The sequence below is a fragment of the Rhamphochromis sp. 'chilingali' genome (genome assembly GCF_963969265.1).
Source record: "Rhamphochromis sp. 'chilingali' genome assembly, chromosome: 9".
In the NCBI taxonomy this organism is placed as follows: Eukaryota; Metazoa; Chordata; class Actinopteri; order Cichliformes; family Cichlidae; genus Rhamphochromis; species Rhamphochromis sp. 'chilingali'.
Window position 1 is genome coordinate 32,608,695 of NC_137936.1, and position 222,701 is coordinate 32,831,395.

Genomic DNA, 222,701 nt, shown 5'->3' on the forward strand with positions numbered 1-222,701 from the left:
AACATAAATATAAAATTATCTGATCTATGATGTCACTCTGTGTAAATAGTTCACATAAAAAAGCAATAAAGAAAGAAAAAGAAAATTATGATAAAATGCCATAATTCATCGGGCATCAGTTTCATATTAGAAACATGTCAAGAGGTTCACTCGGTGCTGTAAAGGAATAGTTTTTACAATTTCCTGTAAAGAGCAATGTTCTTTTTCAGTGGTCCTATATAAGCTCATAGTACTTTTTTTTGACAAGTAAACTATGTGAAGTTATTAATAAATAATGATACATATAGATGAATAGAATATTTGCAAAAAATTTAACTGACTGTACTTTTGACAAGACGTGACTGACATGTGAGAAAACACAGCCAACCTGAAAAGAGTTACGGTGGAGGAGGAACTCCCATTGAATAACCTTTGCAAAGAAAGTTTTGGCTTCAGCTGTCAAGACTAATCTCCTGATTGTGGGGTCAAATACATTACCAAAAACACCGGGAGTATCAAAAGACTTGGCACGGTCATAAATGATGTTGTTGGTAGCATGTTTTTGCATGTAAGGACTGAGGGCAGAGTTTATGATCAAAGACAATAAACACAGGCTGGAGTCTGAAAAAGGGTGTGAATTTTATGTGAGTATTGTTTTTGGTATTCTGCTGTGGGAAAAATGCAGTTACTTCACTGTATAACAAAACTGCAGGCAAACCTTGTAGAAATGTCATACCCATCTTCAGAATCCTAATAGGAAGTGAAAGCAAATATCAGGAGAGCTTGAGCCATGCAAGAATGTATTTGTGTGCAGACAGAAATATTTTTATAAGTATTATAGGTAACCTAACTCATGAGAAACTGAAACCTTCAGAGAGCAATAATCCTGTGCTGTTTGGCGGAGGTTTTACAGAGTAAAAATAGTCAAGGCAAGTCCATAGAGAATACATGTTTTCCCATTCTAGTAGATGTTATCTGCCATCTGTTTGCAGGTATGTGCCCACCCATTGTAGACATGGGCAGCTTGCCGCCATGTGATCCACTACTGGGTTTAAAAGCTTATAGCCCACAGTGAAGGACACAGTATACAATTCCCCATTGAGCCACACTGCACGAGCTGGGTAAGTCTGCATGCTTCTGTTCTGTCTTTTTAAACAATCTAACAAAATCTGTAACTATTTTATACTTTTTTGTTAGATTTTGGGTTTCTCTCAGTCTGTAGAAGCCAAGTTATTAACTTGGCTTCTATGTATATTCGCATTTACAGGAACTGCATCCTAAACATGTCAGACACAGAGGATGCCGAATACGAGTAAGTACTGAATTATTTTCTGTAGAAACAAGATTGACGTTCGCAAAGTTATGCCAGCGCAAATGGAATTAAAAAGTGAAACAAAATAAAATTTTGGTCTGTTTTTTTATTTTTTCAGAGGACAACGTGAGTCATTTTGTCAGTTCTCCTAACCCATGCATGGGCTAGATAAGTTTTTGACTGTTTCTGTTTGCACTCTAGTTTACAAGCTGCAGATTCATGCAGCTGCATGTCTGCATGCATTACATAAATCCAGCTACAGTAGAAATGCCTCACCCATATTTAATTTGCCAAAGTTCATTGCTTTTCGCTGACCTTTGCTCTTTACATTGTGAAAGAGATGAATATATTATTGTTTGTTTATACAAACAATATCTATGACAACAATGCAAAATTTTGCTTTTTTTCTTTTGTCTGCCACTTTGTTGCTTTCCACTCTTCCATTTAAACATTCATCATTACTTAACACAGTGCATCTGCTAAGCTGCTGGCTTCACTGCACAGCCCACTGTATTTTTGGCATCTTCAAATCAAATCAAATCAAATCACTTTTTATTGTCACATCACATGTGCAGGCACACTGGCACAGCACATGCGAGTGAAATTCTTGTGTGCGAGCCCCACAAGCAACAGAGATGTGCAAACACAACAACACAAACGAGCAAAATACAAGAATGGCCAACCTGAAACTAATAAATATATGTACAATATATAATAGTGTATGCATTTCTGGATGTGTATACTAAATATTTTCCTACGTGTGTGTGTGTGTGTGTGTGTGTGTGTGTGTGTGTGTGTGTGTGTGTGTGTGTATACACATTTTTACAAATTAAATAGTAAAAAAAATAATAATAATAATAATAATAAAATATATAAAATATACAGAGTTGAATATGTGCAAAACAAGTTGCCACTGTAGAGATGGCTGCTATTCTGTAGCTTTTATGCCAGATTGACCTTTGTCCTCTGAGTCAGTCCTCTCGGTCTGAGATGTGAGATAGTTCACCTTTTATAAACATCCCAGTGGATCTGTCCTTTCCAGTCAAATGGTGCAGTGGGTCACCATTGCAGAGACAAAGGATCATACCTCTATTTCTGTCTCCTTTGTGGGGCTGTCCAACCAAGCCCATGTGAAGATTGGCTGAAACCAAGCAGCACCTGTCTCCCTCTATGGAGATAACAGTAGCTGTTAGTGAGTAATGTAGGTCAGGCTATGTTCTCAGTAGAAGCCCTTGGGGAAGGTAGCAGCAGGAGCACAATACACACGTTCGGTTTTATTCCTGTTAGAGGACCTCCCGAATGCTGGTTTGACTTACCTTCTTTTCAGGAGGCTGAGTTTCCATTTGTGCCCACAAATGTTTGATGGAATGATTCTCCCTACAGACGTGCGGTGAGGATAGGAAAAAAAAAAAAATCCCCAAAAACAAAACAAAACGAAAAAGCAGAATTTAAAGTACTCTGAAAACAGGGAAGCTGGTCGAAAAAGCCAAAAAGTAATTTCCCCACTTTATTGATATTTTTTATCTTTGGTTTAAAAGGAATTTGTAAATACAGGAGTGTTATGACTAAAGCCACTTGTATTGTCTGGAACACTATCCAAAAAAGCTAGTATTTTAATTTTAATATTAACATAATACAGTCAAGCAAATATAAAAAATATAACACAACTATAAGACAGAAGACAGCATCATAAAAAGAACTTTAACTCTATTAAAAAATGAAGTGATTTAAAATAATCAGATTTTCTTCTTACATTTTCAGGTAACGTATTACAAAGCCATGGGACCATTATTGCAAAGTCGTGTCACTTTTAGATTCAAGCCTAGACTTGACAGAAGGGCTCCATCTAAGGAAAAAAGTCTGAAAACTAGCTTATAGCATTTCTGTTATGTAGTTTGAAGGGCTTATCCAGATGGGCTCTAAATAACAAACTTTTCATCTATGATGGAAAAGAAGGAATTCCAAAAGTCAGGTAAAAGGAAAATAATGTGTAAAAACATTAAATGTTATTATTTTTTACAATTTTCACTAAACTAAAGTTTTATAGTTGAGAATGCACCTGAACCACAGAAAATATGTTTCTTTTCTTTAGGTGTATATTTTATAAGCGCAAGTAGTTTGTAAGTAAAGTTATACATTTTAAGTGTTAACTCAAAATGTTGCATCGATAGATAAACATTCTTTGTATGGACAGAGACTAGTAGAGACATGAAGTTGTCTTTCAAGATAATCTAAAGTAGCATGTTCTAAACTGGACAAGAAACGCTTGTATGACTGCATGGCCCTTTATATCTATCATCTCTTTGGGAGACGTTCCTCTTAACGGACTCATATACTAAGTGCTTTACGAGCCTTAGGGTCATTCCAACGCCATCATCACTGACAGCCACTTAGTGACTAAAGTGACAGTGACTAATGTTTTTGTTGCATGAAGATTTTGTGTAGGTTGCGTCTCATTATTAGGATTTCAACTTTCATAGCTTTATGCTTTAAGCTGTGAGCTTTTTGTTTCTTTAATCAGTATTGACATTGCATATCATCTTTCAGAAGATGCCACAGAGGAAAATGAAGGAGGTACGGAAGGGTTATTTACAAAACACAGGAACTACTGTGTGTCAAAGGATAAGTGTTCTAATATTTCTCAGTGCTTTAATTTAATTTACTAAATGCTTTGATTTTTTTTATTGCGGATACACAGATGATGCAAAGCCCAAGCAAAGGTAAGAAAAGTTTTAAAATATTTTTATAAGTCAAACACAATACAATTTCCAATAAAATACATACTTAGGTACATTTTTTATTCTTGTTTTCCTTAGGCCAAATTTTGTGCCTGGCTTGGCAGCTCCCAAGATCCCAGATGGAGAAAAAGTGGACTTTGACGTAAGTTAATTTTAGGGCCAACTAAAATGAACAAATAATCCAAACACTCGTAAACTATAGTCCTTTGTTGTTTAAATAAAATATGAGCTTGATGTTTTCAGGACATTCAAAGGAAACGAATGGAAAAAGACCTGACTGAGCTCCAGACTTTGATTGAAGCTCACTTTGAGAAGCGTAAGAAGGAGGAAGAAGAGCTTATTGGCCTCACGCAGCGTATTGTATGTTATTTTTTTCTTTTGATAGTTTCAACAACCATTTGATTGTGTTACGTTTCAACTAAAAATGTCCTTCCTTTTCAATATCAGGAGAAACGCAGGTCTGAGAGAGCAGAGCAGATGAAGATCAGAGCAGAGAGAGAAAGAGAACGGCAGAACAAACTAGCAGTAAGTGTAGTTACTACAGAGTAACATTTTCAGAACATAACAGATATTTCCTACATGTTTAAGTTGTCTAAGAATCCACAGTTGTACCTAGGAATTGTATTCAATTTGTGCAAATTCAGACACTGCCAGCAGTCAAAATAGTGTGAAAAATCAAAGGTACTCTACATCATTTCAACAGGAAGAGAAAGCCAGAAAAGAAGAAGAAGAAGCCAAGAAGAGAGCAGATGACGATGCAAGGAAGAAGATGATTCTGTCCAACCTGACTTTCACTGGATACAGGGTAACAATCTAGTTTACCATTAAAGCATCTTACTATAAAGTACATGTAAAAGTGCATTTCCGCTTGTGCTTGTTTCCTTTCCAGCAAACACAGAGTGGGACAAAAAAACCAACAGAAAGAGAAAAGAAGAGAAAGATCCTGAATGATCGACGCAAAGAATTAAATATTGATCATTTGAAAGAGGACAAACTCAGGTAAAAGGACACTGTTACTAAAACACTTTACTTTCTCTTGATTTATTCAAAATATCTGTCATGTACATAAAAATTATCTTTATTCATCATCTGATCATTATACAGTAAACTGTCATAACATTTTCTCTACAGAGAAAAGGCTAAGGATCTTTGGGACTGGTTGCGCCAACTAGAGGCCGAGAAATTTGAACTTCAGCAAAAATGCACAAAGCAGAAGTACGAGGTAAAATGTCAACAGATTCTTGCTGTTGCAGCCAAAGATTTCCTCTGAGTGGACAGATTCAGGCCAAGGTGAAAACAAAACATGAAAGTGTGGTGCCTGGGAACACCCATTGCAATGAGTCACAACTGTTTTCTTATATATAATGAGTGGAACTCAGCCAAAGATCCAAAATAGAAGGGATATAGTACTCAACTAACCAAGGTTTTGGTGATTGTGACCCACACCTGTTTTCACAGCTTGGCTCGTGGATTAGGCAGAGGAACAATAGGAGGGTCCACGACCCTCTTTGGGACACTCCCAATAAGACTTAAAAATTTGAGATTCTCCACCAATTGCTCTTAGAACTGAAGAAGCTTCTCAGATGAGAGGTGAAACGTCTTCAATAAACTTAAAGAAGTCCAGATGTTTTAATGCTTGTCTGTCTTTCTGTGTTAGCCCTGCAAGAGATTCCCGGGGTATATCTGCCCTCTAGTAGCTGAGACAGGCTTTAGCCCTCGCCCCATGATGCTGATAAGCGTTAGTGAATAGATGGATGGAGATGACTGGGTCAGAGCAAGTGGTCCAAACAAGGAACAGTGGTGAACCAGTAGCATGGATGGCCAAGGCTCATTGATGCACATAGGGAAAGAAGGCTGACCCTTGTGTTGAGGTCCAACAGATGTGCTACTGTTTACATTATTGTATTTTGCACAACTCTGTTGCTTGTGAAGCTCGCACACAAGAATTTCACTCACATGTGCTGTACCAATGTACCTGCACATGTGATGTGACAATAAAAGTGATTTGATTTGATTTGATTTACTGTAACTCAAATTGCCAACAAAGCTAATGGTAATTCTTATTGCCCCTACTGGTGCCTTTGCACCACTGAAAGTGTAACGGCGGGATGCGCAGAAGAGGTAGACCCAAGAGCAGACACGGTGGAGACAGAACTAGGTTTCCAAAAATAAAGCGAACCTTTATTGCGGCTGATGGCATGACAAAAACTATAAACACAGAGTAACTAAGCGGGCTATGAAACCAGTGTTGCCAACTTAGCGACTTTGTCGCTATATTTAGCGAGTTTTCAGACCCCTTAGCGACTTTTTTTTTAAAAAAGACGTGAAAGCGCGTATCTCTTTTACTCTGAACAAGCAGCGGGTGCTGTAATGCAGTCAGTTCTTCTTTTACTCTTTTACTCTTATGCTGTTTTGTGGATCACAAGGTTTAAAACTACTTATAAACACACACACACAAAGTAACTCCACCAGAGTGCCTATTTCGGGTCACTTGCCGGTCCAAGCCCGGGTAAAGGAGCAGGGTTGGAATTGTGACATTAAGAAAAAACAATAATTGCTATAAGAAATTTAATTTGTAGTTCTAAATAAACTCTAAATGCATTTAGGACGTTTTTTACTCACTTTATGTCTCTTCCACGATGTTATTTCTCTCTCCAACAACATAGGTTACAATTAGATTAGCATGACCAAATATGCAAATTAGGCGATGACGTCATTTAGCAACTTCTAGCGACTTTTAGGACAGCCAATAGCGATTTTCCTTACTGAGGAGTTGGCAACACTGTATGAAACACAGTGTCACAATAAGGGAAACTACAAAAATATGAGATGAGGATAACAGATGATCTGACAATGACTGAGCAGAAACACACAGACTAAGTACACATAAGGAATGATCAAGGGAAGAGGAATCACATGGGGAAAACAACTGACAACAATTAACACAATGACAGGACAGGGGGCGTGAAACTAAATACAATGAACAAAAAACACAAGGCTCTTTCAAAATAAAACGGGAAACATAACAAGACCCAGACATGACTCGAATTTGACAAACAAAGAAAACTTGGACATGAAACATGACAGATAAACACACGAAGACTTAACCTGACAATCTGACACAGAAAACTTCACACAGGGATGAGACAAATGGGGAGCTTGATAAATCATGAACTAAAACTGTAAACTAGGCATGACAGAATGTAACTAGATAAATGAAAATAACAACAAAAACATCAAGAACCTCAGAATACTGGGTCACATGACCCAGGACCATGACAGAAAGTGCTAAAAATGGGCACATGAGGATCAGAACTGGACCACGGAGCAATGGAAGAATGTGGCCTGGTCGGATGGATCATGTTTCCTTTTACAACTGGCAGCAAGACACCAGTGATACCTGCTTGGAATCCTTGGGTCCTGCTGGATAAACAAGTACAATCCATGGAGGCCCTGCCTTGCCGCTTACAGGGCTTAAAGGATCTGTTTTTAACATCTTGGTGTCAGATACCATAGCACACCTTCAAGGGTCTAGTAGATACCATGCCTCCATGGTTCAGGGCTGTTTTGCCAGCAAAAGGGGGATCCGCAAAACATCAGCTAGGTGGTCATAATGTTATGTCTGACTGGTTTAAATTTAACCTCCACAGTTACTCTTGAAAAAAAATTGTAGTTTGATTTTCTTTCATGTTTTCCTAGTTGCACGGTTTTTATGAAGATGTGATGATTTTTATATAGTAAAGCAAATGCTAAGAAGTCAACATGTTGGTTTTTCACAGTATAGATATCAATGAACTGTTAAACTACTGTTTTCTCAGGTCACGGTGCTGAGAAATCGTGTCAGTGATCATCAGAAAATGTAAGTCTATTCTGCTGTGGTTTCTGTTGACATTGAGTAGCAAAGGTAATGTACAAAAATTAGGATTTTATTTGCTTTCTAACATATAGCATGGACTAAAGACTGCAAAGCTGGGTAGAAATGTAGAACTACAGCAAAGTAAGAGGAGAAAGTAGTAATGAAACTTATCAATAAAAGGTTCCCACCTCCTCTCATTTCACCTTCTCTCCCCCCCCTGCTTTCTAACAACAATGGTCTCCATTCTTTTGAAACAGTAGAAGAAGTAACTGTTTGTCTTGGCAACCCCTATAGTAGGGCTAAAATTTCCTGAATATATCCAGTCAAACAGGACTGGGAAAAGTGTATGCTGGCATGTCTGAAGGACACATACACACCCAAATTAAGACCATGCATATTTTTCCAGCTGACGCCATGTAGGCTTTACAATAAATATAGTGAAGGGCTGAATAAAAACTAAAAAGTTCTAATACTGGTTTTCATTCAGAATATGCAAAGCAGGAACACACCTGAGTCAATAAGAGAAAAACTTTATCAGACTGAAATAAATCTGAATTTATAAAAACCTCCATAGGTTATAAAGGTACAGGGGACACGGACTTGTGTAGCAACAACAGATAAACATAGTAGGCAGTTATTGGTTAGCACATCCCATTATACAGCTATTAAAAAGCTTTGAGTCACTCCAGTATCTGAGGGCTGCTTTTGTAGTGTGTTCTCCAACACAAATGAGTAGAGTCATGGTAATTCTATATTCAGATCATATGCACAAAAATACGCACACTGTTTATTTTTTATTCAAAAATTTTAATCACTAAAAACCTTTCACTAAAGTATTTTAACTCACCATATTCTGAAAATAATTCAAATGATAATGAAAACATAACCCTTGTAAGCTACTGAAATGCACCCAGTGTGGCATCAAGTTTGTGGAAGCCACAGGCACAAACATTTGACATGGGTCTGTAAGTATTTTGACCTTTTTTTTTTTTTTAGTAATTTTGCAATTTTATCTATGTACATTGAGATTTAACAAAATATTGCACTGCATTGCAAAAATGACTTTTTCTACAGTCACCCATTTCTAAAGGCTCAAAAGTAATTTTCTGATAAATGGTTTCATGGCTAGATAAGGCCTCTTCCCTTGTTTTTCTTGACATCTTAAACATATAAAAGAGTTTATTCCTAATGTAAAATTTGCATTTAGTATCTATTCACTTTTTATTTAAAATTAGTTCCAAAGACATGTTCATGCAAGTGAGCGAGGCCATTATTAATCTGAGAGACAGCATCAAAACCCTTTGGAATGGCCTCATTAACAATCTGGTTCTTAAAAAGAAGGAATGCACTGGCCAGCTCACCAACACTAAAAAGTCTCAATGACCACACAAGACAACTAAAGAGCATGATGACAGAATTATTTCCATGGTTAAGAGAAAAAATATTTTTCAACATCAGACCCAGTCAAGAAAACTCTCTAAGAGGTTGTAGTATAATTGTCAAGATATACTTTCAAGAGACAGTCATAAATGGCCATAAAAAGGATTTAAGGTGCAAACCACTGATTACAATCAAGAGCAGGAACAGCAGCCACACAATAGGTATGAGTTCCTAGCTTGGCCAGAAAACATCTAAAAGAGTCTGAACAGTTCTGGAAAAAATCTTTAGACAGATAAAACCAGGAGTAACTTCTACCAGTATGATGGAGAGGAAAAGTAAGTAGAAGCTCTGTTCTGAAGTATATCGCATCGTCTATTAAACACGGAGGAGGCAAAGTTATGGCACAAGTGTGTATGCCTGTTACTGGAACTAGGTCACTAGCTGCAATTGATGTTTTAACTGCTGATAAAGGTAGAAGAATGAATCCTGAAGTGCACAGGGCTACACTCTCTATTCAGATTCAGTGAAATGCTGCAAAACTGATCTTAATGCAATTACTGCTTAACAGTGCAAATGGATATTGACTCGAGTTACTTCAGAAAAAGCAACCCAAGATTTTAGCAAGACAAAGAAATGTGATGTAAAAAGTCAGTGACATGAAGTTCAAATGTTAGAAAAGACACAGGTAAGCCCTAAGACAGAAAATTTACCTAAAATAATTTAAATTTCAAATGCAGCCGCAGTGACTTATTTGCATCAGTAGAATGAAATACATTTCTAAAGATCAATTCAAGGGTCAGCTCACAAGGAATGCAGCCACTCAGCCTTGCATTCAGGTTTTCACAAACAGATATACGACCAGTGGGAGTGAATACAAGGTTCAACAAGCACTACAGATGACCACCAAAAAGCTAGCCTGTGTGCTCGCTGATGTGATGATTCTCTGCTGACTTTTATTTATTCTCAGTTCAAAGGGTGGCAGGAGCAAGCGTGGCCTGAGGAAGTAACGTCTGACATCAGCTGGAGAAAAACCAGCAACATCAGCCATCCGTAAACGACTGAGAATAAGAAGCTGGATAATAATATTTTCTTAATACTTGAAAATGCAAGAACAATAAAAAAAGTACGCTCTTTTAGATGTTGTTAGTGGAATAAAGTGCATGTTAAGTTACTGATAGCAGACAGATCAGATGATGTGGTTTAACTTGTGTTCATCTGACCATGTGTAACACATAAAGATTTTTTTTTTTAAACTGAATCCAAAAGTTTAGAAAACTGACTGAAAGAAATAAGAGCAACTGAACCTATTCTGGTGTGTAGGATTTTGTGATTGCAAGAAATTTAAATAAACTTGTATCTAACAAAATGGATGTAGCATTTGTATCTGTGGCTCCAGCACTCGTGGGAACTTACAGATGAATACCAACTCTATGATAGTTATAAAAGCCACACCTGCTTTAATGAAGCCAGATTGTTGTTTTTGCCAAACTGGACTTAATAGTTTTATGTGACAGATTCCAGTTAGTTTACTTTTACTTTGCCATCCTGTTTTATTTGTGGCTTTTGACATATGACATCCACATAAGGTTGATGCATTCTCACAGTAATACAAGCTTTTTATTAATGAACACATTCAGACACAAATCTCCAGTGTACAATGAAGTGATTATTTAAAAAAAGGTCAGCTGTGCCAGAAGTCTAAATCTAAATAACACCCACGGACCCAAAATCCCCTCATGGCTGTTCAGTGGATTATGTGGTTTGAAATGTGGACGACCAAAGTTCAAATCTGGTCAACAGTTATATAATAGAGTGAGCGCAACAACAGCTGCAGTGCCTGGATTAATAAAATAAATCATAGGGGTGGAGTAAACAGAATGCGAGAGATGAGTTGCTAATCTGTCCTGAAGCATTTCAAACTGCAGTCAAGGGGTGTGACAAGACATGAATGAGATTGGAAACTTCTTCATGCTGAACCAGTGACCGTGAAAAAGGACTCAGAATTACTCAAAATTCTTGGATTACCTTTGCAGCCAAAAGAATATATTTATTTCAGCTTTATTACCAGTACTGTGTTCAATACAGCTAGCTAATTTCAAAATGGCAATCATACATATGAAATAGATGGACATCCCAACAGCAAAAGTTGTATTTACAAATAGAGATACACATCAAATGTCCTACAGCAGCAATGCTAACAGAATATCATTTATTTTTATTTGGTTATGTTATGCATTGTCAAAATTTTTTACATGTGCATTACATGCTATGACACACATTTTAGTGCAAGATGAAAGCCGAGGCATTGTGTCACTATATATTTATGCAAGCTCACGGTTCCAAAGTGAAGGCTTGGACACAAACTGTATATAAAAACATGACATGACAGCATTAAAAATGAGAAAAGCAAATAAAAGTGTGCACTTTCTGCATTTTCGCTCTTATTGTACTAGACTTTCACCCATATTCCAACAAGGAAACAGAAATTTACATCATATAAAAGATCATGTAGTGATTTGTTCATGGATGCACTATGTGGAGTTTATGGATGAAATGGGAAATGTTGCAACTCTGCTTCTGTGATTTTATGTCCTGTGGGTGTGTAGACACATTGCAGGTGAGTTACTTCACTGAACAACTTTCAGAGGTCTGATAAGCTGTTAATCAACAACCTGAAGTGACCGCTGTACCGCCATGGTGATGTCATTCACAAATAAGGACTTGCTCATCCCTTGCTGCAGGATAAATAGTTAAATATAAATGAGTGTTGTGCATCGGTCAATACACTCGTCTAACAGTAAGTGGTGCATTCAACTCAAACATTTACCTCATTTGCTTTAATGGCAAAGGTAAAAAATGATTTATCTTGACAACAAACATGTGCAAACAAAGTCCCCCAAGTGATTTATAAAACCTGAGCTGCGGGATTCCTCAGCTACATCACTCATGTCTCAGTCGTTTTTAAGCTGGCATTTTAATCCTTCAATCTTTCTACATGTGATTCTCACAAATACCTGAGGGAGGTGTGGAGTCTAAGGTAAGATAATCGGAGGACACACCCAAACATGACAGATCTTAGCACTCACCCGTTTCAGGAAGCTTTGTAAATCTTTGTCTGACCAAAGTTTGCAGAGAAACAGGGCTGACGCTTTGCTGGATTTAGGGAAGTATCTATGAGAGAGGGGAAGGAAGTGTTTAAACTGGATTGAAAGCATGTACATTTTACAAAAACAAATTCCAAACAAATCATAGATATTCCTCACAGCTTAAATAAACCTGTTTGTTTATTTATTTAAGTCATATACAAACCACCAACTTCTCTGCAGTTAAACAAAGAATCTTACATGTTTTTGCTGAGATCGTTCAGGGAGCTTATCAGCTTGTTGTTTAATAAGTTCTTGTTCATCTCGGGATTCCTCATAAACAGGCAGCTGGCAGCCTGGCAGGCCATGGCAAGAGTATCATCAGATTCATTCCCTCCCGTGGTGCCATTGCTGAGGATCACCAGCAGCTCTGGAAGCCCTTTACGACCTTTAATGATAAGATAAACAAAATCCCCTCACTGTTTAACACAAACTAACTTTTGTAAAGCTGCAAAGAATTTTTCAGGATGATAAATTTCACAGTAAAGACTATTCTATTGTTTTAGGATGATAAAATTAAGAGTAAAATGCCTTTTGTTTAGATTTAAAATAAAGTACACAATAAAGGCAAATACAAAGATTTTGAATTAAAACCAATTCTTACTGATGGCACTGTGCAGGACAGGGTTCTTTGTCAAGTTGGCTATTAAATCCACTGTGCTCCTCTGCAGGTTGACTTTTTTTGAATTCAAGAGGGGACTGATAACCTGAAGCCCATTCAGTTTCTGTACAATGGTTTGACCAATTGCCCTGGAAACCTGTGAATACAAGAGCCTATATCAGCCTCTGAACTCAGCAAATGACATGACAGTTGTAGATGCAACCAAAATTAAGTTTAAAAGACAAGTGAAAATTTTATCAGTGTTAGACAGCTATTTGTAACATATTTCTCCTTACGAGGCCTTCCTGTGCAGTGAGACTCTGCAATATTCCACAACAGGCTTCCCGTGTTTCTTCTCGCTGGCTAGAGCCAAGCAAAAACAGGTAACTCTCCAGGGTTTTGGAATGAAACAGCCAGCTTGCCCCAGCAGGTTGTGACTCTTCAATAACTGGGAAGTCAAAATGATACTGGACAAGAAAGAGAGCAAGATCTTTATCTATCTCTGGCCTACTAAATTGTCCTCCATAAATGAGTTGAAAAAGCATTTTTTAATCTCTAAATGCAGGTGATTCTTTTTAAGTAGTGGAGACTCACAGTGTGCATAACAATTTTTGCAGGAACATGAAGTAAATCTGGGCAATTCAGAAAAAAGTGATGGTATTGAATGCAATACGGCAGCGGTCCCCAACCCCCGGGCCTCGGACCGGTACCGGTCCGTGAGTCGTTTGGTACCGGGCTGCAAGAGTTGAGGCTCAGGTGTGAAATGTATGGTTTTCAGGGTTTTTATCGGTTTTCAGCATTATTTTGTTATCGTTTTTATCGTTAACTCGGTTTTCCTGGGTCTTTTCAAGTGTGTTATGAATAAATCGTCTTTTTTTCGGTACCGGTACTAGTTTTATTTTGTTGTATTTATCTGCGACACCTTAAAGGCCGGTCCGTGAAAATATTGACGGGCATAAACCGGTCCGTGGCGCAAAAAAGGTTGGAGACCGCTGCAATACGGTACTACACGTTGAAACCCATCCTGCGTGCTCTCCTTATTAATGTGCCTATTTGGATTTTTTTTTATACAGCACATTTTATCACAGATGACGTCAATGTACTTTAAGTTAAAGGAAAAATCATGAGTAAAAATGCAGAAAAAAAGCCATTTCATCACAGGGTCAAGTACACCACACAACAATTCATCCCTCCACCCCCAAAAATCATGTAGCAACTCTACAAAACGTTTAATACAATTTTGTTTATTGGTAAAAGATTTACTTTAGAGGTCTGTTTGGGTTATAAGCCAACCGTGAAAGAGAAAGTTAGAGATGTACCAAGGGGACACGCCTTTACGAGATTTGAAGACTATTAAAAGATTTCTCAGTCTCTGTTGTGACTATTGGATTAGTCATTTCCGTGCATGTCTAAGAACTGTGGTTTTTTGCTTTTTGAGTAAACATTTTTTTAATAACTATTGAGATGGTGAGATGGAGATATAAACCATTTTCTAAGCATCAGTTTCAGATACACTGAAAAAAACATTGATTTTAAGTAATTTTTCAACTTTACATGTAATTTTGTTGCATGAGTAAAATGTAAAACAATACATTTAATAGAATCTGGTCAAATTAAATTAACTTGATCGGTATGCTATGTGTATTTCTCTTATTGATTAATTATTTGAATAAATAAACCTTTGCGTTTAGTTCTATTCAGGATAAAAAATTTATGTTCTTTAAGTGCTAATATGCTTTTCAGGTGATGTGACTTTAAAAACTGACATACAAACCCAAACTAATTTTGAAGATTCTGTCTCTTAGTTTATTTTGGGTTTTTTTTTTTTTACAAGGACATGTCAGTTTTGTTTTGAATTAGCTCTAAACGTTTTATCAAATGAGCAACAGACTGAAGTATAAGGTTACAATTATCACAGACATTTAGGAGCCAGATCGGAAAGTTTCCCACTGTCACTGTCAATTTCAAACACTGGAATTATTAATGACTTCTATAATGTTGGCGCAAGTGATAAATCATTTGTCACCCTTCCAGCAGAGGGGAAAGGTAGGAACAACAGGTTCTGTCTAGACTGACAGGTACTTGTAGGCACTTTTTAAACTACTTCTGATAGTTCAAAAGTACTACTTAGGACTTTATTCATTCTAATATGTCTTTCTCACCTCACGTTCTAGTGATTTGCTCCGAGTGCTGAAACAACCGATGGGACTGATATTGTCCTGGCTGTTGCTCCTGTATATGTTTTTACCCAAAGCATTGATCCTGATGAACAGCTCAGGAGCCTCGGCCTCCAGCTGGAATGTCAGATTGTGCAGGATGCACACACAGTTTTCGGCTGACTGATTTCAACAGGGGAAAACATAGAGACGATAACAGTCATACACATGTGCAATGTAAACTAATAAAAAAGATGAATTCAAATGAATTTTTATTGACATAGCACCTAATCAAAACATTTGCGTCAAGGCGCTTTATACTGTAACCCTACAATAATAAACATAGAATAATGGAGACAGATTTTCAATAATTATAATAATTACATCATGAGTTATTATGGAAAATTACTGTAAAATGACAGATGGTTCTTTAAGATCATTTGATTACATAACAAAACAAAAAATAGCACTTTTTGAGAACTTTCTAGGTTCTAAAAACATATGTACAAGCTGAACACAGCAGTTACCCTGCTTTCTCTATAGTATGTTATGCAAAACTTACATATACAATGCTTTTCACACAGTTTACCTCATCATCTTCTTTTCCTGTTTGCACACACTCTTTGATATAAGCGACCAAACAGTCGATCAGACTCCGACATTTTCTCATTGTCTGTCTGTAGCTTTGCTTAGAACTGCTGAGGTTTCTGTTGAAATTAAAACACAAGATACATGCTAATTAGACACCCCAGAGTAAGAAATACTGTTGGCAAACCCATCTACTTTTTAATATTGGTAAAAATGTGAAAGTACAAGCAAAGTATATAAATACTTTACTCAGTCATTGTATGTACTCCACTGTGTTTATCTGTCAGACTAAAGCAGTTACACAAGGCCTCAGAAAAGGTATCAAGAATTCCCTTGAAAGAAATCACATCTAAGAACAATCGAACCTTACCTTAAAAGTAAACAATGTTAATCCTGTACAGTCATTATTAAAACAGAAAATAAACAGCTGCAATGTAGAATAATACAGGAAGTCAGGCAGGTGCTTTAGATTGGAGTCATGTTTTTAGCTGATACCCTATCATACTCTACGTTATTAGATTACAATGTATTACCAACAATTACAACAGACCTCTGAAGACAATCCTTCAAAAGCAGCAACCCCAATGAGTCATTGAGCAACCCTGATAAAGAAGCTAGCTTACCTTAAAAAAAACCTCATACATATTTTTTAAACACATGTTCAAATTGACTCAAACAGATTTTTGAGTTAATAAACTACCTTGTGTGCATCCATTATAACAATGGAACAACAATACTCAAGAAGGCTGTAGTGTTTAAATAATGTTCAGTTGTTACTAAGGGGCCAAAGGCGTGCAAAGATGATATCCCAGAAACCCTCAGCAGCCAGAACTGTTCATGCAAGGCAGGCTGGATCTACGTTTTTATGCTGTTTACAGCAAATTCTGACACTACCATTTAAGTGTTGCAGTAGGGATCAAGACAGACCAGAAAACATTTTTTCCAATGTTCTTTTATCCAATTTCAGTGAGTTTGTCTACACAGTAGCCTCAGTTTCTTATCCAACAGGAGTGGAACCTGGTGTGGACTTCTGCTGTTATAGCCCATGTGCTTTAACATTCGATGTACTACGGTTTCAGAGGTGATGTTCTTCAGGCCATGGTTGTATCAAGTGGTTATTTGAGTTTCTGTTGCTTCATTAGCTGAAAGAAGCCAGGGCATTCAACTCTGTTCTGAGCCATCAAGAAGGCTCACTGGATATTTACCCTTTCTTGGACCATTCTCTGTAAATCCTAGAGATGGTTGTGTGAGAAAATTCCAGTAGATCAACAGTTTATGAAATACTCAGACCGGCCCATCTGCCCACAACCATGCCACACTTGAAGTCATTTTTCCTCTCCATTCTGATGCTCAGTTTGAGCTTCAGCAGATCCTGTTAATTGTGTCTACAAACCTGAATGCACTTAGTCGCTGCATGTAACTGGCTGATAGGATATTTATGTTAAGTAGTGGAATAGGTGTACTTAAAAAGGTGCCTGGTCAGTGTATAATCTGTAAATCTCACCTCCATAATGATTATTTAAGACCTCTCACATGTGAAGGAAGCCAACTCTTACACAGTTTTATGCTGCCTTTGGTTTATCACCAACCTTCTCTATCTCATATCATTATAACCCAGTAAAATAAATCAGTAATTAAGGAAAACAATTATAAAAGATTGTTACATAATGCAAACTTTACTGGTTGTTTGATATGTATTCACTGCTCAGAAACACCAAACAGTAAAGGAAAAGCAATGAATTCATTGGTGATGCTCCGCTAGAACACGCTTCTTCTTACCTAAGACATCCTGTGGTGTGAAAAAAGATGTCAGCATCTTTACTGTTCCCATTGAGCTGGTTGGGACCTGTTGTGTAAGGAAGAATTACACGCTCCATTAAAACGGGCAGTGCACTCTTCAACAGCTCTGGCTTCAGATGGTCTACAGAAGACAGATTCCACAGAAGACCTGGAAAGATAAGGAAACATGACCGTTTAGATCAAAATGTCAATCAACACTCAAAAAAAATGAAATTGGGTGGTTGTTACATTTACAAAATTCAAACTTGTAATGTGAACAAAGTAATTTCGTGTTTCTGTGGTGAATGTAATTAAATCATGTAGGATCTGCATGAAATCCAGCAACTTAATTTATTCTTGTTGAGATGACATGATACAATCTAGTAAGAGTGGTTAGTTGCCTGTATTCACAAAATTCACAAGCTCACACAAGAGTTCAAACCACAGGAAAATCACTAGGGTTAGAAGAGACAGACAACAATACACACACTACGTATATGCCTTAGCTATTTATTGCGGTTTAACCTGGACAAGGACAAAAACGTAAAGAAAATTCTATATAAAGCCTCGTAATCATAGTTTCCCTATTTTTTTAAGTCCAGATTGACAGCTCGGTGGCACAGTGGTTAGCACTGTTGCCTCGCAGCAAGAAGGTTTTGCAGTGGGTTCTCTCTGGGTACTCTGGTTTCCTGCCACAGTTAAAGTCATGCATAAGTTAGGTTAATTGAAGTTTCTAAAATATCTGTGAACATGAGTGCAAATGGCTGTCTGTATCTCTGTGATAGACTGGCGACCTGTCCAGTACTCTGACTGCCACCCTATCACATCTGGGATAGGCCCCAGCATCACTGTAACCCTGGTAAAGATAAGAGGAGTGCAAGTTATTATAAATCCATTAACATTTTATGTTAACCAGACTCTAGACTTTGTTACACTTTGTTGAACACTCCAAAAAAACAACTCTTTAAATGAACGTAAAATGATTTCCACATTAATAAATGGCTTTCTATCACGATTAAGCATTTTTGTTGCACTAACGTAATTTGCATGGGTTGGATCAACTCAATTAAATTAAGTTGGACTCAACTGTAGTAAAACAGTTGAATCATCATTAATTAATCAAGTTAGTCCAACTCAAGTACATCAAGTTGCAATAACAGAATTGCATAATGCTAAAATAAAGCAATTTAAATACGTGGAAATTCTTTCCATGATTTTTTTATGTTCATTCAAAGAGTTATTTTTTTGAGTGAAATAGTCAATCACTGCCTGTCGCAAAAATATAAAAGAATTCATGCTGATTTTATAGGTTTAGGTTTATATATGTATTTGGCTGTTGTCTCAACTGTTTTACTATTTTACGTGTTATTCAGATGCAATCATAGGGTTAACTGTTCCTTCTTCAACACATTTACAGAATCCTTGTTTAACTGCACCTAAATGAAAGCCGTTTGGGTAGTTTCCTCTGAAAAACAGTAAACATATATAATGTGCCAGAACTTGATGAGTATGTAAACACTGTTATGTAATACTACACACCAGTGGCTCCCTGTCAGACTTGTTTGGTTAGGTGTGTGTCCGTTTGTATAGAGGTGCATATTTCAGTGTGATAATATGTACCTGTCAGTTGTTTCTGTAGCTCTAAAGAGTTTGCATCTTTGAGCAGAGCAGCAGCCTGCGTGATGCCACCGCAGCGCTGTATCTCCTCTTTGTTTTTCTCGTTTTTGAAGGACAAGTTACGAAGAGCAGCTGAGACTGTAGAGGTGACTTGCAAACTGGGACTGTGCAGCAGATTCACCAACAGAGGAATGCCATTAAGCTTTAAGACCTGTGGGAACACATGACTTCAGGTTAAGTGCAGCTTGGAATCATTTTTTTGTTAGAAAGAAAATGATTTTTGTTCAAGGTTCAAGGTTCAAGGTTCTTTATTTGTCACATGCATAGTTATCCTCTCCTCATCACTGGCTAGATAGTCCACATGTGCAAAAATGGGGGGGGGGGGGGGGGGGGGGGGGTGTAGAGGAAGAACATTATATATATATATACATACATACAGTATATACACTGGGTGAATGTGCAGTAGTAGCAGCAAGCAGGTGAATTCTGTACATTAATATGAATAGACATCTGACTATTTTACAGGATAGACAATATAAACATATTTAAAATTAAAGGAATTGAAATGTACATTGTGCCTTGGTGATCATTTAGTATTGAATCCATGTGAAGCTTAATATAAAATGATTGCATTATTAAAGACCATAAAGTACATTTTAACAATGGTATAATTTAACGGCTACTCAGCATTTGCTGTAATTGGAAATTGCATTCACTGCTACTACAAATCCAATAAAGCGTCACTGAATAAATTATGACTGAAATCTGAAGGATTTTAAGTTTAACTGGTTTTGGTAATATGCCAGTTGCAATTTTTTAGAGTATCAAATAAAAGATTATTTATATAGCACCACATCACAAAAGTCAGCTGAAGGTGCTTTTTACTGTAACACAAGTGATTCATATTCCATGTATTTCCTTCACCTTTGTCATTTGCCATGTCTCATAAAAGCAATACTGATCCAGGTTACACTTAGGAGGAAATGATAAGCATTCCAACACCACAGCAAGATAAGATAAAAACATATGAACATATTAAGAACATATTAAGAATGAGGTAAGCTACCTCCTCTTTAGCTTTGTCGTCAATGAAAGTGTTGTGCTGGATGTAGGAAGCTCCACAGTGCTGATACGTCTCCTCATCACTGGCTAGATAGTCCACAGCCTCCTTCATAGTAATATCAACTTTATCAATTTTGGCATTTCCATCGGAGCTGTGAAAAAAATATTTAGATATTTGTTTTTTTATTAGCAATTTTGTTTAATCATAACATAAAATTTAAATGTGAAATTCAGGAAATGATAAACTGTATTTTCCGACTCACCCAGAATCCATTTTGCTTTTGAATGAAGGCTCGGTAACGATCAGCTTTGGGGCTTTAACTGTGTCTATTCGGCTGTATATGAACTGATTGTTTGCTTTAGTCTGACCATTTGCAGCATACTGTGGTGGGGGTACCGTGGTCCTCGTTATAAACTGGCTGGTGGCTCTTTGTGACCTGCTGGCACCAGTCTTCATGGTTTGGATTCTCTTTGATGGGCCCGAACGCGATGGTACAGTGCGCTGATGTAATACCAGATTGGGCTCGCTGCGGCTGCTGTTGCTCTGACCGGCTCCCATAGGCCCAACAGGGGCATAGTGACTCTTATATTGATAGGCAGAAGATACTGTGTATCTGTTCGCACTGGATCCCTGGGAGATGTTGGCTTTTTGCTGGGTACTGTTTTTCTCATAGCTGAGCTGCAGAGCCACAAAAAAGATACATGTGTTTGCAATCAAATATATCACTGTGTCACGAAGACTTATTTTACCAGCACTGAGACTCGCATGGAGCAAATCAAACTGTGAAAGAACATTTTGGTTTGCAACCCTGTGGTGTAATGCCTGGCAAGCTGTTAAATAGATTTTTGTGGGAAGAGCCTCTGGAAGGATCTGAAAACAATTTTTGTGTCTTCACATTTTCTATTCAAACCTTATATTTACAAAGATAGATAGCTACATCTATACATATACATAAAAGAAATAAAATAATAAAATAATGATAAATCAGTACTTCCCAAAGATAGCAATGCAGGTAAGATTTTAGAAGGTTTGGGTGTTGAGCAAAAATTACCCCACAAGACTTGTCTCTAAAAATATTCTGACTCTGGAATGATTCCAAAAATACACGTAAACAAAAATAAGGAAACAAGATTAAACTTGATGTGCGATTTTGAATCCAACCCTCAAAGGGTTAATGATTGACCATTGTTACACAATTTCGTTCTCAACAAGTCCCACAATGTGTCTCAGTGGAATATTTCATTCACCCACTATCTGATGGTTGATTTAAGAATTCCTTTATTTTTTTAAAATATAAATAAATTTTTGATAATACTGCCACTAATTAAACAACGAAAACAATAATAATAATACTAATAAAAGAAGATGATATAATGTATGTGGTATTTTTTTTTAATTTAATACAGTCTAAAATAAGGCTCTAATATAAATAATGTCTTTTGGTAGTTTTTTGCCACAATTCCGAAAATGTCAGGAAGCATTCCTAAATGTCACAAAATATTTGTGTTTACAAATAGTGAAAAAAAAAGATATTCATAATCTTACACTTCTAGAGTAGCCATTCTTGAGAAGCATAATTCCATTTGTGCTCTGCGGTGATTTCGGAATTTCTTCAAACACAGAGTCATACGAAGGGCCTGAGGAGAAATGTAGACATTCTTAAGCTGTAAAACAGTACAATAATCACCTGATTTATGATCACTAATTTACAGCATTTGCCTTTAGCAAAAAAAGTTAAACTTCTTGTTTCCTGTCAGCATATCTGATGTAGTGTTTATGCATAAATTTACCGTGCTGATAGAAAAAAGAAGGAAATGAAATAAAAGTTAGACAACACTTCAGCCTAGTAGAAAGCAGTGGCCTTAAGTGGGAGCATAAATATATCAGCGTCTATAAGGGTTCTTGTCTTTAAACATGTAACGGTCACACTGGAACTCTCATTTTATGAATCCATTAAATTCTGTGAGAAAGTAACACTACACATGTGACATCCACTAACTTTTGGTTTCTTCCTGAAAGAAAGCTTCACCGCGCGCTCTCTTTTAACTCTATTACGCCTTTCCTCATAACACCCACATAACTGATTGCACTCTGTTAGTTAGTTAGGCTGCTGAACAAGTGTCCATTTGTTTACTGACCTTTATGTGCACACTCTGCAGACTGTGTTGTGCTGGACTTGCTTGCTGACATTACTCAAATTATTTCTGAAGTGCATCCTATTGTAGCTCTGTAAGGTCAGTTTTGCAGTATTTGCGGTTCATAACAATCTTACGTTTGTCTTTAAAGCTATACAGGCTTCTATTGTCATTTCTATTGCACCGATACTCTGAATCCCCAGTTTGTGAATTGTATTTAGGTTATGTAGCGTCTCTTATAAAAATCCAATCTTTGTTAAATGTTATATTGTGAATAAATATTATTTCCTCCCCACACTTTTTATAGTAAATGAACATTTGTCATACTTCCTGTGGTATAGTAAAGCTGAGCTATGTCAAAAACAACATCTATAATAACTTAAATAATTTGCACCTATCTTTCTTATTTCAAAATATTTCTTATATTTCAAACACAGGTATGTGATTTGCTTGTGTTGTTTCTTTTTTTGTAGTAGCAGTAGATATGATTTAAAAGTACACAGATCAGAGGTGACATTAATATTTCTTTGCAGTTTATGCTGTACATTCAGTTGCACAACCAGTACATTTTGTTAACAAAAAAGCCTAAATTATGTTTAAATGCCTTCTCAGTACTACTGGGGGGAAAACAGGATGAAAACAAGAATACTGAAGCCTTTAAGCAATTTATCAGTTATTAAAAAAAAAATTATATCCTGATGCAAGGGGTCTCCTCTCCTGACCTGACGATGCACCCATGGAACACAAGGGCTCAATGATCAGATGAATAAGCATGAATATGCAACAAATCAAATGCTATCTTAATTCAAAGCTGACGTTGAGCTGATGTCGAGTACTCTCCAGCACAATCAAACACTATGCATCAGGTAATCTTTCAGAAAAATATTAGAATCCAGAGACTTGGAGAACCAATAGCAAGGCATTCTAAGACTGATTCTCTTGTTATAACCATAACAAAAAGTCCTTTTTTTCATTTTGCTTTGATGCATTGTATTATTCAGCTTGAGCTACAGTTTCTCTGTAATTAAAAACAGAATATTATCAACAAAAACATCTACAAATGATTATCATATTAATATGAAGTTTTGGTTTATGTTGGCTTCATATTCGAACATAAAAAGTTATGAATTTCGTCTTGAGGGACTAAGGAGAGATGGTTTTGTGTTCTGTATAGACCTTAAACGGCGAAACCCAAACGAGGGAAACACGTTTCTTGAATGGCTTTCTATACGCTAGCCTTTGAGTCCTGAAGAAGACGACAGGGTCAACGTTTTTAACTGCTTTCTTTCACTTTCAGGCTCACAATCTCCAAGATCTCCTCCTTGATACTCCTAAGCGTCCAAAGCTGTATCTGTGCTCTGGGTGTCGTGGCTGATCTTACTTGTTGGAGACAAAGAAGTAGATCCACTCCTGCTGCTGGTGCTGGACTTCGACTTTGTCCGCTTCATACTTTGAACTTGCTCCAGGACACGTTGCTGTGCGCTTCGGTTCTGGTTAACCGACGGCATCGCAAGTGACGTGTCGTCCACATTCCCGATGGAAATGACAGATTTTAACGGGTTTCCTTTCGACATTTTTCTAAATGTCCCGACGGCTCCGCGGGAGATAAGTGAAATTCGACAGCCGCCGAACGTGCAGTCTGAAGAAAGCGCACCTTGCCCTGCCCTGCGCAATAAACCGCGCCCATACGGACACAATAGGACAACAGGACCGCCGTAGCGTGACACTTTTACTTTTTTCTGTTGTTTTAACATATACGTATAAGAAACAGTCTGGCAAAGAACATAACATAGGCGCGTTTAAAGTACTGGAAAATAATAACAGTGAAGCAGTCTATTTGTCATCGAATATTTCTACTTTATGTAACTTCGTTGTAGTTGCAGTTATGCTGCAAGTAATTATTCACCTAGAAATGAATGCCAGGTTTAGTTTTTGTTTAACCAAAGCCTATGACAACGAGAGAAAATACTAGATTTAAAGCACACATTTCAGCAAAGTGAACTTGTACACACACACACACACACACACTGTTTGAACTGAAAAGGTCAATAGACACTCACTCAAAAGATATCTGCTTAAAAACAATCACAGGAGTAAAAACTGATTGAATAACTGAGTGATTAAATGTTGTGTTGTTTGTGTCATGGAAACAAGACTTTTGTTGCCAACTAAAGTCAAGCAAATAAGGAGAAGGAAAAAGAAAGTGTTGAGTGAGGTTAACCCATGTTTAGACCTGTTCACACGCTCTTTTTCCTCCTCCTTGAGCACAGAGAAAGCCGGAAAAGGCTGCAATTTCTACAGCATGCTGCAAAAGAAATAAAAGTATTAAACAAAACAGTTGACTTTGTTGACTTATATTGTGTGCAATATGTCCCATAACAGGATAATATAACTTGACTAATAATAACTCACAAGAAAAAAGCACAACTGGTAAGGTGCTACTTACTTGTTTGCTAAAATTTACAATACAAGTTCCTTTTGCACAACAAAAGTCTGTAAATAGCCTTTTGAGACTATCATTTACATTACCAGTATCCTTTTTCCATTTTACAAACGCCAGGCTATCACTTTGTTGGAGCGAAAATTTCAAACCAGTTCTGATGAGTTGTATACCTATATCATTTATGGAAGGTTATTAATTAGATTTTGGAAAGTGCAACAGAATAACTTCCAAACATACAGTTTTAATCAAAGTTGCACAGGTGTACAACACCTTACATGTCAGCGCGTCTTAAACATTTGCCATATTTGTGTTTCGAGTTTGAAACTTCTACCTTGTGTGCAGTTAATGTATTATTCATATTTGCAGGGGGGGAGAGAGAGAGCATTTGAATGCACCACACCCATGTCTGAGCTTGTCTTCTGTGCATGCTAAAGGTGTGAGCTGGCATCTAATCTATCATGTTAGGTTGTCGGCTTCTTATGTTTTCACTGGCTTCTTATGTTTTCACAGCCGTTGTCTGATATATTTATTATTGTGAAGGCTGTTTTTTTTTTAAATCAATGACATACTTAGAGAAAGACCTGTTCTGATACTGTACTGTACTTTGACTGCTCTCTAGTGGTGAATATGTGAATCTCAGGGAATACAAACTACAGTTTGAAATGTCAGACGCCATCTCCTGACGACTTGACAGGTCTACATAGAGCCACAGCAGTTCATAAGCATGTGCATAAAGTCTTTATTATTGCTTTCATGATCATGCCCATCACAGTTTCCAGTTGGAATGAACATCAAGTATCTGAAATTCTATAAATCATAATGAACTTAAGAACTGCGAAGTGCTTCTTCTTCACTGAGGTGAAAGTAAACGTTCAAACTCTTGAGTTACAACATGGTATTTTAGCAATGTAACATATTAAGCAATCTCCTAGCAAAACTATAGGGAAGTGGTTCACCAGGTTAATCAACAAAGTGCACTGCACACTAACTGATGTATTCTGTTTTTATTTTCTACGGTATATTGTGCTTTGTAAAAATGTGACCAAAAGAGGTCAAGGTCAAGAGCAGAACATTTTCAGTATTTTCAATCTATACTTGAACATATGAGAGGAGTGTAGATTGTCTTTAAGATTAAGACACTATAAACAGAGAGCATGACAAATGATACATGCATACAGACTTGGTTCCTTTATCTACAGTACAAAGGATCCTGACGAGTGCTGTTGTAGAGGAAAAATATTACTGACTGAAACGTAAACCTCCTACATGTGGAGTGTCTGTGTCTTCTATTGCAATGGAAACCACAGAGCTACTTTCTTCATGTATTTAACACATTAAAGACCCGGTCAAACTCAACCTGGAACCATAATCTCTGTGCAGTTGATTATTAAACTCAAAAAAGGGAAGCATTAAATTAAAAACAGAAAAAAATGGTCCCGGTGAATCTACTGGTGGGTGGAATGCAAATCGGACCTGAGGCTAAAAAACACAAATGGTCAGACTTAATGACCTTCAGCATAACAGCACAGAAGCATTACAGTACATTTGTATATTCTAGGTACATCAAGTGAAATCTAGGTGTAATAAAAGCCTACAGATCTCTATATAAAAGTATATAATGTCAATGCATGTGCCCTGCACTACTTTCAGAGAAGCATTTCAATTATGATTGATTCTGCAATATGAATATAAATCTCCAAAACTAAAATATTCAGGGGAGCAAAGCTCCTCACATGTTCACTATAAAAGTGACTTCAAAGTCGCCTTTACCACTTTGACATTCTTGGCCTCTGCATTACTCCTCTGGCTCAAAGGCACCGGGCTCCTGAACCTCTGGGGGCCTTCCTGAGGGATTATGAAGTTGAGCTAGACAAAAGCCCTTAAGCTTCTCTTGCAGACTACCTATACCCAGCCTCATCTGGTCTTCAGCCCCCTGAAGTGATTTCAGCTCCATTGTGTAAAAGATGTACAACATGGAGGTGGTCAGCAGAATGGCAAAGCACAGCACAGCCAGCAGGTAGAAGGAGGTACGAGGGAAAGGCTGTTCTGCTCCCAGAGCTAAGTAGGGCACCGCGGCGATGACCAGCTCCAGGAACAGCAGAGCCAGCCCCATCACTCCAGTGCGTGCTGCTGTGTAGCGCATCCTCTCAGCACAGTGCAAGCCCACTTTGACTTCAGTGCGGGCCTCAGTCACAATGTCAACCAGTTCAGCCAGTTTCCCTAAGTCCATGAAAGAGAGACAAGAGAAAGAGTGGAGCCTTTATACCAGTACAAAGCTGGAGAGCAAAGCACTGCAGAAAGTGTTGAAGAGTCAAGCTCTATACTGGACAGGATTATTGTTACAACAGAACATTAAATATTCACTGTGCTCCATGTTATTTAACCCACTGTTCCTGGCACAATTTAACCATGGATGAAATTACAACATGTGGCCTGGAATAGTCCTTTTGGAAGAGCAGCCAGAAAACAAAACAAAACACCAGCATATACTTAAAGCTGGCAATACAGCCTGGCTACAGAGCTTCACTAGGGCTGTTATTTCTTTTTCTTTCTTGTCTGACAGATTAAAATTGCTCTGATAGGTAAAAGTGGAGGAATCAAAATGGATTTTCCATTGAATAATTTATACCAAAGTAATTGGACAATCAATCACCTTTACACGAAACAACCTGCTGGCATGGAGTGTGCAGATACCTGTAGTAGAGTCCTTATTCTTCAATTTTCTGTCACTTCCTGTTTCAGCCGGAGTGTGCGGCTCCAGCCTCAGTTCAGCAGTGAGAGCTTCATGGTCGGAGTATGGGAAAGGATGGTTGGGAACGGAGCCTTTGGTAGTGGACATGGAATCACAATGGACGTCGGCTTTTGAAGAACCCTGGGAATAACAAGAGGGCAATCATGCTTTAGCAGTTACATGGCTTTATAAAAATCATCAGATGACATGCTGCTTTCACTCACCTTAAATAGTATGTAGTCGATTCGAATCCCCTTCTCAAAAGGTACAAGCTCCTTTTTACTAATAAAAGGGTTGTCTGCTATAAGAGTCATACCATTCTCACATCCCTGCAAGAAAAAAAAAAACTTGCTTAAATTCAATTTACATAAAACCAAAGTGTAACAGAAAGCTGCTTCTACTTTTACAACCCTGGCATTTCTTGAATAATACCATTTTACTTTGCAGCTCAGACCTTAAGATATGAGACCACAATGACACAGTAGCAAAGCTACTTTTGAGCCAATCTGTTGTGTGCAGCTCTAAGAACCACAATGAATAGCCAAGACTTTATGGTCCAACTTCCTATTGCATCAAAATAAATGTGTTAGAGCCTGCATAACTGCATGCATGGCAACTCTATGACTGCCACTGTGCCTCGTATTTCAACTTGAAGTGATGTAAATTTAAATGCACTAAAATCTGCAAGGATCTACATAAATAAAAACAGGTACTTGATTTCATTACTGCACTCACTGTTTGAATACAGATTAATACTTCTACATACATCAAATTTAGCTGTTTCTAAATAAGAGTCTTGCAGTCCAGTGTAAGCCCTCAGTAGTCTGTTCCCAAGGTCCTGAGGGTGCATGTTGAGGTCACCACCAACAATGACCACATCTGCACCAGCAGAGGTGTGGCTAAGAAGCACAGGAAAAAAAACAAACAAACAAACAAACATGTTAGTCATTGTATTCTACAAACTAGATAAATGTTACTTGTAATATTACTTCAAACATTTTAGTAAATATGTAAACAAATATAAAGAAACAAGCAAAGGCACACTACCGAATGAACTGCTGCAGCTCCCAGGCCTGAACCACTCTGTGAGGTAGATAAGAGTCCTCCTCTCGGGAGTACTCTGCATGCAGCTAAAATCAGTACACAAGGACAACAGCACATTGATCAATAATAGAAAATCATGTACAGTTAGGGCTGAAAACTGCTGTTATGAAACCTTACATGAGTGACATAGACATTTGCAGTCAGGCTGCCGAGGTTTAGGATAGCCATGCCAACAGCTTTACCACCAAACCAGTCTCCATGGTGAGCCTAATTAACAAGGAAAATAACAACTGTGAATAAACAGTGAAAACGAAGGGTGATATGAGGAGTACAGATAATTTTGCATGAAGCCAATGCAGGGGAAAAAAAGTTGACACTAATACTGTCGTGCTATTAGGGTTTTGCCAAAAAATTGAATTCTTTGTTACATATACTTAACTACAATCCTAAAAAAAACCCAGCTATTTTTAGTTTGGTATTTACCTAAAATTTGTTGCTCCTGGTTCTGCCGCATGTTTTATTTATTTCTTAAAGTTGTGCATTCTCACATAGAGTAATAGCAAAAGAAAAACAACTAAAATTACTGCTAAAAAAAACTATTTTCGAAGTATGTGAATACAGTAATTAAAATGAGCTACTCCCCTAATGTCTACTCAAAAAGTCTGTTCACAAATTTATACATCAATGACAATTTCACAATATATTTAATACAGTTAAAGCCTTTTAGCATAAACAAGTAATTTTACTATTGTTGACGCAGTGTTTTACTTTGGTGAATTTTAAAGGTGCAACTCTTACAGAAGATTTTTTATTTGTTGATAAACACGAGTACAAGATACTGTTTTCTCCATCTCCAGCTCTCCAGACTTACCATGTAAGGATAACCATTCAGTGAGTAGCGATAAAGAAATGTGTCGCGGATTCTGTGTTTGGAGAAAATGGCCAGTCCACTGCCTATGACGCCACTGCAAAAGAAACATGTGACAAAAAGTTATAAATAATGACTCATATACTTGGTTTCCATGTAGTTCGACAGTAGCTTAGTCTAAGTACAAATCGGTAGTATCTGCAACAGATGTGAGAACTTATCTATTAGAGTTGACATTTTTGTGAGCTACAGAGGGGATTAGAAAGGTAGAACCTTAGCTTAATCACGGTCTTGTTCTTTGGTATGGAGGTCAAGGAAGAATTAAGGAGAAAAAGTTAACCCTCGATAGTTTCAGTGAACCACACACACACACACACACACACACACACACACACACTTTACAGAGATAAAGACATTATGGCCTTTTGAAGATATGACCAATCACGACCTTTAGTCTCAGACTGAGATGTTCAAGGTTAAAAATTAGGGAAACTATTTCACAGTGAGCTTTTGTGTGAGACGGCAGAAACATTACCTTCTGAAGTAATGAGAGTGAGGGTGACAAGAAGCAAGTTTCTTTTTCAAGAAGAGATAGTCTTTCTCACTCCACACCTGTAAAAACATTTGCATGTCACTCAGAAAGTTGAATACCACACATTATTACGAGTATTTACCCATGTCTAATTTTAATTTATAACTTATGGTCAAATTACTTTCATTGCACTGCAGCCTACAATTTGTTAGGGACTGTTTGTAATTTTAAATCAGTCCAGATGAGACTGAAGTGTAGACTTTAACCATGGCAAGTTGAGGCATGTTCCCTTTTTGATTCACAACAAATGAAGCAGGAATTGAGTCCAAGCATTGAAATTTAAATCTTGTATGTTTTCATTGGCCTCTTGTATGTTGTTAATGCAAGTGAAGGAGGGTGAAACCAAAACAAACCAATGGGTGGGACAGCAAAACATACAGGTGTAGCAAAATCAACAATATGATATCATTTTAAAAAGAAAGAATACACTGGCCAGCTCAGCAGTACCAAAACAAGTCTTGAGGAGGCAGAGGTATCATTATCAAGGTCATGAATAGAAACTAGCTGTACAACGAGCTATTGTTGATTACACAAGATTAGAGAAAGACCAGATTAGACTTTGTCAGAAAATGTCTACAGGAGCCGGCATAATTCTGGAAAAGATTCTTTGGACAGATGAACCCAAGAGTAACTTGTGCCATGATGACTGGAAGTCAAAAGTATGGAGAAGGAAAGGAACAGCTCATGATCCAAAACATAGAATATCTTCTGTCAAACAAGGTGGAGGCAATGCTGTGGCATTTATGGCTGCCAGTGTTTGATAACGTGACTGCTAAAAGAATTAGCACTCTGAATTCTAAGGTTTATAGGGTTGTATTCTGCTCAGATTCAGACAAAAGCTGTTAAACTGATCACAAATGATGCTGCAAAAGCAAACAAGAGTTTCTGAGGCAAAGAAATGAGATATTCTTCAACAGCCCAGTCAGTCCGAGGCGGTGCCTCTGAAAATGGGAGACTATGTATAAAAATAGGTGTAATTCCTGTACATCAATCACATATTGAATATTTTATTTAAAATCCACTGTGGCGGTGTACAGATGAGAAATTTAAAAAAAAAAAACATGTAGTTTCCCAACACATGTATGGCCTGCAGAGTCTCTGTTTTTATCAGAACAGTGAGTCTGCAATCAACCGTTTTGTAAGCTGGCTTCCACCTACCTCTTGCAGTAACACAATATCATGCTGTTCCTTATACAACATTTCACCAATCATGGCATAGCGCTGTGGACAGTATTTGCTTAGATATCGGATCCCCCTGCAAAAATAAAGCGCATGGAGCATGACTTATTTTTTAATGGGTGTATCACAGCAATGCATTAAGAATCTCCACAAACCACAGCCACTGACCAGCAGTTCAGAGAGAAGACCCGCACTCTGACAGAGTCCATGTTAGACATGTTGGCGTATCAGTGAAGCTTCAAATCAGGAATGTCGGCTCACGTGAGGTGACTAGGATGGATCCTAAAGTGTCACATAAGAACAGTTGTTAGATACTGCCTGAGCTTCACTGCCAATGTAGTTAGCTGAACATCTGGGTGTGCTAATACACCCTATAAATACACAGGCAATAAGGAAAAAAATCTGGATAAGAAGGGGATATGCACATATCCAAATAACACAGAAATAAAGGTTGAAGTGACAAAAATTAAAATTAATAAAAAAAACTGCTTGGTAAGCACAAAATGTGAAAACGCAGCACACTGCAGCCTGACTGGCAGCTGACACGTTCAGCAAAATTGTTACTGACAACAGTGTAAACAGTTTGAACAGTTCATGTGAAATGCTCAACTGGCTGTGTAATATTACATATTGATAAAATGTGCAGATGTGTTTTTGCAGCTGTGTATTATTTATTTTTTTATATTGTAGATACATATTCTTTCTTCCTGCACTATCATCCATCTGTAGGCTAAAGACAAATTTATAATATAGGGCAAAACACATGATTAAAAGCTGACCTAGGCAGAACTTACTATGTCACATGTTAGGCAAATTTTGCAGTTTATTTGCCTTTTTCTTTTTAAAGGAGACAAAGTTGGAGTACAACTTGCCTGCCGATTGCTGACATAGCTAGAGATAAAAGGGGAAAGCAGCAACGCAGTGAAAGAATCAAAGGGTCAGAAGCATCATTGCTTTAGCCCACACAAAACATGATAGTAGAAGCTTATAAACTGCCTGGCCAAAAAAAAGTCGCCACCTGGATTTAACTAAGCAAATAGGTAAGAGCCTCCAATTGGACAATTACAGCATGGGCGATTAACTTTCAGCTGGCAACAAGTTATTTAACCCCAACTGGTGCAAGGAGTTGCTTCTTATTTCATAAACAACCATGTCGAAAGACATCTCGTGGTCGTGGAAAAGACGTTAGTGTGTTTGAGAAGGGTCAAATCATTTGCATGCATCAAGCAGAGTAAACGTCTAAGAAGATCGCAGAAACTACTAAAATTGGGTTAAGAACTGTCCAATGCATTATTAAAAAGTGGAAGGATAGTGGGGACCTATCATCTTCGAGGAAGAAATGTGGTCGGAAAAAAATCCTGAATGATCGTAATTGGTGATCACTTAAATATCTGGTGAATTCAAATGGAAGAAAAACTATAGTAGAACTCAGGGCTAGGTTTAATAGTGAAAGCAAGATCATTTTCACACGCACTTCAATTTTCTAGGAAACATAAAGATTCTGACTCTGGAGCAATGGAAGAAGGTCATGTGGTCTGATGAGTCCAGATTTACCCTGTTCCGGAGCGAGGGGCGTATCAGGGTAAGAAGAGAGGTAGATGAAGTGATGCACTTATCATGCCTAGTGCCTACTGTACAAGCGTATGGGGGCAGTGCTATGATCTGGGGTTGCTGCAGTTGGTCAGGTCTAGGTTCAGCGAAAGTATATGCTCCACGAATGAGGCCAGCTGAGTACCTTGCTATACTGAATAACCAGGTTATTCCATCAATGGGTTTTTTTCTTCCCTGATGAAGCGGGCATATTCCAGGATTCATCAGGCTCAAATTGTGAAAAAATGGTTCTGGGAGCATGAGACATCATTTTGACAAAAGGATTCGCCACCACAGAATCCTGACCTTAACCCCACTGAGAATTAATGAAAAAAAAAAAATGCAACACTGGATGGAAATAAATATTTTGACATTGCAGAAGCTTATCAAAACAATGCCACAGGGTGCCTAATCAAAGCTAAAGGCGGTCCAACGAAATATTAGACTGTGACCTTTTTTTTGGTGGCCAAGCAGTGTAGCATAAATAAAATATACAATGTCCTTGATATTTAAAGACTAGCATTAGAAAAAAGGTTGAACAAGGAAGAGGGCAGGGGGTTCTACACCAACCACAAAGCAGTAAACTCACAATAATTACCTATCGTAGCCAGAAAACAGCTTAAGTGTTTCTATTAAAACTCAAATGTGCCCAAATCATTCAAAGTCTGTTTAATGCAGAATCAGTGAAGAAATGCAGGTTGTTCTCAGTGTTATGGCAGGAAAAGCAGATAATATTCCCGGAACACTCAAGAAGATAACATTTTAGATACCTCGGTACTTCCACTGCTACACTAGGAATGCTTCATTAGTGGAAATTTGATACTATGTAGTATAAAAGTCAAAGTGTTAATCGCTGGTAGGTAAGCGTAGTTAACTAGTGAGTGTAAATAACTGCTAGTAAGTTCCAGATATCCGTTTAGCTAGTCTGTAGAAGTGAAGCTGGGTCTAGTTTCCGTTAGCCTGTTGCCGGTTTTTATATTATGATTTATTAATTGGTTTAACTCACCTCGAGTCTGTTGACGTTAGCTGAAGTTAACTGGGCCGTTCATGCAGAGATGCGTCGTAAATTTATACAAAACACTTCCTGCTGCCGTACTAGCTCACTATCACTGTTACCCTAAGTAATAATAATGAAGACAGCACATTGTCTGTCGGTCGGCATCTCACGAAGTGAACAGACTTTAATGGCATTCAACGTTTTACATTGCTGCGTGGGTTTCCTGTCTATGTAAAGTCAGAAGGAAATAAATAATGGTTATGACCTCCGGTTTTATTTTTTACCACAAAATAAAACCAGAACATCAGTATTACTATTTTTAGCGAGAGGAAATATCTCATGTGTATTTAAAATAAAATAATTGCTGGTATAAATGCTTTGTTACACGGATTTCATTTTAAATATCCCAAAAATTACATTTTGTAAAAGTACCTTTATTTTGAAAACCTTGTTTCCGGACTTAGGCTTCCTTGGCCGCGCTCAATTGTGGGACGTGAAGTTCTTTAAGACAAAAACCATGGAATCAGTTGAAAAGGCGCTCAGACTAAATTAAACCAGTAAAATGAATATATTTCAACCATTTAAAAACTGCTACAGCAAAAATGTGTAAGTATTATGACACAAACAAAAAATCTAAGGAGTAAATGCAATGGCACAGCTAGGGGTGTGCTTGTGCAATATGACCAAAATCTCATATCCCGATATAAGAATTCTATCGTCCCGATAACGATATATATCACAAAAATGTAGCATTTTCTCTAAATTCTGTGAATCTCGGGCAGCTTGACTTGCGTGAAGTGTTTCCAGCTGGGCGTCGTGTACCTGGAGTCGAGTGTTTTAACCGATGCATGAAACTATACATTTTTAGACATAAGTTGTAATGGCTGCAGTTTTCTTTGTGAGTAATGAGTATTTATTACACGGCGTGCTGCGGGGAAAAGCCTGTTCTGACGTTTGAGTCTAAGGTTTATTTTTTAGCACCCGGCGGCTCTTTTTTACTTCTCATCCGTAAATAATCTGCTCTTTCACGTGATTCAGTTTATTTTTGAAAAGTCTCAACAGGATCTTGAGCTTTATTGTGAAAGGTTTATGTGGAACATAAACAAGTGGACACGCGATGCTGTTACCGTCGTTGTTGCTAACCACAACGCATAAAAAACGCGCTTGTCCGTCCATAGTGTGGTTATATAAAATATAAAAGAATAAGAGAACTTTAAGAAATTAATATCCGGTTGTTCAGTCTGACGTCACTAGCCGTGTCTGGGTCTAAACTCCGCTGCAGGTCCATATATCAAACGATCACTATGGCATTACTGAGAGTTGAAAAACTGTCTAAAGTCTTTCATCTTTAATAAAATGATCAGCGTTCTGCTCTACCAGGTGTAACAATTGAGTTTAACATCCAGGCATCCATGAAAACCGAATTTATGACATTTAACGGAGTTAGAAGTTAGCAGGGAGTTAGCTCGCTAGCTTCTATCTAAATACAATATAGCATGTCCTGACTGCGGGGTTTTGGAAACAAATTAAAACGTGCAGCTCTGCTATCACTTCCAGCATAAATGAAGACAGAAAACTAAACAGCAGTGACGTTTGTAGGGTTACTGAAGTTGGGCTAGCTGGTATATAATGATGTGCTATGTGACCGCTAGCGACACAGCTATGTTAGCATAATATAAACAAGCTAACCTTTTTTCCACTCGATAAAAGTTAACGTGAGTGTTCTCGGTGGTCAGAAACAAATGTAATCGCATGGCAGGATGCTGTAAAAGGACCAAACTTCAGCCAGGAGAACAACTGAGATAATCCATCCACAATACGAGGTTAGTCATTCATATACTGCTGCATGGGCTGGGCTGTAGTTACATCCTAGGGTTTTAAAAACTGAGCTTAAATAAATGATTAGCGGTAATAAAAGCCGAGGGAGGTCAACAGGGATCACTGACTGTTTTAGGAGCTTTTTGAGATCAAATAGAAGAAAATACAAAACGTTAAACATGTTAACAACACAAAAGCCATATTAAACGCAGACTACTTTAGACCCGGAAGTAGGATTCGTCGCGTCATCACTGAACAACCGGATAGCCACTAGAGTGACCATCAAAACGATGAAAAAATATTGCCGTAAAGAGTTTATTTTGCGACACCACGAAACAAACGATAGCGTAAAATGAAACGATAGATGTTTTTATATTGTCATCCGATATATATCGTTATATTGAACAGCCCTAGGCACAGCAATAAGTCAGGTGGTAAATAAGTCAAGTGAAACAGAATCTGGAAAAATGGGTGCGCTAATGCTCTATAAATACTCGGGCAATAAGGACAAAATATGGAGAAAGTAAGGGAAATACACATATCCGAATATCACAGAAATAAAGGTTAAAATGACAAAAATTTAAATAAATAAAAACTGCATGGTAACACAAAATGTGAAAGCCACAGCAGGCAGCACTCTGCAGCCTGACTGGCAGCTGATAGGTGCAGCAAAATTGTTACTCACAACAATGTGAACAGTTCATGTGAAATGCTTAATTGCCTGATTAATATTAGATATCAAGTCAAGTCAAAAAGACTTTGTCTATCCCCATGGGGGGACATGCGTATGTGTGTGTGTTCCGTGTTCAGCCGAGAGAAGGTGTCCCTTCACCCAGTTAGACAAAAGTAAACAATCTTCGGTCGACGCGGGTGGCCATGAATGAGGGGGGAGAGAGTCACAACAAACAGTCTTATTATCTAAGGAGAATTTGTGATTCCCGTCAGCTTTTGCCTTGAGCATCCAGCTGGTGCCAGGGGGGCCGCATGAGATGAAGATGGTAGTTGTTTTGGTTAGTCCGAACAAACTGCTTCCAGTTTTACAGTAGGTCTAATGTCCGTCACTGGTCACCAGGTCTCTCAATTCCCGTTGTTCTTCTTCAAGATCTTATCCATATAACAGAGCCATGAGCTTCTTCAAGATCGCATCCATATTGCGTAATAAAAAACACAGTGTGAGTGCTCACAGCACTGCCCATCGTCTATCATGTCAGCCAGCTTTGTGGGATTTTGAACAGCTGTAGCTGCTCCTTGTTCTTCAATAAGCCAGGTCCGAGCCAGCTCCATTCAGCCAGAACTCTGTTATCATAGTTCCGAACTGGTAGATGTCGTTCAATGTCCTCCATCGAGAGTGTTGCCAGACACACGACGCAACCGACCATCGAGTATCTGGCAGCAAACGTCTCCGCAGGACAATTGGGCTCTCCCAAGCCCAGGAGGATGTCAATTCTGTTAAGGGACCAGTTGATCAAATCCATAATTCTTCTTTAGGTTTTTAGAGAACAAGTCTGGGAGACTCTCTTAGGATTAGAGAATAAGCGAGACTATACAAGACATGAGAAGCCAAGCAGGAAAGATAAGGGAGAGGGGGAAAGTGCGACCGCCTCCTTCAAGAGCCGAGAGAATGATAAAATTTGCAAATCTTTTATTGGAGCTGTGTATTATTTTTTTTCTATGTTGTAGATACACATTCTTTTTTTTTTCTGCATTATCATCCATCTGTAGGCAAAAGACAAATTTATATTATAGGGCAAAACACATGGTTAAAAGCTGACCATTGTAGTTAAATCTGTTAACTGTCATAGGCAGCTCCATATTCCATACTGCATTTCGTTGCCCTGTACCTGTGCATGTGCAATGAAAATAAAGTTGAATTCTATTCTATTCTATATTCAATATTCTTTGTCTATTATATTCACTATCGCTACTCTGTACATGTCCAGTCCATCTCAGCCCTTCTTCTTTAACTTCCTCTCCAAATTGTTTAACCTGAACTGTCCCTCTGATGTAATTTTTAATCCTGTCCATTGTGGTTACTTCCAATGGAAATATGAGCTACCTTTAATTCCTCTTCTCTCCAAAGCATGCCTGCATTTCTTCAGGCTCTATTCCACCTGCTCCCACTCGCACTAAAGATCGCAGTGTCATACAATGGCTTCATACTTTCTCAGTATGAAGAAAGATCCATCCATCCATCTTCATCTGCTTTATCCGGGGCCAGCAGCCGAAGCAGAGAAGCCCAGACCTCTTTTTCCCCAGCCACCTCCTCCAGCTTATCCGGGGGAACACCAAGGCGTTCCCAGGCCAGCCGAGAGATATAATCTCTCCAACGTGTCCTGGGTCTTCCCCGGGGCCTCCTCTTGGTGGGACTTGCCCGGAACACCTCACCCAGGAGGCATCCTTGTCAGATGCCCGAACCACTTCAGCTGGCTCCTTTCGATGTGGAGGAGCAGCGGCTCTACTCTGAGCCCCTCCCAGATGGCTGGACTTCTCACCCTATCTCTAAGCCACCCTTCGGAGGAAGCTCATTTCCGCCGCTTGTATCTGTGATCTCATTCTTTCGGTCACACAGCTCATGGCCATAGGTGAGGGTAGGGACGTAGATCGACCGGTAAATTGAGAGCTTCGTTTTTACACTCAGCTCCCTCTTCACCACAACGGACCGGTGCAGCGTCCGCATCACTGCAGCCGCAGCACCAATCCATCTGTTGATCTCCGGCTCCCTTCTCCCATCACTCGCGAACAGGACCCCGAGATACTTGAACTCTTCCACTTGGGGCAGGAACTCTTCCCCGACCTGGAGTGGGCACTCCACCCTTTTCCGGCTGAGAACCATGGCCTCAGATTTCGAGGTGCTGATCCTCAGTCCCGCTACTTCACACTCGGCTGCGAACCATTCCAGTGCGTGTGTTAAACAATCTGGTTAATAAGTCCACTGCTCTCTCTCGTAGACATCTCCCCCACATAGGTCATCTGGACTAACCATCTTTTTGGCTTCAATTCTCTTCATAGCAGCCTTCACTTCCTCCTTACTTACCCTTAGCAATCCCTGATTTTGTAACTGTCCACCATCTACCATCATCTCTCATTTTCTTCATTTATCAGTTCCTTAAAGTACTCCTTCCATGTTTGCAGCAAACTCTTTTCACTCATTAGCACATTTCCATGTCTATCTTCAATCACCTTGACCTGCTGCACATCATTTTCAGCTAGATCTCTCTGTTTAACCTGTCATTAGTCCTTTTCTCCTTCCTTAGTATCCAGTCTCACATACAACACACTGTAAGCCTTTTCTTTTGTTCTCCAGCTAGCCTTCAGTACTCCTACTGTCTTCATGTCTGACTATATGGAGAGAGGAGAACCTTCCAGATAGACAACCATTTCACCAATACAGCTGGTGTGTCGTACAGCAATGAGGCACCAAATTATGTTTATTGGAAAGTGAAAATTTTGACTCATCTGCATTCACGTTGAGAAGAGAGAAGATTGTCTTTAGTGCAGTTTGTGTGTTTCTTTTTGCCACATTTATTATCCAGTGAGAAAAGGAACATTTTCTCCAGACTGAGATTTTTGATCTCCTAGCACCAAATAAGGTAAATGTTTTTCCCTTTCCTTTTTCTACTTTTGCTCAATTGTCATCAGTTATTTGTGTTCCAGTTTTTCCCCCCCGAAGGACTCATTTAAATTTGTTATTAATTATTTTGACCAATTTAACTTTCTCATGCTTAATAGACATATGCAAACCCTGCCTTCACATACAAGTATACAAGCACTCCCACTATCACAAGCACTTAGATTTTCTAAACTTCTCTTTCTCACTTATAATTCCTTGCAAAAAAACCCAACAACAGCATTTGATATAGTGTATTAGTCAACCAATCATATTTGTTTGCTATAATAAATCAATCAATAATAATTGAAATATAAATACTTTTATCACACTTTTTGCACAGCATTTTATCATGAACTGGTTAAACAGGACCTTTCATCATTCATGTGATGTCTAGATGTCAGAATCAATTAACGTAGTTCAGTCTTTCTTTGTCCAGGTGGTCTGCAATGACTATTTAAATCCTGCAGATGTTGCTATTGAGCGAGACACCAACAGTGTCACACGTGTAGACACAATAAGGGCAATATGCAACACACCCCATGAGGTATCATCTACCCATCACTAACCACTACAGTGAAGCATGGTGGTAGCAGTATCATGCTGTGGTGATGTTTTGGGTGGGAAGAACTGGGAGTTTTGTCAGGCTTGAGGAAAAGACTAATGCAGCAATGTTCAGAAACATCTTTAATGATAACCTACTCCAGAGTGCTCTGGACCTTGGACTGGGGTGAAGGTTCATCTTCCAACAGGACAATGACCCCAAGCACACAGCCAAGATAACAAAGGAGTGGCTTCAGTACTATTCTGTGAATGTCCTTAAGTGGCCTGGCCAGAGCCCAGACTTGAACTCGATTGAGCATCTCTGGAAAGATCTGTTAGTAGCTGTACGTCCCCATACAACCTGATGGAGCTTGAGAAGTTCTGAAAATTAAAAGGGAGAAACTGCCCCAAAATAGGTGTAGCTCAAAAAGACTGAAGGCTGCAATTGTTACTTCAACAAAGTTTTGAGCAAAGGTTGTGAATACCTATGTAGATGTTACATTTTTGTATTTTATTTTTAATACATTTGCAAGAATTTCAAGCTAACTTTTGTTAAGGGTATTGTGTGTAAAAGTAAATAATGAATATAATCAATTTTGTAATAAAAATCTAACATGATAAAATGTGGAATAAGTGAAACATTGAATAGTCTATGGAAGGTTAAAAGACTGCAAAAAGCAACAAATTATAACACACATAACCTTATTGGAAGGCGACAGTGCTAACCACTGCACCCACTGTAAAATGAATCACTATAGACAAAACAAATTTACAAACAGGTTTAATGACTTTTCTGGGGGGGAGGGGGATGGCCCCAAAGGCACCATGCGTCATGTATTGTTAGATACATTTGTTGATTACATAGTCCAACTTCTACTCAAAGTATAAAATTGCAATGCACATTGGTAACAAAGACAATAGTAAACCATCTTAAACCAAAAAACAAAGAAGAAAACTGCCCACACCATTCAGAATATGATACATTAGATATCTCATTATTAATTATCAATATCAGCACAATCACACATTTCTTTTTCAGTGAAGCATATGGCAAACACTGAAAGTCAAGACAACTGAATCAAAACAAAATATTAATCTTTATAATGGCAAAAATGTCTGTATAAAAGATAGACTGAGATACCTACTAGAGGAGGAGTGTTATTGTATCTAGCTTGTGAAATATGACATTCAAAGCCAGGTGCAAGTATGCCACCATACAATATTTTAAATTTGAACTTGTCCAGTGAACCTCACAGAGTAGACACTCATCTAGCAGGACCCATGAGTTGGCAGTAAATTCTATCTCTAATATAAGTCCTACAATACTTTTAACATCTCCATCATGGTGGAAAATCATCACCAATACCCCACCCTTCCCTCCTGCTATTTCTTGTTCAGCCCTATAAATAACAATCAATGGTCATACTCCACAGCACAGAGACAATAGCTCTCTTTCAAGACAGTTATTCAGATTGATGTAACAATTATTTCATATGTAATGTCAGTAAAAAATGTCTTAAATATCAAAAAGTATTTTAATTAATGAATGCAGCTTCTCCACACATTACAGAGAGGAGTGAAGCCAATGTACCAACTTCACAGCATACAGTCTCTTTTTTAAACAAAAGAAACAGTGGTTAACTTCTCTCTGCTTTAACCATGGTCTCTGTGCTGAGTTTAGCTGATCACAAATATGAAGACCCCCCCACCCCCAAACACTCCTATGTAACACATATTCCTTTAGTATCCACTTACTCACAGTACAGAAACAATTCATTTTATTCAGTAACGCTACATACCTCAAGGCAGAAAATAAGCACTGTGTTGCTGCACTTCTTAATCTTTTAAGTGCAACTGAGCACACGTCTTCAAACAGAGAGAAATAACAGGGCATCTCATAAGTAAGGCAAAGCCCTGGGTTTATGTCAGGAAAGCAAAGGTTCAAGACATCCCTAGTGTCAAAATCAGTTATAGATAGATGCTTGTAAGACCTGATTTTTTTTTTAAAAATTGTGTAATAATATATGTATAAAAAAAAAGAACCTTAATAACATGGCGACACAATTAACCTTCTCCCTGTACACTTGGACTGTAAAACCTGGGATGTTGTTTTTGTTTTTTTGTAAAATAGACCTCATCAGAATTAGTTATCCCACTCCTCTGCGTGCCTGAATACAAGAACTGCCCCAAAAGATGTTGATCTGAGGTTTCTTTCCACATTTTTTTTCAAAATACCTGTATGAATATTTTCTTTTCATTTAAAAACAAGAGGTAGTAAAAATAAGGCAATCCGAAGTGGCAGGCAATCATAATCTTTGGAGAAAAAGGCACTTTGTTTCCTAAACACCTAAACACAACTTGACCCCACTTCCATGGTAATTTTCTCTCTAGTTTTTCAATGCTATTTACACTTCTCTTGTTGCTCAGAGTGTGTTCCCTTGGATACTTTAAGAGTCTTTTCAACCCTAAACACGTTCTCATCCCCTCGATAAAACATTTCAGGCTCCGTCGATTTTTGCAAAAGTGACCCACTTCATCTAAATCATGTTTAAACACATGGAAAATAACTTGTCTGCAATTCTTCAAAATTTCTTTGCGTGCTGGCATGTTGAGATTCGCTCTCTCTTTTTTTTTTTCCTTGGATACTTTTTTAAAGCATGTAATGTGTCCATGTTAGTTCGGTCTAGCATTGCTTTGAATGTTTTCATAATTTCTCCTGGATCGTTGAGCTGGTTAAAGAGAGACTGTGCCACACTTTATTGTGTGGCTTTTCCAAAACCTCCCTGAAGAGCTGTTAGTCTTTAACAAGTCTGTAGACGTGATACTGAGCCCCGTGTTCACTCGTGGAAACCTCAAAAACAAATGCTATACAGAGCAAGGTTTCCTGTGTGTCGCGATTCGTCACCACCTGAGGAGAAGAACAGTCCATTTAGAAATAAGCCCATAATGATCAGCTGATTTGTGAATAATTAGAAAATAGCAAATATCAACTGATAAACTGGTCTTAATGGGGACATTATGCGTAAATGTAAGGTTAAATGTTGAACTAAGCAGCCATAATTCACTGTATTTTACCTGTAGGATAGTGAAGTTTTCAAGAACACTGTTCATCATGTATTTTTCAGGTAAGTGTTTCAGTTTGTGGATAAAGTTGATCATGTACTCGCACATAGGAGAGCGGTGGATCCTGTAAACACACTTTCCTCCCTCTAGGCGGGCATACTCTGTCTGCAACACACACACAGGCGAGTCAAGAACAGACAACAATGTGCATATAATATTAAACATACTTCTCAGAAAAGACTCAGTTAAAGCACCGGCGTACCTCTACTTTTTCGACAACTTGCTTGCCAAATGAGCAGACTTTGGTTGAAACGGTGATCGTCATGTTCTCAATGCTACTGTATTGACTGCTGACACCATAGAATGAACCTGGACCGTCTGGCATACCACTGCTGTTCAGATCAGCCTGCAGAGTGCACACATGTCATCATGACAAAAGGCCCTCACATGACATCAACTTTAATTGCATAAATAAATAAATAAATAAAGATGTGGATGTAAGTTATTCAAAAGAACATTTATTAACCAAAGACAAACGCAGTATAAATGAAGCAACATTCTATGAAATGCATTGCCTCTTATCTTGAAATCATGTAATTTATCACCACATGTAGCATGGTATTGTAAGAAAAAAAAGCAGTTTGCATAATTTCCAATTGTAGAAAACAGAGGCATGATAATATTAAGTGTCAGATTATAATAACAACATACCCAGAACTTTACAAGGAAGAAAGCATTTTGGGGCCCTTTCTCATAAAGCTCTTTGAGCCCACCCTTCTTCTCAGGGAACTTGTCGTAGATCTGCCGAATGTCCACAGCCTCAAGGAGCGGATCGCTGTAGGAGGGATTGGTTTGTCCGATGTGGACAAACAAGTGTTTGCTGTACTATATTGGACAGAGACAGAGCAGATGATAAACGTTGGCTATAGGACTTGATTTAGTACAGGGAGCACGAACAAAAAAAACAACTAAAACACAGCCCTCAAACATCAGCATTAGAGAGAGAGTGAACTATCAGGACAATGTAGATGGGCTTAAATGTATTAATGCCACTACACTTTTAAACAAGTTCTTATTACTCACAAGCTGTTTGGTTGGGATATGGTGCAGACCATATTTAACTCACATTGTCTGGGTCCCTCTGGACCTCCATGAAGGCTGAGTACTCCAGCAGCCTCAGCTTAGAGGAGGCAATGGTCCGATCCTGCCAGACTGGCACTGCAGTAGCGGCTGGTGCAGGAGGTGGCGCCAAGGGCTCATAATCTTCATGTATGCAAACACATATGCATAAGCATTAATATATCACACCCATTTTCCTTTTCTGGTTTCCATTTATTGATTTATTTTGTTCAAACTTACTTGGTATGGGTTGGTTTACAGAACCTGGTAGGCTCGAGTATGGGGGCTGTGCAAATGGTTTGATACTGAAAAGTAATGAATGAAAGTGAGAAAAAGACTCCAATACCAGATTTTTGTGACACATGGGTACCTCAGTTATGCAGAATTGTTAGTGTATCAGTGTAAGCATGTGTTGCTGCACCAGCTAGGCGTAAGTCCACCTGCTTCATTGCTTAATAGTGATGCAAAACAGCATCATTTAATTGTGCTTTTGCTGACAAATTCATAAAAATGCATACAATTTTTTTGTGTGAACACAAATCATCAAACACTACAAGGATTCATCTACCACATTCCTCTTTTCTTAATAAAATCTGAAGCAGTCTATTGCCTGGTGGTGGTGATGGTGGTTTACATCAGTGCAGAAAACATACAATGCAGTGTAGAAGAGTTAGTACTGCTTTGTGCTCAATGTTGAACCTTGGCTAGGGGGAACTTACGCATGGCTGGTGCGGCCAAGCCCAGGAGTCCTTCCCGGGTTGAAATCTAGAAGCAGCCTGGTGTACAAAAACGTTATTCATTAAACATTCCCTGCAATACCCACCTGATATTAAACCTAACCTCATCAGTGATTCATTTACTTATTCATGCTTTTACTTATCTCTATCACCAATGTCTTACTTCAGAAAGAATACCATGATACCACAAAGTTCCTGTGCGTTCAGTGCAGGGGTTTACTTACTCCTGAGAAGGTCCAGGCTGTCCTGGGATTTGAGCAGGCCAGAACTACAGAGTAAAGAAGAAAATAAAAGTCAGTGCCCATTTGAATCACTTCAAACTGCAATGAAAAACATTAATGCCTTTTAATTGCCAAAAATTGAGTCTCACTCTGGCTGGTGGATACGGGGCCGGAGGCAGTGGTGGAAGATGTTTATTTATTATACTCGGAGAGACGATCTGTGCAGATGACAGCGCTGCCATGTTCTGCAGGGCTTTGTCCTTAGATGCTTGATCCTGCAGGTTGACAGAGAGAAACAAGAGGAGTCAGCCACAAGGTGGCAGCCTAACCTCGGCATAATCCAATGCAGTATGCTATCCTAATGATAATACAAAACAATGACACTGTTTGGGTATGTTTCATAAATGATTAATTAGTCTATTCTAAATAAAGTTAACATTAGCTTAGCTCAACATTCAATCTATTGTAAAGTATCAATACAACATTGTTTTGAAGATGTTTGTTTGAAAGAGCAGCTGTCAGAAGGAAGCAAAGAGAAGTACAGAAAAAAAATCAAGGTCAGTGTGTTATAAGGCTCACCACAGGAAAACAGAATGAAGAGATTCAAGTTGCAAGAGTACACATGGACAATTTAGATTAAAATTTACTATGAGAAACTTGAAACGTAGCATAAAAATGATCCAAATGCAGTCAATTGGTGTCTAAATTACCTGGAGTATTTTTTTTGTAAATTATCATTATTTTGAAAGTACACATTGTTTCTCAATTACAAACATGTCAATTCAGATTTTTGAAATGTACTATTTTCCTCGTTTTCTAATGGCAAAAAGCAATTTAGCCACCAAAATGTGACTTTGCAAGTTAAAGAAATACGCCTCAGAAGCGAGAACCCGAATCAAAGAACGACACCTTATGCCAAGCAAGCAGAACTCTGACTTTTGGCGGAGGTTGGAGGATATTAAACTATTGTAGCAGGATGTGGAGCAATACTGTGCTCAAAGCATGGCTGTTTTCGAAGCATTGCTTCATTGCGGGATTGCAATGGGTTGGGGCGCCATGCCAGCAGAGGGCCATAGCAAAGGGACAGTGCAGTGTTGCTGCCAAACAAAGGGGAGGAGGGAAGCATATTGCACAAGTCAAATTCACTTACCAAATTCATCGCCTGAATCAAAAAAGAGAGAAACCATTAGTACTGTTCAATTCTCAAAGCTATATTGAGGTTAATCTTTTTTTTTGGTGGGCATACGTATAAATCTGAGCGTTCAAATCCAGGCCCATATTTGATTTTGTTTGTATTGTGAAAATAATGAATAACTAACAATTTCAAGTTGTTGTAAATATGTGAGGAAACACAAAGCCAATTCATTATTTCATTGAGGAAAGAATGAATTTGATTTTTTAAAGAGGATATAAAAATCTGAGTGCAATTCAAAACATAGGATTATTTGTTTTATTTCGATAACTCAGCAGATATAAAATCTCAAGGAAGTTAAATCCTTATAACTTGTTACTTAATACTTATCGCTGTGCAATATATGAGATGTACAGCGGGTAGACATTTGCAACTGTTACACTTCAGATGTACACTTCACTTAAAGAGTGGCTCGGAAAACCTTTTTTTTCTTTTTTTGTTTCTAGAACTTTGAGTTGGATAAACTCAGAGTCCGCCATGGCTGCCCTCGACCTCTGGGTGTTAACGTTTCAAAACCAAGGCAAAAAGTAAAAATGACCTCATCAATCCTTGCACCGATCAAAAATGCACTCATGATGCATTATAAATCTAAACAACTGAACTAAATATATAATCAGTAGTTGATTTACAAGATAAGTAAATGTTTAATGGGCTTGGTGTAAAGTGTATTAAATCGATTATGATTTTCTTTCTTACATGGACACAGAAGGAAAGAGGGTATCGAATGCTTTCGTGTCAAAACAGAAGAAAATAATCTTTATTCTTATAAATTCTAATAAATTATTCCATGTTAACGTTTTCAAACAGAAAGTGGGTTCCTTGATCCTTTATGTCTTGTCCAAACAAGACAGTAATTTTAAAAGTGTATTATTTTTTCATTAAAATATTCATGTGAGATAATTAGAAGGACTAATGAAGTGACCTCTGTGATACCTGTACAGTTAGTGGAGAATTTGTAGACAAACAAGGGAGGAACAGGGTGAAGATTTCACCATGAAAAGTCTATGTAATCAGAAAAACACATCTCATTTTAAATGGGGTCTTTGTATTCAACATGACCTAGGAGTTTGTAGACAGCTCAGAAATAAAGTCAAAACTTATGAAAGGTGATGCTTGATGCATCTACTTCTTTTTAATTTAGAATACTAGCCACCGTTGGGTGCACTGCACTGAATATAGGATGTCACCACTGACAAAATGAGACTACACAGTTTTTTATTATGTTTTTTAAACAAAAAAAAATCCCTGCTATGAATGCCATTTCCCCCCAGATTAGTCTGTGTTAATTCAAGTTTTGGCTTAGGTTAGGATTCAAAAGATCACAGTATCTTTAGTATTAAGTAGTGTCTGGATATAGTTTTTTACTCATATGTGAAAATGCAAAAAACAACAAAAAGCATAAAGAGTTGAAAGAGGATTTACGAAGTTTGAGAAAAGTCAAAAGGAGGCACAAGATTACAATGGAGGATTATTTTTCTATGTTGACTTTTACAAAAGGCATTACAAAGAAGCACACTCTAGGAGCTCAGGATCTCAGAGACAGTTTTAGGGAAAGAAAAGGTCTCAGAAGAGTACAGTGTGATGCAGCAGCATGACTGGCACAAAGGAAAGATACATAGCGGGAGCAACATGCAGCTAAATGATCTTTCATTCAAATTCCATCAGCTTGTGCAGCATTCATTTCAAGTAGAGGCTAGAGGATGAGATAGAATAATTCAGAGGATGAGATTGAATGCATTCCTACAGCTCAAAATCGTAGTAAAAACTCTCTCTGTCGGTGCATTGTATGCATGGCACAGATGCAATATTATGATGATTTCTAAAGCTTAACTGTTAAACAATAATGCGCATGGCAAGCTTGCATCTACTTATGCAGCCAGAATAAACCTCATCTTAAAGCAAGGACTGATAAATATATTCACAAATTAGCAGGTTAGTGCCAAGCCAAGCATTTACCAGCCCCACAGGCCGCAGTGAAGCGCATACCTTTAGCTTTGACTGGATCTCGCGAGATTTTCTCCGGGCGAGAACCTGCAAGTGGCTAGAAACCTGCACAGAAAAATAGCCAAGAGGAGGAAAGAAGAAAGGAGACAGAGAGAGAAGAGAAGAAAGAGAGAAGCCGTAACCAAAGAGGAAAGAGACGCCCAGTCAGTGTTGCCGGGAGGCAGGCTGGCAGCACCTACCTTTATACCCGCCTGGTATTCACGAACTTTCTTCCGTGCTAACACCTGTATGTGACTAGACACCTAAAGGGGTGTGAAACATCATTTGAGCATAAAAATAACATGCATGCAGATCCATGCACACAGGCCACACATCTATACAAGTGCTGATCCACACACACACACACACCTACACACACACCTACACACACACACACCTTTTACAGGATCATGACACACACTAAGAAATCTACACATAAAATAAGAAAGTGGATTTAAAGGACAAAGCCGTTATTTTTTCATATTAAAGTCTAGACAGTTAATTGAATGAACTAATTAATAAAAAATGATAAGTTAAAGGTTTATTTATAAAGACAAAATGTATTTGTTTAATGTTTCAGTTTGATAATTTGTGGTCTATACTATTTTTGTCCAAAATCAAATCAATTGTTAATAATAATAATAATAATACAGTAAATTTTAAAACCAGACTTGTCCTCTGAAGTACTCATAATCCACTTTTTTTAAGGAAGCCACCAGACAAAGCTGTTTTGATGATGGATTTTTTTCTACGTCACCCAGTCAGCAGCTGGACCCAAACATTAAAGTCGTAAAAAACTTGATTACCTGTTTTCTTGTCCGGGTTTTGCCTGTTCTCAGCTTGATGTACCTCGCTATTAATTCATTGCGACCTGTAAAAGAGAGACAAAAAAAGTGGGGGCTTATCTTACAGGATGGTAATTGGATTACACTAAGCACAGACAGACAAACAGCAGGTGTCTCCAGAGTCACTTTTAATACAATGACACACAAACTGGCAGACAGATTGAAAAAAAAAATATCATTCAACATTTGGAGATTACTTGCAATATCACAAACTGGACAGAAGGTGGCACTCTTCTCAAGTCTTGATCTCATGTCAAAAGAAAAGTAGTGTGGCATTTCTCAAAGCTCAGAACACTTGTCAGGAGCCACAGAAACACCTCTGTTTCCTATAGGGAGATTTTTTTTAAGCAAATTAGCAAAGAGTACATTTATTTGTTTTATCCCTGGGTTTTCACTAGATTGTTTCACACCTCCTTAAATTCAGCTCACATGGCCCTGAAGCCTAATTACAAAGAGTACTTAAAAACAGAACCGCGTTTTTTTTTTCCCCATGCCATAACATCTACACTCGACATTCTGCACAAACAGGTTGTGCAGAGAACAGGATTCTATTTCGGGCTTTCACTGTCCTCTATATCTACAGTGCAGCGCATGTGATTCATCAAGCCATACCTTTTCAACAAACTGCAGCTGTGGTCATGCAAAAATCATCTCTGGAGTATGAGAAGTGCAAAAAGTGTTATTATGTTGTCTCAGTGGAAAATCAGTCCATCAGTGCTTTCAGTTATCTTCTCTGCCAAGTCACGCTTATTAGGTTTCTGTGGCTGAAAATCGGGCCAGAGGGAGAGGCTGAACTGCCGTATTATTATGAATAATGGCCTTAACTCTGCTAAACTTGCTGACATAAATTTACACCAACAAAATTGGTCAAGATGCGCCTTCATGAACACACAAAAGACTATGTGTCTAGATGTTCAACAGCTTTCCAGACACATAATGGCAGCAGAAACAAGTCCTGTTTTTTTCACTTTAGCACTTGGCCTCCGGAAGGCCATGGTTAGTGCAATTACCATAAAAGTACTGCAGGCCATCTCCAGTAGGCTTGCAGTACTCACCGTACAAGCCAACCACTCAGTCCGGCAGTCGGCCAGCAGAGCAGAGCTGAACTGTCTGCCGATACTGAGGTAGTCCCTCCCCTTCTGCCCCGGGCCAAGGATGGACACACCCGCTTCAGCGCCTCCGCATTCCTAGCATTCCTCTAAGCCTGTCACATCTGTGCTAGCCAGTCTGATTGGCCTGGGCCCGTGAACACAGCCAGAACTCGGGTGAACACACATATGTTCATATGCACTCCCAGCCCTGGGAGAAGCAGGGGTTAGAGCTGGAGTGAAGGCCATCAGGATGGGGTAAGGGGCAAAAGGGCAGCTGAGAAGGGCAGTAACTCTTGCAGGAAACACAAAGCCATAACTGTCTCTGCCAGCAACTGCCACCTGGCAGTAAAGTAGCCCATTTCCCAAAACAACAGCACCCTGTGACCCCGCAGTCAGCAGACAGCCGCACCTGCTGCCGACCATCCCAACAGAGTGTGGCAAAGAAAGAACAATGACATCAACCCCCACCCAACTGTCACTCTCAATCGCTTCAGCTGGCGAAAAAGCAATGCAGCAACAACAACCCCACAGTTCTGATATGAATATAACCGATATCTCACTGTACATTACTGTGTACTGAAATTAACTTGGTGCTACAGGCTTGACCAAGAAAGATAAGAACTTGAAAGATGTGGATGAGGTGTAACTCGCACACTTTCCGGACTACAAAGAGGTTGAATAAAACTCAACTTTCTGTTATGGTGATGTCAAGATGTTAAGATTTTTGAAACTTCCCACAGTGATGAGCAAAGTAAAGGCTCTGAATTGTGTGGTAAATGATAACCTTTCACCTGTTGGACAGTGAAGTTCTTTAGTTGAGGTGCTGAGAACCAAGTCTTCATTTTGTGGACCTTGGAGGTGTAACTTATTTTGTAAAGAGTTTTTCCTTTTCTTTTTTTCAGATGCACAGCAGCTGAATCATACTGGTAAAGCTTGCAGGGGAAGGCCTGAACAACTAAATGTAGTACCAGGAATTATGTCAACCATCTGAAATGAAAAGCATGACATCCTTTAAAGATGTTACCTACAGCTCATAAGGAAGTGACTTGGTTTTTTTTTCTTTTTTGTTTGTTAGTTTTTTTATTTTAATTGTATATTGCCAATCTCCTTAAATGGGTACGAACTGCACAAGCCAACATTATAGCCCAGTTGTAACTAGATTACATCTAGACACAGGTAAGAAAAATTGGAATTCAAATTGTGGATAGTGATTTTAAGCAAAGGTGATCCTGCACCCTTATTTTAAGCAGGAATAAAAAGGTTCCTGACTATAAAAATATATGGAGGCAGTAGGTGTAATATACTCCGAAAATAAATTAACAAAATAATTCATTCATTAATTTCTTAAAAACATCAAAGCAGTAGCAACAGTGTATGCCAGTAGCTGTTTTGTGCTAATTAATACTTCAGCAAGTTCTTCTTTAGAAAGAATACCCAGAAAGACCGGTTAGATTAGTTGATACTTTTTAAGGATACTACTTCCTTAAAACTGTAAGACATTAAAAAAAAAAAAAAAAAAAAAGCAACAGAGAATCACTGCGTCTTCAATCCGCACCCGCAGTAGCAACATCTGCTCAGATTTGACACGGTCAGGGGGATCAGAGCGGGAGTAGCACGGACTGCAGGGGATCATGACAGGTGCTTACAAAAACACAGACACACTTGTACAGTGGTATGCAAAGTCTCATTGTCCTCTATTTTCTCTACATTTGGTCTTTCCATCTCTCTTTCCGCCTTTTGAACTGCTTATGACTTTTTTGTTGATTGCTCAACACCCCCTCAGATCGCTGCAGGCTGCCATTCTTAACCTCTTCATTGACAAGACACGCCTATCTTTTTCTTATACTACATTACTGCTGGAATTTTCCACTTACACACCAAGATAGTGAGCAAAAAGGTACTCTCTCTTCACTCACCATAACCCCCACCACCCAGAACCTTTTATACGCCCTTATTATCTTCTCTCCCCCCTTGTCATAACACTGAGGTAATCCAAAATTGCTAACATACTGCTCAGCCATGACTGAAAACATTCCTTACATCTCAGTGAGTAACTGACAGAGAAGCTACATGGCTGCTCAGTCATCATTACAAACCAAAGCTGCCCACCCCCTTTTCTTTTTCTTAAATATGTCCACATACATGCTGTGTTTTGTCAAAGTTGTGCACATGCACCGAACCTGCTGGCAATTCAACATCAGTCCACGAAGGTAGGAACAGACATAAACCCTTGTTTAGCACTCAAATCTTTCTCTACTTTTATTACCCAGAGTGCTCTTTAGTAGTGACAGCTGCAGGTCTAAAAGAGAAAAAGGTGTGTGCTTTGGGTTTGACACACCTGTTGAGGCCAGAAAACGTAGGTGAACAACATGTCAGCACAGCCCCAAGGCCAAACAAGACGGGCAACATTTTTTCCATCTTCTAACGACACTTCCTCTAAATTTACTGTGCGCCATGAGCCAACCATTTCATTTTACCAAGAATAAAGTGCCTGACTCTTGTTTAAATGTTTTATTTTTCATTAATCTGAAAAGATGCATACGATAATCTTTACCTGTAACAAATGAGTTCCTTTAATCTGAACAAATGATCTGAAAAAGCAACCAAAAGGTTTGACATTTTGGTAAATATTTACTTACGAATGAGATGAGATGACTGACTCCCCTCACCTGTCTGTTATAAGGTTATTAATATAACCTTATAAGCTTGCATTGTAGCATTATATGCATTATAGCTTGCATTGAATTTTGTAAACAGGTTGCTTGGTCCTATCCCCAAGTTTTTTAAAAAAATCCACAAACAAGCAGCTCTAAAACTTGTTAAAGACATTAAGTATATTTAAAAAGTTGGAGCATAAAAAATAAAAGTCAAGTATGGGGGTCATAAAACCATTAAAGTTTGCTTTTATAGGGGCATGAATTAGCTACTTGACTTTGAGACAGTGACCTCTGAGTCTAAAACATAACCAACCTCATTGGTGTTCAATTTTTCAATTGTAGTGTATTGCATTTTACTTCCTGCATTGAATGCAAGCAGAATCAAGCCAATTAATTAAATAATAGCAACTTAGGGTAATAAAACTTTAGTGGCAATGTGTCGTCTTTGAGCAATATTTTTTTCTCTCTTGGACACTGTACTTGGAGAATGACTTTTACGGCGCCCTACAGCTGCTAAAACACCAGTTTACACAGAAAACCTTAAATTTTAATCAGAACCATTTACCATTTACTCTTTTAATTTAAAGCTTTTAATTTCATGGTTGTGCAAGGGGCAAATTGTGTGTGCCACACCTTCTTCTAAAAATGCCCCTATACATTCTGTTATTAGCATTAATTAATTTCTTTTTACCTCTTACAAAACTGCTACAATCACTTCTGTTGCACTACGTAAGATCAAAACCAACTTAACAACAATACAATACAATATAGTAAGAAGAGGCTATTTTGAACTGGACTCATGTCGGTTGACAATTCCGGAGCTGTGACAGAATGAATATATTAGGGGTGCAACAATACACAAAATTCACGGTTCGGTTAGATACTTTGATGTCAAGGTTCGATATTTTTTCGATACAAAAGAATGTTCATGCTTTTTTAATTTGTCATTTATTAAAATTATAAATATATATTTTAACTCAAAAGTAGTTTTTAAATTTAATGTTGCTGAAACAACAAAATAAAAAAATAAAAAATCTATCTGATCGAGGAATCACTCATCTTTGGAAAAGAGAGTTTATTACAGAGAAATGGCTCTTTCCAAAATAAAAGCTATACTATGCGCTTCTTCTGGGCTATATTCTCAGCAGCATATTAAAATATCAGGTCCCCATAAGGAGAATCCTGTGCTAACGGCTGTCTAAATGGCTCAGGTAAAGTTTGTAGCATGGGTGCTTGTTGTTTTTGTCGGCTTCTACTTGTCTTTGCACTAGGATGATGTCGGCGTAAATGTGCAGTCATATTCATTGTGTTCCCACTAGTGCTGTCAGCGTTAATCTGAAATGACGTTAACGCAACAACACGAAAAATCTCCGTTAACGAGTTACCGCGGATCGCCCTGTGCAGCAAACTGGGCTAACGCAGTAGTTCCCACCCATGTAGGGTTGCCAACTCCCTGAAAAATAAATAAGGGACACCTCGTGGCCAGGGCCGGGCGACCCAGTTGTCTTCACCCTTCCCAGTGTGGTGAATTTTCTAGCTCTTTTTTTGTGTGTGAAATTATTTTTTTAACCATTTGACTTGAAGTTGATTTAAGTAGATGCATATTCTATTCTTTGTGATATGAACACATGGGAAACAAATGATCATTTAGCCATTTATTTTTAGCTCAAAATGACAACATTAACACAGTAAAACAGGTCTCTTTCTTAAACAGAAGCCTGTCATGCTTAACTTTTGAGAATATAAGTAAATCTTTCTTTAAAAGCACTCTGTCCTGCTTAACTTAAAATAATAGAAAACAATAGAAAGAAAAATATTCTTGTAACAGTGCACATTTAGTGCATTTAGTACAATTGGCTTCAGTTGAGGTATTATTTCAGCTTTTCTAATGCTAATCAGCTGCTCCCGTTTGTAAACCCGCTTGTTCCCATGATTACGCATCATAACTCATCATCATTATTCATCTATGTATTACTTTTATGTATTAGTCATCTATTTGTAATCATCTATCCTTGCAGTTGTTTATTACACAAAATAAATTATATTATCACACTTCTGGCCACATAGCGCTGATATTCATTGCACATGCCCATATTAACTTTTTCCAGCCAGGTGTTTTCCTTTTCCCATTCTTCCCTTTCTCTGAGGGGAACAAACATTGCTGCTCTAATGCTGGGCTCACACTGTGCGGTTTTAGGCCCATTTTGAGCCGATTTTTGAGTGATCGGACCGATTTTGGCCTTCATCGTGCGTCGTGTAGTATACGTGGGGTAACGAGAAGTGATTAACACCTCACGACCAGCTCCCGATCATCAATCGCTCGTGAGGGTGTCACCACAGGCGCTCACACTGCGCGCGCGCAAACACGTAAACGTTGGTGAAAAAGACGTTGCAGCACGGCTGTGCAGCGTGTGATCTGGACACAAGCGATGGAGGCACAACTTGTAGAACTTTGAAAAGCTCATCCGAGCCTTTTCGATGTGGCATCACAAAATTATCACGACCACAACAACCGTGAAAATAGTTGGATTTACACTGCTGCTCAATCACAGCTGCCTGATCAATGTTTTTCATTAGCAATTTAGCAAAGTTGATGGTAGTGGTGTGTCTGTGTGAGTGAAAGACAGAGAGAGCGAGCGACAGATTTTCTGTTATAACCTTCATGTATTTTCTCCGCAAGCGACCTTTCCTCGACCAATGAGATGAGCGGTAATCTGAATTGTCATACTCGAATTGTCATAAGTGTGCTGTCAGCTCATTGGTCACAAAGCAGGAGAGGGGCTGGGAATTATGTTTTCAAACAAAGTGTTAATTCCATAAACATTTATAGACTACTTTTGATTCTCACTGTATTACGGGACAAAGTGCGTCCCTTATTAGCTCAATACGGGACGTGTACTTTTGTTTCGAAATACGGGACGATTCCGTATTTTAAGGGACGGTTGGCAACCCTACACCCATGTAATTGAGCATTGCGTGACACATCCGACATACTGTTTTACTTTTGTCCATGACTCGCTTACCTTCAGGGTCATACTTCACATGAAGACCAAAATAGTTCCAAAGGCCAGATCTGAATGAGGGTGGGGGAGGTTCAATTTGCCAAGTTTCTGTCTTGCTAGCTTGAGCTGCGCTCAGTGGATCTGCACTCGACAGTGCAGCCTAGGCGGAGTAGTCGAACGCAGATCCACTGAGCTCTCAACACAGACAGCGTTGTCAGAAGAAAAGTTGATAAAATAAATTTAAAATTTTGTATTGTTCGATATATATGCCTACCGAACTGAAAGCACTGTATCAAACGGTTCAATATCGATATGAGTATCGTTGCACCCCTAATATATATACATATATATATATATATATATATATATATATATATATATATATATATATATATATATATATATATATATATATATATATATATATATATATATATATATATATATATAGAGAGAGAGAGAGAGAGAGAGAGAGATTTACTTTTTAACATTATGAATCTGATTGTTAGCACATGATTTAATAAAACTTATTGTTGGGCTTATTTGAACTTTCTGTCACCCCTGAGCTATGTAAGTGACTGGAAATGGCACTGGGAAGTCTAGACAGGCTTGTGGAGCAGTGAACACATGAGTATAAAGTAGTCTTTTCTTGCGAATGGAAAGTTGCAAAGGTTTCCCAGCAAATAAAAATCCTGGAAGAAAAAATGGAATTCCCAATGGGAGGGATGACTTGACTGCTTTTGGAGGCCATTGGAGTCTGAGACTGCTAGGTAGACAGTCTTACATACAGTGCAATCGTTAACATTCCCCTAACCTCACGTCAGGGCAGCTTTTAGATGTCTGAGGTAATCACCTTGTGAGAAGGCTTCTTCTGGGGGCATTCCTTGGCTCTCCCAGCAGAGCCTCAGATGACTTATTGTAAAAGGAGAGGGTGTTTAATGCTCTAGAAAAAAAAGGGCTTCTAAAAGGGGTCTTGACAGTTTGTTGCTGAAGGGGCAGGTTTGTGCAAAGCCTGCTTCTTTGTTGGTGTTCTCATGACAAATGTATGGAAGGGAAGACACAGCACTGCACAGCTAAAGTGGAATAAAAATTTACTTGGGTAAATTTGAAAATGCTTCAAAAGTTTATGTGTGTGCAAAAGTCAAAGCATGTTCTAAACTAGCTCTGGCACCTAGTAGAAATATGTCACAATATTTTTCCCATTATATCATATGTATATGTTTATGCATGATATTCAAATCTGCCAGAATAAAAAGTTGATAGATGTTATTTGATTTCATATAAAAATTAAAAATATAAATCGCATATAAAATTAAATCGCATTGGATAAAACCCAACCAATCTTGTTGTCAACCAGTACTAACCTGTCATAAGTGTATCAGCATAGGTGTATCCTGTGCGCTAGACACCTACATAAAAATTTAGATCTTTGGGATAATTTGTGCCATCACATAGTGAGAGCAAACTGAACTACATTATTTACACTATATGTATATGTCATTTATTTGTTAAATCCATGCTAAAATGTTCCTTTTTTCGGGCGGATTAATCTGTAACCGTATTTAGCGTATCAGCAAAACCATAAAATATTCAATTTAAAATTATCCAAAAGAAAAGCAGTATGTCAGAAATATTTGATAAACTAATTATTAGAAATTCATCTACGCAAACAAAAATTTTAATAAGTTTTGAGTAATCGTTTAATCCACCACGCGTTTCATGACTACTTTGTTCCTTAAGGCAGGTTGAGAGTAACAACAGAAGCTGCAGCAGTGGCTGAGTAATCTCAGGTATGTGCCTGTCCTTGAATATCCGAATCTGCTGAACAAATGAGGATAAGATTCAATCTTGGTTGAATCATGCCAAAAGAATCCCATCTGACGTCAAGCAAATAAAAGCCACACAAGAAACAAACACCGATGCTTCTAAGATACACAGTCCCTCTGACATTTTGATGGCCATGATTGATGGTTTTTATGGTTGCACTGAAGCTACAATAAGTTTAAACTTTTAGAGCCTTGATGGACATTAATTAAAGGGCAGGAAATTCTTACTAAGCACAAGGGGGCTGAGTTACAATGCTGAAAAAAATATCACTGCAACTTAGCAAAATCAAAAAGAGGGCACAGCAAGTACAAACGTAAAAAAACCAGCTTGATTTCTCGCATTCAACATTTATGGCTCTTCAGCTACATTTCCAAGATAAAATAATAAAATCTCATTAAGAAAACAGTCTCGACATTAGGAATGGGAGAGTACGATCAAAATAATCAAAGACAAGTGTGTTAAATTTCCCACACCTGCATGCGAGTGAGTCTACGGAAGGCCTTGCCAACATATCCATCTGGAGCGTTTCAGGACATTAGGGGCTCAACACCTGCAATTTAATGGACACGCTGCAGGAAACAGCGCAACTATTCCGAAACCATATGGATGTTTAAACTCTTCGGCAGAACAGCAGGCCAATGTGATGTTTTTGTTCTGAGTCTCGATTCATGCTGGGCTAATTATTGCTAATTTAACTGAGCCATCCTGCATCAAACGCAACAGTTCTCCTGAAAACCAGCTTTAACCGGTTACCTAAAGGCAAAATTCTCCCAGTGATACCAGTGTGTTTAAGAAAAAAAAAAGTATATAAGATGTTGTTCAGAGATAAAAAGAAGACAAAGAGGTTGTGTGTCTAACAACATAATGTCGAGAAGGACAGGTTGTGAAATAGTAGGAGGGGAAAAAAAACCCCCAAAGCAATAAAAACACTCTGAAGAAAAAGACAGGTGTAAATCAATGGGAGAGCAGCCGATTTGCTCTCAGGACAGCAATAACCAGCTCTGAGAGTGCTGGTACGACTGGAAGAACCTGCCCCTGGGTCACAGCACAACAGGTACAGACTTGTTAAAGAGAGCTCTGAGTGGAAAGAAAACATTCTGTAGCAAAGTTTTGAGCGCAAAAAGAAGAAAAGTATTTTTCTCATTTCTTTTCAGGAAAGTATTACCAGTGTTTGTTTTCTTTTAGCCACAAGTCTCTGTGGAATGAATGTTTTTCTCATTTTCGTGCATTCATTATGGAGTGGATTTCCATGTAATTGTTGTTCTTTTGTTACTCTGGCAGTTATCCAGTGAACTCACCATACATCTTTCCCTCATCTGACAAGATGATTTTCCTCCTTCCACAGGGAGGGTAGATGGCGAGGGCCTCCTGGAAGCTCTGCTCAATGTCTGGGGACCACACACCCTCGGCATCCCCGTCCATGGTCTTGTCTTCATTGTCCCCGTCCAGCCCATCTTCTGGGCTACCGTTGGCACTCCACTCGTTGGACGCAATTGTGGCGGCTCCACCTGGGCCCAACCCTGAGCCCCGGTATCAAAGGATCTGTAGGTGATCTGTTGAATACAGTTGCATAAACATTTTTACAAGTCCCATACTGATCGCAATTTTTATGATCATCACCAGATCACAACCCAACAAACAGTGTTTTTCACCCAAACAGCAAGTTAAAGGGTCTGAGGAAATGTAGAAACAGTTTATCGTTAGTCCAGCGTTATTTGGAAACGCTCATTGAAAAAGTATTGTCTGTTTTGCCAAATCCATAATTTAACCCTTATTTGTTGCCAAAAAAGAATATAAAACAAATCAGTGAAGCACAATGTTTCACTTCAGTTCCTATTACTATTATAATTATTATTACTATTATATATTTTTTCCCCAGTAAAACCTCACCTAGTAGAATTTACAGATGTTGCCATAGTAGAAGTTTGATCTTCTACTAGATCAAAGCCATTGTTTACACAATGGCATCCATGCTGGTCCCAGCTTTACACTTAAATGTCCAAATTAAGCAAAGGTACAGGACATGTGGCATTATCTGGCAACACACATAAAATGTCCAACATAAAATTGTCTTATTTTTGTGCGGAGGTCATGAATTTGATGGACTCGCTGTGATATGTGCTAAGCAGCAGGCAAATGAGTCAGGAGTGAACAACTGTCTTACATTGTTCTTAGAGTTTATGAAGCAACACTGCTGAGCTTCAAAAAAAATAAATTTTGACTTGATGCCTTCTATGAACAGACACCAGATAACCTTGAGGAGATATCTAGTAAAACTCAATCAATTCAGTTAAATCTAAGACAACTCAAATTTGACTCAAATCTCAAATTTGTCTTTTTTCTTTGAAATCCTCACAACTGGAAACATTTGACTTGAGCAAAGAAGATCTCCTTGAAAAAGGAATGTTGTTCATCTATACAGCCACTACCTTCTTTGACGTTTTTTTTTTTTATTGCAGTCATTAAATTTGCAAGAATAAACAATGCAACCCGTAATCATTATGATAATTTCCTTGATTTTATGTCTCTGAAATGGTCAAATGAATTCAAGATATTCCATAAAACGAAGTTTAAAGACCTCACTAATCAGCGCTGGCCTCAAAGAATTCTTGTGGTCTGGGAACTGTGTTCCAGTGTGGTTGGCTTATGGCTGACTGCAGGCATGGCTCTTAAGTATTTTTCAAGCTGCCTTTTCAGCATTGTATTGTTTCTAAAATGGAAGTCTATGAGGTAACCATTATCCTCCCAGGATGCTTATGTTTCTGCTTCAGCATTTCTGCAGATACTGACAAAAATAAAGTATAATGGATAAATACAGACCCCAGCCAATTCTTTTTTTCATTACTGACCATTATTTTACGAGGTTTAGAAATGCAGGATATCATAATAGCATAAAAATCAACCCATAACATTTCTATTCTCAGGTGAAAATATAAATGAGTAACAATAGTGAATAAAACCCCTGTTTGTAATGGCAGTTTTACAGCCAAGACATTTATAACATCCTCTCTATATTGCAAGGTAAAGAAACTACAACTTCACAAATGGAAACAACGGTACAACACACTACGAGGAACTTGATGAGACAAGAGAGAATAAACTCCCTTTTAACAAGAAGAAACTTAAATATAAATGTAAAAAAAAAAATACTATACATACACTATAATGTATGAAATTCATCATTCATGAGCACAGGAATCTCTCCTAGGCTTTCTTTTTCCATGCTTTTCATCAGTACGTAGAACAACACACACACACTTTACAATTACTGTAGCTATAACAAAATGCCTGATGGTGAAAAGCAGAGGCGAAGGATTAGTGATGCTTTCATTCCCTTCCCATCATCATTTAAAAGGAATTACAAAAGATCAAAGGTGAATAGAGTATGGCAATACTGTTCCTGCAGTGAAATTCTACCACAAGCAACATGCAACATTAATTTTGACACTGAACCAAAGCGAGAGTTTGAGAAATATCCACAAGTCAAGCTGCTAATTTTAGCTGAGAGGGTCCTGGTTACGGTGGACCCTTTGAGACAGGGTCACGGTGTTAAAACTCAACACTGAAACTGAGCACTCATCAACAGCTCAAATGATCTCAGTCCTCACGAATCACTGGGCTGGACTGCTCCCAGTGACTGCTAGAGTTGGGGTTAGTTTAATTATAATCTATCCAGCCAATTTGTGGGGGGGGGGGGGGGGGGGGGGGGGGGGGGGCGCGCAAAATTGTGATACTTTACTGATAAATAAGAATCAAAAATGTGTGCAAGTAAACAATTAGAAAGCCCTGCACTGACTTGTGTAAAACCATTTCATAAACTATGAATTGCCATTTAATTACTTATGTAGAAAAGAAAAAAATCTGGTTTTAACTTCTAAAAAGTGATGATTTCTTACATTTTGCACTGCTAAAGAAACAAAACAAGAAGTGGAAAACAAACCAACAATAAAAAAAGTTTGGGCCTACAATGTCATGTGGGTAGATAAATTAAGACATTGGGAAATGCTCGTTATGGTTTCCAACAGCAAAATATGATGATTTCAAGTGCAATGTTTTATTTCACCAACATCTCAAAACCCTAAAATAATCAATCTACTATAATACATGGCATATTCTAGCATCACATCTTTACATTTTAGAAGCTAAAACCATAAAATGTGTAAGCAGACTGAAACAACCACAAGAGTTTCGCCAGTGCGATTTTTACTTTGTTGTCACGCTGTCCGCATTGGAACAAATTAAAAACTAAACCAGCACAAAAGGTACACTTCTACAAACAATAATGCAATCTTCAATACACGTCTATCTCAATCTCAAGTATAGCATATGGTGGTCATATAGCTTGGTGTGAAGATGTCTTTCAAAGTATGTCATTAATGTGTGCGCAGGTGCTGCGGGGTAACGGGCTCAGTAAAGCCGAGACCGTAATCATAGGCTGATGGCACAGTTAGGGAGGCGTGGAGGGAGAGGTGGCTGCTGTTGTTTATCTCCAATTATAGCAGAGAAAACACTGCGAACCTCCTCTGCACTGTGAGCAGTGAAGAGCCGCAAACAGCGCTCAATGTAACATCAGATCCGACGACCTCAATGGAGCTCCAAGTGCTCACAAGAGCGTGTTCAAGTGAGGTGCTGCAAAAGAGAGGCTCTTCACTAAGAGAGGGGCCTGAATTCCAGACATGTCCTTATTAAGAAAGGGCTGCGAGTGCTCACTGTTTCTCCTCCTGCCTCCCTTGTGTCAACCCAGCACCCTCCCCTCCCTCCCCTCCAACGAGCACTCAGAACGTCTTTACCCAAATAAGGACAGGAGACCAGGGGATGCATGTATGGGAGGAGGAGTGGGTGGTGGGTGGGTGGTTTGGATGGTAGGTTTAGAGCAGAGGGGGAAAAGGGGTGTGTATGGGGGGTGGGGGGGGACTAGGGGGGGACTTTGGAGGGGGGAAGGGGGGTCCAATTTAGGCGTCCACTTTGGAGTCTGGAAAACAGTGGGATTGTTCCAGCTGGAATGCAACATCAGCAGTGAACACGCTCCCACTTTGTGACGCTCAGAGCTCAGACTAGAGGGAGGGCATTGTCAGTGGAGCAATTTTTCAATACATCTCCGAGTGGAGTCACGGGATTTAAGTCAGGACAATGGCCCCGACATCATGATAAATGTTGGACGGACAGTCTTATGGACTCAAACGCAACAGCTAGTTTCATACTTGTAGAGAGCTCCAATTAAATGAGTCAGCATGAGGAGGTTTGGGATTTAGTTGTCCAACATGATTTACTCCCAAAATACCAGTAAAGCAGTTGTAATTAACATACTGATTCAATTAGAAGATCTCTCACCAATGCACTGTAATGTCCCTTCGAGCCAGTTTGGGTGAGAAACTCCACAGCATAGTAACAACTTGCAATGATTAAAATACAAACAGTCCTCAGTGTTGATAGAAAAAATAAATCAGTTGACTGATGTTGAGTGGCATTAACTGAATGAGCATGTTCGATGAGCAATAAGTACTTGTGAAGCAAAGGTGATAGAAAATCCTCAGTTCCTCATTCTCTACTCGAATAATTTACAGTTCTTTTTCCTGTTACATGAGATTTAAAAAGGAATATCCTTAATGTTTTGGGCTTGAAATTAAATACAAATTAAAGTGAATGACATCATTCTGGTTTTGCACACCAAACACAGCCTTAACTGAAATGGCACTCCCAACAACAGCAGCCTCCTCTAGCAGGAGAACGCACCTTGCAGTGTGGCAGGAGCAGCTCAAGGAAAGCAATAAAGTGCTCATGCCTTTTACCAGGCCTCTAAATTCCCAGATCCCAATCCAGTAAGCATCTGCATGTTACACAAGCCCGATCCATGGAGGTACCACTTGAACCCCACATGTCCTAAAGGATCACCTACTTCTGTCCTAGTACCAGTAACTGCAGGACTATCATCAAAAGGTCCTACATCGATAATAGGTCAGAGCTATTTGGGTGGCAAGCTTGCCATTTTAATATCATGGCCTAATTAACATTTTACTTAAGAATGAATCAATTGTATTGTGTGAGACAAAAATGAGACAGTGGTCACTTTCATGAGTAAACCATAGTATGAAATATAAATCTTATAAGGGTGATTTCTGTTTCTTTTCCATTCAGCTTAGACAATTGTGACACACTTTGGCTCATTTAATTTGCTGACATTTTATAGCACAATTGAGAAACTGTTATGGAACTGATACTGATAATAACCAGCAGCTCCCATGTACAAAACTGTGTGTAAGACTTTTAGATCTTTTGCCAGATGGAAACACTTTTTTTTAAAATGTGCCCTGGTTGGATGACACACTGCTCTCACATTTTACATAAAAATCAGGGACACACCTCCCCTCCCTCTGTCTGGGAGTCAGGCCATGGGACTCTGAGACCAACATGCTACAGAATTCCAATGTGCAGCAGGAATGTAAATAACACTGCAAAGCTATGTGGCTCGCACAGTCACTGAAACAGCACCATTCATGCACCAGAATCCCTCTACCCATTTTCCCAGTCCTGTACCCAGCGATCACATTACATTCTGTTTTCAGCAATCGGCTTATCTCTGCTCCGGCTCCATCTACGAAATGACCGGAGTTTGTTGGCACTGCTTCTTCTGAGAGAGGGCTATGTGTGGTAAAATGTACCAATGAATTCCAGAAATTCTACTGAGTCACTCTCAGCTGGCTTGCTTGAGGAAAGTTGTCAACATAGCCTTAATCAGGAAAGGGAATCCATAAGTCACACAGAATGGAGGAAATCACTTACAAACACCTACAGGCCGGAAAACAGATTCTGTTTCTTTCAGTAAAAACGAAATAGGTGTCTTGGCATTCAGCAGTTGGTAGGATAACATTTAGTCAAACAGAAAAGGCAGAGCTGACACATTTTTATTTGTTGTCTGTTATTCCTCAAATTTATCTTCCACTGAACATGATATCATCTTGGGTCTCTCAAATGGACCAACCAGATGGGTTTCTACTTACGCAGCGGAATTCCAAGACTACAGTGAGGCAAGACCTTGAGTCAAACTTTCTCTGTCATGTCTGATTTTTATGGCCTGACGGCAACATCTCCTCTCGAGTCCAGCGGTGGGAAAAGAACATCTGTCGAACCTCGAAGACGTTTAAGACCAGACAGGATGGATCATAGTAATACATTTTAGCAGAGACTAAACATCCCACCGTGAGAGCCATGTGAGCCCACTGAGCTAGGACAGCAGTGTAAGTACCAGAAGGGCACAGTATGTGTCCAATAGCTTACAAGTGCAAAGTTAAGCTTTAAGCTTCTGCTGTATAGCAATAAGGGAAACTATTATTTCAACGCCCAGGTTACACGTGTCACAGAAAGGCCTCCCAAAAAACAAAACCACAACTTAAAAAAAATGAAGCCAACAGCTTCAGTTCTTCTAACGGCCACTTGAGGCTGGCTCCTAAAGATCATCAGACTCCATAGACCCCTATGCTAACATTCAGTCATGGAAATTACTTGTTTATAGCCATATACAAAAAAATATTTTGGTCTGACTAGCCAACCCTTCTTCACAGCAGTACAGGAGCCAAATCTTTTTTCTTCTTCTTTGTTTTCTGCTAAAGTTAGGGATGTGACAGAGGGCTATACGCATCTTTTCTAAACAGTCTACAGCATTGTGGGTCAGCCTAAGAGTCCTGGGCCCACCGACTTCAACAATGGACCCATCCTGACAGCCCATGATAAGTATTTTACTAGGTTTTATTTTCTATTTTCAAAATAATTATTTCAATAAAAATGAAACTAAATGCCCTCCCGACCAATTACAAGTGCCCATTTCACAATGACAGTACTTGTTAAATCCGAGGGAGCATGTCATGGTTTAGCAGAGCAGGAAGAAATTTTCCCTCAACTTTCTGCTGTCGATGTGACGAGCATAATGTTTGACTCCATTTGAATCCGTTTTGGTTCCACTGAACTTCTCTGTTTATGAGTTATTTGCACACTCCGTGAAAAAAAAAATTGTCATGAGAACTGTTGACAAATTCATCACTTTTAATTAATACATTTATTTTTCTTGCAGTTTCTGGCTGTGTAAAACGCCAGTAACAAGGCTTAGATGGAGAATGAAGTCAATGCAGCAAGTACATTTTCTGTTGAAAATTGAAAAAAAAAATGTTATAAAAATAAATTCTTAATTTCTTTACTGCTTTTTTTTTAAGCAGTAAAGACCAGACAGGATGGATCATAGTAATACACTAGAAGCTTTAATAATAAAACCATCAACTACTCTGGTTACTCCTACTCTGAATTTAAGGTAGAAAACACAATCTTGTAAATGTAACTCATTTAAAATTTTAAAAACACCTGAAGTAAATATAACATGAATTCTGTGATCTCTAATACGTTGGTACAGAAATCATCCTTTTTTTTTGCCATTGTGATATTTAAGCCTTTAACAGCAACTATTAAAAAGTTGAACCTGGTCCACAGGACTGAAACAGTAGAAGACACATTGGAGCCAAGGTTATAAACAAGATATCTGACACAGCCATTAGATATATTTGCAATATATCTTTACAGATGTTTTCCTTTTATTTTTTAAACAAAAAATTCTACATGCCCTATCAAAATGAAGGTGTATGTAATGCAACACGCGCATTTGCTTTAGGATTTTGTTTCAGTGTGTCAGCCATAATTTTTTATAGAATGAAGTTATTTATAAACCTCACTAGCTGAATACCAGGATGCAAAACGCTATTTCGGCTGTAATGTCAGTACATCTGATTCATTTGGCCACTTGGGGTAGTGCATATCGTTTGTATTATTTATTTATTTTTTCGGATAAAGCCCAAACAAAGCACCATGAAAGGATCAGCTTCCTTCATCTGTTCACATCTCTGTACACCCCATGACTCAGTTCTACTGACTCATGTCCCAAAGCAGATTGTTAGCAGATTTCCTTCAAATCTGTCTCTTCCACTGTTGATCCATCAAGCCTGTTGTGTTTGCATGTCTCTCTGTCATTGCTCACAGTCGGATTGTATATTCTTCCATCTGTACACTACAAGATTTGTTCCTGTCGTTATAAATGAAGTCTTTGTTTAGTTGCTGTAAGAGTTGGGACACTTGTTGGCAAAGAACAGGCCCCTACTGGCAGACATAAGCCCCCCCGCTTAGCTGGGAGTAAAACACACCTCCACTGAACTTAAAGTCTCGTGTATACACAGTTACAAATCACAGACCCAAACTCCTCCACATTAGAGAAGCACACATCTTGTTAAGGTTGAAGGGTGCTCACAGCTGTAGGGTCAGTGCTCTCGTTCAAAGTGAGACCCCCACCACACACACCAACAGTCTGACAAACACACACACACATTTAACAGGGGAAACAACAGGTCTTGGCGGCAGAAGGAGCAGCTGCTCTCTAAGGTCAGATTACAGATAAAGAAAACATTTTAGGTTCCGGGCCAGGAAAGCTGCTCTCTGACAAGAGCTAGAAACATGGCCTTATTCCTCCTTACACAGAACACACATATGCACATGTTTAACTGCAGCGCCTTCATTTAGGAGATAAATCTAAGGTGATGAGCTGGCACAAGTGTCAAGCTGTGTGCTCTCTGCGTTTGCTGAAGGCACCACTGCCTTTTTAAGACTCATGAAAGCACGAGCCCATCTTCCAAAAAAAAAAAGAAGAAAAAAAAAATCAGTCACCACCTTCCCCTCTCCCTTCTGTGTCTGTGTTTGGCCCTAATAAATTCTCTCCAGCTCCTCCAATAACTTCCTCCTACTTCCTATCTGGCAAGGCACTCAGGAAACAATCAGAGCTGAGAGTGAGAGGAGGGCTGGACGGCCAACAGCTCACACGGCAAGAGACAGAAAGAAAGGCAGAGGGAAAAGCTAAGACAAACACATGAACACACACGTACCACATGCACACTCTGTCAAGTCAGACATTTGCAGTTTGATACCAGCTGCCTGCCCGAGGAAAAAAATAAGGCTCAGAATAACGTCTTGCACGCAGAAAAGAAAGCGATCTGAGCTGGAAGTGTCTGGCACACATTCCTCGATTATTTACACCATGAAAATGAAGAGAAATGACTATTATTTATTGCTTTCTTTTAATCATTTCACATAGCATGGAAACCGACTAACATGCTGCATGGAGGCAAAAAGAGGTGGCTGGTTTCCTATGAGTCACAGAGTCTAAGGCGGATAAATGAGTATCACACGTCAAGGCACAGCATGAACATAAGGCCCGATTCATTCATTTGTTGTTCTATTTTAACACTGGATGCTGCTGGCTATTTGGTCTACCTTGAACTGTGACACGTTCAGAGATTTAAGCCTAATCCAGCTGAAAAGGGAAAGACTGACACAAAGCAGGGCCAGAAAGCCAGAGAGCTTTTTTTTTTTTCTTCTTTACAGCCTGAATCAGCATTTTAATCGGAAATTTTCTGGGGAACGTAGCAGAGAAGCCATTCTAGCCTGAATTGGTCATTTTGTGGTGAGAGGAGCGGTTTAAAGCCATAATCTGTGAAACCTTTAAGACATGCATAACTTTGCAGCAGAATGCACCAGCCAATAATTCATGCAACCGTATAAATCGTGGCACAAGGCATTTAAAAGCAGCCACGGCTGTGATCAGAGCTGTATACGAGCTGTATCACAAGGGAAAAAAAAACTCCAATCTTACATAAAAAGCACACCCAAAGGTTAAACTTGTTCTTCTGTTGAAGACAAAAGTTTAATCAGCCTAAAAACGACTACACCTGTGATGTTTTATATTAGGAGCAACTAAAATGAACTGTGCTGCAGAGGGAGATCATCCCCCAACCCAAAACACTGAGCAGAGGGATTAAAGGAGTTTCACATGAGTGCCCTTGGGTCACTGGAGCTCCAGTGCGACACAGGCCACACACACACACACACACACACACACACACACACACACACACACACACACACACACACACACACACACACACACACACACACACACACACACACACACTTTATGAAGCAGTGCAGGAGTAAGCCTCCTGTTATTTATAATGGAGGCTGGAGAGGAGACAGACATTGTCACAAATAACATTTCTTTCTGAGTACTTCTTCTTTCGAGTAAAGAAATGTGGAACATTGCTAACTCTTGGTTGCCAGAGGAAGAACAACTAAAACCTTTAGCAACTTGGGGACATCTGACACAAAGAGTATTCTGTTCTCAGCCACTCCCCAGCTCCTCCCCTCAGTGGTCTGAAGAGGAGGCCAGAAAGCTTATCTGTTCAAACCTCATGGTTTGGAGGATATGTAAACATGTGCAGTGAATTAATGTGAATAAAATGTTGATAAATTGCATTACTGAGGACTTTCAAAGTGAATTCTATTTTGACACTTTCTTTTTTGGCTCTATGACTCCAACAAGTAGCTCAGTCCAGCCGTTACTAGCTGACAGTGTCAAACTGCATATTGTAATCCAGATCATCATTAATGCCTTTCTGCTGAGAGCTGCAGGCTTTTCTCTTTGCGTCCTCACCGCACAGACATAAGTGGTATTTGTTCAGGTCTGGGTTGACAGAGGCAAAAGTGTCCACCATTTGGACGAGAACTTCTGAAACTGGTGCTAAAAAGCGACCAATGTCTGCACAAATGGGCAAAAGCTCATTAGCTGGTCTTCTGTGGGTTTGACACAAACGGGTGAAGCTGCTACTGACAAACGGTCAACAGACCTGCATCCAAAGTAAACTCTCTGCAGCGCAAACACAGGATGCACTTCACCACTGGAATTAGCCCTACACCACAAATAATTTGAAATACCTATAGTAGCTACAGTTTCTGATTAAGCATATTTAAAAAGAAAAATCAAAAACATAAGGGGATTGATTTGTTACCCTAATGAAGAGAACACATGCTCATTAACTCTTCCCTCTAATAAACAGCCCGAAGGAACACAGCTGGGGATGAAAAAAGGAGAGAAAACAGCCACTTTTAGGGGATACTACCACAAGTAATCTAATTGACCTCCGTGACATGGTAAAGCTATAAAACTTTCCCTTAATTTAACTCCTACACAAGTACAAAGTGTAAATGCTGAATCCGCAATTGCTAAGAAATATAAAGTATGTTCAAGGAAAAGAAAAGACCACATTGTACAGTGGGAGGCCTGATGTATTCAGGCTGCATGAAAACAATGAAAGAGAATCTGACGGAACAGCAGAATGCTTAATCCTCTCCAGATTTACCCATCAGCATCAAAATCTATTATTAGGCATCTTGGCATGTCTCATTTACCAAGGGCACATTGTTTGGTTGTTCATGTTGGTGTTTCATTTCAGAACATTTCCACATGTAGGTCTTAAGCAGGCCCCAAACTGGAGATCTGGCTTCTCAACCATGACCTAACGTGACAGCAAGAAAAGAGACACCCTATTTGATAGCCGATTATCCTTCTGCTTTAAAAGGCTTTAGAGCGGGCTTAAAGGGCTACACCAAATCAATGTCATACTTTAATTTACAACTGTGTTTATGAAAGACAATGATGTGAAAGAAAAAAAAAAGAGAAAGGCTTTCCTTCTGCCTTGAATTTTAGGAAATGTTGGAGAGGAAACAGTAACAGACGTTAACAGGTTATTCTGCTAACAGCGACCAACCTGACAGACCGCATTCTGCCGTTGAGTCAAACGTGTTGACTGTCAGTGATTTAACTGTGCAGTTCATATGACCGCGCAAACTTAGGATAAAGGAGGTGCCAACGTTTGGCTCTGTCAAAACGGACACATATTATTTTCGCCTAGGTCTCTACTAACCACACACAGTTGTATAGCAGGTGTAGCCTGAGGTGGCACTCATATAATTATACAATTAGCTCGCTACGTATCCACGCATCTCAAATCTTCACCTATGAATTATGTACTTAGAAGGACTTTGCAGTGTATCATCACATGCCACGTTTGAAAAAGTCAAGAACAAAGAACTACATAATTAGACAGATAGTTACTTTCTATAACAACTTTTATTCTGTGGTTTACACTGCATAGTCTTGTACACCTCAATATGCATGTACATAAATAAATTTAGATTTAAGGTGTAATTCCAGATGTGAGTGAAAAAAAAAGCTTTGGTTTTCTAATCTAAAACTTTGATTCATTGCAAACCATTTAAAAATCATTCATATTAATTTGTGAGTGTTTTGATGAAAAAAATGCTTGATTTAAATTTAGTCTTAAAAATGTATTAACATACTGCAATGTTGTTCACAGTCTGCCCGGCAAGAGCTAAAGCGAAAGCAGACGTAGCTGAGCTGACACACACACACTTTTATATGAGATAATCTTGGTTTGTTTAGGCGTTATCAAGAAAACTACTCTGTATTTGTAATTCCATGTAGGAAGCATCAACAAGACCTCCAGAATTTATTTAACCACGCTTCCTAATCAAGAAGCTGTCTTACCTTAGTGATGCAGAGGTCCAAATCACGCTGATGTTGTGTATTCCTCTAAAACGTTTCCGTCCAAATCGTCTCTCTCCGTGCTTGTCTGTAAAACTGTTGGATTCTTCTTGAGGAGCAAGGCTGGAAGAGTTGGATCCAGGTATGAACTGTCCGGGACAGAAAACAAACATGTTTTTCCCATTTCCTTCTGTCAAACGAGAAAACCTTTTTCTTTTCTTTTTTTTTCTTTTAGGTAAAAGTATGTGCCAATGAGCGGGCTACCGGTGGAAATATGATTGCACATAGGCTGTCAAAGATATCCATGCACACTGGGAAAGTCAAACACAATAGAGTATCAAACTGCAAATGTTTTCTTCCCTCCCAACGCAGGGAGCTCCGCGGAAAAATGTAAAAAATGACAATGATCTGAAAACTTCACCGAGACAAGCGGCATGAAAAAACTCCCCAGAAAAAAGGCTGTGGACAGAAAGAGGGAACATTTGTGGAAGACTTACCTTTTTATTCTTGCAGTCAGCTTATTCTCCTCAGTGGGGGAAACTGATCAATTCAGTAACTTTGTTATATTTTGGCGCGCTGTTGTTTTCCTTAATATTTCTCAGAGGTTTGACAGTATAAGTGGAATGTTAAGTATGACTTTGGTATGAAATCAACGCACTACACTGGAAAACGAAGGGGGAGGGAAAAAAAGACTTTCAAGGAGGAGCCATTGGTGCGCGTCAATCAACAAGGTTTTGGAGGGGGGGGGGGGGGGGGGGGGGGTAGTGACTTCACCGCAGGGCCCGCCCACAAAATCCCTGAACGCTGATTGGAAACTCTTGTCCGAAAAACCAGTCTGGCAGTACATACACTCGCAGAAATATGTCAAAGGTAGGAAATATATAAAGGGCATTTACATAAAAGACTCCGTGGCTTTGTATAAAAACACTGGAACAGTCTTTAAATGAATCTTTCTAAAACATTATTATTATTATGTTTTATTACTGTAGATAACTTTAAAGAAACATGGAATATTTAATGTTTCAAAACCTTAATGCAATTTTTAAAATTTTCTAAATAATAATATATAGGGTTTAAAATGGAAAATTGTGCAGTTAGTTACATGTGGCAATATTATCCTATCCAAAATATTAGTGATAAAAAGATGAGATAATATGGTATAGTATATAAATATAAACAGAACAGAGAAGATCACAACAAATTACATCACTACTAATCACTACTGAATAAATTGGATTTATATGTTGGAGGTATTTTCACCTGCTGGCTCATCCCCAAGAGGCGACCACAAGCGATGGATATGCATATCTGATTTGGCACAGATTTCACATTGGATGCCCCTTCTGGCACATAAATGATTACCTGGGCTCGTGACCCCCTAAGGCTGGGTTTATGTCTTCTCTCATTCTAAAAGCAGGAATCTTTTGCATGTAAGGCGAATATGTTCACTACTAAATGATGGAGTCACCTTCATGTTGCCTCGGAACTTAATTTTAGTCTTAATTTTACAGTAAGACAGAGAAAAAGAAAATGTTATGGTCCCCTACACACTCAATAGAAAAATGATGCCATCTCAATGTCACACAGAACAAACAGCACACATTCAATGGTTTACTCTGTGCGTCTGGTTATGTTGATATTTAATTTTCTTCAAATCTAAAGAACAGAAACCTCAGCTTGATGTTTGGTACTTAATAATGGAGAAATACTACAAATATACAAATGATGTATTATGAAAAGCTTTAGTTAGAAATAGATAACAGACTCAGCTTTATTGTCATTCAACCATTTGACATCTTCCTCTTTCTTCTTATAATTTTCTTAGATTTTAGTATATGCAAAAAAAAAACAACTACTATATTAAAAAAAGTACTAAAATATTGTCTAATATTATTTAGAATATGTAATCCAGTCTAAGGTTTTGATTATTCTCAACAGTTTAAATGCAAATCCTTCTCTTAGACAACTTTCATGTGAGGAAAACAGTTTTCTTTTCCCCCCTAGAATTTTGTTACTTTAATTTCCCCTAACAGATGTTAACATTAATGCAGCCAAACCTGCATAACTCACAGAGAGTAATTTAAAGCTCCCATAAATGAGAATGAGAATCAGAAGGAGCATTACTACTGCTTAAATGTTATTGACAGAGAGACACAAAAATGAAAGCTGGACCTTTACTAGTAATGGAATATTTTATATTATATTAATATTATATTATATAGTATTTTCTTGGCATTTATTGTATAATTACCTCAAGTATATAGCCAATTAGTGAGTGTAATCTGTAACAGTCTTTGTTGTAGTTTTACTTTCACATTTTAGTCTATCTATACAAATAATAATACATTTGTCATGCAATTATACAAATATACGCTGTAAATGCTCATATTACACTAAATTCCCATAGAAACTATGAATATTGCTCTCCCTCGTATTATCGCTTATTTACTGGAAAGAGGGTTTAACTAGTAACCATGTGTGTATTACTGTAAATCTTATAAGCTTACACTCACACCTTTCCATCCAGCAACAGCTCCTTCTGTTGGTCAATAACATGGTTGCAACATTTTTAGATTATGAACGTTTATACACCACACACATATAAGACAGTAGTGTACAGTCATTTTCACACATTGTGTCTAAGAGTACAAATGTATCAGCATGACTACAATAATGTTGGCAGTTGTTTAACTATTGCTCACATTATAGAAAAAAACAATGGGGTAGGAAGAACTCACCTTACAGCATCTCTCCAGAGGAGCTGCCAGTTTTAGGCTTCATTTAATTTGCGAGTCTGGACAACTGCCTGAGCAGGTTCAGGCAGAATACACACCTCTCACTTACTCTGGAGGCCCTCGGTTCAAACAGGTTTTTCCATGCTGAGTGAAGCTCCTCTCAACATACAGGCAACTGAAGAAAATCGTGGGTGTTTGTAAAACTGGAAACTGGAATGTGACTAAATATCTGCCAAGCGCTCTCTCGCATGAGAAGATAGAACTATAAAACATATTTTATAAATATCTGTTCTAACAGATTTTTATTTATTTTAAAAACACCCATTAAAACACCATTTGTAGGGTTGGAAGAAGGATTGGGGTAACCTGCAAGTCTTGTAATTCTGTGGTGGTACTGAGTGGTACTGACCATCTGCAAACAGTCAGTAGCACTCTAAATTTACTATATTACTGTGAATCAGGGCGACAAGAAAAGATAAAAAATGACAACAACAAAAACATGACAAAAACATACATTTATACAAGCTGACTTCAAAGCGATTTAGTTAACAAGGAAATTTAATTCATTTGAATTATTCCCATAAGCCTGCAGCGAAGGCAATGTTTATGAATATAAAGAAATTAAAAAAGACAACATACAAAAACCTACAGGAGTTCACATTAGAGCCAGTTATCTAGAAACATATATATTTGGAGAAACGTAACGTACATGCCTAGAAAAAAGATTTTCACACCTATGTGTATATTAATGTATACAGATACACAAAACGGTTTCACAGTCACTAAATAAAATTGAATAAACTTAAAATAAAAGTGTGTCTTTTGTGCAGATGATTACTGTCACAAAGTATAATTTTCATTTTGCCCTAAAGAGAAACATTTTTATTGTAATTTGGTGTTTCTGCGGTCACATTTGACACAAAAAATTGGCGCTATACAGCAACACAATACCTCAAAGCACAACAAAGCAAAAAAATTACCGTAATTCACGGTTTAACATCCTTTAATGATGTTAGTAGTCTTCAAACACCTTCATAAATGAGGTGTACAATTATCTCCCTGAAACATAACTCTCCAGTCACTGGACTCCCAATGGTGTGTCTTTCTGTAGTTCCCAGAAGTTCAGATGATTGCAGTGAAATACTGAGAATCAAAAACAGAGGATTCTTCTGCACCATGTCATGCAAGATCAGACGATAACATGACAACAATTTTGTGTCTTACACCTGGGGGCACTCACATGGATAACAGCAGCACAACAGCAGGTATTGTCACATTTGAGGAACCATTGCTGTTATCGACACCTATCACAGGAAGTGTAGGCGAGTCCAAAGACGCTGGGTTGATCTGATGTGAATGTGGGTTTGTTGCATGCTGGTTTAAGTGTGAGTCCACAACTGAAGACTTGTGTGTTATTCACAAGCGATTTTGCCATCAAAGCTGGAAAGTGCGATGGCAAAGGCCTGCACAGCGCACAGCGGGTAGTTGTAATCCAGTGTGAAAATGTCATCAGCTATTCGTCCAAATTGCATCACAATGTAGTCCACTGGAAAAAGAAAAAGAATTCATTAATGGAGCAATTATCTTAATAAATAAATAGGTAGTGTTTCGGTAGGTAGGTACGTAAGTAGGCAGGCAGGGAGTTAATAAGATGGATCATGGCAATGTACATACTTAGAAGTAATAAAATATTCAAGCTGAATCCCCATATTCGTTTATTCTGCATAAACTGCTTGGTCAGTCTAAAGACTGTGAAGCAAGTTCAGCATATAAACTTCATAATTGACTTGGGATTTTAAAACAAACAAACAAACAAACAAACAAACAAACAAACAAACAAACAAACAAACAAACAAACAAACAAACAAACAAACAAACAAACAAACAAACAAACAAACAAAACATTTGGCATAAATAAGAAATTTCAAATATGAAAAACTGCAGTTCTAAATTTCAGAAGAAATCATTTTTTAAAATTGTATCTAAGGGTTGTACAGGCAGAAATAAAATAATTACTGACCAATGTCTGTCTTATGAGACATAATTTAACTGGCCACTTTATTAGGTACAGTTTGCTAGTACCAGGTTAGGCCTGCTGTTGGCTTAAAAACTGCCTAATTCCTTGTGGGGCAGCACAGCAATGCAGTGGTTAACAATATTGCCCCCAGTGCACACCTTAACATGTTCTCGCCGTGCGTGCATGGGTTCAATCCAGTTCCTCCAGCACCTTCCCACAGTCCAAACACATGCATGGGGTTAGGTTAACTACGATTTTATTTGAGAGATTTTATTTCATATTGACATAACATAATGCAGCCGGCTGCACATCCATGATGCAAATCTCATGTTCCACCACATCCCGAAGGTGCTCTGGTGGATTGAGATCTGGGGACTGTGCAGGCAATTTCAGTACACTGAACTCACTGTATTCTTCAGGGGATAATTTCTCAGATGATTTGAATTTTGTGGCATGGCACATTATTCTGCTGGTTGCAGGATATACTGTGGTTATTGGGAGATGGACATTGTCAGCAGTAATACCTAGATACTCATTTAGGTTGTGTAGATCTTTCTGTTGTTTTATGCATTGCCAGTAAACTGCTTTTCATTTCTTTGCCCAACTATTTAACATATAGTAGTTGTGGACAAGCAAAAGCCACTCACGATCTTTGTTGTGGACGATCTGGAAGTTCTTGATGGAGGCTTGGGTGACCCTGCCATTGAAGTTTAGCACATGAGATGCCGTCTCTTCGTTCCACACAGGCGTCTTGTTGTGAAGCTCGATCAGATTTTCCATCCTTCTGTTTTGGAATCTTATCAGCAAGCCATCGCATTCCTGCAAAGAATTAACAAAACATAAGTGGTAAACGTCAACATCAAATAGTTCATTCCCACTGGCCTTGTGTTGCTCTTAATGCTATAGACAAGGCTTAACAAGTCATTTGTGAATATTCAAATTTATTGTTTTTGCTTGAAAGCAGAAAAATAGTAAAGCACATTATTATTCTAATGATTAAGATGACAAATTACAGTTATTTATCTGCATTCTTTAGAAACAAAACTAATCTTAGTTGTTGGGTGTTACGCTTGACTGCACAAGAGTGCAGAGTTAGAACACGTAGTAAGCTCTCTCTGTCTCATTCCTCTTCTCTCCGCAGCACACCTCCACCTCTCCAAACTCTCTTCTATCTGCTCCCTCACTACAAATCACAATGGCCTCTGTAAATATCATAGTCCACAGACACCTTGAATCCATCTGCACTACCCTCACATAATTCTCTACCACTTCTGCCTTCCTCATGCAATGTCACAGTTCTTCTCTTGTAGTGGTGCAATGGATCCAAAATCTCACGGTTCGGCTCGGATCACGGTTTTAAGTCACAGATCGGATCAATTTTTGGATCAGCAAAAAAGAAAAAAAGACAAAATTGTTTGCCTATTAAAAACATTCAGCTCAAGACTCATTCCACGAAATTATATAAAAACAAATTAAGGTGCAGTATAGGGCAGTACAGGGCTTTCCGTTGACCTGGAGGTCCACCCATTTGTAGTTGGGCAACAGAAGATGCCTGGGACAGTTCAGCCATAACTTTAAACTTTTCCTGCTCATACATGCCTTGGTACAATCTTGTCACTGAAGTGGACACGCAACGAGATATCATAGCGTGGCTCAAGCACATTCATCATAGTTTAAACCCCTTGTTTTGCACAAGGGAATACGACCTCCCGTCTGCAGCTAAACACCCCAGTAGCTTTTGTAATAGCTTTAGCCCGGTCGGATTGGGGAGCAAATGGCTGCTTAAATGCAGCAAACTCCTCTACTCCTCCACTTGGACCACCAGCGCTGGCCATAACTATCACTTGACAGACTGACTACGCGCACCATACACATACTTTTTTCCTTCTTTTTTGAATCTTCGGATCACGTGCGTCCCGAACCGTGGAGTGCGATCGGTTCGGATTACGGATCAACCGTGATCCGTTGCACCACTATTCTCTTGGCAACTTATCATATCTAGATCAACAAAAACACAGTAAAACTCCTGGACTTCACTTCACGATCAACACTCTCAAAGCAAATATTGCATCTGTTGTGCTCTTTCATAATATAAAACCATATTTGCTGCTCAGTTATTATCAACTCCCTACTTAATCTAGCTTGAACAACTCTTTCCCATATCCTCGTGGTATGGTTAATCAGCTTTATTCCTTCTGTACATACTGCAGCTTTGCACATCACCATAACTCTTAAAAATCAGTACCAGTACACTTTTCCATTCCTCAGGCCTCCACTTACTCTCCAGGATTGTGTGACTTAAGATTGTGTGACTATAATATCAGATTTAAGCAAGGAGTGAATTTACTTTTCATTTCAAAAACAAAACAAAAACTATGACTAGTCAATTCATATTGAATTTTCATATAGGCCTTTATCTTTTGCCCTCATTGAACTGGTGTTTTATATGATTGCATTTACAATGAATTTACATTTCTTGGTCGGAGGGGTACTCGCTCGTTGTCTTTGCTCATTCCTGGAATGATGACAGTCATCCTTCTGGGTCCTTTTATTCCCAAGACATTGGTTTCCTGTTGTCAGAAATAACCAAAACAAAATCAAATACAGTTCTTATTATTCATACAATGTACTGTAGTTAAACGTTCTGCAGTAAAATGACTTACATAGATGATGCCTGCTAACTCTTGCCGAGCATTAGACATGTCTGGAAGAGCTTTTTCAGGATTCACAGCGTTGTCAAACACAGTGAACTTAGTCCCCATTAAATTTGACCTGGGCAATGTATAAAACACATTCAGTTAAAATGCACCTAATTAATACTTTATACGTGACAGTTTGTTTACCTGCTTTGCAATTTAAACAAAAATCCTTTTACCTCAGCTTTCCCACAAAATTCTCGCCTCCTCTTGATAAATCTGTGGCATCGATGGAGATGAGGTAATTTGAAGTTGTACTTTTCTTTCTCTTCCGTCCAGCCAGTAGAAACGTCTACAAAGAAAGAAAGAAAAAAGGGGGGGGGGGGGGGGGGGGGGGGACAAGACACCGACAAATGACAACTGTCCATGATAACAGTAATTAAAATTAATAAATGAAAGGAGAACTACTGAACGTGCTGTTGTACTGTGTTTACAATTTTGGTCTGCATTTTGCAACTTTTTAAAACATGATACTGACCTTTTTTTCATTGTCTAGATGAAGGTAATACAAAGGGTAGAGGCTCTTATCCATCCCTCTCTGATCCCGAGTCACTCTGCATTTCACAGTCACACCCTGCGGAGCTGGCTCCATTACAAACTTCTCCAAGTTGTCAAATTCAATTTCAGGTGAGGGAGAGCGCTCCTGATAAAGAAGAATAGATAAGAACATTTTAAAACATGGTCCACTCTGAGTGAAAGTTAAAGTGTAATATGACATTAAGTGACTAAAATGTTGTGGTTGATTTGTTTGAAGTCAGATACTTTTTTCTTCTTCCCTTTGCCCTTCTTCTTCTTTGTTTTTTCTTCTTTTTCTGATTCAGAATCATTGCTTTCGTCTGCCTTTGCTGAAAAAAACAACAGAGATGTTATACGCTTGTCTGTGAATACAACAGAGGAAAGCTTTAGTAATAAACTTGCCTTTTTTCTTTGTCTTCTTGTCTTTGTCCTTATCTGCTGATGTTTGAAACATCGATGCAGAGCCGGAGTTGGATTTTTTCTTTGATCTGGTTGACTTTGTTTCTTCTTCACTGTCATCACTTTCCGATTTGGCCGCTGTTCAGTAAACAAGTGTAAAGTGTCTCAATTTTTGTCATTTTAACATCAAGCATCAAGATGGATGCTATGCGGCAAAGCATTTGGTAAAGTAAACAAAGACAGAATTTTACAGTTCGTCAGTTTAAAAAATGCAATCACCTTTCTTTTTGCTTTTTGAGTTTTTGTCTTCATTTATCTGGAACATTGAAGCTGGTTCCTTCTTCTTGTCTTTTTCCTTTGACTTGGATTTTTTTTCTTTTCCATCAGAATCTTTGTCATCTAAGGAAAAAAAGTATATAGTTTAATAGAAATGTTGTCTATTCTTAAATGTAATAGCCTGAAGAATTGGAAGCACACACTGAGAAATGTAACAAAATGTAAATTCACTTGTAGAGTATAGAGAGTAATCTTAGTGAACACTATGGTGTGAGTTCCAAAAAATGCAAACTGTTATCAGTTAAGTCAACAAAGATTTATGTGTGAAACAGATGTGTAGCAACAGAACTAACTTGGAGCATGCCATCTTGACCCAGATTCGGACAGCATGCGAATGTGAGAGTGACTAGGGCTCAGCTTGGATCCACCCGAATTTAGATGTTAAGTTTCCATTATAGTAGTACCTTTTATTAATTTTCAGAGTTAAGGAAAAGCTGATGAAGCAAACTGGGACGCAGACGACATATTTTAGCCCTCAGTTTGTTTACCTTTTTAGGATTCAAGCTGCTAAAACAAGGAGTGTATAACTGGGAGGACATCAAAGTGAAGTGAAGGATCTGAACAAATTCCTTGCTCAAATCTGTGGAGCAAATTCTCAGAACCTCGATTACACTTGTAACACTCTCAGTGCTTCCTCTTAAAACGTTTTCCACAATGACGAATTTGTCCCAACATGCCCTCCCGTTTAGACTTACTCCCGTTTAGACTGCTAAAAGTTGTTAGTCCTCCCTGAATGTTTTTGGCAGTGTTGAACTTTGGGGATTAAAAAAACATAGTTAAACATCCGTGGTATGCACTGCTAACTGGTAAAAACCTTTCTAACTCCCTGCCAAGTAAATTACAGAGTAACATTAGCATTCACTTAAGAGTTAAGTTTACAGTTACCTAATATTTACTCTCTTTTAACGGTCTACTGTATCTTGAGGATAATATCTGGCTGTTTTTTTTTTTCTTTTTAAATCTCCACTATTTTCACTGTTCCTGTTGTTTGTGACTGAGCAAGAGTGCACAGTGAGTTTTAGAGCTGTCAAGGAAAGCTGACAACAGGACAACCAGAACAAAACTATTAAAGCTGCAAGCAGAAAAAACAAAATGAGGTAGGTGAAAGGTGACGAAGAGCATTTTGAGATTGATCACATAAGTAATTGTGTGGCCAATCTTCTATTATAAATACTGTATCTCATGCAGAGATTTGAGCCAATAGTTCATTTCTGCAATCAAAGAATGAGTCCTGCTAAAACCAGCTCACTGCAAAATTCTTGACAAACAGGTGAGTTAGAGCGCTTTGGGAATAATTATAGCAACATCATTTCCAAATATCTTATGCTCAGATTCACTGAGCAAATAAATGAAGGGAACAGAAGCAAAGACTGGTGGGAGAAGGTTATAAGCGCCCTGAGTAAAGTATTCATGTTTACACCTTAACATGTTCACAGTGTCAGCCTGCAGTGTCAGTTCTAAAATAACTGAGGAAGCCTACAAGAACAAAAACCTCACATTCTACCATACAACACCAACTATCAGCTCCAACGTAATCTTGTGATCCCTTCCCAGATGTTTCAAGCCCCACTTACACCTTGCCTCAAGAAACCACAAAAGCTCTCATGATGATGGGGTGAGACAATGTGGTGCAAGGTTTCACACCTTGACCCCGATGATGGCAATGACCCACGCCTTTTTTCACATCTTGGCTCACATCATGATGACTCACATGATTAACAGTGGGTCAGTCACCATTAGGATCACCTCCAAGAGGCCATCACTGGGGGTTAAATACCTGGGAGTTTTTTGAGAACTGAAGCGTCTTGAAGAGCTAAAACATCGCAATGAACTGAAAAGATGTCAAGCTGCCTTCTGTTCAAGCACTCAATACTATTGCAACAAGTGCAATTTTATATGGTGATGCCACAACATAAAACCACAAGAATGTCAAACTTAAGGTTCACTTGGACACATTATCTGGGAATCCACAGTAGATTAAGTAGTTTGTTCAATCTGGATAAAAGTTGTGGACAGACCTACTGAATGACTCACACTGCTAAAGCCATGCTGTTAGCAGGACTAAAAATATCCACATTCTAGCAACACCTGAAAGTGATGATGGGATGGAATAAAGAAAATATCTCTTAGAAAACATGGCTTCACATCAAAAATTCAGTTCTGTTTGGATTATTTCACTGATTCAGTTTTCCGATTAATTATTCTGTTTATTTATTCAGAATGTTTTATTCACTTACTTCAAAAACATGCTGGTGTGTAACATCATGCTGCAATAATTAATTACATTTTCCACAGTTAATTACTTAGAGGAAAACCACTTACTTCATTATTATGTGACAACACAGCCAAGTAAGGAAGTGTTTCCACTAAATGGCTCACACGCCATTACACAATAACATCATCTAATCCTCTTAATTACAATCTGGTCATATAACTTCTGTTTAGAGCACACCATTAACGCCCTTTAGACAACAGCTTTCTTCTCCTCATCGTCATACCTTTAGTTTTAGTTTTCTTCTCTCGGGTGGAACTTGCAGGTGGAGAACTATCCTTGGTTGTTTTTTTCTTAGTTTTCTTTTTCGGAGTATCTTCACCGTCCTCTTCATCGTCATCATCTGAGTCTGAATCTATAGTAATGGAAATCAGTGCACTCATGGCGTATTTTTGTGGGAGTTACTTAAAGTGTCATTGTATAGGAAACACACCCCAGCTTTAACACATCCCAGTGAAAACTCAATATTACAGTCATTGCTGACTTACCTTTTTTCTTTTTTGGAGCACTTTTTGCTTTCTTTTTAGTCTGTCTTTCCTTTTCTGGTTCCTCTTTGTCTTTTTCTAGCTTCTTTTTCTTCACTTTCTTCCCATCTATAATGTTGATAAGGAAAAAGATATGTAACTGCTTTCGTTAGACTACAATGGAGATGTAAAGAGAAAAATGAGAGAGTAAAAGTTGTTTTTATCTCCTCACTCTGAATGGCAGAACTGTCCTCTTTGGCTACATCTTCATGCTTCTTTGTCTTATCTTTTTTGGGCTTGGTCTCAATTCCATTCAGCTTGGCTTCTGTTGTACCATTGGCCTCTTCTTTCTTCTTTTTTGGTTTCTATAGATTTGCTTTAAGCACACAAAAAAGATTATTGGTAATACTCATAGAGCCCTTACTACAACTGAGCTAAATTAAAATGGTAAGACATAAAATGCAGTGAAAGATTTAGTCAAACTAGCAAGACTGTTATAAGTACCAACTCACCATCACAAATTCAGATGTGAGGAAAGCAGTGGGAAGAAAGACAATAAAAAGATGAACAGAAGTGGTATCATTATTTTTTCTATTCTAAATGATTCAAATGAAATGAAAGTTGTTTATTTTGCACTGGTAGCTCCTGTCAAATCTGCCTGATAAGTTTAGCTTTTGATTTGTAAATCAGCATAAAGACTGTTTAAAGGAAGTTAATGGAGAAACAGGGCATGAGGTAATAATGATGTGATGCATGTAAGGCTGTCTCGTCTAGAACTGAACAATCTGTTTCTATTCTTGATGAGACCGTTTCATAAGAAACACAAGAAAAGGAGAAACAAGTTTTGCAACAGTTTTATGAAACCTGCCAAGGCCTTCAAGCCCTGGAGAAAACACCCACTGCACTGCTTTGTGATGAAGTCATGCCTGCTGCGATTCCCTGATGAAAACGTGAGAGCTAAAATGGGATCGTAAATTATGAGAAAGTATTTTATACTCAATTCTGATTCTGAAATATAAAGTACATTTGTTTTGTGCATCTTAAATGCAGTTATTTATAACTCTTCTTCTTTGGCTTTTCCTTCGTTATCATCTATAACACAAACCTCTTCCTAAAGTGTATACAAGTTTAAGCCAAGGGGGCTCTACATAAACTACATAAATAAATAGTTTAAAAAGCAAACAAACAAAACAAAACAACAAAAAACAAAACAAAACAAAAAACAAAACAAAGGGAAGTTATCCTATTCTTTCTTCGCACACCAATCCCCACACCACCACTCTGTCATTACTCCTCTGTTCTTCAAGTTACAGAAAGCCAGCTTGTAAAGGGGGACCAAATACAATCATATTGATGCAATTTGTCTAATAAACCATAAGTCACTTTTTCGTAAGACGCCAACTTAGCCATTGTCTTTAGCCACTCTTCATATGGAGGGGGGTTCTTTTTCCGCCAATGTCTTAGCAGGACCTGTTTGGCCGTAGTAAGAGCCAAAATAATCCATCTTTTTGTATAACTGGAAAAATCTCCATCAGAAAAATCTGTGGTTATACCAAGTATGGACAGTTTTGGTGAGATACCAAATCTCCTTTTTAAAACACTGAAAATGACCTCCATTATATTTCCCCACCAATCCCGAAGTGCCGAACAGCTCCATAAGATATGTAAAATCGAAGCATTTTGACCATCACATCTCCAACATTTGTCCGTAGAGGCCAGGTTCCATTTATACAATTGTTGCGGTGTTCGATACCACCTATGGATTATCTTAAGTTGAATAAATCTACTGCCTGTTTCTTTATACATAGTATTAACATTTTGAAAACATGAATCCCATTCAACTGAAGATATGTCCAATGCCATAAATAGTCATTTCTGAAATATCTATTTATTAAACAAAAAAAAAAAAATCATCTAAGCAATGAGATTAGCTTTGATATTTTTTCAGTAAAATACACACAGCCTACATCAGTGATATTAAATTAAAAGTGTTTTATTTTACCAAACATCTCATACATATTTTGAGTCTCAGGACTAAACTTTTGTGCTAAGTGACAGGAACAATATGTCACCATCTAAAGTCACAGACAACGAGGTCAGTGTGATCGCTACTACCGGAGACGGGAAAAGTAATCCTATTAAATGCAGGCCTATTTGCGTCCACAGGAAATCCGCATCTCAGCGTTATGGCAGCAGATTTGACATTTGCTGTATTGTGATGAATTGTTGCATTAAAGTTATCAAATGTCACTGGACACTTTAGCCACATTACCACATTTGTTTATTATATATGTCTATTGGTATAGCACTTATGATTATTGATGCTCATTTTGTAAGTTTAGACTTCACCAACAACAGTCACAAGTGTAGTTAATTTTGGTCAGTTGTACAACTACACAATATGCAACTGTATTGTTCTCAAATATAATGTTACTGAGTCAAATTAACAAATTTTACTGATGGTGCAAGATTTGCCAAAAAATCCAGGACAATACATAAATAAATGAATATAGAAATAAAAGTAAAGTAAGAATTAAGACAATGCTTTTGCAGTTGCATTTGGTTCAGACATCCACCATAGCAGCATTCCAGTTTGCTTGAACGTCTGGATTACTGACTGATTTCAATCCCTGAAGCATGCTTCCGAATATGTGTCCTCTCCACAACAAACAGAAATATGAGAAATTCACCTGTACAACTTTAAACTTTGCAGTATATCGATAAATAACGTCATGTGAAGTGTTAAGTTACTCTTATAAAAGTAACTTGTGTGGTCCACTTCCCAAATATTGGCACATTTCATCCCTGAGAAGCTTAAAGTCCAGAGAAAAGTAATCTTATTTAAAATATTTTTTTAAAGAAAATCTACAAAAACCTAAGTTCAACCTTTTACCTTCTCTGCAGACATGACGTGGCCTCCAAATTCAGCTCTCCCACCGCTTCTTTTTATGGCTTAGAAAATAAAAAAGCAGACCTCTCAGGGGAGATGATGACAGAGAGAGAAAACCCTGTGCTCACTGCATCTCCATCAGCAGAAAGTTGTTAATAGGATTTATGTGTAAAGCCATCTGCTCTGCAGGAACACGTCAACGGGAGAAACCAAGAAAGGCTCGGGAGGAGGGAGAAGAGTTGTTTGTCACGCGTTTCAACCATTCAGAAAACTACATGAAAATTTTCTTTTCAAGGTTTTCATGCCAGTGGCTGCTCTATATGTTTTATCAGTCTGTTGTTGCGAGCACCACCTTCTTTGCTGTGGCGTGCTGGGGTGCAGGCATCAAAGCAAACAGACTAAACAAACGCATCAGGAAGGCCGAGTCTGTTGTTGGCATAAAGCTCGTCACCCTGGAGGAGATGATTAGTGACAGTATGCTGGCAAGACTGTTGGCAATCACGGACAATGAATCCCACCTCCTCCATAACACACTGGACAATCTGAAGAGCAGTTTCAGCAACAGGCTTCTTCAATCTCGCTATCTGAGGGAACATTACAGTAGGTCGTTCCTTCCCGTTGCTATCAGACTCTTTAATTCATCCACTTGGGTCAGATCCACACATGTGGAACACAATTAATCACACATCAATGCACTCTGTCACTTTTGTACACCACTACATTTTATATTTATATGTATATTCATATTTATGCCTATATCTCTATATTTATCTATCTATCTAAATATTTATCTGTCATAACTCGGTTTCTACTGTTTGTTGTATATTTGCTGCTATGACAACTCAATTACCCTCTGGGATTAATAAAGTTTCTCTGATTCGGATTTCGGAACCAATTACTTCTAAATATGTGAAATGTCAACAAAGCTGACAATTAGTGATGTTTTTATTTATTTATTTTTTTGATGAGTTAATTGTTAATCCCAATAAAAATCCAAAAGTCCAAGACCCAAAGATATTTTGTTTCATTTCAAGGAAGAAGCTTGAGAAGCATTAAGAAGAATCATTCAGTCCATGACAGTTTTACAAAAACAATTAATAAAGTAGTAAAGAAACAATTTATAAAGCAGTCAAACTCTTACTCTTGCTATAGCCTGCAAATGCAATGGTGGATATATTAGATTAACAGGTCACTGGGCCTAAGTAGGTCCACCCGATAGCAGCACATAAAGCTTTCCCTTCTTATTGGTTTAGCGCTACTTGGCCTGTATCATTGGAAACTGAGTGTGGTAGCGCAGTAATAACCATTCTTCATCCATAAACCTGATGGCATGAGGAGAAAAGGAAAAAAAAGATGAAAAATGCTTGCATGGTAAGGACTATCAAAAGCTCTAAAGTGCTGCATGGAATGTTTACATACTGTACTTGCCATTCGTCCAGGCCTCTTTCATGATGTGTTTGTGGCATGAATTGTAAGACATCCAGCAAAAATCGTGTGATTTTAAACCTACTTGTACATATTTATATGTATTACAACCAAAATGTACTCATTTATAGACATACAATTCTTTAGTAGGTGTGTGGTTCTTAGGCAAGGGTGTCTCATCTACTCACAAGCCTCCATATAAACAGTGAAGCCCACAAAGTAGTCATGTGATACAAGTTGTAAGAGGATTTTCATCAAGCAACAGGTCCCCCCATGAACTTGCAGACAAACATGATGCCATGACTGTTCAACTGGGATTACTATAATCAGCTATTCACCATCTGTGCACATTTTGTTTTGATTTTTAGCATCAACTCTGTGGAGAAACATGGAAGATGGAAATTTAAAGAGATTCAGAACAAACAAAAATGTGCAGTCTTAATTCAGGTAGGTGTAGCCGTACAGTCACACTGCATTACAAAAAGACTACTGAATCTAGAGATCTGGTTATAACCACAAGCCCTGCGATTTCCTTCCTGCTTTCATTTAAAAATAGAGATTAAAAATTAGTGTCACTATCAAAAACAAAGTGTCATTTCCTCAGCTGACCACCAGATGCTGCTGTACCCCAAGAGACAGAAAACAATGCATGAAGCAGCTGGGAGACACCAGAGGGAACATGGAGAAACTGTAATTTGATTCATCTCGACATATTTTAAAAATGACGGCTTGAATCACAAGCTGTCACATTCACAGTTAAAAAGGAGGTTTTCTTCATCATCGTGTCCCATGCGGCTGTAGCCTGAGTGCTCACAGAGGGAATGGGAGGAAATAAATCAAAGCAGAAGTGAACAATAACAAGTAATAGGAAACAAAGCCGGGAAAGCACTGTGTTTTGTAGTTTTATATGGGCCAGACTCTTTGTTTTTCTGCATCACTGTGCAGCTCACACTGTCCAGACTGCTGACTGCTGAAAACGCTCTGGACTAATGGCCTTGCTGGCATTTCTGCAAATGCTTGACAGTAACATGGCAGCTGGCAGGCGGCCTAAGGAGGGCGAGTGACCTTAAGGGAGCAGCAGAGAAGCCATCACGATCTTAAAGAGACAGAAACCACGGCGTGTTTCTCACCATACAGTGTGTCTCTCACCATACAGTGTGTCTCCAGCCCATTTTATTTTTATTTTTATCACCACGAGGAAGATAGTAAACATCGTCAAAGCAATGAGAAGCAGTGTCACAGACTACACCAGAGCGGCTGTAAAAGCAGCTCTTACTATGCCAACAACTGTAACAACAAGCCTGAATGAAATGAAAACACATTAATCTTTGTTATGGTGAAATGGAGGCCATTCAAAGCAGTTGTGCAAACACTAAGCAAAGAAGATATATGTTGAAATACATATAGCTTGACCTTGGACCTGAGGAGGGGGCATGATCGTGGTATTTTAGTTCACCCATGGGTTTAGTGCTGAAACAGCATGCTGGTAAGGACGTGAACCCGGTGGCACTCTAAAACCGAGTGAATCAACTCAGAGAAGGCCCATATTGCAGGAAGCACAAACAATGAAGACGAAACAGGGAAATCTGGTTTACATGAGTATATCCTCAAAGGGAAGACTGTCTGAGGAAGGTGGAAGGATAGCAAAGAAGACAATGGCAGGAGGTCTTTTCCATTCATTATAAATGGAAATATGTTATTCAGGAACAAAAATAGCAGCTTGGATTGTACAAAGATCAAACCTCTCAAGCATACAAGCACAATTCACGTACAGACATAACACAATAACTGCATTCATTTTAAGGTCTTTATGGTATCATATTTATATTCTGATTTACCGAGCTCTTCTTGCTTAGTTCTTCTTCTACTCCTCGCGTGTGGGAAAGTCCTCATCATTTCGTCACCTAAAAGTCAAGGAAAATCTCAACGAAACGTTTAAACTGCTTCAGTGAATGTATACTTGCTGACATTGACTGTTACAATAGTACCCCATCTAAGCACTAATTTTAAGAACTGAGGCTGAAAAGTTAAATCATTTTAAAATGTTGCTTTTCTGTTTAGATTTTTATTTATAATGTTCAGAAATAATTTTTTAAAATGCATGGATTCCGGACAAATAATGAGACAGACTCATTGTTTTAGCTGTACACCATGATCACCCCACTGAAGGCCCATTTGATGCCAGGAAAAAACCCTGTAAACAGAGTTGTTAGTGGAAATCTTGACATATTGCTAATGCAAGAGAAAAAGCTAAACAATCCCAAACCTCTTTTAGGATTTGTAGTGAGTGTAGAGATGGCTGGGTACAAATCCATGGATACCATACTGTGTTCAGCTATAATACAGGCCACTTGAGTCCAACATGGACAAACAGACACACCTAAATGAACAAACCTCTTCATTTATGCCACTGATATATTGATTTTAGTAAAGGGTGAAACAATAAAATATCTTTCTATTTTCATAATTGAGCTTTTCCAAGGATTAAATTGATGGGAAGATTAAAAAACATGCTGAAAACCAAAGTTTGCTAAGGCACAAACATAAAAAATTGCCAAATCAATGAAGGAACAAATTAGAAACACTGGCTCTCTCAGAAGCCTCGCTAGTAGCTCATTCTTGTTTATAAAATCCTCCAAGCTGGATAATAGCAGGTCAACTAAAGGCTGTATAGCATTGAGTGTATTAACTGAAACTACCTAGCCATAACACTCTTGAAAAAGGTTAAAGGTTGACTTAGATTGTAGGTGACTAGGTGATGACAAATGTAAACAAGGGTAGAGTCCCAGTGAAGAGAGTCCTTACACATTGGCACCAACTAAACCTGTAAAAATATACAATAAACACAAAGATACACATATATGCATAGGTGAGTGTGCTTCTCATATGTGATACTTGTAAATAGCTGCGTGAAGGGTCATAGTGTTTCTTGAGTATAGATAGCAAAAGTAATACAATGTTGCAATATAGCAGGGAAGAATTCAGAATCTAGAAATTTGACACAAACTCGAGGTGTGGTCAAAAAGCAAAAAAACAGTTTATTCTTTATTTAGATTTTATAGCACAGTACTGCCCACTACTCAAAAAAGTATTAGAATAACAACTAAAACCCCTTGAGACCCAGAGCTTACTCTTAGACTATAAGAAAATCACTACTCAGGCTAAATTACTGCATCAGTAAAAACATAAACCTAATTTTTTTTGCACTTCCTGTCACTGAGTTCATTATTCTTTAATGCCAATCTGTGTAAAAGTTGCATAAAAAGCACAGTTGGAGTGCTATAATTTCTTAAGAAGGCAGCAACGTGGAGGGTCAGACGAGAATCCCGGGGCCACTTGGAGCAGAAAAGAAAAAAAGAAAAAGGCAGAGCAGCCAGGATCTTGTGCGAACTGTAACACAAGGAGTGCTGAGCCTCGTGAGAGCTTGACACACATCTGAAAAGTAGGACAAAGTATCCAGGAAAGAGTGCTGTAGCTTGCATTTCCTATTCTCTGGGTGTCTGTGATAGAGACCAGGCTTGCTTGAGCGATTCAAACCACCGTGGATCTCTAACAGATGTACTGCTGCCTTAAGGATTGAGCTGGCATGAGCTGACATTACCCTGAGAGCAGAGTAAAAGTCCTGAGAGCGGTCACTGCCCTGAGCCCCCAAGAGAGTGTGGGTGGTGGGAGAGAGTGCAAAAAGACAGCGCTCTCCTCACAGATTTGTCCTCGCTGTTCTTCTGAAACAGGCAGTGCTCTTTTGAAATGGTGCCAGCGGAGGCTGGCCCAAATCTTTGCAGCTGAAACTTTTACAAGCTCGTGAGCAGAACGGGAAAGACACAGAGTAAGATCTGTGCAAGGAGTTTGCAGCTCCTACGTCTTCCTCAGCCTGTCGAGATATAAAAAAAGCAAAGAGCCACACTTTCTTTCTTTGACAATGTATATAGTCTTCAAGATTATCAACAGAAATGTTCTGGATCGAAGACTGCATTGGAAGAGAAAGGCTTCAAAGTATGTGTAAGAAATGAATAAAAGAAAAATGAAGACTCAGTGACGTCACTCAGGAAGCTGTCTTGGATGTTGCCTGAGGAAAGATGCATTGTCTGTGGCATTCTTGGCAGGGACACCCTCGAACATTAAACCTGTACGCTCTATTCAAGACTGGAATATGGGATTATCAAAGTGATTTTCATTTCTCGGTGAAGCTCCGTGTGCAACATTATTTTGAATCTGTTTATTTTCACAGATTGGCTGCACTGTTGCCTTTGTTTTTGCTTCATAGCTCGATGACACAGTTTGTTACTTCAGGTTGTATTGTGGTAAACACCCGAGGCCACTCATTTATTTCGCTATGTTGACAGTAAACAGGGCCTTCCACTCTCAGCTACAACAAAACTACACCAAAGTCTGAAAGGCGAACTCTGCCTTTGCTGCTTTGCTCAAAATCTGACTAAAGACACAGGCAGGTGCAGAACAACTAAAGACGTCCTGAGCGACGATGAAAATGGGAGGCATGTACTACCTGGGAATGATGCCAACTGCTGACAAAAGCCTTTAATGCTCAGCTCCAAGAGAAGCCTTTAACTCATTTGCTCTGAAATGCTACAGGAATACTGAAGTCTTTCCCAACTGTAGATAAATCTGTCAAACCTTTTGGCTTTGTTACAACACAGCATGTAAGTACTCACTTCTGATTTCTTTGCCCAAGCTTACATCTCTGTCTTTTTCTCTGCATTTCTTATCCCCTCCCAGCTGCAAATCCTACAGTAAAGTGAGATGTCTATTTGATGACACATAATCTTTGCTTCATATGGCTTTTCCCATTTAGTGTGGGGAACTTCAATTCTAAGCCACATGAAGTTTGTATATATTGTGGAACCATGTAAGTAAAATTTAGTGACTATGTGATTTGTTTGCCGAGCTCCCTTTCTCCTACTGTCTCTCTCTCTTGGCAGTAAGGCAAAAGTGGGCAGGGAGAGAGGAGGGCATGGCCCAAAAACTGCTCTCAAGCCCCAGCCCCTGTTCGAGTGGGGTTGCTTGCTGGTACACTACTCAGCCTTTCCCTAGTCTTGCAAGCAAAAGAGAGGGATGTGGAAATGTATTCTTGACTCTTTTCTAAGCCGCCTTTATTTTTCGTCTGCACCACCGCCTTATTGTTTGTTGGTGAACGCTATCCTGATCTTGACAAAAAAACAAAAACAAACCCTCAGGTATTTCTCATTTTTGATTATCTTTCTGTTTAGGCCTTGATGTTCCTCTTTGTATTCAAGCCTCCCTTTATTCATGTCTGCACTTTTACACTCCCTTTACTGTCACCTTCCACACTGTACACGTGTCTAATTCGCTTGCACCGAACACAAAGCCTAAATCTTAACCGCTACTGAGAAGGGATTTTGTTCCACATACTATTTGTTCTGCTAAATGCATTGCAAGCAAAGCTTTTGTATAAACTTACTGATGTGAGAAGTCTGTTTACGTAGCACTATTTGATAAAAACACATGCCACCAAGTAAAAAGAAATTTTAATACTGACATTACTGCCTCTTAAAGCACAAACCTGCAGCAGAAATAAAAATTCTGGCATATTTTACAGCAAGTCGTAGCCTAAAGACATTGTAACTGCAGTAGTTTGAACAAACTTTGCCCTTGGAAAAAAAAAAGTGATTATTAGCCCCACGTTTCAAACAGGAAATTCTCTGTAATAAAAAGGCAGTTGGTGCTTTTTTCTAAGAACTTTGGTGTTTGTGTTGCAGGACTGCTGCATAGATGCACGAATTCTGCAACATCAAAAAATCCCCCCGCTGCACTGTATCTGCTGTTAAACATCTATTACTGCGAAAATGAAAAAGCATCCTGTGGTTTCAATCATACAGTGAAACTAGATTATTAATGTAGTTTTCTTGAATACTGCTGTTTGACAGGCCTGTTTGAAAACCAGTATGAACCAGATCCATCTGTTGCAAGCACTGTACAATACATGAAGGGGCTTGTATTAAGGATTACAGCACTATGTTTCACATCAAGCCTCTCTGGTTTATTAGTGTTTGTTTTCAATCTTAAAAGCTATTGAAAGCAGCGTTAATAGTTTAAGTTAGTAAATCTACAGGAAAATTCATTTTTTAGACAAATTACACTCTTGCATGAATTAGACTTATGCGAATTGACTTTGTAAACATTTTGGCATGTGCTGCTTTGTTTGCATACAGTCGAGTCAGCTCTTAAGTTTGTGTTGAGTGTGTGCAACACTATTATTGCATACTGTACAGAAAGGCTGAATGAAGAAAAAAAGGAGTGGGAGGAACGCAGGGAGGATGGGCAGAAAGGGAGAGAGAGAGAACGAGAAAGAAAATGAACTTATTCCCTCCTCCCCCCAAGTTCTCCTCAAATGAACTTGCTTTGCTGCTTGATGACATGTTGTTTGGAAAGCCATATCCTCTGCTATTTGTGCTTCTCTCCTCCCCGTAATTGGAGTTACTTTGTAGTTACCAGGATCAAAGTCTCTCTTTTGGTGTTGCTTTTTTATCAAGTCGTGCCACATACACACTTCAGCTCTTCCTGTTAAAGAAAAAAATAATTTTGGGCTATAAACACCACGTCTCACTCTTTAGACATCAGCCGTTTTACACAGTCTTGAAATCAACAAAGTTACGAGCAAAAGCCATGAGAGATGGTTCACCACTATATTAGCAATTTTGTTAATATCTGTTGAATATTAAGTCAGAAAGAGGACAGATCATATAACAGTAGTTTCCTACTATTGCTAGTAAAAACTCTACTTTAAAAACACAGCCATGTGATCATTTACACTTGCAAACACTCACTGTACTGATACTAAGGAGCCAATGTTGACAAAAATATGACATTAAAGAGTATTTGCTAAGATTTCTTTTTAACCCAGGTCTCATGAGAATGTCACTGTATGTGTATATAAAGATTCATATGTGAAGCTGTTCTTAACTCAGAAGTACGTATAGCATGACAGGAACATGGCCTGCAGTTATAGACCGAGGAAAACTTCCCAGCCTGTAACAAAATATGAACCACAGACAGAAGCCTTCGAGCCTCATCGCAGTAGTAAAATACCACAAAATAAACAAACCCACTCTTGCACTTTACTTCACATTAGATGAAAATATTTTAAAAGTGCAAGTTGTCAGCATTAGCCTTTTAGCAGTGATGTAAAATGTTATTTTAGTTTAGTCCATGGTTAATGCACAATTTTCCTCAGTGGAAGTGTTTAGAATTACAAAAATAAAATTATAGTAAGTTTTCAGTAGTATCTTAAAATATCTTTACACTGCACTTTCATTGGAAAACAAAAAAAAAGAAAAAACTGCAGCAATTCAGATACCATTGAGCTGAATGTATTAAAGAGGAAGCCGATATGTAACCACTGATAACAAACAGCAACAGCTCATATGTTAAATAATTTTAAACACAGAATTTACTGCATTAACTGCAAATCAGCACAGCAACTCTGAACTATAGACCAACTGAAGTCCACACCAAATGTCCTTCAGATCTGGGCACATTTAATTTGTTATAGGGTCAGAGATTCAAAAACTAAAACCAGTCTAAGGGTATTCTAGCATGCTGTTGGGAGTTAGCCCTGTTCGAATCAGAAGCAGATATTTAATGGTGGTCCAGTGGGTCTACCTTGTCGCCACAAGAATGAACACCAGCGTGTGGGATTAGACCCAGAGACACTTGAACATCTCCACCTGGAGAAGAAACTCATTCCCACTCATGCATAGTGCCCTTTTCTGGCTGAGAACCATGGTTTCAAACTTGGACATGCTAATTTCTCATCCCAAGGCAGTGTAAGCAGAAGCCTAAAAAACCCACATGATCTGCAAAATGTAGAGATGGGATCCTGACCCCACCAAACCTAACACCCTCCACCTCTTGGCTGTGCCATGAAATGCTATTACTAAAAATTAACAGAATGCGAGTAAATAACACTGAATCCTCTTTCTAAAAGAATTGCTCAATCCTTTTCGCAAGTACTTCTTGTAAGAAATTGAAAAAAGTCAGCTATTTGATTTTCAGTTGACATGAAATATGTTTTAATATAAAGACATACTGCCCACAAGATGTATATTCACTCTTTTTACTTTAGTTTAAACAGGATCAGGATGGACTCACACAAAAAATAAATACCTGTTCAACATATGGACGAAGCATGCTTATGGAACAATGGACCTTTCTTTAGTAGTATACACCTAGCTCACATAGCCGGCAATGCACTGAGCATCTGGCAGCAGGCTACACCACCATACCTTACTGTGTGGCATCACAGCCCTTGTCTGACATGGCATTCTCTGATTGCTTGGCTGCCAACACTCTCCTCCCCCCTCAGTTATGGGCTCTGCCATGCTGCATCCACGACATCACCCACTTTTGTCTCACTGAGATTCAGCTTGGAGGGCAGACAATGCCCATTTCTTGGCACAAAACATTGGAAGGAGCAGCATAGGAGAACCCAGATCAGTCCCCGACACTCATGCCCTGTATTCCGCAAATCATCACGGACCAGCGCCAGTTTGAAATGGGTATTTTTTATGCATTATTATTGCCTAAATACTCAGTTGTTTGCTATCTGAGCATTTGACAACACAGATTTCGTTAAGAAGTCGTAAGTTTGCTGCTGTGAAATGAGCTTCTCTGGGCATATATACATACCCGAGGCAAAAGAGAATAACTGTGTCAGTGATATACTGATTGGAATGCTAATTGTTCTGAGTATCAGATAAAAGTTATGGATGAACAACAGAGCAGCCATTTCCCCTTGATCTGCAGCTTGTGAATAAGACTATTTTAAAGTGTCACTTCCGGTTGTAAAAAGCGAAATTCTTCTAAGAAACATATGAGTCTAAACGGTCACATATCATGTTACATTATGCAGGTGGGGTGCTAGTTTATCATGCTGACTGAATGGAAGAAATGGTGCAAGTTATATTATTACTGTAAACAGATGTTAAACCTAGCTATAAATTATTAGTGAATCGTATAGTGATAGTTGGTCACAACACAAATTTGACAAATTTGTTCTTGCTTTCTCTCCATCCCCTCTGCATTGGCCAGCCAGTTAGAAGAATCTGGTACCATTAAGCATCTGATTAATTCATCATCTCAGTTAATGCCACTCACTCCCTCAAGCCCCAGTGAGCATGCCCTGTCACCACAGCCACACAGACTGCCAAAACATTTCAATCACTGTTGACATTAATTGGGCCAAAGAGGAATTCAGAATGTTAATGAGCAGCCAAGCAGCTTTTCAGTGACCACCGTTCACATGCAAATTTATGCAAAATGTTCCAGCCTTTGCACGGTCTGGTCATCTACCACAACACTGCCTGGGCTGAGCTGTTTCGACCAAAGCATGGTTCTGTCTGGACTTGGACAGCTCCACCCAGCTTGTGTCCCAGACTCCAGCTGGCACAGTAAAGAAACTTCTTTCTCAGTGGCTTTAAATTGGCTGACTGAGCAAAAAGGGCAATTTTGAGAAGTCAAACCTTCCGTTTCTCTACTAAAGACCCCCCCCCCCCCCCCACACACACACACACACAACAACCACCACCAAAAACACCCAAGAACAACCAATTTACATTGCTCTTTGTACATTCCCCAACATTGTTTGGAGAGGTCTATATTTTCAAGAATTGCAAGGAGGAGACAGTCGCTCCACAGATGTTGAGGATGGGTGCCAAACAGCTCCCTAAAATGGCTGAGGTACAGCCATTTTTCTTCCTTCGTTATGCATTACTTTCTGGTTGTAGAGATGGAGGGAAGCAAACTATAAAAAAAAGACATGATTATAAAGAACTTGGTTTTTCTAGTTGTCTTGAATTATGGACAAATTATTATAAACTTTTGTCTTACTTTATGTGCTATTTTTTTTTTATTAACTTTAATTACACAGGGTAACATGTCTGTCACATTTCAGTCTTTAACACTTGTCAAATATATTTCATATGTCAAGAGCCAGTAGTCAGATACAGGATATCAGTTACGCAAACACAGCAGCTCTATAATGAACTAGGCCTTGATTTTAGAGCTTAGGTTACAGTGGAATGTGGAAATGAAGCTAGAAAGTAATTCTTGGTAAATCTGCTACCATACTACATCATTCTGTGGTATCAGTGTATTTAATCGATGTGGTCTATAGTGTGTAGTCAGTCGAAAAATGAAGAAACGACACTAAAATATTTCAGCAACTGTTTTTCCGAGGTGAATACTGACATCTAAAAACGTGTGTTTTTTCTCTTTGTCTCACAGTTTGACTGACACATTTTCTACTGCTACGTGAAAAACTATCTGTCCTTAAGGTTGAGGTAGTAGATTGAATAGTTGTGGGGTTTACATCCTCCTTTTGAGATAACTATACAATCTACTGTCTTTCCTAAGGAAACAGGTTAATCTGCGGAGATGCCAAATCCTATGTGCATGAGAAGCTCCCTGGATAAAGGAACGCATCACTTATGAAAATACAAATAATCTACCCACACCTGTTTAAAGACAACTGCAGTCCAAAGAAAGACTGTCATTTAATTATGTAATCGAACAGTAGAACCTGTCTACCCTTTCTAATTGGTGTATACTGACCAAAGCCTTGTTATTAAGGCTTTTCATTTGGGTTTGAAGTTGAGCCTAGCAAGGTGAGGTAGTAGGTTGTATAGTTTGTGGGATGGACTCAATCCTATTCAGGTGATAACTATACAGCCTATTACCTTCCTTGAGAGGTACAATAAGTGCTTGAAGGAGCCACTCTGATGCCATCTTGTGGCAAAAAGACTATTATAGCTCCACAAATGATCTTAACTTTGGGACCTGTATTGTATTTTAACCTGCATTGTATATATCTGATATAGTAATAACAGATTTACAGAATAAAAAACAGGCATATTCTCACTTGACAAGTTGATTTTAAATGAGCTGCAATATAATTCAATGACAAAATGTATAGCTTAAAGAACGCATTTCAATGAGCAAATGTTAGCCATCTAATTTCCAGTATGACTTCAGATTTGTAAAACAATTTCTTTGACAGAATATGTAAATCCACAAGTATTTAATATCCAGTGTCACATTAGGGAATTTGTATTACGTTGATATTAATACTGTCAGAAAGATCACAGTAAAAGTTTTACATGAACAAAATTTTGCATTTTGCAACTTAGTGGAAGAACTATGCAACATCAGGTTAGCAGACGGGTAAACTGAAAAAGGAATTCTTGATAATATCGCAACTAACCACAAAGTAACAAAAGATACAAGACCTATACATAAAAAAGAAGAACTCGAAGCTCTGTTTCCCATGTTTGCCTTCTAAGCTATAATTTTTTTCAGGTTCTTTAAAATATGTTTGCAAAGATATAAGGAAAGTTTGTATAGAATAGATCTGTACTATAGACTCAAAGAGAAGAATACTGCCAAGAATATTGATACTGCCAGTTGAGTCTGATGAGTTTTAATGTACAGTAATTTACACAGTGATACATATAAAATAATCGTACTGATTGTCTGAAGTTGTTTTCATTACATTTATTATCCAAAATCAGTATCCGGGGTCTGCATCTGAGGGCTAAGGGGAAGGTAGTCTGAGTTATGTATGTATATACCCCTCTTTTTTTTAATCCCTGTCTTTACTGGCTTGCATTTTTTATAGAAACATGTAGATGTCAATGTAAATGCCCGCCTAAAGGAAACATTTCTAAATAAACATATCTGAAAACATTATCCAAAATCAGTTACTATAATAAAATTTATAATAAAATTAAAAGGTTGTACATTGAATTTTTTCCTTAAACCTAGCATAATCATTTCTTTATTAAGTCCTGATGGTTGAAATATATATATATATATATATATATATATATATATATACACACACCACCCAGCACGCCCCTGCGGGCGGTTTATCCCTCAAGCTCGGGTCCTCTACCAGAGGCCTGGGAGCTTGAGGGTCCTGCGCAGTATCTTAGCTGTTCCCAGGACTGCGCTCTTCTGGACAGAGATCTCCGATGTTGTTCCCGGGATCTGCTGGAGCCACTCGCCTAGCTTGGGAGTCACCGCACCTAGTGCTCCGATTACCACGGGGACCACCGTTACCTTCACCCTCCACATCCTCTCGAGCTCTTCTCTGAGCCCTTGGTATTTCTCCAGCTTCTCGTGTTCCTTCTTCCTGATATTGCTGTCATTCGGAACCGCTACATCGATCACTACGGCCGTCTTCTTCTGTTTGTCTACCACCACTATGTCCGGTTGGTTAGCCACCACCATTTTGTCCGTCTGTATCTGGAAGTCCCACAGGATCTTAGCTCGGTCATTCTCCACCACCCTTGGGGGCATCTCCCATTTTGACCTCGGGACTTCCAGGTTATACTCCGCACAGATGTTCCTGTACACTATGCCGGCCACTTGGTTATGGCGTTCCATGTATGCCTTGCCTGCTAGCATCTTGCACCCTGCTGTTATGTGCTGGATTGTCTCTGGGGCATCTTTACACAGCCTGCACCTGGGGTCTTGCCTGGTGTGATAGACCCCAGCCTCTATGGATCTTGTGCTCAGAGCTTGTTCTTGTGCTGCCATGATTAGTGCCTCTGTGCTGTCTTTCAGTCCAGCTTTGTCCAGCCACTGGTAGGATTTCTGGATATCAGCCACCTCCTCTATCTGCCGGTGGTACATACCGTGCAGGGCTCTGTCCTTCCATGATGGTTCCTCGTCTCCCTCCTCTTTCTTGGGTTTCTGCTGCCTGAGGTATTCACTGAGCACTCGGTCAGTTGGGGCCATCTTCCCAATGTATTCTTGGATGTTCGTTGTCTCATCCTGGACTGTGGTGCTGACACTCACCAGTCCCCGGCCCCCTTCCTTCCGCTTAGCGTACAGCCTCAGGGTGCTGGACTTGGGGTGAAACCCTCCATGCATGGTAAGGAGCTTTCTTGTCTTTATGTCAGTGGCTTCTATCTCCTCCTTTGGCCAGCCTATTACCCCAGCAGGGTACCTGATCACGGGCAGGGCGTACGTGTTGATGGCCCGGATCTTGTTCTTACCATTCAGCTGACTCCTCAGGACTTGCCTGACCCTCTGCAGGTACTTGGTGGTTGCAGCTTTTCTAGCGGCCTCTTCATGGTTCCCATTCGCCTGCGGGATCCCCAAGTACTTGTAACTGTCCTCTATGTCTGCAATGTTGCCTTCTGGTAGTTCAATCCCCTCAGTTCTGACTACCTTCCCTCTCTTTGTTACCATCCGACTACACTTCTCCAGTCCGAACGACATTCCAATGTCATTGCTGTATAGCCTGGTAGTGTGGATCAGTGAATCGATGTCTCGTTCACTCTTGGCATACAGCTTGATGTCATCCATGTACAGGAGGTGGCTGACAACTGCTCCGTTCCGTAGTCGGTATCCGTAGCCAGTCTTGTTAATGATCTCACTGAGGGGGTTCAGGCCTATGCAGAACAGCAGTGGGGACAGAGCATCTCCTTGGTAGATCCCGCACTTGATGGTGACTTGTGCTATGGGCTTGGCCTCTAGTGTTGTACGCCACATCCCCATTGAGTTCCTGATGAAGGCTCTTAGGGTCCCATTGATCTTGTACAATTCTAGGCATTCCAGTATCCAGCTGTGGGGCATTGAGTCATAGGCCTTCTTGTAATCAATCCAGGCAGTGCACAGGTTGGTCAGTCTGGTCTTGCAGTCTCGGCTGATTGTTCTGTCTACCAGTAGCTGGTGTTTTGCGCCTCTGGTATTCTTGCCAATTCCTTTCTGTGTCCCGCTCATGTATTGACCCATGTGCCTGTTCATCTTAGCCGATATGATGCCTGACAGGAGCTTCCATGTAGTACTGAGGCAGGTTATTGGTCGGTAGTTGGAGGGGACCGGTCCCTTCTTGGGGTCCTTGGGGATCAGGACCGTCCGGCCTTCAGTTAGCCATTCCGGGTGTCTCTCGTTAACTAGCAGCTGGTTCATTTGTGCTGCCAGACGCTCGTGGAGTGCAGTTAGCTTCTTCAGCCAGTAGGCGTGAACCATGTCGGGCCCTGGTGCTGTCCAACTCTTCATACTGGAGACCCTTTCTTGGATATCTGCCACTGTGATGGTTACTGGACCCTGTTCAGGGAGGTCGCTGTGGTCTGCCCTCAGATCCTCTAGCCACTGAGCATTGCCGTTATGGGTTGCATCCTTCTCCCATATGCTCTTCCAGTATTGCTCCGTCTCCAGCCTTGGTGGTGCTGTTCTCTTATTGTTCCCTTGCCACTGAGAGTACACCTTTGCTGGTTCTGTGGAGAACAGCTGGTTTATTCTCCTGCCTTCTATCTCTCTGGTGTACCTCCTCAAGCGGCTGGCCAAGGCTGTGAGTCTTTGCTTGGCAGTTTCCAAGGCCTCAGGTATGGACAGCTTGCTGTATTTCTTAGGCACCTTATTCGTCGCACCTTTCTGCAACTCCGTTAGTTGGCTAACCTCTCTCCGTGCTACTTTGATCTTGCCCTCTAGCCTCCTTCTCCATGGAGGGTACTGCCCCTTGTGGCTGTTCAACTTGTAGCCAAGCATCTCACTGATCACTGCTGCCGTATTGTAGATCAGCTTGTTAGTGTCGGTAATCGTGGTTGTAGGTATTGCCCGTAGTGCTGCATTAACATCATCTAGCAGACCTTCTGAGGGTACTTCACGTAATCTTGGTAACCGGCTACGGGGGATCCAGGTTTCAAGCTTGGCCATGATCCTATTTTTCAGGTCAGTTCCTCTCGCACTCAACGATCCTTCTCCTATCACACTTGGGGCTATATACCCAATCTCGGGTGGGGGTGATGATATCTCCCCCCTGACCTGGCGTCCTGACTCCTCCTTGCCGTAGCATTTGTGTTGTACCTCGTCAATCTCTAGCTGTGAGAGCAGTCCCTTCTTTCGAATGTTGGAACACTGAGCTACTAGTTGTTTCGCCATCATTGTGGATGTTGGGTATCGAAGAATCCATAGGTCCCTCATCCTATTCATGTAGCCCCTTCCGCCGGGGTTACTTGCGTAGTAGCATTCCAACAACGCCCTGTTTTCGTCCCTTGCCCACCGATGCCTTCTTGTTCCAGTAGCCCACTTTTCGTCAGGGTGCCCTGGTTCCTCAACACCTGACGCGGACCTTGTTGATCCGGGCGACGTCCGAGCCGGCATGCCTTCATATTTATCTGTCTTGCTCATGTCTGCGGTAGGCTTGCTTAGCATAGGGGGTCTAGCCTTAGGACCCTTACTGGATACAGACGCCCCAGGCAGGAATCGAACTTGCGATCCTCTGTTCCAAAGGCGTGTAGTCTAACCACTACGCTATCCAGCTGCTATATATATTATATATATATATATTATATATATATATATTATATATATATATATTATATATATATATATATATATATAAAATGACGCATCAGTGGCTTAAGAATTTTATAAATGTTCCTCCATTTTCATTTCATTTTAATGAATTGAATATTTTACTGCCAAGCAGTGTCATTATCAAGGTCTGGAGATGTAGGTACTGAAGGTACTGAAAATGTGAGTGCTGACAGACATAACATGATGAATTGCACACTCTAAAAAAGCTATACTCTGCACAGCAAATTGCTGCAAAACTGATTGGACAGCGCTGCTGCATACTGCAAATGCAACCCAGGAGTTTCTGAAGGCAAAGAAATGTCATTCTTCAATTCTGAAGTCAATGATTTTTTAGTTTAATAAAAGTCAGAACTCAGGCATCAGTTACCCCTACACAATTCCATTTTATTTTACTTTAACTACCACTTCAAAGAACAGTGAATATAATTTTCGAACAGAATACACTGTCTGTTGATATTAATGGAGAGTCTTCATATCAACATATGACGAACTAGAACTTGAACAGAAACAGAGAAAGAGTGATATGAAACTTTATCTAAAAACTTAACTTTAAAAACAAGAGGAAGTTGGTCTTTTTTTCTGCACCAGTTTACACAATATAGACAGAAACATGTGCTTTACATCTGTACACACTAGGGCTATCTCTAAAACAACTCAGCAGTAAGCTACAGCAAATATTTAAAGCTTTGGCTAGATAGTGAAACTGCTATATTAAAAAAAAAATGTTTAGTCCCCTAGTTGGCCTTAATGAAGTGAACTAAAGCGGCATCATTACTAGTTTAAATGACATGGACTCCAAGGATGTAAGCTGAGATGGATTAAATTTCCACATTTAAAAGAAACTAATATTTAGTGTGCCCAGTGACAGACTGGCAACCTGTCCAGGGGGTACTGCCACCCCTTTCCCTATAACAGCTGGGATCTTGTGACCCTGAATTGGATAAGAGAATAGATGGATGGATGAAAATTTAAAACTGAATACCTAGCAAACATATGAGTATCTAAATAATATAATATTTGGTTCTAGGCCTGACACACACCAAGGTAATCATCAACTCACTGGTTTTAATACATACATTTCAAAAGCCAATCAAATTTGATCCCTAATAAAATAGAATCAAACAAGGACGTCAGCCTTCATTCATTTTGGGCCAGACTATCATTGTTACTGCTGGACTTGTCTGTTGTCTGGCTTATCTGTGATTCCTGCTTTTCTGTTCCACATGAAATGCACTCTTTCCAGATCTTTAGATATGCTCTTTTGATTTTTTGTATTTTGAATGCATAGACAACTGGGTTGACAGCTGAGTTAGCATGAGAGAGCACAATCCCAACATTAAAAGCTTGTTTTGGTACCTCACTATTTCCAAAGTGCTGAATACAGTTCATTATGTGGAGAGGGAGCCAGCACAGGGCAAACAAGGCCAGTACCAGAAACAGAGATCCCGCCAGCTGTTTCTCTTTCCTTAAGTAATTGTAAGAATTTCGGGCATGGCTCCCTGGTTTGTCTCGAAGGCTTCTTCTGATTGTGCAAAACACATAGATGTATAAAGCAGTCATTACCAACAGAGGCGTCAATGTGCAGAGAAAAAAGTTGAAATAAACCAGGTATGACATTGGGATGACATCTGTAAACTTGCAAGTTGTATAATTTAAAGTTTCATTCTCGTGCCATCCAAACATAGGAGTAAAGCTGAGAGGAATTGCAGCAAGCCAACATGCTGCTACCACACAACAAGAGAGTCTGTGTGTTACAGTCCTTTTGTACCTATAAGTAAAAAAAATTCCTATTAGTTTCAAACTAATTGTAATTATTTTTAATTACATAAAGTTTTCATAAAGTTATTAGTATGGTGAATGCTTATAAATTAAAGATCTGGTTATGCAGGCCATCCTACCTGATAGGGATACACACCCGAAGGAAACGGTCTACAGCAATAGCTGCAAGGCACAGAACTGAAACAAAAGTCAGCAGGATGACCACACAGCTGATGAAGAGACAGGTCTTGAATGAAGTCTTCACTCGTTCATCCACCACTACAGCCAATGGTATTGCCACGCAACCTACTAGAAAATCAGCCACAGCCAGCGAGACAATAAGGCAGAAGGTTGTCTGCTGAATGTTTCTACTGATCCAAAGGGCCAAAATTACCAGCATGTTACCCAGACAGCAAATAACAGCAATGAGCACTTCCACCACGGTATAAATAGTGTCTTCCTCCTTCATTGTGCGTCCAGTCTGGTTGGTGTGTGCAGGTTAATGGTGCAGCTGCATTATGTGCAAAAAGACTATTATCACCACATCTCCTTCCGGTGAAACATTTGAGGAAGTTTTTTTTCTTAACTTTCAATGAGGCTTGTTTTTTTCTTGATGTTTGACCACACACTAAGGTTTTGCATGGTTTTCAATATGCATGTTTTAATGAATGTCTGGTTGCACTTTAATATTTTTCTGGCCTAACAAAAAAGAAAAAGAAACCAAACTGTAGGCATGTTGCATTATGTGGTTTAGAAAAACAGTTTAAAAAAAGAACCCTCATAGTCTTTCTGCTGAGAGGAAATGAGATATATCCTGATATCAACTTGGCCAGATTATACTAAAAACATCTGCTAATAATTATTATAAGTTTACAGAAGCAGCTTTATGTTATATTAGATAAATTACAGGTTTAGCAAAATATAGCAACATAAATATTTTGTCACTCTGTTAGGGAGTCCTTGTTTTGAAAATATCATTCTAGAGCCTGAATGGGTAAGGTGACCAACCCTTAAACAGACCATAAATAAGGTTAGACAAATATGTGATTTTACAACAACTCTCCCCTAAGCTGACAGGAGAGTTGCTGACTGGTATTGGCCAATATGCTTAAAAATGTCATAATGTGAAGTATCAGTACAAATTTTTAACAGTGAAACAGATCTGTACTAAAAACAATTTATTTAAATTACAAAAATGCAGTATAAGAAACTATGTATACTGTGAGCATGCATGGTGACAGTTAAAAAAAAACAAAAAAAACATGTTTTGGGAAGTGAGTGATTCTCTCTCTGCTGCAAGTATGTGGTTATAATATAACACATAAAGCCAGAGCACTGTAAAGTGCAGGAGGGGTTCTTTAATTTACCCTAAACTGCCATAACCAGTGTACCAGTCATCTAAATGTACCATGTTCATTGCACCAGTTATTAGGGTCATGCAATATCATACTGTCCATGAAAATACCAATATAAATGTTATGTAACATGCAAGTGCCATGTTGCTATAACAACACCATGCCTTTGTGCTCCCTAGTAAGTGTGCACGACGAGACAAGCCTAGTCGTCAGGGCTTGTCTGAAAGTAACAGCCACAAGGGAGTCTCCAATAATGATAAAAAGTGAGCTACTTCAACAACCCTCAGTTTTATTATGTGACGTTATCATGCACCTCCTGACAAGTGACCAGTTGAATCTATTTGCAAAACTAAAGCATTAAGCATTATGTTATACTTCTATTTAAAATGTCCAGGGAAAGCACTAGACCTAGGCTACCTTTGACTCATACCGTGTGTCTCTACTGTTGCACTATAATGCTGCTGCTTGCACATTGTTTCAATAAACACTACAGTAGCTAATTAAGAAATAAGGATGGAAAACATATTTCATTTACTTGTCTACAAGCTGCGAACACTGATAAAACATTGTTTAGTTTAACATGAGCATGCCAGAGAGGCTTAGACTAAATAAAAATGATCATGATTTCACATTGGAAAGACTAAATAGTTCCACAGTTTAATAATAAACGTTTAATTTTTTTTTAAAGCAAAGATTTTCAGGAGCTTAAAGATTTAATGAATCCAGAGAACTCGAAAAACCTTAAAATCATATTGAATGGCAATCATCGACTTGTGAAGCACTGCATTAGCAACAAAAAGGATTCTGGAGAAATCAATGCATGTGCTCTGAAACAGTTCTGAACACATTTCCATTATTGTTCATTTAACATAAATAATAATGCAAGTATTTAATGGCTGAGCACAAAACTGTCAGGATCTGTGTGCAGCAAGCAGGAAAGTAGGCCCCAAATGCAGACTCGTGAAAGTGAAACTTAAGCTAAAAACCCACAGCTTTATTTTTGGCATAGGTCAAAACAAAACCTGAACTGGGGCAGCTAGAAATTGAGTTAGAAACAGAGCACACAAGCCAGACTGAGGGTGTGAAAAATCAATGCAACAATGAATAGGAACACACGCAGACACTTCAAAATACTACTCTTCTTAATTTATTAAAATATTTAGATCCAAGTTTAATATTTAATATTACAGTTTGCCTTTTCTTAGAAGCTAAAATACTGCTTGACTGTCAATAACATTGTTTGTAATGCAATGAAGAACCAGCATATCAACCCTGAGTGATCAGTTGATCTGGGTTAAACTATACCTCAACTTTAAAAATATAAAAACAAAGCCCGCTCCAAGAAAACAATATTGTACATTCAAGGTAGGGTATAAAGCAGATTCTAGACCCATAGGCTGTCTCTTGTGTTCTGCATTAATTAGTATTTTTCAGAGTAGGAAATAAGTACAACTAGCATCTTGCTAATGCTATTAGCATAACATTAGCTATCTTATTTTCAAAATCAGACTTTTTCCAAATATCCAAAATACATAAAATTTAAATTGGCATTCTGGTCTACATATAAATACATAAAATGCGACAATATTTGCGAACAGTTAAGTAGTGTCACATCGAAACGTCAGGAGACGGTAGGGTTGCCAACTCCCTGAAAAATAAATAAGGGACACCTCGTGGCCAGGGCCGGGCGACCCAGTTGTCTTCACCCTTCCCAGTGTGGTGAATTTTCTAGCTCTTTTTTTGTGTGTGAAATTATTTTTTTAACCCTTTGACTTGAATTTGATTTAAGTAGATGTGTATTCTATTCTTTGTGATATGAACACATGTGAAACAAATGATCATTTAGCCATTTATTTTTAGCTCAAAATGACAACATTAACACAATAAAACAGGTCTCCTTCTTAAACAGAAGCCTGTCATGCTTAACTTTTGAGAATATAAGTAAATCTTTCTTTAAAAGAACTCTGTCCTGCTTAACTTAAAATAATAGAAAACAATAGAAAGAAAAACATTCTTGTAACAGTGCACATTTAGTGCATTTAGTACAATCGGCTTCAGTTGAAATATTATTTCAGCTTTTCTGTAACTGTTGGCATGATGACATTGTATATAATTTGGATTATTTCTTTATCTCGTCAAGATCCATGTCATGATTGTAAATTATTTAAGCTGTACATTACTTTGTTTGTTTTTTGTAGTCAACGTTTTGGTGCTTTTATTTTGAAAGTCAAGTTCGCTTACAAGTTGCGCTAGTTTCCTCTTTGGGTAGAACGAAGAAAAACACCTGTAAGCGCGCAGAAAGGATGGTTTTTATTGAAAGACATGTTAAGTGGACTTTGACTACACACGGTTAAAGGAAACCTCAGAAGAACGGCGGCTAATTCCCTTTTTTGCAGCATGCAGCCAACGAGGTATTTATTTATTTATTTATTTATCGTGTTTGTTGTACAGTGTTTTTACTGCTGTGTCTTATGCTGAGTTTTATTTTGTTAATGCTGTATAGTTTTCACGGTGGCTTTGGAGAGAAGTCTTCAAATAAACCAGTGACAGAAAACCACTTGCGTCTGCCTGTGCTTCGAGGGAATTATAGTGAAAACTCGGACTGTTCGTCAACGCAAGCGGCCACTAATTGACGATGCGGCAACTTCAAAGCATCAGCGGGCTTGTTCCTACATGTCTACAGCGCAGCGGAGCTGACAAGAACTGGCAGATAAGCTGAAAGTACTATATGCATATGGTGATATGACACATGCACAAGTATTAAAGGGCAGTGTTTTAAGGAAAGGTGTTTAAGTTAAGTGGCCTAAGAAGGGACCTTTGCAAACATTGCTGAAGAATACTGTGATTGATAACTACTGTGGTGTATAGTACATCTTGTTTTGGTGTAAGCTAAAACTTTTGAAGATTTTAAGATAAAAGTGCATTTGGGAAGCAATAAGTGAAGGTTTTGGATGTAAATTCTTGAACTGTTTTGAAGTTTATTATCAGGTGTATTTTTGTAAGATAACACTTCCATTTGAACTGTGTTATTTTTGTGCCATTTACATATGAGTAAGTGTTAAACATTGAGGCTTGGTTAACCATCTACATTTCTTATTTCTAAGTGGGTTGATTAAGAAGTGCTGTAAAATGTCAGAACCAAGCGAGCCTACAGTTCAGTTTAGTGACAGTGCAGACTTTCAAGATCAGTCTGAAGAAGGTCAAGTGCATGGTGCTGAAGCTCAGCAAGAGGAAGCGCAGCAGCCAAGACGAAGTGAAAGAATCAGAACTCTAACAGAGAAAGGCAAAGAAATGCAAGATGAGAAAATTAAAGCACTCCAGCAAAGGTTTAACTATATATATGACAAATGGAAAACACAAGTTAAATCTGCAAGACAATCCTTATCACAGACAACAGAGACCTTATCTGAGGACTTGCTTAATGACATTATAAGTGATGTCACAGGTCTTTCTGCAGATGTCCAGCGTGTCTATGAAGAGCTATGAAAGATCTCTGCTCCAGACCAGGTCACGCGTCGTAGAGTGGATCGGTGTGTAGAGATTTCTACATTTGTTGCATCCAGAGCCTCAAGTAGGTTGCATGGAAGGTCTCCAGAAAAGGAGGAGCAAGACTGGCCAGAAGCAGGCTCTCTCTTTAATTCAAGCACCTGCAATTCAGGTTCTGTTGCTTCCATTTTGAAAGGCACCTCAGTACTTTCAAGCAGGTCTTCTGCAAGGCGACAAGATGCTGCTGCTGATGTTGCTGCAAGTCAGGCTGTTCTTAAAGTGTTACAAGAACAAGAAAAAGAACAGTTAGAGATCGAGCGTCTAGAAGCCGAAGCTAAGAAAAAGATAGCTGAGCAGGAGGCAGCAGCAGTAAAACGTCGGTTAGAAAGAGAGGCAGAAGAGGTAAAACGAAGAATGCAGAGAGAGGAAGAAGAAGCTAAAATTAAGGCTCAACTAGAGGAAGAGCACATAGCTCTACAAAGGACTCTGGAGGAAAAGCGGAGAAAATTACAGCATCTGGAGGCAATGAAGGATCTCAGTGCAGCAAGGGCGAGAATGCTGGTGTACAATCAAGAGAATGACAAAGAGGAAGAGCAAAAGGACGTACTGCAACCTGAGGTTGTAGTGGATAATAAACTTTGTGCTTCCACAGGCTCTTTGCCCCAGTGTATGCCTCCTGCACCACAAGTTGTGACCACTTCTTCAAATGACAGTACTGCAGAACTTGTCAAAGTGCTGGCAGGAGCTTTAAGTGCCAACCGAATTCCAATTCCTGAACCTACAGTATTCAGTGGGGATCCATTGAAATACAGTGATTGGAAAATCTCCTTTGAAACGCTGATTGACCAGAAGAGCATTCAAGATAAGGAGAAAATCTACTACCTTCGCCGGTATGTAAGTGGACAAGCTAAGAAAGCAATCGATGGCTATTTCCTTCTTGGAACTGAATCAGCCTATGCTGCCGCAGTTGAGATTTTGGAGGAAAGATACGGAAACCCATTCACGATTGCAAAGGCATATAGAGATAAGCTTCAGACATGGCCCAAGATAGGCTCCAAGGACAGCTTTGAACTCAGAGAGTTTTCTGACTTTCTCCGTAGTTGTGAAGCCGCCATGGTCCATATTAAGGCACTGGAAATCTTGAATGACTGTAATGAAAACAGAAAAATTTTGTCAAAATTACCAGATTGGCTAACAGCAAGATGGAATAGACAAGTTATTGAAATAGAAGAAGCGACTAATCAATTTCCCTCCTTCAGCCAATTTGTGAAGTTCTTGACAAGAGAGGTGAAAATTGCTTGCAACCCTCTCACATCGCTGCAGGCACTGAAACAAGATGAAACTGAAAAAACCAAATCCTCAAGACATTTCAACTTTGCCGCAAAGACACTCATCACAAGTTCCAGTGAAAAATATGCTGATACATGTCTTTTCTGCAAAAGGACTGGGCATACATTGCACCAATGCAGGAAGTTCGGGGAGAAAGCAGTTAATGATAGAATTAAATTCATTCAAATGGAAAAGTTGTGCTTTGGTTGTCTGAAGTACGGTCATCACTCAAAGAGTTGCATCAGTAGGAGTGTTTGTGACAAGTGCCAGAAGCGTCATCCTACTTGTTTGCACGAAGAACGAACCAAAGAGAAGCAAAAACCACCACAGGCCAAGCAAAATCGGAATCATGAAACTTCGAGTGAGGTTCATGAAGAAGTACAACTAGCACAGGATTACGAAATGACCAGAACTGCTACTTCAAATACAGTAATGCTTCATGGAGCTAAAATGCAAACAGCTGCAATAGTTCCAGTGTGGCTTTCCTGCACAACACAACCAGCACAAGAAGTCCTTGTGTATGCTTTATTGGACTCGCAGAGTGACACAACATTTGTGTTGAGTGAAGCAGCAGAAACTTTACAGACAAATGGAGAGCAAGTCAAGCTTAAGCTTTCTACCATGACGTCAAGAACTACAGTGGTGAGTTCTCTAAGAGTAAGTAACCTACAAGTCCGTGGCTTTTACTCCAACAAGAGAATCTCCTTACCACCAGTGTACACGCGTGATTTCATCCCAGCTAACAGAACTCACATCCCAACCAATGAAACTGCAGAAGCGTGGCCCCATCTAGTACACTTACAGTCAGAAATTGCACCTCTGCAGGACTGTGACGTGGGTCTGCTTATCGGATATGACTGTTCACAAGCCCTGCTTCCGAGAGAAGTTGTGTCTGGCAAAGAGAACGAGCCTTATGCACAACGTACAGACCTTGGATGGAGTATTGTTGGTAATGGAAACCCCTGTGTTGATTATGGGGACGCAATCGGAATCAGTCATCGCATAGTAGTGAGACAAGTGATACCAGATGTTGAGTCTTCTGTCAACCTCAAAAGGGTAGTGCATTATGTGAGCCAAACCAAAGTGAAGGAAGTAACTCCTTCAGACATCATAAGGGTCTTGGAATCAGACTTCTCAGAAAGAACTGGAGATGATATTGTGTCTCAAGATGATCTCAAGTTCCTGACAAAGTTGAGAAAAAACATTGTGCAAAATGATACAGGTCACTTTGAAATGCCACTGCCATTCAAAGAAGACAGGCCTAAATTACCCAACAACAAGATATGTGCCATACATCGCTTGAAGTGCCTGGAAAGGAGACTAAAGAAAGACCAACAGTACTACAGAGACTACGTAAGCTTCATGAATGACATCATTTCATGTGGTGATGCAGAGAAGGTCTCTGATGAAGAAAATGATGAGAAATTGGCTTGGTATATTCCACATCATGGGGTTTATCATCCACAGAAACCAGGGAAAATACGTGTGGTATTTGACTGCTCTGCCAAATTCCAAGAAACATCTCTCAACGACCATCTACTCACTGGTCCAGATTTAACGAACACATTGGTGGGTGTCCTTTGTCGCTTTCGAAAAGGTTCTGTTGCAATCATGTGCGACATTGAGAGAATGTTCCACCAGTTTCATGTCAAAAGGGAAGATCAAGATTATTTGAGATTCCTATGGTGGGAGAATGGCAACTTGGAAACCTCACCATCAGTTTACAGAATGAAGGTTCATTTGTTTGGAGCGGCCTCGTCGCCTGGCTGTGCCAATTTTGGCCTAAAACATCTGGCAACTCAAGGACAAGGTCAGTTCAACGAAGAAACTATACATTTCATCCAAAGGAATTTCTACGTAGATGATGGATTGGCAAGTGTTCCGACTGAGAAGGAAGCCATCCAGCTTGTCAAGGAATCACGAGAGCTTTGTAGTATCGGACGATTGAGACTGCATAAGTTTGTTTCCAACAGCGAGAATGTCATGGCAACCATTCCACAAGAAGAGCGTGCCACAATCAAGGATTTGAACATGGCTTTGGACTTACCACATATGGAAAGAGCTCTTGGAGTAGAGTGGTGCGTCACGTCTGACTTATTCAAGTTCAGAGTTCAAGTGAAATCCAATCCACTAACAAGAAGAGGTGTGCTCTCTACTGTGGCCTCTATATATGACCCCTTGGGATTCATCGCACCCTTCGTCCTTGTAGGGAAACAAATGCTCCAGCAAATGTGTAAAGAAAGGATTGGCTGGGATGAGGAGCTTCCAGAAATCCTAAAACCTCAGTGGGAGTCCTGGATTAGAGACCTTCCCAACCTGACTAACATGCAAGTCAAAAGATCCTTCTTACCTTCTGATTTTGGTAATGTCAAAAGGTATGAACTTCACCATTTTTCAGATGCCAGTTTCTCAGGATATGGTGTATGTACTTACCTGCGAGCCATCAGTGAATCTGATGAAGTACATTGCTCTTTGGTAATGGGAAAATCCAGAGTTTCCCCAATCAGTGTTACTACGATACCAAGACTGGAACTCACTGCAGCAGTTGTTGCAGCCCGAACCAGCGACATGCTTCGCAGTGAACTGGAAATCCAGGATCTTCAGGAATTCTTCTGGACAGATTCCACTGTTGTTCTTGGCTACATAAACAACGACGCCAGAAGGTTTCAGGTATATGTAGCAAATCGCATACAGAGGATCAAGTCAAGTACAAACCCTGAACAATGGGGTTATGTCGCTTCAGAAGATAATCCAGCTGATCATTCTTCTCGAGGTTTGACTGCAGAGCGGCTTAGGACCTCAAATTGGTTTACCGGCCCAACATTTCTTTGGCAAAAAGAACTTCCTGGCAGACAATGCAAGGTGGGTGAAATCAAGGAGGATGATCCTGAACTCCGCAAGCTGATTGTGTGTAACACAAAGTCAAAGGAAGACAAATCATTGTTGGATAACTTCAAGAAATTCTCGGACTGGTCAAGGTTATCGAGAGCAGTTGCCAGACTGAAAAGATGCATCAGAATGCACAAAGGTATTCAGCAAAGAACAAGTGATAGCACAAGTCTAGAGGAGAGAAAAGAAGCAGAACTTGTGATTGTCAAGTTGGTTCAGGAAGAAGCATTCTCAGATGAGATAAAGAGCTTGGAGCTAAAGACAATAGTTGAAAACAGTCCACTGTGCAAGTTAAATCCTTTCTTGGATGAAGAAGGGATCTTAAGAGTGGGAGGACGTTTAAGTCAAGCCACGTTGCACCCTCATGTGAAGCACCCAGCAATTCTGCCAAAAAATAGCCACGTAGCAGTTTTACTAATCAAGCATTTTCACGAAAGAATCCATCATCAAGGACGTGGAATGACAATGAACGAACTGAGAGCAAATGGTTGGTGGATCCTGGGATGTAGCGGTGCAGTTTCATCACATATTTTTAAATGTGTGACCTGCAGGAAGTACAGAAGATCCACTGAAGAGCAAAAAATGGGTGACTTGCCACAAGATAGGACAGAAACAACACCGCCTTTTACCTACGTTGGCATGGACTGCTTTGGTCCAATCTATGTTAAGGAAGGAAGAAAGACTCTCAAAAGATATGGTCTTTTGTTTACCTGTCTATGTTCAAGAGCCATACATATAGAAGTGGTTGATGACATGACAACTGATGCATTTCTCAATGCTTTAAGGGCATTCATAGCCATAAGAGGAAATGTTCGACAGCTAAGATCCGACCAAGGAACAAATTTTGTTGGTGCTAGGAGAGAGTTCATGGAGTTAATGAAGGGAATGGATCAAGAAAAGGCTAAGATTCTAGGATGTGAATTTCTCATGAACCCTCCAACAGCAAGCCATAGGGGAGGTGTCTGGGAGCGTCAAATAAGGACTATAAGAAGTGTTCTTACCGCTATTCTCGATCAGTCATCTCAAAGGCTTGACTGCACCTCCTTGAGAACCTTTCTGTATGAGGTCATGGCTATCATCAACAGCAGACCACTCACGACTGAACATTTGAATGATCCATCAGGCCTTGAACCATTGACTCCAAACCACATCTTAACAATGAAGTCCAAGATCATTCTGCCCCCGCCTGGAGAGTTTGTCAAAGAAGATGTTTATCTTAGGAAAAGATGGCGTCGAGTGCAGTGTTTGGCTAATATGTTTTGGACTCGATGGAAGAAAGAATATCTTCTAAATTTACAAGAGCGACAAAAGTGGCGGAAGAACAGAAGGAACATCAAGGTTGACGACATTGTCCTTCTACAAGATGATCTGGCACCACGCAATGAGTGGAAGATGGCTAGAGTCACAGAAGTTTATCCAGGATCAGATAATCGAGTGAGGAGGATAAAGTTGCACGTCAGTGATACACATGACAAAGGAGGGAGCCACACAGCTAAAACTGTTGTTCTTGAGAGACCTGTTCAAAGAGTGGTTACTCTCTTAGAAGCAGACTAAATGGTTATTTGCTGGAAGTTACCTGACAAAGGGTTGATAACGAGAAGTCTTTGGTGATAAGTAGAAATGCTTGTTTGGAGAGACTATTTCATTAGGGAAATCCCACGTAAAGATTTGTGTGATTTGGTGGGAGTGTAACTGTTGGCATGATGACATTGTATATAATTTGGATTATTTCTTTATCTCGTCAAGATCCATGTCATGATTGTAAATTATTTAAGCTGTACATTACTTTGTTTGTTTTTTGTAGTCAACGTTTTGGTGCTTTTATTTTGAAAGTCAAGTTCGCTTACAAGTTGCGCTAGTTTCCTCTTTGGGTAGAACGAAGAAAAACACCTGTAAGCGCGCAGAAAGGATGGTTTTTATTGAAAGACATGTTAAGTGGACTTTGACTACACACGGTTAAAGGAAACCTCAGAAGAACGGCGGCTAATTCCCTTTTTTGCAGCATGCAGCCAACGAGGTATTTATTTATTTATTTATTTATCGTGTTTGTTGTACAGTGTTTTTACTGCTGTGTCTTATGCTGAGTTTTATTTTGTTAATGCTGTATAGTTTTCACGGTGGCTTTGGAGAGAAGTCTTCAAATAAACCAGTGACAGAAAACCACTTGCGTCTGCCTGTGCTTCGAGGGAATTATATTTTCTAATGCTAATCAGCTGCTCCTGTTTGTAAACCCGCTTGTTCCCATGATTACGCATCTTAACTCATCATCATTATTCATCTATGTATTACTTTTATGTATTAGTCATCTATTTGTTGTAATCATCTATCCTTGCAGTTGTTTATTACACAAAATAAATTATATTATCACACTTCTGGCCACATACCGCTGATATTCATTGCACATGCCCATATTAACTTTTTCCAGCCAGGTGTTTTCCTTTTCCCATTCTTCCCTTTCTCTGAGGGGAACAAACATTGCTGCTCTAATGCTGGGCTCACACTGTGCGGTTTTAGGCCCATTTTGAGCCGATTTTTGACCGATTTTGGCCTTCATCGTGCATCGTGTAGTATATGTGGGGTAACGAGAAGTGATTAACACCTCACGACCAGCTCCCGATCATCAATCGCTCGTGAGGGTCTCATCACAGCCGCTCACACAGCGCAAACACGTAAACGCCGTGAAAAAGACGTTGCAGCACGGCTGTGCAGCGTGTGATCTGGACACAAGCGATGGAGGCACAACTTGTAGAACTTTGGAAAGCTCATCCGAGCCTTTTCGATGTGGCATCACAAAATTATCACGACCACAACAACCGTGAAAACAGTTGGATTTACACTGCTGCTCAATTACAGCTGCCTGATCATGTTTTTCATTAGCAATTTAGCAAAGTTGATGGTGGTGGTGTGTGTGTCTGTGTGAGTGTAAGACGGAGAGAGAGAGCGCGACAGATTTTCTGTTATAACCTTCATGTTATGGAGGCACAGTGTGAGCACTCAGGTCGCATCAGAGCATCGGGCGGTATAGTGTGAGACCCTGCATCGTGACCTACCAACTTCTAACCCCTGCGAGTCAATCGTGCAGTTTGAGCAGGAGCTGAATAACGTGACTGAAAAAATCGCACAGTGTTTGCCCAGCTTTAGGTGTACTGTCGTCCGAGACTTGCACCGCAGTGTCGGCGTTTGTTTCCCTGTTGGCCATGCTTCTTGTTGTGGTCATCTGTTGTCTTCCGGTATTTTCTCCGTAAGCGACCTTTCCTCGACCAATGAGATGAGCGGTAATCTGAATTGTCATACTCGAATTGTCATAAGTGTGCTGTCAGCTCATTGGTCACAAAGCAGGAGAGGGGCTGGGAATTATGTTTTCAAACAAAGCGTTAATTCCATTAAAAGTTATAGACTACTTTTGATTCTCACTGTATTACGGGACAAAGTGCGTCCCTTATTAGCTCAATACGGGACGTGTACTTTTGTTTCGAAATACGGGACGATTCCGTATTTTAAGGGACGGTTGGCAACCCTAGGAGACGGATTAAACAAACGATATTGCTAATAGTTGCATGAAAGATTTAGGAGTCTTTCATAAATAAAAACTAACTTACCAGTTTGTGTTAGCGTGGAACAACAATCCAGAAAGCAAAATGAAATTTTCTTGAAATCAGTAACCAGATTAATCCTCCATTAATACTATTGTCATTGGTCTGTACCATTCCTTCAAGTCTCCCAATCAACCCCCCCCCCCACAAAGAAAAAATAGTGAGTGTATAAACAGGTTCTGCAGTGTATTTACCCTTTACAGGTTTCACTCAGGTGCAGATGTGTATCTTTGCGTGAGCACAAAGAGGATGAACAGTGCTCTGAAGAGTGAGAAACAGAAGCGACCTATGGGGACTTATGTTTTTTTTTTGGCAGCCTTTACATAGAGCCTAAGGTGTACAATCAAACTAAGAGGTGAATAAATTATTGTTCCTCCCTTTGAAACAACAGTGGCCACAGTGATAACTGGTAACATAAGTGGTAACTACAGGACTTTTAACCTCTGACCAATTATTTGGAACATCTGTTCATTTTTGTGGCCATTTTTCTAGTTCAGGGTCATGGGGGATTGAAGTCTACCCCAGCTATAAGGCAGGGTACATCCTGGGCAGGTCACCAGTCTGTCAAAGGGCTAAATGGGAACACAGACTATGAGTTGCAAACAGTGTTAGGGAGTAACAGAAGACACGTACTGGAGCTACGTATTTAAAATACAAAATATGAGTAACTCTATTCCGTTACAGTTACCGTTTAAAAAGGTGGTATTCAGAATACAGTTACTTTGCTGAAATAAAAGGATTACACAGCAGTCTTTTCCTGTTTCATATGTTAGGCTATGCCCTCTCTATTTCTGGTAATTCCACGCTGGTGGAAACCCAAACAAAACACGCATTAAGAGGCTCTAATGCCTGGGTCTTAATCTCGCAGCCCATGTCACCTCTACTTGCGGCCCGCATAATGACGTGAGGAATATTTTTTTTAATTATTGTTATTGTTCAAAAAATTATTTAATATGAAGACAATAGGCAGAGTGTTACAGGCATATCCCCAAAGAATGTAGCCTCATGGGCAGTGTAGTCCAGTTGTAAGTAAGCTATTCAGACTCGACTGTATATTGTGTTTGTGTTTTTCTCTGAAACAATAAGTTCCGTTGGAGCAGCCTTTCAACGCCTCTCTCTGTCTAGTTTTCGGCTGCAAGCCCAACACAGAACCCGACATATTAGCCAGAGGTCCCTTTATATGTTTCGGAGCTGCGGACCTGTTTTATTTGAAAAGTAACCTTCCCAACACTGGTTGCAAACGCATAATCTCTGTACTAGTGTTGTGATGGTCGCGAACGAAACGGCTCTTAGAGGCCGGCTCTTTGAGGGAAGGAGGGGAGTGTTTTTCTTTCTTTCTCTCACCCTCTCACTTTTTTTTTGCTACACGAACCTTGTGTTTGCTGAGCAGAGGGGGGGTGGGGTGGTAGTTACACTCAGGGTAGCACAGGAACAGAGCGGGAGTTAAGAGAAAGAGAGCCAGGCGCAACAACAAGAGATAACATTGTCACATTAGAAAGGTATAGTAAAGAAAATGGGTGACACTAAGAAAAGAAGCAAAATCTGGAACCATTTAAATTTTATTGACAATACAAAGGCAGAGTGTAGAGTCTGCAAGAAAAGGATATCAGATAGAGCCGGCTCCACAAATAACCTGCACTGGCACCTGAAAACTGTCCACCCATCAGTGCAATGAGAAGATGAAACAGAGTCTGTTGAGTGTGATATTAATGAAGGTGCCAGTGTATCTACTGCAACTGTTGATGCTGCTGCTGCTGCATCTACAGCGTATTCCACCACAACCACTTAAATCAACCCAGAGCTCTATTACACAGTTTTTGCAGAAGTCTGTGACCCCAGCAAGACAGAACTCAATTGATAAGGACCAGCCAAAAGTGATCGCACTTGATTTCCAACTATTTTCAGTTGTGAATGATAAAGGATTTGGAAAGTTTATTCATGCACTGAATCCTATGTATGTAATTCCAAGCAGGAAAACACTCTCCCAAAAAAATCCCATCCCATCCCAGGCCTATATGAGAGAGAACGGGCATCTTCTTTTTGTTTTGCATATTTGAAATTCATTGTGTTGTGGTTTGCAGTGTTTTGTGTGGTTTCACTTTAAATTTGTTTAAAAGGAAAAAGATGAAAATTTAAATAGTTAAAAGTTGAATTGTAAATAGTTGGTTTTTGTATTTTATAATTTTTTTTTTTTACATTTTATGTGGAGTGAATAAATAAATTTATTTATATAATAAATGTATGTAAATAAAAAACATATCGTTTTACATTAGTAATTTATTTTGTGCATAATTTTATATTATTGTTGATAATAAATTAATTAAAGCAACAAAACAACCCGAAGAGCCGGTTGGGAGTTGAAAGAGCCGGCTCTTTTTAGTGAGTCAAGCCAGAAGAGCTGGTTCTCTAAAAAGAGCCAGAATTCCAATCACTACTCAGCACAAAAAAGGCTGGACTGGTAATCTGGCATATGTTGTCTATTTTCATTACTGACACTGGATTGCACAATCAAATCTTTTAAGCCAACCGACCGTTGACGTACCTTGCCTGTGCATTCACGCACCCTGTAGAACAGAGTTTAGTGTGGAACAAGTGGTTGGGAAAGATGGGCAAACAAAATTTTTAAAAAGTGGCGCTAAAAAGCTAAAAAAACTAAAAACAACAACAAAAAAACAAACAAAACAGATGCAGCAAACTGTATCAAATTATGCAGCAAACTGTATCAAATTAGTAACAATAGTTACAGTACTATTAGCCACAACTGGTAATGAGTGCTTGCAGTCACAAGAGGCTGCTGTTGCTGGCACTTGCTTTGGAGCAGTGTAGGAGGAGGGACAGCAGTTCTAACAACAGAGTGAAGAGATGGAGAAAGGTTGTAAGAAAATAAATGGAAGAACATAATTAGGAAGGGAGAGATTCAAGGATACAAGTAAAATGATTTGCTACTTCCACCTGTTTATTTTGTTTCCCTTTTATTCCCCCCCCCCCCCCCCCCCCCCCCCCATCTACAGCATAATCCGACTTAGTGGTGTGTGTTTCACCTGAAAACTCAGCTAAATGATTATGCCAGAGTGAAATAAATTCTACATTGCACCGGGATGCTTGATGAGGATGTTGAGAATAATTTTGTTGATTGATACCGGTAATAGAAGTGTTACTGTCATGTAATCCCTGTGGCACATGTGGAAGCGGATCCCTGCAAGGCCATAATCAAATTTATTTTTTCTGTTTATAGGTAATGATGGTTTGTGCATAATGCAGGTTGTGGAGCAATCAGGTGGCTGATTTCATTGTACAGCCTGTGACAGATTGGGACAAAAATATTTTGTGTAAAGAAATTTAACAAGTCTTCACTATGTTTGATAAATGTATCGCCACTACAGAGGAATTTGTAGTATGTTCAATATGGGCTGTGCACTGTTATGTGTGTGACAGAATAACTGCCTTACTTACTGTGGTGCAATTCACAGATTAAAGGGGCTCTTTTTTATTTTCATAGTACCTCATGTGAGACAGCATAAATAATAGGGCAACATACTAATCAATCTTTTGGTGTGAGGTACACTTCAAGACCGCCTAAACCAAGACCAAGACAGACCGAGTCAAGACTAAGACAAAGTCGAGACGAGACCAAGACAGAGACCGAGACAAAAAAGTCTTTAAACTGCAGCCAGATGCTGCTTCGTTTACGGGTGTCAGGCATATTTATGTGTTTTTGCGATGCACTCGCACAGCCCTGCTCACCGCTGTCTACTGTCTCACTCACTTACTGAGAGGACAGACGGACTCTCCACTTGAGTGTCGCATCTCTCACCCTCTCTGTTTTTCACATAATGATAATATCCCATATCCTCACATGTGATTGGCCACAATATGGAGGGATTGAAGTATAGCTGAGCCACTGTGTGAGAGCTGAGCAGCAAAAGGAAATTGAGTGGGGCTTTTGCGTATGACACATTATCGAACATTACGTTGTGTGTCATGGATACTGTTGACTCCAAATCTCCCGACCACTATATCGATCTGAGACATCAAGACCGAGACAGCGAGACCAAGACAAGACCGAAGTCCGTCAAGACCAACACAAGACCAAGACCACATAAAAGTGGCCTTGAGACCGATCTCGAGACCACTTTTACGTGACTTTACAAGACCGGTCTCGAGACATCCAACTCTAGTGTGAGGCGAAGAAAGAAGCCTGTAAAACCAATGCGTGACAACTTGATGGGGATAGATAACCATGACTTTGAATAAATAAATAATGGAACCAAATACATGTTTCTTAGGCATGTTACATTAGCTTTTAATAACCACATTGCCACTAAGGAATATTTTAACTTTACTGGACTGTTTCACGAGAAAAAGAGGGAACAAGGAAACTGTCATAAGGATATGGATAAACAACAACAGGGTTCTATGTTACAGTACTCTGTATTCACGGTTATTTCCTCAGTACTGATAATGTGTATAGATTGATTATGGAGTGACAGAGGCCTGTAAGTCTGATTCAGTGTTTTCTCACAAATGTCCTAATGCATACACTCAGGCCTGAGATCTTAGGCAACCGGCCAAAACAACATCCAGAGTCATCGCTTTCTTTAAAGTGAAGTGATCTTACTGAATATACTTATGGGCAGACATTCAATCTGCTTGCTTAAGCAACTAAAGACCATCTCAGTGATTGCTTGCTCAGTAATGCTGCCAAAGTCTTTGCATCCTTGGATGGACAATTAAATTAAGCTTTATAAGTAAATGAAGTTTTTTCTACTACCTGTGGGTAATTCATGTTATAGAAAAGCAGTTCAAAAGAAAGACCTGGGAAACAGTTTGTGTTTTAAACTTCAAACAGTCAAATGTTTATTAGTTTATTTCCACATAAATGTGCATTCTTACATTTAAGCTGCTCTAAACTTAAGAGGTATTTGCAGTGACTGATTGGAATTATATCTGTAAGTGAAACGAGCAATACAAGAGAACTTGACCTGTCAAATTGTCTTTGTTTATATAAATCTCTCTTTGGAAACAAATGATAAGCATTTCAGGTGTTTTCTTTATTAATTTATGCAGTATAATAAATATACTATTAACTTAGTTTTCCTGTTAGCCAAATTTTGGTTACTAATGTTGGCTAGTAATAATTTCTGCATTAGCAAACATTGTGACTAATGCTAACTGAATGCTCAGACCATGCCATTGGTCAGTTGCAATGTTGATCCTGGACCAATGATGATGTAGGAACAATACAAACACAGGGATATCAGATCATTCGTATGTATTTGTATGCTAGCAATAATTTCCACCTATACAGTCTATGAATGCCATTTGCTAAGCTGGCTAAAATAAGCTGGTAATGTAGCACTCCACACCCTGATCCAAAGTGGGTCAAAGGCATGCCAGGTAGGCTTTATGCCAGTGTGCCAACACATGAAAAGCCAGAACTACAGGCAAGACATTTCAGGCATTGCTGCAGTAGTATTTTCTTAGAGGATTTTTATTACATTCTAGAAAGCACTTCAACTTTGGTTGTAGGCTGATATATGTAAATCATTTTATAATACCATATTGTACCACTTCATTTATAAAGCACTTTTAGAAAACAACAAGAGGGCTGACCAAAAAGCAGAAAGGGTAAGAGATGCAGAAAAACAAAAGAGCTGTAGAAGTTAAACAATAAAATAGTACATAAAAAGTATCTCAGAATAACTGTTAATATCTCTCACTGGGTCAAAGGTCAGGGAGTAAAACTGTTTTTTTTAAACAAAAAAAACCCCCAAAAAGAGAGTGACAGAGTGAGAGTGATATATGGGTACAGCAGTTCAGACAGATAAAATGGAGCACAACTGTTAAGAGACTTTAAACAACTAAATGGATTTTAAAATGGATTTGTAAACAAACCGGATGCCAGTGAAGGAAAGCTAAAATTGGAGTGATGTGCTCTCGCTTGCACCAATACTTTGAGTGGCAGTTTTTTTTGCACGAGCTCTAGGAGAGCAATACAAGGCTGGCTAATTCAGATAAAAATTGCACTGCAGTAATAGAGATTAGACATTTTGAAAGCATGCCTTAATGTTTCAAGGTGAGTTTCGACATAAGACCCTTAATTTTTGACAGGAGCCTCAACTGGAAAAAGCAGGATATTAGCACCATACAAGGTAAGATAAAATGAGTTCTAATGCAGAGCCATCTTGAGGTTAAAGCTCGCTATTATTAAGCCCTTTTGACAGTATTTCCTGCCAGTTATTACAGACCGCAGTTCCTCTCAAAAACCGCAAACACACACACACACACACACACACACACACACACACACACACACACACACACACACACACAGATACACACTTAATGCAAGTGAAACTCTTGCTGCAGGATGCTGCAGGAATCAAAGTCCCTCCCCTTGATTTTATGACTTGTGAGAGAGTGAGTTGGTGAGAGCGAGAGAGTAGAGGACGTAGAAGAGTGGTGATGCAGGGTATCCAGTCCTGTCCAGAGCTTGAATGACATTCTGAGGTTCAGTTCTTCACCATGCCACCATGAACATAAGCTCCACTCACTGTGAAAATGGCACAAATAGGAAATTCCTCCAGTCAGGTAAGGAACATAAATAATGATAAATGGAAAGTCTGAACTAAATGTATTTCTTTAAGATAAGTGGGATCTGTGAAGTGTAATAATGACTTCCTGTCCTGTCCAACCTCACGAGCACATGGATATGGTGTACATCTCCATTGAGACCACTATTGCTCTGGCCTCTGTGGTGGGGAATGTACTGGTGGTGCTGGTGGTGTATGAAAACCGGGCTCTCCGCAACGCAACCTTCTGCTTCATTGTGTCTCTGGCCATGGCTGACATCGCTGTGGGACTTTTGGTCATCCCTCTAGCTATCGTTATCAGTGTGGGATATTACACTCAGTTCTACACATGCCTCTTCCTGTCTTGCCTGATTCTGATGATCACCCAGAGCTCCATCTTTTCCCTACTGGCAATAGCCATCGACAGATATCTGCGAGTCAAAATTCCTACCAGGTGAGGAACTGATTTAAAAGCAGTTGTTTGTGTGTTTGTTTTTTTATTGTTATTTGTTTTATCTGAAAAGGTAAAAATAAATTAATTGGAATAAAGTAGTGAAAGTTGAGAATTACAGTATCAATGTAGTAAATCATGATCTGTTTACATTAAGAAGAACTCAATATTCATAGCAGAACACCATAGGAAACTGATGTCAGCATCCTCCTTGACCGATAAAGACTGCCTGATCCAGTCCATTGCAGCTTTCCTGTCCAAAATTAATCATGCAAATTAGTCATCCACTGATCTAGGTTCTGTACAATATTCATCCTACTTATAAGCATAAATTTATTTCACAAACATTTTAATTGATATCACATTATATAGCATGTGTCTTTTGAACTTGAACTAGCAGAACATATGGTGTTAATCTCTTTTTAATTGTCTTTAGAGTCAGAGAGCCTAATATGTGCTCAATCGAGTGAATTAGGTTCTCCATCTTCATGACTGATATACAGCACCATATATCTTTGCAAGGTTTAATGCAAATAAAAACCTTTTAAGCAAATTAAAATGTTCCTGTCTATGTAAACAACTGACAGAGGTAGCATTTTTATGAAAGCTGGCGGTCTACCACACAACATTTTTATATATCAGTTGGATCCTGATGTCAAGTGTCAGTTGTGAAAACTTTGAAAAATCTCAAAGGCTGACATTGGACCAATGAAACACTATAACTATAGTACTCATATGCGCATTTAGGTGAATCGGAAACCTGTCTTTTCTTTTTCATCATACTGCGCAGGTACAGCATCATAGTGACTAATGGGCGAGCGTTCGTGGCAATTTGTCTCTGTTGGATTCTTTCCTTCCTCACTGGATTGGTTCCGATGATTGGCTGGAATAACCGGGATACCGCAAACCGCAGCAACGCCAGTGAAATATGCTGCCAGTTCACCGCTGTTATAAGGATGGACTATATGGTGTACTTTAATTTCTTTGTCTGTGTGGCACCACCACTGCTGATAATGATCACTCTGTATGTGGAGATCTTTAGGGTCATACGGAAGCAACTTAACCGCCGTGCTGAGGCCACCTGTGATGGAGACAAGTACTTCCGGAAGGAGCTGAAACTAGCCAAATCGTTGGCCTTGGTGGTGTTTCTGTTTGCTTTGTGCTGGCTCCCAATACATATCATGAACTGTGTGACTTTATTTTGCCCAAATTGTATCAATCCGATAGCCTCAAAGGTAGGGATTTTCATGTCCCATGTAAACTCGGCTCTTAACCCGCTGGTTTATGCATTCAAGATGAAGCATTTCCGTGCCACACTCATCCAAATCATTCGCCGCTGCATGTTATGTAAACCCTTAGAAGCGACCGCATACCCTACAAGCACAGTAGTCCTAAATTAGAGAGTGAATTTAAGTGTAAAAAAAGGACTGCGATATTTCTGTTCTTGGTTTCCAGTGATGGTGTATCAACAATACTAATGGGATTACATGATATATGGAACTGATAAGGAAAATAAACCCATTAGCTGGAATAACACAGCACTTCACTGAGTCTTGGGAAACACCCATATCTTAACCATTTACATTTCTGTGAGTTTCATTAGAATAAACCAAGGTTGCAGTGAGAAAAACTGAAAGAAAATTATATCTTCATCAGTCTGGCATTTGATTTGTTTTGTTTTTGTTATTAAGTTCTTTCCTTACTGATTCATATTGAATTTTTTAATCATTGTAATGTGCTGTAGATAAACATCATAAATGATGCATTCAATATTTCATGCTCAGAATGCTTCAAAGTGGAAACAAGAGATGTATTTCCCATTTTAACAAAATACATTCTACTCAGTGAGATGTTGCAGGTATGTCTTAGACATCGCCAAAGTTATTATATTTCAAGGACATTATCCATGTTTGTGTGAAAGCCAGTGGCATTCCATAGTGGGCGAAATATTGCAATATGTGCCAAAGTGGTCGACTGACTTATAAATGAGATTAGATTCATTGCAAAGATTGAATTTGGAAAACCACGTACTAGATGCTTGATGAGTCACATGAACACAGTCAGAAGAGTGAAGAGATTTACTGGCATAATATCAATACAGAGTGCAGTTTGTTCTCTGGGTTTCACATAAACAGTTCAATATATGCTGAGATGAAAAGGCTCTGCCTTGAATGCAAATTAATCAATTCAGGCACTACACCAAATGAGACAAAAACTCTGCCAATATCAAAGCCTTTCAGCCATAAGTCTTTATCATAGGATGCAGGGACTTCCTCAGCGAATTCACATAGTTGAGGCCATATTTCACAAGCTGTGGCAGAATGGTGAAAAGGCTCTGGCGCATTTAAAGAAATTAACAACAGAGCATTATGCTCAAGTGATTTATTCCAACTCCAAGGCTAAAGCTTCTGCTAAAGCCGCATCGGTTCTGCATCGTCATCAGTTTGACCTCAGGACTACATCCACTCAGTACTTAATACATAAAAGCGGTATAATCCTTTTAGAATATTAAATGATTTTCCATTTGATATGCTCAGAACACCAGGCTTTGTGTTAAAACAATGGGGTTCAAAAAGGTATTTAATTATCGCTCAACATGTCAATATGTACTATATATTACCATCTCTAACCTTCATCCTCGCTGAGGGATTTGAAACTGCTGAGTGTGGTCTAATCCCCAGCACTCATCTTAGAGAAGCAGGTGCCGCATAACCAACCTGGCATTTACTGCCTTTGCACCACACAGCCCTGTGAGCACTGGCCTAACAATATTTACAGTAGAGAGGTAAAAGCATGGTGTAAGTAGGAAGTGTCTATCGTGACTTCATCACACAGAAACTGAAATCTTCGCAAGGTAAGACTATTTATATGTATATTTGGAGAAACATTTAAGGCTTCTACAAAACACTATCACTACATCAGTTTGCAAAATCATTTCTTACGTTTGCTTTTTTAACATTTTCAAGCAGCAACAGAATTTTGCATGCCCAACCAACTATAAGATGGCTGACACTCATAGAGAAGGAGAGGAACAAGGGGAAGAACAAGATCTAGAGGCTCCAGAAGAAGAGATGGATGACGAACATAATGCCTTGCTACACTTAAGCAAATACCGTGAAGCTCAGTTTGCAAAACCGTGGGAGCAGTGGACCTTCAGAGATAAAGCAAACTATTACATGGACCGCATCTTCCTTGGGCTTTTGGTCACTTTTTTGGTCATTTTTATTGGAGAATGTGGCTATAAAATCTGGTACTTGACAAACGTGAATGCGATTGTGGAGTTTGTTTCAGATTTGGTGGTCTTTTTGTTCGATTGGCTCTTCACGCAGGACAGACAGGAGCAGGTGGCTGAACTATAGGCTGCAATGAAAGGATTACTTGATTTTGTCTTTTTTTGTGTGTATTTTCTGCAATGTTTAAAACACAAAAGATCACTAGAGAATTTGTCTGCATCTTAGTAAGGAATTTTTGTAATATTACCAGTACCTGAGCACTATTTCTGATCATTTTTGATGGAAGTAAACATATTGAATGAGCTGTCTCACTGTCATGCACTTCAATGATTTGTACCATGTGGTTTTTCCCCCAAACCAACTATGTAATTAAAAAAATTATTAATTTCAGCTATGATTTATGAATGACAACTGCTATAACTATGTTAGTTTCTGTTACAGGCTAATTAATATGTTAATATATTTTAAAGTTGGAACATTGAAACATGCAGTGCAAATGCTTTGAAGAGTGCTGTAAAGCTGATTTAAAGGACTAATTTTTTAAGTGCCAATTCCTGTTTAATTCTCAATTTCCTTTACTCCTTAACATTTAGATGCATTTTATTAGATATCATGTTACATTTTTATTTATATATATTTAGAATTGATTTATATTTACTTATAAATATTAAATGTAGATATATGACTTAATTGTTACAAGCCAGTTAATTTACTATCCAATCTGTACATGGAAAGTGAATAATAATAACAACAATAGAATGTTTTTAGTGTATTTTTATGAAAGGTGTCATTCTGCTACAAAAATTTTCCACTAAATCATGTTATATATATATATATATATAAAAACTTATAATGGAGCGAATACAAATGTAACTTAATTGTTCGACTTCTTCACCAAAAATCAATAATAACATGGTTTCTTACTTGTAAAGTTACATTTATAGGTGTAAAATTTGGCAAATTATAAGAGTAAAGTTATAATAGCAACGACCCAGTGCACAAAAACGATTTTCTGTGTGCTGTTTTCCTGGAGATAAGCCACCTAAGTTGTTTGCACAATGGAAAATAATTTCACCAATATTTTCAACAATAAAAAGAAATTATTCTCAGTTGGGCACTTCCAGAATAAATGTACAGTGGTCTTTAGATCCGAAACTGCAGTTTAGACCAGCGTGTATTTAATATTGAAATTATAATAATTGTTACCGATTTATTTGGTCAGTGAGACGCTCGACTTCATTCTGTACCACATTACCCACAATCCAAGTCCAACAATGATTCTGACGTATACATCTGTCATCAAGCAGACCAATGAAATCGACGCACTCTATCTCATACAACCTCCGGTACCGCCTCTCTTCCTCTTCCGGATTTTCTAGCGTGACCGACGTTTCGTGTCTATTTAGACTTAAAAGTAAGTCCAACTATCCGTCACATTATAGATGTTAGTTTGTATCTCCTTATGATTTTTTAAGGTGACCCGTGTTTGATGGTTGATTTTATTCGGCTACAAATGTGTCGTTGTTGCCTAAATTACTGTCAATAATGGAGGACTGCTACAGACAAACACTGGGCGCCATGCTGCCTCTGTCGGTCCCAACTGATGTATCCAGCTTACATGGTTCACACCAGCATAGAGGCTGTTACACCATGTGTTCTTGGCACTGAATACAAAGTCGAACAGCGACCTGCATATTTAGTATGGTGATTTTTGTCCGTGTGTAATGTTTAGTATTTTTATTTGTAAAACATCAGCTACACTACAGCTGAACTGCTAAACCTGGGTTCTCCGAACATATTTAAAGACTCAAAGTATAATCTTAAAAACACTAAAGAATCAAAATATTCTTATAGAACTACTAGTAGTTATACACTTCAGTTTTTTGCTTTATGAAAGTACTCATCGTTGTCCTTAAATAAATTCACCGAGGGTGCGTGCAGGCCCCCTAGTGGCAAACCTGGAGTATTTCTGAGTGTCAGACTACTCGATAAAAATACAATTTAGAAATCACCTTTTCCTGCTTTAAAAAAGAAAGGTGCTAATCTAACGTATTTTGGCCTTCCACTCAAAGGAATATTGCCAAGACTATGATTTATCATATTTTTAACCAGCTAGTACTGCACAAAATACACGTTTGCCATCATACGGGCAGCAAAAAAACGACATTTCTGTTGAGACATGTAGAAAAGACTTGCTTTAACTATATATGGACTATTCATGTTTGCATGCGTGGTCACCCACTACAGGCCTATTTTGAGAGAAAAGAAATACAGCTAAACTTACACTTTCTGAAATTGTTACCTGTTTATCTTCTAGTAATATAATTAGCAGCATCAATGCTCATTATACTCAAGTTCTCTAATCTCATGATTTCCCCCTTTTAATTACTTAATGTAAAAAATCATCAGGCCATCAAGATTAACTGTAACACAAACCGGAATATTGAGATGCTTTTCGAAATGAAATTTTCCAATTTACATTCGTAACTTGGCACACAGATTCTTCACTTCTGTTTCGTTATCACTACAGAATGCGTTACGTGGCCGCTTACCTCCTGGCTGTTCTCGGTGGAAACGCCAATCCTTCTGCCAAGGACATCAAGTCCATCTTGGACAGCGTGGGAATTGAGGCCGATGATGAACGCTTAAATAAGGTTTGTTGCTAAAACATTGAGCCTTTTCCTCTGAAAATGTGCCGTGGCTGAGTTGTCTCTTCTCTGCAGGTCATTAGTGAGCTCAATGGTAAAGACATCAATGAAGTTGTGAACTCAGGTAAAGGCCCTTCTTTGAAAATAACTGCAGAGGTCAAGATGATATACACTGGAGCTGGCTAACAGTTGTGTATCACTTTTTTCTTCCACAGGCCTCTCTAAGTTAGCCTCCGTACCAGCAGGCGGTGCCGTGGCGGCACCTGCTGCAGCTGCCGCTGGTGGAGGTGCTGGGGCTGCGCCTGCTGCTGGTACGTATATATTTATATATCTGTCATTAAAGAAGAAAATTAAAGCTTCTGCAAGTTTGGATGATAAATTTGTACTAACGCTGTAAAAGTTTAGCTGTGTGGGATCTCAGCGCTGGTAACTACTCTCTGTACTTATCTTTTCATTAAACAACATCTTGTTGTTTGCAGTGGAAGAGAAAAAGGAAGAGAAGAAAGAAGAATCGGAAGAGTCCGACGAAGATATGGGTTTTGGTCTCTTTGATTAATCTGCCTTCTCTGTGTTTAAAAAGCAATAAAAATGTAAAAGGTTTACACAAAATCACCTTTTCTTACTGTCCTTTAATTGATATTTATTTTAAATAACCCTTACCTAATTGTGACTGGGCAAAAGTAATCATTCACAAAGATATTACAGTTTAAGTGTCTGGGGCTTGACGCTAAAGCTTTTGTCTCATGTTAAAAATAGACAAGACTAGGAAACCAGTCATCATTAGGCAAACCAGACCTTCCGTGTGGTCTGTCTGTCGTATTGTTGGTAAGATAATTGAAACCACATAATGGTATGAGCAGTGAGGGACAGTCCATGAACCAGACCAGACCAAAATAATAAAAAAACAAGATTGAAACTGGTGTGTTTAAGGTTTAGGAAACACATAAATGACCTGTAACAACAATTCAGTCACAAGGAGAAAAAAAAAAACAGTATAGAAATTTGTAAAACGGGTCTTTTGGAACATGGAAAAAAATACCAATAAAGTGTTGATAGTATAAATTGTATAATTATCAATGCAGCCATACAGACACAATGATTCTTAATTTTTAAAATTACTGCAAGACTCATGAGAACAGGATCAATGGGAAGGGGGGAAGAAGTCAATCAGTAGATTGGTAATGTGCTTCAAACAACAGCTAGCATAATGTTCAGTGCTCTCAATAGTTATTTCTCATGGTAAAGACGTTTGATTGCCCAACAAGTTGAATAGTAATGCAGCTGGCATGGATGGACACCTTAGTGACCTGTCATTGATTACCTGTGTGGTTTCCCTGTCACAAGCCAAAACCCTGCAAGGGCATAAATTAGAAGTGAGTCATTAGTCACATCACAATATATCTTTTGCAATTGACAGCATAAATAGTCACTCAGCTGTGACCTGGATTTTTCCACTACCTGCCATCTTCCACAAACTGCTTTTGCCTTACATAAGATACCCGAATTAAGGTCAACGAAGTAAGCAACTTAATCTCTTAATGCTGCCTTTGAAATGACTAACTACGGTACTCAAAGAATTAACGCTGATGTGTGGGCTTACTTTGCTTCAAGTTTCACTAAATCAGATCTCAGTGGTTCATGTCATACACAACACTCATAACTGTGTTGTGTTCATCATGCAGTTCCATTTGTCTTTTTCTCGTTTTTTTTGTAGAGCACAGCACAAAATCACACGTGTTCATTATTTTTAGTAGGATACTGAGGCAGTCATAGTACTTCATAATAATTATATTGACTGTTGATTTCCATTTAATATTTGCTTATTCCAAATATATTAAAGTCTATCAAATGTATACAGATTCTTTATACACTTTGAATTGTCAATGTAAAGCTTTTTTTATTTATTGCAAAGCTGATGAAAACATACTTTATTTATAATTGCAGTAGTTTTAACAAGTCTGTTTTATTGTCAGGGTTGTACAGCTTTTAAAATATGTTGTTATATGTTAGTTGTAAAACACAAAGGTGTGGCTGACCCAAGGTCTTTTTATTGCTTCAGCTTGCATTCATCTGTTAGAACAGAGTTTCTAAGTTTTTGTCAACCTGCAGCTGCATACATTGTATGGACAAAAGTAGCGAGCCACTTGCACATTATACCTACACGAGCAACTCCCGTTACAGTACTATGCTGGAATTCGGTGAGCTCTTATTTCCACAGAAGTTTGGAAAGGTCTACCACATGGCTAGGAGCCTGATTTTATATAGCCGTGGCAATGGGATTGAAAACACCTGAATTCAAAGGTTAAGAGGTGTGGCCCATGTATGTCAGAAGCTGATGGCTTTATTTCTTGAAGCCTGCTTCCTAACAGGTATAAACAGAGATCTCTAGCCTCTCCTAAACAGGTTTGAGCAGGTATGTAATAGCCTAAGGCTGATGTTTGATTTGTTCTATTAGCTTCATTTTTCTGTTTCTCAGGTGGTGGAAGGATAATGAATTTTTTTTAATACTCTTCACAATAATTATTTTTCCAACAAATTAAGGGAGATGCAAGTCTTAATTTTTGCTGTTTTTATTGTCAAGTTGATCTTAAATTAAGCCAGCCTTTAGATATACATCAATTCTCAATGGAAAAAAATATAAACATCTTTTTAGTATTTAATATGAATGCCAGCATTCATGAAAAACAAACATCAGTCACATTTTAGAATACCAAAATATTCAAGAACCTTGCACCAAGTTGTTTAGCTTATACATAAAAAATTGCACTGATCTTTCACATTTTTACAAATTCATATACACAACTCAACCTAGCAAAGTGTCACAGTTTTTTAGTTTTGTGAAGCCAGCTGTGTTTGTTAGTAGTTTACTTATATCTCAGTTGAACCTTAATGTGAAAGACAACACTCATGCACTCAAACAACATCCAAACAGTTTTCTCAGCAGTCGTTCTGTTGCGAATTTATAGTTTAACACGCACTCAAAAACAATATTAAGAAAACATAACATAGATTACAGCATGTGTCTCTTTGCAGGCTTAAAGCATTTCTTAGCTAGCCCCTTTGTAAAAAGGAACTCAGGTGTGCAATGCATCCTTAACCACATCTACAGTGCTAAGAGGGGTTGTCAAAATTTAATGTGCAGCTATGTTTCTGCTTGGCTGCTTCTCAGTCATCACTGTCAGACCATGGATGATCTGTGCATGCCTGTAAGAGAACATAAGAGTTTAAATAAAACAAACTTTTTCAATGTCATTTTTAAAAATAAACAATATCGTACGCTATATTTAGCATCTTTTTTAGGGATATACATTCAAATATTGAAGCAAGGGAACATTTGCATTCCCATTTTAATCAATAATTAACTGATAACATCGTTTCATTATTATGAGAACAACACATGAAAGCTGTTTCTTTCTAATGTTTACTCTCTTTGCTTTATCCCTCTCCATTTCATCTGATCCTTACCTGTCTGTATTCAAATCGGTCCTGTAGATAACGGTTTCCCAGACCAGTAATGTGGCCTACATTCTGTTTGGAGAGTCCGGCTATCCTGGCCGTGAAGTCGAGTGTGAAAGCCAGTTTGACCAGCTCAGGTGCTGTTGGTAAGACAGTTGGAGGTTTTTGGGTCGATGAACCTTCTTTCTCAACATATGCATCAGCAAGCTTTTGGAAGGAAGAGTATGTCATCTGCTGAAAGAAGTAGCTCAGGGTGGGGTTATCTTTCATCTGTAAGACATAAGGAGAAGAGGAGGTCTGTTAATACAATCTGCTTTTGATTTACTAAAATAAACGTGAAGTCAACAGCTACTGAACAGTTATACAAAATGGGATAAAAAGCTAATTACAATTTAATAGAGTGCAAGGCTATCTTATCAGGAAGCCTAAATAATCATTAGCTGTAGCTGAGAGAACAGAAAGCTTTTAGTCTGATTCATGATGGGTCCAACTAATGATCATTTACATTATTGATTAGCAACCCATTTATTTTCTCTTTGTACTGATTGTTTGGTCTATAAAATGTCAGAAAATTAAAAATGCTCATAGCTCAAATGTGGATAATATCTCTAAAGGCCATATTTACATGTGCAAATATTTTTGAAATATACCAAAAACAATTTATGATCCAATAATACAAAGAAAAGCAGCAAATCCTCAGACTTATGAAGCTGTCGTCATGAAATCTTTAGTATTTATGCCTGATCACATTTCTAAATAGTTTGTATTGCCAAATGCAGCCATACTTATTTAATGTGTGAACCTGTTGTATGAAAAAACAAAAAACTAACTGTAGTTTCAAAACACGCTGACATGCTGCTAAGTAGAACTTTGCATATTTAACTTTACACCTCTTCCTGTTCTCATGTAGGCCTCGTTTACTACTATTCTTATTGTAAAAACAGAAAACATGCAGGAGTAAATGCCCATGACAAATTCACAAAAACCCATTAAGTATTGCAGACAAACACAGGAACTTGAACATGAATTTGTGAAGGAGTTTGTACTTTTTCACTGGAGTTGGTAATGGTTATCTTTATAATAATTTGAGATTTATTAGTTAGCTTTTGTTTTCTGTTAAAACACATTTTATCTGTGTAATTAAAAACAATTTAAATTCAAGGCATTATATACAGGCCGACTATTTCACATAAAGTATTTCAATATTTGTAATTTTCCAAGACTGACAGTTAATACCAACCTTGACATCTATGGCATCACCCTGTTCCTTCATCAGAGCAATGATCCTGTTAATTACTTCCTCTGAGACCAAACAGAAAGATGAAGTGTAATTAATGCTCTGAGCAGTTCACAACATTGTTCACACCACAGTCTGCTACATGTAACAATGTGGGTTTAAGTGTATGGTATAGTTACATTTTTAGCACAAACCTTCCATTTGGTTTAGGAGTTGTTTTACTTTTCTTTCATCAAATTTGTTGCCAATACTGAAGTATTTTCAGACTGACATGTACATGACTTAAATTTAGAGAACTAAACTGTTTCTTACCATCTGAAAGTGGTGCAACCTCTTCTTTTTCTTTGACCTCATGGACAATTTTTTCCAGTTCCTCTGACACCTTCTCATAATAAGAGTATGTTGGTGTTACACTGACAACAGCTGCAAAATGAAGATTTGGTTATTTTTAAATGTGTATTTTTTTGTATTCCAGTGATTTGGCTTACTATAAAAATGTAAAAAATAACATTGATTGTTAACTAAGGTCAGTTCTCCCACAGACATACCTTCAACTCCAGTGATGTCAGCAGGTTTGTTTGGTTTTGTCAGAGATGGCTGCCTTTTTGAGAATCTTCTTCTTAGGGACTTTTTTCTTGTTGACTTCTTTGGTAAAGTGACTGGTGTAATGGGCAAGCAGTTAGTTACTGTCTCAGAGGACTTGGACTTGTCTGGTGGACTGTCCTGCTCATCGTCTTTATCCTCATTGTCCTTCCGGGTGAAAAAGCCAATTATATTTTTCCAAAATGAGGTTTTCTTGATCTTCTTTGATTTTTTTGTCGGTTTCTCTGGTTCTTCGGGACATTTCTCGGTTTGGTTTGGTACATGTTCGACCGGAGAGAACGTATCAATTTCTTTGCCATCCACATTCTCAAGTGAAGGGGCCAAGTGAAGGGAGGGGTCGCTGGAATGATGTCTTTGTCTTTTTGGCACTGTCACCCATTTTTCTTTCCTCCCAGCCACTTTAAGCCCATGAGTGCCATCATTTAGGCTGAGGCTACGTTTTACGTATACCTCCAGGAGACGGACTGTATCCTTGGGAGGCACGGAAATCAACTGGCTGTGTGGAGGCCTTTGTTTTTCTTTCTCTGTTTCCATATTGGACTCTGAAAGGTGAAACACAACACCACATATACAACACATCCTTAACACTTTTGAAGGATACGATTTCAATCCAAATGACCTGACAATGGATGGTATCATCTTCTTAATTGTAACAAACAAAACAAAATTGAACAATACTGAGAAAAATGTAAACATTTGTAACAATTTTAGACCTTCAAATTAATAAATGTAGCAAGAAAGTAGTCGGCACAATAATCATTAATTTCAACTAAGATGGCAAATATTTTTTTTAGTCTGTTGTTAAATTGGAATAAATAATAGTAGGTAGCTCCATATAACCCGTATGGAGATATTTAACTTCCCTTATCTGAACAACAGCACAACCGAAAGCTAAACAGAAAAACAAATACGAATCTGGGACTTTCTGAAAACAGGTTGCTATTAAGTGTTCGTTAAATGTTTTACTTTAAACTACAAGCGGTAAAATTGTAGAGGCGGATTATACCATTAACAAGTTGGAGGAAGAAGAAAGACTGCAAAACAACAAGAAACGCATTAGTACCATTAGCAGTAGGCCAAAATGTAGACTCACCTTCACACACCGCAAATATCTTAAATCTGTGCAAGGATCTGTGCAAGTCTGGCTACCACCACTCACGGTTCTTTTTAAAAAGTTATATGCTCCAAAGTCCGGCTGCCTGCTCAAAAACCCTCCTCCTAACTCCTTCGCAGAGTGGGCGGGAAGCTGGGAAAACACCACCTGTCTTCCTGCTTGCATTCGTGTCCAAAGTAGACGTCAGACTCAACGCGTGTTTACAGTTTCACCCTCGCCCTCGGTTCTGCTGTAAAACAATATATCCACCGGGTGCTTTGGCCGATTTTTACAGGAAGACATTTTGCTTCCTTTCAGCGGCTGCATTTAGAGGAAGCAGTACAAAACACGACGTTTTTTAAAATGACGTAATCATAGTGATTGTTTTTGGTTATATTTAGGTCATTCAACCACTCTTGCGCGTGTTTTTCTTGATTTGTGATAATATGTGGCTGTCTCTTTATGTATTCTAATACAGATGTCTTGGAAAAGTAATCACGAAACTACTTGTATTATAATAATGATATTATTATTATGATTAGCAATAGTAGTAGTAGTAGAGTAATAACATTGTTCTCATTTATTTTCCATTATGTCTTTAGTCCTGTGGTGGGATTCGTTTCCAAGGAAACTACTTAACTAACAATCTTAACTGTACTGTTTACTTTCCACTCACTTTTTAAAGAATATATTACAAATGTTCCAGAATTTATTTTTTGTTGTTATAGTTTAAAACCGAGCACCTCTAACATTTCACTTGGATTGCACCATTTGCTTTAATTTACTTTCATTAAAACCTTTATTCCCAAAAACTGACTGGATGCTCTTGTGACAACATATGATAACACAGTTCCCAGGATTTTGTAATCACAACTTTTCCCTTGCAGTTTTCCAAGCATAGAGCACTGTTATGCATTGCGGTGAAGTATTTCCAGGAAGTGGTTGTGATCAGACAAACTATTTTTGTTTAATTGTAAAACATGCCTATCCCTTATTTATGTGCTTACTTATCAACAGTCTTTCTGTCTGCAGCTGACTCTTATCAGTAGTCTGTTATCTGGCTGATTTACTGGAAGTCCATAGAAGGTGCAACGTTAAGGCATGTTAGTGGCAGATACACAACAGGAGACAGTAGTTTAATAATCTTTCAGTGATTAATTGCCCCATAGATTCCTTCATTTGATCTTATAATAGAAGAAAAGGTTTCAAACCACATAATATATCAATTTAATTTGTGCAAGTTTTTGAGTTTCTCTATACTGAAGCATAGTCCATTCTGTGTCCTACAACAATCACATACCGGTATGGTGGTCTAGGTTATAGAGCTCAGTTTCTGTTGAAAGTAATTTAGAGAGTTGTTATTTAACTTTATGGTAATTTTGCAGGCTGCTGATAACCTTACTGAATTTTCTCTTTGTATAGGCGGCTAAAGATTAACAGAATCCCAAACTGGAGCCTCTCATGCCGGTAAGCTACATCATGTTTTATGAGCCTTTAGTTCATCAGTGTGTTATTACATAATCTGAACAACAGGAAACAAATTCACACAAAAGTTATGGATACCATTGTGGTACATAGAGTCACCATGTGCATGAATGTCATGGCAATTTTGCAGGTTGTTCTTTGTCCAGGGTGGAATGATTGATACATTTATACAGTTTGTAGTACCAAAGTGAAGCCACTGGGTGTCCCTCTTAAAACATGTTCTGGAGGCTTTCACTGTCAAACAAGCATTTACATTATTTCCCTGCAGGCCATAAGCCATAGAGTAGTTTACTTTTCTTATAAGTATTTAATCTCAATACACATATGTAAGTATGTATTTTTGTATTCATACATTTCATGCTATTCCATGCTGCAGCACAAATTTAGTCACAAATAGTATGCTTGACTATACTATATTTATTTGATGCTGTTTTCACTTGTTACCTTTACAGATTAAGGTTTGTTTTTTGTTTTGTTTTCTTTAATGATAAATTTGACTATATTTTTGCATTCAAAAATATGGTAAGCCTACATAATTTGTTGTTCCACAGTATACAAAATAGTTTCACTTTTGGTATCCACATGTTTGCGTAACATTTTCAGTTCCACAGAACTGTGCCTTTATGATTGCATCATTTCCAGTAATTTTTCACAAACAGACTGCATCAGATCCCTAACCCGACTTTATGAAAAACCTTGGCTGTTGCAGATGTGCAAAGCACCTTGTGGTCTTCAAGGCAATGCATTACTGTCTGGCCCCACATGATACTTCAGGTCACCTTTTTCATTTTTCATGGGTCTTAAGCTGGACAAATGTGAGACTCACATTTCGTCCCACAAGATCTGGTCATTGACCTCCAGGGCTGACGCAGTGCAGCGGAGCAGCCACAGCGCGTTTACCTGCTGTAAATCTTTATCTGTTTGAATAATTACTCATCCTCTGTCTAGGGACTCTCCAGTCTTAAAATGATAGATGAGTATTACCCAGGTAATGCAGAGCTGTGCTAACAAAACACATATAAACAGATACTAGGGCATACAGTGATTACATTAATGTCTCTAGCCAATAATACTGCTGTACAATACACCCTAGAGGCTTTTTGATTAAATGGTGTAATAGCGTATATGATGCATTGAAAGCTAGCCACCAGAAAATGAAACTGAGTTATGTAAGTTCATCATCATGTCATTTAACAACTTAAGAGGTTTCTGAAACAAAGTCCTTATACTTTTAATGCTGAATCAGAAAGGAAATACAAGCAGGAATCTGTTAATGTGTAACATAGTTTCACATTTATTGTAGATGTTAAAGAGGAAGGAAATCCAGTTCACTTAAGACATAAATCTAAGCAGTGCATCCAATTTTACTGCAAAGCTCAGTGATCTTAACAGTTGGAGACTACAGATTTTAGTAAATAAGAATAAAATAGAAACAAATAATTTATTTGTTTTTATATATGTTATTCAGTAGAGCAGTATATTTTGCATAAACCGCCATGTTCATGAAAATGGGCACTTGAGGCTAACTGTCAGCCCAAAGCTAGCACATCTACAGGATGGCATAATGGATTGGATTTATATAGCGCTTTTCAAGGCACCCAAAGTGCTTTACAATGCCACTATTCATTCACTCTCGCATTCACACACTGATGGAGGCAAGCTACGGTTGTAGCCACAGCTGCCCTGGGGCAGACTGACAGAAGCGAGGCTGCCATATCGCGCCATTGGCCCCTCTGGCCAACACCAGTAGGCGGTAGGGTAAAGTATCTTGCCCAAGGACACAACGACCAGGACAGAGAGCCCGGGGATCGAACCGGCGACCTTCCGGTTACAGATACGCTACCCAACCCCCTGAGCCACGGTCAACTAACAACAATTTAGTTGCTATTGCTAATTTTCCTCATCCTTGAAATTGTTTTTAAAAACACATCTATTTAAATTAAAGTGGACCTAATCTGCCCATTTCTGCCTCAATATTTTTTTAATTCTTGGACTCCACTAGAGTAGTTTTTGCATAACTTAGAGGTCAAGCTAATTCTTAGTAATCTGCTTTTTATACTGTAAGATGCTTGAAACAGCTGTTTAAGCTCCTTTGCCTTTAGGACATTTTTCCTTGAAATCAGCTTTCTTTTGATTGGCTAACCCTTACAGACTGACAGTTTAAACACCAGGTGGTTGGGCTTAAGTCTAGGATTATTTTATTTTAAAAAGTGTAAACCGCATGTATGTGTAAACTTCACTCTATTCCTTTTGGAGAATGTGAAAAAATCCTTGGTATATAGAGATATCCACAACACCTTGTTGTGTTTTGCCTTGGTTTTTGTTTATAATTTATTGTAGTTATATAATGTAGTTATATTTATATTTTTGAAATGAACTAGTCAATTAATAAAAATGAATAATCAGCAGAGATCTGTGTCTACATGTTAAATCTATACAGTCTAAAGCTAGTTTTATACTTTCCGTGTCCCAGAGTCCAAGGGGGTCCACTTGGGTTCCAGTGACGTAAATTTCTTGAACGGACGGTGAATGGAAGGGTCCGTGGATAATTTACCTTACAATGCACCAACTACGCATGCACTGAGCTATCCGTGACTGTGTCCGCCACTAACTATAATCCAGGCTTAAAGTCCGTTGGGGTATGTTTTGTTTCTGGGTGTCTTAAAATTCTCATTTGCAAACATGTCTGTCTCTGATATTGTCTTGTGTCACAGACTTTAGACTTACATTAGTCACATTACAACGCCCCAGCTGGTGGACTTCAAAGAAGTATTGTAGGGATGACTACTTGGTTGCGGTGTTCCTAATTGCTATTTTTTAACGTCAACATTAAACTTGCTAATGTTAACGTAAAAAATTAGTTAGCTCCAACTCACCTAAATATGGTCGCTTCATAACATGGTGTCATAAAACCCAGATGGTTTTCGCCAAATGCCAAACTTTGAGGATTCAGAAAGTACCAGAAATAACGTCACTTTTATATAAGAGAGGGTTGCTAAGTCTTGCTAAGAAGGAATTGTTTGGGTTATGTTAAATGATATCTGATCTTTACCTTATGATATTAAGTAACATTTACTATGATCCTTTCATTGTTTTAATTTTTTAATGACATTTATTGACAATCAGAAACATAAAATATCATCAGCCTTATCCAAATAAGGAGGACTGAGATATGAGGTTCTTTAATTATTACCTAGAAGTTGATTCATGCGTGATGATTACATTTTAGATGTAACATAAATGATCTCCGGCATAGGTGAACAAACAAAACAACGGTTGAAAGGACTTCCCAACAAAACCCCATCTGTGGAGCATCGTGTTATCACATAGTGCCAGGATGCCTGATCCCCTCTCCACTGTAAAGAGGTGTACGTCGACCTTTCTGTTCTTCATCCTCGAGTGCTGAGAGAGCAGATGGAGTACCTTGCAAGATTGGTTTGTCCTGTGCCAAACATCTACTGCTCATTTGTTATAAAGCGGCTCTTCTTTGGTTTTGTTTTTCTAAGGTCATCATATTAGTTCTTTAGTTAATAAAAAGGCTATAAGAGTAATGCAGAAGCCGTGTCTAAAAGTCCTCAGTCAGCAAACTCATGGCACAGAATCAATGATTCAAGTAATACCGTAGATATTAATCAATATTAAAGCTGTGAGGATTGCATTGCCACTCATTGCAGCGCTGCCTTCACACTTTGATCAAAACTCTATAACAACAAGGTCATCAAGCATTGTTTTTACTGGGCTTGTTCCAGCATCCAAGTCACTGGAAGAAACTGGAGACTTTTTAGAGTTTTATTACAAACACAAGCTGCAGAGGTCCAAGTGACTTTGCCCTCAGGAGGGTGTGAACTACAGTACACAGGCTGCTGTCTGTGCAGCTTTGAAATTGGCTTAACGTGTCTGCTGACAAAACAGTAACCCAATCTACTGATATGAGACTCATTGTCTGAGCTTTCATGTGAGACCAGTCCATTGTTTTCTTTTAAAGCAACGAGACAGAGCTTGTCACTAACTTGGAGAGTAAAAGGATAAACAGAGTCATGCAACAGTGATATTTTTAGATCCATTAAGGGGTGCAGTACAGTGTGCTGTGTCACAGTGACTGGACCATCTGCTTTGAATGGATTTCTTGGGGTGAATCTTTTTGTAAGGCAGGATAGATGTGATCTCTTCATTAAACACCCAATGAATTATAAATGATAGCCTCACATTAGCTTTGACCTTGCCAGAGCCACCTGTCTGTTAAATGCTAAAATGCTACCAGACCTTGTCTTTGGGCTATCACTGTACAATCAGTGATCAGTGGGGCAGAATGGTGGCCCGCTGACCTGAGTGTTAACTAGAGACACGGACAGGGCTCCAAACAGATGGTAATAAAACAGTCAGTATGTTTCAGCATGAAAACACTGCAACTACGTTTTTGATGGAGGAAAGACTTAGCACAAAAAATGCATTAGATATATAAAGTCTACACTCATAATACCTTGATATCGTTTACACATACCAACTGAAAATGTTTCCTTCCTGTGACTGTATGGGACAGTAAGACAAGTTAAATAGTCAGTGCCTAGCCTTAGAAGCCAAGATAGATAGTCTTATAAATGATTCATAAGGTCTGCATATTTAATTTGGTGCTTTTGCTTCAGAAACGATCCCAGTCAAAGGCATTGTTAGGCACACAGTATTAGAATTTCTCCATCCAGTGACGAGCTTTGCCAATAGAAAGGAAAAGCTAATCACGTTTCTATTTCACATTTTTGACTCAAAATCCCCCCATTTTTAGATTGCTCTATAATTTGATAATCCCTTTTTGATCTTCACACCTATTTCTGACAGAAATTCTATTCTTTATAGGCTTTTTTTTAGAGAACACACAATGACAAACATCTGCTCCTCCAGTCTTGATATACATCAATATTTAAAACAGCCTGACTTTTTCTGTCTCGTGATGTGACACAGTGTTAGGCATGAGTTTTTATAGAAACCTGAAGATACAGAGAGGGATGCCATCATGATATCAGCAGAGAACCAACAGCGAGTAGGCGTTAATAACAGCTAACATGAGGCGTTAATGAGTATTCATGCCTAAAGCTATACACTGAGACTTACACCTCCATTCATCACCATTATTATTAAACACAGGGGAGAAAAAGATGTTTTAAACATTTAAATTAAAACACAGGTGCATTTCATCCCAGAAAAGAAATTATCTAAGGAAACTTCACACTTTTAGAATACACGTTTAATGAAAGGCACTCTTTGCTGAATAAATAAAACAGCAAATTATGACTTGAACTGTACAATGTTGACACACACAGTAAGAGTCCTTAGATATTAAGTGCTTCATGACATTGTAAAGTGCTGAGTACCCAGGTGACGTTGATGTCACCTTATTGCATTTTAATTACAGGTATTGCTCTTTCCATGGGTGAAAAATACTTTTTTTTTTCATCCGCACGTCACGTCATTATTGCATATTGTGAGGTTATTAGAAAGGTACCAACTGTTTTTCAACTATATCCATTTACACTTTAGTACAAGCTGTATTTATATGTTTCATAAACTTACATACAGTACATTTTCAAGGTCAAAATGTGGCATGCATATATAGTACCAATTCAAATAAACTGTGCACATTTATCATTTGTTCTCTTCTTTTCTCAAATCCACTTAAGGTATTGGCTTTTCCCATCACATGGAATACAATGCTCATTACTATAATGGTTAAAATACTACAATGCATTCAGCCACAGTAAATATTCAAAGGTTCATTTGCTGATAACAAGAAGTAAACCTCATTCCAGCACACTATGCCATGCAGTTAAAAATGAGAGAAAGAAGGCAAATGGAGATATGTTCAAATAAGAGTGCAAAGTCAATTTTTTTTTTGCCTTTGTCCTTTCTCCAGCTCTCTCAGATACAAACTGAAGACACATGTTCTTTCACATTTTTTTTTACACATTTTTTTCCCCTGCCAACAGTGGATGGTGCAAAATTCCAAAAGTGCTTAAGAGATATGTGGAAAAAAGCATTAAGTGCATTGGATTGATGTGTTTTTTAAAGGGTAAATTCACATTACACTTTAGAAGGTGATCCATATATCTAATGTGCATAATTTGGAGCAAAATCCCAAATAATAAAAGAAAAGTTGATTTTAAAAGCTGAAACTTTTTCATGCAACTACTGCATGTACAACATTATACTCTATTATATTAGATTTATATTCTTCAGCCATCTAAAAGATTTATGGCGGACATGCTAATGTGCCAACTGTTTGTCACACAGATATTGTTATGCTGTGTCATATGGAGAAGCGCTGCTTCTCCACAAGAATAGATTTGCTGATAAGTCACTGCGTGTGCTGATGTCCTTTTGCCTGGATACATTCATCTGCCCTTGAAAATCATGCCAAGTCCTCTCAAGATTCTGCTGATTATGATGAAGTATAGACTGACATGGGACTGTGATGTAATATGAGTACTGAATATACTTCCAGTTCTACTGCTGCTCAAAATAATTTTTGATTTGTTTTCTTCCGTCACTTAGTCTGCTAATACAGCCCAGAGGGACATTATACAACTGCCTGTCCCGTCGTTACAGTATTTACTCTAACAATAACATTTTCCAAGATTAAGTATTTGCCTCAAGTACATAATTGCTATGACATTTTTCTTCAAAGTGCACTGAATGAAAGATAATATGTTATACCTTTCAGTCATTCTCATAAAGGTAACTGACAGTAGTTGTAGTAATTGCACTTTGACACATTCACATGCAGGCAGACAACTTCTGTGAAAACTGTATCGCCAAACATACATCCATAGATTTATCCATAACCCTTTATCTAAGTCAGAGTTGCAGGGTGGCTGGAGCCTATCCTGGTTGCCACAGGACCACACGGTTCTTATTAATACTGTAATTTATCTGCACAAATGCTGCCATGTTTGTTGTATAAAATAGAGAGAAAGATAAACTGATTAGCCAGTGTATCTTATTAATGGATATGTTTGTTTTGTCCATTTGTTTTTCATGCCCTTTATATAAATAAATACTTGAGTTTCTTTATCAGTGCATGCCATTCTTTTCATTCTGCCAGGTGCTGTTACTTTTGTTTAGTGAAAGTGTGCTTCCACACTTATTTGCAGCTGACATTTTCTGGGCAGCCTCTGCTGCTGCATCCATCACCTGTTTCTCCTCCTGCTCAGTCTCACGGTGGTAAAAATAGTTGAAGTTGGACACGATGACAGGGACGGGTAGGGCAATGGTCAGGACACCAGCAATGGCACAGAGAGTGCCGACCATTTTGCCTCCCATGGTGATGGGGCACATGTCGCCGTAACCCACAGTGGTCATCGTCACCACAGCCCACCAGAAGCCATCAGGGATGCTAACAAATTGTGTCTGGGGCTCATCCACTTCTGCAAAGTAGATGGCACTTGAGAATAGGATGACTCCTATAAATAGGAAGAAGATTAGCAGGCCCAGTTCCCTCATGCTGGCTTTCAGGGTCTGCCCCAAAATCTGAAGTCCCTTTGAGTGTCGGGAGAGCTTAAAAATTCTGAAGACTCTCACTAGTCGGATGATTCTTAAGATTGCTAAAGACATGTTCTGACTAGAGTTCATATCGTCATCAGGTGTTGTAGCCAGCTCTGTTCCCAGGGTTACAAAGTAAGGAATAATAGAGACGATGTCGATGATATTCATGATGTTATTGAAGAAATCACTTTTGCTTGGGCACACTACGAAGCGGACACCGAGTTCAAAGCAAAACCAAATTATGCAAATAGTCTCCACTATGAAAAAGGGATCAGTGAAATATGCTAGCAGGTTTTTAGTGGTCTGATGAAGGTTAGCATCTTCTCGGGTGCCATTGATAAATTGGGTTACACCCGGAATAAAGTCATTGTCCTCCCTGAACTCTGGCAGAGTCTCTAGGCAGAATATGAAGATAGAGATGACAATAACAAGGACAGAAACCAGAGCAACAGATTTGGCCGCACTGGAGCTCTCTGGGTATTCAAACAGTAGCCAAAACTGTCGCTGGAGTTCATTGGTGGGCAAAAGAACTTCTGGCTCTTTGATAAACCCTTCATCTTCACGGAACTGCTCCATTGCTTCATGACCCAATTCATAGAAAACAATTTCATTTGCAAATACATCTAAAGGTACATTGGCTGGTCTGCGGATTCTCCCTCCTGACTGATAGTAGTAGAGAATCCCATCAAAAGATGGGCGGTTTCTGTCAAAAAAGTACTCGTTTCTCATTGGGTCAAAATAGCTTATCCTCTTCATAGGGTCTCCAAGCAGTGTCTCTGGAAACTTATTCAGGGTGCTGAGCTGGGTCTCAAACATCAGTCCTGAAATATTGATGACAACTTTCTCATCTTTTTCTTCCATGTAGTGCTTTTCAAACAAATCTTCACTCTCGTAATAATCCCTCGGCATCTTACTGAAGACACTGTTGGTGGGAGACTCACTGTTGAGGAGCTTTAGATTAGAGATCAAACTGCCACTGCTGGAGTTGGCTTTAGTGGTCAGTGTAAGAGGAGTGGAAGGTGAGAGCCCCTCTGCACCAGACTGATGGCTGCGTCGTCTTCTGTGTGGTGACTGTTGAGGAGAAGTCAAACGCTGGGTTAAAAGGTTCTGATCAGCGGCCTCTGATGTAGGTGAGGTTGGGTACCCAGAATCACTTGGGTCTCCCAGGTTGATGCCAACATCATCCATGTTCTCAAAATTAACTAGTGGCACCTCCATTGCCTGTCTTGTCACTAGCCACAGCTCTGTCTATCAACGTTTTTTTGTAGACAGAGGAGACACCACAGCCAGTGCCACACGGAAGATCCTGGCAGGGGCTCCCTCCTCCTGGTTATCATTCAGGCAGCTGTACACTACTTTTTGGGTTCAGACCTCTGTGTAATCTGTGAAATAGGGGTGGGAAAAAGGAATGTTGTGAAATTGGACAAATGCTGCAATACACCTCTGTCAGCTCCTGTTTAGATAAGCAGAGTGCCAGCCATCTGATACTTTGCTTGTGCAGTTATCCCCCCCCCCCCCCAAAATAAAATTCTCTCCAATAGCCTGAATGAAAACACAAACTCGGCAAATTCGGCCCTAAAAATGCTTACATGGAGTATGGATGGTATTATTGCTGATATGTATGGCAAAGCTGTTTCATTATAGAAAAACATCTGAACTTTCATTTATGACTGAAAACAGAGATTCATCAAAACCAAAGCACATTTATTTTGTCTCAGTATCTAAATGTTTGTCTGTAAGTACCTAACTAGTGACTTGTTTAATCCATCCAGACGCTGTTCAGCCTCAGGATAGTCTATCAGCATCACATTTACCTTATCTCTAAGAGGCTGTTTATCATTCCGTTTGTCTGGTTCGGACAGGTAACCAAATCCTGACACACGCTCGAAGGCTGCAACCTCTGTGTCCACTAGACACCAAGGGCCCTGACAGACTTGGGACTCAGTTTCCACTTGCAATGTAGCAGATAATGTAACAGTCTGTTCTTATGTAAGAATATTATATAGAGGTTATGCAAACAACTGAAATGGTATATTGATATATGTTTGGAAAGGAGTTACTGAGCCCAATAAAAAAAATGGACAAAAAAGTGCATTTTGGACAGAGTTCTTGGATCTCAGACATTTGAATCAATTATTATAATGATTTTTTTTGCTGCAGAAACCTTAAAATTGAGTTAACTCAGCATTATCTCACACCAAGATGATACTGAAAGACACAACAAATGATATTACCTTAACAAGGTCTGAACATCAAAGCGCTCCCAAATCACGTCCAAATTTTCAATTAAAAAGTTAAAAGTTTAAATCCAGCTGTGTGCAGATGCCTGTACCACTCACCCATGTCCCCGCTCTGCAGAAGTTATTGTGTCCTCTCTAATCCTGCCTGGCAGCTCCGCTCTGCTCCCCTTCACTCCCTTCACTCTCCCTTATCCAGACTCACAATCAAGAGTGTCTCAAGCTCTATTAAAGCTCCCACTGGGTAATTTAACACCGAATACGAAACCAGAGATGCCAGAGGTACCCACACATACTCACAAACGTACACAGTCGCACACACGCAAACACAGATAAACTAAAACACACGTAAAGCGAACTCACTGTACTTTAAATGTGGGGGTCACCTGGCTTTGTTCTCCCTCCTCCCTCCTCCACCACTGGAGATAGGTAAGCTCTGTGATAGGAGATTTACTCCGCAGGAGCCAATCGCTGTTTGATGAGGCAAAGGGAGTGTGGGACCCCCTCTTTTCCGCCTTTCCTGCAGAGTAAGCACCCACATACAGGATCATCCAACCCACCCTCACCTTGGGATTTAACCATATTTTTTCCCTGTTACAATACTTGCCATTACCCTCATTACCCTAAGCAGAAGAACACATCATCCTAGGGGCTTCACCTCCCTTTTATTTACACATGTACACAGATGTGAACTGTTACTTCACCTGCCATTGACAAAACTGTCACAACTGTTTTCTAAATCTTAACAGAAATCTGCTTTTTACAATGGCTCTGCAAACATGTGATGCAAATCTATAACGTGCTAATTCTAGTGTGTGAAAAATATGAATTACAACACATATTTTAGTGAATTCTATTGATAAATGGTTGAACTTTTCACAGGGGTTTAGTATATTCTGATTGTGCTCTCCCCTTGAGGTGTGAAGACTTAAATACCTCTGCACCTTCTGCAACTGAGATTTTGTCAGATTAATAAAGCAGCTAAAGTCCAATTCAAATTGAAATACTTTAATTACAGAGATGCTATACTAGTTAGTATAGTTTAATTGAACATAACCTTGCACTTTCTCAGAATGTCATCCTATTTGGCAGCACAGTTTGATTAATATGTTACTGGATATAAAACCAGTTGATGGAAACCAGAAATCCTTCCTTCATCTCACTTTTGCTCTGCTGCAGCCAGGAATCGGCTGTCTCCTGAGCCCCTGTAATACTGAGCAGGACTACTTCACATGGCTTCAAGGTCACAGAAAACTATTAAGACTTTACAGTCTGTGCTTTCCCATTGATCATCAACACTCACCTCTTGACATGTCATTATGTGTTCTCACATGAACATCATGCTCATGTACATTCATAAATATTAACTTAGGGGAAATTCATGCACATAGAGCATGGCCACACAGAGACTTGCATGTGCAAACATCACCCAGCTAGGTCAACATTCTCAATATGTAGGGATCTTTTTCTTGTGTGATCCTGTTATATCCTGGACATGTCATTGAGAGTGCAGTCAGTCGAAGCATGACCTGTCACTTAAACACTTCATAATAGAATTTGTGACAGGCAAAGAAGGACAGGAAGATGGACAGCGAGGGGTGTTCATATACTACATGAGTCAGGCTGAGAGGGTAAATAATCGATGTATTCCTCTGCAAAACGATTTGTCACTGAAATGAGGAAAGGGGCGGTAAATGCCTGAGATATGAGCTCCAGGATGACGTGGACTGCAGCTGCTGCAGTGTTACTTGTCTCACGAGTACCGACAAGGTACCAGAGGGATAACGTCCCTCCCTCTGCCCTTTCATGCAGCCCTCAATCCATCATCCATAGCTCCTCCCTCCCAATATTCAGCCCTCTCCCCGATGACACTGTCACCTTACTGATAAACACAGTGTGTTGACAAAGCATTTTCTCCAACGTGAAGGCTTGTGTGAACCATACTGACGCTGCATGGGTACAAATCACCTCCTGCACACCTTTATGGAGCCTGACTTTGAGCCATGGACACCTGCTAGAAATAGTAACAACAGCTTATGAAAGCTTAAAATTTGCAATATTTGAAAGAAGTATCAAGTTTCTTTAGTAACCGTAGCAATGTCACACCCCGAAAACACTGACATAGGTAAAAATCCAGCATTTACTTTTTGATCTAATGAAGAGTAGTATTTACTTTAACTAGCACTAGGAAATACATTATTAGAATGCTTGATTCATCTCTCTTTTGCTCTGCAAAAAGTATACTTTTGCAGAGCAAATATGTATGTGACTACAGTGACTACATGCCAAAAAGATAGTTATACTTCCATAGAGATTAAGAGGCCGTGTAGTTGATTAATATAGTTGATTAACTGATTATCAGCAAATGTGAGCCCCTCTATAAAAGCAGACAATTTGGCAGTTTGCTGTCTAGAGCATTCAGCTGTGTGTTAACACATTGCAAAGAAGAAAAGACATTAACAGTGATCTTAGCAACTGTTGCTGCACACCAGTTTGTGAAGCAGTTTAAGGCCATTTTCAAGCATTTGCAGTCCATTATTTTACAGTGAGAAAGTTTATTCACGTGCGTAAAATATTCAAGACACTTTCCAAAATCTTCCTCGGAAATTTGGTCAGACTGTGGAATGCTGAAAGAAGCTGCACAAAACCCTAGTGCTTCATCTCATACTTTATTGGCCTCAGTTAAATGTTTGTTAAGTGTGATTTGGTATCTATCAGCATCAGCTGGGCAACTCCTCCGTATGCCAAAGTATTCTAGAGTCGATTCGAGACCATCTGTCCGACAGCTAAAGTTTGGCCCAATCTGGGTCATGCAACATGACAATGATCCCAAGTCTACAACAGAATGCCTGAATAAGGAGAGTCAAGGTATTGTAGTTGTCCAGGTAAAGTCCAGATCTCAACCTGATGGAAATGTTGTGATGGGACCTTAAGAAAGCTGTGAATAAACAAATGCCCATAAACATTACTGAATTAAATTAATATTATATAGAAGCTGCTGTTGAATCATGGGCTGTTTTGTTTCTAACAGACCGCAAAGAATCCTGGGAAAACACATTTTTTCCCCACATGACTATTTGTGAAATCTCACAGGTAAATTTACCTTCTGACTAATAGAATTTTGTGTCCAAACTATATTATAATTTATTGGGTAGTTTAAATACACTCAACAAAAATATAAACGCAACACCTTTGTTACTGCTCCCATTCCCCATGGGATGGACGTAGAGACCTAAAATTCATTCCAGATACACAATATAACCATCCCTCCCAAACAGTGGTCACAAATCAGTCCAAATGTGTGGTAGTGGGCACATCTGCTTTATTGAGATAATCCATCCCACCTCACAGGTGTGCCACATCAGGATGCTGATCTGACATCATGAGTAGTGCACAGGTGTACCTCAGACTGCCCACAACAAAAGGCCACCCTGGAATGTGCAGTTTTGTCTCACAGCAAAATGCCACAGATGCCACAAGCAATGAGGGAGCGTGCAATTGGCATGCTGACAGCAGGAATGTCAACCAGATCTGTCGCCCGTGCATTGAATGTTCATTTCTCAACCATAAGCCGTCTCCACAGGCGTTTCAGAGAATATGGCAGCACATCTAACCGGCCTCACAACCGCAGACCTCGTGTAACCACACCAGCCCAGGACCTCCACATCCAGCAGGTTCACCTCCAAGATTGTCTCAGACCAGCCACCCAGACAGCTGCTGGAACAATTGGTTTGCACAACCAAACAATTTCTGCACAAACTGTCAGAAACCGTCTCAGGGACGCTCAACTGCATGCCCGTCGTCCTCATCGGGGTCTTGACCTGACTCCAGCTCGTCGCCGTAACAGACTTGTGTGGGCAAATGCTCACATCTGATGGCGTCTGGCACGTTGGAGAGGTGTGCGCTTCACGGATGAATCATGGTTCACATTGTTCAGGGCAGATGGCAGCTGAGAATGTCCCAGTTCTTGCATGGCCAGCATACTCACCGGACATGTCACCCATTGAGCATGTTCGGGATGTGCTTGACCGGCGTATACGACAGCGTGTACCAGTTCCCACGAATATCCAACAACCTCGCACAGCCATTGAAGTGGAGTGGACCAACATTCCACAGGCCACAATTGACAATCTGATAGACTCCATGCGACGATGTGTTGCACTGCATGAGGCAAATGGTGGTCACACCAGATACTGACCGGTTCTGGGTCCCCAGACCCCCAATAGCGCAAAAAACTGCACATTCCAGGGTGGGCTTTTGTTGTGGGCAGTCTGAGGTACACCTGTGCACTACTCATGATGTCAGATCAGCATCCTGATGTGGCACACCTGTGAGGTGGGATGGATTATCTCAATATAGCAGATGTGCCCACTACCACACATTTGGACTGATTTGTGACCACTGTTTGGGAGGGATGGTTATATTGTGTATCTAGAATGAATTTTAGGTCTCTACGTCCATCCCATGGGGAATGGGAGCAGTAACAAAGGTGTTGCGTTTATATTTTTGTTGAGTGTATATTATAAGTGTAATTTCTCAACTCTTTTGTTCAACAGGGACAGCAGATATTTAAAAGGCAAAATGCCAGAAAGGAAGTATAGCTGAACACTGACAGACTGCATGGTCAGTGTCTTAAATCCTCCATCCACCAGGATGCCCCAAGGGTTTAAAATAATAATGCATGAACTTATAAAGCTGTCAAATAAACATTCTGTTCTGGCAGGTTCAATGTTTTTGAAATGTATACTTGCTTTAACTTGAAACCACTGACTCCCCCCCCCCAAATGCTCAACAGCAAACATCTTTACAGCGTTATACATAAAATAGTTTTCATCTCTACAGCAAATTCCCCTACTTATGACAGCTTGCTAGCAAAACTTTATAGCATTTGCTGATAACATTAATTGCTCTAACACCCATAACCTGCCACCAGAAGAATCTCTCAGTCTTTCTCTTTTGGCAGTTGCTCCACTATCTTCAACGACTACTCCTCAACTGCTTGCTGTTTGGAAATGTTTCTCCTTGCCTGCAGCAGCCTTAAAACAACACCACAAGGGGAGTAACAAACAAAGTAAAGTTGTGGGGGCAGAAGCTAAACAACGAGCTGAAAATTAATTAATGCTGAGCAGGACCACAGATTCAGTTGACAATCTGCTGTTCTATGGTGAACAAAATGTGCTTTTCACTGTAATTTGAAACACTGTAAATAAAAAAATTATTGATTTTAGCTTATTTAACTACTGTTTTCTAGTGAATGTTCTCAGTTGCATTCAACAGCTACACTATTTACTCACTGCTGAGAGACTAAATACACCGTTTGAAATGACAATGAACATAAGCTGGGAACTACTCATCTTGTGCACATGATCTAGGTAATACTATCTCAGAAGCCCATATGCTCAGAATGCATTGGCTTGCCCATTAAGGGTGACAGGATTTCAATGTGCATGTCAGGTAGCACGGATTAGACATTCCAGCCTCGTAATCTTATAGTGAGGTAACGACATCTGGTCTAGTAATCCTATATATTGCAGTAGAGGTGTCTTCATTGCAGAGTACTATATATAAAACCCTTACACAAGTCAAAGTATAATGTTAGGGAAGCTAAAGTGACATGCTCATCCAGGAGGATTTAAGATGCAGATCAAATGACTGCTGTATCCCCCTATGTTGTATCTTTGTTTAACCATGGAAAAAAAGATTAAAAATCTAATTTTCCAAGATTCATTTTCTTGTGAATATAGGAAAGGATTATTAATCATCTACAAATAACATAGATTTCAAAACACTGACAATTTGTGAAGTACTGGCCGCCCACACACATTCAGATCAACAGAGGGCCATTTGATGCAAAGACTCCAAAAAGATCAAAATTTAATTAATCACAGGCTCTGTAGGTAAGATTGAAACTGTTGCTGTCAAACTGCAATCAGAGAGCCTGCACAAATTCGACCTGCATGGGAGGCACACCAGCAACAAGAAAGCTTGGCAGTCAGCAAAATCCCTCAACACAAGGCCTTTTTGCCAACAAACACATTCGCAAATTCTAACATAGCTACTCTAGAAAGATGAATGAAGACAAGAATTTCTGGCCACAATAAAATTAGATATGTTTGGTACAGACCAAGGATACCAGCTGTAAAGCCTTAAACTGGAAATATTGTCATTTGGGGTTTCTTCACAGCCTCAAGAATCAGGTAGCTTCAAGTTTTCGAAGTGTTGCAGATGAAGCAATGTACCTTGCAGTATGGGGCACCAAGTCAGTAAAAGACTGATAAAGAAGATCTTGTAAATAAAACAAGAACAGATTCATGCTGGGGTTATAATAGGCCAAAGGTCCTCAGTTTTTCCAATAGAAGAATGATAAATCTCTGTTGTTTTTTATTGAATGAAATGATTAAATAAGCCACTTTCTTTGTGATGCTTTCTTTGTGATGTCATCTACTACATATTCCCTTGTCTGTATGCACTTTAGTAATTGGTTGTCAGATGACTGTTTAACCTATTTTTTCACATAACTGTACATACAGGTCTTGAACTGAGGTTTTAGGTGACGAACATGCTAGTAATTAAGTCTTTATTCCACTGTACACACTTCCCTTCAGTAGACTAAGGATGTGGTCTGGATTGGATGATAGAGAGACTCCAGTGTTCATTCTGTGGACTGAGGACTCCACTAAGGAGATTATGTAATATAGAAGATCAGCCTGGAGAATCACCCTCACAGATAAACTGTGATGACTAAATACTACAGACTTAATTGAAATGTCTGGATTGTTTCCAGCCAGCCTCACTAATCAAACGACAAGTGCTAATCTTAACTGACTCTTTGGACCCATCATAGCAGGAGGAGGTTAACACTGACAACAAACCAGTCATGGTGCAGCCACGACTATTAACACCACAATCCTCTGTGGTGGCTTAAACTCACTGGTTAAAATATAATTTTCCTTTACCAACGCATCTTTCCTCTATTCCTTTTTTTGTTGTTGTTTTCAAGTACAAAAACCATCTTTTTTAATTTTTTGTATAACTAATGCATACTATCATTTCAAAACAAACAAGAAATTCCTTCAAAGCAACATAACACACTGTGGGAAGAATTGTTCTGAAATCATACAGCAATGATGAATGCCACACACCACCCACTGTTTTGATATCAGCATTGCTCACTGTTGGACAGGGAGGTTCCATAGCTGCAGGCGCTGTTTGCTCATCCAAAGCCTCCTGAGTTACACCAAGCCTCCTCCTCATGTTCCCATATGGCCTGTTGATGTGTGCAAAACATTAGAATGATGAGATTGATGAGTGAGATTCACGAGAGAGAATCCTAGCTGAGATTTTTTAGCATTTAAATATTTTTGTGATACAAAAACAAGTATTTTTATATTCACTAGTGAAATATTTCACAATCAAGACTCTCATCTGTGTAACTGTAATACTGTTCAGTATTATTCTTAGTAATAAAAAACTTCACTGCTAAACTGTAAAAATGCAAGCTAGCAAATATTGTTGCTAGGAAAGTTTTCAAATGTATTTTATTTGACGCAAAAATAAAGATTTGCTATTGGCAACAAGCAAAAACGTGTCAGTCCAAATATGTCGCCCTATAGTTGCCCTAATACATTTTTCTAAGCTATAAAACAAGAATTACTAAGTTACCCAGGAAACTAAGCTACAAAATAATCTTAGAATTATGTTTTTTGTGCTACTTCATTCCAAAAATAGTACAAAGTCTTCTTATATTAATAACTGTGTAATAGTAACGCACTTTTTCAGTGAAATGTAAAGCCTCTATTTAATTTACCTCTTCATCCAGCCGTGAAAGAAGCTTGTCTGCACTCCGTCACGCACAGAGTTTGATTAAATATCTGACCGGGCATTTGCAGAGTCTTAAGGAGCAGTTGTAAATCTCTCCAAAGCGTGAGGTTTCGACAGAAGGGAGGGCAGTTAGAGTTAAATATACAAGACAGATGTTTTGAACAACAACAAAATTCGAGTCATTTAGTCTTGTGCAGCATGCAAAAATAAACACAGTAAACGTTATCTCATGTTGATAACGTTCATTAAGCTTTTTGCACAGGAAATGCACAGTGTGTAGGGAGATATCAGTGAATGTAACACTGTAGTAATCAGCAATAGCAACAAAATTACTGCACACGGGGACAGTAGATGTCACTGTAAAACTTCTTTGTGAGTTCTTAGTGGAAGCTTCTTCTTTTCAGTCGTTTGTCTTGTCCATCTGTCCTCCCGTCGTCAGTATAACAAGCCTGAAAGGAAAGCACACCTGTGTTTATGCAGCACTGGGATCGTTTTTCTCATTGCTAGTAAAGTCCTGAACCTGTCTGTCTGCCTGCCAGGTGCTCTTGTGTGGCTCACTATCAAATTTCACACCCGTGCGTAGGATTCACTGGTCACATGCCAGTGTTTTTTCTCTGCGCGCTCACCTTTTTGCCCTCACTTTGGTCCATTTAATGGTTTTTTTGAAAGTCAGTTGGGGTTGATAGACTTAAGGGAGAAAAAGAAAATAAAACAAATGAAACTGAAATTTTATTTATTTATTTTTTGTTTTATTTTCATGTCTATCTGTGTGGGTTGAGCCACTACACAGACACAGGTTCATTTCGTATCATTTAATCTTGATTTTATATGACTAAAAATTGCTTTTAACTCTTAGCTGTGCTAACCTTTTTGCTCTAGTAATAGTAATTTTGTTTTATTAGTCATTTGCCCAGCCTAGGAACCCCATAGTGTAGTGGGTTACACATTTGCCTAATGAGCACCCTGGTTCAGTTCCACATGGTGACACAAAAGCCCTTGTGATTTGCGTCAGGAAGGGTATCCTGTGCAAAAAATCTGCCAAATCAAATACACAATGCTGCTTACTGTGCTTACAAAAGCATCTCTCTCTCTTTCTCATTTTGGATCAGGTCTGTGTTAACACAACTTTACAATGTTTCCAGGAGAGGACATCCTTGCAAATTTCCCCCAAGGTCAAGCTGTGTAATGCTCAGAGACACTGCAATAAAAACCCAAGTGCTTCATCACAGACTTTACAGGCCTCAATTATCATGTTCAGGGCTAAAGTTCATGACAGTACACTTAGAAAAGGACTGAACATGTATGGGTTGTTTGGACGTATTGCCAGCAAGACTGGAATGTACAACACCTCTTGCCAGCTGTCAAGCATGGTGATGGAGGAGTGATGATTTTGCAGCCACATGATAGAACAGAGCATGACTTTCTCTGTATTAAGTCAAATGTGAGGCAATTTGTCTGACAGCTAAAGCCAAAACTGGGTCATGCAACTGAACAATGATCTCAAGCACAGCTGCAAATTAACAAGAGAATGGCTGAAAGAGAAAAGTATCAAAGTGTTGCAATAACCCAGTCAAAGTCCAGGCCTCAATCCAACGGAAATTCTGTTTGGCACACCACTGGGACAAAGTTACAATGATTTCATGGCCTGAGATATCATGCATTCATATTCAATATTCTAATAACTTGGGTTCAGTGATGGGGAGCAGTGAACTAGTAATTTAACTATATTTTGTCATAGCTTAGTAATTCAGATAATTGACACCAATGACTGAATTTCTTTCATTTTTTAATTTTTATATAGTTAAATGCAGAAAAAACATTTTTGTTGGAAAGGGGATGTTTTTTTAATGTTAACCTGGTAAAAATAAGACACAATATCTAATAATATTATCAAAACTGAAGCTTAATAAAATAATTTCACCTAGTCTCAGATACTGCGTTTGGACACTTTAAAACAGCTTAACTTAATAATACAGACAAAACTGTACCATACGACTTTTTGCTTAGCGATTTATTCTTCTAGAATGTTTTTGTTTTTAATAAATCCACTCTGATCATGCTCTGTTTTTCATCACATTTCAGTGTAAACATTGCAATGCAGTAAACTGTTCTATCCCTAATAAACGTGATTAACATTCAGCACCTGTCTTCCACATAATGCAGGTTCTTGTCTCTGAAGCCAACATAGGCCTTATCACCACAGTACAGCTCTAAAACTCACACAATATGCACGGTGCAATCCTCTGCTTCTAATACACTCTCCTGGAATACCACTTCTGTTTGGCTTATAAAATATTTCTGTACCAAACTCTTGTCTTTAATCCTCGTGAGGTCTCTGGTTGCTTTGTTCAGCCTCCGTGTATTCGTATGTGTAGGAATTAGATACCTCAGCGTGTGTGACAGAGGTGCTGAAAAGCCCTGCTTGCGGCCATGTTGGTGGGGACAGATGGACAGGTATTCAACTCTAAACACTGGGTATCTTCTTATCCAGTGGAAAGCTGTTGGCCATTGTTGCCATGGTGTGGCTGCATGGGCTGCTGCTTCAGGAGAATAGAGAAGCTAGCCTATAAATCTTTCAGCCTGCAGAAGTCAAAGCGGTGGTTTTCACACACCACTGTGGTTCTAATAATGAAAAACTAGCTAATGGCAGTTTATTGAGAAGTGCTGTGTTTACACTTCTATACTTTCCTTTATAAATGACTGAAAAACATCCCAGTTTAACCTCTACGTATCAATGGTATTGAAGTACCATCCATCATAAAACACAATTTCACCCTACTATTATGACTTTGCATTCCTCAGTGGTACTTGATCACTCTCTTTGATCAAACATGAATAATGAATGAAGGCAACCTTCTTGCACCTGACATGAATGCTCCACCCTGGAACTCAGCTCCAATTTCTCAAATGATAATAAGCCATTTAGGGTCAGAAGGCATAGAAAATACTTCTCTGCCTTATAGTTCACTGCATTAATTGCTTATTTTTCAGCAATCAGCAATCAAATCAGTTGATTGCTGATTGCTTCGGGGTTTTAACATATTTAGTCACTCTTACCTTTTACTACTAATTATTCTGCTGCCTCAAGTGGCAAATAGCTGGTACTGGCTTAAGGGATAATCCAGTTGTTTTGAGTATTTTCAAGTGTCGAACTGGACACCTTGGCAATATTTGACAGTCTATTGGTTATGTGCTCTGAAAGCATTATGCCTAGAAATCAGCAATGAGGTGAATTCATTTTTTATCCAGATTATCTGCACTATTAGATTTGGCACTATATCTGTGGCCTAATTGCACTGGAAGAGTGTACACATATAGCAACATACAATACAATGGGTTGAAAGATAGTGAAGAAGTTGGTTTATACATAGATAACACTGTGTGTTTACCACAGATAGTTATGTAACTGTTGTACCTTTAAACTTCATTTTCCCTACATTTTGTTTACAATAAGTGTAAATGTAGGCTGCCTTCTTCATTTGTAAGATAAAATGAACTTGATGATTAACATCTTTTACAAGCAGTGTAAAGCAGTAAAGGTTGTTATTAATCTGAGTTATCTTTTATAGAAAACCTATGAGTATTTTTAACTGCCACTGCTGTTGAAACCCCTCACATTTCATTAAACTCCATAAAAACAAGTAGTGTTGTCGGAGTGTTTCTGGGCAAAGAAGCACCAGCAGTGCCATCTGTACAATGAAGATGATGCTTTGTTTCAGGCCCCTTCATCAAGTGATCATTGCATACATAATGAATAAGCTCAGTGGATGCAGTGGGACACACTGAACCACACATGGAGCTGCCTTCATTCTGCTGCTCAGCTCGTTTTCTGTTTGCAACTCTAAATTAGATTGCCTATTAAGCACATTTGAATGCCCCCTTTTCATCAAGATTTAATTTCCTTCAAATGATTCCTCTCTGTTTGATTCGATGTGATAGAAATCGTATGTGCCGAGATAAGACAACCAACATTTTCTATAAGGGAAAGGTTTGCATTTGCAAACCCAATAGCAGGAAAATGCATTTTTGTTGAAAAATAGAAAGTGCACAAGCTGTGAGAATGTGAAGGGAAGACAGTGAGAAAAAGCTGGTAGGTTTAACCTCCTAAGACCCAAACTCTTTCATGGCATGCATTTTTTATTTCTCTTTGCTATTTGGTTGATTGGGACCTGATTAGGGCTGGGCGATATGACCCAAAATTCATATCTCGATATTTTTTAGCTGGATGGCGATATAAGATATATATCTCGATTTTTCTTTTTAAAGCCATAAGTTAAGAACAAAAAGAGAGTTCTTAGTCACACTGTGTCCCAGATGTCACACGGGCACTTTTATTTACATACAGCGTAGATATTACTCAAAAATAAATTATCAGCATATATTAAATAATCATGGTCCATAAATAAAAGAAAATAATGTTGTTTTTGTGCATAACAAAAAGCTCACAATTGTGCAGTCAAAATGTAAACTAAAAGACGCTGAGCATAATAACAAAGAGACAGATTTCACAGCTGCTCCACGTCTCTGAACAGGTGCCATTTGTGGTCCTTATACACACACAGTACGTATCACTCCGCGAGGCTCCTCCTCTGTAGCCGTAATTCTCCGACAATCCATCAAGCGGTGCAGCTCCGTAGCTTAGCAAAGTCATATTAAAACATTTTTTGACAGATTGCTGAGCGCTGTGTACCACATAAAATCGGTTCGCGGTCAGTAAGCACAACCAGAATTCATACATAAGGCGCACTGTCGATTTTTGAGAAAAGGAAAGGATTTTAGGCCGTGCAGCCCAGAGGGGCTGCACGTCGTTAGCGTGGTTAGCTCGCTAACACGTTGACGCCATCCAGCCCCACGCACGGTAACTCGCTAACGGAGATTTTCCGCTTTCATCTTGTCATTGCCTGCAGGTGAAGCTATGGGGGAGGGGGAGTTGTGTTCAGTGCAGGAGAGGCGAGGCCGAGTAACGTTGCGTAGAGACAAAAGTGGACGAAAGAGAGGCAAACCTGCGGCTCCACAAGTATAATTATAACGTAACATAGATTATATCGATATAAACGATATTGTCACATCTTATATCTCGTATGAAAATATATCGATATTTTTAAAAAACTCGATATATCGCCCAGCCCTAGACCTGATGAATGTAAAAACAAAGAATTACCAGATTTTTTTTTTCCACATATGAGGACATTCGTTTTAAACTTTGATAGAAGTGATTTTGATAGTGTAATGTCCTCGTAAGTGGATATCAGGCCCTGTAGAGCAAAATTTAGCATATTGGTCTAGACAACCTAAAATGTGATGTCCACATATGTGGACGACAGGGCCTAGGCGTTTAAAACAAAAAGTATACCGTTCCTGCTTTGTGCACAATCTCAGAGTTGGATGTGGGATGTAAAAGGGGGAAGAGGCCTAGGGACTGAGATGTTGATAAAATATTAACTCACACAGGATATTTAAAGCCTCTGACATTCTTTCATTGCTCAACATGTTAGAAATGGCCTCCACAAGATGTGTACACAGCCAGCAGCAGGGATGGACTTTTCCCCTTAGGTTAAGTAATCAAGAAAGATCAGCGATTGATCAGAGTGGACTGGACTGATTAACAAGGGGTGACAGCAAGTTTAATGAACCTACAGTTTAAATGAAAACTGCTAATTTAGATCATTGATATCTGCCATTTTAATCACAATTAAGCAATGCTGAGCATACTGTGTTCACTTATTGCATTCAGTGAGTTTTATTTCTCAACTTCGATTAACATTCACTGAATTGCAGTGACTGCATAAATGTTTTATGGACACATTGTGTGGTGCATTTATAGCATTTATTGGTGCTCCATTCTTGATCATGGCTCACTCCAATGGCAACTGTAGTTCAGATACATCACACATATTTGTACATGAATTACTTTTTGTTTTTGCCATTTACAGAGAAATAATTTTGGTAACTAAATGGAAAATATATATATATATATAAAAAAATATTAATCTAAACTCAGACTTGGTGAAAGTGATTGGACAGGGATTTGTGCCAGTCTGTTTTATACTGTTAAATATTAAGTAATTGCATGGATAGCTTTAAAAACAAACAAACAAGTAATTAAATTTTTTGAGAAACAAATCTATCACTAGATGTCACCCATTAGTCAGCGAGCTCCTGTTTTAAAGCCTTTGACATTAAACCCCAATGTGATGAGCAATGGGCAACTCCAAGAAACTGCAGGATCCCCATTCGGTAATCAGTTATAGTAGACCCTAAAACACAATCTTCTTTATTTTCACTATCAATTTGAAAAATAAACATTATTATGGAATAATCATTCGATTATGTCTTAAGATAGACTTTAAACTAGCAAATAACACAATAAACTCAGCAAAACTTCACTTTTCAGACTTTGAAGCTACACCCATCCTGTCTGTATAGTTCATGGGGGGTAACAACATTCCTAGCTCTGCCCAAAAGTTAGAAATATCCAAAAGAAAAACTGGAGTTTTAAATTTAACTACATGGAAGAAAGCGATTAACCATCTTCTCTTGAAAAGTGACTGATGGATTCCATTTAAAAAAAATTATTAGAGTTGCACAAACTCTTGATAAATGATTTTTTTTTTAAATTTAGATTATGTAACTGAAAAATATATAGATATAGTTAGTGAAAAAGCACACATTAAAGAGCCATTAGTTACAGTTTATAAGCTGTGACATATTTCTGGCACATTTACGCCTCTGTCTCTTACATTGTGCCTCTGCTCTTTCAATGATAACTTTGGCCTCTTCAGACCGTCTTCGGACAATCTAACAGTGTTGGGAAGGTTACTTTTAAAATGTATTCCATTACAGAATACAGAATACATGCCCCAAAATGTATTCTGTAACGTATTCCGTTACGTTACTCAATGACAGTAACGTATTCTGAATACTTTGGATTACTTAATATATTATCATGCTTTTTACAACAACGTGAATGTACTATTGCTGTGTGATTTATTACTATTACTGAAGGTCCGCGACTCCGAACTGTAGTAAAGGGACCTCTGGCTAATACGGCGGGGTCCCTGTCGGCTCGTAGCCGAAAAATAGCTTTACTTTGTTGTGTGGGTCAACTTTTCTTGCGAGAGACAGAGAGAGGTACGGTGGCTGGGAAGTGCAAATCGCAACAAATTAAAAAACCGCAACAAATAAAAAACAAACCACAACAAAATACAAAAAGCCCACAACAAATTACAAAAAGCCCACAACAAATTACAAAAAGCCCACAACAAATTACAAAAAGCCCACAACAAATTAAAAATCCTTGACGGAAAGGGATTGTCTGAAATACCGGAAGTGACACAAGCGTGATGTCACGAGAGGGGGCGTGGTCAGGGTTTTTGGTTGAGGCGCCACATTTCTGGGCCGAACAAAGCGCTAGCGAAAGAGCGAAAGTACACGGATAACACCAGCTATGGTTCGTACTTGCTGTGCGGTCGGTTGTAAAGTTAGATCGCACGACCGGCAAGGGAATAAGGTTGAAAATGGTTTATCTTTTCATTCTTTCCCCACCTGGAAGCAACATGAGGCAGCTCATGTATCGGATGTTACCAAACGAAGGCGTCTAGCCTGGATAGCAGCTGTGAGACGAGCTGATATCCAGTTCTCTTCCATCTCCAAATATCTGTTGGTGCTCCAGACATTTTCATTCCGGTAAGTTCTAAATATGTTCATATCTTTATAGCCTATTAGTTTTATTTTCGATGCACTCTGAGGTCATAGAAAATTAGAAAAAAACATCCTACTGAGTGATTTTGCAGAACTACCTTCTATTTATAGAGTTACTAATTATTTGGCATTATTGCAGCAAACCAGCCTATGAAATGGATGAAACATCATGACTGAGTTCCAGCGCTACACAAGGGACCTGCTTCAAACATACCACCATGCCAATCAGATTACTTCTTCCATGTGAGGGTGAAGAGGTGACCCTTCTGGATAAGATGGTGAAGGTTTGCTGCCGTTTTGGTGAACAGTGTGGTAGTAAAACCAGGGGAAAATGAAACTTGCTCCTGTTAAATATTCTTTAGTCTTGTGCTGTATAAATAGCGGTAATTTTTCAGAACATAAATTGAAGTAATTGATAGTAAATAAAGTAACGTTAGTAGTGGGTGATATCGTGTAAATGCTGTCATGATTTTGTGTAAACATTTTGTCCTTTATAAACTATGACATGGATTCTACATTGTAACTGATGTGATGTTCTGTAAGGTGGTTTTAATAAAAAAAAAAAAAAAAGAGCAAAACTTAGTTTGTTTCTTTATTCAACTTTTGAACAGTGGTACTCAGTCAGTACATATTCAGTAAATGCAAATTATTTACACGGCAGTGCACTTCAGGCATAAATCTAGACCCTTATATAAAACATTATGGGTCATTCCCACAACCCACAGCTTTACTGTGTTCCAGCAAAGATTCCAATAGCAGTGACAACTCCTCCACAGTAGCAGGTGGGATTTTTCTTTTTTGAGGACGGCTCCTTTTACCTGTCACTACAGATGGTCTGTTTATGTTTTGATTGAGAGCAGTTTTTGGTCAGCTGAAGAGGAGAAGTCCATCTTATGGCCAACCTCTGGCTGTATCTTGGTCATATTACCCAGAAAACCCCAGTATGCAGGTTCATCTGTAACAGTCCTTGTGCCACAGATCTGCACTGTTGCTTCTACATTAAACAGAAGAGCAGCGCCATGGATGCAGGTCTCCAGGACTCCGGCCATACAGGTGCAGTGGGCGGCTTCAACCTTCCCTGTGATGCTCACAATGACCCAATGCTGGTTCATTCAGTCTTTGAGAGTGCAGCACCTGAAACATACAAAGTTAATTTAAAGACAAGGACTCTAATGAGCCAAGGCCGACATAAATTTGTTTTATCTACTTTCAAATCCATTTTATCATAAATGTAACAAAGTATTTAGAAAGTTAGCACATACATGTAATTTTCCATTTTTTTATGTATCCATCTATAGAACGCTGCATGTTATATTCCAAATCTGCCTGTTCTCTTTCAGAAACCTGCCTTCAGAAAATGAACCTAAAGTATGTAATGCAAGGATGTCATCACTTTCAAGATGGAGAAAGCATAAAGTTTGACTTTAGGTGACAATTATGGACACGTAATATGATAAGGAGATTCTGCAGGTCATTAATCAATGTATTATAGTAAAAAATTTATTTTTTGTGACACAGGACACAAACATGGAAGCAAGATATATAATTAGGATTATTTATAATAAATATGAATAAATAATTGCAATTTCTTTAACCATTGAGAATAACTAAATCCTTCAGGACAATGTCACATCAATGCACTGAACTCACTATGGCTACGTTCACACTGCAGGTCTTAATGCTCAATTCCGATTTTTTTTTTTTAAATTTAAATCTGATTTTGTGTCTGCTTGTTCACACTACAAATAAAATGTGACAGCAAACGCAGTCCTTTGTGAACCCTCAAAGTGGCCCGCATGCGCAAAAGAAGACGTCACACACAACGCGCTCTGTTTAGACCAAACAGCATTGTTTGACTGATGGCCCTTAATATAAAGACTTGTTTCAGACTTTACGTTGTCCAATTTTGCTTTAAGTTATTTTGTTATTTACATATGGCCTAATAATGATCCTTATTGTTGTTTTAGAGAGGAGCGGTGCTTCAAAGGATAGTTGCAGATTTATGTCAGAATCTGCAGATTATACAGTACAAATAAAATGTTCACGTTATCTTCCCAACAGTTTCACTAACATCTGCACGGGATGCACACGAAGCGCTCATGTGTTCTCAATGTCTTCTCCAGCGCTGATAATTGGCATATGTTTTGTGTCAGTGAAATAAAAGACGGATTTAATGCGTCATGACCATTCAAACAGCAGTTGCTTCCTAAAACATCAGATATGTATCGGATTAAGTTCCACATACGAAAGTGACCCAGATCGGATTTGAAAATATCGGATTTGTGCTGTTTTTACACCGTCATACCATGATTGGATATGGGTCGCATACGGTCAAAAAAGTCGGATTTGATGCGTTTTCGCGTGCAGTGTGAACGTAGCCAGAGCCTCCACGTGTTCTCACTCTAATTTGCACCTCATGAATGAATTTATGATTGCACTAATTTGAATGTTCGGGAGGAAATCAAACGCATTTTACTCACAGTGCCCTACAAACGTCACTGCTGTTTAGTTTTCTGTCTTCATTTATGTTGGAAGTGATAGCAGAGTTGTACGTTTGAATTTGTTTCCAAAATCCCTCATTTAGATGGAAGCTAGCGAGCTAACTTCCTGCTAATTTCTAACTCTGTTAAATGTCATATATTCCGTTTCGTTTTCATGGATGCCTGGATGTTAAACTCAATTGTTACACATGGTAGAGCAGAACGCTGATAATTTTATTACAGATGAAAGACTTTAGACAGTTTTTCAACTCTCAGTAATGCCACAGTGATCCTGTGATTTATGGACCTGCAGCAGCGTTTGAGCCCATGCTAGTGACGTCAGACTTAAAGACCGGATAAAGAGTGATATGAACATATCTATAACTTACGGGAATGAAAATGTCTGGAGCACCAACAGATATTTGGAGATGGAAGAGAACTGGATATCAGCTCGTCTCACAGCTGCTATCCAGGCTAGACGCCTTCGTTTGGTAACATCCGATACATGAGCTGCCTCATGTTGCTTCCAGGTGGGGAAAGAATGAAAAGATAAACCATTTTCAACCTTATTCCCTTGCCGGCCGTGCGATCTAACTTTACAACCGACCGCACAGCAAGTACGAACCATAGCTGGTGTTATCTATCCGTGTACTTTCGCTCTTTCGCTAGCGCTTTGTTCGGCCCAGAAATGTGGCGCCTCAACCAAAAACCCTGACCACGCCCCCTCTCATGACATCACGCTTGTGTCACTTCCGGTATTTCAGACAATCCCTTTCCGTCAAGGATTTTTAATTTGTTGTGGGCTTTTTGTATTTTGTTGTGGGCTTTTTGTAATTTGTTGTGGGCTTTTTGTATTTTGTTGTGGGCTTTTTGTAATTTGTTGTGGGCTTTTTGTATTTTGTTGTGGGCTTTTTGTAATTTGTTGTGGGCTTTTTGTAATTTGTTGTGGGCTTTTTGTATTTTGTTGTGGGCTTTTTGTAATTTGTTGTGGGCTTTTTGTAATTTGTTGTGGGCTTTTTGTAATTTGTTGTGGGCTTTTTGTATTTTGTTGTGGTTTGTTTTTTATTTGTTGCGGTTTTTTAATTTGTTGCGATTTGCACTTCCCAGCCACCGTAGAGAGGCGTTGAAAGACTGCTCCAACGGAACTTATTGTTTTCGGAGGAAAACACGAACACGGTGTACAGTCGAGTCTTAATAGCTTACTTACAACTGGGCTCGTCAGGCTCTCTTCTCGGCTGCAGTGGTTATTATTATATTTACATGCTTCCAGCTCCCGTTTTTCCTCGATGACAACTCGTACCTTTCCACTCCCCTTTTTCTCCCTCCTCGCGCTCACAGACAGATAACGTGTATGGCAGTCCATTCTCCCTGCAACATGGACTACACTGCCCATGATGCTACATTCTTTAGAGCTATGCTTGTAGCATTCTGCCTGTTAGCTTAGCACAACAACAACAACAACAACAACAACGAAAAGGCGCTCTCTCACCCAGGAAACACACAGTCGCAGAGAGAGAGAGCGTCGCCCTGTAACCATGGCAACCGTAACAACAGAACGTAGCTGTCAAACAAACCCAAACAGTCCTGACCCACGACAAAATGAAACAGGAAAGTACCGCAGTGTAATCCATTTATTTCAACAAAGTAACTGTATTCTAAATACCACCCTTTTTAAACGGTAACTGTAACGGAATACAGTTACTCATATTTTATATTTTAAATACGTAACAGCGGTACATGTATTCCGTTACTCCCCAACACTGCAATCTAACATTAAGATATAAACAGCTCAGAGCTCCTAAACATCAACTTCCTTTAGCTGTCACTGCCTCAAATGATAGACTGCAAAACCAACTTGTACAAAGATTAAACATACAGTAGTCTACTGTGTTTAACTGTTCTGGTGTATCTCAAGTTTGTGGGTTGTTGTGCATGCCCCCAGCACAATACACAACAAACTGAAATTTATCAAGGCCATTAATCACTGGTTTCTATGTGACCTACACCCCCGTTCTTCATTATGTAAAATCTTCTTTTTTTAATTGAACACAGGTTTGTTGAGTTTGTTTAAATCAGTTGACTTCAGAGTATCTGGCCATCAGTAGGATGTTTTTAACCCAGCCCATCTGTTATCCCAGATAAGTGGAGTGTGCGGTCTAGTGTATGAATGTATTGATTCTCCATTGACTATGAAGGAGAACGGTTAGACGGTCCTACTCCATCTAAACTCCCAGGGCTACATTATGTATCTCATTAGACTCAATTACTGATTAGACAATCAAGAGTGTTTATGCAGAGAACAGCCTAGTATTTTTTTTTCAAGCAGCTGTTTAAGCAAGCTCAAGTCTAATCTTGAGCTACTTAGATTTTACACTTTTTATTTCTCTATTTACCTTTTTTGTTATCTCTAGTTTCCAGATGTCAGATGTAGGGACGTGAAAGATTGCACATAAAACAAAACAATGTTTTATATTTTATTTTAATATAGAGTGTATATAAAAGCTTAATCAGGGCCTTCCAGCCTTTATCTCTCTTAAAATTTACAGAAAAGCATTTCCCACTGCTACTTCAGTTGTTCAAGGGCAAAACTAAATTTGAAAAGTTTGAAATATTTGGTATATGTGAGAAAACAATAAATTTTGATTTTTTTACTGGCTTTGATCATCTCATGATCCTTCAGAGGGAGGCTGACCCTTCAGAGGGAGCTGTGAACCACTAGTCCACTTTCCTTAACCCTGACACACTGTTTGTGCCCAATTTGACACATTTTGAGAATTGACAACAGTATAAATTACCTAAAATGTTACTTTTCAGTCAGAAATTTGATTACTTTTCCTAAAGTGACCCAAAATGTACAAAACGAAAAACATATTGAACCTGTTACAGATCAAATAGACCTTATATCTATTCAGATGGACTTTAGACCCACCATTGTGAGTCAAATGAAGGAAAATGGTAGTTTTAGGGAAATCCTGAAACTGTCAAAATATAAAAGGCATGTCTGTGTGTATTCCTATGGGGCAGTGGTGATAGAGTTAATATGGGACCTTCATATTGTCACAAGAGCTGTCTGTCTTTCCACCACATTTGCTCAGGTTCCTGCAGAAACAAGCACTTGCTGGTCTTTGGAACAGTGAAACAGTGAAGTACAGGAATGATCATATATGGGGCACAGAAGGAAGTCAGATTCAGAAGGTGTCTTGACAGAGACACGAGATCTGCACCTTGACCAAAGACCTATGATCTATGATAGACACGTGATATCGTTTGATATTACAAGTTTTTCCTTAAAAGCAAGTATCCTCCCTGCTCACTGGAACATTTTTTAAGACTTAATCATCCATTTATAAATGTCAGGCTATTTATGCATTTTGAGTTTAAAAATATAGCATAGAATTTAATGCATTCTTGCATTAAATTCTTCTTTGTATAGATTATACATGGAGTTAACTTTGTACAATGTATACAGTTAGGTCCATATGTTTTTGAACAAAGACACCATTTTTGCACACCACCACAGTGAGTTTTATATAAAGAAGGAATAAAATATTAAAATGAAATAAAAAAAAATTAAAAAAATGTGCTTGTAAGAATGGCTTCGGGCTTTAATTCAAGGAGTTTTACAAAAACATTGCTTTAACTGTTTAGGAATTAGATTAAACAGAGCTGCCATTCTCAGAGGCTTGAAATTTTCTAATATGATATAATCATATTTTACATCACTCACAGAGGTATTCATCTGCTAAATTAATATTTAACTTTTAAATCTTTGGAATTCAATCTCAATGCTTCTTCCACAAGGTGTTTTTAACAAATTGATTACAATTACAGACTTTGTGTAGTTTCAGCAATGCCACCCTAGAGGGCAGTAATCATTTCTTCCATCGCTAAATCGTTCTACAACTAAAACTGAATGCAAAAAACCCTTCATTAAAAAAAAAAAAAAAGCTAAAATATAATAAAATGAAATAAAATAAGCATGTGTCTTGTACACTGCTCTAAACAGCTAAATTTAACAATTTCAAAACTCATGACACTATTTCCAGGACTGGATTTAATTAGAATAAAGCTTAACACCTTGTAATAACAGGGTGTGGTCTGATGCTGGGCAGCCCTGTTGGATTAGCTCCAAGTCCCACAGCACTCGTCTCCTAATTACAAGCTGGTAAGCACAGTGCAAGCCTGTATGACTACTCATCCATGCTCCTGTGGGTATGCTACCATCCCTGACAAACAACACACAGTCTCACTCGTTGCTCCCTCACAACAGTTCTGTGGCAGTGGCAGCAACCTGCAGCAGGGCTTTGTTCCTGCTGCCTGTGTCCTTGCTCAGGCTGCTCTGTCCCATCTGCCTGTCACTGTTTGCCCCGGTTTCAGCAAAGAGGCTGCAGAGAGCTGCACTGCATCGCTGGATCAAAGCAAGACTAATGACTAAAGCAGAGCTGTAGCTACAGCACCAAGGCCCCAAGTGCTCCTGTTCACAATGCATTGCTGTAGTTAAAGCACAAGTGGACTAAAGATAGAAGAGCACAAGGCAGCAGCTTGCAAAACCACTCAGGTGTAGATGTGTCTGGTGAGAAGATAACACAAGATATCATAAGAACTAAAGAATAAAAGAGTACTTCATAGATATATAGGAAATTTCAACGGCACATTTTATGGATCTAAACGAAAAAAACCTCAAATAAATAAATAAAAAAACCTTTATTTAACTGCATACAAAACAAGCTGCTTTTATTAGTACATTTTTTTCCTAGTATGGATTTTTACATTTGGATGTCAAGACCAGAGATCCACAGAAAGTTCACTGAATGATTGAAGGATTTCTTTAAAATTCTTTCTTTCTCTTCACCTTTCTGTGTCTCTGCTCACATTCTCCTCCTTCTCCTATCTCTTCCACCAACAAAAAGCTATTAATAGAACACCCTGCTCTCTCTTTTAAACTGCAGGGAGCATATTCCGTGCACTTAAAGGGAGGCAGAAACTGAAGATACCAGGAGGCATCTGAAAATGTCCTCTACACTGCCCGTGGCTACAAAGATGCCGGCTGTCCTAAGAATAACAACAAAGAAGCTTTTGATCGATTTACGGCATTTTGTATCAGCACAGATGCTCTTCAGCTAAAATTAGCACCTCAAATCATTTTCAGACTAAATACCTTGTTAACATTGTGACGTGTGGGGAAAAAAAGGGTGGATAAACAGTTAAAAAACACCTCTGCTTGTACTGTGTTCATGCCAAAGTCAATAAAACACATGATTTTATGACCAAAAAGGGGCAGAAATGACACACAATAAACACACACAACACAATTTCAAATGAGTTATTATTGGCTTCATTATTGATATTACTTTTTCATGGTTATGATCATTTGGAAGGATTATATGCCTTTTTTAAAATTCTGCATGTTTTTCTTGTCCATAGATTGTCCTTTTTGTTGTAAAGTGCAGATAATACTATGTTTTAAATTCAGACTTCACATACAGTATATAGTACATGGTTTTTACTCCATCATCCATTGGTTACTATTTACATTATTCTGTCATAGTTCATTTCATAGAAAGAAAATCCATTATCCACTGTATCAACATTGATGGATGTTTTCAGGCCTCTATGAAATGGGGAGGACAAGGGAAGAGGGGGGGGGGGGGGGGGGGTGAAGTGAACAACTGTACAAATTTCAGTGGATGCCACACTATCAGGCTCTGGGGTCAAAAGAAAAAAAAAGTCTTAAACACACACATGCATTAAGATTGCATATTGACTGTATTGTTTCCTGTATGTATGAGCCTTGTCACACAGAGCTGACATCGCGGTTCAAACAAACCCCAAAGATCAGAGAGCTCATATTCACATTCAGCTAACATGTGAGTGTTTGACATACAGCAGCAGAATATTGCAAAAGTGTTTCATTTTTGCTTTGAGGTTTCTTTCAAATGCTTTGTCAGCTCTTGGGATCGACATGGAATTTATGCCCGATAAAACAGAAAAAATGTACTGAACCTTCTTTCCCCCCCAAACTACCAGCTAATAACAAATCTCTGCATAGATTTCTCAGTGTATTCACTGTTGGGCACCCTTCTCATGGAGTGGATTTGCTGGTGGGTCCCTCAGCAGGTGAGAGATGAAACTCTTAGAGGCTGTGGTGCTCCCCATAAAACAACACAACTTCATGTATAATTGACTTTGTTTAGACTGAAAATTTAAAAAAACAAACAAACATTGTGCAGATTAAATCTGTAGGTTTACAGATAAGCATGATTCTACTTGTCTTTGTGCTTTAAGCAGAAATAATTGCTGATATACAACTACAACATTGTGAACTCCAGTAAATGAGTTGCTACAGTGAAGTTGGCTGAGGTACAATAGCATGCCTACTGTCAAACAAATAGTTAAATGCTAACGTGTAACATTTATGTTAAATTTCTGTCCAACAAAATGGTAAAAACAAAGAAATGACAATAGGATTTGACGCATTGGCATGCATAGACATATTTTTTGGTCAGACTGTGAGTGTTTTCTCTTTTCCCCACATACAAAGATATGCAAATGGCTGTTGCATAAATGCAGCTATACAACCAGGCTAATACACTGACATTCAGCAGTTCTCCTTCTCTCTCCCTCTCAGACTCACAGAGACACACTCACACACACACATGCACACAACTCAAACACCCAAACCAATACTCAACTATTGATCAATAAGCTCTTGGTTAAATTGTGGAGCTCCAAAGAGGTTAATTCTTTCTTTCTTTGCGTTTTTTTAAGAGATAGCGTGTATGCTTTTCACACCACCACCTCTACCATATGATCTTGAGAATGTTGCTAATCAGCTGGTTTTTGTTTTCGGTCCTACTTTGAGTTATGACCTTTTCAGGATCTCAGTCCACCTTCAAGCTACTCTTAAAAAAGCAACACATGCAGTTTACTTACTAAAATTCCCTAAAAATGTTTTGAAGATACAGAAAAACAGATTTGGACAAAGAGAGGATGTCAGAAGCCTCGGGTCAGGCAGTTGGACGAGCACATATTGGCAGCGATGTTGTTAAATCACTTTGCTCCTGCAGTTTGAAACTGCAGTGAGCAGAATGAAACCCTTAGAACAGGGCTGCCCAATCCCAGTCCTCGAGAGCTACCATCCTGCAGCTTTTAGATGCATCCCTACTCCAACACAACTGAATCAAATGAATGGCTTGTTATCAGGCCTTTGCCAAACACGATGGCATGCTGAAGAGGTAATCAAACCATTTGATTCAGCTGTGTTGGAGTAGGGATGCATCTAAAAGCTGCAGGACGGTAGCTCTCGAGGACTGGGATTGGGCACCCCTGCCTTAGAATAAAGATGTACATCCTGACATGACAGAATTCATCAAGACAGTTCTTGCTACAGACCTCCTCCTAATCCATCACCTTTCTAATTACAGAAGACATCCGTGAAAAGATGTAGAAAGGCAAGAGACTCGGATATGAAGTCCGAGGACCCTTGGGTTAGACAGTATCTGCTACACTACTGCTAATTATCACTTCCCATATTGATGTTACTGCCTTTGACTGTTACCTTGGCAGTGTTGAGCAAACAGTGGAAAATCTTACCTGAAAACAAGGATCAGAACCTAATTCACATTTGATGGTAACTTTTAAAGACAGATTGTGCTTCTGGCATCAGAGTGTTTTCAGTGGACAGCCAGACTCTATTTAGATTCTGGCCAATTTAATGTCAATAAAGGCTTTCTGAGAAAAGATTCTGGTTAGGGATGACACAGTTCAGTACCACACTGCGTCTTTCAACAACTACTTCACAAAAGGCAGTTTTGTATAAAGTGAAGCAAACGTCTAGTGTCTAAATCCAGGACGTGTATCAGGTTTGCTGAGAACTCACCAGCAAAGAAAATGGCTAGTGGAAGTGTGTCTTTGGCACTCCAGACAGGCTCCGACACAGGTGAACAACAGTGTTCATAATTATCATTTAAAAAAAAAAAAACATGGCAATGATCTGCACATTGTGGAAAGACTCTTGCTTTCTCTTAAAAGTTTGATATTTTAGGTTTTTTTTTAATTCTCATAAAAGTATATGAGCATTATATATATGTGTGTGTTTTGTCTGTATACATTTACTGTTTTATACATAAGAAATAAATATGTCTATTGTAATAATTATACTCTTTTTGTCTTAGAGGCTTCTTCTTTGAGCTTAAACACATGCTAGGAATGTTTCTGAGGTCATGCAACACTAGGAGAGTAGCGTAAACCCAGATACAAGGCAGTTTGGGGGAAGCATTTTTCTATACACTAGTCCTTAAAAGTTAGTATTTTGATCGTGAGGACGTGATCATGTGACAAACCTGTGAGAAAAAACACCACTGCAAGTCTATCACATCTGCAATTGCGATAAATGTCCAAAACTAGGGTGTGAGTTAACGTTCAAAATCACAGCTCGTAGCTCAGTTTACAGCGACCTGGCAAAAGTTAATTGGTAATGACTTCTACGTGGAATGTTAATATTGACAAGGATACCATATTCTGTTACATGTAGGATTTGGCTTTATGATTATTTCTTAAGAAATCCTCTGACATAGAGTTTTAGGTTCTTGTAACAGCTACCTGCAGGCATCCTTTTAAAAGTGTGGATTTGTACAGAAGGCAGTGTGCAAACAAATATACAGTGGTGTGATGAAGCAAGTGGCAGTCGAGAAACAAGTGGAAATTTCTCAGTCAGATAAAAATGTCATGCAATTATCTACTGACTACGTTTACTAATAACAGCACCTACCTACTGGCTATCAGATAAGTCACAGTTAGTCTACCCATCTATATATGAATAAGTACTTTATGTGTGAAACTGTGGAAAACAAACAAAACAAGAAGAAACATTCAAGTTGTCCTCAAAGCTCTGCAGTAAGACCAGTTTGGGTGAATGGAGGGAGAAAGCTTGCATTGCAATACGTACAGTACATGTAAGACCAAAGCAGTGAAAATTCAAGGCCATTCTCAGTCATTCATCAGATACTGATGTCTACTGGGAACAAAGGTGTCAAACCATGAGCTTAGTGCTGATGGCTGTCATTCATCCTTGAAATTATGTGGTGTACTTAACCACCAACCTTGTCACAAGTCACCCACAGGCCGTGCCAGCGCTGGACTGGGCTTGCTTTATGCTCGCACGTCCTTTTTATCTCTAAATAGTGTAGCATAGGACAGTTTTGTTTCACTGGCTCCAGGAAGCAGCATATGTAGCGCACAAGTAGGGCTCTTCAGAAGCGCATGGCAGAGCAGTGTGCCTTGGGAAATGAGGGATCAAGGGACAGGGGACTTAAGCGGGACTTGTGTGACTTTTTTTTTTTTTTTCATTTTGAAAGCGATTCTTTTCTCACTGTGTTTTCTCCACTTTCTTTTTGTGCACTACTACTGTGAGCGGGAAATTTGTAGGTCTTATCATTTACTTTTCAAAACAGTCACACAGAAAAAAGCCAACTCCATGCAGAAATGCTAAATTTTCAATTTCCACTCATTAATGAGGAGTTTTAAGGACAAGCTGTGACGAGTGAAGACAGGATGGGCGTAGAAGAAGTGAATGGTATTTGCAATATTTTTCAGTCAATCATCAACAGCATGAATTCTATTGCCTTGATATTTTCAGCACACATAAGATGGGAGGATGTATGCCTGTCCCACCCAGATGCTCAGCTCCACATTTCCCACTGTGACAGGGAGGAAAATATAAGATGACTACACATCTGTAAGCATTTTGGTGATGTTTACATAGTTTGTGTTGGCCAGCGTGCAGTTGGCTGTCTTTAGGTTCTCCTCCTGAAAGTCCTCGTTGCTGTTGTTCACAGCCTCCTGGATCTCCATATAGTCCGATTTACTGATGGTGGAGCCACTCCGACTCTTTTTCAGCTCCTCCGCTGAATCAGCTTTGGTCACGTTGACCTGCAGATACTGCGCCTGTTCTTCACCTTCAGTCTCACGGTGATAGAAGTAGTTAAAATTTGACACAATGACAGGCACGGGCAAGGCAATGGTCAGCACACCTGCAATGGCACAGAGGGAGCCCACAATCTTGCCACCAATCGTGGTTGGGACCATATCACCGTAGCCGACTGTTGTCATTGAGACCACAGCCCACCAAAACGCATCTGGGATGCTTTCAAACTGTGACTCTGGCTCATCTGCTTCAGCAAAGTAGACAGCGCTTGAGAATAGGATGACTCCTATGAAGAGGAAAAAAATGAGGAGGCCAAGCTCTCTCATGCTGGCTTTCAGGGTCTGACCCAAAATCTGAAGCCCCTTAGAGTGACGAGAGAGCTTAAATATTCTGAAGACTCGCACCAAGCGGATGACCCTGAGAATGGCTAAAGACATGGCTTGCTGACCTGCTTGACCATCCTCTGGTCTGTCTGCTAGCTCTGTGCCAAGAGTGATGAAGTAAGGGATGATGGCAACAATATCAATAATGTTCATTATATTACCAAAAAATCCTGCTTTGCTGGGGCAGGCAAAGAAGCGCACTAGAAACTCAAAGGAGAACCATATAATGCAAAGAGTCTCTAGGATAAAGAAGGGGTCAGTGAAGTAAGTGGCTGTGTAGCTGATGATTGTGGTGTTGGTCTCAGGCGAAAAGACTTCTGCTTGAGACTTATGCATTTCCTCTTCATCATTACGGAAAATGGGCAGTGTCTCCAAGCAGAAGCTGACTATAGATATGAGGATGACCATGACAGAGATTATGGCAATAATCCTTGCAGGACCTGAGCTCTCTGGGTACTCAAACAGTAGCCATACTTGTCTCTGAAACTCGTTGTCAGGAAGAGGGCGCTCCTCCTCCTTGATAAAACCCTCGTCTTCTCTGAACATCTCAATTGCCTCCTCACCCAGCTCATAAAAGCGAATCTCCTCTGAGAAAATATCTACGGTGACATTGACTGGCCTTCTTAGTCGGCCTCCTGATTGGTAATAATACAATATGGCATCAAAGCTGGGTCGATTTCTGTCGAAAAAGTATTCGTTCCTTAGTGGGTCAAAGTACCGCATCCTTTTTTTGGGGTCCCCCAGCAGAGTCTCTGGAAATTGGGAGAGCGTTTTAAGTTGTGTCTCAAAGCGCAGCCCTGAGATGTTGATGACCACCCTCTCACAACACTCATGGTCAGCCTCTGGGTCGTAGTCCTGCGGGTGACCCGGGTGCGCCGCCGCCTCGTCAGAGGGGTCGGCTGTGGCAACAGTCATTCTGCGGGGGGAGGAGGCCTGCACTTTTCAGTGAGTCTGGGTCCTGCAGCCTGAAGAACTGCAGGCGGAGGCCAGGAGAGGGAGGGGGCTCAACACTGTAAAGACCTGACGGCCACAGGATGTCACCTAGGATCTGACTGCATATAGAACAGAGAAAGCAAAGACAGACAGCAAGGTCAGGTAAACCTGAGACATGATTCAGCACTCAATACTTTTTACGTTTAGTGCAGAGATGTAAGGAGTTTGCGTAAGCCTGAAGATCAAACAACTCAAAATAGAAGAAAATGAAGCCACCCTCTAAAAACTGTCATAAGATCCGATATGAAATTATGTAAAGTTAGACTGTCATGAGAAAACTGTCAGAGCTAAAATGAACAAGTGGAAACTTGAGGATGTCACTCCTGCTCTTGACTTTGGAAAATTAATATGTAAATAAGCAACCCGCCTTGCATATAAATTACTTCAATGCAGGTAAATGCAGGGGCTAAGGGGCAAATAACACTTACAGGAGCTCATAAATTAGGACACTAATCTGCTGCAATGAACAATATGTGTTGAAATGAATGGGAATACCTTTTCTAGTGAAGCCAAGCATGAATATGGCAATGCAGCAGACACCAAATTCATACAGACAGCTTCCTGTCTAGAATATCATCGAAAACCACTGCAGTCTAAACACCAATGTATGTGACATGCTTAAGATTCACTATTGTGCCAAACAAATGCAATACACAGCTGCAACATAGACATGACTTCAGTCTAGTTTTGATGGAGCATTTTAGTCTTGAAATGGTGCCTGTTACTGAAATATTCAAAAACATCTATAAATAATTTATCCATAGAAGGAAAAAGGTTCCAAGAGAAAAAACTGTATCTCTCCTCTGCATCATCTCCACTCACAAAGTAGGAGCACAGTTTTATAAAATAAAATAATAACGCTTATGACACACACAGCAAATACATAACTACAGGTTTACTGGTCACTATACATTCTTCTGCTGCAGCGCAAATCATTCCGCCAACTACAAAATGCTACGACTCGTGTTCACATTTAATGGAAATGGAAATGATAGGTAAAGCTGCTTTAATTTCATACATACGTGCAGACATCTTTTTTCCCATCTGGATGTGATTTGATGCTCCTGCTGGACGCTGGTATTAGGGAAGTGAATAACCAGCTGCGCTCACCGGGCGATCTGATTCCAGTGCAGGTATAAAATGAATTTCCAATTTGGGACAGTCGATGATATTCACCTCATGTTGTCTGCGGCATCCTTGCCGTGTACACCGGGTACAGTATGTGCGGGTGTGTCCTCGCTTTCCCCTCCCCGACTCCTTTCCTCCGGGTACGCTGTCGTGGGATGGCGATTGGCAAAAAAAAAAGAAAAAGAAAAAAGAAAGGAAGAAAAAAAAAGGGAGGAGGGAACCGATCAAGGAGGTGCTGGTGCTTCCCTTAATAACCAAAGGTGCTGGGATCAGCAGAAAAAATCTTCCACCACTGTTCTCCTCCAAGCATGTATGACTGTGTGACGAGCTGATGGCTGCAGACAGCCTCAAAGGTAAATAGTCCCCATAAGGTGCTCAGAAAGGCAACATCTGCAAAGGGGGGGACAAGGCGAGGCGCGGGGGAGGAAGGGAGCTTAAAAATATAATCTTATTACCACGATTTAATAATTTGAAGGCGTGTGAAAATAATTTGGTTGCTCAGAAGAGTTAATCTATGCATGCGTCAGACAGTCAATTTACATTTTTATTTATAATTTAGGCATAAATTAGCATCTCCACCAGATTCCAGACTGAGATGCAGACATGCTCAGGCAGTGCATCCCAGTATCTAATGCAGAGACAGTTCTGAGAATCTCCTAATAGCCTACATGGTGAGCAGAGCAGCCTCCTCAGACACTGACTTGAAACGACATGCGTGAAAGAACCGCCCTACGTAGTGGGCTAGAAGATTATGCAATTTCACTGAGCAGGAGACCCACGCACACACGTGAACACACATGTAAAGTGGCCTTTATGGCCCCTGCATGGTGTCAGCACGGTGGGAGGCGAGAGATTTTTACATGAAGAAAAAAAAACTTTCTGGGCAAAATATCTCTGTTGTCAGCTTCGGCCGCAGGACTGGTATATAAAGCTTAGTCAAACCTGCAGTCAGGCATTGCTATGCATACCAAGAGACGGGCTGGTGATGGAGAAAGGCAAGGGCGGAAAAACGCGCTCCCCATCTGCACTATAGCTTAGCGCTCACCTTATCTGCAGTATGGGCAATTTAAAGGGGTACGCAGCTCCACCACTATTCAGCTGATGGTTAAAAGATGCGATCTTCTCAAATTGCAATGGCAAAATTAAGAGTAAAAAAAAAAAATTTCATTTCTGCATATTTAGTTTATCTTCGAGAAGTTTTCAGGCATTTGATAAAAAGCTGATATATCAACCTGTGGCTACTGTTTTAGGAAATATGTGAGCATGTTCATGCATGACTGTTATTGCAGAAACAACATAAATGCTTGTGGGAGGAGCTTTTTTGATAATCTTTGTTCTCTTGTGCGTTATTAGTATAGTGGAAGTAATAACAGCTTTACTTCTTTTTTAATGCCTGTTCATGGCAGTTACACTCGCAGTCTTTCCTGGCAACACAATTCATGAATAATAGATAGAACAGAGGGACTAAAATAGAGCAAATCCTCCATCATTGCCCCTTGCTATATTCAGAATAAAGAACAAACTCTGTCCTTTCATCACTATTGATGATCACTACCCTCACGGCCCCCCTCCTGGACCCCCTGCAGTTTGCATATAGAGCCAACAGGTCTGTAGACGACGCCATCAACATGGCCCTACACTTGATCCTGCAGCATCTGGACTCCCCAGGAACCTACGCCAGGATCCTGTTTGTGGACTTCAGCTCTGCCTTCAACACCATCCTTCCAGACCATCTCTGAGACAAGCTTTCCCAGATGAATGTGCCTGATCCCATCTGCCGGTGGATCACTGACTTCCTGACGGACAGGAAGCAGCATGTGAGGCTGGGAAAGAATGTCTCGGACTCCCGGACCATCAGCACCGGCTCCCCTCAGGGCTGTGTTCTTTCTCCTCTGCTCTTCTCCCTGTACACCAACTGCTGCACCTCCACCCACCAGTCTGTCAAGCTAATCAAGTTTGCAGATGACACCACCGTTATTGGACTCATCTCGGACGGGGATGAGTCTGCCTACAGGAGGGAGGTTGAACGTCTGGTGTCCTGGTGCAGCCACAACAACCTGGTGCTGAATGCCCAGAAGACAGTGGAGATTATTGTGGACTTCAGGAAGCACACAGCCCCACTCCCCCCCATCATCCTGACTGACACCCCCATCACCTCTGTGGACTCATTCCGCTTCCTGGGTACCACCATCACCCAGGACCTGAAGTGGGAGCCCACCATCACCTCCGTCATTAAGAAAGCCCAGCAGAGGATGTACTTCCTGAGGCAGCTGAAGAAATTCAACCTGCCAACACGGACGATGATGCAATTCTACACTGCAATCATCGAGTCCATCCTCACCTCCTCCATCACCGTGTGGTACGCTGGAGCCACTATCAGGGACAAACAGAGACTGCAGCGTGTTGTGCGCTCTGCTGAGAAGGTGATTGGCTGCAGACTCCCATCTTTGCAGGACCTGTACACCTCCAGGACATTGCGGCGTGCAGCTCGGATCTCAGCTGACCCTTCTCACCCTGGACACAGTCTGTTTGACCTGCTCCCCTCAGGCAGGAGGCTCCGGTCCATTCGCACCAGAACCTCTCGCCATAAGAACAGTTTCTTCCCCTCTGCTGTTGGACACATGAACAATAACCATATGACTGTTCCCGCTACTAACACATGACCCCACGCTGTGTTCACTGCATCATTCCATGATTGGCACTGATCACCACCTGCACTCATGTATATATCTTTCAACGTAGCATTCTTAATTCTTATTCTCATGTATATATCTCATGTATAGCTCATGCACATATCTTTCTACGTAGCACTTTTAATTCTTATCCCTACTTTTATTTTTTCATGTCTATTTAAGTGCTATTTATGACACTATGTTTGCACTGAAGCACCGCAGCAATTTCCTAATGTTGTAAACCTGCTCAACATTTGGCAATAAACCCCTTTCTGATTCTGATTCTGATTCTGATTCTGATACCTGAGCTGGGAATCAATACTGGAGCTGGGAATGAAAGCGCCGTGGCCAGAAGTGACCTCCTCAGAAGCCAAAGGTCAGTGGGATTCCCTTGGATGAGCAAGGGAGGGAGGTGATTCAGGAGAAACAGGCAGTGGGGCAGACAGCAGGATGATTTGTGTGAGACCTGACTCTGCCAAGGCTTGTCCTGCCAGACCCCGAGACCATCATGGCTCCCAACCTCTTCCCTGCTGTCTGTCTGCATGCCTTCCTGCTGCCACACAAGCTGATACCTCTCTGTATCTCATAATGGCTTTCCCAGGTTAGTTATGACAGCATGGTCATTATTTATGAGCTGGGGGCCTGTTAGAAAGACTGCAAATGCTGTCTTTGAAACTCATTTTCTTACTATTAGGTGTTTTTCTTAAATTAAAAAGTGAAGGTTGTCTACACTCTAAATGCTCTGTGTGCCTTAATCATATGGGGATGTTCAAATGGCTGGCTGGTTGTATAAGTTGGCAGGCGAGGGTGTCAAGAATGAATTTGTTACCAAGAGGTATTGATTTCAGCATCTCCATCAGATGTTTTTTTTGGCTCACTGACATGCAGAAGAGAAAATAAACCTGAGAACTGAGAGACTGAAGGGTCATTCTCACTGATGGATTAGAGGACCAATATGTATATATACATTTGTATATATATATATATATATATATATATATATATATATATATATATATATATATATATATATATATATATATATATATATATATATATGTACACCAACAAAAAATATATACCTACAAAAAATGTTTTTTAATGTTTGTAATGTTTTTTTAAGAAAGGTAGGTAGCTTCAGAAATACTGGAAAATCACTGGAGGATTAGCTGTATTTAGTGTTTCCAGGTGACACAAAAGTGAGCTTACAGTGTAGCAATTGGTACTGCCATTTAGCCGGTACAGTCCCTGGAGTGCAGTGGTCTTTTTATTGATGCTGGAGGTCTGTGATGCCGCCTTACTCCTTCATACTGCATTGCAGCAGCCACAGGTTTCCAGCACACACACAGACACACACAGGAACAAGGTTTTAAACATAGGGTCCACCATGGATCTCTTCAAAACCCTGGCCTGCCTATTACAAGCTCCATAATAACCAACATAATGTGATAAGATAGAAAACAGGAGAACAGACGAGATCGGGCGTGTTCAGGGTGGTATGGCCGTAAGCCGTAAAAAAAAAAGATAGAAAACAGGAGGCTGCATATCGCATTCATGTTTGGATTTTCTGCTGCATTAATACAGATTTTCTGCTTCCAGATATGATGATGCAACACTCTCCTGTGTAATTCCTCATTAACAAATTCTGTCATGCAAAATCATCAACAAGACTCCTAGAACAAGAACCTTGCACTAAATCTTATCCTATATATTTTGTGAATTTTCTCCTGATTCTTTTCACTCCTTGGGCTATAGAGCAGTCCAACAATTTTGCTGCTAAAGACATTTTTCCAGTGCATCTTCAGTGAGACTCAATTTATTTGGCCCTCTGGGAGATGAGTCATTTCAGCATTGCTGCTCAGGAACTGAGTTGCCCTGCAAAAGAGGCAGGTTACACATACAAATATGGGACCAGGAATGTGGACACAATAAATAAGTGGCTATGGTACATGGCTATAAAGCAATATAGCCCCTTTTGTCCTTAGTGTCCCCTGGAGCTAACAGTACATCTGAGGTAGAAATGGAGAAAGGGAGGATAGGGAGGACGGAGGACTCTGTAAAGAGAGGGAGGAGAAGAAAAAGGGAGGGAAGGAGAGAGTCATGCTCGTCAGATTGAGGCCCAGCAGGAAGAGGGCAGATGCTGGAAAAGAGCCAGACAACAGGAGAGAGACAAGGACACTGGCCCACTGCGGTATACTGCCAAGCTCCAGCACTCTTAGCCAGATCTCAGAAATATGCACATACGGCCACTACACAAGTTAATTTCTCAAAACTTACAGGCTTGTAGATTACCTGTAGAAGTTTGTAACGTAACAAAGCATGTATACTGCATGAGTTATGTTTCTGTCATGCAAGACAAAAGTTAGTACATGCATCATTTTGCATACACAAGAACACCTGCAGAAATGACAGCAGTACGGTCCTGATGCCGTAGGCCCCGGTCTGTATGGGCCTGGGCTCCCTTGCCTTGGTGGGTGCCGAAGGACAGGCGTGCCTACTGGGGTCAGCGGGGGAGTTGGCCCCAGGTAGGGGCATCTTGCTCCTCCCTTCTTTTCCTCCACATCCCCGGCTGCCTCCCTCTTCCCGCTCCAACACACCCACCCACACAAGTAGGGCCTTGGGGTGCGGGTGTGTCACCAGGGTGCAGGGGAGGCATCCCCCCCCCTCTGGCCCCTTCTGGCCACCTGTCCCTCAATTTTATTCCACAACTTAGACATACACATTACTGACACTCTCATAACACATACATATAGGGCCTTGAGGGTGGGCACGTTAACGGTGTCCAGTGGACGGTCTGTGTATTTAACCCCACCTCTAGCACCAGTGCCCACCTCTCAATTTTAAATCCATGTAGACATTGAGGATTCTCGGGAGGGGCCGTGCTAACACCTTCTGCTCTCTGGCAGCAGCACCATGCTCTCCCGTGTTTTAAATGCACCTTAGAACAACACGACGCAACACTACACATGAGCGAGAGGAGGGAGGTTGGGGTCTTCACACACCCCTGTTCTCTGCTGGCCATTGGGGCGGGGGGGCTGGGAGGAGGTGTTGGCCATCCGATTGGGATCTGGGATTCGGGGCCTCCCTGCTGCTGCGGAGCCTGGGGTGGTCTGCTTGCCTCCACCCCGGGGGAAAGGGTAACATCTCCTGGGTCTAGGTGCCGTTTCCCCCTCCAGCGGCAAGGGTACCTGGACCCGGGGTATAGAGTTTGTTTGGGGAGTGTGATTGTGTGTAGAGTGTCCATGTATGTCTATCCCTACATTGGGTGAGTGCTGAGTATTTGTATATGTGTGCATGAGGGTGGGAATGCATGATTGTGTCTGTGTGTGTTTTTCTCTTCTTTCTCTTTTTAAGTGCCCTTTCTCACTGTCCCTCTTCCCTTCTGTTTTTCTTTTCCTTCATCTTTCTTTCTCCCCTTCCCATCCCTCAGTCATGTCTGTCCCGTCTGTAACAACTGAAAATAAAATAAAATAAATAATAACAACAAAGGTCGATCAAATGGACCAATACGGCAAGGCCGTGATGATCCATTTGGCAAAGTAAATCCACTGGGTATCCTTGTTGGTCTCCAGACAACAATTCTGACGGCTAAAGAACCAAATGGGACAGGCAAAAAAAAAAGAAAGAAAAAAAAAAGAAATGACAGCAGTAAACTGCCCAAAACATTTTGACTCCATTCAGTTCTGTAAGCCACCCTGCTGCTGAAAGGAAGGTCTATGAGTCAGTAAATGAGTGAGTCAGTGTCACTGTTGCAGGATACTCTGATGTTGCATTATACAATGCTTCTGTATGACAAAGTGAAATTTAAGTCAAGGTAAGAGCTTGCAGGAGCACTAGGTTATATTACACCAAGGTCAGAGAAGAAATAAGATACTCTGTGTATCGGGGTAAGAGGGTAAAAATAAAACTTTATGTCAGTAAATGTGAGCTTTCTTTTACATGCACAGGAAGGCTCTGTAAATCAAAGTCATTACTTTGTTATCCACCCTTGAATATTTTGCTAAAGTGAGGTTTTGCATCCTTTTTGTAAAAGTTGAAACAGTGCATGAAAGAATTTGCTTTTTAAAAAACATGTGTATTAATGTCTGACTTCCAGTGCTTGACAAAAAGTGCAGCACAGGTGACCATTATCAGATGTGTGGGATTTACAGTGACAGCTACTATGTCACTGATGATGCAATGCCCTGGTTTTTGTTTGCAAGTGAACCAAAACATGTGCCCCTGCCTTAAGCAGGAGTCTGGTCTGCAGTCAACAATGCTGCTGAGGGATGCAGCAGCCACTCTGAGTCACAGGACACCTGAGCGGTGAGTCAGGGCTGCACAGTTTCCAGGGTCACAGTGCTTCAAACTTCGAACCTCACTCAGACGTGACTATTCTTTGTTGATCTAATTCATCATAGATATGTTGAGATAAGGACAATCCTAGAAATAGTATCAATACCAGAAGAAATTGTCCCAAGTCAGCATTGTCGCTGTAGCTGGGTGAATCGTTTGCACAGCCTCCTACGGTTGCTACAGAAACCATTTCTAGGGGCAGCAGAGGGAGGATTTGGACTGTGACATCACTACAGCATTTTTGGTGCCAACAAGATATTTCAGGTAAAGTTACAGCATGATGACAAAGCACATTTTATCCGCTTGCAGTCAGGTGGATTAGTTAAATATAAATGTGTTTAGGAAAAGTGTGAAGTCTGTATTTTCCATCTTTCCTGTTTCACACTTTCACATCTGGTGCATGTTTTACAGCATATGGTGCAGTACCCTACATTACACTACAGTACTTTGACTCCTAGCTTTCTGTGTGGCCTGTGGGGGGATGGATATACGTATGCTTTCTCTAATATGCTTTCTGGGCTTTTCCTTGTCTCACTGAAAGCTCTGAACACTGAGTCTTGATGCAGAAGAGTGAACTTTATGAATAGCCCCCAGAGTGCCATTATGTGTTCTCAAAAGAGCAGATGGATGAATGGCACCGAGAGAAACAATGGCAATATGTCTCATAGTTTCTATTTTTGGCAACACTGAGTTACAGTTTTAGGGCAAATACCGTACTATAAAAAACATATCATCAGCGCAGGAAGGAAAATGTCCAGTGCTATGAGTAATTGTACCGGACACCGCCATTTCTCATCTGGGTGCTTCTATAAAGTTCAAGGATGACATGAGGCAGCTCTCCTGGCAGACACTCCCCATGTTGGCATGCTGGGTATCATCAGAGGTAGCACGCTGCTGTGAGGCATGACTCCTCTCATGTGGAGAATGTTGGCATGATGAGGGCAGCAAAGAGATGAGAGAAAAGGGAAAGCTCCAAACAGGTCTCCTCCAAACCCCCCACCCAGAACTGAACACAATCCTGGATTTACATCTTTGAATCCGCCTGCAGCAGCAGAGTCGGAGAGAACCAGCCGTGGAGCTGTCTGCGATTTTCTGTCTGTGTGTGTTTGTGTACTATGCATGTAAGCTCAAGTGTATGCACCTTCCCCTCCCCAGTGCTTTCTTTTTTTCTAATGACCAAGATCCCACTACTGAGTGCAGTGAGGTATACCAGCTCTCACTGTCTTACAGCTGTGGAGTACTCCAGCATGCTCATTCCAACCACATGGACATCCACAGAGGAGAAGTGACACAACTTGGCACATATATCAAAGCCATAAGTGTACATTAAGGATGAGTAATTATTTGGATTTTAATTCTTGGTCTGCAGTGAATAGAAAAAGAAGATACAACGATACAGAACAAGATTTTGTGTTTGCATATTTGGCTTCTTCTTTTTTTTTACATTTACATTTCATTTAAGTAAAAAGTACAAAAGTACGACATGTATTGAAAAAGGTCCTGAATTGTAAATAAATAGGTTGACATGTTAATCTTTATGTATTTGTTGTCATGTTGCTATATTCTTAGCTCTAAATGCAGAAATGAACAATCCAGTGTTTTATCAATTTAGAGCATAACAACACCGATCTCCTAATAAGATAATCTCTAATGTCGTTCTTACCTTTCACAAAACCAAAAAATTAATAGAAGATATGTTGTACTGGAGATGTATCTTGCAAGCACAGCTGTCGAGCTTTGTAGATGATTAATGGTAGTGGGTAAATCACAAGCATCGTTTCATTTTCTCCTGGTTAAAAATACATTAAAGAAGGGGGAAAGAGAAAGTACAAAACCACTCAGCAGTTCTGAGGCAATGCACCTGGAGCTGCAGGACACATGGTGTCTTGTCTGCAGAACTGAGAAAACAGAAAACTCAGCAAAGAAGTGTCTAATGGTTAAACCAAGCCACCTTACTTTAAAGTATGTTTAAGGTGACTTTAAGTCATCTGTAGGTTTCTGTACCTTTTCAGATGTTAGGTTCACCTTTGTTACACATTTGTGCTTGTGTTTCTGTGAAATCTCTAACAACAGCTTTGAAGAGAAATTAACTTGTTAACATGGATCAAATTTTATGATACCCAGGCGGTCTCAGTCAATTCTGTGATAACACCATTACAAAGAAATACTTTTGTAGATCCCTTTAGAAAACATTACAAGCAGGAATATATCAATTTCATGATATAATCATAGCAACCTTTCTGAAAGGCATTTCACAAGGCTATTGTTACATCCCTTTGCTTTTTCTTGGTTAATGTTTCATCATTTTGTTTATTTGTTTCAATGCTGCACTGGGAACACAAGATATGGCTTTAAAAGCAACAGTCCGGAAACAGGATAGCATACTGCAAAGTCAATTTCAAGCAACCTTGGTGTCCTTTTTAGTGCTTGTGCAAAGTTTTTTCCTTTTTTTCCCTAGCTCTAGCTTGCAAACTGTAATTCTCTTTGTCTCATGGGAAACATGAGAATTATGGGTCACACTAGACGCCTCTGGATTTTAAAGTAGTTTCCTGACCTGCACGACAAATCCTAGATAGTCACATTTGCTGGTTCTAGGACAAGACACTGTATTTTCCTCAGCGGTGCACGTGTAACAATAGTAAAAATAACAATAATCATTGCTAGATTCACAATTTTGTCTTCAGGAAAAATAATATTTTTATCTTCCACAGATTGAATATAATCCATAGATGCACATACAAAGTACTTATAAGTGGTTCTTCCTCACTTTACCACAAAAAGAGTTTGCAGATAACATGAAGGCAATAAATTTCTTCAATGACAATAAATTATTGTTCTTACCATAAAGTCTAATTTTATAAGGCCTATCATTTTCAATGTCTGTTGACAAGATGATGTGAATATAGCCTTGAGGTCTTAGTGTTGACTTTATACAAAAGATGATTAAACCTTTAAATTTATTATGTTATGCTAGTGTATGGAAAAATGGAAATAACACCCCTGTAATCAGTCATAAATATATATAACTGAATATTAATGTTTCTAAAAATGTTAGCAAAAACATTTAATCTTCTTAAAATAGTGGCTCTGCATTTAAATTCCAGATACGTGCTGTCAGCCACCTAATAAAGTGATTTTTTACTGCTTCTTATTTCATTCACAGAGGAAAAAGGCACCATAAATTTAAACCTTTAATGAAGTTACTTCTTTTTTGGGATCGGTTCTTCATCTGATAGATCAAAGTCTCTTATGACAAACTTCCATAAGTCTCCAGTAAACATAAACATAAATAGACTCGTTTAAGATTTTGTAAGGGTACTGGGGCTTAAAACCCACAATCAAAACCAGTCACAGATACAAAACGTTCAAAAGGTTTTTTGGATTTTTTAAAAATTGTTAAAAATGCTGTGAGAGGACAATATTACATACAAGTTGGTCAAAAGAACACACTGACTATTTGACAAATCTTTAAATGTGTATAAAGGCACCATATACCACATATTCACCCCTCAAGACTCTATCTTCCAAGTTCAATGTTTAAGCCCTGCCTGAAAGCAACAATTGTACTGAGCCACTAGAGGGCAGTACTGAGCTATTTACAGGTCTATTTCGTCTATCAAGGTTCCACACCACGCATCAATTTTGAAATCAAGCATGACTCCACAGACTGTTCAGAGGCCTTAAAAACAAGTGAAGTACTTAATGATACATGACGCACTTGATGAAAATGGTGACTTTTAGTGTGATGTCCCAGTACTTAAAGATGCCAATTACATGATACTGAGAGAGCTCCAGATCCTCCAAATAAAAATAATTAGATGTTAAATTTTTATGAGAAGATTGTTTAGCCAATCTATATATTTTTCATACCTTTGCTAAAAAAAATCGGCCTTTAAATGTTAAGGTGTCACATTTTAGTTATGCTATTCTAAAGATTAAATCATTAATCATTTAATATAGAAAATGATCAACAAGTGAATCTATATGAAAAGAACTACAACTCAGCTCTAAAATTAACAGAAGCAAAGTCATAATTGAACTTTTGTAACTGAACTTTTGTAAACTTCTCATTTATGATGCAAACACTCATGTATTATTAGAGAAAATGCTACTCTGTAACGAATTGTTGGACTGACTGGAGTTTTGCTTTCTGTTTAGCTACACTGTACCAAAAAGCTCACGTGCACAGTTCTGCAGGTGGGAGATGAAAGGCAGCTGACATCCGTTGGTGTGCCAGCTCACATAATGGCGCTTTTACATCTGAAAAAGAGAGCAGCATTCAGTAATACAGTGAGACTGTAGCCTTTCATTGTGTTCATGTAATCTGAAGCTGTGGGCTTCATTTTCCCTAAATAGTTACAGTAATACTGCTGCTTGGTTGATTCTGCCTTAACCATCTTTAAGGGAAGCGATGAATCGCCAAACCCAACCCAAAATAATATGCACCATTTTCCCCTCCAAGGACAAGAAAGCAAAACAACAGTTTGTGAAGATGCAACACAATGCCACGGAAGTATGAGAGGGGGTTACCCAGGAAACCACCGTAGCCATGGAGACTGCATCACAAGGCGGTTCAACAAGCGGAAGGCGGCGATGCGCCGCGCGTTCTACCTCCCTTTATCCATTCTGTCATCACTGCGCACATGACCTCAATCACACAATTATTCACAGTTTTCTTGTTTTCATGCTCCTCCTGCTCGCTTTGGACAAAGTTTGCTAAGATGCAGCACATTTATTCTAAAGAATATACGAGTGACAGGTGGGACCTGAGTCAGTTCATTTGAGTTTTATTCAATATAGGCTATATAGGCAGTTCTGGATTAAAATACACTGTACGAAAAGCTCAACTCATATTTTATGATAAGCGTTTCCATTAACAGCACTCTGCGTTTTTATTACCTGAATAATAATCCGAACAACATGTGGACAGGTTATGATATTAAATATAACCGAAACAGGCATTGGGCTATATAAATTACCATAGTCTATTGATTTCCACGAAGCACAAGACGTCGTTTTTGGACTGGTGGGTAGATTCAGTAGAAGACTATATGCTACACGTCTATCCCAGTCATGAACACCAACAACGGTCGCATTATAACATCAAGATATGTAGGCATCGTGTGGCTTTATACGCTGAAAAATGTCTGTTTTAACAAGCTTTTTTTTTTTATTGTTATTATTTCCTCTGATTTGAAGCAAACACTTTTCTGTGCGTGATTTTTTTTCCTTTTTTTGCTCAGGTTAATACTTGTTGATCACGGAGAAACACTGAAAACAGAAAAATCTTCACTGAAGTATTTTTGTATCGTTTCCATTTGCTTTGGTGCAAATAAAATAAAGATTAATACCTTGTTAAAACAGAAGTTTACAGCTTTCATCCACAGATATGGACTGACACGTTACGAGTGGCTATATAAAAATATTATAGGTACTGTCTCATCATGCTTCATAAATGATCCATGGCGGGGTTCATTTACACGTCTGTGAAGATCTTTTTGATGTTCACGCAGTTCTGGTTGTTTTCGGTGGTGAAGTTGGGTTGTTTGAACGCACTGTTGATGCCCTCCTCTATCACCATGTACTCTGACTTGCTGAGAGATGAGGAGCTGCACGACCTCCTCAGCTCCTCTGAGGGGAGGTGCTCACAGCTACCTGTAGTGTGATACTGTGGGTACTCCTCTCCATCAGTCTCTCTGTGGTAAAAGTAGTTGAAGTTGGACACAATCACTGGCACGGGTAAGGCAATGGTTAGCACGCCTGCTATTGCGCACAGAGAGCCCACTATTTTACCACCAATAGTGACCGGATGCATGTCCCCATAACCAACTGTGGTCATGGTGACAACTGCCCACCAAAACGCATCTGGTATGCTGGAGAAACTTGAAGTGGGGTCGTCTGCTTCTGCAAAGTAAACTGCACTGGAGAAGAGAATAACTCCGATAAAAAGAAAAAATATGAGCAAGCCAAGCTCCCTCATGCTGGCCTTGAGGGTCTGTCCCAAAATCTGAAGTCCTTTTGAGTGTCGGGAGAGCTTAAAAATACGAAAGACCCTCACCAATCTTATCACCCTCAGGATGGCGAGGGACATCGCCTGCTGACCGCCGTTGGTTTGCCTCTCGGCCAGCTCTGTCCCCAGAGTGATAAAGTAGGGGATTATGGCGACGATATCAATGATATTCATTATGTTTTTGGAAAAGGTAGTTTTGCTGGGACAGGCAAAAAACCTGACCAGCAACTCGAAAGAAAACCATATAATGCACAACGTTTCGATGACAAAGAAAGGGTCTGTGAATGGACTTGACGTGAAGGGAGCAGTGCCATTAACTGCGGGTGCCACTGTGGCTTGGTCTCTGTCATCCCGGAATTCCGGCAGAGTCTCCATACAGAAAATAACAATTGAAATTAAAATAACAAGCACTGAAACGATGGCTATCCCTCTTGCTGGCCCAGAGCTTTCAGGGTACTCAAACAAAAGCCAAACCTGCTTCTGAAAATCATTTTTGGGGAGGATGCGCTCCTCTTCTTTTATAAACCCTTCATCCTCGCGGAATTTCTCCATGGCCTCCTCACCGAGTTGGTAAAACCTGATCTCCTCTGAGAAAATATCAATGGGAACGTTAACAGGTCTCCGTATGCGCCCTCCTGACTGGTAGTAGTAGAGGATGGCATCAAAGCTTGGTCTGTTCCTGTCGAAAAAGTACTCGTTTCTCAGTGGGTCAAAGTAGCGCATCCTTTTCCTCGGGTCCCCCAATAGCGTGTCTGGGAACTGGCTGAAAGTTTTCAGTTGCGTCTCGAAACGTAAACCAGAAATGTTGATGACCACCCTCTCGCAGCATCCCTGGCGACTGCGCTCATATCTGTCCACCGACAGGTGAGGCGCTGAGAGCACGGCGGACTCCTCCAGCATGTTTTCCACCGTCATGACGCCCTTCTCCTCGGCATAACCCCGGTTGTCAGACTCGTTGCGTCCCCTGTGTTCCGCTGACGCGTGCGGAAGGATCACGCTGGAGGTCTGGTCATCCATACAGGTGGTTTTCAGTCTGGAGGAGCAGGGTGCGCCACGCCACTCCCAGCCAAAGCTTACAGCTTTGGAGAGTTGAGGCCGACGCCAGTTACAGCTCCTCCAACCATCACCTATCTCTGCCTATCCACACGCTGAAGCGCTGCACTCCCCTCGGGCTTTTTTTTCCAAACACGCCGACACCCACCCACAGCGCGCATATGTCTGACATACGTCCACCACCCGCCCAATCGGAAATTAACTTGACACTTAATGTCGAGCACCCAACCCTTGTGTGGCGAGCCGAAAACACTTGATGAAATCAGATCCACACCTGTTAGATCCAAGTTTTATTCTTACGCTGTGAGCTCGTGCGAACCCGTTATTATCTTTATCACGTGGGAATGACAACAAATCAGCACGCCTGCCAGTTCCCTTTTAGCAAAAATAACATAAAGGGCACGAATCCAAAATGTATGCGATTCACCTCCAACACAAATGCAAAAAAAGAAAATCATAGAGGAAAGCAAAGTCCTCGTTCTAATCTTCAATTGAATCTTATTTGTCCTCTTTTCCAACAAAAACAAAACAAAACAAGTGTTGTTAGATACAGCTTCACTTTTCCAACAGAAATGACATCATAAGGATTTCGATAATCAACCGAAACAGAGGGATGTACCGGGGCAACTAGATACGTGCCGTTTTCAAGCAGCGCAGAAAATGAAATTCTTGCATTTCTGCCATGTGTCTTCTTTCTTGTTGAGGAGATGTTGCTCTCCATGGTGCTGAAAACAAGCGCGCCCCAGTTGGTAAATCTATGCGCGCGCTCTTTATCAGCACTCAGCTGAGTTTATTACGTGCTCAATTTGTGTGTATTCGTTTATAGATAGCACATAAGCTCCAGGATCAGTCATCTCATTTCCACTCGAAACGAGTGCCCTCACACACACACACACACACACACACACACACACACACACACACACACACACACACACACACACACACACACACACACACACACACACAGAGAGAGAGAGAGAGAGAGAGAGAGAGACTTGCCATGTGTGCCATGTGTTGATAGAATCGCCTCAAAGAAGAGTCTGAGTGTCAGTCTTTGTTACGGCTGCGATTAATGACGAAAATGCAAAATCAGTGTTGTTTCTAATTCATCCTGACAGGCTTCATCAAAGGAGTCTGTCACCGTCTGTGGTTTAGGATGACAAGCAGGGTTAATGAGGTCAAATGGGATTCAAGGCTAATGCACAATGCACCCTTTTGTTGTTCTGCCATTCTAGGTTTTCATTTCAACATGTGAACACCAAAGGAAAAGCTGAGCCTCTCTTCTCCCCAAATGCGGCAACATCTAGTACTCTACTACGAACATACTTTAGAAAATCCTCTTAAAGCGGATGACACTGATCCAAAAAACCTACTGACCACCACTGCTTGGGAGGTGGGGGAGTGGGGGGACATCATAATATAAAAAAGACAAGTGGTATAGTTCTGTAGTAATGAATTTATCAAGTTTTAGAAAAAAAAAATCAGCTTATTTATCTTTTTAAGTAGATGTCTAAGAACAACAGTACCATTAATTCTCTTTTGTGAGGACCTGGAAGTAACACATTTCCCGAAGAAGGGCCTTTTCTTTTCTCCAAAGAAAATCTTGACTTGCCATGAAATATCCATTCTGCGTAATAGATCTAACAGTGTCTAACTGTTTTTTTCAAAGACCCACCTACCCCATAGATCAAGGCTTAATAAGATTTTTTTAAGAACCCAATTGGCACAACAGTCATGATACTTGTCTGTTTGTATTAATGGTAGTATGTATAAGCTAAGAAATAAATTACACCAAGGTGCAAAAATATTAATAACACAAAGGTATAACATTTTTGCCCCCAAAGTGTGGAAGCAAACAGAACAGCCTTAATGATGGTGCACATACACATTTTGTTCATTCTTAAAACACACACTGTCATGCCCAAAGTGATCAATAAAAAAGCAGAGTTACTTAACTTATTGACACTTGGCTGGTGTGTTTGTGACCATGTGATCATGCAGGTCACAAACAGCACCGCCATTTCTCCAAGTCAGTATCTCAGTTCTGGACACCCTCCTTTGTCCTTATGACTTTACATCATCCTCAGTCCAATATCAATCTTATCGCCTCTTCTTTGCAGGTCAGAATAAAATGACCCCCCTTTGACCCTTCTTGATCAAATATCTTGATCCAGCTTTGTACTACTTTCCACACTGACAGAAACCCTACTTCTTACTAATCTCTCATATTCTACAGCAACAGACTGCAACATCTGAAGAGCATTTCATTTTAAAAATCATAGTTCAATACAGCAATTATGCTGTAGAACAGCGGTCCCCAACCTTTTTTGCGCCACAGACTGGTTTATGCCCGACAATATTTTCATGGACCGGCCTTTAAGGTGTCGGGGATAAATACAACAAAATAAAACTAGTACCGGTACCGAAAAAAAGAAAATTTATTCATAACACACGTGAAAAGACCAAGGAAAACCGAGTAAACGATAAAAACGATAACAAAATAACGCTGAAAACCGATAAAAACCCAGAAAACCATATATTTCACACCTGAGCCTCAACTCTCGCGGCCCGGTACCAAACGACTTATGGACCGGTACCGGTCCGAGGCCCGGGGGTTGGGGACCGCTGCTGTAGAACACACAGTTATACACAGTTATTTCATTTAAATAGCTTTAACGTTACTAACATTTATTGTGAAAATGAAATAATAAAGTGACTCACTTTACCATTTCATGCTCTAGTTCTGATTGCAGACATTTAATAAATGTCAATACAAGTCAGCAAACACAGAGTCCTGATGTAGAATTTAGACAGTCAAAGATAACAACAAACAAACAAACAAACAAATAAAAAGAACAATAAATCTTTTAGCTGATTTTCCTTGGCCACTTTACATGGAGCCCAATAATGAACCATTGATTTAATTTATAGTGAAAACAATGCGTGTCTGTGGTTCCCATTACCTAGAAGAATTATCTGACAGGGCCTCAAATAAAAAAATGTTTGATAGCATATGAAACATTTTGATATGTGAAAAAACAATGCATAACAGAGAAGATATCAGTCCAACCTGATGTCAATGTAATGACAGGACCCCTAACCTGATCCAGATTTCACATTAGCGCTGATTCCAGCTTCCCAAATCTGAGGATTTATAGCTTTTTATATCTATTTTACTGTCTTTGACTTTTAGACAGGTAGTTGGAGAAAGTCGGAAATCTGAAAACACATACTTGGAGTGTGGGAAAAATTGACAGGCTAAAGAAAATGAAAGAAAAATAATTAATAAATGTATCAAGAAAGTGTTTAGTAAGTTGATAAGCAGTGGCTATAATCATCTACTTACAACAAAAATTATACTATGCTAATAAGAGGGAACATACTAAGAAGACTTTCCACAACCTGCTATACCACTACTATATATATATATACAGTGATGAGGATGATTATTGTGGGAATGCTCATCTAGGGCTTAAAGATAGAGTCATGAATAGACGTTGTTTTGCTTCTTTATTTAATTTAAAAAGAATAAAAGTGGAGTGCTGCGGGGCGGAACTTCACGTGGCTTTATTTTATATAACTGAATTTCTTGAAGTCTGGTCATGTTTAAGTAATTTTAGTGTAATCTCTAGTTACACCAATTCACTCCCACTCTACTGTTAATAACGTGCACATAAATTTGATTAAAAAAATTATCCTTTCCAGCAAGAATATCATGCTGCTATTAAAAGTCTCCCAGTGGTTGCAAATCAGTGCGCATGGGAAGTTTTGTCTGGGTCTTTGTCTCCATGGCAACAAAACATCAAGTGTTTTGTAAAAAGACAAGGAGTTAAGTTGAAGAAGTTACATAACTTCCGGTCCGACTCGTGCAGGAGCGGGTGGACCGAGAGTTTTTTTTTTTTTTTTTTCTACATTCCCACTGAGGGATGAACACATTACATATCAGAACTGAAAGGAGCCGGTCTGTTTGCATGTAACGCAAGTGCATTTTTTAACTGCAAGGCCACTTATTAAATGCAAATGAACCAGTTTAACATGAAAACACAGACATAAAGTTTCAACCCAGGACAGGAGAATCACTTGGACTTAAAAATAAATGCCCATTAAACCAGCTTTTGGCTTTTGACCCTGTGAGAAAAAAACAAAACACGTTATGGTGGGAGTAGCAAAGTTGGTTGTTTATATACAGGAAAAGTCATTTCCTGATTGCATTGTTTACGAAAGACAAAGAAAAATTAATAAAAATAAACTTTAATTAATAAATTCACCTTCAGATGCCATCACTAAAATAGCCAAGCTGTCAGACAATTTTTAAAACTGTCAACACTGCAGGAGGTTTGTCGTCTTTAACTTAAAGCCAAGAATTCTTGGTAGATTTTAGATATGTTCTGCACATGCTTATTTCCAATATCACATGCATTTATAAACGCTTAATAGCATTTCTATTCCACAAAGTCACTCGCTTAATTTTCCAAGCCCTCTATCTATTGGCTGCCTGCTGAGAATAAAACAGACCTATTATGTATCCAAACCTCTGGAGCTGAAATCCGCTAAAGATAGCCTTTTATCAGTCTGGGAAGTTAGAAAATGACTTATTAACTCTGGTGGAAGCTGGAATTTTAAGTGACAATACAAATGATATTTTGTGTCTGGTCTGAAGGAGAATTTAATATAATAATCCCTTCCCAGAGATCATAACTGCATTTTTCATTCTTCAACATTGTCGACGGTGTCAGAGGAAAAGGAGGATGGTTTTCATCAGAAGTGACAGTGCTTGGACTGCTCTTTGAGTAATGAGGACCGAGGCTTTTTTCTAACTGTTCAGTCTGGTTCACAGGCTCACACTGGTAGATCAATAGAGGCAGGGAGAGAGAGAGACCAGCATCTATCGATCAGTGGTGCATTGGCTGCGATCCCGCACAGAATCATCGAGCATTCACACTGTCCATTGACACAGCTATCATAAGTCACAGTGAAGGTCGAGGTCATAAATAATGCAACAATGCTTTTCTTACCACAGTTTTGAGCAGCCACACAAGGGGTTAAATGCGGACTGGAACTGCTTGTTCCCCTGTCAGTCCATATCAAAAAAGCACTACGACAAATTCAATCTGATCAACTTCAGGCAGTTAATATGTCATAATCATAAGCTATCAAATACTAAAATGGCAAACCTGTTTACTGATAAGCAAAAATATTGTGTCCACCGTGTCTATGTTTCTGCTTATGCTGCCTTCATAGCTACCAACATCTTTATCTAAACCATTCCTTTGACCTTGCATAGTATGAAATGGACCAAGTCCATGCAACAGTACATGAATGCTGGTGAAGAGTTAACATTGTTGCTAGAAATATCTACCATCTGTTGTTCCTGAGGTGGCCCATTAGCTCTCCTACAGGGGACTCTTTGCCTTATGTGCTGGGCTACTGAAGGAAAAAACCCTCACTGGCTCTCTGTCATTCAGTGTTTGTCCTCTGCCTCCGTGTGTTTTAAAGTGATTGTAAACAAGGATGAAGTATGTGATGACATCTCTTGGACAGAGCATGTCGGGTGTCGCAGATTAAGAAGTGGCGATGCTCTCCTCAGTCGTCCTCCCACTCTCATTATATCATCTTTGAAGATTAGGTCAAGCTGGTACATTTGCTGGCTACGAGGCAGCTTACCAGATTTCTGGCTGAGTTTGTGCAACTTTTCTTTAAAGGTATCTTGCTGTGAAAGCTTGATGAGAATAAGTGTGCTCTTCTTTTCCTGCTTATTTAAAGGTTCTGTCATCCTAATACACTTTACGAGTTGTTGAATCTGATCAATGACGTTCACAGTTCGTATCGAGAACCATTCACCATCCATTCTGAAAACCTTGGGTGTGAAAAACTATTTACTTTGGAGTCTTGACTCAGTACTTGGATTGCCATATTTACAACTGTTCCTACCAATCGCTCTTAACCTCCTAGGACCTGGTGTCCACATATGTGGGGATCACATTTTGGGTTGTCTAGACCAAAATACTACATTTTGCTCTACAAGGGCCTGATATCCACTTACGAGGACATTATACTGCCACTGTTCTATTCAAATTTTAAACAAATATCCTCATATGAGAATCTCATTTTTCTCAGAAACAAAAATTAGGTAAAAAAAAAAAAATCTGGTAATTCTTTGTTTTTACATTCATCAGGTGCCAATCAGCCCAGATATCAAAGAGAACTTTAAAATGCATACCATGGAAGAGTTCGGGTCTTAGGAAGTTAAGCTGTTTTGCTTTTTAACTGTTTCTCTCTTGCATAGGATCTCAGGTCGATTGAGCCAGTTTTAGTTAATCAGCTCTGCTGCCATGAGGCCAATTATGACTTGATCAGTTTTGACCACGATCTGGTGCCAAGCTCAGGGGTCAAAGGTTTCTCTAATTCTCTACAGTTTGGGATAAAGAGACGAAACCTTTTAGCTAAGTTAATGATGTAGTCTGGTACTATTTGTGAATCTTTCCAAAAATGCTTTCTGTTAGCCCCGAGGCTTATAATTTCTTTAGTTTATTGCTCACAATAACAGAGCTTGGTGCAGGCACAGTGAACTCACTTACCTATGAATACACAATAAGGTTTTCTAAGTCATTCACATAACTCTCTTGCACTGGGTCCAGAGTGATGGACAATGGTTCATCCCAAACAACACCTTCTGACATATTGTTTATAGTACTGTCTCTTCAGGTCTAAGGCCACCATCTAGAAAAAAAGACTAGACTCTAATTAAGTTGGATAATAAAAAACTTTTTTTTATTAAAGCAATATTAGTCATGTCACCCTGGAGATTATACCTCACATCAGTAAACGTTTTTAATGATACTCTTTGTTTTTTATCTCCATTTTGTTCTCTGTATTTTACCACCTTGTCACTGCATTTTTATCTTTACTAGCATGGAAGTTATCACAAATCCGATCAAATGCAATCTTATCTGTTTGTCAAAAGTTAGAAACCCATTGTGGGCTGTTGTGTGCTGATCTCAATTCTGTGAGTGCCACTGAAAAAGCTGCAAATACAAAAATTTTGGAATCTGAAATTCGAGTGACCATCATCAATTCCTATATTTATACTAAACATGCTTTTCCTTCCTGAAACTTCGAATAGATAAAGTGAACTAGGATCCTTTATTGTACACAGGACTGCATCTCTCACTCTTTCCTTTTAACTCATCCATATTATAGAGTCCGCACTTTGCTTCGATGACCTTGAGGTTTCTTTGGTTTTCAAGCTTTTTCAGTTGCTGATGTGCGTCAGTGGCTGCCTCCGTTTCAATTTCAACTCTCTTTGGAGGTAACTGTGCAGCTGTCTGTGGTCTCTTAGCTGAAACACTTGAGGACACTGAGGGATGGTCTCAGCCATGGCCGAGTGCGGTGGCTTTGGGGCTGTGGATCTTTATATGGATCTAGCATATTCAGTGAAACGCCATGTGTTCTTTCGCTTTAGCATCAAATTCCTTTGAGTTCATAGTCAGGATTCTCACAGTCACTTTAGAGAAGCCATGTTTTTATGTCCCAGTGGTCATTACCATTAACATGTTATGGCTTTCTCTACCGATTTATTGTGATATTTTTTGTCTTTTCCAAGCTTTGATCAAAATTCGGTGTCCTATGATTTGTAGTAATGCTTGCTAATTATTGTGAATATAACAAAGACACTTAAAGAAAGACCAATCTCACAAATCACACCAAAAACTATAGAAATTAAGCAACTTAAAAAAACAACAAAATCAATTTTAGAATACAATTTTATTTATTATTTATAATACTATTAATTTAGAACAATATGGAAAATTGATGTACACTTCTTCTGTTGCCATGGCAACACATATAAGTAAGTCTTACTCTTGTAAATTGGTCTAAAGATGCCAGTCCATGACATGGCAGACAGATGGATAATCACACTATTACAGCCCACCCACAGCTTATTTAATACCCCCAGTTAACCTAGCATATACAGGGAGTGCAGAATTATTAGGCAAATGAGTATTTTGTCCACATCATCCTCTTCATGCATGTTGTCTTACTCCAAGCTGTATAGGCTCGAAAGCCTGCTACCAATTAAGCATATTAGGTGATGTGCATCTCTGTAATGAGAAGGGGTGTGGTCTAATGACATCAACACCCTATATCAGGTGTGCATAATTATTAGGCAACGTCCTTTCCTTTGGTAAAATGGGTCAAAAGAAGGACTTGACAGGCTCAGAAAAGTCAAAAATAGTGAGATATCTTGCAGAGGGATGCAGCAGTCTCAAAATTGCAAAGCTTCTGAAGCGTGATCATCGAACAATCAAGCGTTTCATTCAAAATAGTCAACAGGGTCGCAAGAAGTGTGTGGAAAAACCAAGGTGCAAAATAACTGCCCATGAACTGAGAAAAGTCAAGCGTGCAGCTGCCAAGATGCCACTTGCCACCAGTTTGGCCATATTTCAGAGCTGCAACATCACTGGAGTGCCCAAAAGCACAAGGTGTGCAATACTCAGAGACATGGCCAAGGTAAGAAAGGATGAAAGACGACCACCACTGAACAAGACACACAAGCTGAAACGTCAAGACTGGGCCAAGAAATATCTCAAGACTGGTTTTTCTAAGGTTTTATGGACTGATGAAATGAGAGTGAGTCTTGATGGGCCAGATGGATGGGTCCGTGGCTGGATTGGTAAAGGCAGAGAGCTCCAGTCCGACTCAGACGCCAGCAAGGTGGAGGTGGAGTACTGGTTTGGGCTGGTATGATGAGCTTGTGGGGCCTTTTCGGGTTGAGGATGGAGTCAAGCTCAACTCCCAGTCCTACTGCCAGTTTCTGGAAGACACCTTCTTCAAGCAGTGGTACAGGAAGAAGTCTGCATCCTTCAAGAAAAACATGATTTTCATGCAGGACAATGCTCCATCACACGCATCCAAGTACTCCACAGCGTGGCTGGCAAGAAAGGGTATAAAAGAAGAAAAACTAATGACATGGCCACCTTGTTCACCTGATCTGAACCCCATTGAGAACCTGTGGTCCATCATCAAATGTGAGATTTACAAGGAGTGAAAACAGTACACCTCTCTGAACAGTGTCTGGGAGGCTGTGGTTGCTGCTGCACGCAATGTTGATGGTGAACAGATCAAAACACTGACAGAATCCATGGATGGCAGGCTTTTGAGTGTCCTTGCAAAGAAAGGTGGCTATATTGGTCGCTGATTTGTTTTTGTTTTGTTTTTGAATGTCAGAAATGTATATTTGTGAATGTGGAGATGTTATATTGGTTTCACTGGTAAAAATAAATAATTGAAATGGGTATATATTTGTTTTTTGTTAAGTTGCCTAATAATTGTGCACAGTAATAGTCACCTGCGCACACACAGATATCCCCCTAAAATAGCTAAAACTAAAAACAAACTAAAAACTACTTCCAAAAACATTCAGCTTTGATATTAATGAGTTTTTTGGGTTCATTGAGAACATGGTTGTTGTTCAATAATAAAATTATTCCTCAAAAATACAACTTGCCTAATAATTCTGCACTCCCTGTATTGTAGGTTTGAACTTAGAACCTTCTTTCTGTGATGTGATAGTGCTAACCACAGCAACTAATCCATGTTGAACATACTGTAGTTTCAATAAGGTCGTAATAGTGGAAACAATAGTGGCAATACATGTCAACTGTACTTTGAGAACCTTGATGCTAAGAATTTTGCATTATACATGCTGTATGCTTCTGTAAGTCTGCCTCACTGGCAAGGAATTGCGAGCAGCTACCATTTCAGCAATGCATAAAACAAGTGTGACACATACGGAGGACAACAAGTGAACTCGGCTTCACATTAATTCATGTGCCTTAATGTCATGGTGTTGCACTTTGAAAACAAACACTGAACGCATAAACATTACCAGTGCATACATATATAGGACTTAATGATGTGGATTACACACATGCATGCAAACAAAAGCAGACAGAGACCAGTAAACTCAGCCTTTCCCAAATAAAATTAAAGGTTTGTACAGAAACGCAAATCCCATAACTCAACTGATGAATGACAAATACTTGTGATTAGCATCATCTGACCTTTAACACAGACAGCACCAAATATGAATTTCTATCAGGCTCCAAGGCACAGTTGCAAGCAGCAGCCATGCTGTCCACAGGGATATGACTTAATGTCATCCAAATATAAAAGATTACAGCGGTAGTCATGGATGTGAAACAATACATGTTCTGTTGCTATTCCAAACTTCATCCCTGCAGTGACGTGTGAACGTCTTGGGTAAGAAAGAAGTCACATTCTGGAGAAAAATATCCAGCCCGCTTGATTAGAGGTCCCTGCTGAGAAACTCTGCCCGTCTATGACACCCTCCACCGTAATGGATTGATAGGGCTACAGAGAATGACCCCCCTGAGCACTGGCCTATTGCTTTATGCTTACCTCACACAAGTTAGTTCTCAATAACAAAGAGACCACAGGCATGGCTTGGATGCTAATAAAGTCACTTTGATTGATTGTTGACTGAGTTTGGTCGTATATTTTGCGAACAGGTTGTTTAAGGTGGAGCTATGACTAACAGAATTAACAGTGATGGGTCTCGGATTAACTGCCATACACATGTGTTGTGTTTAATAGCTGTTTTATACATGAAACATCATCATAACTATTATTACTTTCTATGTATGCTTTGTTTGGCTTAAGACTATGATTATGTCTGACTTTAAAGATTCAATCCACTATAATGCAAAGCAGGCAATTCTAATATTTGAGAAGATGAAATTACTGATTATTGCTGCATTAAATGGAGCAATACAGGAGCACAAAAATTCTGTACCTACAATTCCAACAGGTACGATTCAGGATTTGATCAACAAGTCATCACTATCATGCCGACATACTTGTAATTCTTTTTTATTTGTATTTGATAATTTCTTAATATTAGGCTGTGCGATTACTGCACATTATCAAGCTTGCATCTCCCTGAAAGAAGTCGGCGTGAGAGACATCTTTGAAGTGAGAACCACAGTTTGTAAGGAGCAGATGGGCTGACTAATGTAACTCCTGACTGGTGCTGTGTGTCTCACTGCCAAATCACACTGAGAGATGGCAGAACGGCTCATTTGGGAATGTAGCAGGCTGCAGCAGGAATCACCAGGAAAGAGGGGAGCAAGAGCTCAATTAAATTGGTTATCACAATAAACAACACCCAGCATATGCTTATTTAATCGCTGTCTTTTTGGCTGCAGACTCACTTCTCTTGTTTATGTGACAATTTGATATTGTTTCTGAATGCCAGAAGATGTGGAAATCTCCATGTACCTCTGCACAAGAACACTGATGCAAAACATCCTTAAGAGGAAGCATTTCATTGAAAGTGTGGGTGGCTTTACACATGAACTGAAATGTAGATAGTCTAACCAATATATTAGCTTCAGGCTTGAAGTAACCCAGAATTCACACTAGGTTTCTACTATCCAGACTTTCAATATGAAATCTGCCTTCATAATTACATTTCAGCTTTTTAAACATTTTAATTTTCACACTAGAGATGTATACACAGATTTAAGCACCACTAAAACAATTACTGCTGGTGCTATTGTTGCGACATAGCTAAATTCATCCACCATTTACTCTGTGATGTAGAGAGTAATTAAGCAGTTAACACTGGCTTACAAAATGTTTCCTCTAGTTTTACAAATAAACAGATATAAAGGTAATCACCAATGTCACTGCTTAAGGGCAATTTAGAAAATACATGTAAAATTTTATATTCCAAAATGAATGTGCTGTAAAACAATGCTATTTGTCAGTAGGATAAATAGTTATATGAAGAGATAAAGATATGTACTGATGTCTACAGTCTATAGCCATGTTTCAGGCCACTCTTAGATTTTTTTTTTTGCCAGACTAGTTGCCAGAGTTAAAATTAGCATGCTTAGACTCAACAAACCACCACTGTAATAGGCTACATTGCGTGACCATACATTGTCTGCATGCAAATTTCAGTATACATCATTAAATATCCAACACTACCATTACCAATTTACAAAATGCCCATAATAGCATAATGCTACTGGCAATATTACAGGGAAAACAAAGTATTCACGGGGTTTTAATTAGTCCTGTAAAAATCTAAGCACAAATGTATTGCTTTGAGGTGATCATGTAGTGCCAATCAAATACACTTGATTAACTGATCATTACCAAGCATAAACATCTCTGTAAAACAACAACAAAAACAAACAAACCAAAAAAAAAAAGAAATAAAACAAACAAAAAAATCCTAAAGGCTATATGTCAGACTCAAATCACCTCTGTTAGCATGTTAATGTTAAAGTTCATAACATCCAAATAATCTTTTCCCTGAAAGAAACAAAATAGCATGGATTGGAAAGTTGCATTTGAACCAACCACTGCTTCTTAGAGAGCCCTGCAAGGGATAATGGTGAAAAGAAAAGATGAACTTTTGCGAGATCTCCGCTACTTTTTGATAGTTCTGTTTCTGTCCGTACAGAAGGGCCCACGGAGTAGATATGGAGGAGGATTTAAAGCGTTTCCCGCAGTCAAGAGAGGTCTCACAAGAGGACATCATGCACATGCAACAAGACAAAGCTACGGAGGCCCGCAAGGGACACTGTAGAAAAAAAAATGAAGATGAACTTTTGCGAGATCTTGCAAAAGTTCATCTTTAGTTTTTCTTCTCCAACTGTCAAGCACGGTCTTGGAGGGATGACGATTTAGGCTTGTTCGGTAGCCTTTTGAGTCAAATGTGCCCACAAACCTAAATGAAAGATTGGCTGAAATTCCTGCACAATGATGTGAGAGGCTGACAACGTCTCACTTCATAGTGAGAGACAAGTAAAAAAATTACTTTACGCAATTGCTGCCTTATAAGCCACTCAGTTATGGGGATTTACTTAATTTCTCTGCATAGACTCCTGTGAAAACTTTCTACATCGCAGGAATGTATATCAGCGACAATTTTATATTCTGTCAGTATTTTTGTGGCCAGTTTTAACATAGATTGCTCACTTTTCTGGATAGTTTTTGTAAAAATGTAAGACAATTAGACTGGTGCTACATCTAGGGCTGTCATCAGGAGAATTAGACTCCAACCTCAATATGTTAGACATTTTGGACCAAACTGCTGTGTTTTCTTGTCATTTGTGATTTTTCCATTTATTTACAGGAGAAGAAAATAGGAAACGGGCCAAAAATAGAAAATACATGTGCTGGATCTGGCCAAGTCAAGCTAATATCATTGTGCAGACAGGTGGTGGCATAGCTTTGATGGTATTTAGGTTTTCCTTGTAGTAACCATGGTAACCACTGTAAAAATAAAAAAGGGGAGGGGGGGGGATCCCAGTGCTTCAATGATGCAATGGGATTTTGCCAGCCCAGTATTCCAGGCTGTGAAATTAACACACTGAGATTAAATTTCACAGCCTGCTGCCCACTACACACTGTTCTCCAAGCAGCTGAATCCCCACATGTACACACACACACACAATGCTTTTGTTTACACATAGGTAGGAAGATATGTAAAGCAGGATTAGCGATATCCTACATATTTGACTGCGTGATTTACAATCCATATATATATATATATATATACTGTATGGGATGCTTCCATAAATGCAAACAAAGATCACCCACATAGTGTCATGAATGAAAACAGAAACACACATACTGTCACCATGCTGAAGTATCACCGAAATAACAACCCCACGACTGCAGTTAATGATGTGGCTGTCTGCTATAGATGTTTTCCAATCAAATTCTCCTCTGGAGCCCTAGGTGGAGAAGATTCTTATTATGTACCTGCCACTTGTGATTCACTGTCTCAGCACTGGTACATTGACAGGAACATCATTTATACTCCAGTTATTCCACGCTGACACGTGCCGCCGATTGAGAAAGGGCTGTATAGATTAGAGTTGTCTGAAGAAAAAAAAAAAAATCATCTTTTAGTGTAATTCTGTTTTACTAGCTACTGGCTTCAGTAAAAAAAAGTCAAAGAACACATGTAGGCAAATAATGACAGGTTTTAAAAACAACCTCAGATTAGCTGAACTAATTTAGAAGAGAAAACCAAACCAACTGTAAAATTATTACCCCAAGCAAGTGTCATCTTTCACAGTTTATACTTCAGTTCTTCTGTACTGGTTTTGCAGTGGCATTCAAAGTGCTCTAAAAGCAGACAGAAGTCTCTAGAAAGGGATTTAAAAACAAATGGGAAACAAACAAAAGATAAAACAAAAGCAAAACACAAACGAAAAGCAGAAACACTGACACAGAAGCACACCTGTAGTGCTGTTGTAATGTAGTAATAAACTGGAAGTGGTCCCAAAAGTAAAAATATGCAATACAGGCACCAACACATTACAAAGTTTTTCATTTAGCGAGTACAGTTTGACTGTCATTGTAACTAAATGGGCCCAAAGGCTTAATAAAAATGAGGGAAGAGGGAAAAGGCTTTCAGACATGTGGGGTATGATGATATGCACAAGTCAGGCTAGGCTGGGGACAAGCACTGCAATTTAGTTTAGGCTATAAATGCTGTGAAACCAAGACTAGTTTAATTTTTGTTCACCTCCAAAGGCTTAGAAGAGTTCTTGCAATGCACTACTGAACAGTAAGCCTCATGCTCTTAAACCTCATCTTTGTGTTTTGAATCCTTGGAATAGCCCCTTAATATATCTGGTCCTATTGTGCCATTGTACACAATATGAGTAAAGATTACTGGCAATTTATGAGATTGTAGCACTTACAGGATTACAGGATTTTTGCATTATTGTGGTGAACTAATACACTGTCCTTAATCTGTACATTCCATCAATACATATTTCCAATAGCATTTCCAGAAAATCCATTATGTTATGACCTTGATTTACAATATCAGATATTACCATAAAGAATTAATAATTCAATTACTGTACATCAGATTGCATACCCTATAGATTAATACTGGATATACAGTAATGTGGGTCAAGATTTACAAAAAGATCAGAGATAATGATCCAAGTTGCAAAAGTTGCACATCTACATTTATTTTCACCTTTAAATTAGGTGACAAAAGGAAATGAATATTTAAGAATGTGAAATGAAATATATACTGAAATACATTCCCTGGAAAACTGTCCAAAACATCAGAATTTAGTTAAAAAATAATTAAAATTACATTCAAGTCCAATAATCTTTATTTAGACTGACTGCTTCCCTATGTCAGTAACCACTGACTACTTCAACAGCTTCACATAGGTCCAAGGATGTGAGACTGAAGCCGCATATCGGTGATGACAGCGACAGCATCCCCGCATGACTCTAGGTTGCAGGACCATTTACCTTCCCCGGCATCAGTTTGCATTGAAATATTTGCTGATAGTGCTGTAAGAGGATGGCTGAGGCAATGATCCAGGTCAGTGGAGATGATGACAGTGCCTGGGCACAGCTGTGGGAAAAGACCCAGTGAACGACCCATCCAGTGTTATTTAAAAAGAAATGCACAATATATTATTTAAAAAAACAGAGTGTAACGAAGTACAAATTCAATTAGCATATTTATAAGTATTTATTTCTACCAGTGATGTAAAGGTGAAAAATGTACAAAGTTTACAACACAGTTCAGAGGACAGATCACCTAAGTGTTTGATCTTATTTTGCACACTGAGCGGAAAGGTGTGAACCATCCCTCTGAACCACACTGTAATTTTCAGGGGTTATTACTGTTAACAAACCATAACAATCAAATCCAATCATCCCACATTCAGAGTAGGCTCCCCTTCATTTCTTTTTAATGGTAATGGATGAGCAATTCATCCTTTCTAAAAATCCAAACAAAAGCAAACAAAGCAGAAAGCTTTATGAGGACAGACTTCAAAGCGTGAGTTCTCATTAGACATGTTATGCCTTTGAAGAGCCAGCAATCCTCAGTGCAAAATCACAGATGGATATCTCTAAAAGCTCTGTTTTTGCCTCCCACTGGGGTTCCTGTAATTATAAACACATGAGCTGAAAGTGTTGTTTTTGCCTTTAAAAATGTAGCATATTTAGAACAAAGTGTTGTTCTGTGTGTCGGTATACTATCAATGACCTGTAGAATCAATTCCTGTACTGACACTTTGCTACTGAAAGCCAAAGTGTAGCTATAAATCCTGTTGAACTCTATTTATTTGCTCCATTAAGGGGTTCTGTACTTGTACTAAATCATGTTGCAATGATTTAATGTGAGGAAAATAGGGCAGTTTGGTGAAACTACTTATAAGAATGGTTTCCAGTTACCATCAGCATCATAACTCATTGAAAAATATTACACTGTGACTCAATATCAAATTCAACCCTGTAATATCCAGTTTTTAGTTTTATTGTCACTCCTTTCTTGGATTCTCTCTAAGTTCTGTTTTTGTCTCCACCAACTCCTGATGTATTTGAAGCATGAGTGCATTCTATGATCTCTAGTTTGGTGTCTTACTGCCTGTATGTGTGTAGTTATCAAGATCAACTGAAATCAGATTAAAACATACCGAGTTTTATATTTTAATATCTTTATTCTAGATTCTATACAATACTTTAGTTATTATTCTATGTTCCATTTAATATCTTATGTCCTATGTTTCAACATAGAGTAGTGTCTCAATTCCATTGTATTTAAGGTGACAATAAATTCAGTTCAATTCGATTCAGTTCAATTCAGTGTATTTAGTGTGGTTACTTCGTGGTTCTTCCACAGCTATATACTCCATATGTTCACTATGTAGATACTGACTTTTACTGGCTGCTGTGATCATGGCTGAACATAGATGTGGAATTCAAAAAAAGCTCAGTTAAGCTGAGTGAAGCTCCAGATTTGGTGTTATTGTGCATATCTGTAGGTCCATCATTGCAAGCGATCCCTTTCACGTTATTGTTACAATATTTTTTCACTATGAAATTTTGACTTCAGCTAAATTATAAGGTTGGGCAAATTATCCATCACCCTCCCAGTTGTACTGCATCAACTGAGTAATTGGTCATTATATACGCCCAGACACACCAAAATACAGCATTGAAAGGGAAAAAAAAAAACCATCTGTGAAGAAAGAATTGTTTCACATTTCAGAGAAAACATTTTCATCCTGCTGCTCCTTGGCAGGTAGCTCCATGCCCTCCTGGGTTTTAATTGCACCTTAGAACACATATGCATCAACACTACAACGAGCGGGTGGAGGGAGGTTTGGAGTCTTCTCCCACCCCCATTCTCTGCGGCCTGCTGGAGCGGGAGGGCTAGTAGGAGGAGTTGGCCGTCCGACTGCGGTCTGGGGTGTGGGGCCTCCCTGCTGCTGCGGAGTCGGGGTGGTCTGCCTCTCCCCACCGCAGGGAAAAGGGTAGCACCACCTGGGTCTGGGTGCAATTCCCCCCTCCAGGGGCAAGGGTACCTAGACCCGGTTTGTAGAGTACGCTTGGGGAGTGTGATTGTGTGTACAGCGTCTCTTTATGTCTGTCTCCACGTTGGTTGAGTGTGGAGTGAGTGCATATGAGAGCATGAGGGTGGGAATGGATGTTTGTGTCTGTGTGTGCCTGTATGTCTGTGTCTATATGTCAGGTTGGGTATCAGACGCCACCTCTCTGGGGACACCTCAGGCCCTCCAAGGTTTGGAGGCCTATCTCCACCCACCACCACTTCCCCTGCCAGTGGCGGACTCCCTCAGGTGTCGGTGTGTTGGTGGTTCTTTGTGTCTGGTGGTGGGCGTCCGGGTACACACCGGCTCACTCCTTGGCGGCCGCTTGTCGGGGCCTGGGGCCTGGGGCTCGCTCGGGCCCCTTTGGAGGTGGGGTTCCCCCGGCCTCTCGGCCTGGGGCTCGGTCACTCAGGCACAGCTGGGGGCCGGCGGAGCTCACGGGCGCGTCACTGCAACTCCCCCTGACTTCTGCTCCGCGGCTGCTGGGCGAGCCCTCATCTGGGACTCTCCTCAGCTCTTACTGGAACAGTGGCGCGGCTGCCCCTCTGTTGGTCTTCCATGGTCTCTTGTGTTCTGGGGGCCTCTGGATGTCTGGAGTTTTGATCTCCTCCATACCCGCTTCACACCCTGGAGGACGGGGCTGTGGCCCCCCCCCACACTCCCTAGCAGATCATTACATGGAGAAACCTTTGGAATGCAAGCATGCTGATCCACACAGGTATGCACACATGGGTATTCACAGACGCGGACTAAAGCTTTCTTGGCTGCTGCCTCAAAGCACACTGTGCGCTGTCTATCTTGCGTGCTGCACAATATCGTTTATTATTTAGTAAATATTGATATCTATGACTAGCTAGTTTATTGTGATGGTGCTTTGTTTTCTCTATTATTATGTTACTCTTTGTTGTTTGCTGTCTCCTCTGTTTGTTTTTTTTGTTTGTTTGTTTTTTTTTCTTCTCCATACAGGTGACCCAGGAGTTCTTTTTTTTTTTCTCTCTCTTCCCCCCCCTTCTCACCGTCTCTTCTCCCCTTTGGTTTTCTTTCTTTCTCTCCCCCTCTTTCTCTCATTCATTCCCCCTGTCCTATTTATTAAAAAAAAAAAAAAAAAAAAAAAATGACAAAGGATGAACTGAAGCTCTGCCATCACGTAATGTCGCATACTGCTGTTTCTGATGTCATTTAAAAAAAAAAAAAAAAAAAAAAAGAAAACATTTTCATCCTCCTTTCTTAACTTGCTATCAATATGGAGACTTATTACACTTTCTTACTTACATTTCTTAGAGAAACAGGCTGCATTTAACCTGGACTGGTCATCTAGCTCAGTATCAACACTGATCTCATTCTCTAAGGAAATACTTCTTTCATATCCAACTAAAAACTTAAGAAATAACAAACAAAGGCAAGACTCTCAAATGATCACAGAATTAGCAGTTCCAGATTAGAGAGACATTCCTAAGTCAATGTGTGCTGTTTTGGTACAGACTAGCCAATCTAATTATTTACATAATGTTGTCTGTATAATTCTGTGAGTTTAATTAGGACCTCCATTAAAGCAAATTGCTTAAGTTTAATTTGTGCAATGCCCCAGGCAGCATGAAATCAAATTAAAAATATTATAGATGCTTTTTGAATTATTTTGTACACATCTGCACAAAGTTAAGCCTGTAGTGTTTGGTACTTTTAGAAATGGAATCTTTATTACAGTTTTAAATATTGGATTTAACAATCAATTTTAAAAAAAATACAGTCATACATCATAAAAACAGATTTTTTTTAATGAAAAATTTTATGGGACTCTTTACAGGACTCCCATGATTCATTATTCCACTGCTTGTAGAGCCACCTTTAGCAGCAATAACTGAGCTTAACTAAGGTGAACTCTGAACACTGTAACTGAGTTTTGCTAGCATTTTGTTAGCATCCTATTTCCATGGGTTGAATTCTGGATGTGCAACTGCAACACCTCGACTCTTCTTTTTCAGCCATTCTGTTGCAGATGTATTGGTGTGCTTGGAATATTTTTCCTGTTGCATGGCCCAATTTGGCCTAAACCTTAGCTGCCACACAGATGATCTAGGAATTGATTCTCAAATACTTTGATATGCCGAGGATTGTTTTGTGATTGCAAAACAATCCCAAAGTTCTTGCAAGTTCTTGGGGTAAATTTACTAGAATGTAAATTCCTGGGAAGGGAGTGTTGTGTTAGCACACACACACCTCTGCTTTTATAGAGGTGGTCACACTTGCTGATGCCCAATTACTTGTAAATGCCTCTGAGTGCTACTTGTCCTAATTCCTATGGAAGCAGTAAGGGTGTACTTGATTTTTCGCAGTACTTCACATAATCATGTGAAAATTTTCTTTTTCACACTGGTGTAAGTATTTTCAGGATAATTCCAAGTTGCTGTGGTGTTAAAGATGAGATGTGTATTTTGGTTTTTGGTAAACAAACAGCTAAGATGTAATATTATAATTCCCATAGCCTCCACTTTGTTATTTTCAATGAAATATACAGTATTTGTCCAGATATGATCAAACATGAGAAGTGTCGGGCTCATTTACTGGAGCGAGCAGAGCTTGCAGTTTTCACACAGATACAGTAATTCATGCACACAATGAAGACAGAAAAAAGTGACATATTTATTCAAAAACATCCGCTCCGACTTTATATGTGTCACATTTGATACCGCTCACATTTGTTCTCTCAGCACATCTCACTAAACAAACAAGTAAGAGATATTGGACACAGTGGCTGCTCATGCCACACCAAAGGGAGGTCTCACTCCTTCCTGCCTGTGCAATTGCCTTAGCTCAATGATTTATGAAAAGGAGAACAATCTGCACACAGATGGGACATAGATATAAATATTCTGATCAGTCAGAAGAAGGCCAGAGTACACTTGTATTAGCTCAGGTGATCTATAACTCAAAGGGAATTTGAACTATGCTGGATTCAAGTACAAAGAAAAGTCCACCAGTAAATGGTTGAAAAATAAAGGGAAAATGCAAAAAAACAAAAAAGTTCTGAACCATCAAGTTAATCAGTCATACTTAAGATGTAATTTTTAATATATCCTCAATCAAAACTGAGAAATAATTCTTAAGATTTTATTATGATTTTTCTTTATTTTCTTCAGGCTATTTGATTGTATGTGGTGGAAGTTGGGACAGTTTGTTTGTCATGGCAGTTGTTTACTACCAACACCTGATCCAGCCGGCAGATTGCTGGGCCAAAACGGCAGCAGATTATTTTCCCCCTGATGTTTCCCTGGCGAATTAGAGCCAATTTTATGTGATGAAAAACCCTTCGAAAGCAAGATGCTCATTACACTGTTTTATTGATTTTAACAGTAAAGTCAAGTAAGCTTAAACTGTAAATCAGCTAGCAAGACTTTACTGGACGATGCTGTCAGAAATCGATGGATCTATTGAATGTCTGATACAATCAGCTGAATCTGTTTGCATCTAGCACCAGTGAACTCAAACTGACACTAAGCTGTGACAGTGGTCAAAAGTATGCCTGGTACAGTCTCAAGGGAGGCAAAAGGAAAAGCTTTGGATTCTCATTAGAACAATGTTGACATTTTTATACTATATATATATATATATATATATATATATATATATATATATATATATATATATATATATTTTTTTTTTTTTTTTTTTTTTTTTTTTTTTTTTTTTTCATAATTTGTCATGTGGATTCAGACTGAATTTTATTTGTGAATCACTGTCCTTTGATTAGTGGAGAGAGACTGACAGTGTGCTATGCCATCCATTGATTTTTACTTCCACCACACTGTGTCCTACATACTACATCCCATATTACATTGCACTCCTCTGAGACTGGGTGCAGCACGAAAAGCATGCAGCTGTCTATATATAGTCATCATTATTATGCAGCAATACCTGAGTATGAATAAAGCCTTTGTTCAAAGGTAAGTAACCTATAAAGCTGTCAATTTCTGAACACTCAACTGCATCATCTGACGCGCTCCTCTGCATATCTAGATCTGGTCAGATCATAATAAATTCTAGCCTAGGACTGCCACAAAGATGAAGTCAGTCATGTCTTCAGGGCTTCATTCTGCATGCCATACTACTGCTGCTGATTCTGCTGTTGCTGCTGCTGCTGACATTTTCTTTTCTACCAAAATTCCTTGTAATATGATCTTGGCAAAACTCCTTAACAAACAAAACGTAATTAACAAATTTTGAGTTCTCCAATAGCAATATAGTGTTACGCTATACATTTACTCTCACGTATATTGACAGGCTTAGAAACAGATGACATAATCAAAAGGAATGTTATCGGCATGAAAATCTAAGTGTCAAAAGGTTTTATTGGCATCTTATATAAATTACTAAAAACTATTTCAAAAGGACTTAAAGAAATCCCTATGATTCAGTAGAGTGTGACATACTCCTCTGCAATTAACATCAAAACCTGTAACATCCTAATTCAAATTAAAGACTAAATAAAAGTAGAATAACTGCAGAAAACCATCAAGTTATAACTATACATACTAAACAATGACACCATGAATCCACAGGAGGGCAGCAGATAGGTTTTACTAACTCAACAGTCCCTCACACTCCTGGAAGACTGATGATGTATTCTTGCTATCTTGTTCTCAGAAGCAGCGCTGCTGGACTGAAACAGACATGAGAAAGATCATTTCAAAATGACATCAAAAGCTTGGAAATGCTTTTAATCATAACCCTTTCCCATGTGGAAAAGTGACCCACCAACCTCAGCGTATATTAGGAATATTTAAACTGAGAGTCTGCTCACCGCAGCCTTAGAGCTCAGGATGTTTAAAAGCAAGGACACAAATGTAACGCTGAGCATGCTACACAAAGGTGCAGTGGAATTTATGCAATGTGAACTGACTGAGTAATAACACCTGTTTGGATATCCTTTATGTTCCAGAAGGTTACAGTGTACATTCAGGACCACTGAGACACCAACAACTGACCAGAGATAATGAGAACTCATAAATCATCTACGTTACATCTAGTTTTTAAGAACATACATTTCTCCAACTGGGTCTGCAGCCATGTTGACTATCATGTAATACAGAATGGACACATCTGGTGTCCAGATTGCCAAATATTTGGGAGCTATCTTGTGTATTTATTTTTCATGGTACACGTGAGCCTAATTAAGTTTAGTTGCATGACATCAAGAACAAAAAGTAAAAATGGATTCAGTGCCATATGTTTAGGAAAGAACCCCCAATAATAAAGTTAAATAACGTGCTTAACAGATTTCAGGGTTTTTTTTAGCTACTTTTGAGTTTCACAGTTTGTGTCATGAGACATAAATATGAATAAATATATGTATTTTCATAGTGAATCTTATTTGTGTGCATGGTAGTGATTTTTCTGTTTGTAATACAACAGTTTTCACATATACTGACAACTAATAATGTTATTTTCTTATTACTATGAACTGAAATTGATTTAGCTTGACTAAAGCTTTACCTTAGGTATGACATTTGTTAGAAGGAGCTGTCCTAGCTGAAAGTTTTCTGGTGATCAACACACATTTCAGAACTCCCTCGGGTATTTTATTGAAGTATATATTTTTATTTAGAATTATAGACCTGGCAGTGTTCAGAAGTACAACCCAGTTTTCCCAAAACGTTGGATGTTTTCAGAAATCTGAATAAAAACAGAATGCAAACATTTGAAAACCATTTAAGCATCTTAACTAATTAAAGATGGCAAAAACAGATTGCATCTAAGTTATATTTAATGGCAGCAAGTTGTTTCATGTTTACAACTGAGTTGCATCACTTCTTCTAAGAACACCCTGGAGACTGAGGAGAACAATTGTTGTCATGCTAAAAGTAAAATGTTTGCTATTGTTGCTTGATATGGGGTTTCAGCAGCTAAACAGTCCAGGGCCTTTTTCTGTTGTGTTTTATAATGTGCCAAATGCCAAAAAGGTCAAGATTGCAGGCAGGTCATTTTAACTTCAAGGCTCTTTAACTATGAACCAATTGTGTTGTAATACGTGCAGCATGTGTTTTGGCTTTGAGTTAAATGAGCAGCATCTTCCTTTGCCTGAATGAGCTTGCAGTAGTGGTACCAGTTCACAGGTTGCTGCAGGCTGGAGTGGCACTTCAGCTCATAGTCGATCTCTCAAGGAGCAGAGGAAGGACTGCTATCACCTGCTACAACAGTTCACTGGACAGGAAACTGAACAGGACTATGAAACACCACCTCAGTGAACTGGCCAGTCTAGTGGTACGGAGGTGACAGAGGCTGCTGCTCAAGCTATCTTTCAAAACAGCAGCAAGGGGACTGTCCATTACCAAACTCCAGAGAGGATAGCATTGTTCTCTTACAGGGATGAAAAAATTAAATTAAAAAATGCTTAAATGATTGTGTAAATATACTTTGGCAGCTGTTACTGGGATTGCCTGCCTAAGTAAAGTCTTTATGTGGGAAACAATGTAAAATGAGCTTGGGCCTCAGTAAGGAAGATCTGCTGGGAAACTGCGTTCAGAAACAAAGGTTTTACTAAACCAGCGTTGTCATTTCTACCACATAAATGTATTTTTGTAATGAGGGAATGTCTGAGATCCCAAAAGTTGAAAGTCTTCTTCAACACGGGCTTTCAGCATTTTGCCTTGGTTAAGATGTTTCTCTGGCCATCCTTTTTTTTTTAAAACAAAAAAACAAAAAACAAAACATATTGTTGGCATGAAACTGAAATAGGCATTTATTAACACTTTTCTACCATTCTAGAAATCTAGACGCCCCATCGGAAATTAAACTGCATACCCCCACTGTTCATGTACTTTGGTTCCTTTTGAATTTAGTACAAACCTTAACATGACACTCACTGCTTTGAAAAATAACCACATTTGCTCTACTATATGCCATTTCATGCCAAAAGCAATCCCTATTCTGAAATCACTCTTTTTAAAAATAATCCCCAATGATTTCCATCTAATGTGTTATACACTTAAAATTTGTGTGTGTGTGTGTGGGGGGTGGGGGGGGGGGGGGGGTGAGCAGTACCCATAGTTACTACAGTGCTGAGGTACCAGGAAATGCAGAGGTTACTTTGAATCTGTATATACTTGATGCCTTTCTCCTGCCTCCATCAGGATGTGGATATGTATGTGTAAGTTTAGGGAAAGACAGTGTTATATCAAATAAACTACAGTTAACATGTGTTAGGGAATGAAAACTAACACTAGAAAAAAGTGTTGTAGGGCCAATATGACAATAAATTCCTTGGATACTGAGCAGACATGAAAAGCAGACCAAGACCAACTTCTGAAACACAATATCCAAAACTGTCACTTGAGAATTGTTCACTAACATGGAACATGAAGCTTTTCCCAGTAGTCTAAAACATATTACAACATGATTGAAAGATAATTACAGAGAGACTCTCCAAATAACCGCAAAGGCACAGAGCTGCTATGAGGGAAAGTCTAGTTTTACATTTTAAGAAATCATTTCCAAGTTGGCCTCATACATTGTTGCTGCTGACAAAATGTTATCTTCTTTCTTTCTTTCTTTCTGTGAGGGGCTCTTTGGTGGGGAAAGAGAAAAAAATGACATTTTGTTGGCCATAAGTGTACAGCATTTAGTTCGTGTTTCTGCAACTGCAAGATGATAGTATAGAGAATTTCCTATAAAAAAGACACAGGCCTGCATTTTACTCACTTGGCAAAGGCGGAAGGTTTGATCGCATACAACATTTCAAAGACTAGAGTGTCACCTGATCCTCTGTGTGTGAATGTGTGTGCATGTGTGTGTGTGTGTGTGAGTGTGTGTGTGATGCATGCATGTTCGCATGGTAGTGGGAGGTCCTTAATGCCTTGGGGCAATAGTATAATAGGCACTAACCCACACCAGGGGCTAAAACCTTGCCAGCCCTTGCACAAACTGACCTGCATCAGCCATATTTGATTTCAAGGCTAATCTTTGAATTGATTAGCTGAAGACAGATATGAAAATAGGCCTGGTGAGAGGGCTGGGCTCTTCTGACATGCTTTAAACTTCTTGTCAGGCTTTTATGATGGCTGTAAAGGTCTTCATTGTTCAATATAAAAGTAATGCAAAAGGCAAACCCAAGGACTTGTTGGATCAAATATAGAGAGCTAAAATAGAGGAAAGGAAAACGGAGTTTGTAAAGTGTTTTTTTGTGATTTTTTTTTCTGATTAATTTAGTCAACCAATAAAAGCAATTACATATGCTAATATGTTTTTGTAAAGTTAATTAATGCAATGAAAATGCAATTCCAATATGATTGAGTGAGCAGAGCTTATGGTCTTTGTAGAGCAGAGTGAAGAAGTGCAAAAATTGGAAAAAATGGAAATTGCATCTATTGTTGTTTACAAAGAAGTCTGTATCTATGACTGAGGAAATTGTGCTGAATTAAACAGTCAATTTACAACAAGTACATTTAATGTTGGGAAACATTCCAAGTCCATGACAGCAAATATTCGTAGAAAAATCGTGGTATATGTCACAGCAGACTCCTCTGTCAAACTGTGACTGAGTCAGTGTACCATCCTTCAGCACTAAACTGTTGGACAGTGGCCACTGAATCAGTGCCGGAGGGCATCAGTGGTGGGAGTTGAGCCAGCTCAGAGATATAGTGCCTTGTAGAGAGTAGCAGACAATATCACAAACCCCTATTGTAGCTTAGTATTACTTTGACTGACGTATATCTTCTGGCACTGAGATCTTTTAGAAATCAATGACCATCTTGACTAAATTCCACTGTGAAAGACAATCTATATACTGTGTGCTTATGCTTCATTGCATCATTTAGTTCATTTGTCTTTCTGCAGTCATTTCTTTGCTAAACAGACAAAAACATTTGAGTCATGGTCGCAAATTATTAATGCATAGTAATATGTCTAAGATTGTGGGTCAAGAGATTAAAAAAGAGGATAAGGAAATGATTAATGAAAGTTTGGTGACAAATATGACATTTTAAATTGTCCAGATTTTCTTGGTTGTATTTTAAATCAGTTTCATATTTGTACCTTGATGGTGGCAAAAAAGTAAAAAAAAAAAAAAAAATCATATAACATGTTAGTAACATCCATCCATCCATGTTTACTCAATTCAAGGTTGTGATATGACTGGAGGAGCTGAAGTAGAAGAAAGCAGTTGAAACCAGTGGGAAATGAGAAGGATATCAATTAAAAAATGTATTTGTAAGAAAAATATTCAGAAGTACCCGACTCACTGGACCCTCTACAGTTTGCATACCGCCACAACAGGTCCACTGATGATGCCATAGCCCTGACACTACATACTGCCCTGTCACACCTGGAGAAGAGAGACACGTATGTGAGAATGCTGTTTGTAGATTACAGCTCAGCATTCAATACCATCGTTCCCTCGAAGCTGGACAGGAAACTGCAGGATCTAGGACTGAGCAGCTCCCTCTGCAGCTGGATCCTTAGCTTCCTGTCTGACAGACGCCAAGTGGTCAGACTGGGCAGCATCACCTCATCCCCCATCACACTGAACACTGGTGCTCCACAGAGGTGTGTACTGAGCCCTCTCCTGTACTCACTCTACACCTACGACTGCACAGCCACTAACAACTCCAACATCATTGTGAAGTTTGTGGACAACACTACAGTGGTGGGTCTTATCACCAATGGTGATGAGACGGCCTATAGGGAGGAGGTCAGCACCCTGACCCACTGGTGTCAAGACAACCATCTCACCCTCAACGTCGCAAAGACAAAGGAGTTGATAGTGGACTTCCGGAGGTGCAGAGAAGTACACACCCCCATCACCATCAATGGCGCTGCTGTGGAGAGAGTGAGCAGCTTCCGGTTCCTTGGAGTACATCTGGCTGAGGATCTTACGTGGTCAGTACACACAAACAAAACAGTGAAGAAGGCGCAGCAGCGCCTCTTCTTTCTCAGGAGACTGAAAAGATTCGGCATGAACCCCCGCATCCTTAGGACCTTCTATCACTGTGCCATTGAGAGCATCCTCACTGGATGCATCACCACCTGGTATGGCAACAGCACCGCCTACAACTGCAAAGCTCTCCAGCGAGTAGTGCGGTGCTCTGAACGGATAATTGGAGGTGAGCTTCCCTCCCTCCAAGACATCTACAGGAAGTGGTGCCTGAGGAAAGCGGGGAGGATCATCAAGGACTCCAGTCACCCCAGCCATAAACTGTTCAGACTACTTCCATCAGGAAGGAGGTTCTGCAGCATCCGGTCCCGTACCAGCAGACTGAGAGACAGCTTTTTCCACCAGGCCATCAGACTGCTGAACACTTCATAGACACCTCAGCTTCACTACTGGAACTTTAACATTATGCACTCCATACTGTACAGTAATGCCACTGTTTTGCACATGTGTCAACTCTGTATATTTTTATATATTTTATTTTATTGTTTACTCTATTTAATTTGTAAAATATGTGTATACACACACACACACACACACACACACACACACACACACACACACACACACACACACACACACACACACATGTAGAAAAACATTTAGTATACACATCCAGAAATGCATATACTATTATATATTGTACATATATTTATTAGTTTCAGATGTAGCCATTCTTGTATTTTGCTTGTTTACGTTATTGTATTTTGCACAACTTTGTTGCTTGTGAAGCTCGCACACAAGAATTTCACTCACATGTACTGTACCAATGTACCTGCACATGTGATGTGACAATAAAAGTGATTTGATTTGATTTGAAGTAATATTCCCATCATTTGATGCCATTTGTAATTGCAAAAAATGAGTCACATTAATGAAAAAACAGAAGTAAATGTAGTTGAAGCAAAATAGATAAAGAAATAAAACTGTATATTGTTCTAAAGAGATCTCACAATAAGAGACAGGTTTTAAGCATATCTACAGTGTGACATTACATATTCTTCCCGCCTTAAGCGAAGCAACCAGCGAGAAAAATAATGAAACACCATCAGCACATCCGCATGACATCTGTGGCAAATGAGAACTCATCTGTCAGCAGTCAGCTCTCTCTGAGCGACACAACCTCCCACCAACAACACACACCAAACTCTTTCTAAACAAACAAACAAGAGAGAATAGATCCCTCGATCATCATCACACAGCTGTAAACACAGATGTGCTCAGAGTCATGTCATTTAACAGAAACAGACATGGCTGAACAGGAAGTACAGTACAGCCCGAACACAACACATGCACACATGTGAGGACCTGGTGTAGACTATAAAAAGATATAAAGCCATTACATTTTAAATGAAGGGAAATTGTGGAAAGACTTTAAATTCCAGATGTTGTCACAGCTGGAATCATGGATTTAAGAACTATCGAGTAGCCAAGACAGTAAAGGCTCCAAAAGCTTGACGTGAAATTATATAGAACAGAGGATACATTTTTTGAATTCTTCTACTCTCAGAGAAATTTAATCCAATGCAGGAATGGTTCTTTCTGTCATAGACAACACAGCCATTGTCCTCTGAGGTTAGAGAGCCTTTCCTGAAAGACTGTCTGCCTGGTGGCCCCAGGCTAATCTGAGCTGGGCTGAGTGGAGGTCACAGGGCACATGCTTAGCCTGGTTTTGGCTGGTGGTCTGAGCACAGATCTTTCAGATCACTACTTAGGTCAGGTGGCTCAATTTGCTTGAGATAATCTGTGAAAAGCACTTAGGTACATTTTAAAAGATTCTTATTTTTAGCACGTGTGTTTCAGATTAAGTAGGCTACTGTGGGCTGTAATGTAGCCTATCCTTAAATTAACTGCGGCTACATTAACAATATATTTTAAGTTTTGGAACAGAGTGTATGACTAATTCTGGCTGAGAAAGATGACCTGCTCCTCATCTGACTCTGCTTTGTCTTTGTGGTAATCAAATCTGAATGTTTCATAGAATGAAGATTAAGCCCTCACTTCCTGCTCAGCTCAACAAAGTCAGCTGTCTGTTGAAATGCCGGGCCTGAGCTGATGTCGCTGATGAAGGCCAGATGTGGATTGCCTAAGCGCGCACACTTTCTTTCTTTGAAGAAATTGGGAGTTACTGTGATTCTTAACAAACCAACAGACTGACGGACTGTGGTCCACCATCAAATAATACTCTGGTTACTGGTAGTTCACACAGTGTTAGCCAAAACTAATTTAGGTTTGGAAGCGATCCACTATTTTAATGCCGCATGTGTATCAATACTTTTTTCCATTCCTGGGTTTAATTTCTTTACCAAGAACCTGTCTATCCTGGAGGATTATTGTAAGGTCACAAGGATACATCCAAGTTTATACCAGAACAGGGGATAAAGTGGGGCCCAAGTTATTACTCTTTTGTTTTCAACACTTCATGTATTTTATAATTGATTCATTTTTTTGTTATCAGAACGCATGTTGAAATAAGTGTGGTTTTTTTAAACCACACAACCCCTTCACATTCCCATTGGAGCTACTGTAAACATGAGCTATAATACTTGTACTTTCATGTCCCATGCACACACTGAATAGCTTATCTCTAATAACACAGCAAATCGTTCCATGACTAGCCTGCATCCACTTATATAAGAACAGATCTGGATTCTCAAATCACGTTGATCAAAGGTAACGCAATAAATGTACAGTATATGTACAGTATATCCCATCCTGACCTTCAGAAAAGACCACAGTTACTGGAAGAAAGACTCTTTACCCTTAATAAAATGCAAACCGATCCCACATCTGGATATCACGGACTGGCCATGCGTTAGTGCCAAATTAAAATACTAACACAATGAGATTTTACAATATGTAACAATAAATGTCATTTAAAATGCTTTTTTCTTTCACTCCCACAACCTGTCTGGTAAGTACAGCACACAAAAATGTGTCCAAACTGCAAGGTCATGTCTAACCACTGGAAAAATTGAGCTGCCTAATAAAACAGTTACGTTTCGGTTACGTTTATTCCAGTCTTTTACACGAATTCCCAGCCATGTCTGAAGGTGTCCAAAAACCATGATGAACAGCAGAAGAGCCTGGTTTGGCATGAGTGACTAAATAGGTTTATGTAAATGAGTTTCACAGGATGTCAGTGGCAGGCCAGGTCCCAAATCCCCAAGGCCCAATAGCTCCAAAGCAGGAAGAAGCCACTCATCTAATAGGTCTCTCGGGGGTGTCTGGTCATGCATATACCCTAAAGTGAAGACGAATTGTATCGTCGATGGACGGCAAATTGGGCCCAAGTCATTATGTAGGACAGAAAAGCTACAAGGAGGCTCCTGTGCAAACATAGGAGAACCAGAAGGTTGCTTTTCAGATCACTGCCATGGCACTCCTAAAAATACCAGTGATGCCATGAAAAGTTTAGACCAATAATCAAAGCCAGAGTGTAATCCTAATGTAATATGGTGAGCAGATTTTGCTTCCATATGTTCTCATTGGATCCAGATGTGTAAGAGTGGTAGTAACATAAATAGGTACACGGTGAAGTGCTTATTTAAATGAAAAAAAAAAGGATTATTATCTAACTTAAAAGAAAAAAAAATAAAGCGTAGACTATCCAGTGACTTTGTCGAATTTGTTGGGGTCAGATGGGAAAGAAAGGTCACACAGATCCAAACACTCACTGCCACATCTGTACTTTTTCCACACCTGGATTAGTTTACACTATCTCACCTTTAAGCACAAATTTCTTCTTGAAACATTAGCACTATTTGCTCACACTCTCTCTGTGTTTGAAACATTCTGTAACTTTATATCATTTCAATATAAGGGCTGCTGTTAACAATTACATCAGCTTAAAGAAGAAAAT

At 39.3% G+C, this 222,701-nt stretch overlaps 12 protein-coding genes and 1 long non-coding RNA gene across 20 annotated transcripts; 3 read left to right on the forward strand and 10 right to left on the reverse strand.

Moving 5' to 3' along the window:
* Positions 1-1,005: 1,005 nt before the first annotated feature.
* Positions 1,006-10,607, forward strand: LOC308402795 (troponin T, cardiac muscle isoforms-like). Its single transcript, XM_080891891.1, has 12 exons — positions 1,006-1,100; positions 1,247-1,291; positions 3,839-3,865; positions 3,990-4,011; positions 4,108-4,171; positions 4,273-4,389; positions 4,477-4,554; positions 4,733-4,834; positions 4,919-5,028; positions 5,161-5,251; positions 7,848-7,888; positions 10,233-10,607. The coding sequence occupies exons 2-12, from the start codon at positions 1,279-1,281 to the stop codon at positions 10,270-10,272; spliced, it is 705 nt and encodes a 234-aa protein (XP_080748017.1). The 5' UTR covers positions 1,006-1,100; positions 1,247-1,278; the 3' UTR covers positions 10,273-10,607.
* Positions 10,608-11,779: 1,172 nt separating this feature from the next.
* LOC308403285 (plakophilin-1-like) lies at positions 11,780-24,030 on the reverse strand. Its single transcript, XM_080892578.1, has 13 exons — positions 23,729-24,030; positions 21,758-21,849; positions 20,475-20,890; positions 20,216-20,363; positions 19,153-19,360; positions 17,533-17,701; positions 15,755-15,872; positions 15,172-15,348; positions 13,306-13,476; positions 13,013-13,166; positions 12,610-12,796; positions 12,352-12,436; positions 11,780-12,000 (listed from the first exon to the last, which is right to left on the reverse strand). Exons 1-13 carry the CDS (start codon positions 23,919-23,921, stop codon positions 11,926-11,928), a joined length of 2,193 nt encoding a protein of 730 aa, XP_080748704.1. The 5' UTR covers positions 23,922-24,030; the 3' UTR covers positions 11,780-11,925.
* Positions 24,031-25,509: 1,479 nt separating this feature from the next.
* On the reverse strand, positions 25,510-35,833 carry smpd2b (sphingomyelin phosphodiesterase 2b). 2 transcript variants are annotated; one of them, XM_080892834.1, is made up of 12 exons: positions 35,481-35,833; positions 34,224-34,292; positions 31,373-31,486; positions 31,184-31,280; positions 29,969-30,045; positions 29,437-29,530; positions 28,743-28,832; positions 28,569-28,651; positions 28,288-28,420; positions 27,746-27,850; positions 27,485-27,662; positions 25,510-27,010 (listed from the first exon to the last, which is right to left on the reverse strand). In XM_080892834.1, exons 3-12 carry the CDS (start codon positions 31,420-31,422, stop codon positions 26,586-26,588), a joined length of 1,332 nt encoding a protein of 443 aa, XP_080748960.1. In that variant the 5' UTR covers positions 31,423-31,486; positions 34,224-34,292; positions 35,481-35,833; the 3' UTR covers positions 25,510-26,585. The 2 variants fall into 2 exon arrangements, with proteins under 2 accessions (XP_080748960.1, XP_080748959.1); XM_080892833.1 differs by lacking the exons at positions 34,224-34,292; positions 35,481-35,833 and adding an exon at positions 33,801-34,026.
* A 4,690-nt stretch (positions 35,834-40,523) lies between these two features.
* tead3b (TEA domain family member 3 b) lies at positions 40,524-59,046 on the reverse strand. 7 transcript variants are annotated; one of them, XM_080890682.1, is made up of 13 exons: positions 58,795-59,046; positions 48,881-48,945; positions 48,275-48,337; positions 46,050-46,061; positions 45,049-45,174; positions 44,903-44,946; positions 44,661-44,717; positions 44,182-44,246; positions 43,949-44,085; positions 43,534-43,707; positions 43,085-43,228; positions 42,835-42,987; positions 40,524-42,667 (listed from the first exon to the last, which is right to left on the reverse strand). In XM_080890682.1, exons 1-13 carry the CDS (start codon positions 58,916-58,918, stop codon positions 42,554-42,556), a joined length of 1,278 nt encoding a protein of 425 aa, XP_080746808.1. In that variant the 5' UTR covers positions 58,919-59,046; the 3' UTR covers positions 40,524-42,553. The 7 variants fall into 7 exon arrangements, with proteins under 7 accessions (XP_080746808.1, XP_080746807.1, XP_080746810.1 ...); XM_080890681.1 differs by lacking the exon at positions 46,050-46,061 and adding an exon at positions 48,078-48,140; XM_080890684.1 differs by lacking the exons at positions 46,050-46,061; positions 48,275-48,337 and adding an exon at positions 48,078-48,140.
* Positions 59,047-73,663: 14,617 nt separating this feature from the next.
* Positions 73,664-85,378, reverse strand: LOC308402935 (tubby-related protein 3-like). Its single transcript, XM_080892105.1, has 13 exons — positions 85,251-85,378; positions 82,590-82,722; positions 82,382-82,486; positions 82,120-82,248; positions 79,565-79,684; positions 79,289-79,423; positions 79,133-79,215; positions 78,849-79,013; positions 78,550-78,662; positions 78,338-78,446; positions 78,146-78,244; positions 76,322-76,493; positions 73,664-75,203 (listed from the first exon to the last, which is right to left on the reverse strand). The coding sequence occupies exons 1-13, from the start codon at positions 85,263-85,265 to the stop codon at positions 75,070-75,072; spliced, it is 1,512 nt and encodes a 503-aa protein (XP_080748231.1). The 5' UTR covers positions 85,266-85,378; the 3' UTR covers positions 73,664-75,069.
* A 17,794-nt stretch (positions 85,379-103,172) lies between these two features.
* On the reverse strand, positions 103,173-104,262 carry LOC308402820 (adenosine receptor A1-like; the record flags this gene model as incomplete). Its single annotated transcript, XM_080891918.1, has 2 exons — positions 103,173-103,803; positions 103,934-104,262. 2 exons carry the CDS (start codon positions 104,260-104,262, stop codon positions 103,173-103,175), a joined length of 960 nt encoding a protein of 319 aa, XP_080748044.1.
* Positions 104,263-123,006: 18,744 nt separating this feature from the next.
* On the forward strand, positions 123,007-125,520 carry LOC308402976 (adenosine receptor A1-like; the record flags this gene model as incomplete). Its single annotated transcript, XM_080892160.1, has 3 exons — positions 123,007-123,036; positions 123,149-123,471; positions 124,259-125,520. 3 exons carry the CDS (start codon positions 123,007-123,009, stop codon positions 124,866-124,868), a joined length of 963 nt encoding a protein of 320 aa, XP_080748286.1. The 3' UTR covers positions 124,869-125,520.
* A 2,482-nt stretch (positions 125,521-128,002) lies between these two features.
* Positions 128,003-129,961, forward strand: rplp2 (ribosomal protein, large P2). The gene is made up of 5 exons (XM_080891435.1): positions 128,003-128,115; positions 129,232-129,355; positions 129,425-129,473; positions 129,565-129,660; positions 129,829-129,961. Exons 2-5 carry the CDS (start codon positions 129,233-129,235, stop codon positions 129,903-129,905), a joined length of 345 nt encoding a protein of 114 aa, XP_080747561.1. The 5' UTR covers positions 128,003-128,115; position 129,232; the 3' UTR covers positions 129,906-129,961.
* A 1,942-nt stretch (positions 129,962-131,903) lies between these two features.
* Positions 131,904-136,063, reverse strand: LOC308402829 (uncharacterized protein). Its single transcript, XM_080891926.1, has 6 exons — positions 135,739-136,063; positions 134,591-135,187; positions 134,355-134,465; positions 134,046-134,107; positions 132,815-133,075; positions 131,904-132,553 (listed from the first exon to the last, which is right to left on the reverse strand). Exons 2-6 carry the CDS (start codon positions 135,177-135,179, stop codon positions 132,515-132,517), a joined length of 1,062 nt encoding a protein of 353 aa, XP_080748052.1. The 5' UTR covers positions 135,180-135,187; positions 135,739-136,063; the 3' UTR covers positions 131,904-132,514.
* A 7,807-nt stretch (positions 136,064-143,870) lies between these two features.
* On the reverse strand, positions 143,871-147,265 carry LOC308402351 (potassium voltage-gated channel subfamily A member 10). Its single transcript, XM_080891118.1, has 2 exons — positions 147,096-147,265; positions 143,871-146,138 (listed from the first exon to the last, which is right to left on the reverse strand). Exon 2 carries the CDS (start codon positions 145,972-145,974, stop codon positions 144,286-144,288), a length of 1,689 nt encoding a protein of 562 aa, XP_080747244.1. The 5' UTR covers positions 145,975-146,138; positions 147,096-147,265; the 3' UTR covers positions 143,871-144,285.
* A 15,829-nt stretch (positions 147,266-163,094) lies between these two features.
* On the reverse strand, positions 163,095-166,067 carry LOC308402353. Its single transcript, XR_013972739.1, has 2 exons — positions 165,385-166,067; positions 163,095-163,649 (listed from the first exon to the last, which is right to left on the reverse strand). It is a non-coding gene; the product is annotated as an uncharacterized lncRNA (long non-coding RNA).
* An 8,615-nt stretch (positions 166,068-174,682) lies between these two features.
* On the reverse strand, positions 174,683-177,628 carry LOC308402352 (potassium voltage-gated channel subfamily A member 2). The gene is made up of 2 exons (XM_080891119.1): positions 177,319-177,628; positions 174,683-176,355 (listed from the first exon to the last, which is right to left on the reverse strand). Exon 2 carries the CDS (start codon positions 176,216-176,218, stop codon positions 174,722-174,724), a length of 1,497 nt encoding a protein of 498 aa, XP_080747245.1. The 5' UTR covers positions 176,219-176,355; positions 177,319-177,628; the 3' UTR covers positions 174,683-174,721.
* A 12,279-nt stretch (positions 177,629-189,907) lies between these two features.
* kcna3a (potassium voltage-gated channel, shaker-related subfamily, member 3a) lies at positions 189,908-191,578 on the reverse strand (the record flags this gene model as incomplete). The annotated part of the gene is made up of 1 exon (XM_080892044.1): positions 189,908-191,578. Exon 1 carries the CDS (start codon positions 191,456-191,458, stop codon positions 189,908-189,910), a length of 1,551 nt encoding a protein of 516 aa, XP_080748170.1. The 5' UTR covers positions 191,459-191,578.
* Positions 191,579-222,701: the final 31,123 nt, after the last annotated feature.

Bases quoted from the DNA above. Each gene is read 5' to 3' on its own strand.
- LOC308402795 (XM_080891891.1), top strand. The intron at 3,866-3,989 runs GTACGGAAGGGT...GCGGATACACAG, and splicing joins CACAGAGGAAAATGAAGGAG to ATGATGCAAAGCCCAAGCAA. The intron at 4,555-4,732 runs GTAAGTGTAGTT...TCATTTCAACAG, and splicing joins AACGGCAGAACAAACTAGCA to GAAGAGAAAGCCAGAAAAGA.
- LOC308403285 (XM_080892578.1), bottom strand. From the start codon at position 23,921: ATGTCGAAAGGAAACCCGTTAAAATCTGTCATTTCCATCGGGAATGTG. The intron at 21,850-23,728 runs GTAAGATCAGCC...ATTTCTCCTCAG, and splicing joins TACTTCTTTGTCTCCAACAA to GCCCTTCGTATGACTCTGTG. The intron at 17,702-19,152 runs GTACATATTATC...TTATCTTTCCAG, and splicing joins GCTACAGAAACAACTGACAG to GTCTTCTGTGGAATCTGTCT.
- smpd2b (XM_080892834.1), bottom strand. From the start codon at position 31,422: ATGTCTAACATGGACTCTGTCAGAGTGCGGGTCTTCTCTCTGAACTGC. The intron at 28,833-29,436 runs GTAAGTCTGGAG...CTTGTTAATTAG, and splicing joins TGAATGGTTATCCTTACATG to GCTCACCATGGAGACTGGTT. The intron at 27,663-27,745 runs GTGAGTGAAAGC...TGTTATTCCCAG, and splicing joins TCGACTACATACTATTTAAG to GGTTCTTCAAAAGCCGACGT.
- tead3b (XM_080890681.1), bottom strand. From the start codon at position 58,918: ATGGACGGGGATGCCGAGGGTGTGTGGTCCCCAGACATTGAGCAGAGC. The intron at 48,338-48,880 runs GTAATCAAGTTT...ACACCCCTTTAG, and splicing joins AAACCCGGACAAGAAAACAG to GTGTCTAGTCACATACAGGT. The intron at 48,141-48,274 runs GTAGGTGCTGCC...TTTTCTGTGCAG, and splicing joins AATACCAGGCGGGTATAAAG to GTTTCTAGCCACTTGCAGGT.
- LOC308402935 (XM_080892105.1), bottom strand. The intron at 79,685-82,119 runs GTATGACGATGA...TTTTTTCCTTAG, and splicing joins GAAGAAAACTAAAACTAAAG to ATGACAAAGATTCTGATGGA. The intron at 78,663-78,848 runs GTCAGTATCATG...CTTTCTTTGTAG, and splicing joins ATCTAGACAATGAAAAAAAG to ACGTTTCTACTGGCTGGACG.
- rplp2 (XM_080891435.1), top strand. From the start codon at position 129,233: ATGCGTTACGTGGCCGCTTACCTCCTGGCTGTTCTCGGTGGAAACGCC. The intron at 129,356-129,424 runs GTTTGTTGCTAA...TCTTCTCTGCAG, and splicing joins ATGATGAACGCTTAAATAAG to GTCATTAGTGAGCTCAATGG. The intron at 129,661-129,828 runs GTACGTATATAT...TGTTGTTTGCAG, and splicing joins TGGGGCTGCGCCTGCTGCTG to TGGAAGAGAAAAAGGAAGAG.
- LOC308402829 (XM_080891926.1), bottom strand. From the start codon at position 135,179: ATGGAAACAGAGAAAGAAAAACAAAGGCCTCCACACAGCCAGTTGATT. The intron at 134,466-134,590 runs GTATGTCTGTGG...TTCATTTTGCAG, and splicing joins TGACATCACTGGAGTTGAAG to CTGTTGTCAGTGTAACACCA. The intron at 132,554-132,814 runs GTAAGGATCAGA...GTTCTCTTACAG, and splicing joins ACCGATTTGAATACAGACAG to GCATGCACAGATCATCCATG.
- LOC308402351 (XM_080891118.1), bottom strand. From the start codon at position 145,974: ATGGAGGTGCCACTAGTTAATTTTGAGAACATGGATGATGTTGGCATC.
- LOC308402352 (XM_080891119.1), bottom strand. From the start codon at position 176,218: ATGACTGTTGCCACAGCCGACCCCTCTGACGAGGCGGCGGCGCACCCG.